We start from the raw sequence: 288,358 nt of genomic DNA, 5'->3' as shown, positions 1-288,358 counted from the left end.
ATTTAGTTTGATAGAACTACAAAATCTTAATGTATATTGAAGTTTGGGAATACATGTTTGGAATTGAAATTTATTCAAGAATATAATTTTCCTTAAAACTGAGACTAAACAAAGCAATTAGATTAATATTACGATATGGAACTTGTTCAAGTAATTTGCTTTTATAATTTAGTTGCCTGAACTTTTATCTAAAACAAAACATGTCATCTGAAGATATATTATATCTTTGGAACTTCTTACTTCTTACAAAGTGGGAAACACAGAAAGTTAATTAACGATTATTTTTATGCAGTAAAGTTTATTTCTTGGCAAAGTGTTTGTACCTACACTTAAAAATGTCTGTAATGATCAGAAAGCCTTTTGGAAATACCACAGTTGGTGCATCATAAGGAAGTTTACCTCCACCCCTTTCCAGGAACATAGGTTCCTTGATGAAATAAGGCGAATATCTTGGTCTTCCTCTTCTAAGTATCTTTGCCTTTAACAAAAAGAAGAGAAAACAGCTCCATGACCCTCTAAATTAAGAAGCATGTTCTATTTTGTAGCTGACAATACCCCTTTTGGAGATACCACAATTGGTGCATCATGAGGAAGTTTACCTCGACCCCTTTCCAGAAACATAGGTTGAGTATTCTTGATGAAGTAAGGCGAATATCTTGGTTTTCCTCTTCTAAGCATCTTTGTCTTCAACAAAAATAGAAGGAAACAGCTCCATGACCCTCTAAATTAAGAAATATGTTCTATTTTGTAGCCGACAATATCCCTTATGAAAATACCACAGTTGGTGCATAATGAGGAAGTTTACCTCGACCCCTTTCCAGGAACATAGGTTGAGTATTCTTGATGAAGTAAGGCGAATATCTTGGTCTTCCTCTTCTAAGCATCTTTGCCTTCGACAAAAATAGAAGAAAACAGCTCCATGACCCTCTAAATTAATAAGAATGTCCTATTTTGTAGAGAAGTTAAGCTGAATTGGTTTAATTTAGAGTGAAAAGCTTTATAGTAGAATAACTTCCACATTCCAAACAGGGAAATGCGTATAATAAATACTTAAATTGACAGAACAATAGACAAGCACATATATATTGATCATGAACCGTTTGACGTTGATATAAACGGAAGGATGGAATTAATAGTACGTCTCGAAATCCCCAACATTACTTAGTTGCAATCGCATAATCCGACAACACGGCATATCTGAGCCGTATTAATATTTTACATCAATTAAACAACGACAAATGTTCTAATCGCAAATTCAATAATGACATAATGCTCCGTAGTGCAGCCGGATTAATGATGCGATATTAGGAATGTGCACTACATAAATTCTCATCAGTACGAGACACGTTTCTATTGTGAGCCGGGCTCAATACATTTCCTGCATTATTAACGGGCATATCTGTATTCAATTTCGTGCCATTATTGAAAATATAATTATGTATAACTGAAAAGTAAATAAAATGATGGTCGCTCCCAGTCAGGTTCGAAGAAGTTTCGAGTGTAGCAGTTATTAAAGTAACGAGCACAATGAAGATAAACCTTAAAGAAGTTGAATGCATTATTAAATTTATTTCGTATAATAGAGTGGCATAACATTTAAAGTGGCTTCAGGCTGTGGGACGACGGAATAATGAGTTCCTTTTACTTTTCGTTACACATTTTGATCAGACTACTCTGCTGTAACCTTTGGTTGTGCTGAAAGAATGAAAAAACAATGTGAGTGTCCGGTGTAAAGATGTAAAGAGTGTACAAATGTGTGTCCTTTACTTCCTTCAAACTTTTTTGAAAGCTCACAGCTACATCAAGGTCCTTGATCAGACTACTCTGCTGTAAACTTTGGTTGGGATGAAAGGATGAAAAAACAATGTGAGTGTTCGATGTAAAGATGTAAAGAGTGTACCAATGTGCGTACTTTACTTCATTCAAACTTTTTTGAAAGCTCACAGCTACATCAAGGTCCTTGATCAGACTACTCTACTGTAAACTTTGGTTGGGATGAAAGGATGAAAAAACAATGTGAGTGTTCGGTGTAAATATGTAAAGAGTGTACCAATGTGTATACTTTACTTCCTTCAAACTTTTTTGAAAGCTCACAGCTACATCAAGGTCCTTGATCAGACTACTCTGCTGTAAACTTTGGTTGGGATGAAAGGATGAAAAAACAATGTGAGTGTTCGGTGTAAATATGTAAAGAGTGTACCAATGTGTATACTTTACTTCCTTCAAACTTTTTTGAAAGCTCACAGCTACATCAAGGTCCTTGATCAGACTACTCTACTGTAAACTTTGGTTGGGATGAAAGGATGAAAAAACAATGTGAGTGTTCGGTGTAAATATGTAAAGAGTGTACCAATGTGTATACTTTACTTCCTTCAAACTTTTTTGAAAGCTCACAGCTACATCAAGGTCCTTGATCAGACTACTCTGCTGTAAACTTTGGTTGGGATGAAAGGATGAAAAAACAATGTGAGTGTCCGGTGTAAAGATGTAAAGAGTGTACAAATGTGTGTACTTTACTTCCTTCAAACTTTATTGAAAGCTCACAGCTACATCAAGGTCCTTGATCAGGCTACTCCGCTGTAAACTTTGGTTGTGATAAAAGCACGAAAAAACAATGTCAGTGTTCGATGTAAAGATATAAAGAGTGTGCCAATGTGTGTACGTTACTTCCTTCGAACTTTTTTGAAAGCTCACAGCTACATCAAGGTCCTTGATCAGACTACTCAGCTGTAAACTTTGGTTGGGATGAAAGGATGAAAAACAATGTGAGTGTCCGGTGTAAAGATGTAGAGAGTGTACAAATATGTGTACTTTACTTCCTTCAAACTTTATTGAAAGCTCACAGCTACATCAAGGTCCTTGATCAGACTACTCCGCTGTAAACTTTGGTTGTGATAAAAGCACGAAAAAACAATGTCAGTGTTCGATGTAAAGATATAAAGAGTGTGCCAATGTGTGTACGTTACTTCCTTCGAACTTTTTTGAAAGCTCACAGCTACATCAAGGTCCTTGATCAGACTACTCAGCTGTAAACTTTGGTTGGGATGAAAGGATGAAAAAACAATGTGAGTGTTCGATGTAAAGATGTAAAGAGTGTACAAATGTGTGTCCTTTACTTCCTTCAAACTTTTTTGAAAGCTCACAGCTACATCAAGGTCCTTGATCAGACTACTCTGCTGTAAACTTTGGTTGGGATGAAAGGATGAAAAAACAATGTGAGTGTTCGATGTAAAGATGTAAAGAGTGTACCAATGTGTGTACTTTACTTCCTTCAAACTTTTTTGAAAGCTCACAGCTACATCAAGGTCCTTGATCAGACTACTCTGCTGTAAACTTTGGTTGGGATGAAAGGATGAAAAACAATGTGAGATATTTCATATGAAAAAAGTAGAAACTTTATTCAAATTAATAAAAATTTGTAATATTTAACGTATAAAACTTGTCGAACCATCACAATGTGCCATTTTGTTTGTAGCATATTAGAAATCGAACAGTAAAACAATTTTAACGGTTGCATAACCACGCCGTTCGAAATGCAACGTTTCCCCCCAAAACGGGATGAAATATTGCTTTCGACAATAAATCCCCTGGACGGAATGATTCGAACAAATGGTGAAATTTCAATTAAGCTTAGTTTTCGGTTTCAGAATTTTCCGCCGTGCGTTTTGTCCGAGCGACGACATCAAATGAAACAGTTCGTGTTGTGAGAGGGGGTCGAAAAACGGCGCTGACACATTTAAATGAACGCACTGAATAAAAAAATATTTTTTATGTACTCGCACATAAAAAAAAATTGTTTGCCCCCCCGTTTCCTCTTGTTCGGTGATTTGTCTGGCTGCAGAAGTTCTTCAATATTATTTTTTTTTTTTGTTTCTTTATGCGCCGAGTGTTTTACGGCGGACTGTAATAAAAGCCGAGACGACATGGACTCGAAATTAGAGATTTATAGAAACAAAGCTGCGGGATATTTTTCAAATTAATTGTCGACCTTTCATTCGCAGCAAATCTTGAAATGTAAAATGGTTCGGGGAGGTGTCCCGCAATCATGCGCAAAATTAATGTAAATTAAATTTGTGCTTTTGTCGAAGTCGGTGCATTTTTAACACAATTTTAATTAATTAAAATTTATATAATAATTTATTAGTATGACGTGGAAATTAATGAATTTTATTAAAAATGAATACTGAAACTTGTGAGGAATTTTAATGTTGCAGTGTCCAGACAATTACTTACATTACTTAATTATTAAAATTCTATTATTTCATCAGTAACTCAGAAAACTATTATTTATTTAGCAAATTTTACTATGATATTGATCTACTATTGATTGAAGTTCTACTATTTTAATCAGTAGCTTAGAAAATTACTGTTAAATTTGTGAATTTCTATTATTTTAGTCAGTAACTCAGAAACTACTATTTATTTAGTAATACAGACATTTTAGAATTTGTTTATTAGTAGCCAAATTCAAATATTTTATTATAATTAACTAAAAAATGGTTATACTATTTCAGCAGTTCAAAAGACTACTCATTAATTACTAAAATTATATTACTTCATCAGTAACTCAGAAAACTACTATTTATTTAGTAAATTTTACTATTAAATTAATTTACTATTGATTGAAGTACTACTATATCAATCAGTAGCTTAGAAAATTACTGTTTAGTCTGTGAATTTCTATTATTTTAGTCAGTAACTCAGAAACTACTATTTATTTAGTAATACAGACATTTTAGAATTTGTTTATTAGTAGCCAAATTCAAATATTTTATTATAATTAACTAAAAAATGGTTATACTATTTCAGCAGTTCAAAAGACTACTCATTAATTACTAAAATTATATTACTTCATCAGTAACTCAGAAAACTACTATTTATTTAGTAAATTTTACTATTAAATTAATTTACTATTGATTGAAGTACTACTATATCAATCAGTAGCTTAGAAAATTACTGTTTAGTCTGTGAATTTCTATTATTTTAGTCAGTAACTCAGAAACTACTATTTATTTAGTAATACAGACATTTTTAGAATTTATTTATTAGTCGCCAAATTCAAATATTTTATTTTAATTAACTAAAAAATGGTTATACTATTTCAGCAGTTCAAAAGATTACTCATTAATTACTGAAATTCTATTATTTCATCAGTAACTCAGAAAACTACTATTTATTTAGTAAATTTTACTATTAAATTAATTTACTATTGATTGAAGTTCTACTATTTCAATCAGTAGCTTAGAAAATTACTGTTTAGTCTGTGAATTTCTATTATTTTAGTCAGTAACTCAGAAACTACTATTTATTTAGTAATACAGACATTTTTAGAATTTATTTATTAGTAGCCAAATTTAAATATTTTATTTTAATTAACTAAAAAATGGTTATACTATTTCAGCAGTTCAAAAGACTACTCATTAATTAATAAAATTCTATTATTTCATCAGTAACTCAGAAAACTACTATTTATTTAGTAAATTTTACTATTAAATTAATTTACTATTGATTGAAGTACTACTATATCAATCAGTAGCTTAGAAAATTACTGTTTAGTTTGTGAATTTCTATTATTTTAGTCAGTAACTCAGAAACTACTATTTATTTAGTAATACAGACATTTTAGAATTTGTTTATTAGTAGCCAAAATTCAAATATTTTATTATAATTAACTAAAAAATGGTTATACTATTTCAGCAGTTCAAAAGACTACTCATTAATTACTAAAATTCTATTATTTCATCAGTAACTCAGAAAACTACAATTTATTTAGTAAATTTTACTATTAAATTAATTTACTATTGATTGAAGTACTACTATATCAATCAGTAGCTTAGAAAATTACTGTTTAGTTTATTAATTTCTATTATTTTAGTCAGTAACTCAGAAACTACTATTTATTTAGTAATACAGACATTTTAGAATTTGTTTATTAGTAGCCAAATTCAAATATTTTATTATAATTAACTAAAAAATGGTTATACTATTTCAGCAGTTCAAAAGACTACTCATTAATTACTAAAATTCTGTTATTTCATCAGTAACTCAGAAAACTACTATTTATTTAGTAAATTTTACTATTAAATTAATTTACTATTGATTGAAGTACTACTACATCAATCAGTAGCTTAGAAAATTACTGTTTAGTCTGTGAATTTCTATTATTTTAGTCAGTAACTCAGAAACTACTATTTATTTAGTAATACAGACATTTTTAGAATTTATTTATTAGTAGCCAAATTCAAATATTTTATTTTAATTAACTAAAAAATGGTTATACTATTTCAGCAGTTCAAAAGACTACTCATTAATTACTAAAATTATATTACTTCATCAGTAACTCAGAAAACTACTATTTATTTAGTAAATTTTACTATTAAATTAATTTACTATTGATTGAAGTACTACTACATCAATCAGTAGCTTAGAAAATTACTGTTTAGTCTGTGAATTTCTATTATTTTAGTCAGTAACTCAGAAACTACTATTTATTTAGTAATACAGACATTTTTAGAATTTATTTATTAGTAGCCAAATTCAAATATTTTATTTTAATTAACTAAAAAATGGTTATACTATTTCAGCAGTTCAAAAGACTACTCATTAATTACTAAAATTCTATTATTTCATCAGTAACTCAGAAAACTACTATTTATTTAGTAAATTTTACTATTAAATTAATTTACTATTGATTGAAGTACTACTATATCAATCAGTAGCTTAGAAAATTACTGTTTGGTCTGTGAATTTCTATTATTTTAGTCAGTAACTCAGAAACTACTATTTATTTAGTGATACAGACATTTTTAGAATTTATTTATTAGTAGCCAAATTCAAATATTTTATTTTAATTAACTAAAAAATGATTATACTAATTCAGCAGTTCCAAAGACTACTCATTAATTAATAAAATTCTATTATTTCATCAGTAACTCAGAAAACTACTATTTATTTAGTAAATTTTACTATTAAATTAATTTACTATTGATTGAAGTACTACTATATCAATCAGTAGCTTAGAAAATTACTGTTTAGTCTGTGAATTTCTATTATTTTAGTCAGTAACTCAGAAACTACTATTTATTTAGTAATACAGGCATTTTTAGAATTTATTTATTAGTAGCCAAATTCAAATATTTTATTTTAATTAACTAAAAAGTGGTTATACTATTTCAGCAGTTCAAAAGACTACTCATTAATTACTAAAATTCTATTATTTCATTAAGTAACTCAGAAAACTACTATTTATTTAGTAAATTTTAATAATTAAATTAATTTACTATTGATTGAAGTACTACTATATCAATCAGTAGCTTAGAAAATTACTGTTTAGTTTGTGAATTTCTATTATTTTAGTCAGTAACTCAGAAACTACTATTTATTTAGTAATACAGACATTTTTAGAATTTATTTATTAGTAGCCAAATTCAAATATTTTATTTTAATTAACTAAAAAATGGTTATACTATTTCAGCAGTTCAAAAGACTACTCATTAATTACTAAAATTATATTACTTCATCAGTAACTCAGAAAACTACTATTTATTTAGTAAATTTTACTATTAAATTAATTTACTATTGATTGAAGTACTACTATATCAATCAGTAGCTTAGAAAATTACTGTTTGGTCTGTGAATTTCTATTATTTTAGTCAGTAACTCAGAAACTACCATTAAATTAAAGTAAGTAGTAAAGTTTTACTATTTTATTGATCTACTATTGATGAAAGTTTTACTATTTCAATTAGTAGTTTAGAAAATTACTGTTTAATTTGTGAATTTCTATTATTTTAGTCAGTAACTCAGAAACTACTATTCCTTTAGTAGTACAGACTGTTTAAAAAATATTTTTTAGTAGCCTTATTCAAATATTGTATTTTAATTAATTAATTAATAATTGTACTATTTCAATACTACTTTTTTATTCAGTAGTTTCAAAAACTACTAAATCGTTCTACAGCTCAGAAATCTACTGATTAATTAGTAAAATCGCTTATTTAATAAAGCTGCAATTAATTAAAACGTAAATAAATAATAAAAATCGTGCTTTCAACGGAAAATATTAATTAAAAAAAGATTATGAATAATTAAAACACCTGAAACATTAACGCCAAAGTAACAAGCCTATTGATTTTCTCTTACATCGCAGCTAATTTAAATAACATTTTTACTGAAAATTTAATCCCCAAACTTGTGAGGATTTTTGTTTTTGTTGCGAGACAGCCCATAATCCCCTCGGACGTTTAACGCGCCGGACAAAAACAAAACGGGGCGAACGTCGAAATTGTTTGTTGAGCTCCGGTACCAATGGTAATTGGGTCTTTTTAACATAATCGCTAACACATAATGGAACAGGTCACGTGTTTTGGCACTGTAGCGAGCGTCGGATTGCCGATATTAAATTTCATTGGGGAAGGTGAGAAAACCACCTCGTTAGACCCGTGGCACTATATAATAGTGTTATAGTCGCCCAATTTTAGGGAATAATTTGATTAAAGACACCTTTCTAAGGCACGTAATGTATTCTGATACTATTAGGCTGTCAAGGTGTGCACATTTTAATTATTAATTAGTTTTAATATCAAAGTTACTTTGATAAAATTGCTAAAAAATACTTTTTATAATATTAAATGTGACATTCACAATAATTAAATCAAACTCTAAATTAAATTAAATTAAACTAGACTAGAGACTAGACTAGAGACTAGACTAGAGACTAGACTAGAGACTAGACTAGAGACTAAACTAAAACTAAACTAAAACTAAACTAAAACTAAACTAAAACTAAACTAAAACTAAACTAAAACTAAACTAAAACTAAACTAAAACTAAACTAAAACTAAACTAAAACTAAACTAAAACTAAACTAAAACTAAACTAAAACTAAACTAAAACTAAACTAAATCTAAACTAAAACTAAACTAAAACTAAACTAAAACTAAACTAAAACTAAACTAAAACTAAACTAAAACTAAACTAAAACTAAACTAAAACTAAACTAAAACTAAACTAAAACTAAACTAAAACTAAACTAAAACTAAACTAAAACTAAACTAAAACTAAACTAAAACTAAACTAAAACTAAACTAAAACTAAACTAAAACTAAACTAAAACTAAACTAAAACTAAACTAAAACTAAACTAAAACTAAACTAAAACTAAACTAAAACTAAACTAAAACTAAACTAAAACTAAACTAAAACTAAACTAAAACTAAACTAAAACTAAACTAAATCTAAACTAAAACTAAACTAAAACTAAACTAAAACTAAACTAAAACTAAACTAAAACTAAACTAAAACTAAACTAAAACTAAACTAAAACTAAACTAAAACTAAACTAAAACTAAACTAAAACTAAACTAAAACTAAACTAAAACTAAACTAAAACTAAACTAAAACTAAACTAAAACTAAACTAAAACTAAACTAAAACTAAACTAAAACTAAACTAAAACTAAACTAAAACTAAACTAAATCTAAACTAAAACTAAACTAAAACTAAACTAAAACTAAACTAAAACTAAACTAAAACTAAACTAAAACTAAACTAAAACTAAACTAAAACTAAACTAAAACTAAACTAAAACTAAACTAAAACTAAACTAAAACTAAACTAAAACTAAACTAAAACTAAACTAAAACTAAACTAAAACTAAACTAAAACTAAACTAAAACTAAACTAAAACTAAACTAAAACTAAACTAAAACTAAACTAAAACTAAACTAAAACTAAACTAAAACTAAACTAAAACTAAACTAAAACTAAACTAAAACTAAACTAAAACTAAACTAAAACTAAACTAAAACTAAACTAAAACTAAACTAAAACTAAACTAAAACTAAACTAAAACTAAACTAAAACTAAACTAAAACTAAACTAAAACTAAACTAAAACTAAACTAAAATTAAACTTAGACAATAAGATTGTGGTGTAAAGTATAATAATGATTTATATTCTTTTCACAGCTGCACATTTACAAAGTTATGCGAAAAATGTCTTCAACGAAATGTTAATTAAATTATAATGGACTAAAAAAAGGCACAATTACACTGCGATGCAAAAAGTGCAATTAAATAAGAAATGGGAATTTAAGGTTTTATGAAGTTAATTAATGTTGTGTTATTTAAAATTGAATACCGAAGTACTAAACAATTTAAAAGAAGTTTTTAATTTGTAAAATAGGTGTAAAACTTCCTCGTTATTAAAGGCAAATTTTATGATATTAAAATTTTCATTTAAAATATAATTAAATTGTAGCCTGCACTCCATTCTATTATGGCTTAATTAATTAATTTTCAATGTTTAACATTCACAAAATTATGTAAAAAGGTGGTCTTTAAATGAAAGTTAATTAGGCTAAAATGTAGTGAAAGAAACGCATTAATGCACAGCAAGGGAAACACTGCATTTAAATAAGAAGTACGAAATTAAGGTTATGTGAAGTTGATTAATGTACAAAAACGTTTTGTTGTTTAAAATTTAATGCCTAACGAGTTGTCAAGTGAAGCTGTTGTTCACATTTAATAAATTTGAAACCCATTTAGTATATTATCAGTGTATATTATATAATGGATGATAAATTATGCAAAAGCTCTTTGTCAAGCTCGACGATTTACATTTTTAACTCTGTCTATTAATCACTTAAGCAAAAGTAATGGTAATTAAGAGAAACTCCTCCATTAGAGTGAATTAAACAAACACACAAACAGAAATATTGGTTGTTAATTAAATTAATTAATAATTGACAATTTGGAAAATTAAATCTTTGAGTGTAACAATGCCAATAACATCGGATTTACTTCAAACGTGTCTAATTGTTTAAATGAACCGCCGCACGTTTCTCTGCTGATTAAATTAAACGCGGCGCATAAAGTACCGACGACCGCATTCGTAAATTTGATTCGAACTCCAAATTTACGGTCTATATGGGAAATTGCCGATAAATATCGACTTTATTGCTGGATTTTTTTTTTATTAAGAATTATAGTTATTGGCTGCAGTTGCAAATATTTGATGCACATCAAAAACGATTTCGTTTGACAAATGCGTTTTTTGGAATTTGCGATGAATTGTAACTTTGGTTCACAATGAATTTGACCCCAGGCTCATTTCGAATGTGAAATTTTGCACTCGCCATGTCTGAATCACACGTTGCTTCGGTGAATTCAGTTCAAATAATCAATAGTTTTCTGCACTATGGAATGAAATAATACAATTTTACTAATTAGTCAGTAATTTTCTGAATATAGAATAAAATAGTAGAAACCCATTAATCAACAATGTTTTGTATTACTCATAGAACTACTAGAAGTTTCTAATTAGCAGAACTATTGGTTAAAGTAGTATTTTATTAATTTATCAATAGTTTCCTAATTTAGTAAGTTAAATAATTAGTAAATTCATGAGTTAGTAGATGAAATAGTAGAATTTTACTAATTTTTCAGTGGTTTACTAAGTCACCGACTTAAATAGTATAAATTTACAAACTACTCAGTAATTTTCTAAACTGCAGAATAATAAGAGTTAATTAATTAGTAAATTCATGAGTTAGAAGATGAAATAGTAGAATTTTACTAATTATTCAGTGGTTTACTAAGTTACTGAATTAAATAGTATAAATTTACAAATTACTCAGTAATTTTCTAAACTACAGAATAATAAAAGCTAATTAATTAGTAAATTCATGAGTTAATAGATGAAATACTAATTATTCAGTGGTTTACTTAGTCACCGGCTTAAATAGCATAAATTTACAAATTACTCAGTAATTTTCTTAACTACATAATAATAAAAGCTAATTAATTAGTAAACTCATGAGTTAGTAGATGAAATAGTAGAATTTTACTAATTATTCAGTGGTTTACTTAGTCACCGGCTTAAATAGTATAAATTTACAAATTGCTCAATAATTTTCTTAATTACATAATAATAAAAGCTAATTAATTAGTAAATTCATGAGTTAGTAGATGAAATAGTAGAATTTTACTAATTATTCAGTGGTTTACTTAGTCACCGGCTTAAATAGTATAAATTTACAAATTACTCAGTAATTTTCTAAGCTGCACAATAATAAAAGTTAATTAATTAGTAAATTCATGAGTTAGAAGATGAAATAGTAGAATTTTACTAATTATTCAGTGGTTTACTAAGTTACTGAATTAAATAGTATAAATTTACAAATTACTCAGTAACTTTCTAAACTACAGAATAATAAAAGCTAATAATTAGTAAATTTATGAATTAGTAGATGAAATAGTAGAATTTTACTAATTATTCAGTGGTTTACTTAGTCACCGTATTAAATAGTATAAATATACAAATTACTCAGTAATTTTCTTAACTACATAACAATAAAAGATAATTATTTAGTAAATTCATGAGTTAGTAGATGAAATAGTAGAATTTTACTAATTATTCAGTGGTTTATTTAGTCACAGCTGCACATTTACAAAGTTATGCGAAAAATGTCTTCAATGAAATGTAAAAGCTAATTAATTAGTAAATTCATGAGTTAATAGATGAAATAGTAGAATTTTACTAATTATTCAGTGGTTTACTTAGTCACCGGCTTAAATAGTATAAATTTACAAATTATTCAGTAATTTTCTTAACTACATGATAATAAAAGCTAATTAATTAGTAAATTCATGAGTTAGTAGATGAAATAGTAGAATGTTACTAATTATTCAGTGGTTTACTTAGACACCGGCTTAAAGAGTATAAATTTACCAATTACTCAGTAATTTTCTTAACTACATAATAATAAAAGCTAATTAATTAGTAAATTCATGAGTTAGTAGATGAAATAGTAGAATTTTACTAATTATTCTGTGGTTTACTTAGACACCGGCTTAAAGAGTATAAATTTACCAATTACTCAGTAATTATCTTAACTACATAATAATAAAAGCTAATTAATTAGTAAATTCATGAGTTAGTAGATGAAATAGTAGAATTTTACTAATTATTCAGTGGTTTACTTAGACACCGGCTTAAAGAGTATAAATTTACCAATTACTCAGTAATTTTCTTAACTACATAATAATAAAAGCTAATTAATTAGTAAATTCATGAGTTAGTAGATGAAATAGTAGAATTTTACTAATTATTCAGTGGTTTACTTAGGCACCGGCTTAAATAGTATAAATTTACAAATTATTCAGTAATTTTCTTAACTACATAATAATAAAAGCTAATTAATTAGTAAATTCATGAGTTAGTAGATGAAATAGTAGAATTTTACTAATTATTCTGTGGTTTACTTAGACACCGGCTTAAAGAGTATAAATTTACCAATTACTCAGTAATTATCTTAACTACATAATAATAAAAGCTAATTAATTAGTAAATTCATGAATTAGTAGATGAAATAATAGAATTTTACTAATTATTTAGTGGTTTACTTAGTCACAGGCTTAAACAGTATAAATTTACAAATTACTCAGTAATTTTCTTAACTACATAATAATAAGAGCTAATTAATTAGTAAATTCATGAGTTAGTAGATGAAATAGTAGAATTTTACTATTTATTCAGTGGTTTACTAAGTCACCGAATTAAATAGTATAAATTTATACTCTCTAATTTTTTAAACTACATAATAATAAAAGCTATTTAATTAGTAAATTCATGAATTAATAGAAATTTTACTAAGTAATCAGTATTTTTCAGTGGTAGAAGTTTAGAAAACTAAGCAACTACTACTATTAATTTCAGTAGTTTCATTTTTTTATCTACCAATTAAAATAAAACTTATGTACTAATTATTCAGTACTTTTCTTAATATCTGAATAAAATAGACGAATTTTACAAATAATTCAGGATTTTTCTAAACTACTGAATAAAGAATACGAATTATTAGTAAATTCCTAAGCTAATAAATGAATTAGTACACTTTTACTAATTAATCATCAGTTTTCTTGACTAGTAGTTTAAAATACTAAACTTGTACTATTAATTTTAATAGTTTTTTGATCTTTCCAAGAAAATAGAACAATTTTAATAATTATTTCTAAAAATATAAATATTTATTCACAAAAAAAAATACTTGGCAAAATAAATACAAGTAAATATAGTAACATTGTGTGTATTATGAAAATTTATTTGGTTATTTAATTAAAATTAGAAACACATAATGCTGAATAAGTTTCCATGGGAATCGCACAATGAAAACAGCTCCAAATAGGATCATAAGTTTGTGACAAAGTAAAATACATAAGTTTCGAAGTTAACAACACCTTAACCAATAAACTATTAAGTTCGGAACTGAGACGATAATAGAAATAGTTTATGGCTAGTTAAATCAAGTACCATTGAAACTTCACCATTTCCCCGTCTGGAATTCCTATTAAACATAAATTTTTGCGTTAATTTAAATAAAAGCAACAATTCAAATGAATTTATTTGGATTTCGCGGCAATTTATATGTAAATTGTTTATACATAATTTATAGACGGTATGCTCCCAGCAGATAAAACGAATATGTATTTAAATCCGCCATAATAAAATTATTTTAATATGGAATAATACTAAAAATTTACGAGCGAATTAAACTGTGCTTGTGCAATTAAACAATGGCGGAAATACCGTTTAATATTTCAGCATTAACAAACGCAAAACGGTCAGTTGATAATATTTAATTGCGTCTGTGAATTAACAAAAATAGAGATTTGAAACGGATAATTATTATTCATGGCCGTTGGTTTATGTGATGTTAGACACCTGCTTCGGTGATAATCCAATTTGAACGAGGCGCCGCGGCATTTCCGCCCCCAAAAACAAAACCCTAGTTTGATTAAAACATACCGGAAACGGACGCATAAACAAATGGTTTATTAGCAAAAGTGCCGGAGAGGAAAAGAAAAAAAGCAACGTGAACACGAACGTGCGGGGCACTAATAGAATTTTCACTAAATATCGAAGTTATGCCCGTGCATGTAATTGTTACTTTCGGAATGTGTAATTAACAATTGAGCCAATATTACTTCATTAAAATAGTAATAAATGATTTTATTTAACATCTATCCTTTGTCTATACAAGTTTTAACTTAAATTAACTTAGGTTAATTTAAGTTAGAAAAAGTTAGGTTAAATTGGAAAAAGTTAGGTTAAGTTATAAAAAGTTAGATTAAGTTAGAACCATCGATAACATAAGAAACATTTGTGGCATATTTAATACAAACACATTCTCAAATATATTAGAAAGTGATGAGCTTTCAAAATTTATTTTAGAAAGCATCAAGAACATCGTCGATTAATAACAAGAGACAAACTAAATTATTTTTCCAAACAATTCAATAACATCATCATGTATATACTTGGAAAATATGCCCAAATAGGCGGCAGAGTCCGTAAAAGATTCCCTCTCCACAAGAAATAAAAGTTAGGTTATGTTAAAGTATTATTTAGTTTAAAGACGTATAATAATTTAAAATAAAAACATGAAATTTTGAATTTATAATTATTAAATGTTTATTAATTTTCTACGTTAAAATAATTTATAAATATCTTCTTAATAAAGTATAATAAAGTATTATTATTAATAATAAAGTTAAGTTAGGTTCAGTTTCAATATTAAATAATGAATAAAATCCTGAAACAATAATTTTAATTCAAAATCAATATAGTAAATATTAAATAATGCATATTAATTTAAAATGAAACTCACAAACAATAGTTTTAATTTAGAATAGATTTTATATTTATAATTAATAACGTGTATTTATTTTTTACGTTAAAATAATTTAAGAATACCTTTTTTAATAAAGGCTAAAGTAATACTATTGTTACCTATTAATAATAATTTAAAGGTTAGGTTAGGTCCATCACCAATTTTCTATATTAAAATAATTTAAGAATAGCTTTCTTAAAATATATTCATAAAGTAATATTATTGTTACCTATTAATAAGTATTTAAAAGTAAGGTTAGGTTCATCATCTTAAACATTAAATAATGTATATTAATTTAAAATAAAACTCAGAAACAATAGTTTTTATTTAAAACACATTTTAAATTTATAATTAATAAATGTTTATTCATTTCTTACCTTAAAACAATTTAAGAACGCCTTTTTTAATAAAGGATAACAAAATAATATTATTGTTATCTATTAATAAATATTTAATAGTTAGGTTAGGTTCATTACCAATATTAAATAACGTATGATAATTTACTAGAAAATTCTGAAACAATAATTTTAATTCAAAATTTGTTTTAAATAAATAATATTTATTAATTTTCAAATAATTTAAACGTTAGGTTAGGTTTGGAATAATATAAATATTAAATAATGTGTATTAATTTAAAATAAAACTCAGTAACAATAGTTTTTACTTAAAACACATTTTTAATTTATAATTAATAAATGTTTATTCATGTTTACGTTAAAATAATTAAAGAATACCTTTTTTAACAAAGGACAACAAAGTAATATGAATGTTACCTATTAATAATAATTTAAAAGTTAGGTTAGGTTAGGTTAGGTTCATCGTCAATATTAAATAATGAGTAATAATTTAAAATAAAATACTTTATAATAAAAAATATGTTTTGAATTCCTAAAACTGATAAATGTTTATTTATTATCAACGTTAAACTAATTTAAGAATACTTTTTTATAAAGTATAATAAAATAATAATTATTGTTACCTATTAATAATGATTAAAAGCTTAGGTTAGGTAAGGATCATCATAAACATTAAATAAGGTGTAATAAATAAAATAAATTTAATTAAAAATAATATTGTTTATTTATTTTGTATGTTAAATTATTAAAAGAATAAGACAATAATCATAACTTAAAAGATAGGTTAGGTTAGGTGTATTATCATAATGATAAACCTAACCTAACTATTTACAAATTCAAATTAGATAAAAGTTAGGTTGTGTTGGGTTAAATTTATCATTACGATGATAAACTTAACTTTTATATAATTTGAATTGATAAAAAATAATAAAGTAATTTAGAATTACCTATTAGTAATAATTAAGAAGTTATAAATAAGTTTTAATTTTTACAATTTAATGACAATGTTCAAACCAAACATTAATTCAATTCCGCAAAGATTTTATCAAACAAAATATATGCAAATACATTTAAAAAAAGTCAAAACAAAACCGGTGTAAAATTTTGTAAATATGCATGCAGAATTTCTACCCCGGCTTTGTTAAACGTATTTTAAAAATTGCGTAAAGCATTTGAATAAATAATGTAAATTCCCTCTAAACAATTTAAAAACCGTATACATGCAAGCGAAATAAATAAAGCAATTTAAATTAAAAACGCAAATGAAAAAATTAAACAGCACAACATAAAATTGATTAAAAATTCAACTGTTTTTGTAGTAAAGCAGCTACAACGTTCACTTACCTCTCTCTCTCTCCTTAACGTTTTTACTTTACTTAGCTAAATAATATTATATTTCAGTGGTGGAATTCAAATTTTAATAATAAATTTTAATATTACATACAATATTGGATATGGTATTACTGTAGTGCAATTTAAAATCTTTAGTACAGTTTTATTATGTAGATTCAAATATTTGTATGAATATTTCAATATGCAGATTTTCAGGGCATCCTTCAGGGTTGAGTAAATTTCATCGAAAGGCACATTAAAACAAGACTTTTATAATAAAATATTTTATTTTACAAATGTCCATTTTATAAATTACAATTTACTTATTAAAAACAATTTCATGGGTGAATTTTTAAACGTCATCAACAATTTGTAAATTATTTATTTTATATAAAATAAATATAATGCATATATACCAGAAACTGAACAAATATTATTTAATTGTTAGACACATCCATAATTTGAGGGTATAACAAATATTTTCAATATCTAGTTCAATATAATTAATTGATTTTGATTTATATTCATATATGTTACATAAGTAATTATTATGCCTGTTTATGTATCTAAAACAATTTGTTTATATGTATTTACAATATTTGTCCATTTCATATCGTTTCAGGCATGTTAAAAACAATTATCCTTGTACAATTAAAACACAGTGTTAATTTAATTGTGAAAATAAATTAATTATATGACACAAAAACAAATTAATATTAAACTCGAGGGTGTTTTCATCATACACAGATTTAGGCCAAACCTTCAATAAATTAAACAAACCAACTGGCAACAAAAATGAACTAATTAATAAGTCGTCACACTCAAGTCTCTGAAATCACAACTGAAATGTCATTCGTCAGTGGTCCACACGCAATTGAATCGAAAGCACCTAATGGTGTACACGTACTATCACGTCGTGTCGTTGGGGTTGTCGCTGGGCTCCTTGTCCAAGACAGTGAAGGCACCTGCATTACTGTCCCAACCCACGCTGAACATCTCTTTGGCTTTCTTCTCCCAGATCGTTTTGTTCTTCAGGATCTCGTCAGTTTTTTTGGCCACGTGAGCGTCGGGCTGTCCGTAGTTGGGGGGGTTGGCGTAGGGGTCGTAGCCCAGCACCGACAGCATGGGGGCGATGTCGGCCATGTCGCGGACCACGTCGTCCGGTATGTTGCCCACCCATTTGGTCAACGCCTCCAGGTTGACCGGTTTTATTACTTGGTCCGAGGAACGTTCCACCCTGCAAATAAACGGTTATCAGTAATGGCGGGGCAAATAGCCAATTAATCCGGATAACGAAGGGAAACTTCTATATAACTATCATCAGTTTGACCACGTTTCAATACCAGTTCATTCTTTGAAACCGGTTTAAATTGGATCAATCTCGGATTTAATTAGCTGCAATTTTAAAGTTTCATTCAGATGTTGCTCAATTAAGTAAGGGAAGTTTCGTCGATGATGCTGGAGTAATTAGTGAACCGCACGTGGAGAAGGAGGTGGATAGTTGTTAATAATCAAGGCCTCAACTTTGAAGCGATTAATAATCCATCATAATTTAACACGCCTAATTAATAATTAGCAAAATTTCATCCCCGACGTTAATCCCCAAGGATAACCCTTCAACTTTAAGCATATCACACACACACAGAGAGAGTTTGACTCACTTGGACAAGCTGATTCCATTATTGATGTAGTCCTCGTGATGCAGCACGGCGTCGTGCCAGTCCAGGTCGAGGAACTTGAGCACCTTCTCCATCCACTCCTTGGGATGGAGCACGAGCTGTTCGTAGGGCACCCTGAGGCAACGGGACGGACCCAACTCGCGGCACTGATTGTTCATCGCCTCCACCGCCCCGTTCCACTTCTTCATGCACTGCCTGTAGCTGGTCAGGTCGAAGCCCGTGATGGTCACCTTGCGGGTGATGATGCTGTGGGCGGTGGCGCGGCCGTCGCGCACCATGAAGATGAACTTGGCGTTGGGGAACAGGTCGATGACGTACGTGCCCATTTTGATGGTCAGGGGGTCCTTGTTGCAGAGACGGGGCGCCGGCTCGCCGTGCTTGGCGATTATTTCGAGGGTGAAGGCCGCGATGGCCGAGTCCAGGACTTCTTTGGTGATGCCGGCTTGTTCCAGTCGCATGGACTCCTTCTCGGACTTGAGCCAGTGGAAGCGGAGCTGGAGGAGGCGCGGGATCACCCTAGTCTCCTGGCCGCATCTGGAACGAAAGAACGATGCAGTTTTGGTGTGTTTAATTTGTAAATCGATTTCCGATAATTGTGCCGTGCGGAATGCGGTTGTCATTGTTATGGGTTGAAACGCCGGAGGCGTTGTGCTTGGATTTGACCTTTGCCCTGGTTGGTCGCGTCATTAGTGAGGGATTAAGAGTAAATTGAAGTAGTCGATAAAATGTAAAAACTCACAAATTAGTTTAGTTTATTTAAAGGGGTAAAAGAATCTTTACTTCCTTGTACATTCAAAAGATACGATTCAATTTTTCCTTAAAATTTACAATGAATTTTATCATTAGCTCAAGGTTAAGGTGAAATCATGAAAACTAAAATCTTGTAAAGGATACTTTTAATAGAAAGAAGCATCACATCTTCACATCTATCTTTCAAACATTGCTCAGTTTATCATGTCTTCAATAAGTTTAATAAGTCAGTATACAGAAGAAGTATAATTGCAATAGAAAGAAGAATCATATCTTCTTCACCTCTGTAATATCTTCCAAATATTGCTCAGATGTTTTCCTAGTTTATTATGTCATCAATAAGTTAGTAGTAAATCAGTGTATACAGAAGAAGAGGGAGTAAAGTATAAGTGCAATAAAAGGAAGAATCATATCTTCTTCACCTCTATAATATCTTTCAAATATTGCTCAGATGTTTTTCTAGTTTATCAGGTTTTATTCCTTTCTCCAGTTCTAAAACTGTTACTTTTCTATTAAAAACTGAAGAGTTCTGGAGTTATTTGCTGTAATATTAAGGTTTATCGAATTGAAGCTTTAGATTTTAAAGTATTTTAAGTATTTGCTCCTACTTTTCCTTCCTTTTTCCAGTTCTATCGATTTATTCAATTTATAAAAATAAGTTTCTAAACATAAGAACTAAGACACTTTCATTTAAAAGATGAAGTCTTCAGCCATTATTTCCAAGGACAGGACTGAGACTCAAAAAGTTAATCTAATTGAATAACAGCCAGTCCTCCTGACACTGTGAACCGGTCCATGCAAGGATTTTCAATTTATCCACCCTCCCACTTCTTTGTGTGCATGTGTACGGGTCCATTAGACTGGATAATACGCCTCCTTTGCATCCTGCGGACCGTTTAATTTGCATGGCGAACTGTTGACTTTCGCAAAAAAATGACTGAGGGAACGGTTCGACAGTAATTACACGTGGATCCTCTCCTCTCGTCCTGCTCCGGTTCAATCTTGTTACTGTGCCGGGTCTTTTTGTGCATTGTGATTCTTTCTTGGCAACATAAAATGGCGGCGTTTAATTATAGGCAATCAACGCAGTTGAAAATTTAAAATGCACGTCTGGCGTGCCCCTAATTAAATCGGGGGATCACGTTTGGGCCGTTTATCGTTTGTATTCCTTTCACCTTGATCATTGTGTTTGAACAATCTGATTGGATTGGCCAATGTAATTAATTAACGCACTCACAAATAAAATTTTGTTATTGCTGTATTTTTTTAAAACATGTAGATGCAACTTGTTAAAACCAGCGTGGGAGAATTATGCCCAAAGAGCGGCTGGAATTGTTTATTGATGATGATGGTGATGGATGGTGAGCCCGTTTCAAACTGAAATAACAAACTGTGGTCGGACAAATTTACAAACGAATCATTTATAAGCCAGTTTTGGTTCCATGCGTTTAACAAAACAATTACTTTTGTCCAATAGGCAAAGGGGGACAAGGGAGCACTCCTTTCGAGCAATTGAAACCATCACTGATTGCACGATTTACACAAAGTCCCAGACTTGTCCCCCATAATTGAATGCATAGTTTTAACAATGACTAATTGAAATAGTTTGTTTCCTTTGAGCGTCTGCGACTGGCTCAACTAATTTCCGCCGGAGGCCGGAGAAAACGCATCGGATTGCCCTGATGAATGGGCACGGCGGCTGAAAGGAATTCGGAAAGATGTTTGTGCGACTTGAGCTGGAGAGTTGATTTACTGGGGGGGATTCCCTTCGCCCGACTGCACAACTTTAAGGAGCTTTTCTGTCCCATTGTGTTCGGAGGCGCAGCTCGCAAAACTTGTTATTACATCTCAATTATGACTGTTATGACAGGTTCCCCGGTAACGGAAACCAATCGGTCCGTGTGCGCTGGAAATTAATTCGCAGCACAGGAATAATTAGCGTAGGTGTGTTTGCCGGAGTCATTTGTAATTGAGATCGGATGTGTTTAATTTAAATTAGCGCCGAAGGGGTGGCGTCGGAATTAGGGAGTTGGGTAACCGCGTCCCGGCCCAGTTTCCGTGCCAAAGGGGCGAGATCTGGATGCGAGTGTCGTGAGGAACTTCAAAGATGACACCGAGACCGAAACTCAGAGGCGAAGCTTAGCTATCAACAAGTCGGTGGAACGGAGCAATTTGGATGCTCCACGAATTACAAGGCATTTGGATGTGAGGGTTCACAACACGTAATTGTTGTATCCAATGTCACTTCCTGACTCTTGTGAGATTTGAAAATAAAATTGTATATCAAGTCAAGAAAACATTCCAGTAGCAAAGTAGGAGTAAGAGCTAGACGAATGAAGTAAGAGAGGGAGGAAGGAAGAAAGGAAGGAAGGAAGAAATCTTCCCTTGATACAGATCGATTAGAATTGGAAAATGGAAGAAACAAAAGAGCAAACACTTCTGATACTGAAAAAACTAAAACTTTAGTTATGAAGAGAAAAGTAACAGTCTTAGAATTGGAGGGAGGAAGGAGCAAATACTTTATGATAGTTGAATATTTAAAGCTTCAAATCGACAAATTTTAATATTACAGAAGTAACTCCATAACTCTTCAGTTCTGAATAGAAAAGTAACAGTTTTAAAACTGGAGAAAGGTAGAAGAGAAGGAAAGGACAGAAGAAAGAGCCAATTGTTCCCCTTTCACTTGAAAAACTAATCCTTCAAATTGACAAATCTTAATTTTGCTGCAAATAAATCCAGCACTAAGGAAGAAAGGAAGGGAAGAAGGAAGAAACTTGAAACTTAGTTTTTTTGGAGTTCCTGCTACACAATTACCAGAATTAACAAGGCCAGCCTTTGTTTTCAAGAATTTTCACCTTCCCTTAACTACATTAATAGTTTCCCCATCTTAATTAAGCCCGTTAGCCAGCCATAACACATCCTAACGTCCAGAAGAAGCACCTGCAAGTAATAAAGCAAACCCCGGATAATGGGGGCATGATAAATACGTAAGGCGGTCCCGCAGGAAAGGCTCCATTACACGCATTTAATTAGGTCGTTGCCTACTACCTGTACCGCTGCCGACATCCGGATGAGATACGGCTAAAAAACAAAACGGAGCTGAGCGTCTCTCGGCGGGCGTGCGGTAACGGCTTTGAGAGTCTCGGGAAGTGGCTTGTTAGATTAATATTTAGGTTTATGGTACGTGATTTTTGTATGGGTTCTGGAGGCGCTTATTGAAACGATGCGAGTATCGCAATCTTCGTCTTGTGGAGTATGCCGTTTCAAAGCTGAGCTAAATAAACTCGAGGCAATATTGGATTTAATAAAATACGAAATGTAGGAACTGAACGTTTGCTGTTACAGACCGTTTAAAGGGACACATCTCTGTATGCTACAATAACAGTTGTTTGTATAAAACCTAAAAGGAAATAGTAGTACTAATATATCATCACAGTAATGGCAATAAAATGCCATACTATCGAAAATCATGGCAATAAATATGTAGGAAGCCATAGCTAAACATCGTTTATTTTGGCCATTATGTACCATGGAGACTTTTGCTATTATTTGGCATTGGCTGTATTATAATTCACAAATGCATTATCTGAAAACATTAACTGTTTACTGTGCGGTGTTGCAATTATCGTTTAGTTGTATTTATTCGACCTGCACGATCAATGAATCGATTACTGCTAATTGTTTATTGTTTTTGATAATGGTGTTTTGGAAATTTATGTCTTTACAAAATCTTTGTGTAAATTTGTTAATGGTACATATCAATTGACATTTTTTGGAAATAATCACATAAAATTAAAATAAAGATGACAGATTCATTCATCTAGTTCATGTCATTTCTTTCAAGGTTGCTCTTGTCCATTTCTCCCTTTACTTTTTCTACAAACTCATTCCTGAGGTCCATTACAAAATTGAATTTCTGCCAATTCCTCAATCTGCTCAAATGTTATTGTAATGTGAAAATTCGTTCGACTATTAACTTCTTCATTAGTCAGTTTGAAGCTTCCTAATTGTCTAACTTTTGACAGATTATTTCATCCAGTTCGTGAGATTTCTTTCGAGGCTGTTTTTGTCCATTTCTCCCTTTACTTGTTCTACAAACTCATTCCTGAGATCCATTACAAAATTGAATTTCTGCCAATTCCTCAATCTGCTCAAATGTTATTGTAATGTGAAAGTTCGTACGACTATTAACTTATTCATTAGTCAGTTTGAAGCTTCCTAATTGTCTAACTTTTGACAGATTAATTCATCCAGTTCATGAGATTTCTTTCGAGGTTGCTTTTGTCCATTTCTCCCTTTAATTTTTCTACAAACTCATTTTTGAGATCCATTACAAGATTGAATTCCTGCCAATTCCTCAATCTGCTTAAATGTTATTGTAATGTGGAAGTTCGTATGAACTATTAACTTCTTCATTAGTCAGTTTGAAGCTTCCTAATTGTCTAAATTTTGACAGATTAATTCATCCAGTTCATGAGATTTCTTTCGAGGCTGTTTTTGTCCATTTCTCCCTTTACTTTTTCTACAAACTCATTCCTGAGACCCATTACAAGATTGAATTTCTGCCAATTCCTCAATCTGCTTAAATGTTATTGTAATGTGGAAGTTCGTATGAACTATTAACTTCTTCATTAGTCAGTTTGAAGCTTCCTAATTGTCTAACTTTTGACAGATTAATTCATCCAGTTCATGAGATTTCTTTCGAGGTTGCTTTTGTCCATTTCCCCCTTTACTTTTTCTACAAAGTCATTCCTGAAATCCATTACAAGAATGAATTCCTGCCAATGCCTCAATCTGCTTAAATGTTATTGTAATGTAGAAGTTCATATGACTATTAACTTCTTCATAAGTCACTTTGAAGTTAACTCATCTTATTCGTAGAATTTTTTAAGGGTTGTTTTTCTCCTTTCCTTCGCGTCCAATATCAGATTGAAGAGTATCACAGTCATCCAAAACTTTAGAATGAATTCATTGTTGTGACCTTAGATAATTTAATTGAGGTGATTCATCTATGAAAATGTTTTAATTGAAACGTTACAGCATCATTGACTCATTTAATTTTCATTCTCTTTACGATAATGAGTACCTAAGTGTCCATTATTTTGTATTAGCCTAACAATTCACGAATGCATTATATTATCGGCAAACAGTTTGCGGTGCAGCAATTACTGTTCCAGTGTGCTTGATCACTACACCGGTTCAATAACTGAACAATAATTGTTTGTTAAACGTTTATTGCATTTATTATAGTAGAGGCAATTTGCGAATATGTTTCAAACGACTTCATTCAATATTCAAATTTATGGATGTACTTTTAACACAATTAAGTTTCGAAAATATTACGTACATACAATTATGATTTAAATATAATATTATGCAGCTGATTTTTTGAGTTTATTTATTTATAAAAGTATTGCGTACATAAACTTTGATATTTTAAATAAAATATATAATACCAAACGGAGCATTCAACTAAAATAATTACTGAAACAATATTATATAAATAATTGGCAGTTTAATTAATTAATTGAATAAAAATAATGTATTCATTCACTTTAGTACATAGTTTGTTGTATATAATTTAAACTTAATATTAAATAAATTTAAAATATATTTGAATGTACGTTGTAAATTGTATTAAAAAATTTTATAAACATTTTTTATGGGGTGATTTTAGGTTGATTCTAATGAAAATGTTCTTGAATGTTCTAGAATATTCGGGGCAGTCAATTTACGTTGCAAATAACGTTTTAAAATATAATTAAATGTTTCAATCAAAAAAGACATCCCAAACAAAAAACTGAATTGAAAAAATTTCATACAGGTTACTTTTTAGTTGATATATTTAATTTTATATAAATAACGCATACACTGACCTAGGTCAGAAATTAGCCAAATTTATCTTGTAAAATTTAAGCGTGCACTAAAATAATTTTAAAATATTCATATACAGGGTGATATTGTAACGAAAATGCTCTAGAACGTTCTAGAACATTCGATGCTGAAATTCTTTAATTCTTAGACATAAATTACGTCTTTTTTAAATGAATTTTGGCAGATCGAAAATCGTTAGGGTGAATTTCAGTAGATACCGTAACGTAATTATATTCACCATTACGTCCGTGCGATTTGGGCCGTTATTTCGAATTAGCCGCCCACAATTCACGACTGCATTAACTTGCAAATACAGTTTGCGGCGTGGCAATTACCGCTGCGTTGTATTTATTCCGGCAGCTTCTGTGACGGCGCGTCGCTAATTGTTTAGTGAATATAGTGAAATATATTGTAGAAAGGGCGCAATCGAACGAATACGCATACCACTAAAATAAATATTAATTCATCAAAGCAAACAGAGGTGCAGATGTTCAAACATAATTACAATTGGATATCTCACGGACTGAATCGAATTTATATATTGTTATGCCATTTTGATTGTTTATTAGACCAGTTTAGTTTAACCATTATTGGTTAAATAATTCATTTCAAATTATCTATAATTCTGAATAAACAGCAACATTAAAGAAATTGTTTTTGATGTGTTAAAATAATTTGATATTAATATTGCTGAACTCCGTACTTTTTACTTTTCAATTATTTATATAATATAAACAAATTATCCGTTTTTCGCCTTTCTTTAAGACAGAAGTAACACAGAGGCAAACACGTATATATTTATTTACCGTCTTCTTTTAAATCATAAAAGAAACCATTCCACGACGTAAAAGTAACAACATCGCCATTGATAGCTTCCCGTATAAAAATAAAACCCATCATAAAACAGTCCCGCAGGATTTGCATGAAAACTTTGAATAACCGATACGGCCCGTTCGTCCGTAAGCTCGCCGCCAATCTTGTTCCCAGTCGAAGCTGCAATCTTATCCCCATCTCAATTACATTCGTATCCAGTTTTTGATGGCGTCGTATTTATTTTTATTTTACGTTTCTTGTATTAATGTAAGTTTCAAGGTTTGATGCAATTTGAGATGCAGTTTAAAATATGTTGGAGGAAGCTGAGTTGAAATTTAGTTTTGAAGAATTTTACATCCATTAATAAAATCTTTATTTTTTTCAAAATGGAGGACTTAACCAACAAAATACTGATGAATCAACTTAAGAAGGTCAAAGAAGTTTTACATGAACTGACATGAACTTGGTCAATCCATCAAAAGCTTTGTTAGGTTAAAACTAAGTTCCTCCAGGTTTACCAGCTTCAACCTATTCACCAGACTGGCGATAATGGTCTTAATCTAAGGCTCAAAGGAAGCTTCAATATTTTTAAATGGGTAGTTCTAAGTCATCCACCATTTAGTCCAGATATTTCCTCCTTTTTTTAAGTAACAAAAATTATATAAATAGGAGGACTTAACCACCAAAATGCTGATGAATCAAATTAAGGAGCTCAAAGAAGTTGTCCATGAACTGATATGAACTTGGTCAATCCATCAAAAGCTTTCTTAGGTTAAAATTAAGTTCTTCCAGGTTTATCAGCTTCAACCTATTCATCAAAGTGGTAATAATGGTCTTAATCTAAGGCTCAAAGGAAGCTTCAATATTTTTAAATGGGAAGTTCTAAGTCATCCACCATTTAGTCCAGATATTTCCTCCATTTCTTAAGTAACAAAAATTATATAAATTGGTGGATTTAATCAACAAAATACTGATGAATCAAATTAAGAAGCTCAAAGAAATTGTCCATGAACTGACATGAACTTAGTCAATCCATCAAAAGCTTCCTTAGGTTAAAACTAATTTCCTCCAGGTTTATCAGCTTCAATCTATTCATCAAAGTGGCGATAATGGTCTTAATCTAAGGCTCAAAGAAAGCTTCAATATTTTAAAATGGGAAGTTCTAACTCATTTATCATTTAGTCCACATATTTCCACCATTTTTTATGTAATAAAAAATATAACCCCAATAACCCTTCAAGTAAGACATCAGAAGCTATGTTTATTTAAACTTCCAAGACCCCTGTAACCCACGGTATAAAGAACGGCGGCGATAACGAAGTCGGTAAGCCGATAAATTTGTAAAAAAACCACCCCATTACCGCGGTGGTGGGCGATATTTCCGAGTTTATGTGACGTACGAGATGTAAAAATACTGCTCACATACCTGACGTCGGGATGGGCGTCGAGCATCGCCCTCATGAGCGTCGTTCCGGACCTGGGCACGCCGCCGATAAAGATCAACGGCATTTGGCGGTTGTACTCGTAAACTTTCTTGTCGCCGCCGACCGTGTACTTGTCCTCGGCGACCATGCGAGACGACAGACCGTCTCGTGTGTCTGTGGAAAAAATTGAAACGGATGTGACGTTATGGCGATGAATTTGGGGCGGGGCTTACTCGAGATGTTGGTGAAGCAGAGGATGGTGAAGTAGAGCGTCGCGACGAGGCACAGGATGCCGAACACCTTCTTCAGTCCGCCCCTGCATGGTCTGTACAGCTGCATCTTTGGAAACGTTGCGGACGTTCGCGACTGGCTCTCGCATCAAGTCATCACGTGGTTAATTTATCGGGTCGCAGACTTCATCTTTGGTCCACTATCTGAAAAATAAATAAATGTTTCATTGAATCAACTTGAGGATCATTACGTACTTCAGGGAGCTTTTCAGCTTTAAGCTTTTTCATTATTAATAAACAAATTGTTATAATTTTGAATTTTCATATTTTTCGACCAGTAAATTAAATAAACTTTAGTAGTCACGCACCTTCAATAAATTAATATAATTTTATGAATAAATATTATCATTCATTTTCAATTTTTTTTTATTCACTACAGCTAATTTAATTAAAACGCCCTCGATGAAGTATTCGTTGCACCAGTTCACAGTCAATATTTATTCAATGTATTATTTTATACTATTTCAAACTAAAAATATAAATTTATTTTTATATAATTCTTAATTAAACAGCAATTATTAATTAAGGGAACTAAGTAAGTAGTGTTTCATACATTTTCAATTAATTTAATATAGCTTTTAGTCTGCACAAAGTTTTAGGATTAGTGTAGTTAAAAATGTTAATTAATTTGTCTGGTGTACATGTTTGCTTTATAATTCCATCAGTGGAACTTTTGTTTAAAGAATCTTATACCAATAAGACCAGTTTACAGGTTCATTTCTGTATAATTCAGACTGGTCATCCGATTTCTGTTATTATTAATGCTTGAAAAGGTTTAATTTTCCTTTGTAAACTTTTACACAACATGGTGGGTTGTTCCAGTTAATTATAACAGCCTGAGTAGTACACATAACCTTACATTTTATAGGTGAAGCCACCCACAACATCACTTTTTTCAACAACGTGTAAAAACTTTAATAAAATCTGTTCTTTCTGTTTCCTTTGTAAACTTTTACACAACATGGTGGGTTGTTCCAGTTAATTATAACAGCTCGAGTAGTACTCATAACCTTACATTTTATAGGTGAAGCTACTCACAACCTCACTTCTTTCAACAACGTGTAAAAACTTTAATAAAATCTGTTCTTTCTGTTTCCTTTGTAAACTTTTACACAACATGGTGGGTTGTTCTAGTTAATTATAACAGTCTGAGTATTACACATAACCTTACATTTTATAGGTGAAGCCACCCACAACATCACTTTTTTCAACAACGTGTAAAAACTTTAATAAAATCTGTTCTTTCTGTTTCCTTTGTAAACTTTTACATAACATGGTTTGTTGTTCCAGTTAATTATAACAGCGCGAGTAGTACACATAACCTTACATTTTATAGGAGAAGCTACCCACAACCTCACTTCTTTCAACAACGTGTAAAAACTTTAATAAAATCTGTTCTTTCTGTTTCCTTTGTAAACTTTTACACAACATGGTGGGTTGTTCCAGTTAATTATAACAGCCTGAGTAGTACACATAACCTTACATTTTATAGGTGAAGCCACCCACAACCTCACTTCTTTCAACAACATGTAAAAACTTTAATAAAATCTGTTCTTTCTGTTTCCTTTGTAAACTTTTACATAACATGGTGGGTTGTTCCAGTTAATTATAACAGCCCGAGTAGTACACATAACCTTACATTTTATAGGTGAAGACACCCACAACATCACTTCTTTCAACAACGTGTAAAGACTTTAATAAAATCTGTTCTTTCTGTTTCCTTTGTAAACTTTTACACAACATGGTGGGTTGTTCCAGTTAATTATAACAGCCAGAGTAGTACTCATAACCTTACATTTTATAGGTGAAGCTACTCATAACCTCATTTCTTTCAACAACGTGTAAAAACTTTAATAAAATCTGTTCTTTCTGTTTCCTTTGTAAACTTTTACACAACATGGTGGGTTGTTCCAGTTAATTATAACAGCCTGAGTAGTACACATAACCTTACATTTTATAGGTGAAGCCACCCATAACATCACTTTTTTCAACAACGTGTAAAAACTTTAATAAAATCTGTTCTTTCTGTTTCCTTTGTAAACTTTTACACAACATGGTGGGTTGTTCCAGTTAATTATAACAGCCCGAGTAGTACACATAACCTTACATTTTATAGGTGAAGACACCCACAACATCACTTCTTTCAACAACGTGTAAAGACTTTAATAAAATCTGTTCTTTCTGTTTCCTTTGTAAACTTTTACACAACATGGTGGGTTGTTCCAGTTAATTATAACAGCCAGAGTAGTACTCATAACCTTACATTTTATAGGTGAAGCTACTCATAACCTCATTTCTTTCAACAACGTGTAAAAACTTTAATAAAATCTGTTCTTTCTGTTTCCTTTGTAAACTTTTACACAACATGGTGGGTTGTTCCAGTTAATTATAACAGCCAGAGTAGTACATATAACCTTACATTTTATAGGTGAAGCTACTCATAACCTCACTTCTTTCAACAACGTGTAAAAACTTTAATAAAATCTGTTCTTTCTGTTTCCTTTGTAAACTTTTACACAACATGGTGGGTTGTTCCAGTTAATTATAACAGCCAGAGTAGTACTCATAACCTTACATTTTATAGGTGAAGCTACTCATAACCTCACTTCTTTCAACAACGTGTAAAAACTTTAATAAAATCTGTTCTTTCTGTTTCCTTTGTAAACTTTTACACAACATGGTGGGTTGTTCCAGTTAATTATAACAGCCCGAGTAGTACACATAACCTTACATTTTATAGGTGAAGCCACCCACAACCTCACTTCTTTCAACAACATGTAAAAACTTTAATAAAATCTGTTCTTTCTGTTTCCTTTGTAAACTTTTACACAACATGGTGGGTTGTTCCAGTTAATTATAACAGCCCGAGTAGTACACATAACCTTACATTTTATAGGTGAAGACACCCACAACATCACTTCTTTCAACAACGTGTAAAGACTTTAATAAAATCTGTTCTTTCTGTTTCCTTTGTAAACTTTTACACAACATGGTGGGTTGTTCCAGTTAATTATAACAGCCAGAGTAGTACTCATAACCTTACATTTTATAGGTGAAGCTACTCATAACCTCATTTCTTTCAACAACGTGTAAAAACTTTAATAAAATCTGTTCTTTCTGTTTCCTTTGTAAACTTTTACACAACATGGTGGGTTGTTCCAGTTAATTATAACAGCCCGAGTAGTACTCATAACCTTACATTTTATAGGTGAAGCTACTCACAACCTCACTTCTTTCTACAACATGTAAAAACTTTAATAAAATCTGTTCTTTCTGTTTCCTTTGTAAACTTTTACACAACATGGTGGGTTGTTCCAGTTAATTATAACAGCCCGAGTAGTACTCATAACCTTACATTTTATAGGTGAAGCTACTCATAACCTCACTTCTTTCAACAACGTGTAAAAACTTTAATAAAATCTGTTCTTTCTGTTTCCTTTGTAAACTTTTACACAACATGGTGGGTTGTTCCAGTTAATTATAACAGCCAGAGTAGTACATATAACCTTACATTTTATAGGTGAAGCCACCCACAACCTCACTTCTTTCAACAACGTGTAAAAACTTTAATAGAATCTGTTCTTTCTGTTTCCTTTGTAAAGTTTTACACAACATGGTGGGTTGTTCCAGTTAATTATAACAGCCTGAGTAGTACACATAACCTTACATTTTATAGGTGGAGCCACCCACAACCTCATTTCTTTCAACAACTTGTAAAAACTTTAATAAAATCTGATCTTTCTGTTTCCTTTGTGAACTTTTAAACAGCATGGTGGGTTGTTCCAGTTAATTATAACAGCCAGAGAAATACTCATAACCTTACATTTTAAAGGTAAAGCTGCGCATAACCTCATTCTATCAAACAACGTTCAAAAACTTTAATAAAATTTGTTCTTTGTGTGAACAAAAATTTAACAAACTAAGTAAAACTAATTAAAAAACAGTTATATTAAAACACGGCGTCCATTTTATGCTACAGAGCCATTAAGTGCAGCTCAGTAACCCGTAGCTTCCGTATGGATGAGCAAAATTACGAATAAAACGCACAATTTATTCAAATAAACATAAACGGCCATCAATTTAAATAATATGGTGGTGATTTTATTTAATTGAAAAGACGACTGAACTGAACTCGATGATCGGAACCAGATGCTCAGTCGTATAATTACAATGTGAAAGCGCATATTTGAAGGCTAATTAATAAAATAAATACATGGTACATGGCTTGGTGGTGGCGGTGGTGGTGGGTATTATTTTACAAAACGGGAAATTGCAATGTGTCGGTCGTGATGAATAAATTTGTTGGCGATCGGGCATTGTGCAATTAATGTAGTGGATTGAAGGGGATCGGCGAGAAAATTGATGCAACACGTTTAATTAATTTAAATGTACTTGGAAGGAAGTGTTTATCTATTGTTTGTAAATTGGAAAGAATGTGGTAACATGACGGAAGATTTTATTCAACGTATAATTTATTTTAAATTTTGTGCAGTTCGGAGCAAAGTATTTTCAATTCGCTTTTTGAAATTCAGTTTACAAAACTATTGTTTAAAAACATTGAATATGTATTCCTATTTTTTTTTATAATTTACTGAAATATTTTTTTTGGGGGGTTTATATTTCAATGACAATATACAATTTAATTAATTTTAACAAAAATTCCAATATTTGCCATTTTTTTACATAGTAGTGGAATAAAATTTTATTTAATATTTACATTCCTATATAGTTTATTGATTTTTTTATATAATTTAACAACAGAAAAACTTATTAACCCTTTTAGTACATAATTTATCTGATCAATTTTAAATATATGATAAGATGGATTATTTATTTATTTAATTATTTTTTAAATCATAAGTTCTTGATTCATTATAATGAAAAAATTGTAAATTATTTTTTTTATAACTGAAATGTTCTTAACATTTTAAGTTTTATTATATTAAAGTTTTAAATTTTCTTTTTAAACTTTCTTTAAATTGAGATAATTTCAATTTATAAAATTTCTGATTTATTAACTCATTACAGTCAAAAATCTGTAAGTTCTTAATATTTTTAAGTCAATTTAAATTCTAAAATAGTAAGTTCTTAATCTTTTGTATATTTAAAATTTTTAAATTTCCACAATTTCAACTTATAAAATACCTAATTATTTAATTTACTATAAAAAAATATATAAGTTCTTAACTTTTTTAAGTCAATTTAAATCCTAAAATAGTAAGTTCTTAATCTTTTGTATAATGAACTTTTTAAATTGAAATAATTTTAAAATATAAAATTCCTAATTATTTAATTTATTATAAAAAATGTATGTAAGTTCTTAACTTTTTTAAGACAATTTAAATTCTAAAATAGTTAGTTCTTAATCTATTGTATAATGAACTTTTTAAATTGAGATAATTTCAAAATATAAAATTCCTAGCTCATTAATTTATTATAAAAGTTCTTAACTTAACATTTTTAAATCAATTAAAGTTCTAAATAAAATAGTATGTTCTTAATCTTTTTTATATTTGAACTTTTTAAATTGCGAGAATTTCAATTATAAAATTCCTAATTATTAATTTGTTATAAAAAAATATATAAGTTCTTAATCTTTTGGATATTTTAGAGAATTTTAATTTCTAAAATTCCTAATTTCTTAATTTATTATAGTGGAAAAATTGTAAGTTCTTAATTTTTTATATATTTGAACTTTTCAAGTTCTTTTGTTTTTAAGTTCATTTAAATTCTAAAATATTAAGTTCTAAAACTTTTGATGAGCCTTTTTAAATTGGAATAATTTCAAGTTATCAAATATATAAAGTTCTTAACTTTTGAAGTCAGTTCTTAAAGTTTCACATTCGAAAAATCTTCCTAATTTGTTAATTTATTATAGCCGAAAATTTGTAAGTTCTTAATTTTTTATACATTTAAACTTTTCAAGTTATCGAAATTATAAAGTTCTTAACTTTTGAAGTCGGTTCTTAAAGTTTCAAATTCATAAAATCTTCCCAAATTGTTAATTTATTATAGACGAAAATTTGTAAGTTCTTAATTTCTTGTATACTTAAACTTTTCAAGTTCTTAAGTTTTTAAGTCCATTTAAATTCTAAAATATTAAGTTATAAAACTTTTGATTCTTTGACCTTTCTAAATTGGGAAATTTTCAAGTTATCAAAATTATAAAGTTCTTAACTTTTGAAGTCAGTTCTTAAAGTTTAAAATTCATAAAATCTTCCCAAATTGTTAATTTATTATAGACGAAAATTTGTAAGTTCTTAATTTCTTGTATATTTAAACTTTTCAAGTTCTTAAGTTTTTAAGTCCATTTAAATTCTAAAATATTAAGTTATAAAACTTTTGATTCTTTGACCTTTCTAAATTGGGAAATTTTCAAGTTATCAAAATTATAAAGTTCTTAACTTTTGAAGTCAGTTCTTAAAGTTTCAAATTCATAAAATCTTCCCAAATTGTTAATTTATTATAGACGAAAATTTGTAAGTTCTTAATTTCTTGTATACTTAAACTTTTCAAGTTCTTAAGTTTTTAAGTCCATTTAAATTCTAAAATATTAAGTTATAAAACTTTTGATTCTTTGACCTTTCTAAATTGGGAAATTTTCAAGTTATCAAAATTATAAAGTTCTTAACTTTTGAAGTCAGTTCTTAAAGTTTCAAATTCATAAAATCTTCCCAAATTGTTAATTTATTATAGACAAAAATTTGTAAGTTCTTAATTTCTTGTATACTTAAACTTTTCAAGTTCTTAAGTTTTTAAGTCCATTTAAATTCTAAAATATTAAGTTATAAAACTTTTGATTCTTTGACCTTTCTAAACTGGGAAATTTTCAAGTTATCAAAATTATAAAGTTCTTAACTTTTGAAGTCAGTTCTTAAAGTTGTAACTTCTTAATTTTTTGTATATTTGAACTTTTCAAGTTCTTAAGTTTTGAAGCCAGTTCTTAAAGTTTCAAATTCATAAAATCTTTATATTATTAGAGATTATATATATTTAAAATTAGTTAAACTTTTATATTTGATTTGTAATGTAATTCGACAAAGTAAGAAAACATCGTTTTAATATTATTAAATCATTGTGGCGCATTCGCCAATTTTTAAAATGTTGTATAATATTGATAAGTAAAACCAATATTTCATAATATGACAAACAATTTGAAATATTTATTGAGTAAATAGGTATATTTTTAACTTTAACTTTAATAATTTTTAATCAATATTTGGACACCAATATGGCAGTCAACAAACAATTTAAAATGAATAAAATCGTCAGGAGTACTAAAACAAAATTGCATATATTTTTTTTTTAATTTTCGTTTGTAATGAAAAGTAAATAAAAATTTAATAAAACCGACAAGTCATTAAAAAGGATAATCAGTACGTTAAATAAATTTTAATATTTCATACAAAAAACTCCATATTTTATAAATAAAAGCCATTTAAAATATAATTTCACGTATTCAAATTTCATTTTCGACATAAACGGCAACATAAAAATGTGGAGTGAAATAAAATGAAATGGATTGACACTTCACACAATGAATTCTTAATTAACCGACTAACTTTGGGGGCTGTAACATAAATCCCTTAAAATATAGAGGCTACATGACAAAAAGTCAACACGGAACGGAATAAAACCGTTTCCAAGGGGCACATACACACACACACACACACGTGAAGGAGGACAGTAAATTTAAAAACCTCGATGATTTAGTGCGTTCATTTCCGTCGTCCGGGACCGAATTTATATGAAAACGACTGAAACAAATGCCCCGTCGATTCCGCCTGTATGCAAAATCGAAATTTGCTTATGCTAAATTTCGATGTGAAGTTGAGTAATGCCATTAAAGGTGCGATCCGAGATTAAAGTGGAAGCGTCTATATGGAAATTTTATAAAGGCTTTGATGTATTGGCGGTGCGGCGCAAAGAGAAAACTCCGCCAAGAAGAAAACGATAATCCCATTTCGGGTTGATGCGATTAGGATAATTTTATTGATACATTATGAGGAAGTTTGTCAAAGATAATATGATGGGTTTGTCGTACCAAAAAATTGCGAGATTCCCTCGTATCGGTGGATTTATGGGCGGACAGGAAAATTGAGAACAAAAAGGACGTTTTACTCCTTTATTAAGTCGTTTGTATAAGCGAAATTTAGCTTAAACGATTTTGATATTAACTTTATAACAAATACAAATGAAAAAAAAATAATAAATGAATAATTTTCCAAATTCTTAAATAATTTACTAAATTTTACAATGTTTAAGTTCTTAAACTTTCTAAACTTTTTTGATTAGTCTATTTAAATTTAAAACTATTTAGTTCCTAAATTTTTATATTAAAAAGATTCAAACTCTTAAGTTCTTAAATGTATTTAAAATTTTAAATTGATAATTGTTAATAAATTCTTAATTTTCATAATATTAAATGAATAATTTTCAAAATTCTTAAATAATTTATTAAATTTGACAATTTCTAAGTTCTTAAATCTTCTAAAATTATTTGATTAGTTCATTTTTTAACTTTTAGATTTAAAGCTGTAAATTTGACAATTTCCAAGTTCTTAAATCTTCTAAAATTCTTTTGTAAATCTATTTCATTAACTTTAAAATTTAAAACTGTTGAGTTCTTAAATTTTTATATTAAAAAGATTTAAATTCTTGATTTCTTGAATTCCTTAATTTCTAAGTTCTTAAATGTACTTAAAAATTTAAATTAACAGTTTATTTAACTTCAAATTCAGACTTTGTTTAGTTCACATATTCTTCTATTAGAAAATTCTTAATTTCCGTAATATTAAATGAATAATTTACAAAATTCTTAAATAATTTACTAAATTTGACAATTTCTAAGTTCTTAAATCTTCTAAAATTCTTTGATAAGTCTATTTCTTTAACTTTAAAATTTAAAAATGTTGTGTTCTTAAATTTTTATATTGGAAAGATTCAAATTCTTGATTTCTTGAATTCCTTAATTTCTAAGTTCTTAAATGTGCTTAAAAGTTTGAATTGACAATTTATTTTACTTCAAATTCAAACCTTGTTTAGTTCTCAAATTTTTCTATCAGAAAATTCTTAATTTCCGTAATATTAAATGAATAATTTTCAAAATCTTAAATAATTTACTAAATTTGACAATTTCTAAGTTCTTAAATCTTCTAAAATTCTTTGATAAGTCTATTTCCTTAACTTTAAAATTTAAAACTGTTGAGTTCTTAAATTTTTATATTGGAAGGATTCAAATTCTTGATTTCTTGAATTCCTTAATTTCTAAGTTCTTAAATGTACTTAAAAGTTTAAATTGACAGTTTATTTTACTTCAATTTCAAACTTTGTTTAGTTCTCAAATTCTTCTATTAGAAAATTCTTAGTTTCCTTAATATTAAATGAATAATTTCAAAATTCTTAAATAATTTACTAAATTTGACAATTTCTAAGTTCTTAAATCTTCTAAAATTCTTTGATAAGTCTATTGCCTTAACTTTAAAATTTAAAACTGTTGAGTTGTTAAATATTTATATTGGAAAGATTCAAATTCTTGATTTCTTGAATTCCTTAATTTCTAAGTTCTTAAATGTACTTAAAAGTTTAAATTGAAAATTCTTAATTTCCGTAATATTAAATGAATAATTTTCAAAATCTTAAATAATTTACTAAATTTGACAATTTCTAAGTTCCTAAATCTTCTAAAATTCTTTGACAAGTCTATTTCCTTAACATTAAAATTTAAAACTGTTGAGTTCTTAAATTTTTATATTGGAAAGATTCAAATTCTTGATTTCTTGAATTCCTTAATTTATAAGTTCTTAAATGTACTTAAAAGTTTGAATTGACAATTTATTTTACTTCAAATTCAAACTTTGTTTAGTTCTCAAATTCTTTTATTAGAAAATTCTTAATTTCCGTAATATTAAATGAATAATTTTCAAAATTCTTAAATAATTTACTAAATTTGACAATTTCTAAGTTTTTAAATCTTATAAAATTCTTTGATAAGTCTATTTCCTTAACATTAAAATTTAAAACTGATGAGTTCTTAAATATTTATATTGGAAAGATTCAAATTCTTGATTTCTTGAACTCCTTAATTTCTAAGTTCTTAAATGTACTTAAAAGTTTGAATTGACAATTTATTTTACTTCAAATTCAAACTTTGTTTAGTTCTCAAATTCTTTTATTAGAAAATTCTTAATTTCCGTAATATTAAATGAATAATTTTCAAAATTCTTAAATAATTTACTAAATTTGACAATTTCTAAGTTTTTAAATCTTATAAAATTCTTTGATAAGTCTATTTCCTTAACTTTAAAATTTAAAACTGTTGAGTTCTTAAATTTTTATATTGGAAAGATTCAAATTCTTGATTTCTTAAACACCTTAATTTCTAAGTTCTTAAATGTACTTAAAAGTTTGAATTGACAATTTATTTTACTTCAAATTCAAACTTAGTTTAGTTCTCAAATTCTTCTATTAGAAAATTCTTAGTTTCCATAATATTAAATAAATAATTTTCAAAATTCTTAAATAATTTACTAAATTTGACAAATTCTAAGTTCTTAAATCTTTTAAAATTCTTTGATTAGTCCAATTCTTTAATTTTTAAATTTAAAACTGCTTAATTCTTAAATTTTTATATTAGAAAGATTCAAATTGTTGATTTCTTGAATTCCTTAATTTCTAAATTCTTAAATAAACTTAAAATTTTAAATTGACAGTTTAAATTCAAACTTTGTTTAGTTCTTAAATTATATTAGTTTTTTTATTAATATTAGATTCATAATTTTCAACACATTTAAATAAAATTTCTCGACAAGTTCTTAAGTTAGAAACTTTTTAAAACCCTAAATTTATTTTTTAAAATTGTAAATTCTAATTAACTTAATTCTCAAATTTGTAAAAATCCTAAATTTATTAAATTCTGAAATCGTTATAAATTATAAATTATTCAGAATAAATTTTTAAGCTTAAAGATGAACTAAACTTTTAAATTTTAAACTCTTCTTATTATAGACTAAATATAAATAAATCATGTAGAATGTACGAGGAAAACTGTTTACCACATGCATTTGGCAGTTAAAGTGCAATAATCCTAAAATATACCGCACTTTCTAACCAACTCGACATATTTACCAGGAACCGTCCAAGATTAACTAACCACTCAAGGATTTTCCGTTAAAACCACATCAATTACACAGGAACGGACCGCATAAAGTTATTAACACTCCGCAAAAGATTCATCGGCCGTTCACCATCAAGCACATCAACAAAAAAAAAAACTTTTTACAACAATCATAACACACCGGACAAAAGATAAAAAAAGACTCGCCCACTTTCAGGATGTGAGCGAATAAAATCTCGCGAACAATCGGATTTGAATTTTAAATTAGGCGCCATTGAACGTTCAGCGGATAATATATCACGTGGATGCGATTTTTTTTTTTTTTTGTTGCTTTGCTCCCACGACAAAAGAATTGCGCCGTGGAGATATACATAAATAATAAATAACACAATGGAAAAGCGAAGACTTTCTGCGGGTTTAAGCGGTCCCGGTTCCATAAAATTTATCATCGTTTCGAATCAATTTTCGGCTTAGTTCGGTGACGTAGCAAATGGGACGCTTAGAGCCGGTGGCTCAGTTTTAACAGAATGTGACGTGTGCTCTCGCCGTTCATACTGTTTGGCTTAAAGGAGGCTTTGGTTTGTGGAAATTGACAATCGGAGGAACCGGAGTCGAAGCTATGTCTGGGAATGATGGAGTCCGTGGCCTGAAGGAGGCAATGGGCTTGCCAGAGGTTCAGAAGGACGTCAACACTGTTGTTTCCATCATTCCAATGTAAATTTCTTGCCATGACCAGCAAGACATTCGGATTTATCATCGATTGAACACGTCTGGGACATCAAAGATGGAATACTTCATAGTTCTGCACTTCCTCCAAAGACATAAGCAGACCTTTAACATCAAGTAGAGGTATAGTAGAAGATCACCTTCAGTTTTCTTCCTCAGACGTTTCTTTTCCAGTTATCTCACAGGATAATACCCCACCTCATATTAGGAAGGCGACTGTGCAGTGTTTCCAACATTCTAAGATAAATTTCTTGCCATGACCAGCAAGACATTCGGATTTATTATCGATTGAACACGTCTGGGACATCAAAGATGGGATACTTCATAGTTCTGCACATCCTCCAAAGACATAAGCAGACCTTTAACATCAAGTAGAGGTATGGTAGAAGATCACCTTCAGTTTTCTTCCTCAGACGTTTCTCTTCCAGTTATCTGACAGGATAATACCCCACCTCATATTAGAAAGGCGACTGCGTGGTGTTCCCAACATTCTAAGGTAAATTTCTTGTTATGACCAGCAAGACATTCGGATTTATTATCGATTAAACACGTCTGGGATATCAAAGATAGGAGACTTCATAGTTCTGCACTTCCTCCAAAGACAGAGGCAGACTTTTAACATCAAGTAGAGGTATGGTAGATCACCTTCAGTTTTCTTCCTCAGACGTTTCTCTTCCAGTTTTCTCACAGGATAATACCCCACTTCATATTAGGAAGGAGACTGGGCAGTGTTTCCAACATTCTAAGGTAAATTTCTTGTTATGACCAGCAAGACATCCGAATTTATTATCGATTGAACACGTCTGGAATATCAAAGATAGGAGACTTCATAGTTCTGCACTTCCTCCAAAGACATAGGCAGACCTTTAACATCAAGTAGAGATATGGTAGAAGATCACCTTCAGTTTTCTTCCTCAGACGTTTCTCTTCCAATTATCTCACAGGATAATACCCCACCTCATATTAGGAAGGCGACTGTGCAGTGTTTCCAACATTCTAAGATAAATTTCTTGCCATGACCAGCAAGACATTCGGATTTATCATCGATTGAACACGTCTGGGACATCAAAGATAGGAGACTTCATAGTTCTGCACTTCCTCCAAAGACATAGGCAGACCTTTAACATCAAGTAGAGGTATGGTAGAAGATCACCTTCAGTTTTCTTCCTCAGACGTTTCTTTTCCAGTTTTCTGACAGGATAATACCCCACCTCATATTATAAAGGCGACTGTGTAGTGTTTCCAACATTCTAAGATAAATTTCTTGCCATGACCAGCAAGACATTCGGATTTATCATCGATTGAACACGTCTGGGACATCAAAGATGGGATACTTCATAGTTCTGCACTTCCTCCAAAGACATAAGCAGACCTTTAACATCAAGTAGAGGTATGGTAGAAGATCACCTTCAGTTTTCTTCCTCAGACGTTTCTCTTCCAGTTATCTCACAGGATAATACCCCACCTCATATTAGAAAGGCGACTGTGTAGTGTTCCCAACATTCTAAGGTAAATTTCTTGTTATGACCAGCAAGACATCCGGATTTATTATCGATTGAACACGTCTGGGACATCAAAGATGGGATACTTCATAGTTCTGCACTTCCTCCAAAGACATAAGCAGACCTTTAACATCAAGTAGAGGTATGGTAGAAGATCACCTTCAGTTTTCTTCCTCAGACGTTTCTTTTCCAGTTATCTCACAGGATAATACCCCACCTCATATTAGGAAGGCGACTGTGCAGTGTTTCCAACATTCTAAGATAAATTTCTTGCCATGACCAGCAAGACATTCGGATTTATTATCGATTGAACACGTCTGGGACATCAAAGATGGGATACTTCATAGTTCTGCACATCCTCCAAAGACATAAGCAGACCTTTAACATCAAGTAGAGGTATGGTAGAAGATCACCTTCAGTTTTCCTCCTCAGAGGTTTCTCTTCCAGTTTTCTGACAGGATAATACCCCACCTCATATTAGAAAGGCGACTGTGTAGTGTTCCCAACATTCTAAGGTAAATTTCTTGTTATGACCAGCAAGACATTCGGATTTATTATCGATTAAACACGTCTGGGATATCAAAGATAGGAGACTTCATAGTTCTGCACTTCCTCCAAAGACATAGGCAGACTTTTAACATCAAGTAGAGGTATGGTAGAAGATCACCTTCAGTTTTCCTCCTCAGACGTTTCTCTTCCAGTTTTCTCACAGGATAATACCCCACCTCATATTAGGAAGGAGACTGTGCAGTGTTTCCAACATTCTAAGGTAAATTTCTTGTTATGACCAGCAAGACATCCGAATTTATTATCGATTGAACACGTCTGGAATATCAAAGATAGGAGACTTCATAGTTCTACACTTCCTCCAAAGACATAGGCAGACCTTTAACATCAAGTAGAGGTATGGTAGAAGATCACCTTCAGTTTTCTTCCTCAGACGTTTCTCTTCCAGTTATCTGACAGGATAATACCCCACCTCATATTAGAAAGGCGACTGTGTAGTGTTCCCAACATTCTAAGGTAAATTTCTTGTTATGACCAGCAAGACATTCGGATTTATTACCGATTAAACACGTCTGGGATATCAAAGATAGGAGACTTCATGGTTCTGCACTTCCTCCAAAGACATAGGGAGACCTTTAACATCAAGTAGAGGTATGGTAGAAGATCACCTTCAGTTTTCCTCCTCAGAGGTTTCTCTTCCAGTTTTCTGACAGGATAATACCCCACCTCATATTAGGAAGGCAACTGTGTAGTCTTCCTAACATTCTAAGGTAAATTTCTTGTTATGACCAGCAAGACATCCGGATTTATTATCGATTGAACACGTCTGGAATATCAAAGATAGGAGACTTCATAGTTCTGCACTTCCTCCAAAGACATAAGCAAACCTTTAACATCAAGTGGAGGTATGGTAGAAGATCACCTTCAGTTTTCTTCCTCAGACGTTTCTCTTCCAGTTATCTGACAGGATAATACCCCACCTCATATTAGAAAGGCGACTGTGTAGTGTTCCCAACATTCTAAGGTAAATTTCTTGTTATGACCAGCAAGACATTCGGATTTATTATTGATTGAACACGTCTGGGACATCAAAGATGGGATACTTCATAGTTCTGCACTTCCTCCAAAGACATAAGCAGACCTTTAACATCAAGTAGAGGTATGGTAGAAGATCACCTTCAGTTTTCTTCCTCAGACGTATCTCTTCCAGTTTTCTGACAGGATAATACCCCACCTCATATTAGGAAGGCGACTGTGTAGTGTTTTCAACATTCTAAGATAAATTTCTTGCCATGACCAGCAAGACATTCGGATTTATCATCGATTGAACACGTCTGGAATATCAAAGATAGGAGACTTCATAGTTCTGCACTTCTTCCAAAGACATAGGCAGACCTTTAACATCAAGTAGAGGTATGGTAGAAGGTCACCTTCAGTTTTCTTCTTCAGACGTTTCTCTTCCAGTTTTCTGACAGGATAATATCCCACCTCATATTAGGAAGGCGACTGTTTCCAACATTCTAAGGAAAATTTCTTGTTATGACCAGCAAGACATCCGGATTTATTATCAATTGAACACGTCTGGGATCTCAAAGACAGGAGAGGACCAACTCACCATTTGTTCAATCAGTAAATAATGATCAATATTTTCAATCAAAAGTCACAAATTTGACCACTGTGTTGCTTTAAACCCTGTGTGATTAATAATCTGCGGAATTCTGCCGAATACGCCGGTTTTAAAGGGCCGTCAACCCCCACAATAAAGGTCCCACGTCTGGACCGGCTTAACGGTTATCAGGAATATTAGTGTGTCGCCGCATTGTTTTATTAATGCGATGACACCGATGTGCGGGCTGTTTGGTCCACCCCCGCGCATAATGGGGGCCCAAGAATTAACGGTCGACGCACGTAAAACTGACGAGGGGTTACGAAATTATACGGTCGTGATTTGAGGGGCTTTTTATTACCCGATGCGCGTGTAAAACATCTGTCCCATAAAGTTGTATAATTATATTCTGAAATATTATATTTTTGATAAAAATAAAATGTATTAATTAATATTCAGTAATTAAAATGTTACATTTAAAACATTTTAATGGAGAGGCCAGATAATCTGATTTATTCAGCTAAATTTCAAATTTTTTATCATAAATTAAATAAAATTTTTAAATTAATTCATTTTAATTTGAATAATCTGTAAATGGTAAATAATTGAAATTCTTCATTTTTATGTTCATAATTTGTGAATTCAACATTTTTTTACAATTTGTTTCTCCGAAATATCTAAATTCTTAAATTAATGATGATTTGAATGACAAACTAAACTGTGATACTTAAAATATTTTAATCGACACGTCAGATACTCAGCTTTATACAGCACAACAGACAGGCAAAAGCTGCTTCAGCCGAAACAGAAAAACGACCCAGAAATTAACCCCGTGGATTTTTACAGCCCAATAAAAACGCAACAACAGTAAATTTGAGGTTGAATCTAAAATGGTGAAATAGTGAACAGGATAAATGTTACAACGGGATTTATGTTAAGCTTCAAGCTGATGGTTTTTGTGCTGCACACTTCTGAAAGCAATTTAATCATGTTTGAAACGAAATAAACATGGCGAGCATTTAATTGAATTTAACTTGGGCACACAAGAATCTTTTCGATTAGTTTTCCTGCTAGTTTATGTTCATCAAACAACATCAGGTATTTATAGAAGTGAATGGCGTTGTTAACGAGGTAATTGTGTTGGGGAAAAATTCGTCTTTGGGGGCAAGTTTAAGTCCACCCCTTTTGGATTTAGTCGAATCAATTATTAGGAGACTGTGATCAGATGGGTGGTTTTATTGCAGGATAATTTCAGTCAGTCAGGAATCACATAAATTAAGTTTTTTAAAGCTTTTCTGTCATGACTGTGCTTTTACAACATAAAGTTTTAATGAAATTAATTGTTAAATTGGGAACTGTAACAAAACAAGAATTGAGACACGAATAAAAACATATATTCAATTAATTTAAATTTATTTATTTTGTATTTCATTTTTAATTTATAAAATTCAAACGTAAAAACTAAAGTATTTTATGTTAATATTTTTTTAGTTGTAAAAATTTATGGATTTATTGATTTATCGAAAGAGAAAGATGCATTAAAATTAAACCGGTGGATTTTTATGTCCCCACAAAACCGTAACGTCAGTAAATTGAAGGGTGAAAGTCAGCGAATCCAAAATTGTGAGGCTGCGAACCGGAAAAATGTTACAACGAGCTTTACGTTAAGCTCAAGCTGTTGGTTTTTGCGTTAACACAACGCCCGAAAGCTTTTTTAATCGTGTTCGAACGAAATAAACTGGCAAACATTTAATTGTACAAGTTGAACACCGACATTATTTCGATTCGTTCGTGTTCATCATACAAGACATTCCACCCTTAATTGCTTGTACGATCCGGGCGATGATGGAATTCGACGTAATGACGTTGTTTGGGGGATAATTACGTTTTTCGATTTTGGGGGAGTGTATTTTGGATACGACGACCCAATCCTTTCAGAATTAATCGAATCAATTATCCGGATACAGTGATCAGATGGATGGCTTTGTTGTGGGGGCAGTTTCAGTGAACAAACGTATATATAAATTGAATTTTTTAAAGCCTCTCTGTCAGTATAACTGTTTGATGTGCTTTTAAGCTATAAAGTTTCAATGAAATTAGTTTTTTTAATATAACAACACGAATTTGTTTAATTGGAAGCTGTAACAAAACAAGAAATACGAATAAAAATATGTATCCAATTAATTTAAACCGTATTTTTTGTATTTTATACCCGACCCATTTACATATTTATAAAGCATTAATTACATTTTAATGCCAAACAAATTGTACATTTGTAAAAAACTCCGGAGTAAATATAAATCAGAAATGATTGACATTATTATTCAGAAAGAATAATTTAAAATTGTGTCGCACCGAAAAAAAGGTACAATGCAAATTTCCAGATTTCAATATCAGATGTTAATGTTCCGGTTGATTCAGTTTCTTTGCTCTTTACATTTTCCGTGCGGCGCAAATTGAAGTCTGTATCGGGAATAACAATGTCGCACTTTAATGCTGTGCCAGAAATACAGGAATAATGCGCACATTTTAAAACGGCTTTCGTAGAACAATGACTTTGAATGTTTGGCTGGAAGAGGTATTAAAAGACTTTGACGTTTCCATTTAGGAAAGTTTCATTACCACTGCGATATTTAGGCTTGAAGCAAAAATTTCAATACAGATTTATTTAACATTAAACAAGTTAAATTCCTGAATTCAAAAGTTCTACAGTATCATTCTTTATTATTAATTCTTAAGTTAAATTTCTGAATCATAAATTCTACAGTGACATTTAATATATTCTTCTACAAAAGATTTAAAAATAGTTTTCTTCGGGAAAAGTTAAGAAATTAGGAAATTTTGTAATTATTTATGTTTTTTTATTAATTCTTAAGTTAAATTCCTGAATTCAAAAATTCTATAGTAACATTCTTTATTATTAATTGTTAAGTTAAATTTCTGAATCATAAATTCTACAGTGACATTTAATACATTTTTCTAAAGAAGATTCAAAAATAGATTTCTTTAGGAAAGTTTTATAATTATTTATAATTTATTTCTAATACTTAAGTTAAATTCCTGAATTCATAAATTCTACAGTAACATTCTTTATTATTAATTCTTAAATTAAATTTCTGAATCACAAATTCTACAGTGACATTTAATATATATTCTTCTAAAGAAGATTTAAAAATAATTTTCATTAGGAAAGTTTAAGAAATTAGTAAATTTTGTAATTATTTATAATTTATTTTTAATTATTCAGTTAAATTCCTGAATTCAAAAAAATCTACAGTAACATTCTTTATTACTAATTTTTAAGTTAAATTTCTGAATCATAAACTCTACAGTGACTTTTAATATATTCTTCTAAAAATAGTTTTCTTCGGGAAAAGTTAGGAAATTCGTAAATTTTGTAATTATTTATAATTTATTTTTAATTCTTAAGTTAAATTCCTGAATTCATAAATTCTACAGTAACATTGTTTATTATTAATTCTTAAGATAAATATCTGAATCACAAATTCTACTGTGACAATTTAATATATATTCTTCTAAAGAAGATTTAAAAATAATTTTCATTAGGAAAGTTTAAGAAATTAGTAAATTTTGTAATTATTTATAATTTATTTTTAATTCTTAAGTTACATTGCTGAATTCATAAATTCTACAATAACATTCTTTATTATTAATTCTTAAGATAAATTTCTGAATCACAAATTCTACAGTGACAATTAATATATATTGTTCTAAGGAAGATTTAAAAATAATTTTCGTTAGGAAAAGTTAAGAAATTAGTAAATTTTGTAATTATTTATAATTTATTTTTAATTCTTAAGTTAAATTCCTGAATTCATAAATTCTACAATAACATTCTTCATTATTAATTCTTAAAATAAATTTCTGAATCACAAATTCTACAGTGACAATTTAATATGTATTCTTCTAAAGAAGATTTAAAAATAATTTTCATTAGGAAATGTTAAGAAATTAGTAAATTTTGTAATTATTTATAATTTATTTTTAATTCTTCAGTAAAATTTCTGAATTCAAAAAAATCTACAGTAACATTCTTTATTACTAATTCTTAAGTTAAATTTCTGAATCATAAACTCTACAGTGACTTTTAATATATTCTTCAAAAAATAGTTTTCTTCGGGAAAAGTTAGGAAATTAGTAAATTTTGTAATTATTAATAATTTATTTTTAATTCTTAAGTTAAATTCCTGAATTCATAAATTCTACAGTAACATTGTTTATTATTAATTCTTAAGATAAATATCTGAATCACAAATTCTACTGTGACAATTTAATATATATTCTTCTAAAGAAGATTTAAAAATAATTTTCATTAGGAAAGTTTAAGAAATTAGTAAATTTTGTAATTATTTATAATTTATTTTTAATTCTTCAGTAAAATTTCTGAATTCAAAAAAATCTACAGTAACATTCTTTATTACTAATTCTTAAGTTAAATTTCTGAATCATAAACTCTACAGTGACTTTTAATATATTCTTCAAAAAATAGTTTTCTTCGGGAAAAGTTAGGAAATTAGTAAATTTTGTAATTATTTATAATTTATTTTTAATTCTTAAGTTAAATTCCTGAATTCATAAATTCTACAGTAACATTGTTTATTATTAATTCTTAAGATAAATATCTGAATCACAAATTCTACTGTGACAATTTAATATATATTCTTCTAAAGAAGATTTAAAAATAATTTTCAATAGGAAAGTTTAAGAAATTAGTAAATTTTGTAATTATTTATAATTTATTTTTAATTCTTAAGTTACATTGCTGAATTCATAAATTCTACAATAACATTCTTTATTATTAATTCTTAAGATAAATTTCTGAATCACAAATTCTACAGTGACAATTAATATATATTGTTCTAAAGAAGATTTAAAAATAATTTTCGTTAGGAAAAGTTAAGAAATTAGTAAATTTTGTAATTATTTATAATTTATTTTTAATTCTTAAGTTAAATTCCTGAATTCATAAATTCTACAATAACATTCTTCATTATTAATTCTTAAAATAAATTTCTGAATCACAAATTCTACAGTGATAATTTAATATGTATTCTTCTAAAGAAGATTTAAAAATAATTTTCATTAGGAAATGTTAAGAAATTAGTAAATTTTGTAATTATTTATAATTTATTTTTAATTCTTCAGTAAAATTTCTGAATTCAAAAAAATCTACAGTAACATTCTTTATTACTAATTCTTAAGTTAAATTTCTGAATCATAAACTCTACAGTGACTTTTAATATATTCTTCAAAAAATAGTTTTCTTCGGGAAAAGTTAGGAAATTAGTAAATTTTGTAATTATTTATAATTTATTTTTAATTCTTAAGTTAAATTCCTGAATTCATAAATTCTACAGTAACATTGTTTATTATTAATTCTTAAGATAAATATCTGAATCACAAATTCTACTGTGACAATTTAATATATATTCTTCTAAAGAAGATTTAAAAATAATTTTCATTAGGAAAGTTTAAGAAATTAGTAAATTTTGTAATTATTTATAATTTATTTTTAATTCTTAAGTTACATTGCTGAATTCATAAATTCTACAATAACATTCTTTATTATTAATTCTTAAGATAAATTTCTGAATCACAAATTCTACAGTGACAATTAATATATATTGTTCTAAAGAAGATTTAAAAATAATTTTCGTTAGGAAAAGTTAAGAAATTAGTAAATTTTGTAATTATTTATAATTTATTTTTAATTCTTAAGTTAAATTCCTGAATTCATAAATTCTACAATAACATTCTTCATTATTAATTCTTAAAATAAATTTCTGAATCACAAATTCTACAGTGACAATTTAATATGTATTCTTCTAAAGAAGATTTAAAAATAATTTTCATTAGGAAATGTTAAGAAATTAGTAAATTTTGTAATTATTTATAATTTATTTTTAATTCTTAAATTAAATTCCCGAATTCATAAATTCTACAGTAACATTGTTTATTATTAATTCTTAAGATAAATATCTGAATCACAAATTCTACTGTGACAATTTAATATATATTCTTCTAAAGAAGATTTAAAAATAATTTTCATTAGGAAAGTTTAAGAAATTAGTAAATTTTGTAATTATTTATAATTTATTTTTAATTCTTCAGTAAAATTTCTGAATTCAAAAAAATCTACAGTAACATTCTTTATTACTAATTCTTAAGTTAAATTTCTGAATCATAAACTCTACAGTGACTTTTAATATATTCTTCAAAAAATAGTTTTCTTCGGGAAAAGTTAGGAAATTAGTAAATTTTGTAATTATTAATAATTTATTTTTAATTCTTAAGTTAAATTCCTGAATTCATAAATTCTACAGTAACATTGTTTATTATTAATTCTTAAGATAAATATCTGAATCACAAATTCTACTGTGACAATTTAATATATATTCTTCTAAAGAAGATTTAAAAATAATTTTCATTAGGAAAGTTTAAGAAATTAGTAAATTTTGTAATTATTTATAATTTATTTTTAATTCTTCAGTAAAATTTCTGAATTCAAAAAAATCTACAGTAACATTCTTTATTACTAATTCTTAAGTTAAATTTCTGAATCATAAACTCTACAGTGACTTTTAATATATTCTTCAAAAAATAGTTTTCTTCGGGAAAAGTTAGGAAATTAGTAAATTTTGTAATTATTTATAATTTATTTTTAATTCTTAAGTTAAATTCCTGAATTCATAAATTCTACAGTAACATTGTTTATTATTAATTCTTAAGATAAATATCTGAATCACAAATTCTACTGTGACAATTTAATATATATTCTTCTAAAGAAGATTTAAAAATAATTTTCAATAGGAAAGTTTAAGAAATTAGTAAATTTTGTAATTATTTATAATTTATTTTTAATTCTTAAGTTACATTGCTGAATTCATAAATTCTACAATAACATTCTTTATTATTAATTCTTAAGATAAATTTCTGAATCACAAATTCTACAGTGACAATTAATATATATTGTTCTAAAGAAGATTTAAAAATAATTTTCGTTAGGAAAAGTTAAGAAATTAGTAAATTTTGTAATTATTTATAATTTATTTTTAATTCTTAAGTTAAATTCCTGAATTCATAAATTCTACAATAACATTCTTCATTATTAATTCTTAAAATAAATTTCTGAATCACAAATTCTACAGTGATAATTTAATATGTATTCTTCTAAAGAAGATTTAAAAATAATTTTCATTAGGAAATGTTAAGAAATTAGTAAATTTTGTAATTATTTATAATTTATTTTTAATTCTTCAGTAAAATTTCTGAATTCAAAAAAATCTACAGTAACATTCTTTATTACTAATTCTTAAGTTAAATTTCTGAATCATAAACTCTACAGTGACTTTTAATATATTCTTCAAAAAATAGTTTTCTTCGGGAAAAGTTAGGAAATTAGTAAATTTTGTAATTATTTATAATTTATTTTTAATTCTTAAGTTAAATTCCTGAATTCATAAATTCTACAGTAACATTGTTTATTATTAATTCTTAAGATAAATATCTGAATCACAAATTCTACTGTGACAATTTAATATATATTCTTCTAAAGAAGATTTAAAAATAATTTTCATTAGGAAAGTTTAAGAAATTAGTAAATTTTGTAATTATTTATAATTTATTTTTAATTCTTAAGTTACATTGCTGAATTCATAAATTCTACAATAACATTCTTTATTATTAATTCTTAAGATAAATTTCTGAATCACAAATTCTACAGTGACAATTAATATATATTGTTCTAAAGAAGATTTAAAAATAATTTTCGTTAGGAAAAGTTAAGAAATTAGTAAATTTTGTAATTATTTATAATTTATTTTTAATTCTTAAGTTAAATTCCTGAATTCATAAATTCTACAATAACATTCTTCATTATTAATTCTTAAAATAAATTTCTGAATCACAAATTCTACAGTGACAATTTAATATGTATTCTTCTAAAGAAGATTTAAAAATAATTTTCATTAGGAAATGTTAAGAAATTAGTAAATTTTGTAATTATTTATAATTTATTTTTAATTCTTAAATTAAATTCCCGAATTCATAAATTCTACAGTAACATTGTTTATTATTAATTCTTAAGATAAATATCTGAATCACAAATTCTACTGTGACAATTTAATATATATTCTTCTAAAGAAGATTTAAAAATAATTTTCATTAGGAAAGTTTAAGAAATTAGTAAATTTTGTAATTATTTATAATTTATTTTTAATTCTTCAGTAAAATTTCTGAATTCAAAAAAATCTACAGTAACATTCTTTATTACTAATTCTTAAGTTAAATTTCTGAATCATAAACTCTACAGTGACTTTTAATATATTCTTCAAAAAATAGTTTTCTTCGGGAAATGTTAGGAAATTAGTAAATTTTGTAATTATTAATAATTTATTTTTAATTCTTAAGTTAAATTCCTGAATTCATAAATTCTACAGTAACATTGTTTATTATTAATTCTTAAGATAAATATCTGAATCACAAATTCTACTGTGACAATTTAATATATATTCTTCTAAAGAAGATTTAAAAATAATTTTCATTAGGAAAGTTTAAGAAATTAGTAAATTTTGTAATTATTTATAATTTATTTTTAATTCTTCAGTAAAATTTCTGAATTCAAAAAAATCTACAGTAACATTCTTTATTACTAATTCTTAAGTTAAATTTCTGAATCATAAACTCTACAGTGACTTTTAATATATTCTTCAAAAAATAGTTTTCTTCGGGAAAAGTTAGGAAATTAGTAAATTTTGTAATTATTTATAATTTATTTTTAATTCTTAAGTTAAATTCCTGAATTCATAAATTCTACAGTAACATTGTTTATTATTAATTCTTAAGATAAATATCTGAATCACAAATTCTACTGTGACAATTTAATATATATTCTTCTAAAGAAGATTTAAAAATAATTTTCAATAGGAAAGTTTAAGAAATTAGTAAATTTTGTAATTATTTATAATTTATTTTTAATTCTTAAGTTACATTGCTGAATTCATAAATTCTACAATAACATTCTTTATTATTAATTCTTAAGATAAATTTCTGAATCACAAATTCTACAGTGACAATTAATATATATTGTTCTAAAGAAGATTTAAAAATAATTTTCGTTAGGAAAAGTTAAGAAATTAGTAAATTTTGTAATTATTTATAATTTATTTTTAATTCTTAAGTTAAATTCCTGAATTCATAAATTCTACAATAACATTCTTCATTATTAATTCTTAAAATAAATTTCTGAATCACAAATTCTACAGTGATAATTTAATATGTATTCTTCTAAAGAAGATTTAAAAATAATTTTCATTAGGAAATGTTAAGAAATTAGTAAATTTTGTAATTATTTATAATTTATTTTTAATTCTTCAGTAAAATTTCTGAATTCAAAAAAATCTACAGTAACATTCTTTATTACTAATTCTTAAGTTAAATTTCTGAATCATAAACTCTACAGTGACTTTTAATATATTCTTCAAAAAATAGTTTTCTTCGGGAAAAGTTAGGAAATTAGTAAATTTTGTAATTATTTATAATTTATTTTTAATTCTTAAGTTAAATTCCTGAATTCATAAATTCTACAGTAACATTGTTTATTATTAATTCTTAAGATAAATATCTGAATCACAAATTCTACTGTGACAATTTAATATATATTCTTCTAAAGAAGATTTAAAAATAATTTTCAATAGGAAAGTTTAAGAAATTAGTAAATTTTGTAATTATTTATAATTTATTTTTAATTCTTAAGTTACATTGCTGAATTCATAAATTCTACAATAACATTCTTTATTATTAATTCTTAAGATAAATTTCTGAATCACAAATTCTACAGTGACAATTAATATATATTGTTCTAAAGAAGATTTAAAAATAATTTTCGTTAGGAAAAGTTAAGAAATTAGTAAATTTTGTAATTATTTATAATTTATTTTTAATTCTTAAGTTAAATTCCTGAATTCATAAATTCTACAATAACATTCTTCATTATTAATTCTTAAAATAAATTTCTGAATCACAAATTCTACAGTGATAATTTAATATGTATTCTTCTAAAGAAGATTTAAAAATAATTTTCATTAGGAAATGTTAAGAAATTAGTAAATTTTGTAATTATTTATAATTTATTTTTAATTCTTCAGTAAAATTTCTGAATTCAAAAAAATCTACAGTAACATTCTTTATTACTAATTCTTAAGTTAAATTTCTGAATCATAAACTCTACAGTGACTTTTAATATATTCTTCAAAAAATAGTTTTCTTCGGGAAAAGTTAGGAAATTAGTAAATTTTGTAATTATTTATAATTTATTTTTAATTCTTAAGTTAAATTCCTGAATTCATAAATTCTACAGTAACATTGTTTATTATTAATTCTTAAGATAAATATCTGAATCACAAATTCTACTGTGACAATTTAATATATATTCTTCTAAAGAAGATTTAAAAATAATTTTCAATAGGAAAGTTTAAGAAATTAGTAAATTTTGTAATTATTTATAATTTATTTTTAATTCTTAAGTTACATTGCTGAATTCATAAATTCTACAATAACATTCTTTATTATTAATTCTTAAGATAAATTTCTGAATCACAAATTCTACAGTGACAATTAATATATATTGTTCTAAAGAAGATTTAAAAATAATTTTCGTTAGGAAAAGTTAAGAAATTAGTAAATTTTGTAATTATTTATAATTTATTTTTAATTCTTAAGTTAAATTCCTGAATTCATAAATTCTACAATAACATTCTTCATTATTAATTCTTAAAATAAATTTCTGAATCACAAATTCTACAGTGATAATTTAATATGTATTCTTCTAAAGAAGATTTAAAAATAATTTTCATTAGGAAATGTTAAGAAATTAGTAAATTTTGTAATTATTTATAATTTATTTTTAATTCTTCAGTAAAATTTCTGAATTCAAAAAAATCTACAGTAACATTCTTTATTACTAATTCTTAAGTTAAATTTCTGAATCATAAACTCTACAGTGACTTTTAATATATTCTTCAAAAAATAGTTTTCTTCGGGAAAAGTTAGGAAATTAGTAAATTTTGTAATTATTTATAATTTATTTTTAATTCTTAAGTTAAATTCCTGAATTCATAAATTCTACAGTAACATTGTTTATTATTAATTCTTAAGATAAATATCTGAATCACAAATTCTACTGTGACAATTTAATATATATTCTTCTAAAGAAGATTTAAAAATAATTTTCATTAGGAAAGTTTAAGAAATTAGTAAATTTTGTAATTATTTATAATTTATTTTTAATTCTTAAGTTACATTGCTGAATTCATAAATTCTACAATAACATTCTTTATTATTAATTCTTAAGATAAATTTCTGAATCACAAATTCTACAGTGACAATTAATATATATTGTTCTAAAGAAGATTTAAAAATAATTTTCGTTAGGAAAAGTTAAGAAATTAGTAAATTTTGTAATTATTTATAATTTATTTTTAATTCTTAAGTTAAATTCCTGAATTCATAAATTCTACAATAACATTCTTCATTATTAATTCTTAAAATAAATTTCTGAATCACAAATTCTACAGTGACAATTTAATATGTATTCTTCTAAAGAAGATTTAAAAATAATTTTCATTAGGAAATGTTAAGAAATTAGTAAATTTTGTAATTATTTATAATTTATTTTTAATTCTTAAATTAAATTCCCGAATTCATAAATTCTACAGTAACATTGTTTATTATTAATTCTTAAGATAAATATCTGAATCACAAATTCTACTGTGACAATTTAATATATATTCTTCTAAAGAAGATTTAAAAATAATTTTCATTAGGAAAGTTTAAGAAATTAGTAAATTTTGTAATTATTTATAATTTATTTTTAATTCTTCAGTAAAATTTCTGAATTCAAAAAAATCTACAGTAACATTCTTTATTACTAATTCTTAAGTTAAATTTCTGAATCATAAACTCTACAGTGACTTTTAATATATTCTTCAAAAAATAGTTTTCTTCGGGAAATGTTAGGAAATTAGTAAATTTTGTAATTATTAATAATTTATTTTTAATTCTTAAGTTAAATTCCTGAATTCATAAATTCTACAGTAACATTGTTTATTATTAATTCTTAAGATAAATATCTGAATCACAAATTCTACTGTGACAATTTAATATATATTCTTCTAAAGAAGATTTAAAAATAATTTTCATTAGGAAAGTTTAAGAAATTAGTAAATTTTGTAATTATTTATAATTTATTTTTAATTCTTCAGTAAAATTTCTGAATTCAAAAAAATCTACAGTAACATTCTTTATTACTAATTCTTAAGTTAAATTTCTGAATCATAAACTCTACAGTGACTTTTAATATATTCTTCAAAAAATAGTTTTCTTCGGGAAAAGTTAGGAAATTAGTAAATTTTGTAATTATTTATAATTTATTTTTAATTCTTAAGTTAAATTCCTGAATTCATAAATTCTACAGTAACATTGTTTATTATTAATTCTTAAGATAAATATCTGAATCACAAATTCTACTGTGACAATTTAATATATATTCTTCTAAAGAAGATTTAAAAATAATTTTCAATAGGAAAGTTTAAGAAATTAGTAAATTTTGTAATTATTTATAATTTATTTTTAATTCTTAAGTTACATTGCTGAATTCATAAATTCTACAATAACATTCTTTATTATTAATTCTTAAGATAAATTTCTGAATCACAAATTCTACAGTGACAATTAATATATATTGTTCTAAAGAAGATTTAAAAATAATTTTCGTTAGGAAAAGTTAAGAAATTAGTAAATTTTGTAATTATTTATAATTTATTTTTAATTCTTAAGTTAAATTCCTGAATTCATAAATTCTACAATAACATTCTTCATTATTAATTCTTAAAATAAATTTCTGAATCACAAATTCTACAGTGATAATTTAATATGTATTCTTCTAAAGAAGATTTAAAAATAATTTTCATTAGGAAATGTTAAGAAATTAGTAAATTTTGTAATTATTTATAATTTATTTTTAATTCTTCAGTAAAATTTCTGAATTCAAAAAAATCTACAGTAACATTCTTTATTACTAATTCTTAAGTTAAATTTCTGAATCATAAACTCTACAGTGACTTTTAATATATTCTTCAAAAAATAGTTTTCTTCGGGAAAAGTTAGGAAATTAGTAAATTTTGTAATTATTTATAATTTATTTTTAATTCTTAAGTTAAATTCCTGAATTCATAAATTCTACAGTAACATTGTTTATTATTAATTCTTAAGATAAATATCTGAATCACAAATTCTACTGTGACAATTTAATATATATTCTTCTAAAGAAGATTTAAAAATAATTTTCAATAGGAAAGTTTAAGAAATTAGTAAATTTTGTAATTATTTATAATTTATTTTTAATTCTTAAGTTACATTGCTGAATTCATAAATTCTACAATAACATTCTTTATTATTAATTCTTAAGATAAATTTCTGAATCACAAATTCTACAGTGACAATTAATATATATTGTTCTAAAGAAGATTTAAAAATAATTTTCGTTAGGAAAAGTTAAGAAATTAGTAAATTTTGTAATTATTTATAATTTATTTTTAATTCTTAAGTTAAATTCCTGAATTCATAAATTCTACAATAACATTCTTCATTATTAATTCTTAAAATAAATTTCTGAATCACAAATTCTACAGTGACAATTTAATATGTATTCTTCTAAAGAAGATTTAAAAATAATTTTCATTAGGAAATGTTAAGAAATTAGTAAATTTTGTAATTATTTATAATTTATTTTTAATTCTTAAATTAAATTCCCGAATTCATAAATTCTACAGTAACATTGTTTATTATTAATTCTTAAGATAAATATCTGAATCACAAATTCTACTGTGACAATTTAATATATATTCTTCTAAAGAAGATTTAAAAATAATTTTCATTAGGAAAGTTTAAGAAATTAGTAAATTTTGTAATTATTTATAATTTATTTTTAATTCTTCAGTAAAATTTCTGAATTCAAAAAAATCTACAGTAACATTCTTTATTACTAATTCTTAAGTTAAATTTCTGAATCATAAACTCTACAGTGACTTTTAATATATTCTTCAAAAAATAGTTTTCTTCGGGAAAAGTTAGGAAATTAGTAAATTTTGTAATTATTAATAATTTATTTTTAATTCTTAAGTTAAATTCCTGAATTCATAAATTCTACAGTAACATTGTTTATTATTAATTCTTAAGATAAATATCTGAATCACAAATTCTACTGTGACAATTTAATATATATTCTTCTAAAGAAGATTTTAAAATAATTTTCATTAGGAAAGTTTAAGAAATTAGTAAATTTTGTAATTATTTATAATTTATTTTTAATTCTTAAGTTACATTGCTGAATTCATAAATTCTACAATAACATTCTTTATTATTAATTCTTAAGATAAATTTCTGAATCACAAATTCTACAGTGACAATTAATATATATTGTTCTAAAGAAGATTTAAAAATAATTTTCGTTAGGAAAAGTTAAGAAATTAGTAAATTTTGTAATTATTTATAATTTATTTTTAATTCTTAAGTTAAATTCCTGAATTCATAAATTCTACAATAACATTCTTTATTATTAATTCTTAAAATAAATTTCTGAATCACAAATTCTACAGTGACAATTAATATATATTGTTCTAAAGAAGATTTAAAAATAATTTTCGTTAGGAAAAGTTAAGAAATTAGTAAATTTTGTAATTATTTATAATTTATTTTTAATTCTTAAGTTAAATTCCTGAATTCATAAATTCTACAATAACATTCTTTATTATTAATTCTTAAAATAAATTTCTGAATCACAAATTCTACAGTAACAATTTAATATATATTCTTCTAAAGAAGATTTAAAAATAATTTTCATTAGGAAAAGTTAGGAAATTAGGAAATTTTGTAATTATTTATCATTTATTTTTAATTCTTAAGTTAAATTTCTGAATTCATAAATTCTACAGTAACATTATTAATTGTTAAGTTAAATTTCTGAATCATAAATTCTACAGTGACCTTTAATACATTTTTCCAAAGAAGATTCAAAAATAGATTTCTTTAGGAAAATTTTGTAATTATTTATGAATTATTATCAATTCTTCAGTTAAATTTGAACAATGACCTTTTATAAAACCTTTATAAAATATTAAAAATAGTTTTTTTTAGAAAATGTTCCATTTCAGTTATATTGAGGCTAAGCAGGGATTAACCCGATTAATATTAATCTAATTAGCGTTTAATCTTTAAAAATTTGGCTTGCAACCATGTAAAATTTATTAATCAACGTAAATCTGTGTCGGCGGAACGGCCAAAGCGTCCCGGATATGAAACGAAAATTGATTAGCGTCCACAAACGGCCAGCGACTTCCTGACCAACCCCCCAATGCGAGTTCCACCCTCGCGGGAGCCACGATTCAAAAGCCCCACTAAGTGATTATTTTTCCGACTAAATCCCCGTTAAGCGTCCGTAAATTAGAGCGTTAACTTCGAAATTAATTTATGCGGCTTTAATCCGAAAAAAAAAAAAAACAGGGAAATCACACAACGTAACCCCCGACAACGTGATTCGAAACTTTATCAGCGGCGAAACTGACGCATGGACACGTTGTTTTTCATTTGTTTTCGGCCGGTGAAAAATCTGTGCAGCCGAAACGCGGAACGGGCGAAATGGAACGTTATAAGGGAACGGGGGTGGAGGGTGAGTGGATGTTGGCGGTGATGCGAGTGAGAAATTGCCGCCGCTCGGAGCGCACCGAGAGTCGGACACTAATTACGGGCGTTATTTTTACTTCCAACCCCCTTAGCACCCCCCCGGTAAAAACGGGGACGCGGGGCGGGACGTCTTCTTTTGTTTTCGGCACCGGCTCATTCATTAATCATGTCCGCTTGTTTTACGAGCGGAGGCGAAAGTCAACTTCACCACCGTGTAAGAACTGAACTGAACTGAACTGAACTGAACTGAGGTTTTTTTTGTTTTGGCCAATTAGCATGAGTATTTTTGAAAATACCACTTGGAAAATTGTTTTCATAATTTCCACAATGAAAATATCTTTTGTTTATCTTGTAAATCAGAATCTGGATGGAGATTTTTCTTGCTGCGAAGGCAATATTCAAATTTTACTATAGTATTGTTCCTTGAAAGCCATTTAAATTTTGATGCAGTATTATAATGGAACACTTAAAAATGTACTATTCAACTTGAATTCAGAATTCAATAAATTTCTTAAAAATTAAGAACTCTTAAACAAAAAATAAACAAATAAAAAATACATAAGTTTAGCAATCTGCAAATTCTGTTAAAAATATAAAATTTAAGAACTTAAGAATTCACAAATTTAAGAATTAAGAACGTAGAAATTAAGCTTCCATGTTAAGAACTTAATAATTGATTCATTTCGAAATATAAGAAGGTATCAATGGAGTTATAAGATTAAAATTAAAAATCAGCAAATTCACTGTTAAAAATATAAAATTTAAGAACTTAAGGATTCACAAATTTACGAATTAAGAACGTAAAAATTAAGCTTTCATGTTAAGAACTTAATAATTGATTCATTTCGAAATATAAGAAGGTATCAATGGAGTTATAAGATTAAAATTAAAAATCAGCAAATTCTCTGTTAAAAATATAAAATTTAAGAACTTAAGAATTCACAAATTTAAGAATTAAGAACGTAGAAATTAAGCTTCCATGTTAAGAACTTAATAATTGATTCATTTCGAAATATAAGAATGTATCAATGGAGTTATAAGCTTAAAATTAAAAATCAGCAAATTCACTGTTAAAAGTATAAAATTTAAGAACTTAAGAATTCACAAATTTACGAATTAAGAACGTAGAAATTAAGCTTCCATGTTAAGAACTTAATAATTGATTCATTTCAAAATATAAGAAGGTATCAATGGAGTTATAAGATTAAAATTAAAAATCAGCAAATTCACTGTTAAAAATATAAAATTTAAGAACTTAAGAATTCACAAATTTACAAATTAAGAACGTAAAAATTAAGCTTCCATGTTAAGAACTTAATAATTGATTCATTTCGAAATATAAGAATGTATCAATGGAGTTATAAGCTTAAAATTAAAAATCAGCAAATTCACCGTTAAAAATATAAAATTTAAGAACTTAAGGATTCACAAATTTACAAATTAAGAACGTAAAAATTAAGCTTCCATGTTAAGAACTTAATAATTGATTCATTTCGAAATATAAGAAGGTATCAATGGAGTTATAAGATTAAAATTAAAAATCAGCAAATTCACTGTTAAAAATATAAAATTTAAGAACTTAAGAATTCACAAATTTACGAATTAAGAACGTAGAAATTAAGCTTCCATGTTAAGAACTTAATAATTGATTCATTTCGAAATATAAGAAGGTATCAATGGAGTTATAAGATTAAAATTAAAAATCAGCAAATTCACCGTTAAAAATATAAAATTTAAGAACTTAAGGATTCACAAATTTACAAATTAAGAACGTAAAAATTAAGCTTCCATGTTAAGAACTTAATAATTGATTCATTTCGAAATATAAGAAGGTATCAATGGAGTTATAAGATTAAAATTAAAAATCAGCAAATTCACTGTTAAAAATATAAAATTTAAGAACTTAAGAATTCACAAATTTACGAATTAAGAACGTAGAAATTAAGCTTCCATGTTAAGAACTTAATAATTGATTCATTTCGAAATATAAGAAGGTATCAATGGAGTTATAAGATTAAAATTAAAAATCAGCAAATTCACCGTTAAAAATATAAAATTTAAGAACTTAAGGATTCACAAATTTACAAATTAAGAACGTAAAAATTAAGCTTCCATGTTAAGAACTTAATAATTGATTCATTTCGAAATATAAGAAGGTATCAATGGAGTTATAAGATTAAAATTAAAAATCAGCAAATTCACTGTTAAAAATATAAAATTTAAGAACTTAAGAATTCACAAATTTACGAATTAAGAACGTAGAAATTAAGCTTCCATGTTAAGAACTTAATAATTGATTCATTTCGAAATATAAGAAGGTATCAATGGAGTTATAAGATTAAAATTAAAAATCAGCAAATTCACCGTTAAAAATATAAAATTTAAGAACTTAAGGATTCACAAATTTACGAATTAAGAACGTAAAAATTAAGCTTCCATGTTAAGAACTTAATAATTGATTCATTTCGAAATATAAGAATGTATCAATGGAGTTATAAGATTAAAATTAAAAATCAGCAAATTCTCTGTTAAAAATATAAAATTTAAGAACTTAAGAATTCACAAATTTAAGAATTAAGAACGTAGAAATTAAGCTTCCATGTTAAGAACTTAATAATTGATTCATTTCGAAATATAAGAATGTATCAATGGAGTTATAAGCTTAAAATTAAAAATCAGCAAATTCACTGTTAAAAGTATAAAATTTAAGAACTTAAGAATTCACAAATTTACGAATTAAGAACGTAGAAATTAAGCTTCCATGTTAAGAACTTAATAATTGATTCATTTCAAAATATAAGAAGGTATCAATGGAGTTATAAGATTAAAATTAAAAATCAGCAAATTCACTGTTAAAAATATAAAATTTAAGAACTTAAGAATTCACAAATTTACAAATTAAGAACGTAAAAATTAAGCTTCCATGTTAAGAACTTAATAATTGATTCATTTCGAAATATAAGAATGTATCAATGGAGTTATAAGCTTAAAATTAAAAATCAGCAAATTCACCGTTAAAAATATAAAATTTAAGAACTTAAGGATTCACAAATTTACAAATTAAGAACGTAAAAATTAAGCTTCCATGTTAAGAACTTAATAATTGATTCATTTCGAAATATAAGAAGGTATCAATGGAGTTATAAGATTAAAATTAAAAATCAGCAAATTCACTGTTAAAAATATAAAATTTAAGAACTTAAGAATTCACAAATTTACGAATTAAGAACGTAGAAATTAAGCTTCCATGTTAAGAACTTAATAATTGATTCATTTCGAAATATAAGAAGGTATCAATGGAGTTATAAGATTAAAATTAAAAATCAGCAAATTCACCGTTAAAAATATAAAATTTAAGAACTTAAGGATTCACAAATTTACAAATTAAGAACGTAAAAGTTAAGCTTCCATGTTAAGAACTTAATAATTGATTCATTTCGAAATATAAGAAGGTATCAATGGAGTTATAAGATTAAAATTAAAAATCAGCAAATTCACTGTTAAAAATATAAAATTTAAGAACTTAAGAATTCACAAATTTACGAATTAAGAACGTAAAAGTTAAGCTTCTGTGTTAAGAACTTAATAATTGATTCATTTCGAAATATAAGAATGTATCAATGGAGTTATAAGCTTAAAATTAAAAATCAGCAAATTCACTGTTAAAAATATAAAATTTAAGAACTTAAGAATTCACAAATTTACGAATTAAGAACGTAGAAATTAAGCTTCCATGTTAAGAACTTAATAATTGATTCATTTCGAAATGTAAGAAGGTATCAATGGAGTTATAAGATTAAAATTAAAAATCAGCAAATTCACTGTTAAAAATATAAAATTTAAGAACTTAAGGATTCACAAATTTACGAATTAAGAACGTAGAAATTAAGCTTCCATGTTAAGAACTTAATAATTGATTCATTTCGAAATATAAGAAGGTATCAATAGAGTTATAAGATTAAAATTAAAAATCAGCAAATTCTCTGTTAAAAATATAAATTTAAGAACTTAAGGATTCACAAATTTACGAATTAAGAACGTAGAAATTAAGCTTCCATGTTAAGAACTTAATAATTGATTCATTTCGAAATATAAGAAGGTATCAATAGAGTTATAAGATTAAAATTAAAAATCAGCAAATTCTCTGTTAAAAATATAAATTTAAGAACTTAAGGATTCACAAATTTACGAATTAAGAATGTAAAAATTAAGCTTCCATGTTAAGAACTTAATAATTGATTCATTTCAAAATATAAGAATGTGTCAATGGGGTTATAAGCTTAAAATTAAAAATCAGCAAATTCCCTGTTAAAAATATAAAATTTAAGAACTTAATAATTCACAAATATACGAATTAAGAACGTAGAAATTAAACTTCTGTGTTAAGAACTTAATAATTGATTCATTTCAAAATATAAAAATGTTTCAATGGAGTTATAAGCTTATAATTAAAAATCAGCAAATTCACTGTTAAAAATATGAAGTTAAAGAACTTAAGAATTCACAAATTTACGAATTAAGAACGTAGAAATTAAGCTTCCATGTTAAGAACTTAATAATTGATTCATTTCGAAATATAAGAAGGTATCAATGGAGTTATAAGATTAAAATTAAAAATCAGCAAATTCACCGTTAAAAATATAAAATTTAATAACTTAAGAATTCATAAATTTACGAATTAAGAACGTAAAAATTAATTAATTAATAATTGATTAATTTCAAAGTATAAGAATGTACGAAACTTACAAGTTAAAACTCAGAAAGTGTACTGATAAAATATATAAAATTTAAGAACTTAATAATTAATACATTTCAAAATATAGGAATGTAACAATGGAGCTTTAAGTTTACACTATAAAAATTAGCAAAGACATAAATATAAAATTTAACTTAAGCTTTTATGTTAACAACTTAATAATAAACATCCAAGTAAAATTTATTAATTTTTGAATATTGAAGTCTATAAAAGCTTGAATCTTATGAAAATTTAAGAACTTTGTATTTATAGAATTCAAGATTTATTTTTTTTTTTAATATTCATATATAACAGTAATATTTTATTAAATTAAATATTGAAGGATCATTACAACATACATTATTTTAATATGTTTTTTAAACTGGGTCAAACCTGGTTTAGTTCAATGCAGAATAAATCTGTATTCAGATTTTTGCCTCATCAGCAAATGGAGAAATAGTAATGGAAAAGAAAAATGTCCGAAGTGTTTTAATACTTCTTTCAGCCAACCGGGTCATTATTCTTCGAAAGCTGTTTAAAACCATGATTCATGTGCTTTATGCACATCATTATAAAATTTATCAATTTAAAAACAAGTAACTAATTGAAAATTTGGAAATGACACAAATTTCAAATCACTTGAGTAAAATATGTCAAAGCTTGATTAATGTAAAATAAATCTGGATTGAAATTTTTGCTTCTAGAATAAATATCGCAGTGGCAATGAAACTTTCCTGAATGGAAACGTCAAAGTCTTTTAATACCTCTTCCAGTCAAACATTCAAAGTCATTGTTCTACGAAAGCCGTTTTAAAATGTGCGCATTATTCCTGTATTTCTGGCACAGCATTAATGTCCGACATTGTTATTCCCGATACAGACTTCAATTTGCGCCGCACGGAAAATACAAGGAGCAAAGAAACCGAATCAACCGGAACATTAACATCTGATATTGAAATCTCGAAATATGCATTGTGCCTTTTTTCGGTGCGACACAATTTTAAATTATTCTTTCTTAATAATAATGTCAATCATTTCTGATTTATATTTACTCCGGAGTTTTTTACAAATGTACAATTTGTTTGGCATTAAAATGTAATTATGGCTTTATAAATATGTAAATGGTCGAATATAAATACAAAAAGTACGGTTTAAATTAATTGGATACATATTTTTATTCGTGTCTCATTTCTTGTTTTGTTACAGCTTCCCATTAAACAAATTCATGTTGTTATATTAAAAAACTAATTTCATTGAAACGTTATATTTTAAAAGCACATCAAACATTTATACTGACTGAGAGGCTTTAAAAAATTCAATTAATATACACGTTTGTTGACTGAAACTGCCCCCACAACAAAGCCATCCATCTGATCACTGTATCCGGATAATTGATTCGATTAATTCTGAAAGGATTGGGTCGTCGTATCCAAAATACACTCCCCCAAAAATCGAAAAACGTAATTATCCCCTTAACAACGCCGTTACGTCGAATTCCATCATCGCCCGGATCGTACAAGTAATTAAGGGTGGAATGTCTTGTTTGATGAACACGAACGAATCGAAATAATGTCGGTGTTCAACTTGTACAATTAAATGTTTGCGAGTTTATTTCGTTCGAACGCGATTAAAAGAGCTTTCGGGCGGTGCGTTAACGCAAAAACCAACAGCTTGAGCTTAACGTAAAGCTCGTTGTAACATTTTTCCGGTTCGCAGCCTCACAATTTTGGATTCGCTGACTTTCACCCTTCAATTTACTGACGTTACGGTTTTGTGGGGACATAAAAAACCACCGGTTTAATTTTAATGCATCTTTCTCTTTCGATAAATCAATAAATCCATAAATTTTTACAACTAAAAAAATATTAACATAAAATACTTTAGTTTTTACGTTTGAATTTTATAAATTAAAAATGAAATACAAAATAAATAAATTTAAATTAATTGAATATATGTTTTTATTCCTGTCTCAATTCTTGTTTTGTTACAGTTCCCAATTTAACAATTAATTTCATCAAAACTTTATGTTGTAAAAGCACAGTCATGACAGGAAAGCTTTAAAAAACTTAATTTATGTGATTCCTGGCTGACTGAAATTATCCTGCAATAAAACCACCCATATGATCACAGTCTCCTGATAATTGATTCGATTAAATCCAAAAGGGGTGGACTTAAACTTGCCCCCAAAAACGAATTTTTCCCCAACACAATTACCTCGTTAACAACGCCATTTACTTCTATAAATACCTGATGTTGTTTGATGAACATAAACTATCAGGAAAACTAATCGAAAAGATTCTTGTGTGCCCAAGTTAAATTCAATTAAATGCTCGCCATGTTTATTTCGTTTCAAACATGACTAAATTGTTTTCAGAAGTGTGCAGCCTAAAAAACCATCAGCTTAAAGCTTAACATAAATCCCGTTGTGACATTTATCCGGTTCACTATGTCACCATTTTGGATTCAACCTCAAATTTACTGTTGTTGTGTTCTTATTGGACTGTAAAAATTCACGGGGTTAATTTCTGGGTCGTTTTCCTGTTTCGGCTGAAGCAGCTTTTGCCTGTCTGTTGGGCTGAATTAAGCTGAGCACCTGACGTGTCGATTAAAATATTTTAAGTATCACATTTTAGTTTGTCATTCAAATCATCGTTAATTTAAGTATTTAGATATTTTGGACAAATTGTAAAAAACAGTTGAATTCACAAATTATGAACATAAAAATGAAGAATTATTTGAATTTAGTTAAGTAAAAATTTATTACTGGTTTAATTTTGACAACTAAAAGAAACTTAAATATTATATTATATTAAAGGAGTAAAATAATTTAATTGAAACATGGTCGTTTAAAAGCTTGTCAAACATTTATATTGACAGAAAGGGGTTGGCTGAAATTGCCCCGTGACAAAACCATCGATCTGATCACTGTATCCGGATAATTGATTCGATTAAATCCGAAAGGGGTTGGTTCCCACTTCCCTCCCCATTTATATTCCGCCAAAATTGAATTTTTCCCCAACATAATTATCCCGTTAACAACGTCATTTTATTCGAATTCCAACTTGATACGAATAATCGTCGACGTAATTAGGGGAGAATGTCTTCGTTAGATGAACATGAACCCACCGCGGAAAATGGATCGAACTAATATTTGTGTTAAGCCTGTACACGGTTGTTAAGTTCAACAAAATGTTTGCGTGTTTATTTCGCTCAAACATGATTAAAATGCTTTCAGAAGTGTGCGGCGGAAAAACCATCAGCTTGAACTTAACATAAATCTCGTTGTAACATTTTTCTGGTTCACTACTTCCACAGCGTTTTGTGTTTGGGGTGTTTCAGCCTTCAATTTTGCTGATATTACGTTTTTATTGGGTTGTAAAAATTCCCTTGGTTTAATGCCAATGCAGGTTTCCCATTTTGATAAATTTTTAAGTTTCTAATTTAAATTATTTTAAGGTATTACATTTTATATGTCAAAGTTGTTTTGTATTTTTTCCATACTTGTGATTTATTTCTAATTTTTTTGCTAAAATTTGAAAATAAAAAATTAACTTTCTAAATTCATAAATATAAATAAAATATATCTCGAGCGTTCGCGTCACCGACATGCTTATAACAATATTTCTGTAGCTATATAGCTGACGTATATCTTATAAGTGAAACTGAATGGATTTAGTGAAAAGTTTAATGTTTATATACTGTGTATTGTTGAAATAGTGTTTTTGTTTGATTATTATTTGAATTGTCAATTAACATATGTAAATTTTTAAGCTTCTGAACGTTATATGTCAAAGAATTTCATAATTTTTAATGTATATTTTAAATTCCTAAATTTAGGTTTAATTAAATTTTTCTTTCCATTAATTGTATGTTTCCTAAAATATATATAAAATACAAAATTAAGCTTCTAAATTAACAAATATAAACTTTTTAAGCTTCTAAACTTTATGTGTCAAAGAATTTCATAATTTTTAATGTATATTTTAAATTCCTAAATTTAGGTTTAATTAAATTTTTCTTTCCATTAATTGTATGTTTCCTAAAATATGTATAAAATACAAAATTAAGCTTCTAAATTAACAAATATAAACTTTTTAAGCTTCTAAACTTTATGTGTCAAAGAATTTCATACTTTTTAATATTTATTTTAAATTCCTAAATTTAGGTTTAATTAAATTTTTCTTTCCATTAATTGTATGTTTCCTAAAATATATATAAAATACAAAATTAATTTTCTAAATTAACAAATATAAACTTTTTAAGCTTCTAAACTTTATGTGTCAAAGAATTTCATACTTTTTTGATATTTATTTTAAATTCCTAAATTTAGGTTTAATTAAATTTTTCTTTCCATTAATTGTATGTTTCCTAAAATATATATAAAATACAAAATTAAGCTTCTAAATTAACAAATATAAACTTTTTAAGCTTTTAAGCTTTATGTGTCAAAGAATTTCATAATTTTTAATGTATATTTTAAATTCCTAAATTTAGGTTTAATTAAACTTTTCTTTCCATTAATTGTATGTTTCCTAAAATATATATAAAATACAAAATTAAGCTTCTAAATTAACAAATATAAACTTTTTAAGCTTCTAAACTTTATGTGCCAAAGAATTTCATACGTTTTAATATTTATTTTAAATTCATAAATTTAGGTTTAATTAAATTTTTCTTTCCATTAATTGTATGTTTCCTAAAATATATATAAAATACAAAATTAAGCATCTAAATTAACAAATATAAACTTTTTAAGCTTCTAAACTTTATGTGTCAAAGAATTTCATAATTTTTAATGTATATTTTAAATTCCTAAATTTAGGTTTAATTAAATTTTTCTTTCCATTAATTGTATGTTTCCCAAAATATATATAAAATACAAAATTAAGCTTCTAAATTAACAAATATAAACTTTTTAAGCTTTTAAACTTTATGTGTCAAAGAATTTCATAATTTTTAATCTATATTTTAAAATTCCTAAATTTAGGTTTAATTAAACTTTTCTTTCCATTAATTGTATGTTTCCTAAAATATATATAAAATACAAAATTAAGCTTCTAAATTAACAAATATAAACTTTTTAAGCTTCTAAACTTTATGTGTCAAAAAATTTCGTACTTTTTAATATTTATTTTAAATTCCTAAATTTAGGTTTAATTAAATTTTTCTTTCCATTAATTGTATGTTTCCTAAAATATATATAAAATACAAAATTAAGCTTCTAAATTAACAAATATAAACTTTTTAAGCTTCTAAACTTTATGTGTCAAAGAATTTCATAATTTTTAATGTATATTTTAAATTCCTAAATTTAGGTTTAATTAAACTTTTCTTTCTATTAATTGTATGTTTCCTAAAATATATATAAAATACAAAATTAAGCATCTAAATTAACAAATATAAACTTTTTAAGCTTCTAAACTTTATGTGTCAAAGAATTTCATACTTTTTAATATTTATTTTAAATTCCTAAATTTAGGTTTAATTAAATTTTTTTTTCCATTAATTGTATGTTTCCTAAAATATATATAAAATACAAAATTAAACTTCTAAATTAACAAATATGATCCTTTTAAGCTTCTAAACTTTATGTGTCAAAGAATTTCATACTTTTTAATATTTATTTTAAATTTCTGAATTTAGATTTAATTAAATTTTTCTTTCCATTAATTGTATGTTTCCTAAAATATATATAAAATACAAAATTAAGCTTCTAAATTAACAAATATAAACTTTTTAAGCTTTTAAACTTTATGTGTCAAAGAATTTCATAATTTTTAATCTATATTTTAAAATTCCTAAATTTAGGTTTAATTAAACTTTTCTTTCCATTAATTGTATGTTTCCTAAAATATATATAAAATACAAAATTAAGCTTCTAAATTAACAAATATAAACTTTTTAAGCTTCTAAACTTTATGTGCCAAAGAATTTCATACTTTTTAATATTTATTTTAAATTCCTAAATTTAGGTTTAATTAAATTTTTCTTTCCATTAATTGTATGTTTCCTAAAATATATATAAAATACAAAATTAAGCTTCTAAATTAACAAATATAAACTTTTTAAGCTTCTAAACTTTATGTGTCAAAGAATTTCATACTTTTTAATATTTATTTTAAATTCCTAAATTTAGGTTTAATTAAATTTTTCTTTCCATTAATTGTATGTTTCCTAAAATATATATAAAATACAAAATTAAGCTTCTAAATTAACAAATATAAACTTTTTAAGCTTCTAAACTTTATGTGTCAAAGAATTTCATACTTTTTAATATTTATTTTATATTCTTAAATTTAGGTTTAATTAAATTTTTCTTTCTGTTAATTATATGTTTCCTAAAATATATATAAAATATAAAATTAACCTTCTAAATTAACAAATATAAACTTTTTAAGCTTCTAAACTTTATATGCCAAAGAATTTCATAATTTTTAATATATATTTTAAATTCCTAAATATAGGTTTAATTAAATTTTTCTTTCCATTAATTGTATGTTTCCTGAAATATATATAATTTACAAAATTAAGCTTCCAAATTAACAAATATAAACTTTTTAAGTTTCTAAACTTTATGTGTCAAAGAATTTCATACTTTTTAATATTTATTTTAAATTCCTAAATATAGGTTTAATTAAATTTTTCTTTCCATTAATTGTATGTTTCCTGAAATATATATATAAAATACAAAATTAAGCTTCCAAATTAACAAATATAAACTTTTTAAGTTTCTATACTTTATGTGTCAAAGAATTTCATACTTTTTAATATTTATTTTAAATTCCTAAATTTAGATTTAATTAAATTTTTCTTTCCATTAATTGTATGTTTCCTAAAATATATATAATAAAATACAAAATTAAGCTTCTAAACTGTATGTGTGAAACAATTTCATATTTTTTAATATTTATTAAATGTTCCTTTATCAAAATTTTATATTCCTAAAATTCATAAAATTTATATTCTGAAATGTATACAATTTTAAATTTAGAAGTCTTTGAATTTTCAATAAGAATAATTAACCCTGAGTTTAAAATTTAAATTAAAATTCCCGATACAGACTTTAATTAACAAAATAAAAGAACTGAAATTTAATCAATCCAAAAATTAGCATTTGATATAAAAGTACTGAAATTTATATCATGTTGTTTATCGATACAAAAGCAATTTTTAATTATTTTCCCTGAATAATACTGTCACTTAATTGCATTTCATATTTACTGAGAATTTATTACAAATGTGCAATTTGTTTCACATTGAAATGTAATTACCTATTCATAAATATGGAAATGATATCAGGTACAAATACAAAAAACATCCACGGTTTAAACTAATTAAATATGTTTTTATGCATCCCTAATTTCCTGTTTTGTTGCAGCTCCAAATTAAACCGTGATATTACATCAAAAAATTAATTTCACTGAAACATCCAAGTCTGAAAGCATATCAAACAGTTTTATTGATCCGGATAATTGAATCGATTTAATCTGAGAGTATTATTTGCCCAAAATCCAATTTTTGCCCACATAATCATCCCTTTAACAAGCTTTTTACTTAACATTTTTCAACCCTCAATTTACTGCCGTTGCACATTTATTAGGCCATAACTATCGACTGGTTTAATGCCCCTTTTCCATTCCATTCCATTCCAGTAGAAATTTGGTTTAAAAAAACCAATTAATTTAGTCTTTGTTGCTGACCTTTTAAAGAACAATTTTGTAGTCGCCAAACCAATTAAATAAACCCACGTTGAAGATAAGACGCCGTTCGTTTAATTCAAAGACTAATCGGGAATTGAATACAAATTACCGTACGTTGGCGTATGCATTTTTCCTCCAATTTACTCCGGCTTCCTATTGAAACGAAACCGATAACCATATCGGGTTTGTACACGTGCCCGTTCCATTAAACACGACATTAGGAAGCACGGGGATGTTTTCACCGGATAAAACGTGGCAATCGCACCGGAACATGGAACGGCGAAGCTTATCCCGGAGATTATATTAACAACTCGAGTTCCGGAGGGATTATAGTGGTGATTAAGATGAATAAGTTAACGATTTAAACTAATCCATATTATTGCGTTTTAATTTGGTTTCGTTTGTACCATTTACTTAATTATAACTTCAGCTAAACTTGTGAACAAGTTTACTTACTCAGCTGACAAAGTAAAGTGTGCACAATATAAAATGTAGCACAGCAGATAATTGTATTAAAGTCGAGACTCAGGACAAATAAATTGATGCAAGAATTCAAAGAACACATTTATCATATAAATTCAGCGAGTGAAACAAAGCGACTGCGTTCCCCTTTGGAGTCGCAGCGTTTGCAACATAATTTAAACTGAAATATGCCGCTGCGACTTTCGCCTCACAGTTCATCGATCCTTTCCGGCAAATATTTACACCTCCATCGTTTTAATTACCGGTCGCACGAATTATAGATTCGACTTTATTTTGGTGGCCTCGTGTGTCGCGGGTTGATTAGTCAGATGGATGGGACACCTCCTGCACGGCAGGAGTGTAATTGGACGCGCCTGCTCCGGACATGGTTTGCTCCTGTGTAATGTTTTAGTCATATCTTTAGCCTTCTGTCAATTATTCAAAGATACACAAAAAATATGTAAGATATGTAAAAAAATATGTAAGATACGTAAAAATATGAAGGAAATGTAAAAAATATGTAAGATATGTAAAACAATATGTAAGATACGTAAAAAAATAGGAAAAATGTGTAAACAATATGTAAGATATGTAAAAAATATATAAGATATATAATAAAATATGTAAGATACGTAAAAATGTGTAAGATACAAAACAATATGTAAGATATGTAAAAAAATGTGTAAGATACGTAACAATATGTAAGACGTAAAAATATGCAGGAAATGTAAAAAAATGTGTAAGATGTGTAAAAAAATATGTAAGATACGTAACAATATGTAAGAAATGTAAAAAAATATGAAAAATAAGTAAAAAATATGTAAGGTATGTAAAAAATATGAAAAATATGTAAACAATACATAAGATATGTAAAGAAATATGCAAAAAACGAAAAAAAAATATGTAAGATTTGTAAAAAATATATAAAATACGTAAAAAATATGTAAGATACATAAAAAATATGTAAGAAATGTAAAAAATTATACAAAATATGTAAAAAATATGAAAAATATGTGAACAATATGTATGTAAGTAAGATACATAAAAAAAATTAAAAAATGTAAGATACGTAAAAAATATGAAAAATATGTAAAAATATGTAATAATTATAAAAAAATATGTAAGATACGTAAAGTATGTAAGAAATGTAAATAAATAGGCAAGATACGTAAAAAAAATATGAAAAATACGTAACAATATGTAAGATACGTAAAAAAATATGTAAAATATGTAAATATATGTAAGAAATGTAAAAAATATGCAATATACGTAAAAAAAATATGAAAAATATGTAAGATATATAAAAAAAATATGTAAGATACGTAAAAATATGTAATATATGTAAAAAAATATGTAAAATACATAAGAAATGTAAAAAAAATATGCAAAATATGTAGACAATATGTAAGATATGTAAAAAATGTGTAAGATACGTAAAAATATGTAAGATACGTAAAAAAATATGAAAAATATGTAAACAATATGTAAGATGTGTAAAAAATATGTAAGATATGTAAACCAATGTGTAAGATATGTAAAAAAAATATGAAAAATACGTAAAAATATGTAAAAAATGTAAAAAAATATGCAATATACGTAAAATATGTAAGAAATGTAAATAAATAGGGAAGATACATAAAAAAATATGAATAATATGTAAAAATATGTAAGAAACGTAAAAAAATATGCAATATACGTAAAAAATATGAAAAATATGTAAGATATATAAAAAATATGTAAGATATGTAAAAAAATATGAAAAATATGTAAACAATATGTAAGATGTGTAAAAAATACGTAAGATATGTAAACCAATGTGTAAGATATGTAAAAAAAAATATGAAAAATACGTAAAAATATGTAAGAAATGTAAAAAAATATGCAATATACGTAAAATATGTAAGAAATGTAAATAAATAGGAAAGATACATAAAAAAAATATGAAAATTATGTAAAAATATGTAAGAAATGTAAAAAAATATGCAATATACGTAAAAAATATGAAAAATATGTAAGATATATAAAAAATATGTAAGATATGTAAAAAAATATGAAAAATATGTAAACAATATGTAAGATGTGTAAAAAATACGTAAAAATATGTAAGAAATGTAAAAAAATATGCAATATACGTAAAATATGTAAGAAATGTAAATAAATAGGGAAGATACATAAAAAAATATGAAAAATATGTAAAAATATGTAAGAAATGTAAAAAAATATGCAATATACGTAAAAAATATGAAAAATATGTAAGATATATAAAAAATATGTAAGATATGTAAAAATATGTAAGAAATGTAAAAAATGTGCAAGATATGTAGAAAATATGTAAACAATATATAATATATGTAAAAAATATGTAAGATACGTAAAAAAATATGTAAAATACATAAGAAATGTAAAAAAAATATGCAAAATATGTAGAAAAATATGTAGGCAATACGTAAGATATGTAAAAAAATATGTAAGATACGTAAAAAATACGTAAAATATGTAAGCTATTTAAAATAAAGCAAGATATGTAAAAAATATTTACAACTACGTGGTGTAAATTACTAGTCATACGAATTATAGATATTCGACCTAATTTCAATGATGTCGTGTCTTAAGTTAGTTAGACAGATGAACATAACACCTCCTGCTTGACAGGAGTAAGTTGCTCTCATGAGATATTTTAGTCTTTAGGTTTCAACCAATTATTGAAACATTAAACAGATCTAATCCAATCAGACATACTAATAAATTATGATGGTCACACACGTTTCAGAAATTATTTACACCTCCACTGTTTTAATTACTAGTTGATGTCGTATTTCAATTTGATTAACCAGATGAAAATGACAGTTCCTTTATGGCAGGAAATATATAAATGAATAGGTAATATTTCAGTAAAACCTTCAGCCTTGAACCAATTATTGAGTCATTAAACACGTCTTCGGGACACATCTAATTCAATCCGCCAAGCTGGTAAATTATGATGTGAGCGAAAGAGATGTTTTATGGTCTGCGTCAGGTCGATGTAGTGCAGCTATTTCGCACGTAATTTAATTTGATGTATCGGCCATTAGAGTATTATATGCACCAGATGCTGCATGAAGAGTACTAACGTTGCATAACTTTCAAAAATGATGAATGAAGACGGAACAATTCGTTGATCTGCAATTTTAAAAAAATCACCCCCGCAACGCCAGCCGGAATAGGTGGGCAAATTTCGTTGCGGGTTAACTACCCCCTGTTCCTGCGATCGATGACCGCAACAAATGGCGTTTCGTTCGACGGTTGGCAAAGCACTCGCGAACAAATTCGGCAGTAATTAACGGCGGATTCGGAACCAGGAATTATGACCGTGAATAAATTTCTACCGTAATGGATATTTATTGCGGTTTGAAGAGCTCAATTACCATACCGCTACGGTATAAAAAATATCTTGGGTTTATTAACAATAATTAATAACAGTCTTATATAATAATTGAAATAAGGATGATAAAGAGTCACTGAAAAATATTAGAAAAGCTCAAAATAATTTTACACTTCTGCATATTTGAAAAACAATCTCAAAGGCAGCAGCTTCTTTTATGATTTTAAGTGTAAAATATGTAAGATATGTAAGAAATGCAAAAAATATTTAAGATGTAAAATAATGTAAGATATGTAAAGAAATATGTAAGATAAGTAAAAAATATGTACGATAGGTAAAAAATATATATAATATGTAAAAAATATGTAAGATATGAAAAATAATGTAATATATTTAAAAAATATGTAATATTTGTAGAAAATATGTAAGATTTGTAAAAAATATGTAAAATAATGTGATATTTAAAAAGTATGTAAGATACGTAAAAAATATGTAAGATTTGTAAAAAATTTGTAAGATATGTAACAAAATGTAAGATATGTAAGAAAATATGTAAAAAATATGAATAAAATATATATAATATGTAAAAAATATTTAAGATTTGTAGAAAATATGTAAAATATGTAACAAAATGTAAAGTATGTAAAAAAATATGTCTAATAAATATGTAAGATATGTAAAATATATGTATAATATGTAAAAAATATGAATAAAATATGTAAAAAAATATGTAAGATATGTAAAAAATATGTAAGATTTGTAGAAAATATGTAAGATTTGTAAATAATATGTAAGATATGTAAGAAAATATGTATAATATGTAAAAAGTATGAATAAAATATGTAAAAAAATATGTAAGATATGTAAGAAAATATGTATAATATTTAAAAAAATGTATAAAATATATAAGATATGTAAAAGAATATGTAAGATATGTAAAAAAATATGTAAAAAATATGTAAGAAATGTAAAATAATGTAAGACATTTAAAAAATATGTAAGTTACGTAAAAAATATGTAAGATATGCAACAAAATGTAAGATATTTAAGAAAATATGTAATATTATGTAAGAAAATGTAAGATTTGTAAAGTAATACATATATCTTACATGTAAGATATGTAAATAATGTAAGATATTTAAAAAAATATGTAAGATTTGTAAAAAATATGTAAGATTTGTAAAAAATATATATAATATGTAAAAAGTATGAATAAAATATATAAAAAAATTTGTAAGATATGTAAAAAATATGTATAATATTTAAAAAAATTTATAAAATATATAAGATATGTAAAAAAATATGTAAGATATGTAAAAAAATATGTAAAAAAGATGTAAGATAAGTAAAAAATATGTAAGGTATGTAAAATAATGTAAGACATTTAAAAAATATGTAAGATATGTAAAAAATATGTAAGATTTGTAAAAAAATATGTAAGTTATGTAACAAAATGTAAGATATGTAAGAAAATATGTATAATATATAAAAAATATGTAAGATACGTAAAAAATATGTATAATATGTAAAAAAATGTAAGATTTGTAAAGTAATACATATATTCTATATGTAAGATATGTAAAAAATATGTAAGATACGTAAAAAATATGTAAGATAAGTAATAAGCATTAAGATATATAAACAAACGTAAGATATTTAACATAATATGTGTAATAAATACGTAAGATATGTAATAAATGATCTATAACATATTATTTTTAAAAATACTTAAATAATCAAATCAGAATATTTAAAAAGAAATGAAATAATATTAATAAATAGATGTTTTAATACAATTTTATTATATATTTTTTAAGTTCATTACCTTCATAAAATTATACATAGTAGTTAAAATATTTATCCTATGACCATTAATGATAGTAATTGGTAAAACATAATTTTTAGTTAATTGAATGTAGCAGTATAAATCAAAAATCCATTAAAAAATCTTAATTAAAGTGTGCTTTTATGAATATCAGTTAATAAAACTACTTCATAATATAATCTTATTATTATCTGATTTAATTTCAGCCTTATTACATCCATAAAACCAAAGCTAATAATTAAACGAAGGGTTAAAAGTCTATAAACAAGAATTATTAAGCACTAAAACATAAAAATATAACCTGTTCATTAACAAAACATGTAATAAAAATTTAACGTTCCGTTATGAAGCTACAATTATCATAGGATGTTGTAAACAAAAGTATCATTAGAATTTTATGGCAAATAAAAAGGGTCCATACTGTTTTGTGTTGCTAAGAAACGCCACACAGAAGTTAATTAAAGTGTTGAGTTACGGCTCCATTCTTTTCATAGCTTTTAGTGAATTAGCCACAGCCACATTATTATGATTAATTAAAGATTTTTGCAATAAATTAATTTATTTCGACAACGAAAGGATTTCTAATAAATTGGAATATCGATTAAGGTGAACAAAAAAACAAATTTGAATAACTAGGAAAAAAATTAATTGGATCGCCGCTAGTTTTTGATTATTGAAGTTGTTCCGTTAAATAATAACAAACAAACAAACAAACAAACAAAAAGGAACTACAGCAGGATCGATAGGCAAATAAAACACGATCGCCGCCGGGAAATGAATAACTTAACAAACGGAAAATCCAATTAAAAAAGCACTCACCCCCAGCAACAAGAACAACAATCGGCAAGCTGAAACGCACACCTGAAACAAAACGTTCATGATTAATAACCGGGAGGCAAGGGGCCCGATGATTTTCCGGACGCGAGATAAAACTCATTTTATCGACGGGCGAATAAATTAATCGGGGGGGAAATGACGAGTATCAATGGATTCACTCGTACAAACCGCGTTCGTTTCCGATGCGCCGCACATAATTCGAGGATTTCACATTTGGAACATCAAAGAGCCTCATTAAATATATTTCACTATTGCATTAATAAAAAAACGTCGCGACCGGTGTATCATTTGAATAATATTGTTGGTTTTTTGCATTATTATAACTAAACCGAACGTAATAAGCATAATGGATTTTGTGCTCATGTAGCAATTCGGCCTTGGCATATAAAACATCTAAATGGGTATGTATGATCTAATTATGAGCTAATGGAATTCACGGGGCTCATAAAGTTCACAATAAAAATTACGCAAAATAATCGGATTGATACGATTCGAGTTCCCGAACTATTTGCATAAAAATTGGGCTTACTTTTTATAATTTAAATATATAAATAAATATGAAATATGTAAAATTAAATATATAAATTATGTAAACTATGAATAAAATGCAAAATATGAAAACTATGAAAATTATGTAAAATATAAAAAATATGAAAAATATAAAAAATATGAAAAATATGAAAAATATGAAAAATATAAAAAATATGAAAAATATAAAAAAAATGAAAAACAAAAAATATAAAAAATATGAAAAATATAAAAATTATGAAAAACATGAAAAATATAAAAAATATGAAAAATATAAAAAATATGAAAAATATAAAAAATATATCACATATGAAAAATATTAAAAATATGAAAAATCTATAAAATATAAAAAATATGAAAAATATCAAAAATATGAAAATATGAAAAATATAAAAAATATGAAAAATAAAATAAACCTATGACAAATATATAAAATATGTAAAATATGTAAGATGTAAAATATGAAAAATATGACAAATATGAAAAATATATAAAATATGTAAAAATATGAAAAATATGAAAAATATATAAAATATGTGAAATATGTAAAATATGATAAATATGAAAAATATAAAAAATATGAAAAAATATATCAAATATGAAAAATATATAAAATATGTGAAATATGTAAAATATGATAAATATGAAAAATATAAAAAATATGAAAAATATCAAAAATATCAAAAATATGAAAATATAATAAATATAAAAAATATGAAAAATAAAATAAACATGACAAATATATAAAATATGTAAAATATGTAAGATGTAAAATATGAAAAATATGACAAATATGAAAAATATATAAAATATGTAAGATATGTAAGATATGTAAGATATGTAAGATATGTAAGATATGTAAGATATGTAATATATGTAAGATATGTAATATATGTAAGATATGTAATATATGTAAGATATGTAAAATATGTGAAATATGTGAAATAAATATGTAAAATGTGTGACATATGTGAGATATGTAAAACTTATGTTACGTATTATTTAAATTTGCGACGTTGTCGCATAAACAAACGCAATTTAAGTTTTAAATATCCACATTTTCAATGTCCATTCTCATTGTCAAGCATGTGAACTGTGTGTGTAATAAAAGACACATTTTCAATTTTTCGCCCACCATCACATACACAAGAGTTCTTTTGAAGGGGGTCGACACAAAAGCCGGACGGCCAGCTTCTATCAATTTCATAAAGTTTATATTAGTTCCCCGACCGAATTCGCATGGAAATGTATGCCGTGGCGCAACTGAAGCCGACCGGGTTATATCCGTGGAAAGTTGTTGTGACAGCTCGGAAACTCCCCGAGCAAAGAGGATATCGCGTTGCCCGATACCGCGAGTTCTCACGTCCATTACCGGAAACGGCGGGACGACTTTGATGCCTGCGGGATCAAAGTTGTAACGGGAACGTGTGCAATAACGTATGCGAAGCTCCAATAACGAAAAATAGTATTAAAAGTTTGCGCACCATAGATCATGATTGGGATTAATAACACGTCGATGTTTATGTGCTCGGTCGGAGCAGATTAGCTATGTCACACTATTGGCGATGGTTACGCCCGATAATAATTAATCAGCATACCAGATGGTTGGAAGGATCCCGGCCGTAATAGATAATGACACATGACCAAATTTGATTAATCTACCAGCTTAAAATAAATCTAAACTACACAAATATATTTGTACATATTTATAAGTGGGGAGTACTACAGTTGGGAGGCCCCCATTTAGCCCTTAAAATAATCAAGTGACAATAAACCACTACAAAAATAATGGACAAGATAAATATCTACCATACTAATTGTAGATAAAGTTGTTGTGGTAAGTGACCTTCACAAAGTTCTAAGATCTAAGTTAATGGCGAGTTTCCCCCACAAATTGCAACGGCCTTTGATGCAGTTAAAGTCCCAATTACACAAAACGTCCGACCAAGTCGACGCGGTCCTGATCCCGGCCCGTCAGCCTAATCGCACTCGGGTCCAGATTAAGACGGACCCAAATAAACGTCGAGGACTAAGGACGCTTTGAGAAGAACGAGGCCGGACGTCAGTTCCAGTTGTCATTGCACCGGACCACTTGTCCCCGTTCCCGTGATTTAACGTGGCAGTAATTTCCAGACACAATTGTCCATAGGGTTTAGTGCAAGATTATGCAGATGACAAAAGCCGTTCTAAAAATAGCCCGTTTACTCCCCCACGTTGAATTCAATACACAACGAACGGTGCACGTACCATATCTGGTCGGTCTTTAGTGTTGGCTCCCTTTGTCATCCCGTTCACAAATCAGCACAAAAACCAATGTAGCGAGAAACCGGAGACGATATCACGGCCAGGAATTTTCCACGTACGTCTTTAAACTAATAAAGCCCGCGGGGGTGGCTGGGGGGACGGCGTATCGTGCACACACTCGACGCCAATTCAATCCTTAATTCTATTTTCGACTGAATATTCAAACGTCAGCGTTGCCGAGGCACTCTTTGCATTTCCGAGTGCAAACACATTCGATTGCTTCGGCTGTATCGGTTCGCGTATCACGAATGCCCGCTTTGATTTAATGACGTCTACTTTCAATGGCGAAGCTGGTTGTTTATTTTTTTTTGCCTCGTTTTCGTTCCTTTTGCAGTGTACGAACATGAAAATGCTACAAAGTATGGGAATTACACGGGCGCACTTGGCGGAGGAATAATCGAATCATGTGGATACATATTTTGTCGGGAACAGTTTCGGGAACTGTCGAAAGTTTCGGTCCCGCATTATTTTAAATTCAGCTTCGGAACAACCGATAAAGCAAGTCGTAAAACTTTACGACGTCACGTAATTAATTCGAATTCATGCACATGACGAAGTGAAAATCATAAATACGGAAAGTTTTGCGAATGATTTGCAACGTGTAGGCAACAACTGCGACTGACATAAATCCGTGCTACTGGCAAAGGCAAATTTTTTCCTCGTTGGGTGCAGGGTCATTCACTTGTCCTTCTTTTAAGTCACACAAAAAGTTAGGTTAATGAACACACACAGTCTGGATATATAACTTAACCTAACTTTGGCAATGTATTGACATTAATTACAGCTATTACTTTTGGGTGCTGAGAACACCACTTAAAATAATTACATTATGTTTAATGTGATATAAAATGTTACTTATGGTTTAAGCAAGTTATATTGATTATACAATTGATTAACCATGTTTACCTGACAAACTGTAATATATTATTATTTCAATCGTACATTTTATACTCATAGAAATCGATTTAGTCGTCTTATATTTTAAACCAGTCGTCCCAAACATTAGTTTGTAGTAGTCACAGTTATAACCGAAATATTATTTCAGTGATCGTACCTTTTATACTGATAGAAATCGATTCAGTCGTCTTACATTTTAAACCAGTCGTCTCATACTTTAACTTGTAGTAGACCCACATTTATAACAGAAATAAAATTGTAGTCGTCGTACTTTTTAGGCTAATAGAAATCGTTTTAGTCGTCTAACATTTTAAACCAGTCGTCCAAAACATTAGCTTGTAGTAGTCCCAGTTATAACCGAAATATTATTTCTGCGGTCGTACCTTTTATACAGATATAAATCGGTTCAGTCGTCTTACATTTTAAACCAGTCATCCCATACTTTAGCTTGTAGTAGTCCCATAGTTATAACAAAAATAATAATGTAGTAGTCGTACTTTTTAGACTAATAGAAATCGGTTCTTTCGTCTTACATTTTAAACCAGTCGTCCCAAACATTAGCTTGTACTAGTCTCAGTTTTAACCAAAATATTATTTCAGTCGGTCGTACCTTTTATACTGATAGAAATTGATTCAGTCGTCTTACATTTTAAACCAGTCGTCTCATACTTTAGCTTGTAGTAGTCCCACAATTATAACAGAAATAATATTGTAGTCGTCGTACTTTTTGGCTAATAAAAATCGGTTCTTTCGTCTTACATTTTAAACCAGTCGTCCCAAACATTAGCTTGTAGTAGTTCCAGTTATAACCGATATATTATTTCAGTGGTCGTACCTTTTATACAGATATAAATCGATTCAGTCGTCTTACATTTTAAACCAGTCGTCTCATACTTTAACTTGTAGTAGACCCACATTTATAACAGAAATAAAATTGTAGTCGTCGTACTTTTTAGGCTAATAGAAATCGTTTTAGTCGTCTAACATTTTAAACCAGTCGTCCCAAACATTAGCTTGTAGTAGTTCCAGTTATAACCGAAATATTATTTCAGTGGTCGTACCTTTTATACTGATAGAAATTGGTTCAGTCGTCATACATTTTAAACCAGTCATCCCAAACATTGGCTTGTAGTCTCAGTTATAACCGAAATATTATTTCAGTGGTCGTACCTTTTATACTGATAGAAATTGGTTCAGTCGTCTTACATTTTAAACCAGTCTTTCCAAACATTTGCTTTTAGTAGTCTCAGTTATAACCGAAATATTATTTCAGTGGTCGTACCTTTTATACTGATAGAAATCGGTTCAGTCGTCTTACATTTTAAACCAGTCGTCCCATACTTTAGCTTGTAGTAGTCCCACAATTATAACAGAAATAATATTGTAGTCGTCGTACTTTTTAGGCTAATAAAAATCGGTTCTTTCGTCTTACATTTTAAACCAGTCGTCCCAAACATTAGCTTGTAGTAGCCCCAGTTATAACCGAAATATTATTTCAGTGGTCGTACCTTTTATACCAATAGAAATCGGTTTAGTCGTCTTACATTTTAAACAAGTCGTCTCATACTTTATCTTGTAGTAGGCCCACAATTATAACAGAAATAATATTGTAGTTGTCGTACTTTTTAGACTTATAGAAATCGGTTCAGTCGTCTTACATTTTAAACCAGTCGTCCCAAACATTAGCTTGTCCCAGTTATAACCAAAATATTATTTCAGTGGTCGTACCTTTTATACTGATAGAAATCGGTTCAGTCGTCTTACATTTTAAACCAGTCGTCTCATACTTTAACTTGTAGTAGGCCCCCAATTATAACAGAAACAATATTGTAGTCGTCGTACTTTTTAGGCTAATAGAAATCGGTTCAGTCGTCTTACATTTTAAACCAGTCGTCCCAAACATTAGCTTGTAGTAGCCCCAGTTATAACCGAAATATTATTTCAGTGGTCGTACCTTTTATACTGATAGAAATCGGTTCAGTCGTCTTACATTTTAAACCAGTCTTTCCAAACATTAGCTTTTAGTAGTCTCAGTTATAACCGAAATATTATTTCAGTGGTCGTACCTTTTATACGGATAGAAATTGATTCAGTCGTCTTACATTTTAAACCAGTCGTCTTAAACTTTAACTTGTAGTGGTCCCACAATTATAACAGAAATAATATTGCACTAGTCGTACTTTTTAGGCTAATAAAAATCGGTTCTTTCGTCTTACATTTTAAACCAGTCGTCCCAAACATTAGCTTATAGTAGCCCCAGTTATAACCGAAATATTATTTCAGTGGTCGTACCTTTTATACCAATAGAAATCGGTTTAGTCGTCTTACATTTTAAACAAGTTGTCTCATACTTTATCTTGTAGTAGGCCCACAATTATAACAGAAATAATATTGTAGTTGTCGTACTTTTTAGACTTATAGAAATCGGTTCAGTCGTCTTACATTTTAAACCAGTCGTCCCAAACATTAGCTTGTAGTAGCCCCAGTTATAACCGAAATATTATTTCAGTGGTCGTACCTTTTATACTGATAGAAATCGGTTCAGTCGTCTTACATTTTAAACCAGTCTTTCCAAACATTAGCTTTTAGTAGTCTCAGTTATAACCGAAATATTATTTCAGTGGTCGTACCTTTTATACTGATAGAAATTGATTCAGTCGTCTTATATTTTAAACCAGTCGTCTTAAACTTTAACTTGTAGTGGTCCCACAATTATAACAGAAATAATATTGCAGTAGTCGTACTTTTTAGGCTAATAAAAATCGGTTCTTTCGTCTTACATTTTAAACCAGTCGTCCCAAACATTAGCTTATAGTAGCCCCAGTTATAACCGAAATATTATTTCAGTGGTCGTACCTTTTATACCAATAGAAATCGGTTTAGTCGTCTTACATTTTAAACCAGTCGTCCCATACTTTAGCTTGTAGTAGTCCCATAGTTATAACAAAAATAATAATGTATTGGTCGTACTTTTTAGACTGATAGAAATCGGTTCTTTCGTCTTACATTTTAAACCAGTCGTCCCAAACATTAGCTTGTAGTAGTTCCAGTTATAACCGAAATATTATTTCAGTGGTCGTATCTTTTATACTGATAGAAATCGATTCAGTCGTGTTACATTTTAAACCAGTCGTCCCATACTTTAGATTGTTGTAGTACCACAATTATAACCGAAATAATATTTCAGTCGTTGTACATTTTATACTGATTATCTTTATGTATAAGATCTTCATCTGGCAAAGTTAAAGTGAATCTTGTAGCTTTATTTCTTAAAGTTAAAAGTTAACTGTACTTACACATTAATGATTTCCCTGTAACTTGACAAACGAAATACTCCACTAAGCTTGAAATTTTATGGAACACCTTCGAAAAAAAAACTAATAAAATCATACACCCAACACGTATTATGTTTCACAAATCGAAATACGCCAAACTTCGAAACTTAACTGCCGTCCTGTCATTGAGACATTGACGTAGCACGCAATTTCACCGACTCCCGTCGCCGAATTAAATTCCGGTGTCGTTGAATTAAAAGTTCCCCAGTTTCATTATCCGACGTTCGCCGGGACATTTAATCTCTGTTGAAGCCAGTCACTTGCCGAATTGCCAGGTTATGGATTCCATCGAACTTAAACCGGGTTTTAATTAATGCCCGAGCGAACTTTCCGAATTAAAACCTCATCCGTCGGGATAGATTGTTACGCCGGAAACTGACGGACGGTTGAAAAATCCCGGTTCCATCGGGACGATGTGGGCGTTGGGGAAGATGGGGTCCCATCAAATTGAACAACGTGCCGCACCGGGGAGTAACGCGATACACCGATCAAAGGCGTCCGTGACTTGGGAACCGAATTCCCCGTCTTCGGGCATTTGGCACAAACACACACATACATTTTTCGAGGCGTGTCTGGAGATAATTGGCTGCCGTGGATGCGCCGATCGGAATTTAATTCCCGCTCAGCGGGAAACGAGGGCGATAATGAGAATTGATCGTTCAAACTCGCAGAGCTAAATCCCCACATTAACAATACCGGAGCTTTATGATTAGTCCTATGGTATGTTGATGCTTTTTTCCTCAAGCCTTCGGGCGAAAATATAAATTTAGTTGCTGGCTGAAACAAAGGGCTTTCGAGCGATCCTCCGTCATCCGCCCTTTGTTCGAGACGGCAAATTACGTCTACTTTTATTTCGTGGGGGGATGAAACTCATACATTAGCTCCGTCGTCGTGCACTTATTTTTCGAACGTTCTCGCGGGAGTCCGTGACGTATGTAAAGTGGCGTTTTTTGTTTCGCAGACACCGAAATGCATCGCTCTAGAAGAGATGTAGGACACGTCGGATAATGCACAATAAAAATAATCCGAGCCAGCATATTTCTCGAATGTAATTCGCGACGCGCTCGTAAAACGGGACACGTTGTTTCCCTCGAAGGGGTTTTATGCACTTTTTTTTCTTTTTTTTTTGTTTGGCTTGAATATTGATAATGTCTGTCTGCATCTGCTGAATCATTTCGCCGTTTTGCGCGGGCGAAAAAATACGGACGTCCGTTTCAATTAATCATTGTGCTTTTGTTTGGGAATTTTGTTGCACAGAAGCTTTGAGCAAAAAAATGGGAAAGAACCATTTTTAGTACACTTTTGTTGTTTTTAGTATAAAATCAAACTTGTACAAATACGTCCTGCAGAGTTTCAGTAAAAAAACTTGCACCAGATGTGAATGTAAATTTGTACTACAGAGCTTAAAACTCAGTGGACGTGAATGTTAAGCGTACTTTACATGTAAAACTGACAGAAATCAGTCTTCTTACATTGTAAATCAATCGTCGCAGAAATATAACCTAAAATAATAATTCAGTCGTCGTACATTTCAGATTTATAGAAATAAATTCAGTTGTCTTACATTTTAAATCAGTCGTTTCATACTTTAGCTTTTAGTAATCCCACAATTATAACAGAAATAATATTGTAGTGGTCGTACTTTTTAGACTAATAGAAATCGGTTCAGTTATCTTACATTTTCAACCACTCGTTTCATACTTTAGCTTTTAGTAATCCCAAAATTGTAACAGAAATAATATTGTAGTGGTCGTACTTTTTAGACTAATAGAAATCGGTTCAGTTATCTTACATTTTAAACCACTCGTTTTATACTTTAGCTTTTAGTAGTCCCTCAATTGTAACAGAAATAATATTGTAGTGGTGGTACTTTTTAGACTAATAGAAATCGGTTCAGTTATCTTACATTTTCAACCACTCGTTTCATACTTTAGCTTTTAGTAGTCCCACAATTATAACAGAAATAATATTGTAGTGGTCGTACTTTTTAGACTAATAGAAATCGGTTCAGTCGTCTTACATTTTAAACCAGTCGTCCCATACTTTAGCTTGTAGAAGTCCCACAATTATGACAGGCATAATATTGTAGTGGTCGTACGTTTTAGACTAATAGAAATCGGTTCAGTTATCTTACAAATTCAACCACTCGTTTCATACTTTAGCTTTTAGTAGTCCCTCAATTGTAACAGAAATAATATTGTAGTGGTCGTACTTTTTAGACTAATAGAAATCGGTTCAGTTATCTTACATTTTCAACCACTCGTTTCATACTTTAGCTTTTAGTAGTCCCACAATTATAACAGAAATAATATTGTAGTGGTCGTACTTTTTAGACTAATAGAAATCGGTTCAGTCGTCTTACATTTTAAACCAGTCGTCCCATACTTTAGCTTGTAGAAGTCCCACAATTATGACAGACATAATATTGTAGTGGTCGTACGTTTTAGACTAATAGAAATCGGTTCAGTTATCTTACAAATTCAACCACTCGTTTCATACTTTAGCTTTTAGTAGTCCCTCAATTGTAACAGAAATAATATTGTAGTGGTCGTACTTTTTAGACTAATAGAAATCGGTTCAGTCGTCTTACATTTTAAACCAGTCGTCCCATACTTTAGCTTGTAGAAGTCCCACAATTATAACAGACATAATATTGTAGTGGTCGTACTTTTTAGACTAATAGAAATCGTTTCAGTTATCTTACATTTTAAACCACTCGTTTCATACTTTAGCTTTTAGTAGTCCCACAATTATAACAGAAATAATATTGTAGTGGTCGTACTTTTTAGACTAATAGAAATCAGTTCAGTCGTCTTACATTTTAAACCAGTCGTCCCATACTTTAGCCTTTAGTACTCCCACAATTGTAACAGAAATAATATTGTAGTGATCGTACTTTTTAGACTAATAGAAATCAGTTCAGTCGTCTTACATTTTAAACCAGTCGTCCCATACTTTAGCTTTTAGTAGTCCCACAATTATAACAGAAATAATATTGTAGTGGTCGTACTTTTTAGATTAATAGAAATCGGTTCAGTTATCTTACATTTTCAACCACTCGTTTCATACTTTAGCTTTTAGTAGTCCCTCAATTGTAACAGAAATAATATTGTAGTAGTCGTACTTTTTAGACTAATAGAAATCGGTTCAGTTATCTTACATTTTCAACCACTCGTTTCATACTTTAGCTTTTAGTAGTCCCTCAATTGTAACAGAAATAATATTGTAGTGGTCGTACTTTTTAGACTAATAGAAATCGGTTCAGTCGTCTTACATTTTAAACCAGTCGTCCCATACTTTAGCTTGTAGAAGTCCCACAATTATGACAGACATAATATTGTAGTGGTCGTACGTTTTAGACTAATAGAAATCGGTTCAGTTATCTTACAAATTCAACCACTCGTTTCATACTTTAGCTTTTAGTAGTCCCTCAATTGTAACAGAAATAATATTGTAGTAGTCGTACTTTTTAGACTAATAGAAATCGGTCCAGTCGTCTTACATTTTAAACCAGTCGTCCCATACTTTAGCTTGTAGAAGTCCCACAATTATGACAGACATAATATTGTAGTGGTCGTACGTTTTAGACTAATAGAAATCGGTTCAGTTATCTTACAAATTCAACCACTCGTTTCATACTTTAGCTTTTAGTAGTCCCTCAATTGTAACAGAAATAATATTGTAGTGGTCGTACTTTTTAGACTAATAGAAATCGGTTCAGTCGTCTTACATTTTAAACCAGTCGTCCCATACTTTAGCTTGTAGAAGTCCCACAATTATAACAGACATAATATTGTAGTGGTCGTACTTTTTAGACTAATAGAAATCGTTTCAGTTATCTTACATTTTAAACCACTCGTTTCGTACTTTAGCTTTTAGTAGTCCCTCAATTATAACAGAAATAATATTGTAGTGGTCGTACTTTTTAGACTAATAGAAATCGGTTCAGTTATCTTACATTTTCAACCACTCGTTTCATACTTTAGCTTTTAGTAGTCCCACAATTATAACAGAAATAATATTGTAGTGGTCGTACTGTTTAGACTAATAGAAATCGGTTCAGTCGTCTTACATTTTAAACCAGTCGTCCCATACTTTAGCTTGTAGAAGTCCCACAATTATAACAGACATAATATTGTAGTGGTCGTACTTTTTAGACTAATAGAAATCGTTTCAGTTATCTTACATTTTAAACCACTCGTTTCATACTTTAGCTTTTAGTAGTCCCACAATTATAACAGAAATAATATTGTAGTGGTCGTACTTTTTAGACTAATAGAAATCAGTTCAGTCGTCTTACATTTTAAACCAGTCGTCCCATACTTTAGCCTTTAGTACTCCCACAATTGTAACAGAAATAATATTGTAGTGATCGTACTTTTTAGACTAATAGAAATCAGTTCAGTCGTCTTACATTTTAAACCAGTCGTCCCATACTTTAGCTTTTAGTAGTCCCACAATTATAACAGAAATAATATTGTAGTGGTCGTACTTTTTTGATTAATAGAAATCGGTTCAGTTATCTTACATTTTCAACCACTCGTTTCATATTGTAGTCGTCGTACTTTTTAGACTAATAGAAATCGTTTCAATCGTCTTATATTTTAAACCAGTTGTCTCATACTTTAGTTTGTAGTAGTCCCACAATTATAACAGAAATTATATTGTAGTGGTCGTACTTTTTAGACCAATTGGAGTCGGTTCAGTGGTCTTACATTTTAAACCAGTTGTCCCATACTTTAGCTTGTAGTAGTTCCACAATTGTAACCGAAATAATATTGTAGTGGTCGTACTTTTTAGACTAATAAAAATCAGTTCAGTCGTCTTATATATAAAACCAGTCGTCCCATACTTATGTGAATATCAGTAGAAGTTTGACAACTCCATCAAAAATTGTAATAAATAAAAAAATATTGGTTATCATGTTGAACGGAATCATTTAATAAATTCCTTGATCACTTTAAATATAATTTAAAATATGGCGGCCTACTTGGTATGCAAAAAAACTTCTCACCGGCCTAACTTTCCGACCCGGAATCAAAACGGTTGTTAAGAATTCAATTACAATTTACTTTTATTAGCGCTCCTTTTCATTTTCGCTGCGGAAATTTCTAAAAGCTCCCGCCACTTTGTATAAATTAGATCTGCGACACTCCAAACCATGGTCTAATACCGTTATTACCAGCCCCCTCTCTGATTCTTCATTCCTACCTTCCCTTTGTAACTGATCCTCGACAATTTCGTCCGAGTCATTTAAGGGTCGCTGCGAAAACTGACAACAGCCCAGCCGAAAACGCAGTAATTGACCGACGGCTGGGACCCCTCCAAGCGTGGCAACAGGAAAAAAAAAACGCAATTCGGCCCGCGTAAAAAAGGGATGCAAAACCGCAACACGATATTTCCATTACGCGAAATTTATGAAACAACGTCCGGACGGCTGGAATTCAACAAGCTTTTCGGGGTAGTTCCCCCCCCCCTGCACGTCGTCTCCGGACACGGACGTGTGTGGGTTAGCGTAAAGGGTTTAACGGATCGCGGGAAACAAAGTGCCGGGGCATTTGTTCACTGTCTGGAATTACGTCGCACTGATGCATTAACGGTGTGAATTCCGTGGGATGGGCGTTAGTCAAAGAGGAATGTGATGTTGTGCGGGTGGCCCTTAGACATGAATAAAGGCGACTGTGTCTCATTTCATTTAAGAACGTCGAGGATGTTTATATGAAAACTTAGTTTACTTCCTTTTAAACTTTTCATAGACTACAAGAGGTACGACAGTCAAATATAGAGGAACAATCTTTCATAAGCCATCTTCAAAATTTATTGAATATTGAGGAATCACGAAGGAAACTTACGGATTAGTTGTTGAGGGTTCTTTGTGGCACACTCAACGAGAATGTGTTTGACAGAGAGTATAGAGTTACAACAGTCGAATATGGAGGAAGACTCTTTCATAAGACATCTTCAAAATTTATTGAATATTGAGGAATGACGAAGGAGACTTATGGATTATAATTTAGTTATTGAGAGTTTCTTGTGGCACACTCAACGAGTATGTGTTTGACAGAGAGGATACAACAGTCAAATATGTAGAAATACTCTTTCATAAGACATTTATAGAGGATATAGACATAGAGGACTGTGTGACTACCTGATGTGTCTTTTTGCCAAGTTATTTTACTTATTTACATTCTAAGCTTTCTTTAAAGGTTTTTGTATTGAGAAACCCGGTATGTCGTCGCAAGTTCAGTGACGCTTCACAAAGAAGTGTCTGAATGCAGCCTTAACCAGTCCATACTTACCACCCAAAACACCAGTCTTGCAAGTAAATTTACAACTTTATCTGTTGCACAGCAAAAAATTACGAAGTTATAAATTCAATGTATCAGTCAAAGTAAAAGTTTATATTACCCACATAAACCAGAAGCATAAACAACCGAACAATGAATCCAAATCATCTTTATCTTGCCTTTCTGTACGATGAATTCCGTCGCTTTCGTACACGGTGTGGGGAGTAATAAATCTGGATATTCTTAAACGGCAACAGTATCGAGTCGATTTACCTTTTCCTAGCCAGGCGCAGTATCTTATTCAATATGGGATTTGTTTCTGAGCCGGAGCCCGGGCTGCATTCGGATGAACCGCAGCAATATATTGGCTGTGCGGAAAATAAAGGGAAAATGTTATAAGATTTAACCTGCGAGGCAACAATGTGTGTTTATATTTTAACTGTACCATGTGCATGGGACAAAGTTACGCTGTTCCATACTATCACACATCGTTGGACATGAATTCGGCGAGAATAAAACCATAAAGGCGCCTTCGGAACAGATGCGATATCCTTACCAGGGGGAAACTTTTACCCGAGATGCGGAATCACAGATTATATTGCGACAAAAATTTCCGGATCGGAAGAAGCATAAGGGACGCTCCTTTGGCGACGATAAAATGATACGCCATCCAGGTGCACCATTAACTGAACGGATATTAAAATCCGTAAGCCCTTAAATAGTTTTCGATTAACACTTAGTTGACGGGAATGGCAGGAATGTCAGTGAATGAAGTAATGACGGTCCCGTCATTGGTCGTGTACTTTTGCACGTTCGCCACGCTCGTCCCGCAGGCACGCGGCGTACCGTTCCTGCAGGAATTCCGTAACGGATATAAGACACGTGAAGCCGCAACGACCATCCCGGAAGGTAATATAGCAGGATCCGGTTTATTGGTCGATGCGACGACGGTTTTTACTCACCAGTAAATTTCAATTTGCTCAAACATCTCCACGATGCGGCCCTTTTATGCGACGTAATGCGGTTATTTTGTTGGTTTCAGCTAATTCCAACTTGGAGTACAATTATTTGATATTGGAGGACGAACCCATGGTGATGGTGGAGAAGAGGCAGGCGAAGCTATGGGACCACTGGGGTAAATACAATTCAACCAATATCAATATATTTTCTTCCATTTAATAAAGGGCAATGAATAGAGGGGTGAAGGGCTAACTGTGCACTTCACACTTCCTTTTCTTTGCCCTTCAATTCAAACTCAAATCTCTCTCAAAGTGTTTTTCTTTATTTATTTGTAAGCTCTGATTATTGATTAACCTGCTTAACCTAAATCAAGGACGAAGTTATGAATAATCAGGTACGAGAATATTGATTATAATTAAATGATGCCAATCCCAGATAAAGAAGCCTTCGTCTATAGAAATAGCTTCATTCAATGTCTGAGTCACAGAAGGAGCAATAAATCATCATGAATCTTCTGGGGAAGCACCTTAATATGAAGATGCTTCCCTGCTTTTCCATCAGGTCATATTCATGAGATATTTTGATTGCTAATTCTGGTACCAGACTTGATAAAGATTCTACTATTGATGGAGGAGTATACAGGCAATACAAACTTCAGACTTGTCGGGTGTTAAATCCGCATAGTTACAGTTTCAGTGCACGATTTCCTTTGCAGGAAAATGGTCAGATTGCAGCGTGACCTGCGGCGTCGGCAAAATGACGCGGTGGCGCCACTGCGTGTCCGAGGGCTGCGCCCAAGGGGAGAAGGAGGCCCAAATTAAAACGTGTTCGGAGCGTCCGTGTTAAAATTTTATACACATATACATATTTTATAGTTCAAACAATGAAGGAATAAAGTGAATTTTTAAATTGGCCAGTTTCACTTAGCACTTATTAGTGACAAGTGGCGTCCGGGGAATTGTGGAACAGATAATATTAATGTCGGGGAAATTGGCTTTGCATACTTAGAGGGCTCCCTAGGGAACACTTGCGATCGCTTTAAGCTGGAGTCGGAGCTGCAGCGAGGAATTTTTATTTGCGTTCATTGTTCTTGGTCTTAAGGCGACGTTGATTGTTCCTCGCTAATAAAATCGCCGCGTTAAAACTCTGATTAGATTTGTAAATTTATAAACTTCGAATTGAAATCTCGTCCAGCACAAAGTTCCAACCAACCGTTCAGGACGAGTTATGCTATTATTAGCTTCAGTCCTCCTTTTTTAGGCTTTATGTGATTATTTTATACAAGAGACTTTAATAAATCGTGGCACTGAAGACTTTTTATGTCGTAAATTCAAGTTTGTAGTAGTTCCCAGACTTGCAAGTTGTTCGTAAGTGATTTCAGTAAACAAATTACAGTTTCCCGCCATCACGGTCCGTGTAAAACAAACAGCAAATAGTTGCAAAGTTTCCTGCAGTGGCTGGTCAATTGTTCGACGTCCATAACCGCAGCGAATTCAGCGAAACAATGCGATCAAGAATGATGGGGGGAAAAAAACGGCCAGCTGCCCGTTTAAGCAGACAATATCGCCCGTCTCCGGTCGTTGACGTGAGCTTGTTTGTCTTTCGCGGAACGATCTCATTATCGGCCCGGCAATTTTGCCCCGGGTTCATCAGCGAAACTGTCGAGATGGCAGATGAGAAATCACCGCCACTTGTTTGACAACGTCGTGATCGACATGCCCGATGTCCCCTTGTTTGTCCCCCGTACCTCCATGGCGATAAATATTGGAGAGTTCAGGAGCAAACTGGAAGCAATAAACGGGCCCGAAGCTGACAAGACGCTTTTAATTTCCGTCTATTTTTTTCGGTGGCGAAAAATTCGTTGTTAATTGAGTTACGAGTTTATTGCGGCGGCAAAGACAAAGGATGGTCGGGCAGATAGGTGCCATAACTGCGCTTGGAGGGAGTAAATATGGCCTCGGTAAGTAATGGCGGTTTCGCATCTGATTAACGGGGATGAACATAAAGGCGACGCGGAGCCGGTGGGATGTGCACGTGCAACGTTAACGTCAAACAATTTCCTTGAGCTCGAATGTAATTGTGTTTGTTTGCGCCCTTTAATCTCGGGAAGTGTTAAAAAATGTAAAAGCAAGTCTGCAACAACGGATGATTATTCAACATGGATTACTGATGCAGCGAGTAGGAAAACAACCAGTCGTGTAATTAGCAATTGGAGCTGTTAATTAACGTTATTTAATGTCATTATAAAAATTATAACTTTGAACCTTATCCAAAAGGTCGTTTCTATGTCGTCCAATTTTCCAGTTATTTTCCCTTCAATTCATCAATTTCATCATTCAGTTTCTTCACAAATAGACGAATATAGGGAAGTGGAGACCCTGTGTCTGTCTGCTTTTGCTTCTCTTCCCTTTATAGTTCACATTCATGAGATTTCCAGCTTCTGATTATGGCATTTCATCAAATTTCAGAATGGATAATTAAAAAGTGATCAAATTCCTCACTTAATTTCTTCACAAGTTTACAAATCTTTTAGACCCAAGAAGACCCAGTGTCTTTCTTCCTTTGTTTGTAGATTTGTTTCTTATCATTTTTCTTTCATCAGTTGACATTCATAAGATTTCCAACATCTGTTTAAGATATTTCTTCAAATTCATTAGTAAGGATCAAGTAAAGACTTTTAAAGAATCAAATAGTGCTAATTTGACAGGAAGGAGCAGCAAATAAGTCATCGTAGATCTTCTAACAATTACCTTAATATGGGTATTGTTATATATACTTATATAAATAAATATAATGGAACAGAAGTCATAAATGACTACAATCCACTTTGAATTGTAAATGTTAAGCACTTGAAACAGTTAATTAACATTATTTAATGTACGCCCTTTATAGTGCCCAATCACATAATGGAAACCATAACATCGAACCTTTACCAAAAGATTTAGAGCTGACGGTTAACCAACATGCATTATTCCCCCGTTTTATTGGTGCTTCAAAAGCCTATTTACGACCAATATAAATTAATATCAAATCGAGTGAGAAATTGAAATGTTACAGCGAATTACCATGTACCATTAAACTTATTAACATTCAGTTTTCTTTTTCACACTTTCATCATTTTAAAACGCATTTTCCACTTGTTAATTGAAACGGTTTTAATAAAAATTATACAGTTTGTTTCGAGCACACTTATCACCGTTTGCCAAACGCACTTTATCTTTTTCCCCCCTCTCTCAAGAGGGCGTGCATAATTTAATACAGCCCTTGCGAAGGAGGTTTATCTTTTAATTATAATGAATCTTTTATGCAAAGACTGCTTAAAGTCTGTTGACAGAAACGGTCCGTTGTAATATTAACGCCTGGAAATAAATTCGGGCGCACGACGTTTATTTTTATACAGAGTGTTAAGGGGAAGCTTCCCTTGTTTCTTACGTATAATTCATTCAAAATAGTCTCAAAATATTAATATTTTTTAAGGTTATTTCATATCACATTCATTTTTGACATTCAGCTCCACATCACGGAGCAAACTGGCCTTGTTTCTTTAATTGCCTCCGTCAAGACTCTTCAGTTTCCTTGAGTCCAAATGGAGTACCTGGTAGGTAAGTTGCTTCTTGGAAGAAACACCTTCACCAATCTCCTTGTCAAGTTGAGAAATCGTTATTTTTATACAGAGGGTTAAGGGGAAGCTTCTCTTGTTTCTCACGTATAATTCATTCAAAATAGTCTCAAAATATTAAGTAAGGATTTTATCTTTTAAGGTTATTTCATATCACATTCATTTTTGACATTCTGCTCCACATCACGGAGCAAACCGGCCTTGTTTCTTTCATTGCCTTTGTCGAGACTCTTCAGTTTCTTTGACTCCAAATGGAGTATCTAGGAGCTAAGTTGCTTCTTGGAAGAAACACCTTCACCAATCTCCTTGGCAAGTTGAGAAGTCGCTATATTAACTTATGGCTTTTATGGAGGGATGACATTGACCATCCCCCCATCTAAAAAAAAAAACTAAATGCACAACAATACGGTTAACTCTAATGCGGGGGAATCCCCCGGGGAACATTATTTATAGGATTTTATTTCGTCGACCTACAAACCGGTTAATATTGCAGGGGCCACTAGAATTATTTTTCCCGGGGATTCCCAAGGGTGCGAACTTCGGCAGTGCTTGTGCAACATTTATGAGTGGGATTATCGCCGACAATACGTCTCGAAGCGACACGGCCGATTGAAAATTGTTTAGTCAACTTATTGATGAGCCCTCCTAAGTAAATATATTCGGTGCTTTCTGTTAAACGGGACGTGGTGTTTGCTTGTTAATTAATATTCAGTTACGGCAGTTAATTACGCTAAATCCGTGTAAGCTAGTGATAGTTTAAGTTGGTCGTATCAAACACCAATAGAAAGTTAATTAATACACCAATTAAAAAATGGTTCCAGCTGCAACTGTTGAGAAACTAATGAATTAGGGGGTTTGTGTGCGGAAAATAAAAACAATTTGTCCTCCCCGTTCCAAAGAATGCGACAAAGAAAACAATTTCAAGTGTCCATTAACTCCGGCTTGTTTACTTTGGTCCCCCCTAATCGAAAAAACGGTCGCACGTCGCGACGACGGGGCAAAACAACCGAAACCCATTGATCCATTGATCCCCCCCGCCATCCATCAAAATTAGCGCGCCCAAAACCCGACACGATCCAGTCGGAATCGAAGACAATGGCGCGAACACAAAGGCTGCGATCGCGTTAATGCGTCGCTGGCCATGGGGATTAATTATGATACACCGCCGCGTTCGGGGGACGGTGCGGCTGAATGGGCGGGCATCGATTGACGTCGGGCATTTGCTGTTCTTGAATGAATGATTGATGTCGTTTTGTGTACGGGAGAAATCATTTTTAATGCCCGCGGACAAAACTATATTTCATTTTCGTGATGGCGACCGTAATCCTGTGGAGATTATTTTTGGAAGGCGACTGCGGAACATATTTCAAGAAAACTTGGGAGATTAAAGCGATGCATCGCCGTCCTGAAATATGGAAGGGTCGAGGACTACATCCACAATTTTCGTTCAGATTCGTTTGGGCTTTTTTATCATAACCACGATATAAAATTTCTTTAGATCACTTAATAATATTTATGTTTGTAATATTTCCTGTATTTAATTAATTGATACTTGCTAGTCTGTCAACTTTAGAAAGCTGACATATTGGACGAGACAAAGGATTTGCTGTATCAGTGAATTCTAACCAAACCTAAGAAAACTATCAAAGGATAACTGTTAAGTATTAAAGCAATTGAAGGTGTCATTTTAGTAGCTGTGGCTTATGTAGCTAGATAAATTACTAAGTAACATAACTAGATATGTTCTTAAATGGTACTCCCAAACATTAGAAATGAAATTTGTCACTAAATGGTTGAGATTAATCAAAAATATTCCTTAACACTCATCAGGAGTACTCAGTCTGAGCTTCTGGAAGATTACAGTTTGACACTTATGAGCTAACCAGGTGTAATCTTCACCTTAGTTCCTACATTCACTATCTGTTAATGCCAAAAAAACTGAAGAGTCAATTAGTAGTCATACCACACCAGTCTTGTGTGGATCATTTGCCATTAAAACCTTCATCAAGAATATTCAAGCTCTGCTTCTAAAAGATTACTGCTTGGTACTTGAGGGGTAACCAAGTGTAATCTTCATCTTAGTTTCTATATTCACTATCTGTTGATGCCAAAGAAACTGAAGAGTCATGTATGAGTCTGGAGTGGATCATTGCCACTAAAACCTTCATCAAGAATATTCAAGCTCTGCTTCTGGAAGATTACAGCTTGGCACTTGAGGGGTAACCAGATATAATCTTCACCTTAGTTTCTACATTCACTATTTGTTGATGCCAAAGAAACTGAAGAGTCAAGTACGAGTCTTGAGTGGGTCATTGCCACTAAAACCTTCATCAAGAATATTCAAAGTCTGCTTCTGAAAGATTACAGCTTGGCACTCGAGGGGTAACCAGGTGTAATCTTCACCTTAGTTTCTATATTCACTATCTGTTGATGCCAAAGAAACTGAAGAATCAAGTATGAGTCTGGAGTGGATCATTGCCACTAAAACCTTCATCAAGAATATTCAAGTTCTGCTTCTGAAAGATTACAGCTTGGCACTTGAAGGGTAACCAGGTGTGATCTTCATCTTAGTTTCTACATTCACTATCTATTGATGCCAAAGAAACTGAAGAGTCAAGTACGAGTCTTGAGTAGATTATTGCCACTAAAATCTTCATCAAGAATATTTAAGGTCTGGAAGATTACACCTTGGCACTTGAGGGGTAACCAAGTGTGCTCTTCACCTTAGTTTCTACATTCACTATCTGTTGATGCCAAAGAAACTGAAGAGTTAAGTACGAGTCTGGAGTGGACCATTGCCACTAAAACCTTCATCAAGAATATTCAAGCTCTGCTTCTGAAAGATTACAGCTTGGCACTTGAGGGGTAACCAGGTGTGATTTTCATCTTAATTTCTACATTCACTATCTGTTGATGCCAAAGAAACTGAAGAGTCAAGTACGAGTCTTGAGTGGATTATTGCCACTAAAATCTTCATCAAGAATATTTAAGATCTGGAAGATTACACCTTGGCACTTGAGGGGTAACCAGGTGTGCTCTTCACCTTAGTTTCTACATTCACTCTCTGTTGATGCCAAAGAAACTGAACGGTTAAGTACGAGTCTGGAGTGGATCATTGCCACTAAAACCTTCATCAAGAATATTCAAGCTCTGCTTCTGAAAGATTACAGCTTGGCACTTGTCTGGGGTAAGATTCTTCTTCTACATGATGGGAGGAAGTCTGACCTTTCTATTGATGTATTTGTGTTTGATGCAAGTTAAAACTGTTGAGATATTTGTCATGTGCAAGCACCCATGTTTAATATACACAGCATGAACTGTATAATTTAATTAAGCTGACTTGTAAATAAACCTTGTTAGGTCCAAATTAAACAGACACGATATTTCGAGCATTAGTAACGTTAATTATTTTGTATAATTGAATAAATTACATATATCATGTAGTTAACAAGTGACATAAATATTCATCTTCCCGATTAAATTGTGTACGAAACGTGTGCCATAAATTTAATCAGAAATTAGAGAAATACGTATAATGCGGCGCTTGTCACGTAAACTATGTTTGCTAATGAAGTATCGCCGTTTGATTGGTTCCGCGTAAAAGTTTTTGAATAAACCAAACAAAACACCCAGGCACGGTGTAAATCCGGCCGACCGTAAATCAATTAAACGTTAAATTAGGCCCGACGGTGGATTAATGTTAATGTTTAATAGAAACAATTTAATTCAATTTAATGAAGCGAGTTTTTTATTTTGCTGCGTGTGCGGCATTAATTGCAACCGTGTAATTTATGTATACTAATTGGAAAGCAGGAGGGTCTAATGGAGTGTTCCTTTGTTTACCTCCATTTTTTTTTTGCACCGGAGGCGAGAAGAAATTTACTTTGGGCCTGATGGAGGACCGACCCAATTAAATGTTTCCAACCTCCAATTAATATATATATATATATATATATATATATATATATAAAATCTACCAGAAAAGTTAAACTAGCCCTATGTCAAGGGTTATTGATAATATTCTGCCCCCCTCCATTATTATTATATTATTATGACTAAATTGGTCTTCAATTTATACGAGGGGTGAATTTAAATCCATTTTTAAAATTTTTACTTCAGGACAAGCTTCAGCTTGTCTTCTTGCCTTGACCACCCCTTTTAGAAACACCCTGTATAATTTTTAATAATGTACTTTTTGGATGGACCTTCTTTTCTTTTATTATTATTTAAAACGTTATCCTGTAGGGGAGCCAAAACAAAAGCAACGACTTCGTTCTTAACTTGAACACGACACAAACCGACGACTGCGAAATGCAAACGGGATGTTTGACAAACACGATCGAGGGACACAAATGGCTCACATTTACCCACGGGAACGGTCGCGTCCGGCCATAATGCCGTGCACAAACTCTGATCCGTCATTTCGGACAGCCGATTAAATTGACAATTTCCAATCGACACGGAAAAAAGCCGCCATCGTCGCGGTGAAAACTGCGTTTTTTCCGCGTCCCGGAAACATAATCGAAGCAATTAGTATGTAAATGGTTTTCGAATGGCGGCGGTGACCTCCTGATTGTATAAATTTAATTTTTAAAGTAAACAAGATGGAATTGTTTGGATGGTTAATTAATTTTTGTATTTTTGGGTCTAATTCATATTAAAATTTTGAGATAATCCGTTACCCTTATTTATTTCAAATGGTGACCATAAAATAAAATAAAGGATACATCCATTAAATTTCAAGATAATTAATATTATTGTATGTGACATTAACATTTTGAGATAAAATATTAAATTTATTTATTTTATGAAATATGTCTTTAAGGTGTCTGAAAAAATAAAGCTTTCCAAAAATATATATTTGAGATATATTAAATTATTTTTAAGGATATTTCTGATAAAGTTTGAGATAATTAGTCCGTGACATTAAAATTTTGAGATAATATATGCATTTTTTATATTTCAAAAAGAAATCATAATTGAATTTGTTCTTAAAAATGTACAATTTAAGATATTATTATTAAAATAAATTACAAAATTAATTAATAATTATATTTAATTCTCCTTAACATATTATTTCTGGTCAATTTTGAGATAATTAATATTGTCATATATGACACAATATATAATGAATATCACTAAGGATACCTCTGTCAAATTTCGAGACAATTGTCTATGTACATTAAAATTTTGAGATAAAATATTAAATTAATTTATTTTAAGTGGAGACACAAATGAAATATGTCTTTAAGGTGTCTGAAAAAACAAAGCTTTCCAAAAATATATATTTGAGATATATTAAATCATTTTTAAGGATATTTCTGATAAAGTTTGAGATAATTAGTCTGTCACATTGAAATTTTGAGATAATATATGCATTTTTTATATTTCAAAAAGAAATCATAATTGAATTTGTTCTTAAAAATGTACAATTTAAGATATTATTATTAAAATAAATTCCAAAATTAATTAATAATTATATTTAATTATCCTTAACATATTATTTCTGGTCAATTTTGAGATAATTAATATTGTCATATATGACACAATATATAATGAATATCACTAAGGATACCTCTGTTAAATTTCGAGATAATTGTCTATGTACATTAAAATTATGAGATAAAATATTAAATTAATTTATTTTAAGTGGAGACACAAATGAAATATGTCTTTAAGGTGTCTGAAAAACTGAAGCTTTCAAAAAATATATATTTGAGATATATTAAATTATTTTTAAGGATAGTTCTGATAAAATTTGAGGTAATTAATGCAGTCTGTGACATTGAAATTTTTAGATAATATATGCATTTTTTAATTTCAAAAGGAAATCATAACTGAATTTGCTCCTAAAAATATAGAATTTGAGATATTATTAAAATAAAAATAAACAAAGAAAATGAAATGTCTGAAAAATTGAAGATTTCCTGATAAAGTTTAAGATAATTCCAAAAATGTATTTGTAATAAATAAATTACTTTCAAGGATATTTCTGGTAAATTTCATGACGTTGGGGGAAACCAATAAGCCAATTTGGGACACCATGTGTATAGAAACATTTCCCATTATTTGATTAGTATTTGCTGTCTCTCTGTACCCGCATCTATTAAATTCACAAATAATTTCTTGCTTTCCATCAGTAAAACCTGCGGGTCATAAACATTTATGGTCAACGTTAACTAGTTCAAAACTGAGATAACTTAAAAATAATATACTGCGAATTTAATTAATTATTTATAGAATTACTACTTAAGTTTACGTTTTTAATTTGATTTCGTTCAATACATATAAAATTAAACAAGCACCTCAGATTCTTTTAAGAATTTTGTCTGTATATAAAGGCACAGTGCAATTCCAACAATTCGTCCCTGTTTTCTCATTTTCCATCACATCTATCGGTTACCGGCTACAACATGCAATAAAGACATTCCGACACAAAGGGAAAAATACCTTTTGCCGTTTTCTCCAGCAATATGTGACACAACATCCGGTGCAATTTTATGGAACGTTCCCATAAAGTTGCAGCTATGCAACTGACTTCATTCATTCGTTTTAAGAGTCGCGTAAATGTTACAACATTTATTTTTCATTAACGATAGTGGTGGTCGCCCAATACTGAACCTTCAACCTTCAGTAACACAATTTGAGTGAGGAATCCAATTAAAAATTGTTTCCACATTCAGTGCCTTGTTAAATAATTCGAAAATTGTTGTTGCCCCGGAATAATTCAAATACATTTTAAATTTATTATGCGAGCTCGCATCCAAACTAATTTGCTTTGCAAAAATTAAAGGTCCCAGGTAGAAAATGCGGCGCTTCCGCACGTAATAAAAGTTAGAATATGCGGGGCATTTGAATAATTATTTAATAAAACAGAGAGAATGTGTAGCGGTTCTTTGAGCCAGAAATTATGCTCTCATATATGAGTTTTTCGTTGGATTCTTTCGTTCTCTGGTTTATTTGGTAATTTGATTGTGTCACGGTCTTTTTAGTTTGTGAGTTGGATTTTTAAGAATGAACATGCACAACTTAATAGCGTCACATTAAGTTCGTCAACCGACGAACAATTTGTTGGTTTTTGTCAATTACGAAGTCGTTAAAGTGTGCTTAATGTGAGAAATTTACGGGGCAAAGTGCCGGAACGGGCGGCTAAGTCCAGGAACTGAAACAAGTAACAGTTTGCAATCGTTACAAGTTTGCTGATTTATTGGGCCAACTTCGGGGATTCCCATATTTCAGTTTGTGTACAATAATTTTAGTTTAGTCAACTATTTCACCAAGAAGAGTCACAATTATTTCATATTTCATATTTCAATTTCATATTTCAATTTCATTATATCAAATTTCATTATATCATATTTCATATTTCAAATTTCATTATATCATATTTCATATTTCGTATTTCATATTTCATATTTCATGTATTTCATGTATTTCATGTATTTCATGTATTTCATGTATTTCATGTATTTCATGTAGTTCATGTATTTCATGTATTTCATGTATTTCATGTATTTCATTTATTTCATATATTTCATTTATTTCATATATTTCATATATTTCATATATTTCGTATATTTCATATATTTCATATATTTCATATTTCATATTTCATTAATTCATTATTTCATATATTTCATATATTTCATATATTTCATATATTTCATATATTTCATATATTTCATATATTTCATATATTTCATATATTTCATATATTTCATATATTTCATATATTTCATATATGTCATATATTTCATATTTCATTACTTTATTATTTCATATATTTCATATATTTCATATATTTCATATATTTCATATATTTCATATATGTCATATTTCATTATTTCATATTTCATATTTCATATTTCATATATTTCATATATTTCATATATTTCATATATTTCATATATTTCATATATTTCATATATTTCATATATTTCATATATTTATTTCATATATTTCATATATTTCATATATTTCATATATTTCATATATTTCAAATATTTCATATTTCATATATTTCATATATTGCATATATTTCACATTTCATATATTTCATATATTTCATGTACTTCATATATTTCATATATTTCATATATTTCATATTTCATTATTTTATTATTTCATATATTTCATATATTTCATATATGTCATATTTCATTATTTCATATTTCATATTTCATATATTTCATATATTCCATATATTTCATATATTTCATATATTTCATATATTTCATATATTTCATATATTTCATATATTTCATATATTTCATATATTTCATATATTTCATATATTTCATATATTTCATATATTTCATATATTTCATATATTTCATATATTTCATATATTTCATATATTTCATATATTTCATATATTTCATATATTTCATATATTTCATATATTTCATATATTTCATATATTTCATATATTTCATATATTTCATATATGTCATATTTCATTATTTCATATTTCATATTTCATATATTTCATATATTTCATATATTTCATATATTTCATATATTTCATATATTTCATATATTTCATATATTTCATATATTTCATATATTTCATATATTTCATATATTTCATATATTTCATATATCTCATATATTTCATATATTTCATATATTTCATATATTTCATATATTTCATATATTTCATATATTTCATATATTTCAAATATTTCATATTTCATATATTTCATATATTGCATATATTTCATATATTGCATATATTTCATATTTCATATATTTCATATATTTCATATACTTCATATATTTCATATATTTCATATATTTCATATTTTATTATTTTATTATTTCATATATTTCATATATTTCATATATTTCATATGTCATATTTCATTATTTCATATTTCATTATTTCATATTTCATATATTTCATATATTTCATATATTTCATATATTTCATATATTTCATATATTTCATATATTTCATATATTTCATATATTTCATATATTTCATATATTTCATATATTTCATATATTTCAAATATTTCATATATTTCATATATTTCATATATTTCATATATGTCATCTATTTCATATATTTCATATATTGCATATATTTCATATTTCATATATTTCATATATTTCATATATTTCATATATTTCATATATTTCATATATTTCATATATTTCATATATTTCATATATTTCATATTTCGTATTTGATTTTTCATATTTTTCAGTCTTCACATTCTTCAGATTCTTAACATTTTCACATTTTTCACAAGAAGAGTCACAAATACTAAAAATATTTTTAATAGTATTAACTTTGAGGATTCCCATATCTCAGTCTGGTAAATTCATTCTGTAAGTGTAGTTGAAATGTGTGAATCCCCGAAATGAATTACAAAAATTGTTACTAGCTTCAGCTTCGATGCCCCCCACTATTTCCTGACGATTAATGATTTTAAAGACAACGTAATTTATGAATTCCAACAAATTTGAATGGATAACCCGGACCATATTTCCTAATTGAAATCCACCACGATTGAATTTATTCGTGTGAAGCCTATAACGCCGCCGGACATCGCGGATGTGCAAATAGAGAATGATATACAATGCCGTTTATTTATATTAATGCCGTTACGGATACCGTTTCCTGGATAAATAACAACCCTGCCGGGATCGCGTCAAACATGCCGTGCGTTGTATTTATGGCGCAAAAAGGCGGGATGCATGAATTACAATATGAATCTGCTTTGTGTCGTTTGAAAAATGACTATGGAAAAAATGGTTCGATTGTGATTAATATTTCGCAATCATGTCAGTTTAGAATAAGCTAATGTTACACAGTAAAACACAATTAAAATTGAAAAGGCTCCACGTTAAAAAACTATTTTTACACACGAACTGAACCAAACTATGATGACCAATTGGATTTTTCGGCCCATAAATTTTCAATCGATGTGGCTGAAAGTAAACTACAAACATATCTTTGTTCTTTGTAAATTTATGAATTTGAAATAAAAAACGTTTGAATAAAAATATTTTAATAAAATTTGACATGACATATGACACATGACACATGGTATATGACATGACTATAGCTCTGGATCTGGCTCCGACTCTGACTGACTCTGTCCCTGACTCTAATACTTACTCTGACTCTGACTCTGACTGTGACTCCGAATTTGACTCTTACTCTGACTGACTCCAACTCTGACTATGACTTTGACTTCGACTCTGGATTTGACTCTAACTGACACTGTATCTGGCTTTGACTCTCATGACTCTGACTCTGAATCTGACTCTTACTCTGACAGACTCTGACTCTGACTTACTCTGACTCTTATACTTACTCTGACTCTGACTCCGACTCTCACTTTGATTTTGACTCCGACTCTCACTTTGACTCTGACTCCGAATCTGACTCTGAATCTGGCTCTGACTCAGACTATGACTCTGACTCCGACTGTGGCTTTGATTCATGATACATGAGAAACTTAAATTTAAAATGAGATTTCTCTTTAATATTGAATTTTATTTTAATTTTCACACATATTATATTTCATGGATATATTTTTAATTAAGAAAAATGTCTACAACATTGTATAAAATAAATAACTAAACAGTAAAAAACAGAATTACATTGAAGTAAAGGCAAAGCTTATATCTCCTAAAACTATTTTTTGTCTAAAACATTAACTAATAAACTGAACAAAAAAAAATAAAAGAAACGGTGGCACATTTTTCATATGTTAACAAAACCAAAAATAAATACGGTCGGCTTTCATGTGTAATGCCCGACATAAAACAAACGGAGCGCAAGAAAGAACAACGACATACATTGTACAAGTTTGCCACGCACCCAAACAATAAAATAAAAGGCAAAAATAAATGGCCCCAGAAAAAAAAAAACAAAAAAAAAAAATGGGTGGTGTCATAAATTGTAAGAATATGTGGAAAATTTCCCTCTAATTGCTTTGTCATCGGAATTATTCCGCTCTATAAAACATTTTGTTTGGCTCTACGGCGTCGTGTCACGATTGAAACTGAGGAGACCCATTTTCGTCTCTAATTCAGTTATTAACTGCGTCTCTTTGATTTACGAGCATCTCGTTTTGAAGGCCTTCAAAAGCAGGGTAATTGTTAATCATCCGTTTTTAATTTATTAATTTTTCTATGGCCCAAGTTCTAACGAATAATTTAAATTGAACCTGAAATTGAATTATTATAAATTATAAACTTGTGTGCATCCACCATAATTTGAACAGCCAAAATCCCATCCATCAAATTGTCCCTAGAAATTAAATTCTTGTCATAGATTCGTACTTTGTTTAAAATTTATCTGAGTTTGTGATGCAATTTGCATACATCTGAAATTCTAAAAGGTAACAGTATTACAGCCAGAAAACTTTTCAACGAAATTTTGCATAAATATTGATGATACGAGGAACTACTGCAGTTCCCATCTTAATACGGGGTAAAACGTAGCTTCATCTATATGTTAATGATTTTTATTTTGCTTTTGTTTGTAAAGATTTTGTTTGGGGACTAGCCTGAAGTAGTCAGTGAGTTTTAAATTGTAATAGAAGACTTAAAACCATTTTAATAATACATAAAATCTAAAGTAAAAAGTTTTACGAATGGTGTGTTATGACAAGATAAATTTTACGATGATTGAAAGCATAATAGGATTCTTCTTTAGAGTGAACGTAAAATATGAAAACTAGATTTTACATTCAAAAGGTTAACTCAATGAAAATATAAAGTTTTAACGTGGGTTTTAATTAAAAATTTTATTTTTAGACTTGTTCCATTCGGAGATATCGCCTAAGTAAGTAAATATGGAGACTTATTAATCCGCATGTCTGATTGATTCCATCGCAGTGCGGAGAGAGAAAAAAATGAAATCTCCGATGTTTGAACAGTTCCGCGAACAAACTTGAAAACGGAATACGCAATTCGCTCCGCCGTTTTCAATCAAACTCGCGTCGAGATGAGCACACGTGACTCAATCTTGAAAATTAGACTGATAATTGGATAAAGTTGCAGATCGAATCCCGCATGTACGCCTGCCAGACATAAAACTTGTTCCGATACGTTCACGTCGTTCGCAAACATTTACACAACCCCCAAAGGGTTGCACCTTTGGATAATTAACGCTTGACATTTTTATTTGGAAGTGGGGGATTAAAAATGTTGAGTTTAAGTTGGAATTCAGATTTGATGGCCAATTTCTTAAACTCAATTCAAATTCTAATCTCAGTTCTAATCCAGTTTCAATATTTCATATTTCATATTTCATATTTCGTATTTCGTATTTCGTATTTCGTATTTCGTATTTCGTATTTCATATTTCGTATTTCGTATTTCGTATTTCGTATTTCATATTTCATATTTCGTATTTCGTATTTCGTATTTCGTATTTCGTATTTCATATTTCGTATTTCGTATTTCGTATTTCATATTTCGTATTTCATATTTCATATTTCATATTTCATATTTCATATTTCATATTTCATATTTCATATTTCATATTTCATATTTCATATTTCATATTTCATATTTCATATTTCATATTTCATATTTCATATTTCATATTTCATATTTCATATTTCATATTTCATATTTCATATTTCATATTTCATATTTCATATTTCATATTTCATATTTCATATTTCATATTTCATATTTCATATTTCATATTTCATATTTCATATTTCATATTTCATATTTCATATTTCATATTTCATATTTCATATTTCATATTTCATATTTCATATTTCATATTTCATATTTCATATTTCATATTTCATATTTCATATTTCATATTTCATATTTCATATTTCATATTTCATATTTCATATTTCATATTTCATATTTCATATTTCATATTTCATATTTCATATTTCATATTTCATATTTCATATTTCATATTTCATATTTCATATTTCATATTTCATATTTCATATTTCATATTTCATATTTCATATTCCATATTCCATATTCCATATTTCATATTTCATATTATTTCATATTATTTCATATTTCATATTTCATATTTCATATTTCATATTTCATATTTCATATTTCATATTTCATATTTCATATTTCATATTTCATATTTCATATTTCATATTTCATATTTCATATTTCATATTTCATATTTCATATTTCATATTTCATATTTCATATTTCATATTTCATATTTCATATTTCATATTTCATATTTCATATGTCATATTTCATATTCCATTTTTCATGTTTCTCACATTCTTAACATTTTCATATTTTTCACATTCTTAACATTTTTCATATTTTATCATATTTTTCACATTTTTCACAATTTCTTAACATTTTCACAATTTTAAAATTCCTCACATATTTCCCATTATTAACATCATCACATTCTACATATTTTTCAAATTTTTCACATTTCTGATGTTTTTAACATTTTTAATGTTAATTTTTTATTCTTCACATTCTTAACATTTTTCATATTTTTCACATTCATCACTTTTGTTTTTCACATTCTTAACATTTTTCATATTTTTCACATTCATATCATTCATATTTTTCATATTTTTGACATCCTTCACATACTTCACATTTTTCATATTTTCATATTTTTCACATTTTCATGTTTTTCACGTCCTTCACGCAGTTCACATTCTTCGTCCTTAATATTCTTTACATTTTTCATAAGATTTTCATTTAGAATAGTGATTTAAAGAGCGGAGCATTAAAGAAATTGGCCGGAGCCCGTTTCTCACCGTGGCACAGACAAATCGTGCCTTTGACACGTGTGCCAGTGCGTCTCGGGCACATCACCGCCGGGGGATCCGGTGGCCGGTGTCGGACGGATGAAATATGCACGAAGGTCGACGTACTAAGCGGCCCCGTACTGCGGCCCGGATTTATTATGTGCCCGCTCGGGCGTCTTCCCTTTCTGCGGAAAGCCGAGACGTGTCCCGCGGATGACGGATTTCGTTTCAATTATTTATGGACGCGGGGGGCTCTCGCGTCACACATTTCGGCTCGTTCATCTTTCGGGAGGCACTCGAGTTTAATGTGTGGAGTTGGGAGTTGAAAAATCAATAATTATTTTTAATACCACACATGTATATATTTGTATATATAATATAAACTGAAAATATGAAAATATGTGAAATAATAAAAATATGAAAAGTGTGAAAAATGTGAAAATGTGATAAAAGTGAAAAATGTGAAATGTGAAAATGTGATAAAAGTGAAAAATGTGAAAAATGTGAAAAATATGAAATATGTGAAAAATATGAAAATTGTGAAATGTCACATTTTCACTTTCATATTTTTCCATATTTCTCACATTTTTCATATTTTTCACATTTTTCCCATTTTTCATATTTTTCATATTTTTCACATTTCTCATATTTTTCACATTTTTCTTCATATTTTTCACATTTTTCATATTTTTCACATTTTTCATATTTTTCACATTTTTCATATTTTTCACATTTTTCATATTTTTCACATTTTACATATTTTTCACATTTTTCATATTTTTCAAATTTTTCATATTTTTCATATTTTTCATATTTTTCATATTTTTCATATTTTTCACATTTTTTATATTTTTCACATTTTTCATATTTTTCACATTTTTCATATTTTTCATATTTTTCACATTTTTCATATTTTTCACATTTTTCATATTTTTCACATTTTTCATATTTTTCACATTTCACATTTTTCACACTTCATATTTTTCATATTTCACATATTTTCATATTTTCATTTTATATTATACATACAAATATATAAATGTGATAAATGCGAAAAATGTGAAAAAAATATGAAAAATATGGAAAGTATAAAAAATGAAATATGAATTATGAAATAGAATTTTATTAATTAATCTGTAATTCAATGATGTATTGAATTAAATATTTGTTAATTAATTAGTGGTTACCTGATAAATGAGTCAATTAACGTGAAACACTTCGGAAATGAGTTATTGGGCATATCCCAGGCCGTAAATAAAAATAAAAAATCGCTCGACGCTTAGAAAAAGGGCCGTGATTTCGGTTAACGACCACTTAGCCGAAACCGCGCGTTCCATCATCCACTCAACGAAAATCCCCCGAGTGGCAATCCGGCAAAACAATCCGGGCGGTCGTTAGCGCGACACGCAACCGCCGACGTGTCGGGACGTCCATTATCGGCGCTCCGCCCGAAAAACGACCTGTAATTAACGGCACCACGAAGACGCTAATCCCGCGGGACGCGTCCTCCGCCTCCGGCTCCTCATTTTTTCCCCCACCCAGTCGTGTCGACGAGGAATGCTGATGCCGGAGACGGATCGGCGCGTGTTATTTTTCATCTCCCGGGTCTAATCCCCGCAGGAGGTGGGGAAGAATGATCCCGCATATGGATGCGGAAACGTGTACGTACCTTTTGGGTGCTGAAACAGAAAAAGTGATGTTATTATTTATGTGGCAACTCATAATAAGATATCTTATCTTTCTAAACAAGTATATAATGATAATGATTACCCACACATAGCTTAACATACGAAATAGTGTATTACCTTACTAGTGTATAATGATATATATTACCCACAGATGGTTAAAAGACATTGTACATAATCGAAATATATTTTCTTTGACTGAAAAAGCTTAATTCCTGAAAATATTGCTAGATGATTTTTTTGTTAATTACTATATGATATATTTTGAAAGTTTAACTGTAATTTTTATAACAAAACGTAAACTTATACAGGCTTTGGTATATTATCTAACAAATATATAATGGTAGTCATTACCCACACACAATTTAACACAGTAAGTAATATATTATCTGGTTAGTATATAAATAATGTCCATTACCCACGGATGATTAAAAGACATTGTACATAATCGAAATATATTTTCTTTGACAGAAAAAGCTTAATTCCTGAAAATATTTCTAGATGATTTTTTTTGTTTATTTCTATATTATATATTTTGAACGTTTAACTGTAATTTTTATAACAAAACGTAAACTTATACAGGCTTTGGTATATTATCTAACAAATATATAATGGTAGTCATCACCCACACACAATTTAACACAGTAAGTAGTATATTATCTGATTAGTATATAAATAATGTCCATTACCCACGGATGATTAAAAGACATTGTACATAATTGAAATATATTTTCTTTGACTGAAAAAGCTTAATTCCTGAAAATATTTCTAGATGATTTTTTTTTTGTTTATTTCTATATTATATATTTTGAAAGTTTAACTGTAATTTTTATAACAAAACGTAAACTTATACAGGCTTTGGTATATTATCTAACAAATATATAATGGTAGTCATTACCCACACACAATTTAACACAGTAAGTAATATATTATCTGGTTAGTATATAAATAATGTCCATTACCCACGGATGATTAAAAGACATTGTACATAATCGAAATATATTTTCTTTGACAGAAAAAGCTTAATTCCTGAAAATATTTCTAGATGATTTTTTTTGTTTATTTCTATATTATATATTTTGAACGTTTAACTGTAATTTTTATAACAAAACGTAAACTTATACAGGCTTTGGTATATTATCTAACAAATATATAATGGTAGTCATCACCCACACACAATTTAACACAGTAAGTAGTATATTATCTGATTAGTATATAAATAATGTCCATTACCCACGGATGATTAAAAGACATTGTACATAATTGAAATATATTTTCTTTGACTGAAAAAGCTTAATTCCTGAAAATATTTCTAGATGATTTTTTTTTGTTTATTTCTATATTATATATTTTGAAAGTTTAACTGTAATTTTTATAACAAAACGTAAACTTATACAGGCTTTGGTATATTATCTAACAAATATATAATGGTAGTCATTACCCACACACAATTTAACACAGTAGGTAATATATTATCTGGTTAGTATATAAATAATGTCCATTACCCACAGATGGTTAAAAGACATTGTACATAATCGAAATATATTTTCTTTGACTCAAAAAGCTTAATTCCTGAAAATATTTCTAGATGATTTTTTTTGTTTATTATTATATGATATATTTTGAATGTTTATCTGTAATTTTTATAACAAAACGTAAACTTATACAGGCTTTGGTATATTATCTAACAAATATATAATGGTAGTCATTACCCACACACAATTTAACACAGTAAGTAGTATATTATCTAGTTAGTGTATAATGCTGTCCATTACCCACAGATGGTGCATGATGTAGATATGTGTTCTTTGACTGAAAAAGTTCAATTTCTGAAAATATTTGTGAGTGTTTGTTTTGTTTATCACTATATAAACTTTAAGTTTAACTGTAATTTTTATATAAAAAAACTTATACAGGCTTTAATATATTGTCTAACAACTTAAAACAGGAAATAGTATATTACTTTACTAGTGTATAATAATGTCTATTACCCACTCCTAAAAGTCATATATAATTGAGACATTGTAATAGTGTAAAAGAAAAAATTATAATAATTATATGAAGCTATTAGCTAAGAAATCTATATTATCAATAATTATAATTTAGTTACATACATTACATCATAATTATACCATGTTGGAAAGACAAACTGAAGCAACAAAATATTAATAAATATTTAGAATCACTTTAGTTCCTGCTAGAAATTTAATGAATCAATGAAAGTCAAAAAAGAGATAAATAATCGTCAATTTAGCAATATCTCCACAATAATGGAGAGAAATTATTACACATTAACTTATACCTATTTGGTAAACAATTTCAGTAAAGAAAGTAATTTTAAAACTCCATAAAAGTATGAGTAGTAAAAATCAATATATAGGAAAAATCCCATTTGAACAAAATTAACTTTATTTAAAGGTATATATGTAATCGATCGAAATATTGTTTTATTGCCTCAGATAAACCACACACACTAACAAATAACGTTCGGAATAAACCCATTCTGAGGAAATGTCCGTTGTGATTTAAAAGCCAATCTCCATGAAGAAGTACTCGGTAAACACCGAGCGATATTTACCTCTTCCCATCCTGAAATACGGAGAAAACAGTTTTACCATAACAAAGAGATTTAGTGCATCAATCCGTTTTCGAAATTGAAAAACCAAGACGAATACAGATAAGACACTTCACTCCAATTTTCGATACAACCATTGTTTTGTTGTTGTTTGTTTTCTAAACGTAACGCAATGTTTTATGCATCCAACTACTAAATTGTAATAGATCACTTTCTGTACCCGTAAAAGTTGGAGCGGTTTTATCATCCCCCTTACGAAACAGTTCCGAATTCAATCGGCCTTGATGGCGGCGTGTGAATATTTCATCGACAAACTTGACCCGAATCGCCAACACATAGAACGCATCGTGTGTAACATTCCTTTCGTTCTCCCCCGCAAGATAATTACGAAACGTTGCTCGTACTCGCACGTACAGCGGTTTAGTTGCACAAATACTTACAAATGGTTGTATTGATTATACTTTTTCAATTAAAAGAAACGTTATTGTATCGTATCTAATGGCTTAAACTTGTTCAATCAAGGGAAATATGTCTCAATCATGTACAGAGGCTTTTAACCATCTGTGGGTAATAGACATCATTATACACTAGTAAGGTAATACACTATTTCCTGTGTTAAGTTGTGAGTGGGTAATAACTATCATTATATACTTATTAAGTAATATACTAAAACTTGTATAAGTTTGTTCCGTTTCAAAAATTACACTTAAACTTTCAAAATATATCATATAGTAATAAATAAAAAAAATCATCTAGAAATATTTTCAGGAATTAAGCTTTTTCAGTCAAAGAAAATATATTTCGATTATGTACAATGTCTTTTAACCATCTGTGGGTAATGGACATCATTTATACACTAACCAGATAAAATATACTACTTACTGTGTTAAATTGTGTGTGGGTAATGACTACCATTATATATTTGTTAGATAATATACCAAAGCCTGTATAAGTTTACGTTTTGTTATAAAAATTACAGTTAAACTTTCAAAATATATCATATAGTAATTAACAAAAAAATCATCTAGCAATATTTTCAGGAATTAAGCTTTTTCAGTCAAAGAAAATATATTTCGATTATGTACAATGTCTTTTAACAATCTGTGGGTAATGGACATCATTTATACACTAACCAGATAATATACTACTTACTGTGTTAAATTGTGTGTGGGTAATGACTCCCATTATATATTTGTTAGATAATATACCAAAGCCTGTATAAGTTTACGTTTTGTTATAAAAATTACAGTTAAACTTTCAAAATATATCATACAGTAATAAACAAAAAAATCATCTAGAAATATTTTCAGGAATTAAGCTTTTTCAGTCAAAGAAAATATATTTCGATTATGAACAATGTCTTTTAACCATCTGTAGGTAATGGACATCATTTATACACTAACCAGATAATATACTACTTACTGAGTTAAATTGTGTGTGGGTAATGACTACCATTATATATTTGTTAGATAATATACCAAAGCCTATATAAGTTTACGTTTTGTTATAAAAATTACAGTTAAACTTTCAAAATATATCATATAGTAATAAACAAAAAAATCATCTAGAAATATTTTCAGGAATTAAGCTTTTTCAGTCAAAGAAAATATATTTCGATTATGTACAATGTCTTTTAACAATCTGTGGGTAATGGACATCATTTATACACTAACCAGATAATATACTACTTACTGTGTTAAATTGTGTGTGGGTAATGACTACCATTATACATTTGTTAGGTAATATACCAAAGCCTGTATAAGTTTACGTTTTGTTATAAAAATTACAGTTAAACTTTCAAAATATATCATATAGTAATAAACAAAAAAATCATCTAGAAATATTTTCAGGAATTAAGCTTTTTCAGTCAAAGAAAATATATTTGGATTATGAACAATGTCTTTTAACCATCTGTGGGTAATGGACATCATTTATATACTAACCAGACAATATACTACTTACTATGTTAAATTGTGTGTGGGTAATAACTACCATTATACATTTGTTAGGTAATATACCAAAGCCTGTATAAGTTTACGTTTTGTTATAAAAATTACAGTTAAACTTTCAAAATATATCATATAGTAATAAACAAAAAAATCATCTAGAAATATTTTCAGGAATTAAGCTTTTTCAGTCAAAGAAAATATATTTGGATTATGAACAATGTCTTTTAACCATCTGTGGGTAATGGACATCATTTATATACTAACCAGACAATATACTACTTACTATGTTAAATTGTGTGTGGGTAATGACTACCATTATATATTTGTTAGATAATATACCAAAGCCTGTATAAGTTTACGTTTTGTTATAAAAATTACAGTTAAACTTTCAAAATATATCATATAGTAATAAACAAAAAAATCATCTAGAAATATTTTCAGGAATTAAGCTTTTTCAGTCAAAGAAAATATATTTCGATTATGAACAATGTCTTTTAACCATCTGTGGGTAATGGACATCATTTATATACTAACCAGATAATATACTACTTACTATGTTAAATTGTGTGTGGGTAATGACTACCATTATATATTTGTTAGATAATATACCAAAGCCTGTATAAGTTTACGTTTTGTTATAAAAATTACAGTTAAACTTTCAAAATATATCATATAGTAATAATCAAAAAAATGATCTAGAAATATTTTCAGGAATTAAGCTTTTTCAGTCAAAGAAAATATATTTCGATTATGTATAATGCCTTTTAACCATCTGTGGGTAATGGACATCATTTATAACTAACCAGATAATATACTACTTACTATGTTAAATTGTGTGTGGGTAATGACTACCATTATATATTTGTTAGATAATATACCAAAGCCTGTATAAGTTTACGTTTTGTTATAAAAATTACAGTTAAACTTTCAAAATATATCATATAGTAATAAACAAAAAAATCATCTAGAAATATTTTCAGGAATTAAGCTTTTTCAGTCAAAGAAAATATATTTCGATTATGAACAATGTCTTTTAACCATCTGTGGGTAATGGACATCATTTATACACTAACCAGATAATATACTACTTACTGTGTTAAATTGTGTGTGGGTAATGACCACCATTATATATTTGTTAGATAATATACCAAAGCCTGTATAAGTTTACGTTTTGTTATAAAAATTACAGTTAAACTTTCAAAATGTATCATATAGTAATAATCAAAAAAATGATCTAGAAATATTTTCAGGAATTAAGCTTTTTCAGTCAAAGAAAATATATTTCGATTATGTATAATGCCTTTTAACCATCTGTGGGTAATGGACATCATTTATAACTAACCAGATAATATACTACTTACTATGTTAAATTGTGTGTGGGTAATGACTACCATTATATATTTGTTAGATAATATACCAAAGCCTGTATAAGTTTACGTTTTGTTATAAAAATTACAGTTAAACTTTCAAAATATATCATATAGTAATAAACAAAAAAATCATCTAGAAATATTTTCAGGAATTAAGCTTTTTCAGTCAAAGAAAATATATTTCGATTATGAACAATGTCTTTTAACCATCTGTGGGTAATGGACATCATTTATACACTAACCAGATAATATACTACTTACTGTGTTAAATTGTGTGTGGGTAATGACCACCATTATATATTTGTTAGATAATATACCAAAGCCTGTATAAGTTTACGTTTTGTTATAAAAATTACAGTTAAACTTTCAAAATATATCATATAGTAATAATCAAAAAAATGATCTAGAAATATTTTCAGGAATTAAGCTTTTTCAGTCAAAGAAAATATATTTCGATTATGTATAATGCCTTTTAACCATCTGTGGGTAATGGACATCATTTATAACTAACCAGATAATATACTACTTACTGTGTTAAATTGTGTGTGGGTAATGACTACCATTATATATTTGTTAGATAATATACCAAAGCCTGTATAAGTTTACGTTTTGTTATAAAAATTACAGTTAAACTTTCAAAATATATCATATAGTAATAAACAAAAAAATCATCTAGAAATATTTTCAGGAATTAAGCTTTTTCAGTCAAAGAAAATATATTTCGATTATGAACAATGTCTTTTAACCATCTGTGGGTAATGGACATCATTTATACACTAACCAGATAATATACTACTTACTGTGTTAAATTGTGTGTGGGTAATGACTACCATTATACATTTGTTAGATAATATACCAAAGCCTGTATAAGTTTACGTTTTGTTATAAAAATTACAGTTAAACTTTCAAAATATATCATATAGTAATAAACAAAAAAATCATCTAGAAATATTTTCAGGAATTAAGCTTTTTCAGTCAAAGAAAATATATTTCGATTATGTATAATGCCTTTTAACCATCTGTAGGTAATGGACATCATTTATAACTAACCAGATAATATACTACTTACTGTGTTAAATTATGTGTGGGTAATGACTACCATTATATTACATCTAGAAATGTTTTCAGGAATTAAATTTCTTCAGTCAAAGTAAATATATTTCAATCATGTACAATAGCTTTTTACCACCTGTGGGTAATGGACGTCATTACCCACTAGTCAGATAATATACTAATTACAGTCTTAAATTGTGTATGAGTAATGCTGTGATTATAAACTTGTTGGATAACATACTGAAGCCTGTATAAGTTTACGTTTTGTTATAAAAATATAGTTAAACATTCAACGTTTATTATATAGTGATCACCAAAACAAACTCCCAAAAATGTTTTCAGAAATTGAACTTATTTAGTGAAAGAATCACAATGACTTTTAATCATCTGTGGGTAATGTACATTATTATACACTAGAGAGGTAATACACTATTCCCTGTGTCAATGGATAATATCCGTCTTTATACATTTTTAAATCATATACTCACTTACATTTGTTAATAGTAACAGCAAAACATAAAATAATAACAAAATTAGTCTGAACCATCAAATCACGAGCAGACCTCACCAATCCCGTCCATCAACTAAATTTCTCCAGACACACAAAAAGACGGTTAATTGCGTCCAAAGAGCCGACCGACTCATACGAAACGAAAAACCTGTCGCGGACAACGAACGTCGGATTTACGGACGTCCGCATTTCGGACGGCCCGACCTCCACCACCACCCCCCCCGTCACCCCCGACAGGTTAACCTCGGCACCGGCGGCTAAGCAGGGAGCCGCACACCCTCCCCGTTTCTTTCTTGAACGCATTTCTATTTTCGCAGACGTGTCAAACGATTTTAGTTCTCATTAAAATCATTAAAGACGTTTAATTACGTTGCAAATAAATCGAATCAATTTCACTTTGTGACTGTGACACGATGGCGTTGCATTTACGCACTTGCGTCGTCGTTCATTTTCGAAATGGGTCAGCGACTAATAAATACGTCTTTAATCTGTTCATCAGTTGATATAAATAGATACAGTGTGGGGTATTAATTGCTGTTCCATCTACGCAGATTATTTTTCAATTGCAATTGATACAGGCACATCTGGATTCCATTATTCTATAAATAAAGTTTTTTTTTGGAGGAACTGGATGAGGTTAATCAATCGATGTTAATTTTAATGAGCCTAATTTTCTAGATAGGTATATATTATGTTGACATTCATTTGATACGTTAATGAATTTATTAATTGTGTATTACACGTTTTAATTAAAATTACTAATTGCCATAAATATTTTATCGGTTGTAATATCAGTTTTAATTAACAGACAATACGTAAATTAATATTAATTAGCATTTAAAAAGTTGGACAGGTTGAGAAAGCCTTTCCAGTCGTTGTTAGTTTTTTAAATTATTTTTATTGGTTTTTTATTGGTTCCATCAGTTACTGTATAATATAATTAAACTCCTTCTTAACTAATTCTAATAATTTCATTTTCCATTTGAATAATAGATATAAGAACTTTAAATTAGAGAAGTCTTAAATAATACATTTATCAAATGATGAAACTCGTTAATTTAATTAATGAATTGGATAATAATGACAGTTGATACAATGAATAATCTTACCCATTTTAACTAAATTCAAATAATTCCAATTTCCATTTGAATAATTGATTGAATAAAAGATATAAGAATTCTAACTTAGAGAAGTCTTTATCTGCATTCTTTAACTAATACATTTATAAAATGAAAAAACTCATTAATTTAATGAATGAAATAATAATGGCAGTCGATAGAATGAATATTCTTACCCATTTTTAACTAAATTCTAATAATTCCAATTTCCGTTTGAATAATTTATTGAATAAAAGATATAAGAACTCTAAATTAGAGAAGTCTTTATCTGCATCCTTTAAATAATACATTTATCAAATGGTGAAACTCGTTAATTTAATGAATTAAATAATAATGACAGTTGATAGAATAAATAATCTTACCTATTTTTAACTAAATTCTAATAATTCCAATTTCCATTTGAATAATTTATTGAATAAAGATATAAGAACTCTAAATTAGAGAAATCTTTATCTGTATTCTTTAAATAATACATTTATCAAATGATGAAACTCGTTAATTTAATGAATTAAATAATAATGACAGTCGATAGAATAAATAAACTTACCCATTTTTAACTAAATTCTAATAATTCCAATTTCCATTTGAATAATTTATTGAATAAAAGATATAAGAACTCTAAATTAGAGAAGTCTTTATCTGCATCCTTTAATTAATACATTTATCAAATGATGAAACTCGTTAATTTAATAAATTGAATAATAATTACAGTTGATAGAATGAATAATCTTACCTATTTTTAACTAAATTCTAATAATTCCAATTTCCATTTCAATAATTTATTAAATAAAAGATATAAGAACTCTAAATTAGAGAAGTCTTTATCTGTGTCCTTTAAATAATACATTTATCAAATGATGAAACTCGTTAATTTAATGAATCAAATAATAATGACAGTTGATAGAATGAATAATCTTACCCATTTTTAAATAAATTCTAATAATTCCAATTTCCATTTCAATAATTTATCGAATAAAAGACATAAAAACTCTAAATTAGAGAAGTCTTTATCTGTATCCTTTAAATATCACATTTACCAAATAATGAAACTCGTTAATTTAATGAATTAAATAATAATGACAGTTGATACAATGAATAATCTTACCCATTTTTAAATAAAAATAGAAAACTTACACCAAGATAATAATATACAACATAAAAATGAATAAAATTGTTACATAAATCGCCTTTATACAAATAAAATGTCAGTTTTATTAGTCTAAGCATAAACTTTATTTAATAAATCCATACTTCCCTGAAAGCATTTACGAAATACGGATGTTAAGAAATGGAAAAATGATTTAATTAAAAATTATTAAATCGCATTCTTTATATTGCTTCATTAAATTCATTGTACGTTGTGCGCCAGTGGAGCAAAAGTTTACGACAAATTTTACGAGGCAATATTATGTGAATGATATTACACAAAGACATAAAATTTCCATGGATTCTAGATTAGAGACGGGGCAGTAAAAACAACAAATTGAATTATCCAATCGAATATTTATTATTTCATTACATTACAAAACACTTTTTGCCACGTGGAATTGGATTGGATGTTGATGGGATTGTGTAATGGGGGTTATTACCCACTAATATGACAATATAATAATACGTATTGTATGTTATAATGAAGAATTTTCATCATGGACAAAACTACGAACGGAAACGAGTTTACGGAACAGCCGCAAGAAAACAAATAACTTGGGCAAATCTACTTAAGGCCCAGCGGAAAAATCTCATCGGTTTCTGACCTGAAGACAAAAAAATTGGCGGCCATCTTTTAATAAAGGGAATGTTCACAATAATCAGTTATTCATATTGTTCCTTAAAATGTAATCTAATTTTAGATAAATTTTAATTTTTTTCTTTCTTTGAAAAATTAATTAAAATGATTACAAAATTAAGTATAAAAATACTTATTCACTACATTCAAATGTAACAAATAGAATGAGAACTTTTTAAATTGAAATATTAACTTCACACTCTTTTTTAATGTTTTCTGAGAAAAATACTTAGATATAACAAAATACAAAGAAAATATAGTGAAATACTTATTCACGATGTTCAAAAATAATTAATTGAATTATAACTTTTGAAATATAAATATTAACTTCAGCATACAATGTTTTATTATCATTATGTTTAAAAATAAAATCTAGACATTTGTTATAATGTCTTTTTGAATGTTTCGTTGAAAAAATACTCAATAATATTAAAATATATAAAAGACAATAAGAAGTATAGTTAAAATACTTACTCACTATGTTCAAATATAACAAATTGAATTAGAGCTTTTCAAATTGAAATATTGACTTCAAAATCTAATTATTTATCTTTGCGTTCAAACATAAAATTGTTACACTCTTTTTGAATGTTTTCTGAGAAAAATACTTAAGAGATATAACAAAATACAAAGAAAATATAGTGAAATACTTATTCACGATGTTCAAAAATAATTAATTGAATTATAACTTTTGAAATATAAATATTAACTTCAGCATACAAAGTTTTATTATATTTATATTCAAAAATAAAATCTAGACATTTGTTATAATGTCTTTTTGAATGTTTCATTGAAAAAATACTCAAGAATATTAAAATATATAAAAGAAAATAAGAAGTATAGTTAAAATACTTACTCACTATGTTCAAATATAACAAATTGAATTAGAGCTTTTCAAATTGAAATATTGACTTCAAAATCTAATTATTTATCTTTGTGTTCAAACTAAAAATTGTTACACTCTTTTTTGAATGTTTTCTTACAAAATACTTACAGATATAACAAAATTCAAAGAAAATATAGTGAAATACTTATTCACGATGTTCAAAAATAATTAATTGAATTATAACTTTTGAAATATAAATATTAACTTCAGCATACAAAGTTTTATTATATTTATGTTCAAAAATAAAATCTAGACATTTGTTATAATGTCTTTTTGAATGTTTCATTGAAAAAATACTCAAGAATATTAAAATATATAAAAGAAAATAAAAAGTATTATAAAAATACTTATTCACTACATTCAAATATAACAAATTGAATTAGAACTTCTTAAATTGAAATATTAACTTCAAAATCTAATTATTTATCTTTGCGTTCAAACATAAAATTGTTACACTCTTTTTGAATGTTTTCTGAGAAAAATACTTAAGAGATATAACAAAATACAAAGAAAATATAGTGAAATACTTATTCACGATGTTCAAAAATAATTAATTGAATTATAACTTTTGAAATATAAATATAACCTCAGTGTACAATGTTTTATTATCATTATGTTCAAAAATAAAATCTGGACATTTGTTATAATTTCTTTTAGAATGTTTCATTGAAAAAATACTCAAGAATATTAAAATATATAAAAGAAAATAAGAAGTATTGTAAAAATACTTATTCCCTACGTACAAATATAACAAATTGAATTAGAACTTTTTAAATTGAAATGTTAACTTCAAAATTTAATTATTTATCTTTATATTCAAACACAAAATTGTTACACACTTGTTGAATGTTTTCTGAGATAAATACTTAAGAGATATAACAAAATACAAAGAAAATATAGTGAAATACTTATTCACGACTTATTATCATTATGTTCAAAAATAAAATCTGGATCTTTGTTATAATGTCTTTTTGAATATTTCATTGAAAAAATACTCAAGAATATTAAGATATATAAAAGAAAATAAGACGTATTGTAAAAATACTTATTCCCTACGTACAAATATAACAAATTGAATTAGAACTTTTCAAATTGAAATATTGACTTCAAAATCTAATTATTTATCTTTGTGTTCAAACATAAAATTGTTACACTCTTTTTTAATGTTTTCTGAGGAAAAATCCTTTGAGATATAACAAAACTCGAAGAAAATATAGTGAAATACTTATTCACGATGTTCAAAAATAATTAATTGAATTATAACTTTTGAAATATAAATATAACCTTCAGTGTACAATGTTTTATTATTATTATGTTCAAAAATAAAATCTGGATCTTTGTTATAATGTCTTTTTGAATGTTTCATTGAAAAAATACTCATAAATATTAAAATATATAAAAGAAAATTAAGAAGTATTGTAAAAATACTTATTCACCACGTTCAAATATAACAGATTGAATTTGAATTTATTAAATTTAAGAATGAACTTTAACATACTTTAGTTTATCATCTTTATGTTCAATATTTTGCAGCAGTTTCTTAACGAAATAAACTTTTTATTGGGTCTTTAAAGAGAATGAACAACGAATGCGATGCCAATCCAATTTAGTTAAAACATAAATAATTACAATCGAATGTCGTTCGAAACAACCGTCCACGTTGTGTCCGACACAAAAACCGATTTCACCTGAAGTGCCATCATAACACACTGATGTCGCAGTAACAACATCCGCATCCGCGTCGTCGGCGTGCAGAGCAACGAGACACGTTCATTATTAAAAAATGCGCTGTGCCGTAAACAAAACAGCGAAGTCGGGATTACGGAAACAATGCGGAGCACTTTGCGACCGAACTTCCAATGCACGTTGTCGGGGGACTTGTTCAAACACGCCATCGGTTTTATTTTCGCCCTCCGTTTCGACACAATTAGAAAAAAAAACCGGGACTCCTTTGTGGGGGTCCGTTCGGGTGCATCCAATTATTTTTCGAAATCAAAACGCATCAAGGGATGAAGTTTGCGGCCGTGAAACGTACGTGGGCTTTACGATGTTGCACCTGAAGTGCCGCATCGGATGCCGGGCGTAATGGGATGACAATATCCGTGTTCCGGTTGATGGGGTGCACGGCAATCTCGGAGCCTTTTAAGCGTTGTGCATCGCACCCGGCTGTGTAATTTGAATTTGCTTAACTGCACAATCGACTGGCGGAACAGTCTTCGAACGCACCTGTGGAAATAATTAAGTTTTCTTAATTTTCCCCTGTTATTTGTGTATTGTTAATTATTTCCTACGGAACCTTATTATTTATTGATTGAGGCATAGTGAGCTTTGAACGTCGAAAATAAGTATTTTATTATACCTAATATTTTGTCCTGAACGTAATGAATAAGATTATACTTATTTAATTTTTCATTTTTCAATAATTTCAAGAATTTTTTTAAAGTAACATTAAAAAAATGTAAAAAATAGTCTAGAATTTAATATTAAATATAAAAATTATAATCCTTAATTTTCAACATTTTATTATTTTTGAACATCGTGAATAAGTATTTTTATCATACTTATTATTTTCTATTGTATTTTTGAATAATTTTCAATATTTTCAATGAAATATTGTAACACTTTTCTAAGTATAATTTTTGAACATAAATTTTAAGTAAGTTCTTCAACAAAACACTAAAAAAATTGTAACAATTGTCTATATATTATTTTAAACATAAAGATAATGAGACTAAAGTGGTGAAAGCAAATACTTAAATTTGAATAGTTTTTGAAGTATTTTTTTAGTTTTTAAGCATTTCTTACTATACATATTATTTAATTGTTTTAATTTCGAATAATTTTAATAATTTTTTTTTAACATAACATTAAAAAATTATAAAAAATTGTGCAGAATTTATTTTTGAATATAAAAATTATAAACAGTATAAGTTAATCCTTAAATTTCAATAGATCTGATTCATTTTATTATTTTTGAACATCGTGAATAAGTATTTTTATCATACTTATTATTTTCTTTTGTATTTTTGAATAATTTTAAATATTTTCAATGAAATATTATAACACTTGTCTAAGTACAATTTTAGAACATAGATTTTAAGTAAGTTCTTCCACAAAAAAATTGTAACAATTGTCTATAAATTATTTTAAACATAAATATAATAAGACTAAAGTGGTGGAAGCAAATACTTAAATTTGAATAGTTTTTGAAGTATTTTTTTAGTTTTTAAGCATTTTTTACTGTACTTATTATTTAATTTTTTATTTTTATATATATTTAAGACTTTTTTTAACGTAACATTAAAAAATTATAAAAAATAGTCTAGAATTTATTTTTGAATATAAAAATTAAAAACAGTATAAGTTAATTCTTACATTTCAATAGATCTGATTCATTTTATTATTTTTGAACATCGTGAATAAGTATTTTTATCATAGTTATTATTTTCTTTTGTATTATTGAATAATTTTCAATATTTTCAATGAAATATTGTAACACTTTTCTAAGTATAATATTTGAACATAAATTTTAAGTAAGTTCATCAACACAACATTAAAGAAATTGTAACAGTTGTCTATATATTATTTTAAACATAAAGATAATAAGACTAAAGTGGTGAAATCAAATAATTAAATTTGAATAGTTTTGAAGTATTTTTTTACTTCTTACTGTACATATTACTTATTTTTTTTTAATTTTGAATAATTTTAATAATTTATTTTAAAGTAACATTAAAAAATTATAAAAAATTGTCTGAAATTTAATTTTGAATATAAAAATTATAAACAGTATAAATTAATCCTTAAATTTCAAAAGATCTGATTCATTTTATTATTTTTGAACATCGTGAATAAGTATTTTTATCATAGTTATTATTTTCTTTTGTATTTTTGAATAATTTAAAATATTTTCAATGAAATATTGTAACACTTTTCTAAGTATAATATTTGAACATAATTTTTAAGTAAGTTCTTCAACAAAACACTAAAAAAATTGTAACAATTGTCTATATATTATTTTAAACATAAATATAACAAGATTAAAGTGGTGGAAGCAAATACTTGAATTTGAATAGTTTTTGAAGTATTTTTTTAGTTTTTAAGCATTTCTTACTATACATATTATTTATTTTTTTTTAATTTTGAATAATTTTAATAATTTATTTTAACGTAACATTAAAAAATTATAAAAAATAGTTTAGAATTTATTTTTGAATTTAAAATTATAAACAGTAGAAGTTAATCCTTAAATTTTAATAGATCTGATTCGTTTTATTAGTTTTGAACATCGTGAATAAGTATTTTTATCATACTTATTATTTTCTTTTGTATTTTTGAATAATTTTCAATATTTTCGATGAAATATTGTAACACTTTTCTAAGTATAATTTTTCAACATAAATTTTAAGTAAGTTCTTCAACAAAACACTAAAAAAATTGTAACTATTGTCTATATATTATTTTAAACATAAAGATAATAAGACTAAAGTGGTGAAAGCAAATACTTAAATTTGAATAGTTTTTGAAGTATTTTTTTAGTTTTTATGCATTTCTTACTGTACATATTATTTAATTGTTTTAATTTCGAATAATTTTAATAATTTATTTTAACATAACATTAAAAAATTATAAAAAATAGTTTAGAATTTATTTTTGAATTTAAAATTATAAACAGTAGAAGTTAATCCTTAAATTTTAATAGATCTGATTCGTTTTATTAGTTTTGAACATCGTGAATAAGTATTTTTATCATACTTATTATTTTCTTTTGTATTTTTGAATAATTTTCAATATTTTCGATGAAATATTGTAACACTTTTCTAAGTATAATTTTTCAACATAAATTTTAAGTAAGTTCTTCAACAAAACACTAAAAAAATTGTAACTATTGTCTATATATTATTTTAAACATAAAGATAATAAGACTAAAGTGGTGAAATCAAATAATTAAATTTGAATAGTTTTTGAAGTATTTTTTTAGTTTTTATGCATTTCTTACTGTACATATTATTTAATTTTTTTAATTTTGAAAAATTTTAATAATTTATTTTAACATAACATTAAAAACTTATAAAAAATAGTCCAGAATTTATTTTTGAATATAAAAATTATAAATAGTATAAGTTAATTCTTAAATTTCAATTGATTTGATTCATTTTATTATTTTTGAACATCGTGAATAAGTATTTTTATCATAGTTATTATTTTCTTTTGTATTTTTGAATAATTTTAAATATTTTCAATGAAATATTGTAACACTTTTCTAAGTATAATTTTTGAACATAGATTTTAAGTAAGTTCTTCAACAAAACACTAAAAAAATTGTAACAATTGTCTATATATTATTTTAAACATAAAGATAATAAGACTAAAGTGGTGAAAGCAAATACTTAAATTTGAATAGTTTTTGAAGTATTTTTTAGTTTTTATGCATTTCTTACTGTACATATTATTTAATATTTTTAATTTTGAAAAATTTTAATAATTTATTTTAACATAACAATAAAAACTTATAAAAAATAGTCCAGAATTTATTTTTGAATATAAAAATTATAAATAGTATAAGTTAATTCTTAAATTTCAATTGATCTGATTCATTTTATTATTTTTGAACATCGTGAATAAGTATTTTTATCATACTTATTATTTTCTTTTGTATTTTTGAATAATTTTAAATATTTTCAATGAAATATTGTAACACTTTTCTACGTATAATTTTTGAACATAAATTTTAAGTAAGTTCTTCAACAAAACACCAAAAAAATTGTAACAATTGTCTATATATTATTTCAAACATAAAGATAATAAGACTAAAGTGGTGGACGCAAATACTTAAATTTGAATAGTTTTTGAAGTATTTTTTTAGTTTTTAAGCATTTCTTACTATACATATTATTTAATTTTTTTAATTTTGGATAATTTTAATAATTTATTTTAACGTAACATTAAAAAATTATAAAAAATTGTCTATAATAATAAGACTAAAGTGGTGGAAGCAAATATTTAAATTTGAATAGTTTTAAAGTATTTTTTTTAATTTTTAAACATTTTTTCTTGTACTTATTATTTAATTTTTTATTTTTAAATAATTTTAAGCATTTATATTAACGTAACATTAAACAATTATAAAAAATAGTCTAGAATTTAATTTTTGAATATAAAAATTATAAACATTAGAAGTTAATCTTTAAATTTCAACAGATCTAATTCATTTTATTATTTTTGAACTTCGTGAATAAGTATTTTTATCATACTTATTATTTTCTTTTGTATTTTTGAATAAATTTACATTAAATGATTGTATTGAACCAGTACATCAAAAGCCTTTATAGAAACGTGAAAAAGTTGCATTAAATCAATAATTATTGAAATGTTAAAACGAATTAATTTCAGTCCAGATAAACAATTATCCCACATTGAAAATTATAAATTGATTTTGATTTTGTAATGAAAATTTACACAATAATCCGATCCAACTCCATACATATTTATTGTGGATTAAAACACATACTAATATTGAAGATGATTCCATTTAAAATCATAATAACAGAAAATTAATTACGATTGTGAATAATTTTAATGCCATATGTATTTTAATGTGTGCGGTTTATTGTTAATTAACCGTGTTCTATGCCACGGTGGATCAACTATAAACTATTCGATTGCGAATTAGATCCGTGTTGACGTTTTGGCCGTAGCAAAACGGGCATTTATTTATTAAACGTCTCGAATAACAATAACAGAACAGTGTAGCAAAGTCCGAACTAATCGTACACAAAATATCCGGCGAACGGTATTAACGGAATTGAATGTGCAAACGTTCGATTTGTTGTTTTATGTAAATGAAGTAAGTAGCAGGAATGCACGGAACTACGGCCTGGAACTACAACCACTTTGTGTGTGTGTGTGTGTGTGTGTGTTTATGTGCAATCTAAACATAAACTTGCAGGAATTTTGTTTGGGGTGTATAAAATATTTGGGGTTTTATATTAAACCCGGAGTGGATTTCGTTTAGGGGTAATGAAAATGTTGCAGGAAACTGAGCTCTATTTAAAGGATACGATTTTATGTTTTTGTTAAATACTGGTGCAAAATTGTAATTGGAAATGGGTGGATAACTTTATGTTATATATACATAACTGCATACAAATAATTTTTTCTACAACTTGTCTAATGTATTATTTTATTTATGTACAAAAATAAAATCTAGATCAAGTATCAAGTATTTGCTTCACCCATTTTTGCCTCATTATCTTTATATTCAACAATACTATCTATGCTATTGTTACAAACTTTTTTTCAATGTTTTATAGAAACATGTACGTAAAATATTTGTTTCGTTGAAAAAAAGTATAAATATTATTCAAAAATACAAAAGAAAATACTAAGAATGATAAAAATACTTATTTACCATGTTCAAAAATAATAAAATGAATCAGATCTATTGAAATTTAAGGATTAACTTATACTGTTTATAATTTTTATATTCAAAAATAAATTCTTGACAATTTTTTATAATTTTTTAATGTTACGTTAAAAAAATTATTAAAATTATTCTAAATTAAAAAAATTAAATAATATGTACAGTAAGAAATGCTTAAAGACTAAAAAAAATACTTCAAAACTATTCAAATTTAAGTATTTGCTTCCGCCACTTTAGTCTTATTATATTTATGTTTAAAATAATATATAGACAATTGTTACAATTTTTTTAGTGTTTTGTTGAAGAACTTACTTAAAATTTATGTTCAAAAATTATACTTAGAAAAGTGTTACAATATTTCATTGAAAATATTTAAAATTATTCAAAAATACAAAAGAAAATAATAAGTGTAATAAAAATACTTATTCACGATGTTCAAAATTGATAAAATGAATCTCAAATCTATTGAAATTTAAGGATTAACTTATACTGTTTATAATTTTTATATTCAAATATAAATTTTAGACAATTTTTTATAATTTTTTAATGTTACGTTAAAAAAATTATTAAAATTATTCTAAATTAAAAAAATTAAATAATATGTACAGTAAGAAATGCTTAAAGACTAAAAAAATACTTCAAAACTATTCAAATTTAAGTATTTGCTTTCACCACTTTAGTCTTATTATCTTTATGTTTAAAATAATATATAGACAATTGTTACAATTTTTTTTTGTGTTTTGTTGAAGAACTTACTTAAAATTTATGTTCAAATATTATACTTAGAAAAGTGTTACAATATTTCATTGAAAATATTTAAAATTATTCAAAAATACAAAAGAAAATAATAAGTATGATAAAAATACTTATTCACGATGTTCAAAATTGATAAAATGAAACAAATCTATTGAAATTTAAGGATTAACTTATACTGTTTATACTTTTTATATTCAAATATAAATTTTAGACAATTTTTTATAATTTTTTAATGTTACGTTAAAAAAATTATTAAAATTATTCAAAATTAAAAAAATTAAATAATATGTACAGTAAGAAATGCTTAAAAACTAAAAAAATACTTCAAAACTATTCAAATTTAAGTATTTGCTTTCACCACTTTAGTCTTATTATATTTATGTTTAAAATAATTTATAGACAATTGTTACAATTTTTTTAGTGTTTTGTTGAAGAACATACTTAAAATTTATGTTCAAAAATTATACTTAGAAAAGTGTTACAATATTTCATTGAAAATATTTAAAATTATTCAAAAATACAAAAGAAAATAATAAGTATGATAAAAATACTTATTCACGATGTTCAAAAATGATAAAATGAATCAGATCTATTGAAATTTAAGGATTAACTTATACTGTTTATAATTTTTATATTCAAATATAAATTTTAGACAATTTTTTATAATTTTTTAATGTTACGTTAAAAAAATTATTAAAATTATTCAAAATTAAAAAAATTAAATAATATGTACAGTAAGAAATGCTTAAAGACTAAAAAAATACTTCAAAACTATTCAAATTTAAGTATTTGCTTTCACCACTTTAGTCTTATTATCTTTATGTTTAAAATAATATATAGACAATTGTTACAATTTTTTTTTGTGTTTTGTTGAAGAACTTACTTAAAATTTATGTTCAAATATTATACTTAGAAAAGTGTTACAATATTTCATTGAAAATATTTAAAATTATTCAAAAATACAAAAGAAAATAATAAGTATGATAAAAATACTTATTCACGATGTTCAAAATTGATAAAATGAAACAAATCTATTGAAAAATTTCAATCCTTAAATAAGGATTAACTTATACTGTTTATAATTTTTATATTCAAATATAAATTTTAGACAATTTTTTATAATTTTTTAATGTTACGTTAAAAAAAATTATTAAAATTATTCAAAATTAAAAAAATTAAATAATATGTACAGTAAGAAATGCTTAAAAACTAAAAAAATACTTCAAAACTATTCAAATTTAAGTATTTGCTTCCACCACTTTAGTCTTATTATATTTATGTTTAAAATAATATATAGACAATTGTTACAATTTTTTTAGTGTTTTGTTGAAGAACATACTTAAAATTTATGTTCAAAAATTATACTTAGAAAAGTGTTACAATATTTCATTGAAAATATTTAAAATTATTCAAAAATACAAAAGAAAATAATAAGTGTAATAAAAATACTTATTCACGATGTTCAAAAATAATAAAACGAATCAGATCTGTTGAATTTTAAGGATTAACTTCGACTGTTTATAATTTTTATATTCAAAAATAAATTCTTGACAATTTTTTATAATTTTTTAATGTTACGTTAAAAAAATTATTAAAATTATTCAAAATTAAAAAAATTAAATAATATGTACAGTAAGAAATGCTTCTTAAAAACTAAAAAAATACTTCAAAACTATTCAAATTTAAGTATTTGCTTCCGCCACTTTAGTCTTATTATCTTTATGTTTAAAATAATATATAGACAATTGTTACAATTTTTTTAGTGTTTTGTTGAAGAACATACTTAAAATTTATGTTCAAATATTATACTTAGAAAAGTGTTACAATATTTCATTGAAAATATTTAAAATTATTCAAAAATACAAAAGAAAATAATAATTAGGATAAAAATACTTATTCACGATGTTCAAAAATAATAAAACGAATCAGATCTGTTGAATTTTAAGGATTAACTTCGACTGTTTATAATTTTTATATTCAAAAATAAATTCTTGACAATTTTTTATAATTTTTTAATGTTACGTTAAAAAAATTATTAAAATTATTCAAAATTAAAAAAATTAAATAATATGTACAGTAAGAAATGCTTAAAAACTAAAAAAATACTTCAAAACTATTCAAATTTAAGTATTTGCTTCCGCCACTTTAGTCTTATTATATTTATGTTTAAAATAATTTATAGACAATTGTTACAATTTTTTTAGTGTTTTGTTGAAGAACATACTTAAAATTTATGTTCAAAAATTATACTTAGAAAAGTGTTACAATATTTCATTGAAAATATTTAAAATTATTCAAAAATACAAAAGAAAATAATAAGTGTAATAAAAATACTTATTCACGATGTTCAAAATTGATAAAATGAATCAAATCTATTGAAATTTAAGGATTAGCTTATACTGTTTATAATTTTTATATTCACAAATAAATTCTAGACCATTTTTTATAATTTTTTAATGTTACGTTAAAAAAAATTCTTAAAATTATTTAAAAATAAAAAATTAAACAATAAGTACAGTAGAAACGGCTTAAAAACTAAAAAATACTTCCGTTGTAGGCGGAAACAAAAGGCCGAAAGGAAGTTTCAATGTTTAATTGTTAGTTCTGGTCCAAAGAGTCCTGTTCACCCACACACATTCACACACACACACACACACACAAGAAATTAAACGGTGCATAAAACATGGGTCGTTTTAAAATTAACATCGGGTTATGAACTGGCCGAATAAATAATTCATTCTGCACAATGTTGCAGAAAGAAAAAAACCTCACGACCATTAACAACAAGCACGTAAGATCCTCTACGGTCCATAAAAATAAAAAAGGACGGCACCAACTAGAACCGGGTGGTGAAATAAATTTTTACGACTCTTCAATGCACGTGGGGTGTTTTAGTTGACCGCAGAGTCGATTTTTAATTTTACTCTCAGCGAAGAAACTTAAACGGTCGGGCGGTGAAAACCAACCCCCCCAATTAATTCAAAATAAAATTAAAAACTTCAATATTTAGTTCATAAGTCAATAAAAAATTAAGGTCTCAAAAGCTTTAAAATAATTATAATACATTTTTTAATTATTAAATTCTTTTGTTTTTTGTATTTTCCTGCAAAATATTCAGGAAACATGAATTTGATAGTACTAAAAATTTTGAAAAATATTAAATATCAATAAAACTAGTAAATTAATTAAAATATATTCAAAATGAAGTGAAAGCTTTTTGAATTTTTTGTATTTTCCCCCAAAATATTCAGGAAAAATGAATTTAACTCTAAAAATTTTGAAAAATATTAAATATCAATAGAAACAATAAATTAAATAATAAACTATTGAATATCAATAAAAATAATAAAATAAATTCAAAATGAAGTAAAAGCTTTTTCAGTTTTTTGTATTTTCCTGCAAAATATTCAGGAAAATGAATTTGATAGCTCTAAAAATTTTGAAAATTATTAAATATCAATAAAAACAATAAATTAATTAAAATAAAATCAAAATGAACTAAAAGCTTTTTGAGTTTTTCGTATTTTCCTGCAAAATATTCAGGAAAAATGAAAAATTTTTCTGTAAAATATTCAGGAAAATGAATTTGATAGCTCTAAAAATTTTGAAAAATATTAAATATCAATAAAAACAATAAATTAACTAAAATAAATTCAAAATGATCTAAAAGCTTTTTGAGTTTTTCGTATTTTCCTGCAAAATATTCAAAAAAAAAATGAATTTGATAGCTCTAAAAATTTTGAAAAATATTAAACATCAATAAAAACAATAAATTAACTAAAATAAATTCAAAATGAACTAAAAGCTTTTTGAGTTTTTCGTATTTTCCTGCAAAATATTCAGGAAAAATGAATTTGATAGCTCTAAAAATTTTGAAAAATATGAAATATCAATAAAAACAATAAAATAATTAAAATAAATTCAAAATGAAGTAAAAGCTGTTTGAGTTTTTCGTATTTTCCTGCAAAATATTCAGGAAAAATAAATTTGATAGATCTAAAAATTTTGAAAAATATTAAATATCAATAAAAACAATAAATTAACTAAAATAAATTCAAAATGAACTAAAAGCTTTCTGAATTTTTCATATTTTCCTGCAACATATTCAGGAAAAATGAATTTGTTAGCTCTAAAAATTTTGAAAAATATTAAATTTCAATAAAAACTATAAATTAATTAAAATAAACTCAAAATGAACTAAAAGCTTTTTAAGTTTTTCGCATTATCCTGCAAAATATTCAGGAAAAATGAATTTCATAACTCTAAAAATTTTGAAAAATATTAAATATCAATAAAAACAATAAATTCAAAATGAAGTAACAGCTTGTTGAGTTTTTTGTATTTTCCTGCAAAATATTCAAGAATAATGGATTTGATAGCTCTAAAAATTTTGGAAAATATTAAGTATCAATAAAAACAATAAATTAATTAAAATAAATTCAAATTAAATAAAAGCTTTTTGAGTTTTTTGTATTTTTTTACAAAATATTCAGGATAAACAAATTTGATAGCTCCAAAAATTTTGAAAAATATTAAATTACAATAAAAACAATAAATTAATTGAAATAAATTCAAAATGAAGTAAAAGCTTTTTGATTTTTTTGTATTTTCCTGCAAAATATTCAGGAAAAATGAATTTGAAAGCTCTAAAAATTTTGAAAAATATTAAATATCAATAAAAACAACAAAATAATTAAAATAAATTCAAAATGAAGTTAACACTTTTTGAGTTTTTCCTATTTTCCTGCAAAATATTCAATAAAAATGAATTTAATAACTCTAAAAATTTTGAAAAATATTAAATATCAATAAATAAAATAAATTAATTAAAATAGGAGCTAAAAGCTTTTTGAGTTTTTCGTGTTTTCCTGCAAAATATTCAGGAAAAATAAATTTAATAACCCAAAAAATTTTGAAAAATATTAAATATCAATAAAAACAATAAAATAATTAAAATAAATTGAAATTGAACTAAAAGCTTTTTAAGTTTTCCGCATTTTCCTGCAAAATATTGAAGAAAGAAGAATTTAAGAAGTCTAAAAATTTTGAAAAATATTTAATATTAACAAAAGATAATGAATTCCTTCAGAGACTGAAGAAAAAATTTGATAACGGTAAAAATTTTTAAATACAATAATAAATATCCAAATAAAAAACTCGAATCGGTGGAGAAATAATTCTTCACGACTCCATTGCACACGGGGTGATTCAGTTGACCGAAGTCAATTTTTAATTTTCCTCACGACGGACCGACTTAAACGGTCGGAAAGAGAGGAGCCGACCACCCCCGCGTGATAAATTCGCCGGAAAACGGAAGGGACGATGAATTGTCGATTCGCCCGTTACGGCGGCGTCTCGGGGTATTCCCCGGCCGTTTCCCAATGTGCGGGGGCGCGTGTAAAAAAATATGACGACGCGTGTGGACTTTCGTTATTCCTGTCGGTTTTTCCGGACGGTTTTATGGACGCACACCAGTTGGGAAGAACGCCCATAATGCCTATAATATATGGGTTGTAATAATAATAATATAATGTCGTTTTTTTATGTACACATAAAATTGAGATGTGTTTTTGTAGGTTTTTTCAATATCAGTGAACCAGATATCATATCTTGGTTGTGGTTTTATATTTTCCTTTTATTCGTACGAATTATGTAACAATTCTTATTTTATGGCATATATTGTATATGTTTGTTTCAATAAAAAAGCTGTAATATGTTATTAAACTATATTAATAGTAATTTCAAAAATAATTACATACTTTTTTTGTCTTATATTTTATTATTTACTGCAAAATAACTAAAACTAAAAATTAAATCATCTCTAAAAAGTTTAAAATAGTTAAAAAATTTATAGAAAAATTAACCAAAATAATGTAAACTTCAAATAAAATTAAAAGCTTTCACGTTTTAATACAATTATGTTTTATTTATTAAATTCTTTTTCAGGTTTTCGTATTTTCCTGAGAAATATTGAAGAAGAAACAAATTAGCATCTCTAAAACACTTGAAATGATTTAAAAGTTTACAGAAAAATTAACTTAAACAAAATAAACTTCAAATAAAATTGGAAGCTTTCATATTTTAATACAATTATATTTTTTATTTATTGAAATCTTCTTCAGGCTTTCGTATTTTCCTGAGAAATATTGAAGAAGAAACAAATTAGCATCTCTGAAACACTTAAAATAATTTAAAAGTTTACAGAAAAATTAACTAAAATAAAATAAACTTCAAATAAAATTAGAAGCTTTCATATTTTAATACAATTATATTTTTTATTTATTGAAATCTTTTTCAGGTTTTCGTATTTTCCTGAGAAATATTGAAGAAGCAACAAATTAGCATCTCTAAAACACTTGAAATAATTTAAAAGTTTACAGAAAAATTAACTAAAATAAAATAAACTTCAAATAAAATTAGAAGCTTTCATATTTTAATACAATTATATTTTTTATTTATTGAAATCTTCTTCAGGTTTTCGTATTTTCCTGAGAAATATTGAAGAACAAACAAATTAGCATCTCTAAAACACTTGAAATAATTTAAAAGTTTACAGAAAAATTAACTAAAATAAAATAAACTTCAAATAAAATTAGAAGCTTTCATATTTTAATATATTTATATCTTTTATTTATTGAAATCTTTTTCAGGTTTTCGTATTTTCCTGAGAAATATTGTTGAAGAAACAAATTAGCATCTCTAAAACACTTGAAATAATTTAAAAGTTTACAGAAAAATTAACTAAAATAAAATAAACTTCAAATAAAATTGGAAGCTTTCATATTTTAATACAATTATATTTTTATTTATTGAATTCTTTTTCAGGTTTTCGTATTTTCCTGAGAAATATTGAAGAAGAAACAAATTAGCATGTCTAAAACACTTGAAATAATTTAAAAGTTTACAGAAAAATTAACTAAAATAAAATAAACTTCAAATAAAATTAGAAGCTTTCATATTTGAATACAATTATATTTTTTATTTATTGAATTCTTTTTCAGGTTTTCGTATTTTCCTGAGAAATATTGAAGAAGAAACAAATTGGCATCTCTAAAACACTTAAAATAATTTAAAAGTTTACAGAAAAATTAACTAAAATAAAATAAACTTCAAGTAAAATTAGAAGCTTTCATATTTTAATACAATTATATTTTTTATTTATTGAAATCTTTTTCGGGTATTCGGATTTTCCTGAGAAATATTGAAGAAGAAACAAATTAGCATCTCTAAAACACTTGAAATAATTTAAAAGTTTATAGACATACGTTAATTGAAGAAAATAGAGATGTCAAGACTTTATTTTCCCCGATGTCAGTTTATCCATTAACTTAAAATTGTTCCTCCTCGTGTTCCCATTAAATATTTCGTATCGTATCAGCTTCGTTTATCCTCAAACTCAGTTTGTATAGACGAAATGTTTAAATCATTCAATCAAGGAATTCGTGTGCCAAATACCGAAATAATTTCAAGATGAAATTGGCGATTATAAATCAAACGTACAGAAGAAATCGTCGATTGTCAATCATTTCACTCTAATGACCGGTGCGGATTTTGCAACTGGTTATATTTAATTGGGGTTGTTGCAATTCGTTACAGTTGTACCGTTGAGTTCTAAAAATAAACCACCGCCACAATTCGTGATTTGCCAAACAGTTAATCTTATCAGTATATGTTTATTATATTACTTATGTAAATATGTTAAGATAGTTTTATTGCAGGTTTTGGATAATTTGTACACCAGCTGTTTGTTAATATTATTATTAAAAATTATTAAATGTAAAAAATAAACTTGTTTTTTAATAAAAACTAATCAAAATTTACGAAATTTATTTATTAAATTAAGCAAAGCAATGTTCTTCGATATTTTGCAGGAAAATAAGAAAACCTGAAAAAGAATTGAATAAATAAAACATATAATTGTATTAAAATATGAAAGCCTCTAATTTCATTTGAAGTTTATTTTATTTTAGTTAATTTTTCTGTAAACTTTTAAATTATTTCAAGTGTTTTAGAGATGCTAATTTGTTTCTTCTTCAATATTTCTCAGGAAAATACGAAAATCTGAAAAAGAATTCAATAAATAAAAAATATATTTGTATTAAAATATGAAAGCTTCCAATTTTATTTGAAGTTTATTTTATTTTAGTTAATTTTTCTGTAAACTTTTAAATTATTTCAAGTGTTTTAGAGATGCTAATTTGTTTCTTTTTCAATATTTTTCAGGAAAATACGAAAACCTGAAAAAGAATTCAATAAATAAAAAATATAATTGTATTAAAATATGAAAGCTTCTAATATTATTTGAAGTTTATTTTATTTTAGTTAATTTTTCTGTAAACTTTTAAATTATTTCAAGTGTTTTAGAGATGCTAATTTGTTTCTTCTTCAATATTTCTCAGGAAAATACGAAAATCTGAAAAAGAATTCAATAAATAAAAAATATATTTGTATTAAAATATGAAAGCTTCCAATTTTATTTGAAGTTTATTTTATTTTAGTTAATTTTTCTGTAAACTTTTAAATTATTTCAAGTGTTTTAGAGATGCTAATTTGTTTCTTTTTCAATATTTTTCAGGAAAATACGAAAACCTGAAAAAGAATTCAATAAATAAAAAATATAATTGTATTAAAATATGAAAGCTTCTAATATTATTTGAAGTTTATTTTATTTTAGTTAATTTTTCTGTAAATTTTTAAATTATTTCAAGTGTTTTAGAGATGCTATTTTGTTTCTTCTTCAATATTTCTCAGGAAAATACGAAGACCTGAAAAAGAATTCAATAAATAAAAATATAATTGTATTAAAATATGAAAGCCTCTAATTTTATTTGAAGTTTATTTTATTTTAGTTAATTTTTCTGTAAACTTTTAAATTATTTCAAGTGTTTTAGAGATGCTAATTTGTTTCTTCTTCAATATTTCTCAGGAAAATACGAATACCCGAAAAAGATTTCAATAAATGAAAAATATAATTGTATTAAAATATGAAAGCTTCTAATTTTACTTGAAGTTTATTTTATTTTAGTTAATTTTACTGTAAACTTTTAAATTATTTCAAGTGTTTTAGAGATGCTAATTTGTTTCTTCTTCAATATTTCTCAGGAAAATACGAAAACCTGAAAAAGATTTTAATAAATAAAAAATATAATTGTATTAATATATGAAAAGCTTCCAATTTTATTTGTAGATTATTTTATTTTAGTAAATTTTTCTGTAAACTTTTAAATTATTTCAAGTGTTTTAGAGATGCTAATTTGTTTCTTCTTCAATATTTCTCAGGAAAATACGAAAACCTGAAAAAGAATTCAATAAATAAAAAATATAATTGTATTAAAATATGAAAGCTTCTAATTTCATTTGAAGTTTATTTTATTTTAGTTAATTTTTCTGTAAACTTTTAAATTATTTCAAGTGTTTTAGAGATGCTAATTTGTTTCTTCTTCAATATTTCTCAGGAAAATACGAAAACCTGAAAAATAATTCAATAAATAAAAAATATAATTGTATTAAAATATGAAAGCTTTCAATTTTATTTGTAGATTATTTTATTTTAGTTAATTTTTCTGTAAACTTTTAAATTATTTCAAGTGTTTTAGAGATGCTAATTTGTTTCTTCTTCAATATTTCTCAGGAAAATACGAAAACCTGAAAAACAATTCAATAAATCAAAATATAATTGTATTAAAATATGAAAGCTTCAAATTTTATTTGAAGTTTATTTTATTTTAGTTAATTTTTCTGTAAACTTTTAAATTATTTCAAGTGTTTTAGAGATGCTAATTTGTTTCTTCTTCAATATTTCTCAGGAAAATACAAAAACCTGAAAAATAATTCAATAAATAAAAAATATAAGTGTATTAAAATATGAAAGCTTCTAATTTTATTTGAAGTTTATTTTATTTTAGTTAATTTTTCTGTAAACTTTTAAATTATTTCAAGTGTTTTAGAGATGCTAATTTGTTTCTTCTTCAATATTTCTCAGAAAAATACGAAAACCTGAAAAATATTTCAATAAATAAAAATTATAATTGTATGAATGTGCTCAATCTTTCTAATATATTCTAATACGAAAACCTCAAAAGGAATTTGATGTTTTTTGAGATGTTAATTTGTTTATTCTTTGCAGGAAAATACGAAAACCTGAAAAAGAATTTAATAAATAAAAATATAATTATATTAAAATATCTTATTAATATATTTTAAATTATTTTTAGTTTTTTAGATATGTTGACTTCTGCCTTCATCAATATTTTGCAGGAAAATACTAAAACTTGAAAAAAATTAAATAAATAAAAAATATAATTGCATTTAACTATGGAAAAGCTTTTATTTTAATTGAAATTTATTTTAATTTGCTTAATTTTCTACAGAATTTTACTTCTTTAAAGTTTTTAGAGATGTTAATTCTTCTTCGACGATATTTTGCAGGAAAATCTGAAAGTTTTTAAGTTGAAGAGCATCTGTATTTTAAGACAAACTGTGTCCAACAAAAAAGGGATGTTTATAAGTTGGAATACAAGAAGGTTCCGATCAATTTCCCGTCCCATAAAATCCCATGTCAATAAAACCATTGATATCCAACCGAAATGGAGTTCCCACCCCTCCTTTTTCAACGGCTCTTAAGGGCCGGAACAATCCGGAACGACCAACTCGAGCATTTTTATTGTCCGAACTGACGATAAATTATTAACTAGGAAAAAAAAACCCGATAGATTTAAATTAGTTTAAGTGACCTCTTCTGCGGTCTGTCCCGCAAAACTTTCACTCCATCGTCGGAACGGTCTTGTTTCGAGTCGACGATGAGAAATTGTTAAAAAGTAACAGTGCGTGCATTATGAAAGCGGGCACTGCATAATAACAACAATGAATATTGTCGGTTTAAGGTTTAAATCCGATAAACTTTAAAAATATCTCCGTTGATTAATACCGAATTGGTTTTGAATTGTAAGGACAAAATAAGGCGTAAAATAAAACCGTTTGAATAAATAATAAATTGAATATTTTAAAATATTTTATGCTTACAGAGAATTGAATTTTTATCGCCCCGTAAACTATGATTGGACATAAATTTTTCATCGATTCAAATGTCAAACTAAATTTGAACAAACACAATACACACTAAATCACTTTCATTCACTTAATAAACAACACACAATAATCAATCAAAGCTCTTCTCTTATTTTATTTATTTAAGTTATAAAACAAATCAGTAATTACAACACACTAATTAACTCAGAGGAACTGGGTCGAATTTTTTTCCCACAAACCCGACAATGCGTCATAAAGGTGTTGCTTCATTCGCTGAAGAACGTTTTTGATGAAACGGTTGATGAAAAAAATTAATTACGAAGTTTGGATTGTTTCGTTATTTGCTTAAGGACTTTGTGTTAATGCGCAAAGAATTTGACATTGCAGTGCTAATTCTAAACTTATTAGTAACAAATACATAAAAAAGTTTATTAAAATAATACTGTAAATAAGTAACATCAAAGATTGTCTTCTTGTGGGTAATTTTTATTATTAACTTTTTATGTAGATTATCACAAATTGATAGAAAAATTATCAATTGACAATTAAATCTTGACAATTATCGAGACACAAACATCACGATAAGTATGGTTTGTCCCAAAAATTGACAATTATCATATAATTATCAGCATTTGATAATTACTGAGATATACATATCAAATTGTGATAATTATCCAATGTTTATTTATTAGAAATATCGGATTTTTGGAATACTGTTTTCTTAACAAATTGTTATCCCTGAGAAACTTTTAATCTTGACAGAATTATCAATTGACAATTATATTTTGACAATTATCGGGACACCAATATCACGATAAGTATGGTTTGTCCCAAAAATTGACAATTATGATATAATTATCAGTATTTGATAATTACTGAGATATACATATCAAATTGTGATAATTATCCAATATTTATTTATTAGAAATATCGGATTTTTGGAACACTGTTTTTTTAACAAATTGTTATCCCTGAGAAACTTTTAAATGTGGCTGAGAGAATTATAAAAATACTTCATTACTCTTGACAGAATTATCAATTGACAATTATATTTTGACAATTATCGAGGCACAAATATCACGGTAAGTATGGTTTGTCCCAAAAATTTACAATTATGATATAATTATCAGCATTTGATAATTACTGAGATATACATATAAAATTGTGATAATTATACAATATTTATTTATTAGAAATATCGGATTTTTGGAACACTGTTTTTTTAACAAATTGTTATCCCTGAGAAACTTTTAAATGTGGCTGAGAGAAGTATAAAAAATACTTCATTACTCTTGACAGAATTATCAATTGACAATTATATTTTGACAATTATCGAGGCACAAATATCACGGTAAGTATGGTTTGCCCAAGAATTGACAATTATGATATAATTATCAGCATTTGACAATTACTGAGATATACACATATCAAATTGTGATAATTATCCAATGTTTATTTATTAGAAATAACGGATTTTTGGAACACTGTTTTCTTAACAAATTGTTATCCCTGAAAAACTTTTAAATGTGGCTGAGAGAAGTATAAAAAATACTTCATTACTCTTGACAGAATTATCAATTGACAATTATATTTTGACAATTATCGAGGCACAAATATCACGGTAAGTATGGTTAGCCCAAGAACTGACAATTATAATTATCAGCATTTGATTATTACTGAGATATACATACCCAATTGCGATAATTATCCAATGTTTATTTATTAGAAATATCGGATTTTTGGAACACTGTTTTCTTAACAAATTGCTATCCCTGAGGCACTTTTAAATGTGTCTGAGAGAAGTATAAAAAATACTTGATTACTCTTGACAGAATTATCAATTGACAATTATATTTTGACAATTATCGAGGCACAAATATCACGATAAGTATGGTTTGTCCCAAAAATTGACAATTATGATATAATTATCAGCATTTGATTATTACTGAGATTTACATACCCAATTGCGATAATTATCCGATGTTTATTTATTAGAAATATCGGATTTTTGGAACACTGTTTTCTTAACAAATTGTTATCCCTGAGACACTTTTAAATGTGTCTGAGAGAAGTATAAAAAATACTTGATTACTCTTGACAGAATTATCAATTGACAATTATATTTTGACAATTATCGAGGCACAAATATCACGATAAGTATGGTTTGCCCCAAAAATTGACAATTATGATATAATTATCAGCATTTGATTATTACTGAGATATACATACCCAATTGCGATAATTATCCAATGTTTATTTATTAGAAATATCGGATTTTTAGAACACTGTTTTCTTAACAAATTGTTATCCCTGAGAAACTTTTAATTATGGCTGAGAGAAGTATAAAAAATACTTGATTGCTCTTGACAGAATTATCAATTGACAATTATATTTTGACAATTATCGAAACACAAATATCACGATAAGTAAGGTTTGTCCTAAAAATTGAAAATTATGATATAATTATCAGCATTTGATAATTACTGAGATATACATATCAAATTGTGATAATTATACAATGTTTTTTATTAGAAATATCGGATTTTTGGAACACTGTTTTCTTAACAAATTGTTATCCCTGAGACACTTTTAAATGTGTCTGAGAGAAGTATAAAAAATACTTGATTGCTCTTGTCACAATTATATTTTGACAATTATCGAGACACAAATATCACGATAAGTATGGTTTGCCCCAAAAATTGACAATTATGATATAATTATCAGTATTTGATAATTTCTGAGATATACATATCAAATTGTGATAATTATACAATGTTTTTTATTAGAAATATCGGATTTTTGGAACACTATTTTCTTAACAAATTGTTATCCCTGAGACACTTTTAAATGTGTCTGAGAGAAGTATAAAAAATACTTGATTGCTCTTGTCAGAATTATCAATTGACAATTATATTTTGACAATTATCGAGGCACAAATATCACGATAAGTATGGTTTGTCCCAAAAATTGACAAATATGATATAATTATCAGCATTTGATAATTACTGAGATATACATATCAAATTGTGATAATTATCCAATGTTTATTTATTAAAAATATCGGATTTTTGGAACACTGTTTTCTTAACAAATTGTTATCCCTGAGAAACTTTTAAATGTGTCTGGGAGAAGTATAAAAAATACTTAATTGCTCTTGACAGAATTATCAATTGACAATTATATTTTGACAATTATCGAGACACAAATATCACGGTAAGTATGGTTTGTCCTAAAAATGGACAATTATGATATAATTATCAGCATGTGATAATTACTGAGGTATATATATATATATATATATATATATCAAATTGTGATAATTATCCAATATAATTTACCACAAATATCTGACTTTTTTGACAAACTTTTAAATGTATTTTGAAGGAGTATAAAAATCTTTATTTAGTCTGAGGAGTTGATCAATTGATCAATTATTTATTGTTACCCAAAATAACATATATAAAATATCCAGTCATTTATTAATGTCAGAAGTAATTTCGACGAAAATAACGTAGGTTAAGAGCCAGTCCGGCCGTCGCAAAACACGCCGACCATCCGAGATGTCCGCACGTCCATCGGGATCGTGTTTCGCTTCCGAACGCGGTGAAAAACTGACCGGACACGTTTCGCCACGGTCAACGTCCGTCATCGCGCGACGCCGATTAATTACGAATCGTCCCATCGCACAATACCATGGTACACTTTCAAGAACCCGCACGAACGATTAAAACTGCAGCGCCGGAAAATAAAGACGACCGACGCCTCCGCCACGCGGGAGGCAATAACGGCGCCCCCGGTTCCGTCGTTCCGACCCGTTTCGTTTAAATGGGCGCCCGGCGAACACACGTACCCATAATTGCTTCGGGGATAATGAGTTTCATGCATTGAAATTGGCATTTTTGTTTTTTCCGTAAACTGCCACGCTCTGCGGGAGGTTTTTAACAACTACCCGTTTTATATTTTGACGGTGTTCGGGACCGTTTCATTTTAACTGTGCAGCTTTATTGAATGTAACGTTGAGTTGGCTTTTTTGCAGGAAGAAAAAGGGTAAATATTGGATAATTATCGCAATTTGAAATGTATATCTCAGTAATTATCAAATGCTGATAATTATATCATAGTTGTCAATTTTTGAGACAAACCATACTTATCCTAATATTTGTGTCTCGATAATTGTCAAAATATAATTGTCAATTGATAATTCTGTCAAAAGCAATTAAGTATTTTTTATACTTCTCCCAGACACATTTAAATGTTTCTCAGGGATAACAATTTGTTAAGAAAACAGTGTTCCAAAAATCCGATATTTCTAATAAATAAACATTGGATAATTATCACAATTTGATATGTATATCTCAGTAATTATCAAATGCTGATAATTATATCATAATTGTCAATTTTTGGGACAAACCATACTTATCGAGATATTGGTGTCCAGATAATTGTCAAAATATAATTGTCAATTGATAATTCTGTCAAGAGCAATCAAGTATTTTTTATACTTCTCTCAGACACATTTAAAAGTTTTTCAGGGATAACAATTTGTTAAGAAAACAGTGTTCCAAAAATCCGATATTTCTAATAAATAAACATTGGATAATTATCACAATTTGATATGTATATCTCAGTAATTATCAAATGCTAATAATTATATCATAATTGTCAATTTTTGGGACAAACCATACTTATCGTGATATGTGTGCCTCGATAATTGTCAAAATATAATTGTCAATTGATAATTCTGTCAAGAGCAATCAAGTATTTTTTATACTTCTCTCAGACACATTTAAAAGTGTCTCAGGGATAACAATTTGTTAAGAAAACAGTGTTCCAAAAATCCGATATTTCTAATAAATAAACATTGGATATTTATCACAATTTGATATGTATATCTCAGTAATTATCAAATGCTGATAATTATATCATAATTGTCAATTTTTGGAACAAACCATACTTATCGTGATATTTGTGTCTCGATAATTGTCAAAATATAATTGTCAATTGATAATTCTGGCAAGAGCAATCAAGTATTTTTTATACTTCTCTCAGACACATTTAAGTTTTTCAGGGATAACAATTTGTTAAGAAAACAGTGTTCCAAAAATCCGATATTTTTAATAAATAAACATTGGATATTTATCACAATTTGATATGTATATCTCAGTAATTATCAAATGCTGATAATTATATCATAATTGTCAATTTTTGGAACAAACCATACTTATCGTGATATTTGTGTCTCGATAATTGTCAAAATATAATTGTCAATCGATAATTCTGTCAAGAGCAATCAAGTATTTTTTATACTTCTCTCAGACACATTTAAAAGTTTTTCAGGGATAACAATTTTTTAAGAATACAGTGTTCCAAAAATCCGATATTTCTAATAAATAAACATTGGATAATTATCACAATTTGATATGTATATCTCAGTAATTATCAAATGCTGATAATTATATCATAATTGTCAATTTTTGGGACAAACCATACTTACCGTGGTATTTGTGCCTCGATAATTGTCAAAATATAATAGTCAATTGATAATTCTGTCAAGAGTAACGAAGTATTTTTTATACTTCTCCCAGACACATTTAAATGTTTCTCAGGGATAACAATTTGTTAAGAAAACAGTGTTCCAAAAATCAGATATTTCTGATAAATAAATATTGGACAATTATCACAATTTGATATGTATATCTCATCAATTATCAAATGCTGATAAATATATCATAATTGTCAATTTTTGAGGCAAGTAATACTACAAATCAGAACTACTGTTGATAGCTATAGTGATCTTCTTGTCTTGATAATTGTCAAGTGATAATTGACAATTGATAAATATATCAAAAACAAAAAATGTTTGTACATCTCCAAAATATTTTTAAAAATCCTCAGAAATGGCAATTTGTCTAAAGAACAGAAACTTGTAATTAAATATTAAATAATTATCAATTTTTAGTATGAACCTTAAACTATTATTGACATTTATGTCAGTAAAAACTTTGATAATTAATTATTAATATTTAGGACAAATCAGATTAAATGTTGGAAAATTTTAAACAAAATATAATTGTCAATTGATAATTCTGTCAAGAGCAATCAAATTTTGATAATGATTAATTGATAATAATATCAAATTTTGATAATTATCAATATTTAGGACAAATAAGAACTACTGTTCATAGTTACAGTAAAATTCAAGTATTGATAATTGACAATTATATCAAAAACAATAAAAAAATGTTTGTACCTCCAAAATATTTTAAAGAATCCTCAGAAATGGCAATTTGCCTAAAAATAGAAACGTAGTCATAATTTGATATAAAATTATCACAAAAATTAACAAATACTGATTTTTGTATAAATAATCATCAATTTTTAGGATGAACCTTAAACTATTATTGACAGTTATGTTATTAAAAACTTTGATAATGATTAATTATCAATATTTAGGGCAAATCAGATCTAATGTTAATAATTATAGTGATATTTATGGCGTGATAATTATGAAGACATAATGTCAATCGACAATTATATCAAGATGAGTCAACAAATTTGTAATAAATATTGGATAATTATCGTAATTATAATATTATACAATAATAATGTCCTTTTTCATGGTTTTTATCGAAACAAGAAGGATAATTATGCAAAAATGGTTATTTTACGACTTTTAAACTGTATACCATGGGCGCCAAAATGTCCTCAAATATACATTACTCGCACTAATTAAGGAGCATTAAGTAGACACTAAATGTTCTTACAAGAGGCCCCATAAAATCAAGTAAATTATTATTACCTGTGATATATTTACCTCAATATTTAATAAAATTATCAAGATAAAAATAACAATTTACAGTGGGAAAATTGTCTGTACCAACATTAAACATATTTTAAATTAACAAATGTATTATTTTAAACTGTAAATAAAGATGTAGAAAGTACTGTTACTTTTATAACTCTCTAATTGCGTACATCAACAAACCGAAAACACATCATCAGAATAACATTTTGATAAAGTAATCTAATAAGATTATTTTAAATCAGACTTTGCATCTATAATATCAATAAATTAATTAATTAAGTCATGAAAATTGGCATATTCGTTATTCCCCCTTAGGATAAATATCATCTGTTGCTTCATACGTGATTGTACATTTAAGTTAGCAACATTATTCACTCACTCATTCTCAGTCATTAACAGTAAAGTAAAAAGGACGTAACATTACTAAGAAAATTTGTATGCAAATTACTGAACACTGACTCTTGTTATCAAAGACACGGATTATTTTAATTTTGAATGGCAACACTCAATTAAGTAAGTAAACATTTAATTTATTAAGATACAACACAATAATAAACGTGGAGAATTTACTTTCTTGTTGGGAAGAAAGTAAAAGTTTGCGGGCCACAATAGAGACGCACCAGCACAAATTTAGGTTAACTGTTATAATATTTATTTTAAAACAAACTAAAAATAATCCCCCCCGGGCGCCACCAAAATTTCACGACACCCGACAAACCATAAACAAACCGAATTAAGGCGTTAAGGCACCGTTATTTCGGGAAATCGTCCAAAAATTCGTGACTAACCTTTTAATTTTCCTCTTGCTCCAGCGGAGAGTCGTGACCCCGTGGGGAGAGCGTCCGGAGCGGCGGCCACAAAATTACTGTAACTTCCGTCGGTCACTGGGTAAACAAACGCGACACGTCCGCGTGCTGAGGTTAAGTTTTTGCCGCAACAAACCGCCCACCGTTACCGCTTTTGCCAAACTGAGAGGAAAATTTCCCTTGACAGGTTCTCGCGTGAAAATGACGGACTCGGTAGGCGGCCGCTGCGCCATCGGACGGCCGACGGCGGGACTTTGAGCGCCACGTTACAGGGATCTGTACTGTTATATATGTGTTTAATATGTTAGACAATTGGCAAATAGACTTCTATACTCTATTCAATTAGTGTGGGTAATATATGTTTAAGGACATTTAGGCGCACATGGTATACATGTTTAAAAGTAGTAAAATAACTATTTATGCATAATTATCTCTCTTGTTTCGATGAAAACTATGAAAATGAACATTATTATTGTATAATATTATAATTACGATAATTATCCAATATTTATTACAAATTTGTTGATTCATCTTGATATAATTGTCGATTAACATTATGCCTTCATAATTATCAAGGTATAATTATCAATATTAGATCTGAGTTGTCCTAAATATTGATAATTAATCATTATCAAAGTTTTTAATAACATAACTGTCAATAATAGTTTAAGGTTCATCTTAAAAAATTGATGATTATTTATATAATTATCAGTATTTGTTTATTTTCGTCATAATTTTATGTAATATTATGAAAATTATTTAATATTTAATTACAAGTTTCTATTTTCTTGGCAAATTGCCATTTCTAAGGACATTTTAAAATATTTTGGAGGTGTACAAACATTTTTATTGTTTTTGATATAATTATCAATTGTCAATTATCACGTGACAATTATCAAGACATGAAGATCACTATAACTATCAACAATATATCTGATTTGTCCTAAATATTGATAATTATCAGTATTTGACATTATTAAAATAATAGTTTAAGGTTCATCCCAAAAATTGATGATTATTTCTATAAAAATCAGTATTTGTTAATTTTTGTGATAATTTTATATCAAATTATGATAATTTTCCAATGTTTAATTACAAGTTTCTATTCTTTAGGCAAATTGCCAATTCTGAGGATTTTTTAAAATATTTTGGAGGTGTACAAACATTTTTTATCGTTTTTGTTATAATTATCAATTGTCATTTATTCTTTGACAATTATCAAATAATGCATTTCACTAGAACTATCAACAGAAGTTTTGATTTGTATTAAATATAGACAATAATCAGTATTTGATATTATTAAGAATTAATCATTACCAAAATTTTTAGTGACATAAATGTCAATAATAGTTAAATAAAGGTTCGTCCTATATATGTCTATATGTATACTTATAGCTATATATACTTCTATACTCTATTCAAACTAGGTAAGGAATAATATTTCGTTATCCTAAAAATTGATTGATACTTATATAATTATCGGTATTTGATAATGATAATTATTTAATATTTAGTGATAATTATTTAATATTTTTTACAAATTATTTGACAAATTGCTATTCCTAATGAGTATTTTGGATTAATACATATTTTATTTTTCTTGATATAATTATCAATTGATAGTTATCCCTTCACAGTTATAAAAAAAGGTCACTGTAACTATATTTCTGATTTCTCCTAAAAAATTAAATAATTATCTCTTGATATAATTATCAATTAACTCTTATAAAGGTATAACTATTAATAAATTAAGTTTAGTCGTAAAAACTTACCATATCTACAAATGATCAGTAATTGATAATTACTGGTAGTTTGGGTGAAGGATTTAAAATCACTTTACATAATTTTTGCTTGAACTTAGTATAATTATCAATTGATAATTATGCCTTGACAATTATCAAAGCACGAAAATTTATTATCTTGAAAATTGACAATTATCTATATTTGATTATTATCAGGTAATAGATATATCAAATTGAAACATAATTTTCCTGAGAACAATTTAGAGGCATTTTGTTGCCTGTAATGTGATGTTTTACTGAAGAACTTAACTCTTACCATAAGTAGGAAAAGGTGTCGGGAATTAAAGGTTTTTCTCAAAGATTTTTATTAAATACACATATATACTTGACAAAAATATTTTATTTTATCTCTGAATTATATAACAATTACGTCAAAAAATAGTTTAATCGGAGATATCCCAGTAAGTACTACGACTGAATCTTTTGACACTATCTGGTGTTAATTAAAAAAAAACTCATTAAAAATAGATACTTTACCACACAAAGAATTTGTGTTATATGTAACTCCTTCATATATTTGTGTATTACCTATTTTTATTATTAAATTTGATTTTGTAAAGTTACTTTTTTTAAAAATAACAAATCTCTCAGTTGTTTCCTTCCAAACAGATATCATTATATATTCTGATAGGTCATCCATATAAAAGTATATATTTCGTTGTGTAGCCGTGGTTTTAAAATAAGTGAAAAATTTAATAATATTATCTTTTAAAATAATTAATTTAAATTTCTGCATGAGAAAAAGTTTTTTTAGTTCTTCAACATTTGAAATATGACGCTTTCCACAGAAAAAACAATTAATTGAATCTCTATGTGTACAGTTTAATTCATGATCATTTAATTCTTTGGAAGAAAATGCTTTTTGACATTTCCATTTGCAAAAAAATTTCAAATTATTGAAAACATCTGAAAATATTTCTATGGGCTTCGTTTCAAATTCACTGTTACAGCCCTGACATTTGAAGCGGCAATTAGTACACTTTAAATGATTTTTATTACAACTACGGTATATATCTAATAAAAAGCCACATATGGAACAAGATGAAGTCAGTGTTAATGAGGGATCCTCTTTATATATTAACATAGATTTACACTCGGATAATTCCCATTCAGCATGATCATCAAAAAAATGGTCATCTACAAAAATTAGTCTTCTCTTTGGTACTACACAACAATCAAACAAAGTAAGATTGTTTGGAATAGCTGGTAAGTTACCTGCGTCACCAGGATTGCTTTGCGTATCGATTACGTCCAGGAAAATATCTGAGGCGTAATTTATAATTAATTCGCAGTTGATTATACCTTTTTCATCTTGCAAACATATTTCCTGGTTATTGTTGAGAACCTCTTCCAAAGGAGTTGCATTGGTTCTAGTCAAATGAAAAGTGTATTTTATATTTTTTGTTGCCTCCCTTGGTCCCAAGCAACTGGCTTTCAAACATAATTTGTTGTTAACGTCAATAAAAACATGTACGAAAAATATACGCATGTCTGTATAATACAAGTACGTTTTACAGGTGTCAAGTTTTACGTCGATTTTGAATTCCGGATTTTTAATCGTCGACTTTCCATGATGTTCCTTAAAATGTCGCATCATTGCGTAACTTGGAATCATCTTGGCACACAAAGGACAATCGTACTCGTTACTTTGGCAAATCTTCTCGTGTTCCGGGACTTGCTCGGGCAGCAACAGTTTGTAACAACCCTCATAACGATTCACACATTTGAACAACATCAATTCGGCAAGTCTGTTGTAGTTTGATCGCACATCCACGTCAGCACCAACACAACGGCCACAAATTTTATTGCGATTCGGTAAAACGGTGACTGGTAAAACGGAGAGGTATTTATCACAGTTGGAACAAACGGATTTTTCCAAAAGTAAGTCCGGCACTATATAAACCATTGTTGTCAAGTACGTGTCTTCACTCGGTGAGAATACTAATCTTTGTAACCGTTTTTTAGTGACGTCGTTATTAGTCGACTAAAAAGGGGGATTCACCGACTGGTTGCGCTCTTCGGTACGCAACTCAAACATTTGATGTTAATAGATAACTGTAATGTTGTACGAGTAATTGCTATGTTTGACGCCAGGTGGTCCCTTGTTCCTTCAATACTTATATTAATGTTTTTCGCTGTTGGGTTTAACATTAAACGCTTTAGATTTTCTATGATGTTCTGGTTTAATTTTATTGTCCAAAACTAGTTAGTATCACATTTACTTTTGCCATTTCTATCCAAACGTCTACTTCGCGTAATAGTGGTTGCCTAGTTTCCTGGCACTGACACTTGACTATTAAATGTATTATCCTAAAATTTAATGTAATAAATTAGTGGAGACACAAAAAGACGTTCACAAAAGAACAAGTCAAAAACTTTGGACATAATTTTATTTAGATTTAACGGGAGTGTACAACAGAAAGGGTCCTCATCATCCCTGTAAAATAATCTATTTAGATAAGTGCTATCGATACCAATGATGATACAACAACCATGCAAAATGAAACAAACTAAAGTATGAAAAAATTATAATTTATTTTCCAAACTAAAAACTATTACAAGGGTTTTATACAAACTATGTACATTTATTTAAAAAATTACAATTTCTTTGTAACAACATCAATGATTTATTTATATCAGATACAACAACACAGAAAAAGAACCCGAATGCTGAAAATTTACTAGTAATACTTTGAGAAAAATATGTAATTATAAAATATTGTTTTTAGTATCACAGCACAATTTGTTTTGAAACTAAAAAACATTTCAAATTTATGCAAGAACTCACGTCGCATTATTTTACGTATTTACACAAATTCAAGCTAATAGAATGGTTGACCAATGTCGTACATTACAAAAATAAAATGTATAGAGTTATACAGACAGATTGTGGTTAGCTAAAATTAAATAAAATAATATAAAACCGTTTTCCAGGTTCACTGTCATATATACAAACTCCACCTTAAAGGCGCACCGGACCAGTTCGTCGTAAAATTTGTACATATGCGCATCCCCCAACACAATTACAACTAAACCTGTACGCAGGATAGAACACGACCGACACCACATTCCAATCGCCGTCAATCGTGCGCGTCCGTTCACTTCTTCAAATACCTACTTACTTGTTCGGCCGTCGTCGTGACGACGTTCGGCGCGTTCGGCTGCTGCTGCTGCTGCACCACGCCGCCGGCCTGCTGCACGTTGACCGCCACGATCGGCGAACCGGCCGCGGTCTGGATGCGCACCGGGCTGCCCTGGCGCACGCCCACCGCCTGGTTCTGCAGCGCGGCCGTCACCTGCGACAGTATGGCCGCCTGCGAGTTGCTCGGCTGCACCTTGATGCTGGTCAGCGCGTTGGCCAGCGTCGACGAGCCCTGCGGCCTCAGCGCCGAGCCCAGACCCTGCGACGTAGCGGTCACCACCTGAAACCGTCGCGATGAAACGTCAGTTTATTGCCTAAACTACTAGACGTTTATTTGATCCGTACCTGAATCGTTTGCTGTTTGGTGCCCTGGCCGGTGTTCACCGGGATGACGCGTGGCGTGCCCTTGGCCAGGACGACCGAGCCCTGGGAAACGCCGACGGGGGAGCGTATGTAGTGCATGGTGGTCGGCAACGGTTTGGAGCCGACGATCAGTTGGGTCTGGACGTTGTTTTTGCCGCCCACCTGGGCGATGTTCAGCTTCTGCGGGTTGAGTCGCTTGTTCTGGATCAGCTGTTGCATCTGCAGGTGCTTGAACTGCTGGTTGTTGGTCATCTTGAGGGTGGGCGTTATGTTTTTGCCCGGCGTGCCGAGGGTGACGCCCGTCACGGGGATCGTAACAGTTTGAGTGCCTGGAAACAGTGTTAAACCGTAAAATAAATTACTGGGAACATAATAACTTGAAAACTGACCTCCCGCGGTCGAGACCGCCTTGACGAGGGTGGCGATGGGCGTGCCCGACGATCCGGCCTGTTGGATCGTCTGGGCGAACACCTGTCCCGACAGTCCCTGAACCGTTCCGGAGACAGCGAGCTGTTGCGCACCGCCCGCCGACGCCGCACTGCCGCCGGCTGCCGCGGCCGCCTGCTGCGCCAACTTTTGCTGCTGCAGCTGGCTGCGTTTCTGCAGTAGTTGGGCCATCTCGCTCTCGCTCATAACCGTCCTCTTACCCACCGCTGTTGGAAAACAAAAATATTAATTATACATAACGTGTTTAAATAATAATTATTATTATTTTGTATATAATGAGAGGCATTTTGGCTGAATTATTCTTATATTTGGCAATTTTAATTGAAATTTTGGCTTAATTGGTAGTTAAAATTGTCAATCTTAATGAAAATTTATTCTAAAATAATTTAATGTTAAACATTTTCGAAATTTCATTACTTTTGAGGTAAAAATTGAGTAATCTTAGCTGAATTACTTAATAATTCGACAATTTGAATTGAAATATTGACTAAATTAGTTGTTAAAGTTGTTAATCTTAAAGAAAATTTGTTTAAAAATTGTTTAATTTTAAAAATTTTCATTATTTTAAGGTAAAAATTGTTTAATCTTAGCTGAATTATTTGTTATTTGACAATCTTAACTGAAATATTGGTTAAATTAGTTGTTAACTGTCAATTTTAATAAAAAATTTTTCTAAAATAGATTAATTTTAAAAATTTTCAATATTTCATTACTTTTGAGATAAAAATTGAGTAATCTTAGCTGAATTACTTAATAATTCGACAATTTGAATTGAAATATTGACTAAATTAGTTGTTAAAGTTGTTAATCTTAAAGAAAATTTGATTAAAAATTGTTTAATTTTAATAATTTTCATTATTTTTAAGATAAAAATTGAGTAATCTTAACTGAATTATTGGTTAAATTGGTTGTTAAAACTGTCAATTTTAGTGAACATTTTTTCTAAAATATATTAATTTTAAAAACTTTCAATATTTCATTAGTTTTGAGGTATAAATTGAGTAATCTTAGCTGAATTACTTATTAATTCGGCAATTTTAATTGAAATGTTGACTAAATTAGTAATTAAAATTGTCAATCTTAAAGAAAATTGATTAAAAATTGTTTAATTTTAAAAATTTTCATTATTTTTAAGGTAAAAATTGAGTAATATTAGCTGAAATATTTGTTATTTGACAATCCAAACTGAAATATTTATTGGTTAAATTAATGGTTAAAACTGTCAATTTTAATAAAAAATTTTTCTAAAATAGATTAATTTTAAAAATATTCAATATTTCATTACTTTTGAGGTAAAATTGAGTAATCTTAGCTGAATTACTTATTAATTCGACAATTTTAATTGAAGTATTAACTAAATTAGTAGTTAAAATTGTCAGTATTAAACAAAATTTGATTGAAAATTGTTTAATTTTAAAAATTTACATTATTTTTAAAATAAAAATTGAGTAATCTTAGCTGAATTATTTGTTATTTGGTAATCTTCACTGAAATATTGTTTAAATTAATAATTAAAACTGTCAATTTTTGTGAAATTTTGTTCTAAAATAGTTTAATTTTAAAAATTTTCAATATTTCATTACTTTTGAGGTAAAAATTAAGTAATCTTAGCTGAATTACTTATTAATTCGTCACTTTTAATTGAAATATTGACTAAATTAGCAATTAAAATTGTAAATCTTTGAAAATTTGATTGAAAATTGTTTAATTTTAACGTAAAAACATTAATATTATTAATAATTAATTACCCGCTTGCCGGACGAACTGCGCAGTCCTGGTTTGGGCCTGCGTGAACTGTACGACGGCCGGCTGTCCGCCAATGGTGACCGTCGACGTCTTGACGCCCGCCTGCGAGGCGGCGGCGTGCAACCTCAACTGGTTCTTCGTGGCCGCCTTGATCATCAGCTGCGGCGCCGTGAACTGTTTACCCTGCACGGACTGGGCGGCCGTGCCGGCGCCGGCCACCACGGCCTTCGCCTGTCCGCCCGCGCCGGTCGACACGATCAAACGGCCGGCGGCCTGAAGCTGTGCCGGACTCATGCCGGTCAGGGCGACCGAAACAACCGTCGGGGTTTGCAGGGGCGAGGCGATTATGCGCGATGCCCGGGCGATTCCTGCTGTAAAACACGATTGGTTACACACTCCACGGTTCCCTCTCCGTATTGCCAAGTTACGTGTTTCATTGTCAATTAAATGAGGAACGACGGGATTAAAGCGAAACTTACTCGGAGGTGTGGAGGGAGCGGCGTTCACCGTGGTGGTGGCGGCGGCGGCGGCGGCGGCGCTTACTGCGACCGCCGCTTGGTTGGACTGCACCTGAACGGCGGCCTGGGCCGGGGTGGCGACCGCCGTGCCGGAACCGGAGGGCTGTTGCGACGACTGCGAAGCGACGGCCGCCGCCGTCGTTTGGGACGCGTTGGGAGTCTGGACGGAGGCGCCGGCCGCGCCCACGCTCTTCATGTACTGCAAACGTTGCTCGGACGTGAGCACTTTCTTTTCCTTGGCGATCCTGGAAAATAAATGGTATTTTAATAATAATATATCATTACTATGAAAAAAAGCCTATTTTTTCATTTAAATATCCTAAAATACCATTTGACTATTTATTAAATACAAAATATTTTCATTATTCTTAATTAAAAAATGTTAAATTATACAAAAATAAGATATTTTATTTATTTAATTTAAGTTAAAGTTTAAATTAGATATTTAATTAAAAGTTAAAAAAAAACTCAAAACTACAACAGAATAAATAAATTTAAAAAAAAAAATAAATAAAATTTATAATTTTATGTTAAAAAAATAAAATATTTAATTTATAATTAAAAAAATAATAAAAATATATAAACTATTATATATTTAAATAAAAATAAAATAAAATATTTAGTTTAAATCAAAAAATAAAATATTTATTAATTTAAATAAAAAAAAAATAAAATAGTGAACTTAATTTAAAAAAATATTAAAATATTTAATTTAAACTAAAAAATATAATGAAATGAATAAATTAAAGAAAATTAATTTGAAAATGTTTAATTTAAATAAAAAAAACATAAATATTTAATTTAAAATTAAAAAAAAAAACTAAAATATTTAAATTAATTTTAAAGAAATCTAATATTTAATATAATTAAAAAAAGTAATATATTCATTAAAATAAATTAATTAAAAAATATCTAATATAATATTAGAAAAAAGTTAGTAAAAAAATATTTGGTTTAAATAAAAAACAAAATATTTAATTTTAATTAAAAAAATAATAAATTATATAAAAATATAATTTAAATAATAAAAAATAGTAAAATATTTAATATAAATTAAAAAAATGTAATATTTAATATAATTAAAAAAAAAATAATAATATTTAATATAAAATTAAAAAAAAGTTAATATAAATATATAAACAATTATATATTTAAATTTAAAAAAAATAATAAAATATTTAGTTTAAATAAAAAATAAAATATTTAATTTTAATTAAAAAAATAGGAATTAATTAAAATTTAATAAATATGTTAATAATATTATGTTAAAATATTTGATTTAAATAAAAAAAAATTAATTAAAATTAAAAAATAGTAAAATATATAATTTAAATTAAAAAATTCTAAAATTTAATATAATTAAAATAATAATATATTCAATATAAAATTAAAAAAAGTTAACATAATTATATAAACAATTAATTATTTAAATTAAAAAAATAATAATATATTTAATTTAAATAAAATATTTAATTTTAATTAAAAAGAAATAAAATATTTATATGTTAAAATATAAATATTTAATTTAATTGGAAAAAAATAAAAATTTAATTTAAATTAAAAAAAAAAAATTAAATTTATAACTCGAAATTAAAAAAAAATAAAGTATTTATTGCTTTGAATAAAAAATATATTTAATTTAAAAAAATTTTATATTTAATATAATTTAATAAAATATATAAACTATTATATATTTAAATTAAAAAAATAATATATTCAATGTAAAATTAAGAAAAAAAATTATATAAATATATAAACAATTATATGTTTAAATTAAAAAAAATAATTTAAATAATACTAAATTAAAATAGTCAATTTAAATTTAAAATATAATTAAGTAGAAATATTAAATTTAAATAAAAAAGAATAAAAATGTAATTTAAAATTAAAAAATAGTAAAATATTTAAAATAATTAAATTTGTTTAAAAATAATTAAAAAAAAATAATACATTTAATATAAAATTATAAAAAAATTATTATAAATATATTTAAATTAAAAAAATAATAAAATATTTAATAAAATAATTCAAATAATTAAAAAAAATATTATTTAAATTTAAAAAGTAAAGTAGAAAAATATTTAATTTAAAATTAAAAAATTAATAAAATATTTAATCTAAATAAAAAAAAAACTAAAATCATTAATTTTAAATTGTAATAATTAAAATATGTAATTTAAATATTGAATTAAAACAAAATTAAATTTAATTTATTTTTAATTAGAAAAATAAAAAAAAAACAAAAATTTAAAAAAATTAGAATAAAAAAAATATAATTGAGATAAATATTTAATTTAAATAAAAATTTAAATTTAAAACTAAAAATTAGAAAAATATATAGTTTTAAATTAAAAAAATAATAAAATTTCTAATTTTCTAATAATTAAAATATGTAATTTTAATTTTGAATTGTAAAATTAAAAATATTATCAAATAATTAAATTATTTTTTTAGTTAGAAAAATGAAAACAAAAAACTTAAATTTAAAAAATAATGAAAAAAATTAAATAAAAAAAAATATGAAACATTTAATTTAAAATTAAATTTTTCACCATTAAAATTTAAATTTACATGAATTTTTGATGTCATTCATTTATAATTTAGGAATATTAATTAACATTAAATAATTTAATAGTGTAACTGAATTTCTTCAATTTTTGTTTAAGTAATAACGTAAATAAAATCTGAACTAGTACCTTAATATTTAATTTTTAGTGAATAATTTTTATTATTCTCAAATATTAAAAACTTTTAAATTATATAAAAAAAACTCAATTTAATTAATTTTTTACCATTTAAAATTTAAATTTACTTCTTTTAATATTTATTATTTATTTGTATTTTCTGTATTCAACACTAGACCATTTAAAATTTGAATTTTAACGTGAAAAGTTTAAATTAGTTTACCATTAAATCAACTAATTAAGAGGGTATATAAGTACCTTTCGGCTCTGCGTGCGGCGACCTCGACCGGCAAAATGGGATGATCTATGTCGATGCCGCACTCGTTCAGCACGCTCGTGTGCTTGTTGTTCTTGAGGGCGATCGACGTCTGCACCTTGGCCGGCACCGTCCTCTTATTGGTGATGATCTTCAGCACGTCGAACCTTTCGACCAGCACCTGCGAGAACGTCGAATTGTTGTCCTGCGTGTACAGCTGCGACGTGCGCATCGGCCTGTTCGACTTGGGCGCGAACTTCTGCAACCCGCTGCCGCCCGGTCCCGCCTTCTTCTTCTTGCGCAGCACGTTGTCGAATATCTGCTGCTTGCCCTCCTCGCGTTGCATCAGCACCGTCTCGTACCTGATGCGGCACTGCTTGGCCGACCGGTACGTGATGGACACGGTGTTCACGTAGTCGGCGACGAAGTCCCAGTTGGCGGTGTGGCCGGGCGACGCCACGAACAAGTTCAGCGGCAGCCCCTGGAACGACTGTATCACCTTGAGCAGCGCCATGTCCTCGTGGATGGTCCACTCGTGGCAGGCGCTCTGCTCCATCGGGCGCAGGTTCGGCTTGCCGGGCACCGACGGCGGTCGGACCACGCGGAACTTCTGCATCTTGAGGTCGCGGCGCAGCTTCATGACGGCGGCCGAGTGGAAGAGGGACTTGGGGGCGTTGGTGGCGTCCTCCTTGCGCGGTATCTTGAGCGGACGACGGCCGTCGGAGAGGCCCGCCTCCGAGTGCGTGCGCTTGTTCGTGGTGTCCTTCTTGACGTAGATGGGCGGCAGCTGCAGCTCGTCCATCACGTCCATGCCGTAGAGGAAGGCCATCGTTTGGTCGATGAAGATGTCCGAGTCCTGTTGAGGCGGGGTCGGGGGGCACCACATCTAAAACGCACGTTTATTGTTTAATTTTCTTCTAATCATTTATACATTATTATTATTATTATTATTATTAATAATAAATTATCTGTAAAATTAATTAAATACGAACCAAGGAAAATTGTTGTAATTTTGTAATATATAATTCCAAAATTTTTAAACATATTAGTATGAGAAATTATCATTTAATATTCCCACTAATTAATATAAAATTATTTTTTCTAAAAAACTGTTTTGATGGTTTTTAAGTTCCTCTTTTTTAAAAGATATTTATTTCCATTAAAATTGTTTCTTATTAAAATAGAAAAATCTTGTTTAACATGGGAAATTATTCTTTAATATTCTCATTTTTAAAAAGAATTATTCTCATTAAAATTTATTTTTTTCTTACAAATATCTGTACCAAATTAAACTCGACTTACTCTTATTAAAAACTGTTCCAAATGAACGTTGAAAAAGAAAAATATGTTTTCATATGAGAAATTATTTTTTTTCTCCCTTTTTTAAAGAGAGTTATTCTCAATATTTAATTTTCTTATGTTTATTGGTACTAAATTAAATTCAAATTTTCCCTATTAAAATAATTACAAATAATGAATAAAAAAATCTGGTTAGACGTGGGAAATTATTCTTTAATATTCTCATTTTTAAAGAAAGCTATTCTCATTAAAATTTATTTTTTTCTTACAAAAATCTGTACTAAATGAAACTCGACTTATTCTTATTAAAAACTGTTGCAGATGAACGCTGAAAAAGAAAAATATGTTTTCATATGAGAAATTATCTTTTTATTCTCTTTTAAAGAAAGTTATTCTCATTATTTAATTTTCTTATGTTTATTAGTACTAAATTAAATTCAAATTTTCCCTATTAAAATAATTACAAACAATGAATAGAAAAATCTTGTTTAACATGGGAAATTATTCTGCAATATTCTCATTTTTAAAGAGAATTATTCTCATTAAAATTAATTTTTTTCTTACAAATATCTGTACCAAATTAAACTCGACTTATTCTTATTAAAAACTGTTCTAAATGAACGTTGAAAAAGAAAAATATGTTTTCATATGAGAAATTATCTTTTTTTTCTCTCTTTTAAAGAGAGTTATTCTCAATATTTAATTTTCTTATGTTTATTGGTACTAAATTAAATTCAAATTTTCTCTATTAAAATAATTACAAATAATGAATAAAAAAATCTGGTTAGACGTGGGAAATTATTCTTTAATATTCTCATTTTTAAAGAGAATTATTCTCATTAAAATTTATTTTTTTCTTACAAACATCTGTACCACATTAAACTCGACTTATTCTTATTAAAACTGTTACAAATGAACGTTGAAAAAGAATCATGTTTTTATATGAGAAATTATCTTTTTATTCTCTTTTAAAGAAAGTTATTCTCATTATTTAATTTTTTTATGTTTATTAGTACTAAATTAAATTCAAATTTTCCCTATTAAAATAATTACAAATAATGAATAAAAAAATCTGGTTTAACGTGGGAAATTATTCTTTAATATTCTCATTTCTAAAGAGAGTTATTCTCACTAAAATTTAATTTTTCTTACGAACATCAGTTCCAAAATAATTTTGAACTAATCGTATTAAAATTATAAGTAATGAACATTTTAAAAGAAAAATGTTTTAACATGAGAAAATACCCTTTAATTTTTTCTTTTTTAGAGAGTTTTATTCTCAATATTTCTATTTCTTAAATTATATTTACACTTCTATTAAAAAAATACAAATAATGATCAGAAAAATAATAAGAATACTTATACTGGTTTAATATGAGAAATTATCCTTTAATATTCTCATTTTTAAAGAGAATTATTCTCATTAAAATCTATTTAAAGATAAAAATTGTTTTATTCACATTATTTAAGGAATTCATCATTTTATTCAATTTACCTTATTTATATTTTGTTGGAAAATCGTCGTAACTTTTTATTAAAAAGCCCAACGTGAAAAATTAATTAATCAATGAACAAAATTATTCAACAAGACTAAAACATCCAATTTTCCAACAACGTATTAGACGAATAATAAATTTTAACGGTGTGAACTTACCGGCATCTTCTCTCCCGTGTTATCAGATAACCAAATCTGCAATAAATTCCAAAACACGATAAAAAAAGGAAAGTGAAATTCACAAATATATGTTACATGACGATATGTCTGGAATAATGGAGCAGGCATTGGATTAGCGGGTGTCAGTTGGGTGCAGTACTTCATTTTAATCAGAAAACTGTACGTACCATCATCGCATCGACTTCGAACGTCGACCTCAAAACGACGGGAACGGGATTAAAAGGGGTGGTGGTGGTGGTGATAAGTGTGGGGTGGGTCTGCGGGTCTTGGTCGTTATTCGAGACATATTGTACCGAGTGGTTCGAAAGAAGCCCCCTTGCTCATGTCCCGGCGGGGCAGTGTTTTGGTGCCCGCCGCTGCGCTAGGACGTCGGAGCAAGAAGGCACCAAAACCCGCGTCCACCCCGCATTGATCAACTTAATTCGGCAAATCAAAAAGACAACATATGCAAGAGAACTTCTTTATTTATTTTTCATCGTTTATCATCAGTATTTTGTTTATTTTTTTTTTTTAGTCAGTTTCTTAACTATGTACATGGCCATCCGTGATTGGGTTTTACTTGTTTTTTTTTTTTGTTGGGGCGAAAGGCGGCGGCGCAACGACGGGGTCAAACAAATAAAACTAGTCATGATATGTCTTTATGGAAACGAACATTTAATAGCCCAATATAGCACGAAATTAATCAATCAAATCAAACGTCGCTGAGCCGCAGTTTTTCGCCCCCAAAGCTGAAGTTTTTTAAGCTACACAGTTCATAATTGCAAAAAAAACTCGACACGCAAGTTGCGCCAGTCGGGGGCCGGAACACGCCAATAAACAAAATAAATTAATTAATTAATAAAAAGGCGGATCGTTGAGGGGGGGTGTTCCGTGGCGTGACTGGGGCACTTTGCCAGAAATAAATTTTAGTACTCTCCAGCCCCCCGTTCCACCACTTTCCTCTGCTTTTTGTGTGTTGATTTCCCTGAGAGAAACGTTTATACAATTTATGCACCGGTACCAAGTTATATTAAATATATATATATATACAGTTTGTGGTGGAAAGGGGGGCCGACTAAACTGCTCAATTGTTCAACCAATAAATTAATAAAAATATAAATTAATGACCACACAAGAAAGTCGCCGCGTGTGCTTTATATAACAAACATGTACACAATTATACGAATAATTTACAGGGGAGCATGCGCAGGCACGCATTTAAAAAGTGTCCTTCACGTAAAAAAACTATAACTCTAATCATCATATGTATATATTTACAAATTTACTCTCTATTATCTAAGTAAGAAGATCACATGTTCACAAATTCAATCGTTAATATAACGTTTATTTTAAACCAAACCATACTTAAAACAGTATCAGTTGGACTTGATCTTTTTCGGATCGATCTCGGACGTTAGGTCCGAGTCCTCGACGGGCGGCGACCTGCTCACCCACGAGTCGAGGGTGCGGTTGTTCAGTATCGCTTTGTAGCTTTTGCGGCAGTCGGGCGGCTTGAACGATTTTTTTTGCGACGCTTTTAAGTCCGAGTCCGAGTTGGGAATGTTGCTGTTCTCGATGTTCTCCTTGAGTTTCTCGTCGTTGCGGGGCTCCTCGTGGTTGTTAACCACCTGGGGGAGGTCTTCCGCGGGCATTTTGTACTGCCCGTCGGCGATTATGTCGTTCAGCACGACCTTGCATATCTTGGACGTCAAGTCGACGGCCCCACTGGTGCCCTCGCCCCCCACGTTCGCTTTGATTTTGTAGCGTTTGGGGTGGTCCCCGTCCGTGTCGACGTCGTCGTCGTCGTCGGAGGTGTCTTTGGCACGCTTGGCCACGTTGTTGATTTGATTCTTGACGGGTTTGACGCCGGGCAAGATGGGGCTGACGTCCAACGTCCACAAGTTGATGGCCACCGTGCCCCTGGAGCGGGTGCGGGGCGAGTTCTGGTCCACGTGGTTGGACGGCGCCTTCAGCGCCGCCAACGTGAGATCGGACTCGGACTGCACCGAGTCCCGACTGTTGCCCGAGTCGGTGTCGCCGTTCAGCCTCGTCCCGCCCCCGCCCGCGTCCGAATCGTCGGCCGCCGCCGCCGCCGCCGCCTTGACGAGCTGCCGCCGCGACGTCCGCTGCCCCGACTCGCTGAACGTCCTCGTCCTGATGTTCATGCGCCGCCGCTTGAACTTCGGCGCGACCCTTTTAGTTTTAAGCTTTTTAGTTTTAGTGCTAACCTGATTGGTGGCGTCCTCGCGCGTGTACGTCAACATGTCGGCGTCCTCGTCCAGTTCGCGGGCCCGACGCTCCTCCTCCTCCCTCATGGCGGCGAGACGGTTCTGTTCCCATTCGCGTTTCTGGTCTTCGATTTCGCGGGCGGCCGCAGCCAGTTGTTCGGCCGACCACGCGGACTCGGTCTCCTCGATGAACTTCATGGCGTACCTTTCGATGGGTGACAGCTGGAATGGTCGTTTATTGTTAATTTGTTATGTACAAGTGTACTGAAGTTTTGTAGTTTCGTCACCGGAATCGTGCGGGATGATTTTAACAACATGAAACTCTTTTTACTATAAATTGTTCAGTGAATTAAACTACGGTTCAAATGTATATAGTAAAAAATATACTGACAAAATTCATATTAAAATTTCGAAAATATTTTTGAATTTTTGTGTATAAAAAATAAGTAAAAATTTAAATAAATAATACAATAAAAATTGAAAAATGTTTAAAAAATTTTGGAAATAAAAGTATTAAATAAACATTAAATAAACAAAAAAAAATTAAAATCAATAATTAGATTAATATTCTGAATTATTGAATTATAAAATCAAATAAAATATAAACTAAGTGAAACAATATTAAAGGAAAAAATATTAAACTAAAAATAAAGATTAAACATTTTGAAATTAGAAATTAATTTCTAAAATTTATAACAATTAAAAATGTAAATAAATAATGAAATTTTGTATAGTAAGTATAAATTAATCCAAATATTTATACTTAAACAAAAATCAAGTAAATAAATAAATCAAAAAAATAATAAAAGAAAATATATTAAATCTAAAATTTCAATTAAATCTTTAATTTTTTATATTGAATTAAATATTTTAATACTTTTCATTATTTTTTTTTTCTTCAATTTTAAATTAAATATTTTAATATTTTATAATAATAAATAATAACTTTGAATTTTGAAAACATGTAATTTCAACTTATGTTTTTTTTTTAATATCAAAATTAAATATTTAATTTTTATTTTAAATTACATATTTTGTTTTTTTAGTTATTAGTTTAAATTATTATTATTTTTAATTAAATATGTGAATATTTCTGTAATTTTAATTTAAATGTTTTTTTATACTTCCAAATATAAATATAAATATAAATTAATTCAATTTTTGTTTGTTTCTTTTCATTTATTTTTTTAAAAACAAATATTTTTTTTCTTAAATTTTGAATTAAATATTTTTGCAATTTGAACCATAAATTTTCCTTTTTTTTTTCATTTTAATTATTTTATATTTAATTTAAATATTTTATTTAAATTTAAATTAAATATTAGAATATTCCTGTAATTTTTAATGTTTTTTTTTTTTTTAATTTCAAAATTGAATACTTAATTTTTTATTTTAAATTAAATATTTATTTTCTATTTTTTTAAATTTATATTAAAATTTTTTTAATATTTTCATTAATTTAATATTTTTTTATTTTAAATTAAATATTTTAATTTTAATTTGAATAATTTAATTTTTTTAGCTTTTAGTTTAAATTTATATTATTATTTTTTAATACTTATACTTAAATATGTATATGTAAATAATTTTTTTTGTTTCTTTAAATTATTTTTTTATGTTTTTGTCATTTTAATTAAAAATTTTAAAAACTAAATTTTTTTAATTTCAAAATTAATTACTTTAGTTCCTTTTTTTTCATTTTTATATTTTACTTAAATTTAAATTAAATATTTTAATATTTTTGCAATTTTTTAATGTTTTTTTTTTTAATTTCAAAATTAATTAAATACTTATTATTTTAAATTAAATATTTTAATTTGAATATTTTAATTTTTCTTTTAGTTTTTTTTTTAATTTTAATTTGAATTTTTTTTAGTTTTTAGTTTAAATTATTTTTTTTTAATTTTAAAATTAAATACTTATTTTTTTTAATACTTACATTAAATACTATACTATTTTTTAGTTTCTTTAAATTATTTTTTTTATATTTTTTTTAAATTTTAAAGTAAGTATTTTTTTTTTAATTTCAAAATTAATTATTTTAGTTCCTTTTTTTCATTTCAATTATTTGATTATTTTATATTTAATTCAAATATTTTATTTTTTTAATTTTGAATAAAATATTTTATTTATTTCAATTTTTTTAATCTATCTAAATTTTTTTGATATTTACATTATTTTAATATGTTTTTATTCTAAATTATATATTTTAATTTTAAACTGAATAATAATTTAATTTTTTATTTTATTTATTTCAATTTTTTTAAATTTATATTACTTTTTTATATTTACATTAATAAATATCTAATATTTTCTTCCTTTTTAAAATTAATTAATTTAATTTTAAATTGAATGTTTTAATTTTCTTGTTTCTTTAAATTTAAATGAAATATTTTAATACTTTTTTGATTTTGATTTATTTCTTAAATTGTTTGTTTTAATTTCTTAAATTTTGAAAACAAATAATTTTTTTCAATTATAGTATTAATTATTTTAAGTCCATTTTTTTTCATTTTAAATTTACTATTTAATCATTTTATATTTAATATGAATTTACTTTGAAGTGAAATATTTTTATATTTTTATAATTCTAAATTAAATATTTTAATATTTTATCTAAATTTTAAATGAAATATTTCAATTTTTTTAAATTTATATTAAACTTTTTTGATTTTTACATATTTTTACTTATTTTTTTATTTAAATATAAGTTTTAATTTTTAATCTAAGTATTTTAATTTTTTTTACTAAATATAAACTAAAGTTTTTAATTATTTAAATATAAATTAAAGTTTTCATTACTATTTTTTTAATTTTTAATTTAATATTTTCCAGTTTTAAATCATTTATTTTATTTATTATTTTTTATACTTTTCTTAATTATAAATGAAATAATTTGATTTTTTTTTTTTCAAATTAAATATATTTTTTTAAATAAATTATACATTTATTTGTTTTTTTTTTAATTTATATGAATGGTAATGTATAAAATTTTGAAGATTTTCAAAATATAAATAAATACAAACATTTTAAAAATAAACTTGAATTAAAGATTAAACGATTGAAGTAATAATAAATCAAATATAGAAATTAGAATATAAAAAACATTTAATATACTGAAATTTTAGAAAAGAAAAAAATACTACCAAAACCAACCCCACGCGACATCGGAGCCAAAAGCATTGTACAAAAATATGTGTATGAATGTAGCAGGGTTCTAGATAGTCTGCAGCATCGAAATCTGCAAACATGCTGGCCACCGCAGTTATCTGGCACCGCTGCAAAAGTCGTCCCATTATGTACCAACGGGCGACCGATTAACGGTGCCGAAACCAATCCGTCCATCGCACGTACCTTCTTGATGACGTTGTCGATCTCCTGTTCCGCCTTGCTCATTTCGGGCTCCCTCTCCTGATCGTCGAGCGGTATGTTCTCGTCGAACTCGGCGAGATCGGCCACTGCCTCCGCTTTGGCCGTGCGCGCCGCCTGCACGTCCTGGTCGTCCTCGGCGGCGGCGAGCGCGCTCTCCAACGCGCCGATCGCGGCTTTCTCGTCGCCGCCGGCCGACGGTTCCAGAGAGGCCCTTCTCTCCCGGTCCCTGTCCAACACCTCCGACATCCTGTTGGCGGCGCTCTCCTCGCTCTGGTCGATGTTGAACAAGTCTTGGATCGTGGACTGCAACAAAAGGTCGTTCACATTAATTAAACACGAGTTTAATATTATTTTAAATGTTTTAAAACAATAGAAAATTGCTTAAAAAGTCTTACAAATGTCTAATCTGTATAGAAAAACACTTAAAATGTTTCAAAATTGTCCAAATTGTGTATACAACAGTCTATATTATGTAGAAAGTAAGTTAAGACGCTTTAAAACTGTCCAAATTGTAGAGAAAAGTACTTAGGAAGTCTCACAAATGTCCAAAATGTACTGAAAATTACTAAAATTAAATTTACAACTGTCCAAATTGTGGAGACAATTGTCCATGTTGTGTAGAAAATTGCTTAAGACACGCTTTGAAACTGTCCAAATTGTAGAGAAAAGTACTTAGGAAGTCTTACAAATGTACAAATCATACAGAAAATTATTAAAAACAAATATAAAACTGTCCAAATTGTGGAGACAATTGTCCATGTGGTGTAGCAAATAGCTTAAGACGCTTTAAAACTGTCCAAATTATAGAGAAAAGTATTTAGGAAGTCTTACAAATGTCCAAATTGTACAGAAAGTTACTAAAAAAATATACAACTGTCCAAATTATGGAGACAATTGTCCATGTTGTATAGAAAATAGCCTAAGACGTTTTAAAACTGTCCAAATTGTAGAGAAAAGTACTTAGGAAGCCTTACAGATGTCGAAATTATATAGAAAATTACTAAAAAAAATATACAACTGTCCAAATTGTGGAGACAATTATCCATGTTGTGGAGAAAATTGTTTAAAACGCTTTAAAACTGTCGAAATTGTAGAGAAAAGTATTTAGGAAGTCTTACAAATGTACAAATTATACAGAAAATTATTAAAAACAAATATACAACTGTCCATGTTGTGTAGAAAATAGCTTAAAACGCTTTAAAACTGTCCAAATTGAGGAGAAAAGTACTTAGAAATCTTACAAATGTCCAAACTGTATAGAAAAAACCTTAAAATATTTCAAAATTGTTCAAATTGTGTAGACAACTGTCCATACTGTATAGAAAATAGCTGAAGACATTTTAAAATTGTCCAAATTGTATAGAAAATCACAGAATAAGTTTTAGAAATTGTACAGTAACTTACGCTCTTGAAGTATGCGGTTGTAAAATTGCCCCCTTCAATGGCCAGGTCGCCCAGCAGTCGTTTCTGATTCGCCTTCTTTAGGATGTTCTCTTCGATCGTCCTTTCACTCACCAGCCTGTAACATTAAGTTAGTTTTAACAAGAGGAATAAATAAAAAACACAAAAATTAAGTCTGTATGTGACTTGTCATCCGAATGGTCCAATTAAAATTAAACCATCGGTTGGTAATCGTCCAAAATTTAATCTTCCTACCGGAAATTTCGAAAGGTTTATCAATTATCTCCGTTCCGATTTTAACCAGTAGGTGGTACTATAATTGAGGAAGGTGGGAGTCTTACCTGTAGATGTGCACGTCTCTAGTCTGTCCGATTCGGTGGCAACGATCTTGCGCCTGCGCGTCCATTGTCGGATTCCAATCGGAATCGTAAAATATCACAGTGTCCGCCCCGGTGAGGTTCACACCCACACCACCGGAACGCGTGGACAATATAAACGCGAAAATCCTCTTGTCACCGTTGAATCGTTCCATCAGGACCTGAATAAAGATATTACACCATTAATACCATAAAATAAAACACATGAACGCATAAAATAAGTTGTTTAAGATATGGATATTGTTGCAGGGTTCTAGATAGTCAGCAGGATTGAAGACTGCAGACATGCTGGCCACCGCAATGATCTAGCACTGTTGCAAAAGTCATTCTCTTATGTAATAACAGACAACTGATCGTCAGTGCACCCATTTAAGGCAAAACACCCCCTCAAGTACTCACTTGTCTTTGGTCAACTTTGGTGGTACCATCGAGCCGCAAGTAAATGTGCCCGTGGAAATTCAAGAACGCCTCCAGCACGTCCAACATTTTGGTCATCTGCGTGAATATCAACACCCTGTGCCCCTCGTATTTCAGCTTCCTCAGCAGCTTGTCCAGCGTCTGGAGTTTGCCGCAGTCGTACTGTATGAGACGGGGATCGGGGAACTGCGTGATCATGGCCGAGGCGATGTGGTGCAACGGCGTCGCTGGTTTGGAGAACACCCGCTGGATCAGGCGCAGGTTCTCCTTCTGGCCCCAGTACTTGCTGGGCGGAGGGTGCCACACTTGCAGTTCCGGTTCCGTCGATCGTACAGCTGGCACGTAGAAAATGAACCTGTAACACAACCATGTTACTAAACTGTCGTTTAACTAATATATATAATATTATAAGTGATTTTTTAATGGTTTCAGACAAATGCCTCGATTGTATCATAACGGGAAAAAGTTGAATGGATCTTTAACCCTCAAACGTGGTAAGTTATCATCATAAAAACTATATTTACTTGAAAGAAAGGCTTTATTCAGTTTAGGAGACCTTAAGATATGTTAAAGCTCCTCAATATTATTAATTATTTAAATATGAATATTGGAAGTACAATTTCTAAAAGTAATATGTAATTTATAAATTTTATAAAGAATTAATATTTTTAAAATTCACTAAATTGGGAACTTAAAAAACTGACGAAATATAAACATTTTTTAAACAATAAATTTTACAGAAAATTCAATAGTTAAGGAATTGAAGAATTTATTAACTTATAAAACAAAATTAATTTTAAAAATCACTAAATTGGAAAGTTAAATATTTAACTATTGTTTGTAAAATATTTAAAGAATATTAATTTAGAATTAAAGAAAAGAAATATTTTAATATTCAAAAAATTTGTAATTTTGATACCTAAAAATAGGAACAAATAAAGATTTAAAACGTTTGAAAATAGACTAATATAAAAATTTAAGAGTTTACAAGAGAAATTTAATATTTTTAAACTATAAATTTTATAGAGAATTTAATATTTAAGAAATTGAAGGATTTATTAACTTATAAACCTAAAATAAAATTAAAAATCACTGAATTGGAAACTTAACGAAATATTAAAATATTTAAGGAATTTACATTTACATGTTTAAATAAGTTTAGAATTAATTTTAGATATAAGAATTGAACAATTCATGAATTTAAAAAAATAATATTTAACAATGGTTTGTAAAATATTAATTTATAATTTAAGAAATACTTTAATATTTAGAAATTGTGGATTTTGAACCTAAAAATAATATAAAAATAGAAGTGTTTAAAAATAATTAAAAACTTGAAATTTATTTAAGAAATTAGTGAATTTATTAACTTATCAATCAAATTAATTTAAGACTTGAAACGAAATTAGAAACGTTGGGAAGTTATAACCAGAAAGAAGTTAAAAGTTAACAAATTAAATAATCTAAAAGTTTAAGGAAACATATTAATTAACGAACCCAACAGTAAAAAACAATATTTTTAAGACAATTTTATCGTTAATTTCTAATAAAAATATTAATTTAAAACTCTGAATCCACCATGAAATGTCTGTACTTCATATCACCTGAATAAAACCTACGTAAATCTCACAGTAAATACATAAGAAGTCAATCAGGAATCCACTAATCGATTAAATTACCTATCGGAAACATCCTTGAGCTGTTCAATCCGTTGTTCGGGCGTCTTCAGCATGTCGCTCAGACAGTGTGTCGTGTCCGACTTGGAATCGCCGAACAGCGTGTTCAGACAGTGCACGCGACCGCTGACCCACGTGTCCTTGGCGCAGGGCGTCCGCAGTTTGACGCAGTCCTGAAAGTCGCGGCCGTACAACGGCAGCGTGGTGCACCGCCACTCGTTTATGCGCGCCATTATTTCGAAGCGTCGCAGACGTTCGGCGTCCGGGTCGTTCTCACCCTGAAACAATCGATTAATTAGCCAACATGTTCCTGTGTGCTGTTGTGTCGGTGACGTACGGGTATGGGTATGTGCTTCTCCTCCGTGCCCCATCGGACGTCCAGGCTGTTTTGTTTCTGGTACAACTGCTCAATGAACTTGGCGCCCACGGTCTTGGGCGGGGGAGGCGGTGGCGGCGGCACCATCTCCTCGTCCTTCTCCTTCTCCTTGTCTTTAGGGGGTGCGGCGTTCTGCGCCGCCGACGTGACGGTCGAGGTAGTCGTGGTGGTCCCCACCGACGTAATGTGGAACTTGTAATAGGTCTTAGGTTGGGCGTTGCCCGTGGTGGCCACCGCCTGCTTCGACAGTAACGTCAGTTTTTGGCCGCCCTGCGTCGTCGTCACCGGTATGTTGCCCGTTAGGTTGGGATTGGCCGTCAACAGCAGATGTTTGCCGGTCGACGTTTGGACGATTTGTGCGAAGTTGGCACGCATGTTCTCCGTGGGTTTCAGCACGGAGGCCGTCTGGACTTGGCTGCCGGAGGGCTGGGCGAAGTTCATCACCGAGATTGCTTTAACAAAAAAATTACAACTCGTTAGATATAGTGCCTAAATTCAAGGTAGTAATTTTGTGGAACGTTTAGAATTCAGACAAATGCCTCGATTGTATCATAACGGGAAAAAGTTGAATGGATCTTTAACCCTCAAACGTGGTATAGTTATCATCATAACAACCAAAATAATACTTAATTTAAAAATTATTATAACACCTTTAAAGACTTCTTGTCTTGTAAAAACTAAAGTGTACCAAAACAAATAATAGACAACTTTTAATTTATATTAACTGTACAATTTATGAATTCAATAACACAAAAATTAATGTAAATTTTATATAATTTGTTAAGACTTGAAAAACGTTCAAAATAATCTAAAATTAAAAAAAATATGTATATAAATTATAATAAACATAATTTATTTAATTTGACAATCACATATACTAAAAAATTAAGTTTCAATGAAATTGAGGAATGTAAGAATTAAAAAATTGATTAAGAGAATAAACATTTAATAAATATATAATAAGCTTTATCCAGATTAATTTTTTAAAATCTTAAAATTTATAGTTTATGGCTTCAAAAACACAAAAATTGATCTAAAATTAATATATTTTGTTAATTAAATAATATAAAAACATTTAAATTTAATTAATGAAAGAATAGTGGACTTGAAAAACATAAAATTAATCTGAAATTTTAAGAAATTAATATATAAAATACAATATATATATAATTTATGGAATTTGACAATCACAGATAATAAAAATATATGTTTCAATTAAATTAAGGAACATTACTAATTAAAAAATAAATTAAAAAAGTGAAAATTTAATGAATATTCTATTAATATTATTTTATTTACTAATAATATTAAATTTTATCCAGATTAATAATTAAATTCTTAAAATTTATAGAATTTATGGCTTCAAAAACACAAAAATTAGTCTAAATTTAATATATTTTGTTAATTAAATAATGTAAAAACATTTACATTTAATTAATGAAAGAATAGTGGACTTGAAAAACGTAAAATTAATCTGAAATTTTAAGAAATTAATATATAAAATACAATATATATAATTTATGGAATTTGACAATCATAGATAATAAAAATTTATGTTTCAATTAAATTAAGGAACATTACGAATTGAAAAATAAATTAAGAAAGTGAAAATTTAATGAATATTCTATTAAATATAATTTTATTTATTAATAATATTAAGTTTTATCCAGATTAATCATGAAATTCTTAAAATTTATAGAATTTATGGCTTCAAAAACACAAAAGTTAGTCTAAATTTAATATATTTTGTTAATTAAATATTATAAAAACATTTAAATTTAATTAATGAAAGTATAGTGGACTTGAAAAACGTAAAATTAATCTGAAATTTTAAGAAATTAATATATAAAATGCAATATATATAATTTATGGAATTTGACAATCACAGATAATAAAAATTTATGTTTCAATTAAATTAAAGAACTTTACGAATTAAAAAATAAATTAAGAAAGTGAAAATTTAATAAATATTCTATTAATATTATTTTATTTATTAATAATAATAATAATAAATTTTATGCAGATTAATAATTAAATTCTTAAAATTTATAGAATTAGTGGCTTCAAAAACACAAAAATTAGTCTAAATTTAATATATTTTGTTAATTAAATAATAAAAAAAACATTTAAATTTAATTAGTAAAGGAACAGAAGACTTGAAAAACGTAAAATGAATCTGAAATTTTAAGAAATTAATGTATAAAATAAAATGTACATAATTTATGGAATTTGATAATCACAGATAATAAAAATTTAATAAATAATCTACAAATATTATTTTAACTATTAATAATATTAAGTTTTATCCAAATTAATCTTTAAAATTTTATGGTTTATTGAACTTATTTAAATAGTTTAATAATCTTAAGACTTGAAAACCGTAATAAAAAAATAATATATAAATTAAAATAAACATAATTTATATAATTTAACAAATACAGATAAGTTCTATAGTAAAAATTTAATAAGTATTCCATTAATAAGATTTTATTTATTTATTTTTATCCAGTTTAATATTTAAAATCAAACTTTATTGAATTTATTATTTTATTATTATTTATGTATTTTTTTATGTATGAAAAATTTATATAAATTAATAATATAAAAATAAATTAATTAACTTAAGAATGTAAGAATTGGAAAACGTAAATTAAATGTGAAATAAAAAAATAAAAACTAAAATTAATTTAAATTAAGTATAAAATAAGATTTTGTCAATAGAAGAATGACAAAAATTTAATATTTAATAATATAATTAATGTATTGAAGTAATCGTAATTAATTTTGATTAATACCTTTGACAACACCCTGTTGCGAGACCAGAGGAACACCGAATTGAGATCCAACTTTCACCTTCACACCTTGAAGCACCGCCTTCGGCAGCTCCTTCTTCTCCGGCGGCTTCAGATGGCCGTTCTCGGCCACCTTCACCACGCGCATGTTCATCTTGCCCGTCGGCATGGGAGGCTGCGGTTGGGTGCCGACTTCCAGCAGCCGCTTCGGGGTGCGCAGGTTGAGCATGCGGTAGCACTGGTAGGCGCTCAGGTGGATCTCGTACATTATCAGCAGGAGATTCATCGAGTACAGGTTGACGTGCTGTGAACCAACAAAGAGTACAACGTTAGTATGAGTCGAAAATAATAATAATCGGAGAAGTTAATTAAAATAAAGTCAGACAAATGCCTCGGTACAATCACGACGTTGGTGACGAGTTGAATGGATCTCTTCACCATCAGGAATTTGTATAGTATCATCATAAGAGTTTAAACAATTTTCAAAGGATAAAATTGACCTCAATTGAAGAGTTATGACCAAATTTACCTCCCAGACGTTGTAGCCCAAAGCATCATAAATTAACGACGGTATATGCAACGTAATACTGTCGCATTGGAACGGCGAAATGGTGGGTCTGACTTCGAACAAGTTGGGATGATTACAGACTTTCCTCAGTTGCATCAGTACGTTGATAACGCTCAATAAATTACCACTCGCTAACGTCTCCCGTGTCCTGCACAACAAAATAATTTATTAACGTTGAATTAAAGTGGCGAAATGATTGGGTAATTACTTTGCCCTGGACATGTAATCGTCGTACAAGTAACGCTGACGTTTGGACAATCGGCACATCACGACGTGCTCGTATTTCTTTGGCATTTGCTTCTCCACTTCGGATTTCAGTCGGCGCAGCAAAAACGGACGCAATACCTGCAAAATACATACTCGTTTTAAACTCCGGATCATTTATCATCGATAAACGTAATTTGATTTAATTAATTCAGACAAATGCCTCGATTATATCACAAACAGGAATGAATTGAATGGATTTCAGACCTTCAAACATGGTAAAGTATCATCATTATTAAATATTTTATCATAAATTAATTTGTTAGTTAAAATATTACCTTGTGCAGCCTCTTGATGATGCTCTCGTTATATTCGGAGTTGCCCTCGATCATCCCGGTTACAGGATTCGAAAACCACTCCTTGAACTCCCGGTGTGATTGGAACACATTCGGCATTAGGAAATGCATCAGCGACCACAGTTCCATCAAGTTGTTTTGCAATGGTGTGCCGGTTAGTAACAATCGCCTAAGAATTAAAAATAAAACACGTTAAGACCACAATTATTTTAATTAATTTGTCATTTTAAAGGACAAAAACAATTTAAATTTAATAAAAAATTTTAAATTATTATTTTTTTCATTTTAAAGGATAAATACAATTTAAATTTAATAAAAAAATTGAATTTCTGTTGTAAAAATAAATATTTTTATCCTTTACTGGTTAAAAAAAAATATCATTTTAACATAGAAATCTTCCAAATATCTCAAAAAATTAAAAAAAGATTTGGTAAGACTTGAAAATTTATTATTTTAAAGGGTAAATATCAATTAAATTCAATAAAAATATTTGTGAAAATTTGAAATAGTCTGGAAAAAATATATATTTTTATTATTTAATGGTAAAAAATCTTCCAAATATCATTTTAATATGGAAATCTTCATCAAAATTCCATAAATATAATACAAAACTTATGAAATCTTTTGAAAATATTGAAATATTTCTTTTAAATATCATGAAATACAGAAAAGTTTCTGGTAAGTTGAAAATGTGTCATTTTAAAGGATAAATATTATTTTATTTTAACAAGAATATCTATAAAAATTTTATATTCTGTAGAAAAAATAAATATTTTTATCATTTACTGATAAAATGTCTTCCAAATATCATTTTAATATGGAAATCTTTACCAAAATTCCATAAATATAATACAAAACTTATGAAATCTTTTGAAAATATTGAAATATTTCTTTTAAATATCATGAAAAATAGAAAAATTTTCGGTGAGACATGAAAATGTGCCATTTTAAAAGACAAATATTATTTTATTTTAACAAGAATATCTATAAAAATTTGATATTCTGTAGAAAAAATAAATATTTTTATCATTTACTGATAAAATGTCTTCCAAATATGATTTTAATATGGAAATCTTCATCAAAATTCCATAAATATAACATAAAACTTATGAAATCTTTTGAAAATATTGAAATATCTCTTTTAAATATTATGAAAAACAGAAAAGTTTCTGGTAAGACTTGACAATGTGTCATTTTAAAGGACAAATATTATTTTATTTTAACAAGAATATCTATAAAAATTTTATATTCTGTAGAAAAAATAAATATTTTTATCATTTACTGATAAAAAGTCTTCCAAATATCATTTTAATATGGAAATATTCTTCAAAATTCTATAAATATAACATAAAACTTATGAAATCTTTTGAAAATTTTGTAATATTTCTTTTAAATATAATGAAAAATGTAATATTTCTTTTAAATATAATGAAAAATTGAAAAATTTTTGGTGAGACTTGAAAATGTGTCATTTTTAAGGACAAATATTATTTTATTTTAACAAGAATATCTATAAAAATTTTATATTCTGTAGAAAAAATAAATATTTTTATCATTTACTGATAAAAAATCTTCCAAATGTCATTTCAATATGGAAATCTTCTCTAAAATTCTATAAATATAACATAAAACTTATGAAATCTTTTGAAAATATTGAAATATTTCTTTCAAATATTATGAAAATTAGAAAAGTTTTGGCAAGACATGAAAATATGTCATTTTAAAGGACAAATATTATTTTATTTTAACAAGAATATCTATAAAAATCTTATATTCTGTAGAGAAAATAAATATTTTTATCATTTACTGGCAAAAAATCCAAATACCATTTTAACATGGAAATATTCTCCAAAATTCTATAAATTTAACATAAAACTTATGAAATCTTTTAAAAATATTGAAATATTTCTTTCAAATATCATGAAAATTAGAAAAGTTTTGGCAAGACATGAAAATGTGTCATTTTAAAGGACAAATATTATTTTATTTTAATAAGAACATATTAAAAAATGTTTCATTTTTAGGAGAAAGTATTTAATTTATTAAAAATATCTTCAAATTTTAAAATTCTGTAAGAAAAATAAAAATATTTTACTATTTTTGGGTGTATTTATAAATAACTAATTGGTGCACGTACTGTTGCGTCTGGAAGTTCAACAGAAGTTGCCACCTCTGCGACTTGAAGTTCTTAATATTCTGCGCCTCGTCCAGTATCAGATACTTCCACTTTTTCCGCCTGAAGCTCTGATGATCCTGTATAACCAGCTTGTAGGACGTGATGCAAATGTGAAACGCATTCGGCTTGGTCCAGCCGGTCCTCTTCAGCTTCCGCTCCTTCTGCGACCCGTAGTAGGTCAGGATCTTGAACGCCGGACACCACTTCTTGCACTCCATCTCCCAGTTGAGCATCACCGACGTGGGCACGACTATCAGATGCGGCCCCCAGTTCTCCTTCTCGCACGCCAAATGGCCCAGCAGCGCTATCGTTTGTATGGTCTTGCCCAGGCCCATCTCGTCGGCCAGTATGCCGTTCAGCTTGCGGTCGAACATGGTCACCAGCCAGTCTAAGCCGATGTGCTGGTACTCGCGCAGCGGATACTTGAGCAGGAACGGCACCTTCGTCGAGACACTCGTGGAAGACAGAGTGTTGCCCTTCGGCTGGATGCTCTCGGCGATCGCGGCCGCGTCGTTGATCAGGTCGTCGTTTTTGTCAGTCTTTGTTGTTTCTCCCTCGTTATTATCTTCCACGAGCATCTTCAGCTCGTCGTGCTCGCCGCCGGCGTCCGCCGTTTTGGTGCCGGACGGTGGTTCCGGTTCGGCGTCGCTTAATTCCTCGTCGTCGTCAACCTGGAACGGATCGACACATTTAGATACTGCATAAATTGTTTACACAATAGTTTAAATTGCTTAAATATTAAACTAAAGTTAGTTTAACCATTTTTGGGTGATTATTTCGTTTTAATTTAAGGCAATAAATAAAGAATTTTAATGAACAAATTGGTGAAAATTAAAAATTTAAATTGCTCAGTAAAAAATATTAAGAAAAACTGAATATGTTTATAAGAAAATTGAATTTACAAAAAAATTGTAACGTGTTTTATGCGAAAAATTTATTTTATTTTAAAAAAATATGAAAATTTCAAAAAAAATATTCGTGAAAATTTGAAAGTCTATAAATGTATTAAAAATTTACATAATTATATCAATTTGTAGGCCAAAATGCACTTTTTTGTTAAGAAAGTATTATTTAACAATTAGAATTTCTATAAGAAAATATTATATTTTATTACTTTATTAGTCAAATTTTTTTAAAATAAAACGTTATTTTAATATTTATTATTTTATATCAAAAAATTCATGAAAATGTAAAAATCTATAAAAAAATCACTTTTTTGTTAAGAAAATATTTCACAATTAAAATTTCCATAAGAAAATTGGATATTTACATTTTTTTAACATTTCTAATTAATATTTACCATTTTCTATTAAAAAAAAATCATGAAATTGTGATATTCCATTTAAAAAATAACTTTTTTGTTAAGAAAATATTTCACAATAAGAATTTCCATATGAAAATTTAATATTTTAATTATTTTAAGATTTCTTAGGCAAATTTTCTTAAAATAAAACGTTATTTTATAAAAATTTCCTTTAATATTTACTATTTTCTATTAAAAAAATCATGAAAATGTGAAAATCTATTTAAAAAATCAATTTGCTCTTAAGAAAATATTTTACAATAAGAATTTCCATAAGAAAATTGATTTTAAAATTTTTAACATTTCTTAGGCAAATTTTCTTAAAATAAAACGTCATTTTCCTTTAATAATATTTTCTATCAAAAAATTCATGAAAATATGAAACTATTAAAAAAATTCCATATTTTAAATAACATTTCAGTTTGTAGACAAATATTTCGTTCCACTTTAGGAAATTTTCATTAATATTTAATATTTCCAATTCAAGAATTCATAAAATTGTAAAATTCTATTAGAAAATTGGATATTTTAAATGTTTTTTCCATATTTTGACAAATATTTCGTATTATTTTAAGAAAATTTTTATTAATATTTAATATTTTTAATCCAAAAATTCATAAAATTGTGAAATTCTATTAGAAAATTGGATATTTTAAATGTCTTTTCAATATTTAGACAAATATTTCGTTTTATTTTAATGCATTTTTCATTAATATTTGATATTTTAAACCCAAAAATTCATAAAAATATGAAATTCTATAAGAAAATTGGATATTTAGGATTGAATTAGACCAATATTTCTTTTTATTTAAAAAAAAATCATTAATATTTTAAATTTTTAATGAAAAGATTAATGAAAATGTAAAAATCTATAAAAAAAATTGGATATTTTAATTATTTTATTATTTTTCAATTCAACATTTCGTTTTATTTAAAGTAAATTTTCATTAATATTGAATATTCTCGATCCAAAAATTTATAAATATGTGAAATCTTTTAAGAAAATTGGATTTTTTAAATATTTTTTCTATTTTTGGACAAATATTTCACTTTATTTTAAGAAAAATTCTATTTATAAATACAATAAAATTTAAAGTTCTATTTTAAGAAAAATTATATTTATAAATACAATAAAATTTAAAGTTCTATAAAAAAATTGAATATTTTAAATGTCTTTTCAATTTTTAGACCAAATTTCCTTTTATTTTAAGAAAATTTTCATTAATATTAAATATTTTCAATCCAAAAATTTATAAATATGTGAAAAACCTTTTAAGAAAATTGAATTTTTTTTCTATTTTTGGACAAATATTTCACTTTATTTTAGGAAAAATTCTATTTATAAATACAATAAAATTTAAAATTCTATAAGGAAATTGAATATTTCAAATGTCTTTTCAATTTTTAGACCAATATTTCCTTTTATATTTTTAAAGAAAAAAAAAAAAATAATGAAAATGTGAAATTCTGTAAAAAAAATTGGATATCTTAGACATCTTTTCAATTTTTGCACAAATATTTTCTTTTTTTAAGAAAATTTACATTAATATTTGATTGTTTCCGTCCGAAAAGTGATGAAGGAAATGTGAAATATTTCATTTTAAACTGATTGCCCCGTAGAAAACTCACTTTCTCATCATCCTCGTCCTTGAACGACTCCGAAGTCTCCGACACCGATTTGCTGTCATCGTCCTCGTCGCACCTGCTCTTCTTCGACACCCTCTCCGAGTCCGAATCGTCGGACTCGCTCAGCCGTATGTTGTCGCGATTCAGCAAATACTGCCTCAGTAAATCGTCCTCGAGCAAATCGTCCAGCTCCATCTGCGACTCGCGCTGCAGCGCCGCAATCTCCTCCGACTGTTCGCCGTGCTCGACGGCCGCCTCCTCCTGCGCTATCGTCTCCTCGTCGTCCTCGTCGCTCTGCGTCTCCGGCTCGAACTCGTCGTCGCTCTGCGCCCGCGACACCGACCTCGACGACTTGCTGCTGGACGGCGGCACGTCGGCCGGCTTGTTCATGCCCTCGGCCAGCAGCTGCGAGTACTTCTCCGTCTGGTCGACGATGAAGCTCAGCTGCTGGTCCAGCGCCTTCTTGCGCTTCTCCTCCAGTATCGTGTTCTGCTTGTACTCCACCAGCTTCTCCACGTTGCTCCAAAAGTTCTTGATCTCCTTGGCGCAGAAGGACGCGATGCGCCGCAGGTTCTGCTCGTGCGCCTTCTCCGCCCGCTGCGCCGCCAGCGCCTTGTCCTGGAAGTACTTCTGCACCATGCGCGAGCACTTCTTCGCCGCCGCCTTCTTCCACTTGCGCTCCTGCGCGAAATCGGCGGCCAGCCACACCATCTCCTCGAGCAGGAAGTCCCAGTGGGCCTTCGAGCGGGGCATGTCCTGCACCTTGGGCAGTCGCTTCTCGGTCCAGAGGCCCTCGCGCTGCAGGTCGGCGATGCGTTGCATCACGTACGCCTCCTGCTTGGCCTTCTCCACGATCTGCTCCTGGTTGCTGGGCTGGGTGTGGTTCAGGGGTTGCTTGTTCTTTGTCGTGGTGGCGGTGGTGGTGGTGGTTTTGGGTTGGTCATGCGCACTGGGCGTGGACGTGTAGGTGGCGTGCGTGCCAGGTAGCGAGTTGACCGGCGTGGCAGTCGGCACGGCATCGTCGCGTTCCTTCGTCGTCGTCGTCGTCGTCGGTTCGATGGCGTGCTCCTTCACGTAGCTGATGTAGGCCTGGCTGCGGGGCCGCTTCGCGTACTGGTACAGGTCGAGGATGTTGCCGCCGGTTTCCAGATAGAACGACTCGAGTGTGTGCTCGTTGTACTTCTCCTTGACCAGCTTGGAACGCACCAGACGGTGGTTCATAACCCGTTCCAGGGACGAGATGGACGTGTCCTCTTTCTTCTTCTCCGTCGGCGCAGGCAGCGGCCGTTTGACCGGACGCGACGGCTGCGGGGTGGAGGTGGTGGTGGTTGTGGTGGTGGTGGAGCCGCCACCGTCGCCGGTGAACAGCTGCAGCCGGATGTTGGACGTCTGGGGCCGCTTGAGCACATTTACGATCGACTGGTGCGCCTCGCTGGGCCGCAGGGGTGACGTCTGGTTCACTCTAGACGGACTTATGCTTATGATACGGGTGCCTGATAGTGGTGTGCCCGACGTTATCTGCAACAGAAGAACAAATTAACAATTACACCAGTCGAAACATGGTTGACGGAGCAGGTCGGACCTGTTTTAATGATTTTTTGCGGTTTGCGGACAGATTTAGTGGCTTTAGAGGCAACATAACCTTCAATAGTGCCAAAATGACATATCATTGCGGCTTATTTCAGTTTAAACCTTAGGCCCTTTAGATTGTGACAATATAACCTCAAATTACTAAACATACTGTCTCAACATTTAACCGCATTTCCAGACACATTTCTTAATAATCATGCGATAATTCTAATGATTTATAAACGCAACATCTCAAGTAAACGCACGTTTTATTTGAATATATTGGAAAATTTAATTAAAAACTGTTACGTCCTGATGCCATGTTGTCAGGAGACGTCAAAGTCATTTTAAATATCATAAATCTCAGTAATAAAAGGAGCTGAGATTTATTTTCTGATTTTTAAATTTAATTTATTTAATTTAATTTAATTATTATGATTACAAATATGAATAAGATGCTGGTTTTCATGTATTAAGAAATGTTATCTCTTAAATGTTCTGTTATTAGGAAATATCACTCATTTGAAGTCACTGAATTTTATCAAAAACTAACAATTAGATAAACAAAATTATACTGTGACGTTCTTGTATCTACTAACTCATTATTGAGTGATTGAATTATATTTCATTAACTTATATACTCATTCACACTGTAATTTGACATAAATAAATAAAAAAATTATATTTTTTTAGGAAAAAATGTAAATATCTTCAAAATTTTTGTAAAAATTAATTCGATAATCATCAAAATTTACAATTCTTGGGTAAATAAATAAGTTTCGATGCAAAAATCATGAAGATTAACAACAAAATCCATGATAAACTAAATAAATAAAAATTTTCAAAACTAATCAGAATTTCACATTTCCTCCCTTTTTTCTGTTAAAATTGTACCTTATAATATTGAAATTAAATATTTCAAGGATACAAAAACTGTTCCAAATTACACAATTTCAAGAAAAAACATTAAATTTAATTTTTTTTATACTCTAAAATTTGACATTTTGTAAAAATGTTAACACTTTCAAGGGTTGAAACATTTTTCAAATCAAATGATTTTAAGAAAAATATGTTTTAAATATTTAATTACTTTATTTTTTTAGAAAATTTTACATCGAAATTCAATAATTTCTATATCAAAATGTAATGTATGAAAATTTTAGATATTCAACCATTATTAAGCAATTTTAATTTGAGAAATCCTTAATTAAAATAGTTAAAAATATGTACAAAATATGAGATTTTATAAAATTTTAACATTTTTCATATCAGATAATTTTAAGAAATTTTGTTAATTTATAAGAAATTTGTTTAATTTAATTTATATGAAAAGTTTACATAAAAAAATGAAATAATAGAAGAATTAAATATACAACCATTTTTAGTCAAAATTTTCATTTAAAACATCGGTGAAATTGGAAAAATAGACACAAAAATTTGATAATTTGTAAAAATTTCATGATTCAAAAATTATTCCAATTAGACTATTTCAAGAAATTTAATTCTTAAATGTTCAACTTAATTTTTTTAGAAAAATTTATGTCAAAATTCAATATTTTCTGTGACAAATTCTGTGAAAATAGAAAATTGAAAATTTTCAACCACTTTTAGATACAATTTTCATTTTAACTTGAAAAATTTGTCAAAAAAATAAACCTAATAGAAATTTATATTAATTTACAATATAAAATTACGGAAATTCTATAAAAAAATAACAGAAAATTTAAAATGATTTACCATTTCTAAGAGAAAATTTTTACCAAACATCAATATGAATTCTTAACATTATGCAGTTCTATGTGAAAACAGAAAATTTTTCATTTTCCTACACAAAAATTAAATTTAATGAATTAAACTTCCATTTTAGAAAAATATTAAAAAAAATTAATATTAAATTTCTTTAAAAATGAAAAAATTTTCACATTTTCTGTAATAAATAATTATTAAAATATCATTGAAATTTTAAAATTTTATAAAAAATGTAAATCTTAATAAACATCAAATATATAATATCAAAATAATGCAGAATTTTGGTAAAATTTCTAATAAAATAATAAATTATAATTATTCTGGATTGAAAAATATTAAATAACAATTAAATAAAAAATACTTCAGTATTTAACAATTTTAAGGAGAAAATTTAGCAAATTTTATATTTTAGTACTGAAAAAATTCACATTTTCTGTAATAAATAATTATCAAAATACCATTGAAATTTAACATCAAAATAATGCAGAATTTTGACGAAATTTCTAATAAAATATTAAATTATAATTATTCTGGATTGAAAAATATTAATTAACAATTAAATATTTAACAACTTTAAGGAGAAAATTGACAAATTATTTTATTTTTAAAAAATTTATATTTTCTGTAATTAATAATTATCAAAATACCATAGAAATATTAAAATCTTATAAAAATGTAAATCTTAATAAATATCGGATATTTAACATCAAAATAATGCAGAATTTGGCAAAATTTCCAATAAAATATTAAATTATAAATATTCTGGATCAAAAAATATTAAAGAACAAGTAGTTGGCAAATTTTTATTTTGGTTCTAAAAAATTAATATTTTTTGTAATAAATAATTATCAAAATATCACTAAAATATTAAAATCTTATAAAAATGTAAGTTTTAATAAATATCAAATATTTAACATCAAAATAATACAGAAATTTGGCAAAATTTCTAATAAAATATTACATTATAAATATTCTGAATTGAAAAATATTAAAGAATAATTACATACTTAACAATTTTAAGAAGAAAATTGGCAAATTTTTATTTTAGTTCCAAAAAAATCACATTTTCTGTAATAAATAATTATCAAAATATCACTGAAATATTATAATCTTATAAAAAATGTAAATCTTAATAAATATCGGATATTTAACATCAAAATAATACAGAAATTTGGCAAAATTTCTAATAAAATATTAATATAAAAATATTCTGGATTGAAAAATATTAAATAACAAATAAATATTTAGCAATTTTAAGAAAATTGGCAAATTTTTATTTTAGTTTTAAAAAAATCACATTTTCTGTAATAAATAATTATCAAAATACCGCTGAAATATAAAATTTCTATAAAAAAATGTAAATTATAATAAATATTAAGAATTTAATATAAAAACAACACAGAATATTGATGTATTTAATAAAATTTTAAGGCAAAACCACTGAATATATAAAAATCAGTTTTATAATGTAAACAAATTGGACCATTATTATTATTTTTGGAATATAAAAAATCAAAAAAAGTAAACATATACTGTTTTTTATTTATGTTACCTAAAAATACAACAAATACAAGCTCCAATAATCGTCAGGAAACATTAAAGCAATTTAAAATAACTAAACAAGAAGTCTTTAGAAGTAAAATAAGTCATTACTACATGAATTAAAACACTATTTTAATAAAATATTTGTAGATTTTTTCGAAATTGAGACCAACACACATGTGTAGTTTAGAATTTTAAATTTAAATAATACAAAGTTATAAAAAACAATTATTTAGCAACACCCCTGTATATATTAATATTAAGTTAATATTTCAACTACCCACAAAGTGCTTATTAGTAACTTCTCACATTCACACACTTCCAAACTAATCGAGTTCGTACATTTTCAATTAAAACATCGGTTCATATCGCATTCTTCAGCTCAGCACATTCTCGCAAAAGTGGCAGACCCGATGTAAACAACAAATCGAAACCCATGCAAACGTTTCGATTAAAAAAGCAAAAGTGGCACAAGCATTGTTTTACCTGTGCGAGGGCAGGGACCCCGTGGTGCTGCGTGTGGATCACGTATTGGGGCCCGACCTGCGTCAGTCTCATTGTAGGGCGCTCTGCCGAGGTCCTAGCCGGACCCTGGCCCTCCCTCGGGGGCAGAGCACCCTGCCCTGCCCCCGGAGTCTCGTCGCTCATCGTCTGCACCGCTGCGAACACGTAAAATCGTCATAATTCATGTTGCACAACCAGGCCCCCGTTTTGCATGCGGTTCCGGGCATCGTGTTATTTATCGTGACGTAATCATTGGAAATCGTTTGATTTGCGCGCCCAAAACAGGAGCCGGCCCGAAGCTGGGACTGTTTTCGGTTGAACTGAGTGCGGCGGGTTTTTTCCCCGTTACGTGCGGCCGGTTAAAAACCCGAATCGATATGTCGGTGACGTATTATATTATATTGACTGTGAGAACGGCCGGGGGAGACGCTCCCGTCAAAAAACCATTAACATCTTAAGTCGGGACGCGGATTAAACGTTTAAAAATGCAATTCTGGGTGGTTAACGCGACAAATCCGGCCCGGCACCGCCGAGAGGTGCCCTCGGACGCGGTGCGAGGCGTAACAAAGAAACCATTCCGGTCGGCCATGTTAAGTCTAGTCAGTTGAACGGCTCCTACTTACCATCTTGTAATCACAAATTATTCACGCGAAACCGAGTCATCCGCCACTAAAAACACCACACGCGCGTAGCTCAACGTTCAACGAACAATCGGGTATTCCACGTTACAATGAAATTGTAATATGTGTAGAGCATTTGGAACATTTTACGCGTTCACATTAAGGACGCACCGCCCTTCCCAAACATGGCGACGGGCTCTTTGCGATTCCGAAACGCCCAAGCGGACGGCCGCCGCACGGCCGCGGGCCGCATGCGCGTGCGCATGTCCGCGCCGCGCGGACAATTGGCAAACCGACTTTCTGCGCTCCCGAGCGGGTTTGGGGGGGGCGTATGGTGTAGACGCGTTCGTTACGTGTCGGCTTCCGAATCTAAACTCAATTGCGGTTTTAGACTTGGTGCCAAAGTGTATTGAATAAGATTTTTGGACGGCATTATATGATCACCTTTACTGTATTATAATGAAACTTTGGGTTCGGTGTAAGTAATTTTGTTTCAGTATAATAGTATATATATTTATTTAAAATTAATTATTATTATATATTAATTAAATAATCTTATACAATAAAATAATTCTCAGAGAAGTACTATTATTGATTTCAAACTAAGGTTTTGCTAATATCCATATTCTTCAACATATAAATTTAAATATAAATTATATTAGGATTTTACAATTTTTAGGAAACAAATTTTCACTTTAGTTGTAAAAAATTCACATTTTCTGTTATAAATAGTTATCAAAATACCATTGAAATTTTAAAATCTTATAAAAAATTTAAATTTTAATAAATATTAAGTAGTTAACATCAAAATAATGCACAATTTTGGCAAAATTGCTAATAAAATATTAAATTATAAATATTCTGTATTGAAAAATATTAAATAACAATTAAGTATTTAATAATTTTAAGAATAAAATTGGCAAATTTTTATTTCAGATCTAAAAAATTCACATTTTGTGTAATAAATAATTATCAAAATACCATTGAAATATTAAAATCTTATAAAAATTGTAAATCTTAATAAATATCAAACATTAACATCAAAATAATACAGAATTTTGGCAACATTTGTAATAAAATATTGAATTATTAATATTCTGGATTGATTAATTAACAATTAAATATTTAACAATTTAAAGGAGAAAATTGGCAAATTATTATTTTAATTCTAAGTCACATTTTCTGTAATAAATAATTATCAAAATACCTTTGAAATATAAAAATTCTATAAAAAAATGTGAATTATAATAAACATTAAGGATTTAATATAAAAACAACACAGAATATTGACTGAATGTTTAATAAAATTTTAAAAATATAAGGAAATAATCATTAAAAACTAAATTTATTGTAATTTACTAGTTTCCAAGAAAATCATTTTCATTGTAAACATTGAAGCAAATATTGAAGATTTTGACCATTATTATTATTTTTGGAATATAAAAACACAGAGACTGTTTTTTATTTATGTTACCTAAAAATACAGCAAATACAGTCATAAAGTATTTTAAAATAACTAAACGAGAAGTCTTAATTAGTAAAATAAGTCATTAACATTTGTATATGAATTAAAACACTATTTTCTAAACTTAAAAAAATTATTTAATTAAAATATTTATAGATTTTATCAAAACAATACAAATGTGTAGTTTAGAAATTTAAAGGCTTGTTTTGGAAATATATTGGGAGTAACAAAAGTGCTTTGGAAATTGGTTCAGATAAAAATTTTTTTGATCTTCATGAAAAATACTTAGAAAAACAAGGAACTATTAAAATTTATTTATACACATGTATTTCAAAAGTGATGGAGCGTCCACATATAATTCCCTGATAGTAATTTTACAGTGTTTATGTTAATTGATATATGTACAAATTTTATTTTATTTTTATATTTTTATTTTACTTTTGTTAATATTGTTGGTAATTAATTATATACCGAGTTTCGTATAGTTCTAGTTTATACAATGCTCTAGGAAAAAGACTTCGTAGCTAATAGAAAAATATTAGTACACGTCAGCCCCGTTCCGAATCACAGAAACCGACCCGCGCCGAGTCCAAAGTTCGGCACCTCTCGTCCCCAGCGAAAACAACCAGCGCACAGAAAGTCGGTTTGCCGAACGGCCGCACTGCGTGCGACGTCGGCTTACGAAAACTTCACCAAATTGGCGCAAACAATGAGTCGTTTGCCCGACGACGGGACGTTTTCGCCGTTGAACGCCGTCGGGATATTCACCGTCAACGATTTCGTCAAGGCGGACGGCAAGCTGATCGAGCACCACACCAACTTGTCCTTCAGGGTGAACCGACTCGTTGTCCGCCCTTTTTGCCCTTATCAATGGTGTTTTGGGACGTTTCAGGAGATACTGCGTGTCAAGAAGGATCTCATTAACAAGTATGCACCTAAACCGGTGAACGGGTACACGTACTACAAGTATTTGATCAGGAATTCGGCTATTTTTCCCACCGGCATTAAACGGTTAGTTTGGTCACGTGCAACAACAGCACGTGTTCATCCTTGACACAAGTACAATAACACGACAGTGTGTACACAACTAGTCATAAAATAATTAAATTAATTTGTGTAAAATCAAAGAGCAGGCCTTGACCAGTAACTTTGTTTTTAGTGTGGACGATTTGCTCAGTGGAGGCTTTGCCACCAGCAAAATATACGAAATTAGCGGGCTACCGGCCTGTGGCAAGACCCTTTTGTGTAAAACTTTAGCCAAACACGTCGTCACCAACTTGAATCAAAAAGTGTTTTACCTGGACAGCAAAAAGAACTTTAGTGCCAAGAGGTTTCGGCACATGCTAAACAATGTAAAAACACCTTAAAACTACAATAAGGGCACATAAAACCATTAATTTTTCAGGCCAACTATAAAGCCTTAATGGAAAATGTCCTTTTAAAAGAACTGAGCACCAAATACGACTTGACAAACAGTTTATTCGATATAAAACAACAAATACAAAATGGTCTCAACGTGCGTGTGATAATAATAGATTCCCTGGCTCCTTTGTTCATGGACACAAAAGATAACACTGAAAACAACAATACGTTAAGTCATTGCGCAAATATTATGCGGTACATTGCAACCCAACATCACGCAGTCATAATTGTGACCAATTTAATGACTTTATGGAGGGAGTCTTCGGATTTTGACACTTACGACGTCCTGAAGAAGTCCACGAGTTGCGGCAAGTTCTGGCAAACTGTTCCCAACGTTAAAATCACCTTGGAGAAACACGTTGATGCTGATAAAGTTAAATTAGAAGTAATAAAAGGCCCCAAAATTGATTTTTGTGATGTTACCATTACTGATCTGGGAATTTGCTAACATAATTGAATTAAAAATATTTAACACTTGTGTTTTATTACAAACTAATTAATTAATTAGGCAATTTAATAATCAACTAAATTAAATTTGAATTAATTGAAGTTATGGAAGAGGAGTCTGTCACGAACTAATACTAACCACCACCAGGTGTCGCGCCGACACCAACTAACTAACCTCAAAATTGTTTACACTTTGATGCCAATTAAAACAATTATTCCCACTAATAAGTACAATGTCTTTGGTGCCTGACTACGGGGACTCGAACTCCAGTTCCGGCTCCGACGAATCCGAAAGCGAAGCCAGGTAAAACTATTTTTAGATGTCCCCACAACTCACACCCCCCTCAATTATTCAAATAATAAACGGAGCTCAAATTTGGGCCTAACACCTTAACAAAAAATGGGTCAGCTGTGAATTGTTTCAGTATTACAGAAGAGCCGACACCTAAAGTGGTTTTGCCCAAGCCCAACTTTGGGGATGCTGACAATGAGTCGACGAAGAGTTCGGTGTTTAAGAACCCATTTATCGAGGCGGAAAACGAAAAGGAGGCGATACTGCAAAAGCACGTGAAGATGGTGGACACTAAGGATAATGTCATGGTCATTAACGGTGCGTGTTTCGCTGATAAAGTTGTGTGAAATGGTTTAATGATTGTGTTTGTTGTAGGTAAGAAAATTTGCTGGAATTACAGAAAGGGCAGGTGCAGATTCGGGCACAACTGCAAGTTCGCCCACGACTCGGACATACAGAAGTCCAAGGAGCAATTGGATGCCGAGAAACAAGTACAGAACGTTGTTGTTTGCCAAAACCAGACTGTGCCTCAGCCCAGCACCGAGGAACTGGAGAAAATTAAGGAGGAGAGTGTGGGGCACAACCAACAAAAGAGGAAACGACCTGGGTTAACTCAAGGCTTGGTACCGGGCAAAAAAGTTATGAAAAATTATGTAAAGTACAAATAGTTACATTTAAGTAATTTATTTAAGTGCTCAGAATGTTTTGATATGTTCTTTTATAAAGGATAGGTGCGTTTTATTATGTATGTAATTGGTGTTTGATAATAAAGAGTTCACAAACAAAGATATTGTTAAGTAAGTAAGGTAAGTAAAACAAACAACTGTCCTGAAAACATATATTATTAACAGGTTGAAGTACAATTAAGTAATTCTTAAAATTCAAGGTACTTTGTTATTTAAGTACATACAAATTGACATCGATAAAATATTTTATTTTAATATACAGTTTTCTGTCAATCAATGAAATATACACCACAATAATATATATATCAATTTGATATAAATATGAAGATGTAGGACCCACTCTATATTGTTTATGATACATTTAATAGATTACAATTTTCACAATAGATATACATCATAGATTCGAAAGCAGGTACATTTTTTTTATTTCGAATTTATAGGCAAAAATGGCTAATATTGTATACTCTATAAAATACTGTTGTCTCTATAACAAAACAAATCCTACAAAAAAGAATGAATTTAATTTTTTGTCTGTCTAGGACATGGTGCAAGTTTTAGAAACGAGAGAATCAGCTAGGCAACTGAAGATTTGACTAAACATTAATCAAGTCGCATGCCAACTAATTACAAGCGACCAAAAGTTATTTATAATTAGTTGGCACAGAATCACGTAATCACAATCTACAATTACACCATGCACAAATCATAAAACCAGGATAAAAGGGACATTATTTAAAACTAAGTACCGCTAAATCGAGAAAAGAATACTTGAGAAAATACATTTCATATCACACTAAGCTTTGCCGTTCACCGGATTTGTGCCATTCAACTCCGAATGGCCGTTCAGCTTTAGGGCCTGCTTGCAATCGTGGCCGTTCGACATGCCGTTGTACTTCTTGCCGTCGTGGTACGGTACGTCTTGCGGGCCCTGCGTCATCGGTGCGAAGAACTTCTTGGAGTTCTTCCAGTCCTCCCTCAAGGATAAGTTGTACATGGAATACTCCGGGTTTCCGGTCACCTCCTTTTCAATGTCCAGGAAAACCGGCAGGGTCTTCTTCAGGGTCTCCTCTTCTAAAGCCGAGTAGGTTTCGAGTAGTATTAAGCCTTTGCATCTGCAATTGAAACGGGTTTAGTACCGGGGATTGGCGGGAAGGGTGTGTGGGGTTACCTGGGGTGGCTTGGCTGTTCATAGATGTCAAGCTGGAAGTACTGGTTGTTGAAAATGAAGCACCTCCTCTTTTTGTATATGGTGAAGTGGGTCTTGTCTTTCTGTGCCAACAGATTGATGTAATCTCTGTGGGTTATCTGTGTCTTGACTTCAATCACTTGCCCTCCTGGTTGGTTCTGTCTTCTTACTGTATGGATGTAACTGTAATAACCTGCAAGGCAAAGGTATACGTGTTAATGCTGGTGATTTGTGGTGATAACAATTTGGTAGCCCATTATCTATTTACCTTCATTATATATTAAAGTAATTAAGAGAGAATTGTTTTGTTAGTTGATGTCCAGTTAGTAAATAAATAAATAAGACTTGTGCTACTACCAAACTCAGTATATTTCCTCAAAAATACAGTACATGATAAATTTAACAGTTGTTCAAACACAAGAGAGCAAACGTAATTGAACAAAATGGATAGAATGGTTGATCTATAGATGTCTGATCTGCCTCTCACCTTTCTGTCCGCGTTTGCGCAGCCGCACTTGGTTGGGCGAGTTGGACTGCAGATAGTTGTGCACCACCTCGAAGTCCTGGAAGGGCGGGAAGCTGCGCTCGTCCGGCAACGAGCGTATCAGGTACTTGTGTTTGCGCGAGTTCTTCAGCAAACGGTCGCCGGTGTCGACGCCGATCTTGTGGCATACGGCGACCAGCATCCGCCTTATCTTGCCCTCGAAGTCGGTCGAGTTGTCGATGACGTCGAAGTAGGGGTGGCCCACCCAGGCATCGGCGGCCTTCGAATCCAGCTCGCGGGCCAGCTCCACGCCTTCCGAACGGCAATTGTGGTCCTGAAAATTGACAATCAATCAGCTTCCGGTACACATTTATATGTGAAACGTACTTCTGTTGAATAGAATTCTTCGGCCCCCTTGGCGGCGGACACCATGTGTATGATCTGGTTGTACCTGTTGTCCCTCAGCTCCACGTTGTTCCAGCTGTTGTCCCTCATCATTGTCTCCCATTTGTCTTTGGTTATAACTGGAAACAAGAACACGATGAGTACGCGTGACACTTAAGCAAAAATTTGTAAAATTAATCGACAGTAATTTAGATTTGGCCCACTTTAATTTCGCTTTTGGACGTAATTCAACTAAATTGTATTTTTGGAGGTGAACGTTTTGTTCTAGAAAATAAGGAATTGCATTAATTAATTAAACAACGGTGATCCGGCGTGTGTATGAACTTTGGTATTGTAGGTGGAACGAACTGGTAAAAACATTTAAATTTCACCGATCACGTGCACAAAATCGACTCGAAGAAATGAATAATAGAAATAAAATGACGTAATTCTATTCTGGTGTTACTCAGATTTGGTGTATGAATGGAATTTTTATATCTTGGATTGTTGAAACAATATGAATGTATACAATAATATTTAATAGAATTTATAAATAGGACCATTTAACAAAGGAATTATTCAGATAATAAATTTGTCATATTTTTAGTCTGTGCGAATAGAAAGTTTTACAAATAATTCCATCAAATTTGAGCGAAAATAAAGACAAAATTATTAAAAGTTAAATAAAATTGAGATTATTCATTTTTTTATAGAATCATTAATAATTGACAGTTTATTAATTTTTACAGATTCTTTTTCAATTATTTTAAATCTCCTATTTTTTCATTACAAAATTTTCCAATTTTTTTTATAATTTTTATTATAATTGTTATTAGAATATTTAATATTTTTACCTATTTTCTAATAAATTTTGAGTAATTAACAAATGTCAGAAATACATAGTTTTTTTTTTCCTTTATTTCTTTCACATATTGTTTAATATTTATTTATATTTTATTTTTTGGGTATATTTTTCATTTAACACCCACTTTTTCATTAGAAAATTAATTAGAAATTTATAATTTTTCAATTGTTTTTAGAGGTTCCAATATATATCATTTCTATGTTATATTTTAATTAATTTATTTATTGTACTTACATGCTGAAGCGTCCATAGCTCCTCTATCACAAATAATAAGACAATTTCTCTCACAGGTTCTACCCAATTCGAAGAAAGTGTCTTCGATTTGTAGCATGGTCTTAAGCAGATTTTCTTGAAATTTAACAGCTGAAACAAAGACAAAAATTAAATTAATTTACGTACACAAAAACACTCCATTTTCTAGCCACAACATTTTATTTTTTAGAATTTTGTTAGCTCAAGCCTTTCCTTCCAAATACATATATAAATCCTAAAATGGCTTCACTATTAAAGAAAATGATTTATAAATTATAAATATTAATTATAAGTCACGAAAACGAATAAAATAGACGTAGAAGAAAATAATTATTCGGAACTGAATCAATATATAAATAAAACGCCAATAATAAATAAACTGTTTGTATTTAAGTTACGTGACTCAAGGTTGAAGTTCCACACGAAGCTATTCTTAAAAAGACTTAAAACGTCAAATTAGAAAAACCCCTCAGCAGCAATTAATTATCTTTTTTCAAACCCCTTAATTATCGTACCTTAACAGGAAACGGGATAATCTAGCTTTTACACTATTTTTCTTTTTAGAACAGATGAGCCACTCCATAACAGTAAAAACAAAACAAAAACGGTGTTATTTATTAATTGTACAAAAATAAAAACAGACTGGCTGATCTGCCACTGGAGTCACAACTAGCAACTTGTACAATGCACAGCGTTGGTCAAAAATCCCGTTGGCTTACCGACGCTCTGACACCTTTTCGGAGGTGGTTCCTTTTCTCCCTTAATAATTTTTGGAAGCAGACCGATAGCTGTGTCAACAAAAAATTTTTTTTAAAAATGTTTGGGTGGAATTGTGTTTATATTTCAATGCCAATTTTAAAATAAAATAGTAACTAGTAAGTAAAAATATTTTGATGAGCTGATTCTCTTAAAATATTAATTATTAGTCCTGAGTATTATAAAAATTAAAAATACAATAAGGAATTAATTTGGCAAATTTTAAATGTGTGTAAACGGAAAGTTTTATGACCTAGTTGCATTAAAGTACATTTTTGGACAATTTTATTTATATACGTAGTGTTTAAGATAAGACATATGTACATTTAAAAAATTGTTAAAATAAATAATACAACTGATAAGAAATGTGCGTGATATTTTTGGATGAATATACGTACGTGTTTATATTATTATAAATTATTTATTTATTATTTGATAAGATAAAAAATGTTAGATGTTAAATAAATATTAGAAAGAAAAACTTTTATATTAATTTTCCTTCTAGAAATTTTATATTATGGTTGTTGTATTAAAAATAAACCATAAATTGTACTTTAAAATAATATAAAATCACAATAACATCACACTCTTGCCAAATTATTCAATAAGAATTTTAAATATAATTATAATCAAATGAGCTTCCCTCTTTAATCTTTAAGCTTTATCGAAGTTTATTAATTTAATATATTTAATTAATAAGTATAATATGTAATAAAATCAATTTCCCTCCTTAATTTTCAGGTTTTATCATTATATATTAATTTGGGGCTGCTATAACAGTATTAAAATGAATAATTTGAAATTGTACTCTGAAGAATTATAAGGTAAAGGACACATTTACTCTCATTTTATTGTCAGATTATTGAATAACAAGAAGAGTTTTATATATAATATGTAATAAAATCAATTTTCCTCCTTAATCTTCAGGTTTTATCCTTATTTATTAATTTGGGGCTGATATAACAGTATTAAAATGATTAATTTGAAATTGTACTTTGAAGAATTATAAGATAAAGGACACATTGACTCTCATTTTATTGTCAGATTATTGAATAAGAAGAAGAGTTTTATATATAATATGTAATAAAATCAGTTTCCCTCCTTAATCTTCAGGTTTTATTATTATTTATTTATTTGGGGCTGATATAACAGTATTAAAATGATTAATTTGAAATTGTACTTTGAAGAACTATAAGATAAAGGACACATTAACTCTCATTTTATTGTCAATTATTGAATAAGAAGAGTTTTTTATATAATATGTAATAAAATCAGTTTCCCTCCTTAATCTTCAGGTTTTATCCTTATTTATCAATTTGGGGCTGCTATAACAGTATTAAAATGAATAATTTGAAATTGTACTTTGAAGAATTATAAGATAAAGGACACATTAACTCTCATTTTATTGTCAGATTATTGAATAAGAAGAAGAGTTTTATGTATAATATGTAATAAAATCAGTTTCCCTCCTTAATCTTCAGGTTTTATCATTATTTATTAATTTGGGGCTGTTATAACAGTATTAAAATGAATAATTTGAAATTGTACTTTGAAGAATTATAAGATAAAGGACACATTGACTCTCATTTTATTGTCAGATTATTGAATATGAAGAAGAGTTTTATATATAATATGTAATAAAATCAGTTTCAATCCTTAATCTTCAGGTTTTATCATTATTTATTAATTTGGGACTGATTAACAGTATTAAAATGAATAATTTCAAATTGTACTTTATGGAATTATACGATCAAGGACACATTGATTCTGATTTTATTATTATATTATTGAATAAGAAGATAATAATAATATGTAATATTTTTAGATTGTCGTTTGAAGATAATTTAATCCTAAAAGTTTAAAATAAAATCGAGTATTTAAAAGTTAAAATATTAAGACAGTTTTATACATTATTAAATTAAACATTAAATTTATGTTGTACAGTTTGTAAAAACCTGAGTAATAATAATAAATATGTTAAAATAAATTTGGTAAAGGTTCAAGTGATAAACAATGTATATAAATAAATGGTACATAGTTATTTAACAGATAAAATCAAAATAGTAAAAGTCATTAGCGATAAATGACGTTAAATAATAAAAAATACGTATCTTGTTTGCCGAAACATTAGCGTCGTACATAAACTAACAAATATTAATAATAGCAATGAACAAAATTTCTCGTGATTGCGCTTACGAATTGTTTTCTCCGTTGACGAACCGTCCGAATAGAATAGCAAAGAGTGGAGTAAGGGGATAAAGAGGGAGAGTTTCCTATTCCGAAATAGCAGACGTACCGAAATAGAGTCGAACGTTATTTTGGTGCCAGGCCAAATTGAACGGCGGCCAGGAACGGTCCCGGTCCCGGGACGGGGAACTGACCCTCGCATTCGGACAATACACATGCACACACCTCCTAATTAGAAAAAAATATGCGTACATTTGGTCCATGTGTCTCGAAACTTTATTTAGTTAAACGTTTTTTGATTTATTTTGTGGTTTACGTAGAAATTCTGATGGACATTTAAACATTAAGATTTAAATTAAATATTCATCTAAGCAAATTTGTGTCAAAATACACAACTTGGTAATAAGAAGCACATGTTGTGATAATAATTAAATATCAGTTGGTCGTCATATGTTTTTATCTCATTCGATAATCTAACAATCAAAGTACAATTTCAAATTATTCATTTTAATACTGTCGTAGCAGTCCCAAATTAATAAATAATGATGAAACCTGAAGATTAAGGAGGAAAACTGATTTTATTACATATTATATATAAAACTCTTCTTCTTATTCAACAATCTGACAATAAAATGAGAGTCAATGTGTCCTTTATCTTATAATTCTCCAAAGTACAATTTCAAATTATTCATTTCAATACTGTTATAGTAGCCCCAAATTAATAAATAAGGATAAAACCTGAAGATTAAGGTGGGAAACTGATTTTATTACATATTATATATAAAACTCTTCTTCTTATTCAATAATCTGACAATAAAATGAGAGTCAATGTGTCCTTTATCTTATAATTCTCCAAAGTACAATTTCAAATTATTCATTTCAATACTGTTATAGTAGCCCCAAATTAATAAATAAGGATAAAACCTGAAGATTAAGGTGGGAAACTGATTTTATTACATATTATATATAAAACTCTTCTTATTCAATAATCTGACAATAAAATGAGAGTTAATGTGTCCTTGATCTTATAATTCTTCAAAGTACAATTTCAAATTAATCATTTTAATACTGTTATATCAGCCCCAAATAAATAAATAATAATAAAACCTGAAGATTAAGGAGGGAAACTGATTTTATTACATATTATATATAAAACTCTTCTTCTTATTCAACAATCTGACAATAAAATGAGAGTCAATGTGTCCTTTATCTTATAATTCTCCAAAGTACAATTTCAAATTATTCATTTTAATACTGTTATAGCAACCCCAAATTAATAAATAATGATAAAACCTGAAGATTAAGGAGGGAAACTGATTTTATTACATATTATACATAAAACTCTTCTTCTTATTCAATAATCTGACAATAAAATGAGAGTTAATGTGTCCTTTATCTTATAGTTCTTCAAAGTACAATTTCAAATTAATCATTTTAATACTGTTATAGCAGCCCCAAATTAATAAATAAGGATAAAACCTGAAGATTAAGGTGGGAAACTGATTTTATTACATATTATATATAAAACTCTTCTTCTTATTCAATAATCTGACAATAAAATGAGAGTTAATGTGTCCTTTATCTTATAATTCTTCAAAGTATAATTTCAAATTATTCATTTTAATACTGTTATTGCAACCCCACATTAATAAATAATGATAAAACCTGAAGATTAAGGAGGGAAACTGATTTTATTACATATTATATATAAAACTCTTCTTCTTATTCAACAATCTGACAATAAAATGAGAGTCAATGTGTCCTTTATCTTATAATTCTCCAAAGTACAATTTCAAATTATTCATTTTAATACTGTTATAGCAGCCTCAAATTAATAAATAATGATAAAACTTGAAGATTAAGGAGGGAAACTGATTTTATTACATATTATATATAAAACTCTTCTTATTCAATAATCTGACAATAAAATGAGAGTTAATGTGTCCTTTATCTTATAATTCTTCAAAATACAATTTCAAATTATTCATTTTAATACTGTTGTAGCAGTCCCAAATTAATAAATAATGATGAAACCTGAAGATTAAGGAGGGAAACTGATTTTATTACATATTATATATAAAACTCTTCTTCTTATTCAACAATCTGACAATAAAATGAGAGTCAATGTGTCCTTTATCTTATAATTCTTCAAAGTACAATTTCAAATTATTCATTTTAATACTGTTATAGCAGCCCCAAATTAATAAATAATGATAAAACTTGAAGATTAAGGAGGGAAACTGATTTTATTACATATTATATATAAAACTCTTCTTCTTATTCAACAATCTGACAATAAAATGAGAGTCAATGTGTCCTTTATCTTATAATTCTTCAAAGTACAATTTCAAATTATTCATTTTAATACTGTTATAGCAGCCCCAAATTAATAAATAATGATAAAACTTGAAGATTAAGGAGGGAAACTGATTTTATTACATATTATATATAAAACTCTTCTTCTTATTCAATAATCTGACAATAAAATGAGAGTTAATGTGTCCTTGATCTTATAATTCTTCAAAGTACAATTTCAAATTATTCATTTTAATACTGTTATAACAGCCCCAAATTAATAAATAATGATAAAACCTGAAGATTAAGGAGGGAAACTGATTTTATTACATATTATACATAAAACTCTTCTTCTTATTCAATAATCTGACAATAAAATGAGAGTTAATGTGTCCTTGATCTTATAATTCTTCAAAGTACAATTTCAAATTATTCATTTTAACACTGTTATAGCAGCCCCAAATTAATAAATAATGATAAAACCTGAAGATTAAGGAGGGAAACTGATTTTATTACATATTATATATAAAACTCTTCTTCTTATTCAACAATCTGACAATAAAATGAGAGTCAATGTGTCCTTTATCTTATAATTCTTCAAAGTACAATTTCAAATTATTCATTTTAATACTGTTATAGCAGCCCCAAATTAATAAATAATGATAAAACTTGAAGATTAAGGAGGGAAACTGATTTTATTACATATTATATATAAAACTCTTCTTCTTATTCAACAATCTGACAATAAAATGAGAGTCAATGTGTCCTTTATCTTATAATTCTTCAAAGTACAATTTCAAATTATTCATTTTAATACTGTTATAGCAGCCCCAAATTAATAAATAATGATAAAACTTGAAGATTAAGGAGGGAAACTGATTTTATTACATATTATATATAAAACTCTTCTTCTTATTCAACAATCTGACAATAAAATGAGAGTCAATGTGTCCTTTATCTTATAATTCTTCAAAGTACAATTTCTAATTATTCATTTTAATACTGTTATAGCAGCCCCAAATTAATAAATAATGATAAAACTTGAAGATTAAGGAGGGAAACTGATTTTATTACATATTATATATAAAACTCTTCTTCTTATTCAACAATCTGACAATAAAATGAGAGTCAATGTGTCCTTTATCTTATAATTCTTCAAAGTACAATTTCAAATTATTCATTTTAATACTGTTGTAGCAGTCCCAAATTAATAAATAATGATGAAACCTGAAGATTAAGGAGGGAAACTGATTTTATTACATATTATATATAAAACTCTTCTTCTTATTCAACAATCTGACAATAAAATGAGAGTCAATGTGTCCTTTATCTTATAATTCTCCAAAGTACAATTTCAAATTATTCATTTTAATACTGTTATAGCAGCCTCAAATTAATAAATAATGATAAAACCTGAAGATTAAGGAGGGAAACTAATTTTATTACATATTATATATAAAACTCTTCTTATTATTCAATAATCTGACATTAAAATGAGAGTTAATGTGTCCTTTATGTTATAATTCTTCAAAGTACAGTTTGAAATTATTTATTTTAAAACTGTTACAACAGACACAAATTAATAAATAATGAAAAAAATTAATGATTAAAAATAGTTAAATCAGAAATCCATCAAAATCTTTTAACAGTTAAACAAAATAAAGGTGTCAACAGCATAAATTCACAATGGAAACTTTCTAAATGATTAAATTCGTCTCAATTTTGCAATATATATATTGCCATCGTTTTTACATATACAGGGCGTTATTGAATTTAATTTATTTAGTGTGAAAAACGTTTTAAAATTAATTATGTTAACCGTATCAAATAAGCAAAACAAATTTTGCTGAGGTACTCCACAACGAATATCAATCAATTTTATCAGTTTCCTGTTGTCCGACAACAGCATGTTTTCGCTACGGTTTCGACCACGTGGTTTACACCAGACCGACTAAAACTGACAGCACAGCTAATTTCGTCAGATACGCAATTCGGACCGGTCGCTAAATTAAAAAAGAATAATTTCTAGTATAGGATAGAAATATATCCGGGTTTTGCACGCGATCCGTTCAAAATCGACCGTTCTCGTGATCTTATGTAATTTTCGTGATATTTTGTTGTCAATTACAAAAGACAATTGGCAGAATAATAATAAAAAAAAAATGAAACGTTTTAACGTTGACATTAAAAACATGAATTGTGTTAGGGAAAAGTACTTGGTTATTGTTACTTGTTAATAATATTTGTTTTGTTTAAAATCTTAATCTTTTTTAATGTTTTGTTTAATGGCTAAGCACAAAATATTCCTAAAATTTCAATGGATTATGTGGATTAAGTTAAGGAAAACATCTTTTTTATTATGTTGAAACAATTAATTCAATATGATTTACTATTAAATTAAAGAAATTACTTTTTTTTTAATGAAAATGTTACTTTGAACTAATTGACAACAATTATTAAATTGTAAATGTAAAAAATAATTGTTAATAACTGATAAAAAATGTTAATTCAAACAAGATTAGAATTTATAAAAAAAATATTTTACACAAATTCAAAAAATAATTTTATGGTAAAAATTTGTTCCCTAAATGTACGAAATATTATTAAAATTATTTATAAAAATGTAAAAATTATGAAAATTTTTAGTACAATTATTTTTGTAAGCATTGAATAAAATAAAATTATTTAAAAAATTATAGATAAATTATAAAATTCAAAAAATAATTATGGTAAAATTAATTATTAAAATATATAGTTTTACAAATTCTAAACTGTGATTTGTTAAATATTTTTAATAATATATAATTATTTTTATAAACATTTTTTATAACTGTCAATTTTTTTACTGATTTTAATTTATATAACATTTTTTTATTATTTTCAGAAGATTTTGATTTAAAAAATTAAAATTTTTATAAATTTGTAAACTATTTATATAAATTTTTCTATTAATTTTTAATGAATTACACCGACTAAACGAAATTATAAACCGACTTTTTTTAAATTTTATTATTTTGAAGTATTTTAAGTTAATTTTTCTAATTTTTTTTTATATTTATTATTCATTTTCAGAAAGTTTTAATTAAAAAAAAAATATTTTTTATAATTGTCAATATTTTAATTGATAAGTTTTATTCAAACCTAAAAAGATTGGACTAAGTAGATATTTTATTCTTTTAAAAAATAATTTTAGTTTAGAAGTATTAAAATTTTATCAACAAATTTTGTCCTCATTATTTTTCGTAATTTCTAAAAGATTTATATAATTTTATTAATCATTTTTATTTTTTGTTTTATTACTCCAACTAAAAAAAATTAAAAAACATTAAAAATTATAATTTTTAATAAGAAAAATTTGGACTAAAAACGTAATTTTTATAATTTTTAATAAAATAAATAAATTTTTACTAATTAATTTTATAAATAATTATAATTTTGATTAATTTTTGTTCGACTAAAAAATTAATAAACAAATTAATTAATTTAAGTAATTAAATATTTTTAATAAGAATAATTTGGACCAAAAATGTTGTAATTTTTCTAAATTTTAAGAATTTTATAAAATAAATAAATTTTAAACATCTTAGACTATTTTTTATAAATAAAACAATTTTACGATTTTTTTGTTTCAAAATTTAACTTCAGTTAAATAAAAATTTAACTATTATTACTCTTTTTCAACGTTTAATATACAGTTTACAACAATTTACACAAAATTTTAACAAACATTATCTATTATTAATATTAATTAATATCCACAAATAATAATTACTTTCTTTCCAACTAAAAAATTGATAAACAATAATCAATTAAGTAGTTAAATATTTTTAATACTGAACAGTTATATTTTTTAATAATAAAAATTAGGACTAAAAATGTAATTTTTATAAAATAAATAAATTTTTTGACGTTTTAGATATTTTATTTATAAATTTATAAACAAATTTTTACTATTTTTTTTAAATTAAACAACTTTAATATTAATATTTTTTCCAAAATTTTATATATAATTTAAATATTTATAATAATTTATTTTGATTTTTAATTAAAAATTTTAGTAAATCAATCAGTTAATCAGGAAATAGAGATTTTAGAATAACTATAAATTTACTTTTTTGTCCAAACTGTGTACCTCATAATTTTCAACCTTCCCATTTAAACAAATGTCACAGGTTTTATTAAATGACTCTTAATTAATTAACATAAAAAACAAGTCTAAATTTATTTTGTTGTATTTGGTTCATTCACTGTTTAGCTTCGATTTGCAGTCGTATAAATTAATTTGTGAGTTTGATCTTGGCACAGTGAATGATAAATCATTCAGGCGAAGTTAATTAATGTTGACAGACAATTGTTCTAGAATTGACACGTGTTTACGCATTGCAAACGCACTAATCACGACTGAAAATAATTATGAATTGTTAATTTGGGACGGGACTTATTTTAGTTATTATTATTTACAAATATAACCACTTCAGTAGTTTAAATTTTAATACTTGGACAATTTTTCATTAAAATTCCCCTTAACTTGATTTTTTTTCTTAATAATTAATGAAGAATTTTTAATAAACAACAATTTAAGTACATTAATTTCTCGTTAATTTTGCATTATCACAAAGAAAGGCGTTTATATTGACGGGTCTATTAAATGTGTGACGTAAATGTAATACAAAATGATTTTTTTATGGCTAACTTAAACAATAACATTTATATTTATTCACACATAACACCGCCTTACTTTAAACGATAATCAAATTATTTATTTTTGCACCTTATCATTCAGCATATTTGCCATTATGATATTTTGACATATGATATTATAATAAATGAATCTGTTCATATTTGTGCACGTCCGTTTATTTGCAACGTGGTGTATATTATTTATGAGTCAGTAAATTTATTATGTGCACAAACAATGTTTCTTCGTTGAATTGCACCTTTGTTTGTTTTTATTGCAAGTCTGTATTAACTGTCTTAACATAATAAAAGTACTTTTCCATAACGACAAACAATTATCTAATTTCTTTATGAATCACAACATTTTGTTTTTAACAAATTTTCTTTGATAATTTTCAAGTTTTATAAACTTTAAATCATTTTTCTTTTTTTAATTTTCAATAGTATAAAGTAATATCTTTGAAATTTTGAACAAATTTTGCCACATTCTTTTTATTTCTCAAAATTTATATAACAATTTGAAATATATATATTTTTATAAACAATTTTAGACGTTTTATAAATTTTAATCCTTTCTCAATTTTCACCACATTTTTTGGCACACATTTAAAGAGAAAATTTGGGTTGGATAAAATCGTAATTTTTATAAATTTTAATATTAAATAATATTTTTTAACAATTGTAAACAAATTTTGCCACAATTAAAATTTTTAAATTTTAAAATTTGTGGATTATTTTTAAATATTATTTAGTTTTGTTCAATTCTTAAAAAAGTGGGATTAAAAATTGTAATTTTTATAATTTTTACATTTTTTATAAACAATGTTACATGTCAATAAATTTTAACCCTTTTTTTTTAAATTTTTCATAGTTTTAGACAGTAATTTTTACCATATTTTTTAGCACAAAGTTTTTAATTGTAAACAAATTATTACCCAATTATTTTTTTAAATTTATGTGATATATTTTTAAACATATTTTTTAAATTTCATCAATTTATTTAAAGAGAAAATTTGGGCTGAATAAAATAGTAATTTTTATAAATTTTAATATTAAATAATATTTTTTACCAATTGTAAACAAATTTTGCCACAATTATAATTTTCAAAAATTTAAAATTATTAGATTAATTTTAAATATTATTTGGTTTTATTCAATTCTTAAAAAAGTGGGATTAAAAATTGTAATTTTTATAATTTTTACATTTTTTATAAACAATGTTACATGTCAATAAATTTAAAATCCTTTTTTTTTCAATTTTACATAGTTTTAGACAATAATTTTTACCATATTTTTTAGCACACAGTTTTTAATTGTAAACAAATTATTACCCCAATTATTTTTTAAAATATATTTAACATAATTTCAAATAATTCTTTTAATTTTAATCAATTAATTGTAGGAGAAAATTTGGGCAGAAAAAAATCGTAGTTTTTATGAATTTTAATATTTTTTTAGTTTTATTCATTCCTTAAAAAAAGTAGAACTGAAAATTGTAATTTTTATCTTTTTTACATTTTTTATGAACAATTTTAAACGTCAGTACGTTCTTTTACCCATCGTTTAAAAGAACAAATTTTTACCACCATTATTTTTTTGAATTCATTCAAATATTTATAAATAATTTTTTAATTGAAATAAAAAAGAAAACTGGAGATGGAAAAAATCATTATTTTTTTAATTTTTTTTTTCAGAATTTTGACTCCAGAACATTAATTAAATATTTGAGAGACAAAATATGAGACATTTATACAATATGCTTAAATATGATGTCACAATTATAATTTTCAAAAATTTAAAATTATTGGATTAATTTTAAATATTATTTAGTTTTATTCAATTCTTAAAAAGTGGGATTAAAAATTGTAATTTTTATAATTTTTACATTTTCTATAAACAATGTTACATGTCAATAAATTTTAATCCTTTTTTTTTTAAATTTTCCATAGTTTTAGACAATAATTTTTACCATATTTTTTAGCACACAGTTTTTAATTGTAAACAAATTATTACCCCAATTATTTTTTAAAATATAATTAACATAATTTCAAATAATTCTTTTAATTTTAATCAATTAATTGTAGGAGAAAATTTGGGCAGAAAAAAATCGTAGTTTTTATGAATTTTAATATTTTTTTTAGTTTTATTCATTCCTTAAAAAAAGTAGAACTGAAAATTGTAATTTTTATCTTTTTTACATTTTTTATGAACAATTTTAAACGTCAGTACGTTCTTTTACCCATCGTTTAAAGGAACAAATTTTTACCACCATTATTTTTTTGAATTCATTCAAATATTTATAAATAATTTTTTGAATTGAATTAAAAAGGAAAACTGGAGATGGAAAAAATCAATATTTTTTTAATTTTTTTTTTCAGAATTTTGACTCCTGAACATTAATTAAATATTTGAGAGACAAAATATGAGACACATTTATACAATTTGCTTAAATATGAAGCCTCAAAATGATGTGACGGACAGGTTGAAAAAAAGTAGGCTAAAAGCCAAATCACCCGAGTGAATTCCAACCTAAATTCACAAATAACTCGAAAATCTCCATTTCCTGAAAGCGTCCAACAAAAATTAATTAACACGATGCGTAACGTGGAAAAAATCCGCAAATTTAATCGGTCCTAAACGAAACGGAAGATTGTGCAACAACAAAATTCGAAAACGGTCCACTAAAAATACGCACAATAAAATTTTTGCGCACGTTTTGGCATTGAAAACATTTATTTTATTTTTTGTATATATTTCAGACCGGTGGTTTAAATAAAATTTAGTTTATTGGTTGCGTTGAAATTGCTGTGCCGACCGATCCAAGTGGGAAGTTACCAGATTGCAATAAACGACAATTGACCTCTGTTTAAATTGAAAATATGTCGCGTGCTTCGGTGGCGAATTTTTTAAACGACCATTTGTTTATTGTTTATCGCGATGACGGGGGAATTTTCCAAACGGACGTCTGCCGCAAATTGCAATTGCTATTTAAAATGGTTCGGGTTAAAAATAATCGACGTTTATTTGTTTACTTATGTTGGTCGTGACGGACTAAACAACGTTATCTTTTTGATGAGTGATATCTGTGATTTACAGTAATAATTGTTATAACATTCCTGTTGGAATATATTATTGTGAATGGCAAATTTTCATTGTGATTGTCATGTTTGGTCTGCCAAATACGTTTATATATATACACATCGAATTATAAACAAAAAGAAATTTAGTAATATTTATTGTCTGTGATGTTAAAAACTGAATTAAAATTATCCTGAAAAATATAAATAGAGTCTAAAAATATTTATTATATTATAGAATACTGTAGAAAAATAAAAACCTAAAACCATTTTATGTTATTATAAATATTTAATTGTTAAAAATAATAAATTTATTAAAAAATTAAATATCAATAAAAAAGTTAAAAAAAATATATACTAATATAAATATAATACTACTAAATTATTATTATAATTAATAAAAAAAAACTTGACACACTATGTAAATTATAAAAATTAATTTATTAAATTATAAATTTTAAGATATTAGAAAATTATTAAAATTTTTATTTACTTTTAGTATTTGTTAAATAAATAAAAAAAGTTAAGTATTATGGAATTCAAAATATTATTAAAATTATATTTATTTTATTAATTCAATCATATATTTAATAAAAATAATTAAAATCTTCAAGAAATATTAAAAATTTACAAAAATACAAAGTTTGATAAATTTAATATAAAAAAAATTATGTTTAAACAAACGCTTTTAAAAAACATATATAGTCAAAATCGTCAATTACACAAAATATTTATTAAAAATATAAAAAATTAAGTTTTAATATATTAACAAAAATTTATTTTTTTTTTAATTTGATAATATATTTAAAAAAATATATATAATTCAACAAATGACCTTCAAAAAATAGTAAATTTGACAAAAATACAATGTTTGATAAATAATGTTTTAACAAATGTAAATAATAATAAAAAAAATAGTAAAAATTACACAAAATATTTGTTAAAAATATTCAAAAAATTAATATTTTTTTTTTGTAAATTTGATAACATTTAATTAAAAAAATTAAAATTCAACAAATGACCTTCAAAAAATATTAAAATTTGATAAAAATACAAAGTTTGATAAATTTAATATAAAAATTATGTTTTAACAACAGATTAAAATATATATATATACATAGTAAAAATTGTCAATTACACAAAATATTCGTTAAAAATATAAAAAAATTAAGTTTTAAAGTATTCAAAATATTAATAAAAATTTACTTTTTTTTAATTTGATAATATATTTATTTAAAAAAACAAAATTCAACAACCTTCAAAAAATATTAAAAATTGTTTTAACAAATACAAATAACAAAAAAAAAAGAGTAAAGTGTCAGTTAGTCAAAATATTTGTTAAAAATTGATAAATCTAATATAAAAATTATATTTTAACAAAAACGATTTAGAAAAAAATAATAAAATCTTTAAACTTGATAAAAATTGTCAAAGAGAAATAATAAATATTAAAAAATTTGATACCTGATAAAAATTGATATTCGAAAATTAATAAAAACGGTCACTTTTTAAAGAAATGTTAAACAATATCGAAATAAAATATTGGAATTTTAATATGGACTATAACAAGTAAATTAACATTTCAATGAAGGACCTTTGTTTGATAAAAATTTATGAAATCAAAGAGATAAAATGAATATATTAAAAACCTAAAAAAAATTGTGAATAGACGTTGAAATATTTAAGTAGTAAAATAAAATAAAAATACTGCAACAAATAATTAGATAATACCTGTTAAATATTGTGTAAAAAATTAAAACGATTGTAATAATTTAATATTTAATCAATAAAAAATAAAAAAAAATAAACAGATAAATTTTAAAATCAAAATACCAAACATCATCCAATTTTTTACTAATTTGTTAATTTAAAAAAATACAGAAAATAATTTTTTATTTATAAAAAATAGGATTTAAAAATAACTTTTTTTTATATAAATTATTAGTAATAAAATGTTGGAAATAATAAAAATTCTATTTGAATATTTGACAAAATTTAATCAGTTTTTTTTATTTGTATATTAAAATTTAATTTAATTTAATTTATGTCATATATCTTATATCTTATATCTTATATCTTATATTTTATACTTTATACTTTATACTTTATACTTTATACTTTATACTTTATACTTTATAGTTTATATTTTATATTTTATATTTTATATTTTATATTTTATATTTTATATTTTATATTTTATATTTTATATTTTATATTTTATATTTTATATTTTATATTTTATATTTTATATTTTATATTTTATATTTTATATTTTATATTTTATATTTTATATTTTATATTTTATATTTTATATTTTATATTTTATATTTTATATTTTATATTTTATATTTTATATTTTATATTTTATATTTTATATTTTATATTTTATATTTTATATTTTATATTTTATATTTTATATTTTATATTTTATATTTTATATTTTATATTTTATATTTTATATTTTATATTTTATATTTTATATTTTATATTTTATATTTTATATTTTATATTTTATATTTTATATTTTATATTTTATATTTTATATTTTATATTTTATATTTTATATTTTATATTTTATATTTTATATTTTATATTTTATATTTTATATTTTATATTTTATATTTTATATTTTATATTTATGTTTTTTTTATATTTTATAAGTTTATATATTTTAAATTTACATTTTATGTCAAAATTGTCAAGATTTTAAACGAAAGTTGTTGAAAATTTAATTTAATGTTAATTAATGTTAATTATAAAATATAATGTATTTTATATTTTATTTATTTTATACATATTACAAATTTTATACGTTTTACAAATTTTATATATTTTACATACTTTATATATTTTTAATATTTTATATATTTTATTTATTTTATATATCTTATATTTACTTTTTATGACAAAATTGTAAAAATTTTAAACGAAAATTGTTGAAAATTTAATCAGAATTGTTAAAATAATAAAACAAATTATAAATATTTTTTCATTTGTACATTAAAACGTAAAATTTATTATTATATTAATTGTAAAATTTAATGTATATTTTATTTATTTTATATATTTTAAACTTACTTTTTATGTCAAAATTATCAAAATTTAAACGATAATTTAATCAAAATCAAATAATAAAACAAATTAAAAATATTTTTTTTATTTGTATATTAAAATCTAAAAATTATTATTTAATATTTTTATATCAATTTTAATTAACACTATATTATATATTTGATTTTATATTTATTTTATTTTTTATATTTTTTGTTTTCTATTTTATATTTTATTTCGTTATGTTTAACGAATTTAATTAATTGTTTTTATTTAATTAATTAAAAAAAAAGGTTTATAAAAATATTTAAAAATAACCAAATATAGAAATATTATTTATTAAATAATACTAATTTATAAATGAATTAAAAAATAGTTAAAATAGAAATTGTTGAAAAATAAAAATTTATATAATACGTTGGGAAAAATAAAGAATTATAAAAATATTGGGGTAGTAAAATTATTTTTAACACAAAAATTTGCCACTAAAATTATCATCAGACTAAACCCACCAAATATCAAAAATAAGTCATCAAAATTTAATTAATTAAACGCAGTTTATCGAGACCGATTAGAAGTTTATCAGTGTGCACAACCGAAACCGAAAGACGTTCGCCAAACATGCAACCGGGACTTTCCTCGTTGACCAATGCCCGACAGAAACCGCCGAAGGTTTGCCAAACATGTGACCGACGTGACGGTGCGAAAGTAAACACCCGTCTAAAAATATTTCGTTTTACGTAAAACACGACAATCGTACAATCGGTCCATCGGGTTTATGCCAGAAAAAAGTTGGGCGGAAACGGCGTAACAAACTGTTTATTTAATTTTGCCATTTTGGTTACTGATTAGTGTGTTACAGTTTTTGGGACTCACCTTCGTCTTCGCTTAGGTCGCTGAATTTTATTCCACCGCTGCAACAAACAATATAAATATTATTATTATTATTATTATTATAAATAACTATCAAGTAATTAATAAAGTATTATTTAAAAGGGCTGAACTTTGGTTCATCAACTTTTACTGCCAATTTTATTTAAACCCATTTAATTTTGACACACCAACATTAATAATTCAAATATTTAATTACATAAATATAATTTTATACTTTATAATTAACAATTTTTATAGTCAAAAACTCGACACAAAAATATTTATCCAATAAAATATGATTTTGGATACAATTATCGTTGTTGTTTTTAAAAATTCAATATTTATTTGTTTTTATGTAGGTATTTTTTTATCTAAATTGTTTCCAAAACCAATATTAATGCAAATTGAACCGTCGTTTATAATTTTTAAAATACAAATCACTGTGAAATTGAATGAGGGATAAAAACACAAAGAAATTCAACTTGTCAAACTTTGAATATTAATTAATTTGTAAATTTAAATTAGCAAAGACAATGATTATATAACATTCAATGGATTACAAAAACTGCAAAAAAATTAAATTAATAAACTATTATATATATGAAATATTGAAAAATTTTATTGAAATTAAAATGTTGCCCAATATTAATTTATAATAATAAATATTATAGTTTCTTAAAAGCCCATATAAGAAATTTTAAAAATCTGATATTTTAAAGAATATTGTTTAAATATGTTTATTATAAATATTTTTTGAAAAATTAATTTGTTAACGTGGTAAATTTTTAGTAATTGTGAATTATAATTATTAATATGATCCTAAAAAGTCGGAAACATGTCAAAGAACTTTTCAACTATTAAAATATATTAATTAAAATGTTATAAAATCCAAATCTGTTTAATAATTAACAAATAACTCAAATATGGGCTAAAAAATATTGGAATTTATTATTAATATTATAAGGGATAAAAACTGAATTTTTTTATTGTTAATGAACTTAAAAAATTGTAATATTTAAATTTAAATTAATAAAGACACAAAAATATTAAAAAAATATATAATTATGATTATATAATATTCAATGGATCACAAAAACTGTAAAAAACTAAAATAATAAAATATTATATATCTAAAATATTGAAAAATTTGATTGATATTAAAATATTGTCCAATATTAATTTATAATAATAAATATTTTCGAAAGAAAAAACATAAAAATAGTTAAATTTAACTTTTAAAAGCCCATATAAAAATTTTAAAAATGTAACATTTTAAAGTATATTGTTTAATTATGTTTATTATAAACATTTTTGATAAATTAATTTGTTAATTATAATTATTAATATGATCCTAAAATGTTTGAAACTGGTGAAAAACTGTTCAATTATTAAAACAAATTAAATTAAAATATTGTAAAATCCAAATATATTTAGAAATTAAAATTTGACTTGTTTTATTTTTAACAAATAAATCAAAAAAGGTATTAATATTAGAATGGCAAAAAGATTGGAAATTCTTTTTAATTAACTTAAAAAATTGTAATTTTTAAATTTAAATTAATAAAGACATAAAAATGTGAAAAAAACATGTTTATTATGAATATTTTTTTTTAATTAAATTGTTAAAGAAGTAAATTTTTGAAAATTCAAAGCTATAATTATTAAAATGATCCTAAAAACCTGAAATTTGTCAAACTATTAAAATAAATTAATTAAAATATCGAAAAATCCAAATCTATTAACAATGTATTTTTAAATTTTAACAAAAAAATTCAAATAAATATTGATATTTGTATATTATTAATATTAAAATGGACAAAAAACTTAGAACTTAGTTTCTAAAATTAATTTTTAGAAAGAATTAAAATTAAAAATAAATTAATTTTCAAATTTAAATTAATAAACAGTTCATGAAACCTGTAAAAATCAAACTTATTAAAATTTTATGAATTATAAATATTGAAAACTTTGATTAATATAAACATATAGCCCGTAAATCAACTTTTGAAAAACACAAAATAATCAAATTCAGTTTTTTAATATCCCATGTGAAAATAATTAAAATATTTGATATTTTAAATAATTTAAATATTTTTACTTTTTTATAAATTTTGCAGAATTAAAGTTGTAAATTTATAGAAATAATTAAATTTGTTAAAAGTAAGACATTCATAAACATTTCACCCACAATTGTCTTGTTAATTAAAGTAGTAATAGTGTCTTTAGGAAATTATTAACTTACAAAAATATAAATTGAATATTTTTAGTACAACTAACATATTAAAAATCTGATTTTTTAGAGAATTTACAGGTTTTTTACACACACTTTTGGCTATAAATGTACCAGATTAATGTGTATTTTAATACTTCACTTTATATTATTATTTTATAAAGTTGTGGTGATATTTTAGAAGTAAATGTTCTGTACAAACTGTAAACAAAAGTCATCCAACCCTCTCTATAGATGATTTGCAGTTCAATGACCACTTGTATCACCAGATAGTCATGATTTATTTATGTAGAAAAATATTTGAAATGTGGGTTTTTTAATTTCTTTATTTTATACTTTATTTTGTACATGTTTATGTGTATTGCTTTATACACTAGATAATTTAGACAGCCTTCTTTTAACAATTTTTGTTATCTTAAATAGTTTAAGGCCGTTCCATTGATTGTATTAAATCAACCCACATCAATTATAGTAAGTCTTGAATCGTATAAATACACAGTTTGTGTGCTAATCCCAAACTTAAGCCCCCATTTTCGTTAAACTTTACGGCTTCAACTTACCTAAGTAGAACCGACGCAGATTCAGGTACACGGAAAACCTGCAAAGCACATTACACAATAAATCAACATGTTTAAATGCACAAAAGTGCAGCACATTAATTAACCTTCCCATCGATCTTTTTTACCACCTTGAAGGAAGCCTTTGAAACGACAAAAATATACTCACTTTCCAGCCAAGGTTCTCGAAGAACGTGCACAGCCTGGCCTGTCCTGTGGTCTTGCCTCCGCATGGGCCTGCAACATTAAAACAACAACAATAACAACACATCGAAACGTGTAAATCGATGAGGACCAGAAAAGCACGTTTCGAACACATCGGTTGCGTCCCGGACAAAAACTAACAAGTGACACGCACTCACCTCCAGTCAGGACCAACTTGTAGACCGTTTTCTGATTGTCGCTGGTCTTCTCCATGGTTCTCGTACGCACTACCGTGCCCGGACACGAAAAGTGAGGTTATGGTCGCCGACACGGAAACTGATGTGTGGGGTCTGCACGTCCGGGGACGCGAACAAAAATTAAATTTTAACAATGTACTAAACGAAACGGATGGGGCACATGATCAGAGTTGGGTTGGCAATTTCATTGTCGAGCTGATTCGCCGTCGCGATTACTGTGTGGCAGAGGTGGCGAGCACCGCGCGAAGCGGAACGACTTTGCGAAATGCCGTGCGTCGCTCGGACGGCCGCTTTTATAGGCGCGCGCATCGGCCGACTTCGACCGTGATCGATAGACGCCACGAATCGGCGCAGATTGTTTAACAATCGTCGGATTTACGTCGCTAATTAAACGGACGTCGAGGATAAACGGCTTGAACGTTTACGCAAAAAGGCCGATCTGCGGACTGTTAAATTAATTTTTTGACAAACTCTGACGTCACCATTCTTCCTCTTCCAAATCAGTGTGGCCGTTTGGCATCCGAGACGATTTTGAAGTGGTCGTTTTCGTTTACCACGTTCGGTACATATCGGTTTTCGAATCGAAATGCGACTACCTTATACACTAATTGTTAAAATAATGTTGTACAATAAAATAATTTTTCAAACTTAATTGTTTTTTTTAACTAACTTTCTAATATTTATGTTCGTTCACGTACAAATTATTTAAAAAAAAAATTGTTGCGCATATGTGAAGTACATGTACAAAAATTAAAAAACCAATGTGTGTCAGTTTTTTATATTAGACAATGTGATAAACAAATTTATTTACTATTATTAATATTAGAAGGGATGAAAACTGGATTTTTTTAATTGTAGTTATAAAATTTAAATTAATAAAGACGTAAAAATGTAAACAAATATATAATTATAATTATATAACACTCAATGATCCACAAAAACTAAAATATTATATATCTAAAATATTGAAAAATTTGATTGATATTAAAATATTGTCCAATATTAATTTATAATAATAATTATTTTCAAAAGAAAAAACATAAAAATTGTTAAATTTAGCTTTTTAAAAGCCCATAAAAAAATTTTAAAAATCTGTAATTTTAAAGAGTATTGTTTAAATATGTTTATTATAAATATTTTTTGAAAAATTAATTTGTTAATGTAGTAATTTTTTGGTATTTGTGAATTATAATTATTAATATGATTCTAAAAAGCCTTAAACTTGTCAAAGAACTTTTTAATTATTAAAATAAATTAATTAAAATATTATAAAATCCAAATCTATTTAAAAATTAAAAGTTGACTCGTTTAATTTTTTAACAAATATATCAAAAATGGTCTAATAAATATCGAAATTTATTTATTATTTATATTAGAAGGGATAAAAACTGGATTTTTTAATTAACTTAAAAATTGTAATTTTTAAATTTAATACATAAATGTATGAAAAAATATATAATTATGATTATATAACATTTAACGGATCACAAAAAAGTTAAAAAATATTGCCCATTATTAATCTATCATAATAAATATTTTCGAAAAAAAAAAAATAAACACCGAAATTATTAAATTTAGCTATTTAAAACCTGATTTTCTGTAAAATTTTGTTTATTATATATATATAATTTTTTTTAAATTAAATTGTTAAAGTACTAAATTTTTGAAAATTGAAAACTATAATTATTAAAATGATACTAAAAAGCCTTAAATTTGTCAAAAAACTGTCAAATTATTGAATTAAAATAAATTAAATTAATTGAAATATCGAAAAATTAAAATCTATCGACAATGTATTTTTAAATTTTAACAAAATAATGAAAAAAATTAAAATAAATGTTGATATTTGTATATTATTAATATTATAAGGAACAAAAACGTAGAACATAACTTAATTTTAGAAAGAATAAAAAGAAATAAATTAATTAAAAAAAGTAATTTTCAAATTTAATTTGTGTCTCTTTTTAATTTTATTTAATTAAAAATGACACAAATATAAAAATATAATTATGATTATTTAACAACTAACAGTTCATAAAATTTGTAAAAATCAAAGCTATTAAAATGTTACATATTATAAATATTGAAAACAGGGACAACAAAAACAACAACAACATAAGTAAAGACAATAATTAATTTAAAGGTATATTATATGATTAAAATAAATAGGTAATATTATAATAGACACCATATTTTAATTTTTAATCAGTCAAACAAAATTCAACAAAAAACACTTTTTATGGGTCTTACAAACTATAAATAAATTACTTATTTGGCTTCTTCTGAATACAAAATTCAACCGACTAGCACAGTTTTTATTAATATTTCAAGTACAACTTTCTGATTGTTTGAGATCATTTTTATTTATTGATGTGTTGCAATTTGAATGTTACAAGTGTATAAAGTGTTCCGATTCGGAGACCGAACCGCGCCGAACGCGTCCAACAAAAACAATCGCTCCACACATAAAGTTAGTTCGCCGCCCGTCCGCACCGTTCAAAACTGACAGTTTAAGGTTAAACTTTTGCCGCCAGTCGAAAGCTCAAAATGGACAACATCAGGGATATCGTGAACGGCGCTCAATTGTCCAGATTTGTCAACAAAAAGGTGAGCATTCTGGGGCACGTGACGGAAGTCGCCTCGAACAGTTTGTCATTCGATATGAGGACAGTGGATAATGTTATTGTGAAGATCAATTTGAAGAGACCACTCACTTCACCGCTTGAAGGATATGTGGAGGTAAGGCCATTTTTACGTGCTAATTTGGCATTAATTTGTGCCTGTTTCAGGTTATCGGCACGTCACAAGGAAAGACAGTTTTGGCGGATGATTTTATTATATTTAACAACGAAAAAATGGATGTGAAGTCTCACAATACCTTATGCCAACTTTTGTACACCGTACCAAACATTTGGAGCACCTCATAGTCATTATTAACATTGTTTCTATAATTAAGTGTATTTTTATTAATTGCCTATATAAAATAAACGCCGTTTTTTATTATTGTTGTAGATTTTTTAAAAGCTGTATGTTGGTATATTTTGACGTTTATGGCGGCGTTGCCAAGTGTCGCATTTACTTATATTAATAACCCAAATATTAAAATTATAAGGCAGTAATTGTATCCGAACGTGAACTTTTATGGTTATTAACTCAATTTGTTAATTTGTGGCCAATTTATTTTCTATCGGATGCCCAATTTAGACATTAAACGGTTTGAAACTGGCAACCCTGTCCTGGCACCTAACCAAGTCCTGAATGACATCACTGGAATAATAACGTAAAATCACCGAGAAATCCCAGTAAAAACGAACGAAAATGGTGTTGTCCCGACTCGTCACGTTGACCAGAACCAAAAACCCATCACCCACACCAATCAGCCATTACCACCAAGTTGTTCGATCAAAAACTACCAGCAAAAGTGGCAGCATTCTGCAGGAGCCCCACACCACCTCCTTTGGCTTGTTGAAATTAGTTTTAACTGTTGTGCCCGGCTTGCTGATCGGCGCGGCCATCAGCAAAAATATTGCCAACTTCTTGGAGGAGAATGATCTGTTCGTGCCCTCAGATGATGATGATGAAGACGATTGAATAGCTACAAGTATGCTTATTGCCAGAAATTAATTAAGTGTTATTTATTATTTTAATTTGATTTTAATAAACTGTTGAAAGTAAACTGAAATTGTTTTGTTTCATTTTAATCGACCTCAATTATTTTTGGATAAGCACTAGATTCCTTTTCAAATTGTTAATAGTACACTTAATTATTTATTAAATTATTGTAGCATTAAAAATATTTCAGAAAATTACAGATTAATTATATAAATATGTAATTTTTATTATTTTAATTTAATTCTTTAAGAGAGTTGTTAAATAACTTAACTATTCAAACTTACTCAAATATATTTATTACTTTAATTCTTTATATAATTAAAAATCTCTCCAGTTCAAAGGACATTTAAGAATATAAATTTAAATATTAAAATAAAGATATTAGGCATTATTTTACTTACATTTTAGGTTCCCCCTGTGTATATCAATGTTTAAAATTGTGTAAAAGAATTGGAAATTTGAATAAATAGTTTAGTAATGGATATTGATAGTAATTATAATAATAATGTTGTGTTTAAGAAGATAAATACAAATCAAAATCTTAATTCACTGATTGTTATCAGTCAGTTTATTATAATTAATATTGTGAATTATTTTATTGAAATTGTGTGAAATAATTTATTTATTAATGAAACTTTACCTAAATACTATATATTAATTATGCAATATAAAACACTTTATTTACAAAAATATATACCACAAATACTTACAAATTTAAGAAATTTTGCCACTTAATCGTGCTACTAGCGCCGTCTATCGGTGCGGACCATCCATGCACTGTAATCCTAAAATAGATACCTACAATCCAATATAATAAACAATTTCTATTATGATACAGACAGAAACTTAGATTCTAAAGGATTATCCTAGTGTTGGGCATAATCGATATATTTCAACAATCGAAGGATCAAAATAATCGATACAATACAATTCTCAGAATTATTGTCCTCTTTATTTTGCTACATCTGGGTGATTTACATTACAAATATTTACATTAGAGATATAATGGCATTGTTCTTTTAGATACATCGTTCAGTTCACCAAGTTGACTTGATGTACTATTTAATTTGGTATGTTAAATTATGGTTTTGTGCTTGTTGTAAAATTCAAACCTAATTTACTAATCTTGAAACGCTTGATGTCAGAGTAATCTGAATATATGCTTTTAAGTTAAATATTATCAGAATAATTATTAATTGTTAAAAGTTATTTACATTGAAAATACGTATTGTTAAAATAAAAAAAAGGAGATAAATTATTTTATTTCTTTTTATTTCAGCCTTACTACGTGAAATATGGCAGATCAAAATACTTCGGTGAGTTTTTTATATTTTTATTATCATTAAATTAGTATGGAGATTTTTGATACATAATTAGATTTATTATTTAGAATAGATTAGATGCCAATTCCTTCATTTAGTTAAGTCGTCATCGCTGTATTAAAGGTTGTCATATCATTGCAATAAAGTATTATCCGATTAAATGCGAAGTGTACCCGTACGCGCCCGAAGTTCTTGTGTTCCCAAATTTTCGCACGTAACGTAGGACGGCTCGTTATTTAGGGTTGCTAGTAATAAAGTATTGCCAACTATTAAACATGTTTCCACTTTCTTCTTCGTCTTCGTCCTCTGCACTGTGGGGGAAATATGGTCTTTATCCTGCTTGGATATTTGGCCAGCTCATTATTGTACTTGGCAAGGAACCCAGTTAAGGGTGTCTGGGTATTTCCATTCCTTACTCACTATGGTAGTCACAGTTAAGAACATATAATGGAAGATTTCACAGATTTGTTCAAGGATGTGATAGCGAGATTCTGCAAATTCATAATAAGATTTTTGTTGTTTTTAAGATATTTTCTCGGAATATTGTTATCATGTTTGCTAGACTAGTAATCCCATTCTTGATAAGATCTTGACAAATATTATCATTATTACTTTTATAGTTTTAAGAAAACATGAAGACAATATAATCGGTCTGGACGGTTTTGTTTTATAGATTTCACAAAAGCTATGATTATAAATTCCTTCCATTGGTTTGGAATACTTTGTTTTTCTAAACATTTATTTAGAATATTTTTAAGAATATTCCATACATTATACGGTAAATTGTAACCATTGTCAAGTCCGGGTGCTGAGTTTTTTTTTTGTTTTAGTAACAAATTTAATTTCATTAGTCATCATAGAATTAAAGTTTTTGATTGTGTCAGGTATTATATTACAATGTTATATTCTGTTTTAAGCCAAGTTTCATTTAGTATTGTTATCAATGGTTTATGTTCTGGATTGTACCTGTTACTATTAAAGCTTCTGATGTTCTATTGTAGGACTCTAACTTTCATTTTAATATTCCGAGTCCATTGAATATAAGTTTTCGGGATTTGTTGGTTTGCTTCATATTGAGAAATCTGCATCTGCACAATAATCACAGCTTTTTAAAATAAAATATAGTATTGTAAAGGCTAAAATATGAATTATAATATATTATATATAATATATAGTTATATTTAAATATATCTTATTTAAATTAGACATTTTACTAAATTTTACGGGTATACTTCGCATTTAATCGGACGACACTTTATTGCAATGATGTGACTCGCCCCTGATTGATTATTGTATAATGAACAAAATCGGTAATGTTCGGGAACTTCGTTTGTGTTGCTATTTCATGTTATCTCATTGTGTAGAGGCACGGCACAGCTCCCCTACCACTCAAACAATAATCTGATCTTAAGGCGCATGCGCGAATGTTGGAACCAAATAGAAATATTCAAGATTTACTTATGAAACTAATTGGCACATTTAAAAGTGCCTGACTGGCTCATTTCCTCATCTTTTTAATTGAAATTTCAAATAGATGTAATTATAATTAAACTTCAAAAATAATTGATGGTTGTAACAAATAAAATGACATCAAGAAAATTAAATTATTAATTTTCTAATTAATTTATTTGTCGATTACAGCAACATATTCCAAATCCAGTTATCCTTGAAGGGGACGGGGTGAGTATTTATTTTATATTTTACCTCAAGATTGCAGCATAGAAATTGGTATAAGAAATGCTTCAATTGATTCTCACTCATTTCAATTTAATTAACATCCAACTCTTCAATTATTTGATTTTCTTCTCAGAAATGAGTTAAACAAGATAAAGGGTTCCATCACGATGTGACTGAAATGGATAGAAAATATCCAATCTTTAGAGTCACCTACAGAAAAGGTAAAAGGTCAATTGGAAGCCCTTTATACAATTCAATTTTTCTTTGAAAAAGTTACTCACAAATGGCTGAGGTGTATTAAAACACTCATCATAGAAATTAACACAAATTAAAAAAGATTCATACACAAAATTACAGAAAGGTACTATTTTAGAAAGCAGCTAAATTGGGCGATCGCTTTGAAATCCTCATTCTAACCCATTTTGCCATCATTTGCGCTCTGGATGAGGATTACGGTGCAAAGAACCCACGCATCACATACAACGCCAAGGGTCATGGGAACTTGGACGACGTGGTCATCTTGACCGATGATGAATTGATTTTGGTGCAGCTGAAACACAAAGTGGAAGGAGGAAACGTCACTATTAACTTCGCAGACTACGAAAAAACTTACAACAATATTATTTTACCGAAGTACAAAGAGCAGGTAGAAAACGGTTTTAAAATTAAGGTCATTGTTTTTTCAAATGCAAATGTGCTCACACCTAAAGACATGAAAGCAATTCAGGCAAGTCAATCGAAATTAAACAAATTTAGTACAAGAACTAACAAAGGTGAAATATTTCAAATGGAAAATCGAAATGCGTCAAATCAGACTTCCGCATTTTTTAAAGATTTATACGTTTTCTCAAGACAGTGTTGTGCCACCCAAGACATCGAAACGTTATCAAACAATTTCGAAACGAAACTAGACAAAGAACAACTTCAGACGATACTTGACTATTTCAATCGGGCTGTTGTTGGAAGAACTAAACCATTTATCAAAAATGACGTTCTATCAGTTCTCAACGAATGTATTTTAAAACCTGCCATTATTTTTGATCACAATTCATATTTTTGTTTGGACGATTCTTTCGTCGCCACTTTGAAATTGTTTGACATTGTTTTCCAAAACAACAAGCTGTTATTAGTGACTGAAGAATATAGAGAATTATTTGTAACTTTAATTAGACAACATATAATAAACAAATCAGAATGTAAGTTTAGTACTAATTATAAATGTGAAATACCTCAAAATGATCTTGATAAACTCTTTAAAGATGACGACCTAAAAAACAAATTGTTAACTAAAAAACGACCATACACTGTCGAAGATTTATCTGTTGCACTCTGGCAATTTGGGAAATGCCCTATTGTGGTTGATTATAACAAACACAAGACTCACATCGACTATTGTATAAATAAAATGATGACTGACGAAGGACCCATTGTTATGATTGCTGAAGAAAACCAAACAGAATTACCAATAAATGTCATCAAATTCGACAACTTATCTTTATTCAAAGATGCAACTCCTGAAACAAAAGATACCTTTTTGAAAAATGTTGACATACAAATAGGACCAAATAAACGGAAATTACAAGACGTTATTGGAAAAGAAGGTTCATCATTAGAGAAAGTGACTCCGATCATTTTACTCTCTTTATTAAACAATTCGTTAATTAATAAAGAGACAACGAACTATCCAGATATTTATATTCCACGTAAATTAGAGACCACTTTGGTAACAGAATCGATATTTGAAATGTTCGATGTTTTATTTGTGATTCACCATGATGCTTCTAAACTGGACCTGGAAGAATATCTTAATAATCAGTCCCAATATAAAAATGTTTCCATCGTTAATTCTAAATGGTCAATAACTGAAACCAAGAAAAAAGTTATCTCAATTGAGAAAGATTATTGTTGTCTTGTTAAATTTGGAGATAAATATAAAATATACGACCAAAAAGAAACAATAAGAGATTCGACACAACATTTTCAAAAGTCAAAATCCAGTGGATATTTCGAAAAAATGGAGCTGGATGAAGATGAAATAATAAACAACGTAAACTCGTTAGTAAAAGTGATCTCTGCAGATGCGGGAATGGGGAAGTCCTATTTAATGGAGTTTAAACTTTAAAAGAAACTATTTGAAATGAGAAAGTTACCGTTATATTTCAATTTAAGAGCAACTTACGAAGAAATGAATCAACTTACACAAGATAGAGACACCTACATCAAGTATTTGGCCACACAATTGGCAATTGATAAAGATAACAAACAAAAAATGGAATTTTTAGAAAGTGTTATTGAATACAACGTAAAAGTCAAAAATGTCGTCTTACTGTTCGACGGCTTTGATGAAGCGAAATTAAATATCTCTGTAATAAAATCCTTTTTGTTCTTAGATATGGAAATAGTGATATCGACAAGAACACATAAGTTGCAAACACTTCTAGAAAACTTTAACTGTTTGCATCTTTCATTATTATGTTTTACACTAAGAGATCAGTATGGGATATATTTTATTATAATCGCACCGAATAACCACTTTTGACAAAAATATGTACAGAATTTACTATTCCAGAAGAAATAACCGTAGGATTATTAAAAAAATTAAAAGAGAATAACATGTATGATGCCAAAGACAAGTGGGGCCGTGATCCATTTGAATACGCCATAAATGCTCGATCCTTTAAAACTCTTGAATTATTAATTTCATATTTTCAACGAGATTTGTCTGTACAAGCTGAAAAAGTTGTAGTCGAATTAATACTTTCATCTGCTATATTTGATTATCAGAACATATTTATTAACTTACATGAAAGTAAATTGTTTAATGAAATGATTGTTCACGAAAATTTTTACCATAAGGTTTCACATTATTTAGGTATAAAATTATACATGGACTTTTCTCTAATCAACATTTGTGCTGAACATGGAAGTAGGAAAATGGTGGAAACGTTGTTAGAAAAGGAATTATTTAACATTAACGAGAATTATAGTGCAGGAGAGTTTAATTCAACCGTGTTAGAAGTTGCAGTTAAGAAGTGGGAGGAGTCATGTGAAAATAAAGGAAAATATCCATCGTTAATTTCAATGTTAATTGAAAGGGGAGCGAAAGACATTAATCATTCCACATATGAAGAAACAATTTTACACAAACTGGCCAGCAATATAGAATTAGATTCGAATAATTTAATTAATTCAGTTTTAAAGAAATTTCTTGAATCACACGATGAAAACTATATAAATAAGGAAAATTATGAATTAGAAACGCCTTTAATGGTAGCTTTAAATTGTGCCAAGTCAAACATAACGGTTGAGTTTATTTCTATACTAATTAATTATCCTAAAACAAATTTATTATGCTTAGACGAAAATAAATATAATATTTGGCATTGCTTATGTATTAATCCTCATCTATGTAATGAAAATAAAAGAATTATTGCTATACAAATAATATCTCGTTTTAACAAAGATCAAACAAATGGAATTAATGGGGAAGACAAAAATGGATTGACACCGATAATGCTTGGTATTGAAAGAGTCACAAACGAATCAATAAATTTTATAAAATTTTGAATCGAACACGGAGCAAACGTTCTAAAAAAGGACAATTTTGGAAACAATATTTGGCATCATTTGTGTTTGAATACAAATTTAGGTAACGAAGGTCTAAAAAATGTTTCCAATATGTTAATGTCCCATTTCGAAGAGGTCAGTTTAAGTGGAATTAATGATGAAAATGAGAATTGCGAAACACCGTTAATGACTGCTATTGAAAATGCTAGAAATGAATCAATATATTTAATACAATTTTTAATCGAACACACAACAAATGTTCTCAAGAAGGACAAATTCGATAATAATATTTGGCATCATTTGTGTTTGAATAAATATCTAAATAAAGAAGATCTAAAAACTGTTACCAATATGTTAAGGTCCCATTTTGAAGATGTCAATTTATGTGGAATTGCTGATGAAAATGACAATGGAGAAACACCTTTAATGATAGCTATTAAAAAAGGTAGAAATGAATCAATATATTTAATACAATTTTTAATCGAACACACAACAAATGTTCTCAAGAGGGACAAATTCGGTAATAATATTTTGCATCATTTGTGTTGGAATGAATATCTAGATAAAGAAGATCTAAAAACTATTACCAATATGTTAAGGTCCCATTTTGAAAATGTCAATTTAAGTGAAATTGATGATGAAAATGACAATGGAGAAACACCTTTATTGATAGCTCTTAAAAAATCTAGAATTAAATCAATAGATTTAATACAATTTTTAATCGAACACACAGCAAATGTTCTCAAGAAGGACAAATTCGATAATAATATTTGGCATCATTTGTGTTTGAATAGATATCTAGATAAAGAAGATCTAAAAACTGTTATCAATATGTTACGGTCCCATTTTGAAGATGTCAATTTAAGTGGAATTGATGATGAAAATAAGGATAGAAAAACACCATTAATAATTGCTATTGAAAAAGCAAGAGAAGAATCAATAGATTTAATACAATTTTTAATCGAACACACATCAAATGTTCTCAAGAAGGATGAATTCGATAATAATATTTGGCATCATTTGTCTTTGAATAAATATCTACATAAAGAAGATCTAAAAACTGTTACCAATATGTTAATGTCCCATTTTGAAGATGTCAATTTAAGTGGAATTGATGATGAAAATGACAATGGAGAAACACCTTTAATGATAGCTCTTAAAAAACCTAGAATTAAATCAATAGATTTAATACAATTTTTAATCGAACACACATCAAATGTTCTCAAGAAGGATCAATATGTTACGGTCCCATTTTGAAGATGTCAATTTAAGTGGAATTGATGATGAAAATAAGGATAGAAAAACACCATTAATAATTGCTATTGAAAACGCAAGAGAAGAATCAATAGATTTAATACAATTTTTAATCGAACACACAGCAAATGTTCTCAAGAAGGACAAATTCGATAATAATATTTGGCATCATTTGTGTTTGAATGAAGATCTAAATGAAGTAGATCTAGAAACTGTTACCAATATGTTAATGTCCCATTTTGAAGATGTCAATTTAAGTGGAATTGATGATGAAAATGACAATGGAGAAACACCTTTAATGATAGCTCTTAAAAAACCTAGAATTAAATCAATAGATTTAATACAATTTTTAATCGAACACACATCAAATGTTCTCAAGAAGGATCAATATGTTACGGTCCCATTTTGAAGATGTCAATTTAAGTGGAATTGATGATGAAAATAAGGATAGAAAAACACCATTAATAATTGCTATTGAAAACGCAAGAGAAGAATCAATAGATTTAATACAATTTTTAATCGAACACACAGCAAATGTTCTCAAGAAGGACAAATTCGATAATAATATTTGGCATCATTTGTGTTTGAATGAAGATCTAAATGAAGTAGATCTAGAAACTGTTACCAATATGTTAATGTCCCATTTTGAAGATGTCAATTTAAGTGGAATTGATGATGAAAATGACAATGGAGAAACACCTTTAATGATAGCTCTTAAAAAACCTAGAATTAAATCAATAGATTTAATACAATTTTTAATCGAACACACATCAAATGTTCTCAAGAAGGATCAATATGTTACGGTCCCATTTTGAAGATGTCAATTTAAGTGGAATTGATGATGAAAATAAGGATAGAAAAACACCATTAATAATTGCTATTGAAAACGCAAGAGAAGAATCAATAGATTTAATACAATTTTTAATCGAACACACAGCAAATGTTCTCAAGAAGGACAAATTCGATAATAATATTTGGCATCATTTGTGTTTGAATGAAGATCTAAATGAAGTAGATCTAGAAACTGTTACCAATATGTTAATGTCCCATTTTGAAGATGTCAATTTAAGTGGAATTGATGATGAAAATGACAATGGAGAAACACCTTTAATGATAGCTCTTAAAAAACCTAGAATTAAATCAATAGATTTAATACAATTTTTAATCGAACACGGAGCAAATGTTCTCAAGAAGGACAAATTCGATAATAATATTTGGCATCATTTGTGTTTGAATGAATATCTAGATAAATATATTTTAAATAAAGTTACCAATATGTTAAGGTCCCATTTTGAAGATGTCAATTTAAGTGGAATTGATGATGAAAATAAGGATAGAAAAACACCATTAATGATTGCTATTGAAAAGGCTAGTTGGAAATCAATAGATTTAATACAATTTTTAATCGAACACACAGCAAATGTTCTCAAGAAGGACAAATTCGATAATAATATTTGGCATCATTTGTGTTTGAATAGACATCTAGATAAATATATTTTATATAAAGTTACCAATATGTTAAGGTCCCATTTTGAAGATGTCAATTTAAGTGGAATTGATGATGAAAATAAGGATAGAAAAACACCATTAATGATTGCTATTGAAAAAGCTACTTATAAATCAATGGATTTAATACAATTTTTAATCGAACACACAGCAAATGTTCTCAAGAAGGACAAATTCGATAATAATATTTGGCATCATTTTTGTTTGAATGAAGATCTAGATGAAGTAGATCTAGAAACTGTTACCAATATGTTAATGTCCCATTTTGAAGATGTCAATTTAAGTGGAATTGATGATGACAATAAGGATAGAAAAACACCATTAATGATTGCCTTTGAAAAGGCTAGAGATGAATCAATAAATTTAATACAATTTTTAATCGAACACGGAGCAAATGTTTTCAACAAGGACAAATTCGGTAATAATATTTGGCACCATTTGTGTTTGAATAGACATCTAGATAAATATATTTTATATAAAGTTACCAATATGTTAAGGTCCCATTTTGAAGATGTCAATTTAAGTGGAATTGATGATGAAAATAAGGATAGAAAAACACCATTAATGATTGCTATTGAAAAAGCTACTTATAAATCAATGGATTTAATACAATTTTTAATCGAACACACAGCAAATGTTCTCAAGAAGGACAAATTCGATAATAATATTTGGCATCATTTTTGTTTGAATGAAGATCTAGATGAAGTAGATCTAGAAACTGTTACCAATATGTTAATGTCCCATTTTGAAGATGTCAATTTAAGTGGAATTGATGATGACAATAAGGATAGAAAAACACCATTAATGATTGCTATTGAAAAGGCTAGAGATGAATCAATAGATTTAATACAATTTTTAATCGAACACATCAAATGTTCCCAAGAAGGATAAATTCGGTAATAAATTTGGCATCATTTGTATTTGAATGGAAATCTAAACAAAGAAGGTCTAATTTAAGTGGAATTGATGATTAAAAGGTAGACACAGTTAATTAATGCTATTCATGAAACCAGACATGGATAAATAGATTTAATAAATATAACTTTTAATCGAACATCGAAATTAGAAAATATATTTTTGTACAATTTTAGTTTTTGTTTGGGATGAATTTGTTTGTTTAAATTATTATATGTATATACATTTTGCTAAGTAAAATTAATTTAAATATTATTATACCTTACCTACCAATAAAATTGTGATAAACCAATAAAAATAATTTTATTTATTATAATTTATTAAAAATGGGTAAGTATACAAGCATAAATAAACCATTTCTTATAAATAAAATCCAAATCATATATAATACTGTTACTATTTAAAATAATATAAAGCATCAACTAAAACATTTGTACATCAGTTAAGTAGTGATTGTCAACCGAAGTGTTTTACAAGAAATTAACGCACCACTAAAAAGACTTTACTATAACTTTGTACAATAATTAATAGTTTTAACAAATTAAATTTCAATATTGTGGTTGCATCAATGCCTCGTTACATTTCCGCATCTATTCCGGCGGCTTCTTGTGTTCACCCCATCCGTGGAAGCACTTGGTAAACCGCCTCGACTCCTTGTTCTTGAGCGTCAGGAACAACTTCCTCGGCCTGTCCGGCTGCTTCACCCTCATGTGCTGTATGTAGACCTGCGCCGACTTGTACGCCAGCTTAATCTCCACCTCGCTGCACTTGGCGCCCAGCCACAGGAACACCTGCTCCCCGTTGTCGAGGATCATTATGTCGTCGTCGGCCAGGTCGTCCTGGCAAAAGTCGGAGCACTTTTCCGAAACGATGAAATAGCCCTTCTCGTTGGAGCACCTGAACAACCTGGTGTACTCCATGAAGGTGGCGTTGGTCTCGTAGGGCTTCTTGCCTCCCAGTCCGACCCAGAAGAAGTTGTCCGGCTCCTCACCCTCGGCAAGGACCTGGAGGCTGACCCACGGACTGTTGAACGACTCCTCGGCGATCTCCTGGATGAGCAGGGCTTCATCGGGGTCGGCTTTTGAGCCGATCCACACGTACACGATGCCTGCCTCGTCCTCGTGTTCGAAAGGCACGTTCAGGATGTAACTGGTCAAACAATATAACTTTAATAACGAAGCAAGTAAATAAGTTTTGTTGAAAATTACCAAAAGGCTGAATTAAGTTGGGTAGCGTCCGGTTTTATTTGAATTAATCTGGTGTAAAGGGCGCTGCCGTTGGATCTGAGGTGGTAGAATTCGACGGCGTTCTTCTCCTTCTGCTTCCTTTTGCCCTGATGGATGATCAGCTTGCGTTTGAAGTGCGCCATGAACTTCATGTTCTCTTGTTGCTGCAAAGGTAAAAAAAGTCTTATTAGTATTTATTACAATTTGGAAAAATATTAAAATACCTGATGTGTCCTGACAACTTCAAGCTTATCACCAAATAAAGCCTTGAATTTCTTCTGGAGGGTGAACGTGAACGTGAGCCAGCCCATGTTGGACGCCTCCCTGCCCTGCCAGAAGTAAACGACACACTGAAAATCGTCGGCGTCGTCGACCGTATCCCCGTCCTCCCCATCGTCCACCGGTATCCAGTAACGACACAAAAACACGTAACAATCCTTGGAATAGAAGTGACCCAGTTCGTCCTCGGGTAACCTGCGGCATCAAGCACGAATCAAACAAAATCCCGGCGTCAAAACGCCAATCTTACCGCACGAATTTCTTTCCCTCCAACACGAACGACTCCATCGCCTCCAGGTCCTCGTTCCACTCCTCCATCACTTGTTGCGCCTCGGCGAACGGCATCACCGGCTGACGAGGCGTGAACAGGGCGGTCAGGTCGGCCTTCGTCTCCTGTTGCTTCGCCCACTTGGTGAGGTCGGCGCCGGTTTTCTGCACCGATTCGGCGGTACGTGTGAAGTCCACCGCTATCACTTCGTCCCAGCCCACAAACTTGCTCTTGAATATCTGTAATAATAACCAACAATAATATGGTGTTAATGGTGTGACTGATGTGGGGGACCACCTGGTTTTCGGTGCCTTCTCTGACGCGTGTGACGAGGGCATAATCCGGTCTGTCGATCATGTTAAAGAGCTCTTCCGAAAGCTTGACGGCTGCTGCGTTCACCAATCTAGTCGACTTTTTGCCAATCCTATTAAAAAGAACATTATAAAGCTTCCAGAGGGTCGTACAGCCGTATTTCTAAGCTTACCAAACGAAAACGTCCAAGTAACAATCAAGAATGTAAACGTTTTTACTGTTGAGCAAAGTGTTGACCAATTTTCCATGGGGCACCTCAACTTGTGGCAACTCTAAGTAGCCCATTCCCAGTTGTACTTGGTACAACCTCGGCGGTACTGGTACAAAATTGTCGTCGACGTGCTCCTAAAAACATTCAGGCACTACTTAAACTTTCTCAATTAAAATCAATCGTTACCTGAGGTGGGTTCTCGGGTTTGACGCCGTCAGGCTCCCCCAGGGCGGTCCAGAACTCCACACTTTCCGCCCCCATGGCCTCCGTCAGGATCTCCGCCTTGTTCTTGCGTTCGTTCTTGTTGATTTTCTCGCACATCAACCTGGACTTGGACTTCAAGGCTATTTTCGCCTTCTTGCCGATCCACAGGTAAATCTTGCTGCCCGTGTCCAAAACGAACACGTATCTGGGGTCCAGAACTTCGGAGGACACGGCCACGGGCTCCAAATGAATGGACTGGCCGGCGGCGTGTATTCTGTAGAATCTAGTCTCGAAATTCTGAGGGGCAAAAATGATTAGCAATTAACTCAAGAATGTTTATGTTGAATGAATGTTAAATACGTTTTCTTCCACTGTGAAGAAGCCGCTGCAAGTACGTCCGCCTTCGATGTAGGTTATCTGCTTGTCGAACAGCTCCAGAAACTCCTCGGACTCGTCCCCTTGCTCCTCGCGGATGGTGCGGCACTCGGCCCCCAAGTAATTCCTTAGATTAACTGCATGGATGGCCGAACAAGCCTTTTTATCCAACTACAAGCACAGCATTTAATAAATTACCATATAAATGCAATCGAGTTTACTTACTGAAGCTTTAGCACCGATCCAGAAGTAGATCTTCCAGGACACTGACTGGTTGTTGTCGAACTCAGTTTTCAGAACAATATAGCAGTCCCCCTCGTAGAATTTGCCGTGGGCTATGTCGTCGATGCGGTTGGGCAAGAAATTTTCGATCTCCCAAACGGTTAAACCTTCAGTTTGGCCCTCGTCTTCTTCGAAAAACTCGGAGTAGTCCAGCGGGGGCTTTTCCAATGTCTCGTCCCAACGTTTGGGCCTAAAAATTAGATTTAATTAAATTGTTTAGTGTGAAAATTTGGGGTCGTGTACTTGAGCGATTCCGCCTTGGCGTCGTCCTCTTTCAGGCTGTTGTTTTTGTCCTTGGCAATGTCTTTCATGCCCTACAACGGAAGGATTACTTTTGGTTGTCTCTTCCATACTTTCTACTTTTTGTGTATTAAATATATAGTTCTCACAAAACAGGTCTAAAATCTAATTGCTGTTTCACACACAACAATTTATAAAGCGTCTTATTATCTAATTTGTATTGTTTATAAACAGAATAACTTTCCGCCAGTGTGGACAACATGACTTAGTTTAAGGTTAGGTTATTTGTTTACAAGTTGGTAGTACTAGAAATTGACAATATAATTGCCGTGTGTAAAACAACAATAAATATTTACTTTTAATATTTTCGCCTGATCCTGGTCAGCCTCCTCGTGGTCCCTGCGTCCCCTCCTCAGCCTCAGCTTACGCGCAATCGGATCTTTACTGGCGTCTGAAAACGTCCATTATTAATAAGAACCCATAACTACGATTAAAAACTACTTTGTGCTGGTGTGGGTGCAGGAACGTTGGCCCCGGCCAACCTCAACTGATTCTGCAGCGAAAAGTCGATGTTGTAGAACTCCAGCCCGGCCCCCCTGGTCATTTCGGACGGCTTTGGTGGCATTGTCAAGTCCGGATTGTTCCTCAGATCCAGAGCATCCAAATCAGTCAATAGGTGGATTGCATCGGGCAGTGTTATCAGCTTGTTTGAGCTCAAGTTCAGTTTTTTCAACGAGCCACATCTGAAACAATAAAGTTATTAAATAAACCTGTCTATTTCAAATAAGATAAAACAGTTATTTATGTACGTAATTAGTGAATGAATACCTGCATAGTCCTTCAGGGATCATCTCCAGTTGATTGTTGGAAGCCGAAAATATCTCCAAGCACCCCAACTTGCCGATACCTGAGGGTATACCTTCGAAATCTAACTTGTTGTCATTCACATACAACCTCCTCAACGTGCCCAATTTGCACAAATTCGCCGGCAAGGCCGTCAACTGATTGTGCGACAGATTTAAGGTCTCCAATTTCTGCCAAGACTCAACAGCTATAACACACACAGATTGTTATTATTTAATGTATGTACAGGAATGTAGAAAGTGGCTATTTAACATGGTAATTGGTAAATGCATTAGCAATTGAAGTAGAAACAAATAACAATTGTTGCATGCCATAAAAACTATGAATTATTTATTTATTTGGACTTTCAATATGTTTTTTATAAATCGGGTCATACCTGTTGACAGTTCAGTAATTTCGTTCTCACTCAAATTCAGTCTCTTCAAGTTGGGCAAGGAATACAGAGCATCAGGCACTTTGGGTAAGTTGTTCTGGGCTAAGTCGACGTCCGACAACAGAGTTAAGTTCTCCAAGTTCATGGGGAAGTTGTTCAGGTTTCGCTGGGTGTTCCTCAGGTGCAAGGTCTCCAAGTTGACCAAAGAAGGTAACTGTCTCAACTGAAAGTGCCCCATGGGGTTGTTGTTCAAAATGAGCGTCTGCAAGTTGGCCAGACGTCTTGTTTGTGGGGGCAAGGTTTCCAAATTGTTGTCGCTCAGGTCCAAAAATAGCAAATCAGTCAGGTTTATGAATAGTGAGTTGGGAATTGTGTCGATACTAAAAAGCAATTTGTTGTGACACCCTCAATTTGGCTTAATTCAGTTAAAACTTACTGATTTTTACTCAAGTTTAAGACTAGTAGTGATTTGGCTTTATCTAAGCCTTCAGGCACCTCCTTTAAATTATTGTGACTTAAGTCTAAGGTGCTAAGCTCATCTAAATGAAACAGTTCAGGCGGAATACCGGAACTCTTAACCTTATTATGTCTTAAGTTGAGGCTACGTAAACAATTTAACTCAGTCAGTTCCCCATAGAGCTTCTCCAAGTTGTTTCGTGTAAGGGACAGGTGCTCGAGCTTCATTAAATTACCCATTTCCTTCGGTATCTCGTTTAAATTAGTCCTGTCTAATTTTAGCCATTGCACACCAGTCATGGAGCTCACTGCCTCGGGAAATTTGTCCCCCTAAAGTAAATACACGCAATTAGCCTCAATAAAGTTTTAACCGGGGCTTACGTACACTAAAATCGTTCCGGGTGAAATCCACCCCACGGACGAAGGGTAGTACGCCTGTGTTGGCCATTTTGCGTCTCGTTTAATTATTTATAGCATCAGCAAAGCAAAACGTTCCGCAACCGGTGCTCAAAAACTAGATATCGCCCGATAAATAAGATAAAATGTGCATATTTTCCCCATTACATCAACAAAAGTGACAATTATTTGACATTTCGAAACGATTTTGCCATTGGCGACATCTGTTGGAGTTTATGGAAAATGCAGTTGTAAGTGACAACAGTTTTCTATTAGGTACGCAACAACAAAACAAACACAAGTTTATTATTTAAAATTAAATATTTACAACTTTACGCCGGATTTAATATTAAAATAACTAGTTCTCAAGAAAACTAACTTTATTAGTTGGTACGGCAAAATGGATTTTCCAACAATTTCAGTAAGTACTTATTGTATAAACAGTTTGTTGACCTAAGTTGAATAACAAATAAAAGGCCATTACATTTAGCAACATTTTGGAGGTCTCAATGAAGATAATAAAGTGGCGTATGTAAAAAATATTTGGGAACATGTCATGTCAATGGAACTTAAACCGAGACTTCACACAACCTTCTAAATATTCATCCAGGATAACGAGGCTAATTTATATATCAAATAGTTGTAAAATTAGCAGTAAATATACTTACTATAACTTATTATTATAGAAATGTATATAATAGTCTACTTTACAAGTGTTTATTAGCAACGAAAAAGGTATTTTTCTATGTTAATAGGTCTATTTAAATCCTAGTCACAGTCGGGACACTTAAAAATTGAATTTAAATTAGTCAGGGATTTAAATTGAAAATTGGCCGTAGTTCCAACTAATTTATTCTAAACAATTCAACATAAAATAGGCATGAAAAATGCATAATTTAATACAAATGATTGTAATTTAGTAATGTAATTACAATTAATCGTTTACAATCAAAGTGTATACCAGTGAAAAAGGTAGTCTATATAGTTCATTCAACACTTGAATTTGGGTGTCTATCGTTGGGGTGGAGGCATCAACGGTGGAGGCACGCCACCCGATATAGCTGAATTCGGACCAAGGAGCATCTAAAACAAATTGCCACTGTAAACAAAGGCCATAGTCGACTTAGATTAATGTACGTACTTGTTTCTGTTGTGAGCGTTGCATCTCTTCCATCTGCGCCCTCTCCACTTCGAATATCACAGGTGCAAACAAGATTATCGATGAGCTAAACACTACCCAAAATGCACTCCTGGAGAAGCTGTACGCCGACTTGACGCCACTTTTGGTGGTCGTCGCCAGACACGCGGTGGCGTTCCGCACCGACTCCGGAAACATCTCAGTGAGGCCCCACAGACGTTCGGCCAATGTCTCGTCGGGCTGTAAAGTGACACGAGATGTAACGAATGTGAGGTTATGTGCGTGCGGAAATTTTTTACCTCGTCCTCCTCGGAGTCCTCGATCTCGCGACGTCGCGGCTTCGGATCGTCCTTGCTCAGCGTGGTGTCCTCCTGCTCCTCCTCCAAGACCTGCGATCCTTCTTGCGATTCCATTCCGCTGTCGTTATCTTCGATCGGTGCCATAAGACAAACAATGTGACTGGTTAGTTCGATAGTCCGAAATATTACGCCCGATTTGTTTGTTGTGTCGAATACGACTTAGTTTTTTTTTTAATGGGTACACAAAATTTTTGTCTCGGGTTTATTATGAAAACGGGCAAGGAAAAAAGTGACCTGCGCACTGGGCTCACGCGCAGCTCAAAATGTTGGTCCGCGTAATTTGAATTTGTCATACTTACGGTGCGTTTGAAAACAGCTTGAGTATTAGTGGGGAACTGTGGAATATCGTGTGCGAAACGTTTTTGGTGATGACGATGTTTTGATGTTGTCACAGGCAACCGCACTATTGTTACAGGACACACTGCGATAAAACTACTTTGTAATCTGTCAAACTTGTTTCACTAAATTATACAGTTAAGACACTTTCAAGTTCAACACTCACTTGTCATACATAATTATGTCTAAAATCAAGTTTAAATACACATAGATATTAATAGAAATACATCAATTAAAATTAAATTTAAATTTCCTACCTACCCTTCAATTTATAATATATTTTTCAATAATGACAATAGAATAGATTCTTTAGGTATATCTGAGAGATTCCCCTCTTTCTTTTCCACACCAGTGAATGATTTTTAAAATTAAGTTTTTCAAATTCTTTGCACTGTTTAGAAAAGAAAGTACTCTTGATTTATTTTGATTATTACAGCCATTTTTGAGATTAAAATAAGTATATAATTATTTATTTATAATTATATACTTATTAATTATATTATTAATTTAATCACATAATAATGTGATTTCAACGTTATATACTCACTAGATAAAATAACTTTTGACTTTAGCGCCTCTTGTTATAAGGTAGAAAATTTTAAAGAAACCTGTCGCAGAACTTGTCTAATAATATAATTAATCACTAGGTGCCGCCACTTGGACTAATGTTACTAATACTTTTACAGTATTTTATGACTATAGAATACTTGTAGTAACTATAGAAAATATATCGTAAATGATTTAAAACATATTAAATTTTAATTGTTTTCCCATAATTGACACTTATAAACTATTTCTACACTTAATCAAAGTCCTAGGAATATAAGTGAAACTTTTATTAAGTCAATATTCTCCTAAGTACATCAAATGTAACAAAATATCAACAGATTATATACAAAAAATTCATCTAAACCACCGCAAACGTTTAAAAACACATTTTATGACATTCCTTTCGTCCCACATTCGTTCGTTAATTGGATCTAATTCAGTTCCTTCCTCCTCCCGGATCATTATTACAAATACATGCCGTTGACTAAATAATCGGCATCATGGGCGTAAGATTTGCCGCCTCGCTTCATCCGTCTGCGCACCACTTTCAGACGGCAACCAATCAGTATTGCCATAAGACAAGTTATTATCAAACCTAAAATCAATAGGTCAACAAATTAACACTTAATTAATAATATGATATCACCTAGCGTTAGTGATAGGACGGCCCCCCTGGGTATCTGAGCAAAACCGTCTTGCAGATCGTTGGAGTCGGCCATTTTATACGACACTACGTCCGGGTATTGTTCGTGGACGTGCTTAATGTGCTTTTCGATCTTGATCTTGGTTTCGGTGTCCGTCGTGCCGTGGTCCATGCTCTCCTTGGAGTGCTTCAGGTCGTGCGCCATCTGGTCCTGGACGTGTTTCGGGTTCACTACAATTAAATCGATTAATAATTAATTAATTGAACTATTGTTGAACCCTGAAGGTTAAATATCTATTGGCCAAAGAAGGAACAGCTTCTAGAACGGGCATCATTCAAATGAGTCCTCAGAAGAACAAAAAGTGACTTTAGTACTTTGGTACTATGATACTAATTTTATCAGTTCCACCTCCTTCACTGGAAGTAGCTTGTGAAACTACTCAAACTATAAGAATTGCTAAAGATGACTCAATAAATAAGTTGGTACCCCAAAAATAACTTTGGAGTCGCCTTCTGGGTTCAAATCTTCTTATACAAGTAGTATAATCAACACTAGTTGATTGAACTACTTGGATTGGACCATAAGAGGCTGGACTGAAGGTTAAATATCTATTGCCCAATGAAGGAACAGCTTCTAGAATGGACATAATTCAAGTGGTTTCTCAAAATAACAAAAAATGACTTTAGTACTTTGGTACTATGATACTAATTTTATCAGTTCCATTCCCAGGCACCCCCTTCACTGGAAGTAGCTTGTGAAACTACTCAAACTATAAGAATTGCTAAAGATGACCCAATAAATCAGTTGGTACCCCAAAATTAACCTCGGAGTCACCTCCTGGGCCCAAACACGATTTAATGGATGTCTCACCAGCTTTTTTAGGCTCCTGGTTTACGACGGTTGAATAATACACGTTTGGAGGGTGCTTTTGATTTACGGTGTCTGCCAGAACATTGGCATGCAAGTTTTCCTGCCTATAGACAGGAACGTTGTTGTAGCTATTGTCTGCAAAAGTGAATCAGCATCAGAGACAATCAATAAACGTCACTAATTACTAACCAGGAGTCCAACTATCTGGTGGTATTGGACCAGTGTATTCGTTACCGTAGTAATTCAAATTCTTTTGCCTGTAGTCTGGCACCATTTGGTCGTTGTCTGGTTGGACGTCGTACTGTTGCCTTTGACTAAAATACGAAAGTTATTAATGGTGGTCTTTAGGCACAACGTATCTAACAACAACAACAACAATAGGAGTTTAGATACGTTGTTCCTGAATTGGCTTGTGACTTTGATACACTCTTTCTATTTTCTAAGTCATGCTTTTGCTGTCTTAAGATCGTGCATCATTATTATACAATTGGTTTTTTGAAGGTGGAAAGTGCCAATTGTTTCATCTCTTGATTGTGTATTTTTTTAGGTGTGAAAATTAGAAGGCATTGTTTCATTTTGTCTTTAATTTCTACGTGCAAAACAATCGGAGGTAATCGTCATGTGAACTTTGACTTTCGTCCACACACGTTGACATTGTTTGATTATATAATTGACTCCTTCGTGTCTAAACCTAATACCTAAAGTGAGCATGCACTATTGGTGGTAGCCAAAGCAAAGGACCCAAAACCCACCCCAACCCCCACTAACGCTAGTAGTCAGATAACAAAATGCTCTAACAGAAAGCGTTGGTCTCTAGAAGAGTAACAAATTTCGTTCGTGGTCGTCTCACCCTTCTTTGACATAATGCCGCCGCCCGGCCTGCTCAGAAACGACCCCGTTCGCGTATCCGGGATCTAAAAGGGCCGTTCGATGTAAATAGTGCATGGCCCCGCTAAATTTATTATACCTGGCCGCGTCGGACGTGTCCAGGATCCTGCCGCCCGAGTCCTGCACCTGCAGCCCGTTCTCCTTGTGATTGAACATGGTGCCCGGCTGTTGGATGCGGGTGGGTGGCTTCGCCTCCACCGGTTGATCTAAGAAATCAACGTGCAAAGACTGATTTACAACCAGACTGGGGTGGTGTTACCGTAAGGGTACTGGGGCAGCCACTGTTGCGTCTGAGGCAAGTACTGCGACGACTTGGAGTTGTAACGGTTCCTCGAGTTGATCACCCGTGGGTCATTGACAGGCGTCAGGAAGTCCGGCTGCTCCTGTCTCGCGGGCACGTGCTGATCAGCCGTTATGACCTGGGGGTGGTACAGCACGTCCTGGCCCACCACCTGGGGATTGAGTGGCGCCTTTTGTACGGCGTTCTGATGGAAATAAAAAACAACAAGAATTAATCGGAGTGTCCGTCATCAAATTATATAATAAAAGTGTCGACGGGAAGCGCCCAATTCAGTTCAGCCTTTGCAAAAACGCACGAATTAGTTAATCAGTGCATTGTTTTGAGGGAATAGTTTTCGTTTTACGTGCACCGTGCATTGTTCGTGGCCAAGCAACCATGCTGGGTGGCTTGTGGATTTGCTGTTCGACGATCTTCGTGGTTTCTTTAATCCTTGCTGTCGATGCGGATGTCAGTGAGTATTTCAAAATGTCATGCATGCCTTGGTACTGCTTGAACAACTCAATCAATGTCGTTCCTAGGGGAGTTAATACCCTTAGATGCGCCCGAAAACTTAACCCTAATCGACATTGGGGACAGAGACGTGATGATAATGTGGGACCCAGTGAACAAAACAAGCGTCAGAGGCACCTTCAGAGGGTACATCGTCAGAGTTTGGAACTACCTGCAGGTTCCCACTTCAATATTGGTACAATTTTATCTTTTATTAACTAATTCTGCTGTGTTTCAAGACTCAAGTCTATGCCATACCGCCCGATGTAACAAACACGGCCGTACAATTCTTCCCTTACTCCAAAAACTTTATCACGGTGAGTGTGAGGAACGACAAGTACGTGGGACCCAGAAGCGCCGCCATTAGTTTCGACGCCCCACAAACAGGTACCTAAATCCACCCCCCAATTAGCACCTAATCAACAACTTAAGTCGTTCAGAGCCTGGCTACCCCCTACTTTTCGAATGGAGCCAACTGGGCGAGGACTCCATCTTGCTGCAGTGGAACAAGCCGAAGCAACCCAACGGAATCCTGATCGGCTACAACGTGTACGCCAGCGAAACGAAGGACTGGGGCGGCATCGACGAGAAAACCACCATCCACCACCACATAAACGACCCGGATAAGTTCCAGGTCAAAGTCACCGGCTTGAAGGAAGGCAGGAAGTACCAGGTGGATTTGGCGGCCGTCAATTGCGCCGGCGAAAGTGAACAGTACAACAATCATCAATTATTTGATTATTATAACTGATTGATTGGGTTTTAGCAACACGTTGGAGCTGGAGCTGGAGCCTCACACTTCTGAGGCGCCCTCCATACCGTTCTTTAAGTACCAAATCGACTATAAACCTGTGGATTCCCTTAAGGAGTGTCTGAAGCCCACTGTGCCGGTTGTTACGGCCGCACCCCCGAACTTGGAGATCAATTTTAATGATTTTGACGACGACTATTTCATTTTTAATGACACGGAGACTGGGAAGATAGTTACCACGAAAAAACCTAAGATTGAGTCGCCTACGAAGAAGGTGGAGTCGGATGTTGATCCTTGTTTGGTTGATTGTATGGTCACTTGGGTGCCGGATGTGGATAACGTCCCCGGGGATCACTTCTATGTCAAATATCGCCAAAGGGGTGAGTGTGAGTAAGAGTAAAACAATATAACTAATTAATAATACTTATGACACCTGTTAGGTACGAAGGAGTTCAACAAAACCGACCCCATCAAGGATAAGGATTATGTCGTGCTGAACAACTTCAACGGCTGCCAAAGCTATGAGATAATTTTAGTGGCGGTTGATGGGGACTACGAAACTGAAAGCGACCTACAGTTTACTCCAGCTGTTCTTTTCATGACCTACTTTTAATGGTACTGTTCTTTGGTAATTTATTAAAGTGAGCATTTTTTGACGGTTGTCTTATTCCCTCATTCACAAACTGCTGCTTAACTTAACCAACTTAACGAGGAGGAGGATAACTCTTAAAAAACTCCAACTTCATTTTTGTACTTACCCCAGCATCGTGGGCGACGTAGTGCTGCTGCGCCTGCCCGCCGTCCGGCCTGGCCGGCTGCTGCGCCGGCGCCGCCTGCGGCACCGTCTGCGCAGTCGTGACGGTCAACGCCTGATCCGCCGGCGGACACTCCAGCTCGGGCGCCTCGTCGCTCGCGTCTGCGCACTGCGGTATGCCGTCGCACGCGTTGTAGATGGCGATGCACTCCTTCGTCGAACGACACTCGAACTGGAACCGGCTGCACTTCCGCGGCACCAGCTTAGCTGCAAAACGAAACGTGTTCGGGTGATTCGGGTCCCACGGCCTGAAAGTTGTACTTGCCCGGGGGCAACAACATTACAAACCGTTATGAATGTGTTTCGGGCGACGTAGTGTTGGAATTTTTATTTGGGTCTCTTCCTTCTTTTGTCTTATTTTTCGAGTACACAAATAGAGCACCGAAATTAGAATATAATTACCGAAAATAGACGTTGTTAAAACATTCCGGTCGTTGCCTACAATTATGCGGGCTCTGCACTTGGAGATGACACAAATCTCCTGTTATTTCAAACCATAAAACAACCACGTACTTAACTACTAATAAAATCGTCTTCAATAAAGAAAAACATTATAATTTATCATTAAGTGAGTCAAGGGGAGACTGGATCATTGTGTTGGTTTAATTAATTAAGATTATTTTAGATTTTATTGTGGCTCTTTGATGAATAATTAAGGATAATAGTCAAAGCAACGATTTTTATATTATTTAATCAAATGTTAAACAATAAAAAGCACGGCGTCTTTAATTATACAACAAAGCTTTCGTAATTAGTTGGCCAGTACCACCGTCGAGGCTCCGGTACGCTGGTTGTCATTACAAAACCACCAGTACCAGTCTTGAGATCGTTGGCGTCCGTTGTGGTATGGTGTTTTAATTTCGGACTCGGTTGTTGTTTTATTTTAATTTGGGATGTCGAAGATGAGGCGTGCGGGGTTGTTCCAGTACGAGGGGGGTGTGATGGTGCCACAGAACTTTGCCGCCAGCCAAAAGGGGGTAAGTTTTATCTTGAGGAAAGTTTAATTAACGAAATAAATTGTTTGGCTTAATTATAACTAATTGTTATTAGTCTCCAACATTAAAGTAACTATAAAATTAATTAATTTTGTGAAAAATATGTTTTTCCGATAGGTCTAATTAGTGTTTCTTAATGGTACCACAATAGAAAGGTCCGTTTCGGTTGGAAACTAAGGAAACGTTACATAATTTTGGGCAGTCGAATGTGTCGATGTTACTGCAAGTTATGCCTTAATTACATGTTCAGCAATGTTATAAATAACTTCTGCAATTAATGCGAAAAGAAATTTATTCGATTGTTTCTCAGTTTTGTTTTGAGATTCTGAGTTTGGTTAATAATTCATTAATATTAATGTGGGAATACTTTTTAAAATTGAGATTGTTCTCATAAACTTGCACAACGCAGTTTATTGTGTATTTTATTAGTTATAAATGTCAAGAACGTATAAATAAAATGTCGTAAAATCTAAATCAAAAAGTTAATTCTTATAAATTATTAGAATTGAATTTATTTTTTTAATATTTTAATTTAAAAATATATTGTTTTAATTTTAGAAATGTTTTGGAAAGATAATGTTTTACAGAAGCTTTAATTATTTTCTTAAATGACAATAACAATATTTTAACAATTAATAAATTAAAGCTTAATTGAAAATATTTCTTATTTTATCATTGTGAAAATTGCTCAAAATTCATTTTAATGATAATAATAATTTTAATATATTTTTTTAATATTTTAAATTCATAAAATTTAATTATATAAATTGTAGTAAAAATATATTATTTACCATATTTTTAATGAATTATCTATTAATAAATTGAATAAATTAATAAAATTTAATAATAATTTTTAATTACTTTTGTTAATCAAAGTTTAAAATATAAAAAGATTAATTTAATTAATTTAATTTTAATTTATAAAATTTAAAAATATATATGAATTAATTATAATATCAAAACATTATAACATTATATATAATTATTATATAAATTATAATAAGAATATATTATTTACCATATTTTTAATGAAGTATCTATTAATAAATTGAATGAATTCATAAAATTCAATAATTTTTAATTATTTTTGTTAATCAAAAATAAAACTATAATTTTATTTTATAAAATTTAATAACAAATGTGAATTAATTATAATATGAAAACATTATAACAATAATTTAATAATTATATAAATTATAATAAGAATATATTATTTACCATACTTTTAATGAATTATCTATTAATAAATTGAATAAATTAATAAAATTTAATAATAATTTTTAATTATTCTTTTTTAATCAAAAATTAAAATATAAAATGATTAATTTAATTAATTTAATTTTAATTTATAAAATTTAAAAATGTGAATTAATTATAATATCAAAAAATTAAAACAATAATATAATAATTATATAAATTATGATAAGAATATAATATTTACCATAATTTTAATGAATTATCTATTAATAAAATAAATTTAAGAAAAGAAAGAAGATTATTGAGATTAATTAAATAAACACAAAAAATGGTGGAAATTAATTATGTAATTAAATAAAATAATGAAATAAACAAGTATCTAATAAAATAAAAATAATAAAAGAAGGAAGATGAGGAGAATCAAATAAACACAAAAAATGTTAAAATAAATAATGTAATTAAATAAATGAATGAAATAACTAATGTAATAAAATAAAAATAAGAAATGAAGGAAGACGAATGAGATAATAAAATAATGAAATAAAGTAAGTATCTAATAATGTAAAAATAAGAAAAGCTGGAAAATAAATATGTTTGAATAAATCAATAAGCACAAAAAATGTTTGAAATAAATCAAGTAATTAAATAAAATAATTAAATAAACTAAGTATCTAAAAAAATAAAGATAAGAAAAGCAGGAAGACCTGTGAGCTATATAAATTAATTAAATAAACACAAAAAAATTGATTGAAATAAATCATGTAATTAAATAAAATAATGAAATAAACTAAGTTACTAATAAAATAAATATAAGAAAAGAAGGAAGATGATTGAAACATATAAATTAATTAAATAAACACAAAAAATGGTTGAAATAAATCAAGTAATTAAATAAAATAATTAAATAAACTAAGTTTCTAATAAAATAAAGATAAGAAAAGCAGAAAGACCTGTGAGCTATATAAATTAATTAAATAAACACAAAAAAAATGATTGAAATAAATCATAAAATTAAATAAAATAATTAATGAATGAGATATATAGATTAATTAAATAAACACAAAAAAATTGTTGAAATTAATTATGTAATTTAATAAAATAATGAAATGAACTAAGTATGTAAAAAATCAGAAAAACTGGAAAATGAAATAAATTATCTAATTAAATAAAATATTGAAATAAAGTAAAAATAATAAATGCAAGAAGATGAATAAATTAATAATATTATTAGTAAAAAGATTTCGAGTCAAAATGTAATTATAAAAAGATGAATTTAATCGGAAAACGCGGGAGAAAATAAAGAGGAAAATAAAATTCATCGAAGTCAGAGGGCATGACCGTGACTGTTTTGGACTAATAATTCTATAATTTTACAATTCCTCTAGCTTTACGCTTCCTGCGGCAAACTTCCGTAAAATTTAAATGCTTTGCATTTTTTAGATATGCACCGTCAAACATTCGCTCATTTACCAAACGAAAAACCGTATTGTCGACGAAATAATGAGTTGCGAGACATTCGGCTAATTTTTATACAAAATCAACTTGAACACCAACACGGAGTTCATTGGCATCTTTGATGACAATTTGGTGCACCCTATTGAGGAATAGTGACTGAAATGTTATGTAAATTTGTAACAGTGCATTCTTGACATTTAATAAATTAATTAATAAAGTACACTATTAATAATTGTCAAGTATGCAATTATGTAAGTTGTGGGAACAAAATCAGACTCGGTCTTACATTAATATTCATGATTATATTTATCAACACATAAAATTTCTATTAATATTTTAACTTAAGATATAAACAAACAAATTTCTTTTATTGTTAATAGATAGAGATAAAGTAATTCATTTGTTATTGTTTTTTTCTTGGTTAGGTCCCAAAGAAAATTTTTCATCATTTTTATTTTATATAAATTATTTAATCTCTATCTATTAACAATAAAAGAAATTAAGTTAAAATGTTAAGGTTTAGCTATGATTAATAAAACAATTAACTATAATTTTTTTCTTAAATATTTATATAAATTAAATTGATTTGTTTTTTTTATATTTTTACTTTGAATTAAAAAAAAAATTAAATTTAAACCATTTTTTTGTGTTTATTTAATTAATTTGTGTATCTCATTTGTTTTCCTGCTCTTCTTATATTTATTTTATTACATGCTTAGTTTATTTCATTATATTATTTAATTACATACTTTATTTCAAACATATTTTTGCATTTATTTGATTTATATATTCTAGACATCTTCCAGGTTTTCTTATATTTTTTTATTAGATATTTAGTTTATTTAATTACATAATTTGTTTCAACCATTTCTTTGTGTTTATTTAATTAACTTATGTATCTCATTTGTCTTCCTGCTTTTCTTTTATTTATTTTATTACATACTTAGTTTATTTCATTAATTTATTTGATTACATACTTTATTTCACACATAGTTTTGTGTTTAAGTGACATCTTCCAGCTTTTCTTATTTTTTATTTTATTAGATATTTAGTTTATTTCATTATTTTATTTAATTACATAATTTATTTCAACCTTTTTTGTGTTTATTTAATTAATTTACGTATCCCATTTGTCTTCCAGCTTTTCTTTTATTTATTTTATTACATACATTATTTTATTTAATTACATAATTTATTTCTATATTTTAGACATATTACAGCTTTTCTCATTTTTATTTTATTAGATACTTAGTTTGTTTCATTATTTCATTTAATTATATAATTTATTTCAACCATTTTTTGTGTTTATTTAATTAATTTAGGTATCCCATTTGTCTTCCTGCTTTTCTTATATTTATTTTATTACATACATAATTTTTAATAATTTTTAATAATGTTTATTAAATTTTAATAATTTTTAATAAAATTTAATATACTTTAATAAATTTTAATATTTTTTAATAAATTTTAATAATTTTTAATAATTTTTAATAATTTTTAATAATTTTTAATAATTTTTAATAATTTTTAATAATTTTTAATAATTTTTAATAATTTTTAATAATTTTTAATAATTTTTAATAATTTTTAATAATTTTTAATAATTTTTAATAATTTTTAATAATTTTTAATAATTTTTAATAATTTTTAATAATTTTTAATAATTTTTAATAATTTTTAATAATTTTTAATAATTTTTAATAATTTTTAATAATTTTTAATAAATTTTAATAATTTTTAATAATTTTTAATAATTTTTAATAATTTTTAATAATTTTTAACAACTTTCAATAATTTTTAGTAATTTTTAATATGTTTTATTAATTTTTAATAATTTTTAATAGTTTTTAATAATTTTAAATATTTGTCAATAATTTTTAATAGTTCTTAATAATTATTAATAATTGTTAATTATTTTAACATTCATTATGTTCATTTGATTTATTCATTCTATTATCCATTCAGTAGAACATAGTAATATGTATTGGAGAGAGTTCTTACCATCAGTACTTTCAGGTTTGGGGTTGTTAATGGGGGGCAAAACTTCCTTGTCCCCACCAGCAATGGTGGTAGTCGACAAAGTGGTGTGGACAATTTTAGACTGGACACGTTTCAAACCAGTTCCCGTGTCCGGTTTCCTGAAACAATCAATCGCCTTAATTAATCAAACCCACAACACAAACCGAATAAACACAAAAATCGTTTTTATTTCACATACGACCCATTCCGTTTTACAGTTAAGTTACAGCATAAGTTTCAGTTATTCTCGGTATTTTCGACGTTTTTACAGTTTCGTGTGTCGCTTGCGTTGCGACGATCTGGTTTTCGTGGCGATAAAAATTAATTTACCTTAACTTGGATAAATCTTCTTCGTGCTTGGTCAGTTTGATTTGGTTCTCCAGGTCCGGCGTGTGTCTGCCCACCGCCAGTATTGCGCTCGAGTAGTTCTCGTGATGGGTGAATTTGCATTTGAAATCTTCGGGAGGGCCGCAATGGAACAGGTAACAACTTCCGGAATTCTGCGGAGGAACGAGATGATACATAAATTAAAATGGTTTATTAACGGTGACATTAATATCAATAATTTTGAATAATTTTAAATAATTTTTAACATTCTTATATACATTTGAATAATTTTAAAAATATTTTCAATATTTTTGAATAATCTCCAACAGTTCTGAATAATGTTTGAATAATTTTGAATAATTTTGAAAAATTTTAAATGATTTTTAATAATATTATATACATTTGAATAATTTAAAAAAATAATAATAATTTTCAATAATTTTAAATAATTTTGAGTAATTTAGAATTGTTTTGAATAATTATTGAATAATTTTAATAATTTTGAATAATTTTCAATAGTTTTGAATAATTTTGAATAATTTTGAAGAATTTTGAAAAATTTTGAATAATTTTAAAATTTTTTTAATAATTTTCAATAATTTTCAATAATTTTGAGTAATTTCGAATTGTTTTGAATAATTTTGAATAATTTCCAATAGTTCTGAATAATTTTTGAATAATTTTGAATAATTTTGGAAAATTTTGAATAATTTTTAATAATATCATATACATTTGAGTAATTTAAAAAATCTTTAATAATTTTCAGTAATTTTGAATAATTTCGAATTATTTTGAATAATTTTGAGTAATTTCGAATTGTTTTAAATAGTTATTGAATAATTTTAATAATTTTGAACAATTTTCAATAGTTTTCAATAATTTTGAATAATTTTGAGTAATTTCGAATTGTTTTGAATAATTATTGAATAATTTCCAATAGTTTTGAGTAATTTTGAATAATTTTGAAAAATCTTGAATAATTTTTAATAATATTATATACATTTGAATAATTAAAAAAAAAATTAATAATTTCCAATAATTTTTAATAATTTTGAGTAATTTTGAATTGTTTTGAATAATTTTGAATAATTTTAAAATTTTTTTAATAATTTTCAATAATTTTGTATAATCTTGAGTAATTTCGAATTGTTTTGAATAATTTTAATAATTTTGAATAATTTTCAATTGTTCTGAATAATTTTTGAATAATTTTGAATAATTTTGGAAAATTTTGAATAACTTTTAATAATATTAAATACATTTGAGTAATTTAAAAAAAACTTTAATAATTTTAAATAATTTTGAATAATTTTAAATAATTTTGAATTGTTTTGAATTATTTTGAGTAATTTCGAATTATTTTGAGTAATTTCGAATTGTTTTGAATAATTATTGAATAATTTCCAATAGTTTTGAATAATTTTGAATAATTTCAAATAATTTTGAATAATTTCGAATAATTTTTAATTATATTATATACATTTGAGTAATTTTAAAAAAATTTTAATAATTTTCAATAATTTTGAATAATTTTGAATAATTTTGAATAATATTGAATAATTTTGAATGATTTAGAATTGTTTTAAATAATTATTGATTAATTTTTAATAATTTTTAATAATTTCCAAGAATTTTGAATAATAATATTGAATAATTTTCAATAATTTTTGAATAATTTTGAGTAATTTTGAATATTTTTGATACATTTTAAATAATTTTGAAAAATTTTGAATAATTTTAAATAGTTATTAATAATTTTGGATAATTTTGAATAATTTTTAAAAATTTTGATTAATATTAATTAATTTTTAATATTTTGTTAATAATATTAAATAATTAAAAATTCTTTCTAATAGTTTTGAATAATTATTGAATAATTTTTAATAATTTTGTATAATTTCCAATAGCTTTGAATAATTTTTGAATAATTTTGATTAGTTTTGAATAATATTTGAATAAGTTTGAATAATTTTGAATAATTTTGAATAATTTTGAATAATTTTGAATAATTTTGAAATATTTTAAATAATTTTTAATAATTTTGAATACTTTTGGTATTATTTGAAACTTCCGGAATTCTGCGGAGGAACGAGATGTTACGTAGATTAAAATGGTTTATTGACGGTGACATTAGTATCAAGTATCTTAAAGATGAAGTAATGGATTAGCAAATTTCCATTTATAATTACTGATGTAATACGACCCCAATCTTCAAAAATATGTATGTTATCACATTTATATAAATATATAAACATGTGCTAAACACATTAGTAAAATAATATTGTTAATATTGAACAAATTTATTAACTCTCAATGTTTTAAACAAATTAAAATAAATATTTAATTGTGTTTGTCTTGCCTGCAAATACTCAATCAATCAATCAATCAATTTAAGAGAAAAACATGTTTCTCTCGACTTTCGAAAATATTTATATTTGACTTAGTCTAAATTTACGATGTATTTTAAGATAATTTATATATAATAAATAAATAAAAGTGGTCATTAGTTAAAAAATAATAGAGTAACATTTTAATAATTTTTTACACTATTGTTTATATTGTTATTAAGAAACCTTTACTTCACACGCACATTTTGAAAATCCATTTGTGCTAAATTTATGACAGTTCACACGTATAGTAACAAAAAAACAATAAGATTTAATGAAAACTAATTTTAAGTTTGTATCTTACTGAAATATCTTACTGCATTAATGTGTTCATGTAATTTATGACATAAATACCACAATATACAATTTACTGGATTTATTTTTGCAATGCTCATAATATTTATCTCAGGGTATTTATTTAAATCAATGTTTTCACCCTGGAAATGCATAGTTTGTTAATTGTTTAAAATTTGGAATGTTTACCACGTGGACTTGGTTTATATTTAAACTGTTATTACTTTTGTAGACAAGATTGTCTAAAATTACATGTTATAATTAACAGTAATTAATTATTTATTAATTAAAAGTAAATAATTAATAATAATTTATAATAATTTCTAAGGAATTTTTATGCGTTTTAATTATTTTTAATAATTAATGATTAATAATTTATAATAACTCTTAGTATTAAATAATTGTCTTAACAATTGTTTCTAATAATTTTGAATAATTTTGTTGAACCTCTTAACAATTTTGAAAAATTTTTAATAATGTTGAATACATTTCAATAATTTTAAAATTTTTTTAATAATTTTGAATAATTTTTAATAATATTGAATAATTATGGGTAATTTCGAATAGTTTTGAATAATTGTTTTTAATAAGTTTTGAGTAATTTTATATAATTTATACCTATATTTTATAATATATTCAATAAATTTCAGTAATTTTTAATAATTTATAATGATTTTGAACAATTTTGTTTAATTTTGAATAATTTTCAAGTCTGATAATTTATTCTAATTTTTAATTATTATTGTTTAATTTTTTATTATTTTTATTATTCGGGATAATTGAATCTCTTAATAATTTTGAATATTTTTTTATATTTTTGAATACATTTGAATAATTTTAAAAAATGTTTAACAATCTTGAATAATTTATAATAATATTGAATAATGATGAGTTATTTCGAATACTTTTGAATAATTTTTTATAATTCATAATAATATTAAATAATTGACTTAACAATTCTCTCTAATAATTTTATTTAATTTTGAATAATTTTGAATAATTATGAATAATTTTGAATAATTTTGTATACATTTGAATAATTTTAAACCAATTTAAAAGATTTTCAATAATTTTGAATAATTTTGAATAATCTTGAATAATTTCGAATAATTTTGAATAATTATTGAATAATTTTTAATAATATTATATACATTTGAATAATTCTAAAAAATTTTAGATAATTTTCAATAATTTTGAATAATTTTGAGTAATTTCGAATTCTTTTGAATAATTATTGAATAATTTTGAATAATTTTCAATAATTTTGAATAAATTTGATTAATATTGAATAATTTTGAAAAATTTTTATTAATTTTAAATAATTTTTAATAATTTTGAATACTTTTGAATAATTTTTAATAATTTTGATTAATTTTAAATAAATTTTAATTATTCTTAATAACATTTAGTTCTATAATTTTGAATAATTTTGTTTAATCTTTAATAATTTTGAATAATTCCTTATAATTTTGAATAATTTATAATTTTTTTAATAATTTTGAGTAATTTCGAATAGTTTTGATTAATTTTTAACAATTTTGAAAAAATTCGAACAGTTTTGAATAATTTTTAACTAATTTTGATTAATTTTGAATAAATTTGAATAAATTTTAACAATTTTGATTAATTTTGAATAATTATTGAATAATTTTTAATAATTTTTATAATCTTTTTGAATAATTTTGATTAATTTTTAACAATTTTGAATAATTTTGAATAATTTCAGATAATTTTGAATAATTTTTGAAAATTTTTATTAAATATTTAATTTTTTCTAATAAATTTAAATAATTTTGAGTAATTTTAAATGATTTCTAAAAATTCTATATATTTTTTAATATTTCAGTAATTTTTAATAATTTATAATGATTTTGATCAATTTTTTTTAATTTGAATAATTTTCAAATCTTTAATAATTTTTTCTAATTTTTAATAATTATAGTTTAATTGTTTATTATTTTTATTATTCGGGATAATTTTTAATAATTATTAATATTCTTTAAAAGTTTTTAATAAGTTTTAGTATTTGATAATAATTTTTAATAATTTTTAAAAATTTTTAATAATTTTTAATAATTTTTGAAAATTATTAATAATTTTTAATATATTTTAATAATTTTTAATAATTTTTTGTAATTTTTAATATTTTTTAATAATACTTAATATTTTCAAATAATAAATATTTAATTTTGACCAATTTTGTTTAATTTTTAATAATTTTCAAAAGTTATTAATAATTTTTATTATTTTTCATAATTATTAATAATTTCTATCAATTTTTAATAATTAGGTTTTTTCGTAATTCTGAGCTAAAAGTAAAAATATTTAATTAAATATTTAAATAAATAAATCAATAAAAAATAGTATTTTAGTGACACTATTAAACAAATTAACGTGATTGTCTCAGATTTTAATAATTATATTAACAAAAGCAAAATGAAATGTTTAGATTTCTATAAATGTTTCGAAATTGACTAAATATAATATAATATAATATAATATAATAAAAACAGGATCAAAAAGTATAATATATGTGATTTGACGTCAGTCGTGAGTAATCGAAAAATCGATTTGTTTACACAAACACATACTGACCTTTTCCTCAAAAACAAAAACATCACAGTTAACAGTCTCACAGCATAACCTCAGACATTCCTCCCTGGACCCCAGGTCCGTTTCGCTCAAATATTTAGCGCCCATATTCTGGGAGTCCTGCGTCCTTATGATCTTGTCGCGGTGGACGTTGAAGTTGTCGATGCAGGTCTGCAGATCGATGTCGCCGCGTTTGACTCTCGCCGAAACGTCGCAGTTGGTCGTCACCAACAATAACTCGAAAACAAGCACACATTTAAACACGTTCCCCGACATATTTTCCGGAGGGGTTAAGTAGAAAACGTATAAAAACTGGAAACGCTACGGAAAAGGTTGAACAGCTGAAATGCGCCGGTCGATCGATAATCCTGATTTTGCGCAGCAGGATGGTGGAGTCGTCGAAGGAGCTGATAAGATAATCCCGACAGAGTTGGACTCGGGGAGTCGGGATTTGGTGATAAAGTACGATTTATTTTTAATGTATCGATCGCACATCCCTTTACACAATTTTATTGGGAAGGAAGTATGTATGTTGGGTATTCCTTTCATCTCCTTTACGAATTTCAACGAGAAAGTATTTACAATTTGAGTGCTGTTTCTATGTATTTCTTATATTTATGTTTAATTTAATTTTATTTTTTGTTATATTCTTAATGGAATAATTTTTACACAATTCAAGAAATTTATTTCTAAAATCCTGCTATTAAAATATTTTCACAACGTCCCCTTGAACACAAAATGCTTCAAACTCTACAAATATATCCTTGATTTTTATATTGATGAATTACTTTTTTATTTTTTTATTAAATAAATAATATTATTTTTTTAAAATAAATACAACTAAAAATTAATAAAGTTCTCTTGTCTGAAATCTTGTTGCTGAAATCTTTTGATAACGTTCTCAAAATTTTTCAAAACCAATAAATATTTTCCTTCATTTTTATATTAACGAATTAGTTAATTATTCTCGTTGAATTTTACAAAAAAATGATTACTAATATTAATTTATTAAGTAAAAAAAGTTACACGTAATTTAAATAAGTTTATAAAAGTTTGTAGCACTTGAATTAATAAATATTAGTTACTAATTTAAGCTAAATATTTAATAAACTCGTTTAATTTTACAAACAAATTATTATTAATATTGATGTATTAAGTAAAACAAGTTACACGTAATTTAAATAAGTTTATAAAAGTTTGAAGCACTTGAATTAATAAATATTAGTTACTAATTTAAGCTAAATATTTAATAAACTCATTTAATTTTACAAACAAATTATTATTAATATTGATTTAATAAGTAAAAAAGGTACACATAATTTTAATAAGTTTATACAAGTTTGAAGCACTTGAATTAATAAATATTAGTTACTAATTTAAGCTAAATATTTAATAAACTCATTTAATTTTACAAACAAATTATTATTAATATTGATTTAATAAGTAAAAAAAGTTACACATAATTTAAATAAGTTTATACAAGTTTGAAGCACTTGAATTAATAAATATTAGTTACTAATTTAAGCTAAATATTTAATAAACTCGTTTAATTTTACAAACAAATTATTATTAATATTGATTTAATAAGTAAAAAAAGTTATGCGTAATTTAAATAAGTTTATAAAAGTTTGAAGCACTTGAATTAATAAATATTAGTTACTAATTTAAGCTAAATATTTAATAAACTCATTTAATTTTACAAACAAATTATTATTAATATTGATTTAATAAGTAAAAAAAGTTACACATAATTTAAATAAGTTTATACAAGTTTGAAGCACTTGAATTAATAAATATTAGTTACTAATTTAAGCTAAATATTTAATAAACTCGTTTAACTTTACAAACAAATTATTATTAATATTGATGTAATAAGTAAAAAAGGTTATACGTAATTTAAATAAGTTAATAACTGTTTGAAACACTTGAATTAATAAATATTAGTTACTAATTTAAGCTAAATATTTAATAAACTCGTTTAATTTTACAAACAAATTATTATTAATATTGATTTAATAAGTAAAAAAAGTTATACGTAATTTAAATAAGTTTATAAAAGTTTGAAGCACTTGAATTAATAAATATTAGTTACTAATTTAAGCTAAATATTTAATAAACTCGTTTAATTTTACAAACAAATTATTATTAATATTGATTTAATAAGTAAAAAAAGTTACACATAATTTAAATAAGTTTATACAAGTTTGAAGCACTTGAATTAATAAATATTAATTACTAATTTAAGCTAAATATTTAATAAACTCGTTTAATTTTACAAACAAATTATTATTAATATTGATTTAATAAGTAAAAAAAGTTATACGTAATTTAAATAAGTTTATAAAAGTTTGAAGCACTTGAATTAATAAATATTAATTACTAATTTAAGCTAAATATTTAATAAACTCGTTTAATTTTACAAACAAATTATTATTAATATTGATTTAATAAGTAAAAAAAGTTATACGTAATTTAAATAAGTTTATAAAAGTTTGAAGCACATGAATTAATAAATATTAGTACAACTCAAAATAATTTAAATGAAATTATAAAACGTTGCTTTAGTTACTCGAATAAAATGCACTTTAACATTTTAAGTAAACCATTAAGTTAACAAAGTTAACATATACATTTAACAAAGATTTATGTTTTCGTGTTTTTTGTAATTCTGATGATTCAACAACAAACGTACACAATTTCTTAACGTCCTCATTTCCACTAAAACAATCCTTACCTTGTTTATCCACTTAAATCAACTTCCTTTTAAACGACGATTACAATTTACCATAACTCATTCACCAACAAAATTTAATCTCCATTTATGCCGCAATTTTTAATATTTCATTGTGTCGTAATTGTAAAATTGAAAATCAATTAATATTTCATGTGGCCTATATTTAATAATGTGGGAGCGAAAAAAATCATATATTAAAAGATTTTATCTACCTTGTAACATTTGTGACATGCATATTCATATTAATATTTCGATACAACTACTTTCAAACCGACCACCATTTTTAAATGTCACTTTGTTTTAATTTTGTAATATTTGATTCAGTGAATGAAAGTTTCATTTTGTAATTTTACTAATTAGTCTAAAATTTATATATTTAGCTTAAATTATTAACAAATATTAATTAATTCAAGTACTTCAGAATTTTATAAATTTATTTAAATTACGTGCAACTTTCTTTACTAGTTAGATCAATATTGAATTAATAAATATAATTCAATAAATGAGTTTATTGAATATTTAGCTTAAATTAGTAACTAATATTTATTAATTCAAGTGCTTCAAACTTTTATAAACTTATTTAAATTACGTGTAACTTGTTTTACTTATTAAATCAATGTTAATAATAATTTGTTTGTAAAATTAAACGAGTTTATTAAATATTTAGCTTAAATTAGTAACTAATATTTATTAATTCAAGTGCTTCAAACTTTTATAAACTTATTTAAATTACGTGTAACTTGTTTCACTTATTAAATCAATGTTAATAATAATTTGTTTGTAAAATTAAACGAGTTTATTAAATATTTAGCTTAAATTAGTAACGAATATTTATTATAAAATAATATTTAGCTTAAATTAGTAACTAATATTTATTAATTCATGTGCGTCAAACTTTTATAAACTTATTTAAATTATATATAACTTTTTTACGTATTAAATCAATAATAATAATAATAATAATTTGTTTGTAAAATTAAACGAGTTTATTAAATATTTAGCTTAAATTAGTAACTAATATTTATTAATTCAAGTGGTTTGAACTTTTATAAACTTATTTAAATTACGTGTAAGTGTTTTTACTTATCAAATCAATATTAATAATTTTTTTGTAAAATTAAACAAGTTTTTAAATATTTAGCTTAAATTAGTAGCTAATATTTATTAATTCAAGAGATTCAAACTTTTATAAATTATTTAAATTTGTTTGTAAAATTAAACGAATTTATTAAATATTTAGCTTAAATTACTAACTAATATTTATTAATTCAAGTGCTTCAAACTTTTATAAACTTATTTAAATTACGTGTAACTTCTTTTACTTGTTAAATCAATATTAATAATAAATAGTTTGTAAAATTAAACGAGTTTATTAAATATTTAGCTTAAATTAGTAACTAATATTTATTAATTCACGTGCTTCAAACTTTTATAATTTTATTTAAATTACGTGTAACTTTTTTTACTTATTAAATCAATATTAATAATAATTTGTTTGTAAAATTAAACAAGTTTATTGAATATTTAGCTTAAATTAGTAACTAATATTTATTAATTCAAGTGCTTCAAACTTTTATAAACTTATTTAAATTACGTATATCTTGTTTTACTTATTAAATCAATATTAATAATATTTTGTTTGTAAAATTAAACGAGTTTATTAAATATTTAGCTTAAATTAGTAACTAATATTTATTAATTCACGTGCTTCAAACTTTTATAATTTTATTTAAATTACGTGTAACTTTTTTTACTTATTAAATCAATATTAATAATAATTTGTTTGTAAAATTTAACAAGTTTATTGAATATTTAGCTTAAATTAGTAACTAATATTTATTAATTCAAGTGCTTCAAACTTTTATAAACTTATTTAAATTACGTATATCTTGTTTTACTTATTAAATCAATATTAATAATATTTTGTTTGTAAAATTAAATGAGTTTATTAAATATTTAGCTTAAATTAGTAACTAATATTTATTAATTCAAGTGCTTCAAACCTTTATAAACTTATTTAAATTACGTATATCTTGTTTTACTTATTAAATCAATATTAATAATATTTTGTTTGTAAAATTAAACGAGTTTATTAAATATTTAGCTTAAATTAGTAACTAATATTTATTAATTCAAGTGCTTCAAACTTTTATAAACTTATTTAAATTACGTGTAACTTTTTTACTAATTAAATCAATATTAATAATAATTTATTTATAAAATTAATCGAGTTTTTTTAAATATTTAGCTTAAATTTCGTATTTATTTTAGGAATAAACCAATAATTGTATTGTTTAAAATATTTCTGATAAAAATATGGGTACCAGTCTAGACCAACTATCAAATATTGATTGTCGGATGTAAATAAATCTGTCCTTGAATGTAAATCCGCTTTGCAACAGCAGGATCAATAAAATATGACTTTTCCTGCTGAAAATCTTCCTGAACTTTCCATAATTTATTGCCAGAAATTTATTCCAGAATCTCATACGTTATCTGGAATGTTACCAACGATATTTCATACCCGTTACTATTTTAAAGCTGTTTTCCATTTTGAAGGAACAAAATTTTCAATCAGTTCTGAATTCCTGGACGGCTACAGACGCAGCGAAATGAAATTTCCCCCCTGTTAGGAAGCGGGAGCGTTCCCGCCGCGAAAGGGAACTGAACTGTTATCGGGTTTCGTTGTTTTCCTTTTTCGCCACTCGAGAAATGAATAAGTCTAGGACGAGAGTGCGGTTCATTTGAATACATGGTCCAGACGGATCAGGCACGGACTGAGAGCCAGACTGACTAATTGCACGTTTATTAGTTGCACAAATTGGAATTCTGACGAGCTTTTTTCGCTTGGTTTTTAGCTGGTGGGGTTAATGTATTCGTAATGAGGCTGTGGGAAGGTAATTTACCAAAAGGAAATGTGAGAAAATATTGTTTTTCGAATAAACTGTTATAAAAAAAAATAGTAATAACAAATTAAACAAATCTCACTAGTAAAAACATAATTTTTATATTTTCTTTTTGAAAAGCTTTTGCTAAGAATATTTTAACTTCACTTTTTATAGAAATTAATATAATTTTAATAACTTTTAACGTGGTTAAAATATTTTAGCTGCAGGATAAGTGAAATTTGTTTATTCTGTTAAGTTTTAACTGTATTTATTTTTTAAAAAATAATAGCTATTTAATAAAACAGTAAAAAAAGTAATTCATCAATATTAAAATCAATCAAGGATATATTTGATAAGTTTGAAATATTTTGTAAAATTAAACGAGTTTATTAAATATTTAGCTTAAATTAGTAACCAATATTTATTAATTCAAGTGCTTCAAACTTTTATAAACTTATTTAAATTACGTGTATTTTTTTTTACTTATTAAATTAATATTAATAATAATTTGTTTGTAAAATTAAACGAGTTAATTAAATATTTAGCTTAAATTAGTAACTAATATTTATTAATTGAAGTACTTCAAATTTTTATAAACTTATTTAAATAACGTGTAACTTTCTTTACTTATTAAATCAATGTTAATAATAATTTGTTTGTAAAATTAAATGAGTTTATTGAATATTTAGCTTAAATTAGTAACTAATATTTATTAATTCAAGTGCTTCAAACTTTTATAAACTTATTTAAATTACGTGTAACTTGTTTTACTTATTAAATCAATATTAATAATAATTTGTTTGTAAAATTAAACGAGTTTATTAAATATTTAGCTTAAATTAGTAACTAATATTTATTAATTCAAGTGCTTCAAACTTTTATAAACTTATTTAAATTACGTGTAACTTGTTTCACTTATTAAATCAATGTTAATAATAATTTGTTTGTAAAATTAAACGAGTTTATTAAATATTTAGCTTAAATTAGTAACGAATATTTATTATAAAATAATATTTAGCTTAAATTAGTAACTAATATTTATTAATTCATGTGCGTCAAACTTTTATAAACTTATTTAAATTATATATAACTTTTTTACGTATTAAATCAATAATAATAATAATAATAATAATAATTTGTTTGTAAAATTAAACGAGTTTATTAAATATTTAGCTTAAATTAGTAACTAATATTTATTAATTCAAGTGGTTTGAACTTTTATAAACTTATTTAAATTACGTGTAAGTGTTTTTACTTATCAAATCAATATTAATAATTTTTTTGTAAAATTAAACAAGTTTTTAAATATTTAGCTTAAATTAGTAGCTAATATTTATTAATTCAAGAGATTCAAACTTTTATAAATTATTTAAATTACAAGTACAACTTTTTTTACTTATTAAATTAATATTAATAATAATTTGTTTGTAAAATCAAACGAGTTTATTAAATATTTAGCTTAAATTAATAATAATTTCTTTGTAAAATTTTTTTAAATAATATATTTATTTATTCCATTAAATTTATATTAATTTCTTTTTCAGAAAAATATATTTTTTTAAATATTATGGCGAATTTTCTCCTAATTAAGAGACAATATATTATTTACCATTAATTAATAATTTTCAAAAATATGATGAATTTTCTCCTAATTAAGAGATAATTTATTATTTGTTATTAATTAATATACATAATTATACAGGAACATTATTTATTTTTATTTTTTACTTTAAGGCATTATCTCTAGGAAATATAAATTCATATTAAACCCACATCCCGACGTTAAATAATGATTTCCCTTCGTTTTCCAATTAAAACATTTAATCATTCAATGTTTGTTTATTAAACCACTTCAACAAACACGTAATTTGAACAAAGATTAATAAAAGTAAATTAGAAAATTGTTGTTTAAAGATAACGTATAATATTTATCTAACTTTTAGTCGGTATATTTAATATCAAAGCCTGAACGAAATGCAGTTATTCGTTTACGATTAACTTCTAATCTTATCGCATGTTGCTGACAGGCTGTCTTATCTGACATTTTTGTTGGATTACGTCTGTATCTGTAACTCAAATTTTATTATTATTATTATTATTATTATTATTAAACAAAGAATTGGGATCCATTGAGAGGTGCAAATTTTCGTGAATGAACCACCCCCCCCGTCCAAAGCGACCAACCCCCAAACCGTCAGCGAGGACGAGAACCCCCACGCGCCCCCACAACGCAGACAACGGAGATTCCTGCAGTATAGATTCGCACGGACGGCGTGCGTGCCCGATCGAAGCGCGACCGTCGCCGACGCCGTACCCTCGTGCGACTCGTCGCGACCATTCGCCGACGAACCGCGGACGAGGACGCGCGTACCTGACCGGCTGATATCGTGGTAACAGTGGCCCGGACATAAGTCCCTTCCTACGTGGTGCTGGACGAAGGTTCGGCGGGTGCCGGATGGTTCTTTGCGTTGTGGCCGGTGTGTGCGTTACGTTTTAGAGGGTGCGGTCCCACCCCAGACCCCCGCGTTCGGTTGTTTTATTTATTTGATTTGTGAGTGCGTCTGATTGTGACAGGGTTGCCTTAAGGGAAGGTCTTTCGAGTAAGTTTGGTGAGCCTTAAGAAAAGTAATTTGTGGATGTGGGGGTGGGTAATTTACACGTAATAAACAAACTAATCGATAACCAAATCTAATTACTGATTCAACAATGAGGTGAATCGATTTTAATGCTTATTGAATAAATGTTAATGGCAATTATAAATTTGAAACGTGTACGTATTGTTTTGACAAATATTTAGCCATTCAGCAAAATTATGCATGTCAATGATCCGAATTATAATAAATTATACGGCGGAAAACTCGTCACAGTTTGTGGTTAGAAAGGTAACATGTTTTGTTTAAATTAACCACGAGATAAAAATATATACTTTTAAAAAATTTTTTCCCTATAAAATTAGTGATTTCAACCCTTAAATACTGTTTAATTAATGTTTTTTTCCAAGAATTTATTTTAAAAACAATTCTGCAAATTTAAATCAAGTTTTATTGTTATATTTTAGTAATGCTCATAATTTACATATTTTATTCAAGGATTAAAAAATACAATTTTCAATTAAATTTGTTGTTTTTATTAATTTATAAAGAATTTAACAATTAGTAATTATAATTATTTATATTTTTATTATTTTTTTTATAAAAATCTTCAAAATATAATTAAAATTTGTTGCTATCACTGTAAAAATGTTCAAAGAAACGTAAACAATGTTTAATTTAAAAATGTCGTTTATATTAAATTTTTACTTTAAGAGAATTTTGTGATAAATCGTTTAATATTTTGACTTTTTCTTTTAGGGTAAAATACTGTTTAAAAAATAGTTAAAATTTGTTGATGTCGCCATAAAAATATTAAAATATATGTAAAGAAAACTTTAAATTTAAAATGTCGTCTTTGCCTCTTTTATTAAGTTCATATTTTAACACAATTTTATGGAATATCGAATGATTTTTTTTAGTTTTTCTACTTTTAGTATAAAATACTGTTCAAAATGGTTAAAATTTGTTGCTGTCACCACAAACATATTAAAATATATGTAAACAAAACTTAATTTAAAAATGTCGTCTTTGCCACTTTTATTAAGTTTATATTTTAAGAGAATTTTATGGAATATTGAATGATTTTTTACTTTTTCTACTTTTAGTATAAAATACTGTTTAAAAAGTGGTTAAACTTTGTTGCTGTCACCACAAAAATATTAAAATATATGTAAACAAAACTTAATTTAAAAATGTCGTCTTTGCCACTTTTATTAAGTTCATATTTTAAGAGAATTTTATGGAATATCGAATGATTTTTTTACTTTTTCTACTTTTAATATAAAATACTGTTTAAAAAGTGGTTAAAATTTGTTGATGTCACCACAAAAATATTAAAATCTATGTAAACAAAACTTAATTTAAAAATGTCGTCTTTGCCACTTTTATTAAGTTCATATTTTAAGAGAATTTTATGGAATATCGAATAAATTTTTTACTTTTTCTACTTTTAGTATAAAATACTGTTTAAAAAATGGTTAAAATTTGTTGATGTCACCACAAAAATATTAAAATCTATGTAAACAAAACTTAATTTAAAAATATCGTCTTTGCCACTTTTATTAAGTTCATATCTTAAGACAATTTTATGGAATATCGAATGATTTTTTTACTTTTTCTACTTTTAGTATAAAATACTGTTTAAAAAATGGTTAAAATTTGTTGATGTCACCACACAAATATTAAAATGTATGTAAACAAAACTTAATTTAAAAATGTCGTCTCTGTCACTTTTAAGTTCATATTTTTCTTCTTTTAAGATATAATAATGTTTAAAAAAATAACTATAAACATTTACTTAAAATACTCAAACATTACATAAACATATCTTTAAATAACTTTTAATTTACTAATAACAAGCACATAAAATATTTTTTATGTATTAACTTTTATATATTTAAATTAATTTTAAAACCAATGCCAATTCTTAACAAGTAAAAAAAACAATGCAATGAGTTTAAAAATCAATTCAAAGCCAATATTTTTAAATTTAGATAAGCCATTTTTAATGTTTACCATTGTTTATCTAAAAATGTTTGCGGTGTTATCAAGATTTTTATCTTTATTGCTGTGAATTATGTTTATTGTAATTTTGTACTTAGTTCACATTTCTTTTTCATGTGAATTTTGTGATTGATTAGTTATTATGATTAAAGTTAAAAAAGTCTTAATTTTAATGAGTGAAACCAGAAAATAAATTAGCATTAACCGCCACTTATCAATTTAAACAGTTAATGGGTTTTTCTGGTACAAATAAACATATTCTCGTTTCTTGGAAGCACTATTTATTATACAGATAAACGGAACTGAATGACATAAACACTCTCGAAACAATAGTGTAAAAGATCTAAACGCCCTTTGTTCCCAGATAAAAAAAAATAAATAAAACGAACCATATGTCAGACAAAAGTGTTTAGGACATAAAAATGTTAAATAAACACAACGTAGTTGTGTAATAAACATTTAAATTGACAATTATTTTTCTGTCAATAACTTTATGGAAATTTTATCAACGGGCTGATTAATTTCAATCGTTTATTACGTTAACTGAGAGGCCAATCATCAAAACAAACGGTCAATACAAATGTAAATATATTGGCTCAATTATATTCAAATCTGACATTTAAATAATCGACTATTTTAAATGGTGACGCAAAATTCAAATGAGGCTTTTTTTGTCATTTAAATTGGAGTTATCAGTGATAAAGAAGTTTCCCCAATTCCTCCTCCTCCACGGCCATCAAAGTGCGTGCCAAAATTTAGATGGGTGGATCCCCCGATTAAAACCGATTAATTAACACGAAAAAAGGGCCCTAATGTAAAAACATCTCCGACGGAGTGTGTGTGAAAGAAGCACGCATCCTGTGCGCCACGACGGGGTCGACGCCCTCCTAATTAATACGCGCAATCTTCGTAATCATCTGCCGGCAACTCCTACACGTCCACGTCCGAAATGAATTGATGCGCACGAGGCGCAGACGGAACGGGTTCGACTGTGCGAGGGGATTCGGCCCAGGTGGAGGTTGTGGGAACCGACGTTTTGCCCCGGCCCGGGATTCCCAGAGTGTTGCCGCTAATGATGGTTATGAGTGAATTTCGTAACGCATCATTGTTCGTGTGGTTTAATTGAATTTAATATGTGATGCAAAAATTGTTGCTGAAGACGTTTTTCTTGTGGGAATATGTGTTAAAGTGAAATGAACAGTAATGGCCGATTTTGTCTCTCGTCTTAAAAAAAAAGTCACACAAATATCATGTATTCTATTAACATTAGTGGTTAAGGAAAACTTTTTCTGGGAGTCCTCCTCTGAGGAGGACATTTGTATAATATTGATTATAAATTGATGATGTCAAAAATATCAATCATCATTCTTCTTTTCACTTCAGCATCTCAACAAAAATAATAAATTAATTATCTCAGCAAACAATATTCTTAATAATCATTCAAATGACATTAACTTTTAAGGCTCTTCTTTGTCTTAATAAAATACGAAATATAACAAAGGGAATCATATAATATGATGTACAAGAAATAGGAAACTTTATTACTCTCATCTTCTTTTCACTCTGGGATTCCCCGAAGGGAGAATGTCGTCCTTTATTACTAAGGGACGTTTCAGTTCTATTTGTGGAGGACATTTGTGTAATATTTATTACAAAATAGAAGGCAAGAATATCAATCATCATTCTTCTTTTCACTTCAGCATCTCCACAAAAATAATAAATTAATTATCTCAGCAAACAATATTCTTAATAATCATTCAAATGACATTAACTTTTAAGGCTCTTCTTTGTCTTAATAAAATACGAAATATAACAAAGGGAATCGTATAATATGATGTACAATAAATAGGAAACTTTATTACTCTCATCTTCTTTTCACTCTGGGATTCCCCGAAGGGAGAATGTCGTCCTTTATTAGTAAGGGACGTTTCAGTTCTATTTGTGGAGGACATTTGTATAGTATTTATTAAAAAATAGATGAGGGCAAGAATATCAATAATCATTCTTCTTTTCACTTCAGCATCTCCACAAAAATAATAAATTAATTATCTCAGCAAACAATATTCTTAATAATCATTCAAATGACATTAACTTTTAAGGCTCTTCTTTGTCTTAATAAAATACGAAATATAACAAAGGGAATCATATAATATGATGTACAAGAAATAGGAAACTTTATTACTCTCATCCTCTTTTCACTCTGGGATTCCCCGAAGGGAGAATGTCGTCCTTTATTAGTAAGGGACGTTTCAGTTCTATTTGTGGAGGACATTTGTGTAGTATTTATTAAAATATAGATGAGGGCAAGAATATCAATAATCATTCTTCTTTTCACTTCAGCATCTCCACAAAAATAATAAATTAATTATCTCAGCAAACAATATTCTTAATAATCATTCAAATGACATTAACTTTTAAGGCTCTTCTTTGTCTTAATAAAATACGAAATATAACAAAGGGAATCATATAATATGATGTACAAGAAATAGGAAACTTTATTACTCTCATCTTCTTTTCACTCTGGGATTCCCCGAAGGGAGAATGTCGTCCTTTATTAGTAAGGGACGTTTCAGTTCTATTTGTGGAGGACATTTGTATAGTATTTATTAAAAAATAGATGAGGGCAAGAATATCAATAATCATTCTTCTTTTCACTTCAGCATCTCCACAAAAATAATAAATTAATTATCTCAGCCAACAATATCCTTAATAATCATTCAAATGACATGAACTTTTAAGGCTCTTCTTTGTCTTAATAAAATACGAAATATAACAAAGGGAATCGTATAATATGATGTACAAGAAATAGGAAACTTTATTACTCTCAACTTCTTTTCACTCTGGGATTCCCCGAAGGGAGAATGTCGTCCTTTATTACTAAGGGACGTTTCAGTTCTATTTGTGGAGGACATTTGTATAGTATTTATTAAAAAATAGATGAGGGCAAGAATATCAATAATCATTCTTCTTTTCACTTCAGCATCTCCACAAAAATAATAAATTAATTATCTCAGCCAACAATATCCTTAATAATCATTCAAATGACATGAACTTTTAAGGCTCTTCTTTGTCTTAATAAAATACGAAATATAACAAAGGGAATCGTATAATATGATGTACAAGAAATAGGAAACTTTATTACTCTCATCTTCTTTTCACTCTGGGATTCCCCGAAGGGAGAATGTCGTCCTTTATTACTAAGGGACGTTTCAGTTCTATTTGTGGAGGACATTTGTGTAGTATTTATTAAAAAATAGAAGGCAAGAATATCAATCATCATTCTTCTTTTCACTTTAGCATCTCCACAAAAATAATAAATTAATTATCTCAGCAAACAATATTTTTAATAATCATTCAAATGACATTAACTTTTAAGGCTCTTCTTTGTCTTAATAAAATACGAAATATAACAAAGGGAATCGTATAATATGATGTACAAGAAATAGGAAACTTTATTACTCTCATCTTCTTTTCACTCTGGGATTCCCCGAAGGGAGAATGTCGTCCTTTATTAGTAAGGGACGTTTCAGTTCTATTTGTGGAGGACATTTGTGTAGTATTTATTAAAATATAGATGAGGGCAAGAATATCAATAATCATTCTTCTTTTCACTTCAGCATCTCCACAAAAATAATAAATTAATTATCTCAGCAAACAATATTCTTAATAATCATTCAAATGACATTAACTTTTAAGGCTCTTCTTTGTCTTAATAAAATACGAAATATAACAAAGGGAATCATATAATATGATGTACAAGAAATAGGAAACTTTATTACTCTCATCTTCTTTTCACTCTGGGATTCCCCGAAGGGAGAATGTCGTCCTTTATTAGTAAGGGACGTTTCAGTTCTATTTGTGGAGGACATTTGTATAGTATTTATTAAAAAATAGATGAGGGCAAGAATATCAATAATCATTCTTCTTTTCACTTCAGCATCTCCACAAAAATAATAAATTAATTATCTCAGCCAACAATATCCTTAATAATCATTCAAATGACATGAACTTTTAAGGCTCTTCTTTGTCTTAATAAAATACGAAATATAACAAAGGGAATCGTATAATATGATGTACAAGAAATAGGAAACTTTATTACTCTCAACTTCTTTTCACTCTGGGATTCCCCGAAGGGAGAATGTCGTCCTTTATTACTAAGGGACGTTTCAGTTCTATTTGTGGAGGACATTTGTATAGTATTTATTAAAAAATAGATGAGGGCAAGAATATCAATAATCATTCTTCTTTTCACTTCAGCATCTCCACAAAAATAATAAATTAATTATCTCAGCCAACAATATCCTTAATAATCATTCAAATGACATGAACTTTTAAGGCTCTTCTTTGTCTTAATAAAATACGAAATATAACAAAGGGAATCGTATAATATGATGTACAAGAAATAGGAAACTTTATTACTCTCATCTTCTTTTCACTCTGGGATTCCCCGAAGGGAGAATGTCGTCCTTTATTACTAAGGGACGTTTCAGTTCTATTTGTGGAGGACATTTGTGTAGTATTTATTAAAAAATAGAAGGCAAGAATATCAATCATCATTCTTCTTTTCACTTTAGCATCTCCACAAAAATAATAAATTAATTATCTCAGCAAACAATATTTTTAATAATCATTCAAATGACATTAACTTTTAAGGCTCTTCTTTGTCTTAATAAAATACGAAATATAACAAAGGGAATCGTATAATATGATGTACAAGAAATAGGAAACTTTATTACTCTCATCTTCTTTTCACTCTGGGATTCCCCGAAGGGAGAATGTCGTCCTTTATTAGTAAGGGACGTTTCAGTTCTATTTGTGGAGGACATTTGTATAGTATTTATTAAAAAATAGATGAGGGCAAGAATATCAATAATCATTCTTCTTTTCACTTCAGCATCTCCACAAAAATAATAAATTAATTATCTCAGCCAACAATATCCTTAATAATCATTCAAATGACATGAACTTTTAAGGCTCTTCTTTGTCTTAATAAAATACGAAATATGACAAAGGGAATCGTATAATATGATGTACAAGAAATTGGAAACTTTATTACTCTCATCTTTTTTTCACTCTGGGATTCCCCGAAGGGAGAATGTCGTCCTTTATTAGTAAGGAACGTTTCAGTTCTATTTGTGGAGGACATTTGTATAGTATTTATTAAAAAATAGATGAGGGCAAGAATATCAATCATCATTCTTCTTTTCACTTCAGCATCTCCACAAAAATAATAAATTAATTATCTCAGCCAACAATATCCTTAATAATCATTCAAATGACATGAACTTTTAAGGCTCTTCTTTGTCTTAATAAAATACGAAATATAACAAAGGGAATCGTATAATATGATGTACAAGAAATAGGAAACTTTATTACTCTCAACTTCTTTTCACTCTGGGATTCCCCGAAGGGAGAATGTCGTCCTTTATTACTAAGGGACGTTTCAGTTCTATTTGTGGAGGACATTTGTATAGTATTTATTAAAAAATAGATGAGGGCAAGAATATCAATAATCATTCTTCTTTTCACTTCAGCATCCCCACAAAAATAATAAATTAATTATCTCAGCAAACAATATCCTTAATAATCATTCAAATGACATGAACTTTTAAGGCTCTTCTTTGTCTTAATAAAATACGAAATATAACAAAGGGAATCATATAATATGATGTGCAAGAAATAGGAAACTTTATTACTCTCATCTTCTTTTCACTCTGGGATCCCCCGAAGGGAGAATGTCGTCCTTTATTAGTAAGGAACGTTTCAGTTCTATTTGTGGAGGACATTTGTATAGTATTTATTAAAAAATAGATGAGGGCAAGAATATCAATCATCATTCTTCTTTTCACTTCAGCATCTCCACAAAAATAATAAATTAATTATCTCAGCCAACAATATCCTTAATAATCATTCAAATGACATTAACTTTTAAGGCTCTTCTTTGTCTTAATAAAATACAAAATATAACAAAGGGAATCATATAATATGATGTACAAGAAATAGGAAACTTTATTACTCTCATCTTCTTTTCAGTGTGGGATTCCCAGAAGGGGAAATGTCATCATTTATTATAATTTCGTTTTTTTTTGGAGATTCTGAGGTGAAAAATGATTAATAATCTTGTCATTTTTTATTTTTTACCAAATTCTATAAATGTCACTTAAATATTTATTACTAATAAATAACGACGCCCCCTCCTTCTGTGAATCCCATAGTGTGATGGTGATAAGTGTAATAGAGGTTCGTATATACAACATAATAAATTATATAATTCTCTTTAGTATGTTTCATTTTTTTTTAATTAAAACAGAGAATTGTCTTAAAAATGAATCTTAATTAAATCATTATTAAGAACAATACAGAGATAATAGATTTGTTCTTCTAAAAATTCAGAAGTGAAGAAAATAATTCCTGTCTTCTGTTCTTTTAACAAATTCTATGTTATTTTTAACAGACCTTACTTAAATATTTGTTACTAACAAATAATGATGTTCTCCTATTACTATAATAGTTTCCTGTATTTTCTACATCATATTATCTTTTGTAATTGTTAAAAATTAAATCACCTGACTGATTATGATGATTAACATTGTTAAGCTTATTCTTCTTCAAGAAATTCTGAAGTACAAATGGAGTAGTATCACTACTTTTCCATTATTTGTGATTTCCAGACATAAAAACATCGAACGACGACTGATGTTGCATGTCAGTCCTTGTTAACTACTCGTTTATATTAAAACAAAGGTTGTGCTTTTAAAAAATTAACGTCATTAAAATTTCACCAGTGGAATTATTACATCCGCAATATTAACATTTAAACCATTCCATCACATACCAGTTATTTTTAGATAGAAATCGATGGGACCGCCTTGAACGCAACCAAAAGAAAAACACCGTCGTGTTGCACGACCAATGGGAAAATTTAAATTTTAAATGTGTTAATAATAAAAAAGATTTCATTCATTCATTTTACAGAGTAAAAGGTCAGATTTGCGATAAATTACGAGATTTACAACTTCAATTAAAAAAATTAAAAGTAAAAGCCTGTTAAAATAATTATCTCGAGTTGATATTTAATTATATCATTTGATCTAGCAGCACATCCGATATTTCGAAACGGGTTTTATTATGATCACAAGGTTTTGTGTTTTTAATCAGGCTTAATTATATATTTCACGAGCTCATTAATATCTTGTACACAGAGAATACCACTATTGTTTCGTATTAGAAATTTCCATTCAATGGCTGCTCACTCTTACTTCGCTTCAGATGAGAGTTTCTCCTCTAAAAATGCGCATAAAACCTAAACTAGATAAATATTATAGTGGTTAAAACTCTGTACTCGTTCATTTTTAACGACCAAACCTTAAACTAACTGCAAGTCACGCCACACACACACAGAGAATAAACTTTATTATGTTTTGCGTCACATTGCAGCAATGATTTTCCGCAGTCCTGCAAAAATTTAATCAAACAAAAAGGTCTAGACACACTTTTCTGGTTTTATCTCATGTTGAAACAATTCTATTTTTTAAATTTCTTTTTAGGTGTTATTACATGGGAACAGACCATGAATCAGATTCGTCTTGGTTTTGTATCTATGATCTTTATTGTAGTTCCATAAACAATGGCCATAACTAAATTTATTAATGCTGTTAACAGTCAGGTCACACAACATGTACAACATAGTCACAGTTGTGAATCTTAAACAGTTCCAAAAAGAGATGTTATCGTGTTAAGGTTGAATTTGTTAATTAAGCAAGATGGGACTTCTCACCACTTATTGGAACAATTGTTTAATGTAATTTGTTTTATCAGATGTCCGACTTCATTACTTGTTCACAGATCATCATCAATTTTATCTTCGTTTTTGGTTGTGCAGATAATCAATGCATTCTTCTTCTAGAAATTCTAGAGGAAAAATAACTGTAGTGATTTATTTTATACTCTTTGTTTTATAATAAAAGTCACTCAAAAATATTCACTGAAATAACTGAATAACATTTACTATTAGTTTATGAAGACTATTAGTGTATGAAGATACTCTCTGGGATTCCCATTAGTGTAAAGGTGATAATTATAATAAAATATCTTCTGCATTATATTTTATGACACACGACTCTGTGCTTATTCTTGTGTCTGAAAGAGCAAAAATTAGACTTAAAAAATAATATAATTAAAATGATTATCAAGAACATTGGTTGTGAAGATAATAAATCTATTCTTCTTCTAGAAATACTGAATTAAAGAGAACAGTAGTGCTTTTTTCTTGTCCTCTTTGGTCTTCTAGCAAGTGCCACATAAAACTCCACTATAATATTTGCTTAAACATTTATTATCGGTGAATAAAGACATTCTCCACTTCTGGGATTCCCATAGCGTAAAGGTGATGGTTATAATAAAATATCTTCTGCATTATATTTTATGACACACGACTCTGTACTTATTCTTGTGTCTGAAAGAGCAAAAATTAGGCTTAAAAAATAATATAATCAAAATGATTATCAAGAACATTGGTTGTGAAGATAATAAATCTATTCTTCTTCTAGAAATTCTGACTTAAAAAGAACAGTAGTGTTTTTTTCTTGTCCTCTTTGGTTTTCTAGCAAATGCCACATAAAACTTCACTATAATATTTGCTTAAACACTTATTATTGGTGAATAAAGACATTCCCCACTTCTGGGATTCCCATAGCGTAAAGGTGACGATTATAATAAAATATCTTCTGCATTATATTTTATGACACACGACTCTGTGCTTATTCTTGTGTCTGAAAGAGCAAAAATTAGACTTAAAAAATAATATAATCAAAATGATTATCAAGAACATTGGTTGTGAAGATAATAAATCTATTCTTCTTCTAGAAATTCTGAATTAAAAATAACAGCAGTGCTTTTTTCTAGTCCTCTTTGGTTTTTTAGCAAATGTCACATAAAACTCCACTATAATATTTGCTTAAACATTTATTATTGGTGAATAAAGACATTCCCCACTTCTGGGATTCCCATAGCGTAAAGGTGACGATTATAATAAAATATCTTCTGCATTATATTTTATGACACACGACTCTGTGCTTATTCTTGTGTCTGAAAGAGCAAAAATTAGACTTAAAAAATAATATAATCAAAATGATTATCAAGAACATTGGTTGTGAAGATAATAAATCTATTCTTCTTCTAGAAATTCTGAATTAAAAATAACAGCAGTGCTTTTTTCTAGTCCTCTTTGGTTTTTTAGCAAATGTCACATAAAACTCCACTATAATATTTGCTTAAACATTTATTATTGGTGAATAAAGACATTCCCCACTTCTGGGATTCCCATAGCGTAAAGGTGATGATTATAATAAAATATCTTCTGCATTATATTTTATGACACACGACTCTGTACTTATTCTTGTGTCTGAAAGAGCAAAAATTAGACTTAAAAAGTAATATAATCAAAATGATTAACAAGAACATTGATAGTGAAGATAATAAATTTATTCTTCTTCTAGAAATTCTGAATTAAAAAGAACAGCAGTGCTTTTTTCTTGTCCTCTTTGGTTTTCTAGCAAATGTCACATACAACTCCACTATAATATTTGTTTAAACGTTTATTATTGGTGAATAAAGACATTCTCCACTTCTGAGATTCCCATAGCGTAAAGGTGATGATTATAATAAAATATCTTCTGCGTTATATTTTATGACACACGACTCTGTACTTATTCTTGTGTCTGAAAGAGCAAAAATTAGACTTAAAAAGTAATATAATCAAAATGATTAACAAGAACATTGATAGTGAAGATAATAAATTTATTCTTCTTCTAGAAATACTGAATTAATGAGAACAGTAGTGCTTTTTTCTTGTCCTCTTTGGTTTTCTAGCAAATGCCTCATAAAACTCCACTATAAAATTTGCTTAAACACTTATTATTGGTGAATAAAGACATTCCCCACTTCTGGAATTCCCATAGCTTAAAGGTGATGATTATAATAAGATATCTTCTGCATTATATTTTATGACACACGACTCTGTGCTTATTCTTGTGTCTGACAAAAAATAATATAATTAAAATGATCATCGAGAATTTATTCTTCTTCTAAAAAATTCATAGTAAACAAATCGGCAGTTCACTGACCTGATTTGTTTCCTAACATCACTATAATAATTATTACATCAACGAAAACAGATATTTTTTTTTCTCTTTCCATAAACTAAACTGTTGTCGTTGCTGAAACAATTATTTAGTGTTAATTTATAAGACGCATCAGTTGATTGTTCCCCCTTAACGATCCAATCTCCATTTATTTACAGAACCTGCAGCCGAAGAGAATAGCAACATCCAAAATGGAATGCGGCCTGAATCACTACTCGAACGGTGCGCCTCCGGGCATTTTGGCCGGTGACGTCAGAGGCTCGGAGAGATCGCCCGCCCGATCCGGACTGCACGTCAACTTCAAGGACAAGGGCGAGATCAAGGAGAAGCGGGAGAAGTTCCTCACCGCCAAGTACGGGCACCACCAGATGAGCCTGATCAGGAAGCGGCTGGCGGTCGAGATGTGGCTCTACGAGGAGCTCAAAAAGCTTTACCAAACGAGTGTAAGTTGGTCTATCTAGTGTAGTATTGATTAACAACTAAATAACCAGCTTATCTTCGCTTTGCTTTTGCGTGCTTGTTATTAATTTTACACGCACATGTGTTTCTGATAAGTCGTGGCGAGATGATGCAGTCGGTATAAATAGAAGTCGGAAACTGGTGCACGTGACAGTCTATTTCTGAAATTGCCGGACTCTAGAGGCGAATGACGGATCGGAAATTATACTTTTCACTGGCTGACAGGAATGTCTACAGAAATAAACGTTCACTTGTTTTGTTTGGTGCCTTCTTTTTGTCTTTACTTACCTTCATCTGAGTGGTGACTTGTTCCACGACTATGAAGCCTCTTCTTTACTTATTGATGACTAATAATGTTTGAATAATTATCAGTTAGAAGTAATACAAATGATGTAAAATATAGTTAGTGACTCAGGTTCCAATATTAAATGAGCACAGTTTCCTGAGTCCACTTAAACAATCAAATATTTGCTTTTGCCTTTTAAATTCGTTCTAGATAACTGTACACTTTAAGCTTGATCCACAAACATTAAAGGGAGCTTTTAGAAACGAGTTCTTACCTGCATCCTGTTTATTCATAAACTTAGATGGGACATCTGGTGTTTCTACCTGGTGGACTTTCTAGGAAAAGTAAACCTTACTGAAGGCAACTTCCCATAAATCTTTCAACGGTGTGATCACCCATTAAAGTAAAATTTACTTACCTTTTGATGTAGCTGTCTGAGTAAGTCGATAACCTGGCACTTAGTTCGTGAAAATATAACACAATTAAATTAACATAAGGCACTAATTGCCCCTTAAAATATAACTAAAATAGTACATTGTGACAATGATGATGTTCATTCATCCAATTAACTGGTAATTTACATGTTAGTTACACCGGAAGACCCACGACGTCCTTGGTAAGTCATTCGAGACGCCAAAAACACTGTCTAATGTCTCATTAATAAAAACATAAGTGGTTATCAACGGAAAATTGACAAAAATTTATGTTTGGCCGACTTCACTATCTGACTTCCGTAACGACTATCGTACCCACACGACCTGCGGCTCAGATTAAGTTGAAGGAAAAAAGGCCAACCAATTATTATTGACCGTCACAAATAAAAAAACCGGTGCCCACTTGTTTTGGTAACGGTGGGCGAAATGTTTATTTATTTGTTTTTTACAATTTTTTATCTTCTGAGCCATTAATAATTTGTATGGAAACATTTAATAACTCTGTAATTACAAATCAACATTTTTTTACAACTTATTGATACATATATATGGAAATTTCAAAGACATAAAGTAAATTTATTAACCTATAGATACAGAAATATATATTTTACAAACAAGTAAAAATTTAAAAATATTTTTTAACCTGTTAATACTGAAATATGTATATGGAAAGAAGTCCAAGTCGAAAAATATATATTTTTTAATCTGTTGATACAGAAATGTGTACGTGAAACTAGGTGAAAGTCCAAAAATATATTTTTTAACACATTGATACAGAAATATATATTTTATAAACAAGTACAAGTCTAAAACATTTTTTAACCTGTTGGTACAGAAATATGTATATGGAAAGAAGTCCAAGTCTAAAAATGTATATTTTTTAATCTGTTGATACAGAAATGTGTATGTAAAACTGGGTGAAGGTCCAAAAATATATTTTTTAACACATTGATACAGACATATATATTTTATAAACACATACAAGTCTAAAAATATTTTTTTAACCTGTTGATACAGAAATATGTATACGGAAATAAGTCCAAGTCTAAAAATATATATTTTTTAATCTGTTGATACAGAAATATATATTTTATAAACATGTACAAGTCTAAAAATATTTTTTTAACCTGTTGATACAGAAATATGTATATGGAAAGAAGTCAATGTCGAAAAATATATATTTTTTAATCTGTTGATACAGATATGTGTATGTGAAACTAGGTGAAAGTCCAAAAATATATTTTTTAACACATTGATACAGAAATATATATTTTATAAACAAGTACAAGTCTAAAAGATTTTTTTAACCTGTTGGTACAGAAATATGTATATGGAAAGAAGTCCAAGTCTAAAAATGTATATTTTCTAATCTGTTGATACAGAAATGTGTATGTAAAACTGGGTGAAAGTCCAAAAATATATTTTTTAACACATTGATACAGACATATATATTTTATAAACACGTACAAGTCTAAAAATATTTTTTTAACCTGTTGATACAGAAATATGTATATGGAAATAAGTCCAAGTCTAAAAATATATATTTTTTAATCTGTTGATACAGAAATATATATTTTATAAACATGTACAAGTCTAAAAATATTTTTTTAACCTGTTGATACAGAAATATGTATATGGAAAGAAGTCAATGTCGAAAAATATATATTTTTTAATCTGTTGATACAGATATGTGTATGTGAAACTAGGTGAAAGTCCAAAAATATATTTTTTAACACATTGATACAGAAATATATATTTTATAAACAAGTACAAGTCTAAAAGATTTTTTTAACCTGTTGGTACAGAAATATGTATATGGAAAGAAGTCCAAGTCTAAAAATGTATATTTTTTAATCTGTTGATACAGAAATGTGTATGTAAAACTGGGTGAAAGTCCAAAAATATATTTTTTAACACATTGATACAGACATATATATTTTATAAACACATACAAGTCTAAAAATATTTTTTTAACCTGTTGATACAGAAATATGTATATGGAAATAAGTCAATGTCGAAAAATATACATTTTTTAATCTGTTGATACAGAAATGTGTATGTGAAACTGGGTGAAGGTACAAATATATATTTTTTAACATTTTGATACAGAAATATATATTTTATAAACACATACAAGTCTAAAAATATTTTTTTTAACCTGTTGATACAGAAATATGTATATGGAAAGAAGTCAATGTCGAAAATATATATTTTTTAATCTGTTGATACAGAAATACATATACGAAAATATGAGAAACTTCGAAAAAGAGATTTTTTAACCTGTTGATACAGAAATATGTAAACGAAAATATGAGAAACTTTTGACAGTTGGCTGTTTTGGCTTACAGTAATACTGAAGTCATTTCAAAATTGTTTCATCTTCTTTTCAAGTTTCAGGAAGATTATAAAGATAAAGTGATTCATCAATTTTAGCTTGTTGAAGAGACTTGTAATCTTTGAAAGAGTAAAGATCAGTTTTGGCTTCCTTCAAAGACTGAAAAGTGATTCCAAAGACTTCTTTTCACTTCTTCTATGTTATTTATAAGGTTGTAGAATCATTATTAATTGTTAGTTTTTTGGAAAAAGCTGAAGTTCCACCACAACCAATAAAGAAAGAACGTTCCGTAAATAATAAAACGTCTTTATAAACTAGAAATAAAGTTTCGAGGAACATTAATAAAATGAATTAATGACCGGCTGACCGATATACAAAGAATGAACGTGTGCACGATTACCGAGAACCATCAGAAAGTAACTTGGAAGTAAAAAAACAACACTCACACATGTCAGAATGGAAGTGAATGAAATCGTAAAATGCGGCTATTAGTATTATATGGAAGTAAATCTAATTAGAACGAGATGCGACTTTCGACGGAACACACGAAACTTCGGGTAAAAATTTTGTTTTTGTTTTCGTTTCGGGCCCGTTCCGATGTAAATTGTTTGGCAGCGGGCCCGCAATTATTTTTAGCGTCGCGTCTAAATCGAGAGAAAAATGAATAAAACGGGTGTGTAATTGTTTGGCTGTGAAAGTTAATTAATGGATTTTGGGGCATTGAATAACTTCTGTATGGAAATTTGTGTACAATTTGAAATTGTTTCGTCCGGATAACGTTGTGAGAAAAAAAGTATCATTTTTATGTGATTTGACCTTTTTAGTAACAATTTCTATTCCGGAATTTTTATTGTGTTTTTTTGTATATTGGAATGGATCTGAATTTATTCATTTTAATATATTAAAGCATTTATTCTGTGGGAAAATTATAGATAATAAGTATTATTTACTACAATACTTTTAAACTTTTGTTTTTAATAGGAATATGGACACATTCTCTCAGCACATCAAAACTAAGTACTTTTTTCCTTCTTCCAATTTTTTTTTTTTTTTTTTTTTGTTAATGAGTTTCTTTTTATCTTTGCCAAAATCTTTTGCTTCATTAATCTTTCAGTCCTTTTTACTCTTTGTAAGAAGCCAAAATTCATGACTTTTCTTTCATTGAAATATTACAAAAATATTTTGGGAGCACTTATTTTTAGTCTTCAATACAAATGAGCTAAATAAAAATATTTTTAAACTTTTTATGTGTTTCTAGAATATATATTTCTGCATCTACAGATTGAAACATTTTTTTTATTCCCTTAAGTTCATATAGATGTTTCTGTATGTACAGTCTCTTTAGTTTTTCCAAAAAGTAACTGATTTACTTTTTACTTCTTCAATCTTGAATAGAACAAGAAAATTGTTGGTCGCCTCTTTACTGTATTTGGAGGAAGTCAAAACTGATCATCTTTACTCTTTCAAAGTTCATAATTCTCTTCAACAAGCTAAAACTGATGAATAACTTTTTCTCTCCTTCAATCTTGAAAAGAATATGAACAAATTTTGAAATGACTTTTCAGTATTACTTAAAGCCAAAACGGGTGAGTTACTCTGAGTCCTCGTTAATCTTTCAAAAATGCTGAAGTACCTACAAGAAATCAAAATAGATGTGATACTTGTTTTTTTAAATGTTCAATGAATTAAAAAATATTTTACTGTATCTTCAGTTTTTCCAAAAAGTATCTGATTTACTTTTTACTTCTTCAATCTTGAATAGAACAAGAAAATTGTTTGTCACCTCTGTACTGTATTTGGAGGAAGCCAAAACTGATCTTCTTTACTCTTTCTAAGTTCATAATTCTCTTCAACAAGCTAAAAATGATGAATAACTTTTTCTCTCCTTCAATCTTGAAAAGAATATGAAAAAATTTTGAAATGACTTTTCAGTATTACTGAAAGCCAAAACTGATGAGTTACTCTGAGTCTTCGTTAATCTTCCAAAAATGTTGAAGTATCTACAAGAAATCAAAATAGATGTGATACTTGTTTTTTTAAATCTTCAATGAATTAAAAAATATTTTACTATATCTTCAGTTTTTCCAAAAAGTAACTGATTTACTTTTTACTTCTTCAATCTTGAATAGAACAAGAAAATTGTGTGTCACCTCTTTACTGCATTTGAAGGAAGCCAAAACTGATCATCTTTACTCTTTCAAAGTTCATAATTCTCTTCAACAAGCTAAAACTGATGAATAACTTTTTCTCTCCTTCAATCTTGAAAAGAATATGAGAAAATTTTGAAATGACTTTTCAGTATTACTTAAAGCCAAAACGGGTGAGTTACTCTGAGTCTTCGTTAATCTTCCAAAAATGTTGAAGTATCTACAAGAAATCAAAATAGATGTGATACTTGTTTTTTTAAATCTTCAATGAATTAAAAAATATTTTACTGTATCTTCAGTTTTTCTAAAAAGTAACTGATTTACTTTTTACTTCTTCAATCTTGAATAGAACAAGAAAATTGTTTGTCACCTCTTTACTGTATTTGGAGGAAGCCAAAACTGATCTTCTTTACTCTTTCAAAGTTCATAATTCTCTTCAACAAGCTAAAACTGATGAATAACTTTTTCTCTCCTTCAATCTTGAAAAGAATATGAAAAAATTTTGAAATGACTTTTCAGTATTACTTAAAGCCAAAACGGGTGAGTTACTCTGAGTCCTCGTTAATCTTTCAAAAATGTTGAAGTACCTACAAGAAATCAAAATAGATGTGATACTTGTTTTTTTAAATCTTCAATGAATTAAAAAATATTTTACTGTATCTTCAGTTTTTCCAAAAAGTAACTGATTTACTTTTTACTTCTTCAATCTTGAATAGAACAAGAAAATTGTTTGTCACCTCTTTACTGTATTTGGAGGAAGCCAAAACTGATCTTCTTTACTCTTTCAAAGTTCATAATTCTCTTCAACAAGCTAAAACTGATGAATAACTTTTTCTCTCCTTCAATCTTGAAAAGAATATGAGAAAATTTTGAAATGACTTTTCAGTATTACTTAAAGCCAAAACGGGTGAGTTACTCTGAGTCCTCGTTAATCTTTCAAAAATGTTGAAGTACCTACAAGAAATCAAAATAGATGTGATACTTATTGTTTTTTTTTTAAATCTTCAATAGATTAAAAAGTATTTTAATGTGTCTTCAGTTTTTCCAAAAGGTAACAATTAATGATTTACTTTTTACTTCTTCAATCTTGAATAGAACAAGAAAAAGCCAAAACTAATCTTCTTTACTCTTCCAAAGATTATATGTTCAACAAGGTGATCTTCATTTTTGAAAAGAATATGAAAAAGTCTTGAAATGACCTCAGTATTACTGAAAGCCAAAACTGATTACTCTGAGTCATTTCTTGAAGAGACAGAGGTGACAAGATGAGACCTAACTTCAAGCACTTCTCAAAATGATTATAAATTATGTGCTATTGATGATTCATGTAACCTAATTTAACATTAGCAGTTTGATTATAGATAAGCTTAGCAAAATTCCATCAGATAACAAACTATAACGTACACGGTTGAAGCAGCAGCAACTTTCTCACATACCGAGAATCGCTCGTATGAGTAAAATTCCAGTAAATTACATAATAACATACACTTTACTTAAGCGTCTTCCAGGCATTTTTTTTTAATAATAATCACCTCTATGCGCCTGATAAAAATGCATAGCTGATGACTAACAGAGAATGCCTGTGGTCGTTTCCCAGATCGGGTCGAACCTGTTGAACGGAAGGCACATAAAACAGAATGAATCAGGGGACCGTGAGTAACGCAGAATGAATCGACGAAGAAAGGTTATTAAAACCCGATGGTCTTTGTTCGTAGGCTATTTTTTTTTTTTTAACATCCGGTTCAAGGCCACCGCTTTTGACCACGTTCGTCGGAGGGTACGACGCAGATAATGGCGGATTTCGCAAATGACTAAGCTCTTTTAGACGTATTAATCGCACGTGTGTTTTGCAACTGTAACGCCTTAATCATAGGTTCAACAGTCTCACATTCGGGTTGGCTCCAGTATCAGCTTTTTAGGTCACACTTTGACAATGACAAGTTACACTAGATTTGATTATGTATTGCCCAAACTAAACGTTTACTGCATGAAAACATTTGTCTTGGTGAGTTCTTACTATGATAAAAAAAAATTAGCAGAAATCCTATTATTATTAAATTAATTTTGAACAAATATATGTGAGTAAAAGTTTAAGGAAGATAAAAAAGGCCAAAATGACGTTCATTATCTTCAAGGAATTGCAATTATTCCACTTTGAAATCTTCAAAGACTGAAGATTTATGAACTTTGAAAGAGTAAAGAAGATCAGTTTTGGCTTCCTCCAAACATAGTAAAGAGATGACCAACAATTTTCTTGTTCATTTCAAGATTGAAAAAGTAAAAAGTAAATCATTAATTGATACTCTTTGGAAAAACTGAAGACACATTAAAATATTTTTTAATCTATTGAAGATTTAAAAAAACAATAAGTATCACATCTATTTTGATTTCTTGTAGGTACTTCAACATTTTTGAAAGATTAACGAAAACTCAGAGTAACTCATCAGTTTTGGCTTTCAGTAATAGTGAAAAGTCATTTCAAAATTTTTTCATATTCTTTTCAAGATTGAAGGAGGGAAAAAGTTATTCATCAGTTTTAGCTTGTTGAAGAGAATTATGAACTTAGAAAGAGTAAAGAAGATCAGTTTTGGCTTCCTCCAAACACAGTAAAGAGGTGACAAACAATTTTCTTGTTCTTTTCAAGATTGAAGAAGTAAAAAGTAAATCATTAATTGTTACTTTTTGGAAAAACTGAACACACATTAAAATACCTTTTAATCTATTGAAAACTTTAAAAAAAAAACAATAAGTATCACATCTATTTTGATTTCTTGTAGGTACTTCAACATTTTTGAAATATTAACGAAAACTCAGAGTAACTCATTAGTTTTGGCTTTCAGTAATAGTGAAAAGTTATTTCAAAATTTTTTCATATTCTTCTCAAGATTGAAGGAGAGAAAAAGTTATTCATCAGTTTTAGCTTGTTGAAGAGAATTATGAACTTAGAAAGAGTAAAGAAGATCAGTTTTGGTTTCCTCCAAACACAGTAAAGAGGTGACAAACAATTTTCTTGTTCTATTCAAGATTGAAGAAGTAAAATGTAAATCATTAATTGTTACTTTTTGGAAAAACTGAAGACACATTAAAATACTTTTTAATCTATTGAAGTTTTAAAAAAAAAAACAATAAGTATCACATCTATTTTGATTTCTTGTAGGTACTTCAACATTTTTGAAAGATTAACGATGACTCAGAGTAACTCATCAGTTTAGACTTTCACTAATACTGAAAAGTCATTTCAAAATTTTTTCGTATTCTTTTCAAGATTGAAGAAGAGAAAAAGTTATTCATCAGTTTTAGCTTGTTGAAGAGAATTATAAACTATGAAAGAGTCAAGAAGATCAGTTTTGGCTTCCTCCAAATGTAGTAAAGAGGTGACAAACAATTTTCTTGTTCTATTCAAGATTGAAGAAGTAAAAAGTAAATCATTAATTGTTACTTTTTGGAAAAACTAAAGATGTATCAAAATATTTTTTAACCCATCAAAATTTTTGGAATATTAATGAAGACAGAGAGTTACTCATCAGTGTTATCTTGTTGAAGACACTTATAATCTTTGAAAGAGTAAAGAAGTTCATTTTTGGCTTCCTTCAAAGACAGTAAAGTGATTTCAAATACTTTTCTTGTTCTTTCCAGGATTAAAGAAGATAAAAAGTAAACAATTTTTGAAAGATAATCAGTTGGCTTCATCCAAAAAATTTATCAAATTGTTAATGGTGATCAATTTGTCCTATCCACACTTATCAGTATTAAGTAACTTAAGACAGATTTAAGTTTGTCAAAGATAAACTAACTGATAAGTAATAAATGGATCACGTTACAAACTATAAATAAATACAAAGATTAAATTACGTGTTGCATTTTATGTACAGACACCAACAAAAATGGACGAAGATGATTCAATGATTTTATTACATTGACATAAAATTAAAAGTGTAAAGTAACATTTATGATACCGTAAAATATTTATTAATAATAGTCAGTTCCGACACTAAGTCTCACTCATTGTTAAGCCATAAAATTTTACGGCCACCTCGATTGAATACTTCAACATAATCATTTTATTGAAGCCCCATTACCATTTCCTTTTGGACGCGTTTTTTCTAAGGAACAATTATGAAAAGATAATTTTCCGCAAGACGAAAACACATAAAACGCCATCTCAGGAAAGGACATGGCCATTATCGACTTAAGACAACTCTTTTAACGATCAACAATTAACTCTTCTGATGCACTAATCGTAAAATTTGATGTGACGAGGCCAGACAAGAAGTAATTGAGCTATTAAACTGCACTTTATACGTCGCACCGTGAAGTTTTTCGCCATCCAGATGTGTACCTGGTGGTCTCACGTCTTGCCTTTGATGTCGTTGGGTTTTAATAAAATTTCGGGTTCTGGTTGCTGAACTTCTGAAGTCAAGGCCGTGCACATCCGCCACGGTGCCTCAATCAATGTTGGCAAGACGTCCAAATTGATGATGCGTCACCAGAATGGTTAATTGTTGGCCAAGATGTGGGTTAACAAATCGATTGATACGGTCCATGTGTGCGTGTGCACCACACCAGCTGCTGTAAGACCGTGTCAGGTGTTTGTGGACGATGACCTGCTTCCAAAAATTCCCTGCACATCAAAACAAACACCTTCAGGATGAATCATCGATGGCAATCAGAACAGTATCGGTCCGTTTATCAACGTTGGTTTACCCAACTGATGTTTTGTCGGTGGAAAGGCATGGGAGTGGTGATATCTCCGTTATCGGATGTTTTTGTGCGTGGCTTTTAAAAAATGCACGCTACACAAACATCCTTCAATTAAAAACATGGTTGCTGGGAATGAAATGGGAAAATGTATGCATGGAATTCGGTGCGTGAGTTTTATGCCTTGGGGGATCACGAGGAGAGGGTTAAAACATTTTCTCTGTCGTGTAAACAATATGTTTGTGGTTACTTTTAAGAAAAATTGACGGGAAATGTTATTAAAATGTACAATTTAAGTAATATTTTGTTTATTTGTTACAGAAACAAGTTGTGAATGGGGATGACAGCAGCAGTGACGAAGTTGAAATAGACATAGATGAACTTTTAGATATGGATAGTGAAGATGAAAGAAAACGACATGTGCAGGTAAAATTTTCTTCAAATTTCTTCATGTTTATATCAAAGGTTTTGTAGAAATTTTTTTTGAAGAAAATCAGCTACGAAAATTTTGAGTTTTATAAGAAAATTTAACATTTTCAGGTTAAAATTCAATCATAAAATATTTAAAATTTATTAAAATATCGAAAATTTCAAAGAATTTACATTTTAAAAATAAAAACAATGAAAAAAGTCACTTTACACTTTGAAATTTTGTAAGAAAATTTAATATAACTAAAATCAGGAAAGAAAATTTGATTTTTCATAAAAAAAAATTACATGTTCAAGTTGAAATTTAGTTATACAATTTTTAAATTTCATTAAAGAAAATTTCAGAAATTTCCTGTTTTAGAGACAAAAATAATGAAAAAATTAACTTTGAAATTTGAAATTATATAAAAATATTAAATATATCTAAAATCAGCCACAAAAAATTGAGTTTTATAATAAAATTTAACATTTTCAGGTTAAAATTTAACCTTAAAATATTTAAAATTCATTAAAATAATGAAAAAATCAGTGTGAAATTTTGTAATAAAATTAAATGTATCTAAAATCAACTAAGAAAAATTTATTTTCATAAGAAAATTTAATATTTTCAAATTAAAATTTAACCACAAAATATTTAAAATTCATTAAAATATTGAACATCTTCAGAGATTTTACAATTTAAAGGCACAAATAATGAAAAAATTAACTTTGAAATTTGAAATTTTATAAAAAATTAAATATATCTAAAATCAGCCACAAAAATTTAAGTTTTAAAAGAAAATTTAACATTTTCAGGTTAAAATTTAACCATAAAATATTTAAAATTCATTAAGATTTCAAAGAATTTACATTTTAAACGTAAAAATAATGAAAAAATTCAGTCTGAAATTTTGTAAGAAAATTAAATATATCTAAAATCAACTAAGAAAAATTTATTTTCTTAAGAAAATTTAATATTTTCAAGTTAAAATTCATCCGTAAAATATTTAAAATTCATTAAAATATTGAAAATTTTCTAAGATTTTACAATTTAAAGATACAATTACTGAAAGAAATAACTTGAAATTTTATAAAAAAATTAAATATATCTAAAATTAGCCAAAAAAATTTAAGTTTTATAAGAAAACTTAATTTTCAGGTCAAAATTTAACCAGAAAATATTTAAAATTCATTAAAATATTGAAATTTTCAAAGAATTTACATTTTAAAAGTAAAAATAATGAAAAAAGTCACTTTGCAGATTGAAATTTTGAAAGAAAATTAAATATATCTAAAATCGGCCACAAAAATTTGAGTTTTATAAGAAAATTTAACATTTTTAGTTCAAAATTTAACCGTAAAATATTTAAAATTCATTAAAATATTGAAAATTTTCTGATATTTTACAATTTAAAAGCAAAAGTAACTTTAAAATTTGAAATTTTATAAAAAAATTAGATATATCTAAAATCATCTACAAAAATTTAAATTTTATAAGAAACTTAACATTTTCAGGTAAAAATTCAACCATAATATATTTAAAATTTATTAAAAAATTTAAAATTTTAAAGAATTTACCTTTTAAATGAAAAAATAATGAAAAAATTCACCACCAGTTTGAAATTTTATAAGAAAATTAAATACAACTAAAATCAGCAAAGCAAATTTGATTTTTCATAAAAAAATACATTTTCAAGTTAAAATTCAATTATACAATTTTCAAATTTCATTCAAATATTGAAAAATTCAGAAATTTTAAAATTTAAAGACAAAAATAATGAATAAATTGACTTTAATATATGTAAGGAAGTTAAATATACCCAAAATCAGCTACAAAAAATTGATTTTTCATATGAAAATTTAACATTTTCAAGTTAAAACTCATAAAATACTTAAGTTTTATTAAAATATTGAAAGATTTTTCATTTTAAAAGGCAAAAATAATGATAAAATCAATTTTAAAATTTGAAATATTAATTTTTGTGTTAATAAATAAGTATCATTTTGTTCCAGAACTTGTTAATAAATGCCAAAGCTTCCCAAAGTGATGTAAATGTAAGTACAACCACAACATTGTCCGCAACATTACAACTAACGAACGGTTTTCAATTTCAGAAATTCATCAATGAACTGTTAGAAAAAGCGAAGACTCTTTAAACAGTGTCACAGTGCCAAATAGTGGACAAAACCATGTGGGACGTTAGAAAAAAAAAAATACCCGTCGCGGGAAAAATGTTTGCACACCAATTTTTAGTGAATGCTGATTTTACATCGATGTCCGATTAATAATACAAGTGTTGTCCAATTATTACTTCCGATTAGTTAAGCTGTAAACACGAACTTACATTTCAGTTTTTGCGTTTGTGGGTTCGTGCAGTTTTTGCGTGGCCGAAATATTGCCATTAAATATTTAAATAAAAATTGTTGATGATGTTTTTGTAATTTTTTATAATTAGCGACGACGAGATTGTTGCGAGTCGTCGTCGCCTGATTAGCTAGTCTGTTTCTTTGTTGTTAACGACAAAACAGTTAAATAGGATAGATTTTCATATCAGACTGCAAAGTACATGTCACAGTTGATGCGTAACCATCATTTCGAACGATCATGATATTTTCTTACAGTTGCATTTAGTCTGCATGGGTTTTCCTTGTAAAAGTGATGACAAGTTAAATAATTGGCTTTGAAATTCGAGTCCTAATTGTGTAATGCTCAAAAGTATGTTGGAATATGTGTGATTTTTAGGAGCTTCCCCATATCTAATTACCCCTTTTTATACACACCACACACACGTTTCGTTAAATACATGATCCGTTTGCATGCATATCATACAGGGTGTTTATATAATTGACGCACCACATTACTATTATTATTATTATTATTACTATCATCGATTTATTATTGTTAATGTTTTGTACAAATTTTATTGAAACAAAATTTATCAGTTTTTTGTGAATTTGTGTCATCAGCATATCATTAAAGCATTTGTTAATTGTACTTAGAGTTTTGATATTTTCGAATTTGTGTACTGATCATTTTCGTGATCTCATTTCAATCGTTTGACATGTATATCATTATTATAGAATTTAGTTAAGCATGAATCAATGTATGCAAAACCTTTTATGAATAAATCTTAGTTCAAATATTGTTTTTGTTTACTTAGAAGTCCACCTGTCCAATGGTCAAATTGGTGTTAATTTTGATAATAATAAAAAGGCAACAATGTGTTTTATTTAGAAATGAAATATATGTAAAAAATGACTGTGATCAAATTTTAAACAACATAAATAAAAGAACTATACAGAAATCAATTCATAACTAAAGTTTTGTAAGAAAATTTAATAGTTAAATATAAAAGTCTGAAATGTTGTAAGAAAATAAATGATATTAGACG

At 28.0% G+C, this 288,358-nt stretch overlaps 14 protein-coding genes across 30 annotated transcripts; 8 read left to right on the top strand and 6 right to left on the bottom strand.

Moving 5' to 3' along the window:
* Positions 1-17,634: 17,634 nt before the first annotated feature.
* Positions 17,635-149,923, bottom strand: LOC109601122 (protein-tyrosine sulfotransferase). 5 transcript variants are annotated; one of them, XM_049967355.1, is made up of 7 exons: positions 149,725-149,923; positions 111,661-111,670; positions 78,308-78,349; positions 28,134-28,334; positions 27,903-28,074; positions 19,022-19,573; positions 17,635-18,597 (listed from the first exon to the last, which is right to left on the bottom strand). In XM_049967355.1, exons 4-7 carry the CDS (start codon positions 28,237-28,239, stop codon positions 18,270-18,272), a joined length of 1,158 nt encoding a protein of 385 aa, XP_049823312.1. In that variant the 5' UTR covers positions 28,240-28,334; positions 78,308-78,349; positions 111,661-111,670; positions 149,725-149,923; the 3' UTR covers positions 17,635-18,269. The 5 variants fall into 5 exon arrangements, with proteins under 5 accessions (XP_049823312.1, XP_049823314.1, XP_019872901.1 ...); XM_049967357.1 differs by lacking the exon at positions 111,661-111,670; XM_020017342.2 differs by lacking the exons at positions 111,661-111,670; positions 149,725-149,923 and adding an exon at positions 111,179-111,200.
* On the top strand, positions 92,366-93,548 carry LOC109601123 (A disintegrin and metalloproteinase with thrombospondin motifs adt-2-like). The gene is made up of 3 exons (XM_049967358.1): positions 92,366-92,585; positions 92,719-92,811; positions 93,352-93,548. The coding sequence occupies exons 1-3, from the start codon at positions 92,426-92,428 to the stop codon at positions 93,480-93,482; spliced, it is 384 nt and encodes a 127-aa protein (XP_049823315.1). The 5' UTR covers positions 92,366-92,425; the 3' UTR covers positions 93,483-93,548.
* Positions 149,924-154,060: 4,137 nt separating the features above from the next.
* LOC109604574 (helicase domino) lies at positions 154,061-188,672 on the bottom strand. 3 transcript variants are annotated; one of them, XM_049967593.1, is made up of 22 exons: positions 188,513-188,672; positions 187,872-188,044; positions 182,529-184,043; positions 179,558-180,267; positions 177,403-177,589; positions 177,069-177,205; positions 176,822-177,008; positions 176,296-176,596; positions 173,462-173,952; positions 173,128-173,402; positions 171,431-171,803; positions 170,996-171,192; positions 170,658-170,772; positions 169,236-169,556; positions 165,882-166,103; positions 163,654-163,689; positions 160,703-161,586; positions 157,722-158,005; positions 157,245-157,613; positions 155,439-155,702; positions 155,032-155,378; positions 154,061-154,966 (listed from the first exon to the last, which is right to left on the bottom strand). In XM_049967593.1, the coding sequence occupies exons 2-22, from the start codon at positions 188,031-188,033 to the stop codon at positions 154,643-154,645; spliced, it is 7,701 nt and encodes a 2,566-aa protein (XP_049823550.1). In that variant the 5' UTR covers positions 188,034-188,044; positions 188,513-188,672; the 3' UTR covers positions 154,061-154,642. The 3 variants fall into 3 exon arrangements, with proteins under 3 accessions (XP_049823550.1, XP_049823551.1, XP_049823552.1); XM_049967594.1 differs by having other exon boundaries at positions 157,245-157,610; XM_049967595.1 differs by lacking the exon at positions 187,872-188,044 and having other exon boundaries at positions 188,513-188,668.
* Positions 188,673-190,522: 1,850 nt separating this feature from the next.
* LOC109604571 (DNA repair protein RAD51 homolog 4-like) lies at positions 190,523-191,868 on the top strand. Its single transcript, XM_020021109.2, has 4 exons — positions 190,523-190,806; positions 190,867-190,985; positions 191,134-191,326; positions 191,380-191,868. Exons 1-4 carry the CDS (start codon positions 190,684-190,686, stop codon positions 191,842-191,844), a joined length of 900 nt encoding a protein of 299 aa, XP_019876668.2. The 5' UTR covers positions 190,523-190,683; the 3' UTR covers positions 191,845-191,868.
* A 105-nt stretch (positions 191,869-191,973) lies between these two features.
* Positions 191,974-192,921, top strand: LOC109604572 (uncharacterized). The gene is made up of 3 exons (XM_020021110.2): positions 191,974-192,147; positions 192,269-192,453; positions 192,511-192,921. The coding sequence occupies exons 1-3, from the start codon at positions 192,077-192,079 to the stop codon at positions 192,801-192,803; spliced, it is 549 nt and encodes a 182-aa protein (XP_019876669.1). The 5' UTR covers positions 191,974-192,076; the 3' UTR covers positions 192,804-192,921.
* A 38-nt stretch (positions 192,922-192,959) lies between these two features.
* Positions 192,960-216,383, bottom strand: LOC109604570 (TRPL translocation defect protein 14). Of its 2 annotated transcripts, XM_049967596.1 has the most exons (10): positions 216,058-216,383; positions 215,865-215,932; positions 215,699-215,736; positions 212,912-212,949; positions 196,712-196,780; positions 195,975-196,103; positions 194,879-195,015; positions 194,495-194,825; positions 193,990-194,200; positions 192,960-193,933 (listed from the first exon to the last, which is right to left on the bottom strand). In XM_049967596.1, the coding sequence occupies exons 1-10, from the start codon at positions 216,110-216,112 to the stop codon at positions 193,615-193,617; spliced, it is 1,395 nt and encodes a 464-aa protein (XP_049823553.1). In that variant the 5' UTR covers positions 216,113-216,383; the 3' UTR covers positions 192,960-193,614. The 2 variants fall into 2 exon arrangements, with proteins under 2 accessions (XP_049823553.1, XP_049823554.1); XM_049967597.1 differs by lacking the exon at positions 196,712-196,780 and having other exon boundaries at positions 216,058-216,380.
* A 2,200-nt stretch (positions 216,384-218,583) lies between these two features.
* Positions 218,584-219,099, top strand: LOC109605276 (uncharacterized). The gene is made up of 2 exons (XM_020021847.2): positions 218,584-218,835; positions 218,886-219,099. Exons 1-2 carry the CDS (start codon positions 218,644-218,646, stop codon positions 219,021-219,023), a joined length of 330 nt encoding a protein of 109 aa, XP_019877406.1. The 5' UTR covers positions 218,584-218,643; the 3' UTR covers positions 219,024-219,099.
* A 130-nt stretch (positions 219,100-219,229) lies between these two features.
* Positions 219,230-219,778, top strand: LOC109605275 (essential MCU regulator, mitochondrial). The gene has a single exon (XM_020021846.2). It carries the CDS (start codon positions 219,415-219,417, stop codon positions 219,685-219,687), a length of 273 nt encoding a protein of 90 aa, XP_019877405.1. The 5' UTR covers positions 219,230-219,414; the 3' UTR covers positions 219,688-219,778.
* A 5,525-nt stretch (positions 219,779-225,303) lies between these two features.
* On the top strand, positions 225,304-230,231 carry LOC126265492 (transient receptor potential cation channel subfamily A member 1 homolog). Of its 5 annotated transcripts, none has more exons than XM_049967065.1 (2): positions 225,304-229,616; positions 229,857-230,231. In XM_049967065.1, the coding sequence occupies exons 1-2, from the start codon at positions 228,303-228,305 to the stop codon at positions 229,923-229,925; spliced, it is 1,383 nt and encodes a 460-aa protein (XP_049823022.1). In that variant the 5' UTR covers positions 225,304-228,302; the 3' UTR covers positions 229,926-230,231. The 5 variants fall into 5 exon arrangements, with proteins under 5 accessions (XP_049823022.1, XP_049823021.1, XP_049823024.1 ...); XM_049967064.1 differs by having other exon boundaries at positions 225,956-229,291; positions 229,532-230,231; XM_049967067.1 differs by having other exon boundaries at positions 225,989-226,633; positions 229,052-230,231.
* Positions 230,232-230,429: 198 nt separating this feature from the next.
* Positions 230,430-235,611, bottom strand: LOC109605278 (protein flightless-1). Its single transcript, XM_049967062.1, has 16 exons — positions 235,425-235,611; positions 235,020-235,369; positions 234,587-234,963; positions 234,175-234,397; positions 233,848-234,089; positions 233,703-233,797; positions 233,350-233,420; positions 233,050-233,296; positions 232,810-232,995; positions 232,432-232,746; positions 232,207-232,379; positions 232,020-232,146; positions 231,705-231,961; positions 231,400-231,649; positions 231,158-231,339; positions 230,430-231,098 (listed from the first exon to the last, which is right to left on the bottom strand). Exons 1-16 carry the CDS (start codon positions 235,485-235,487, stop codon positions 230,540-230,542), a joined length of 3,717 nt encoding a protein of 1,238 aa, XP_049823019.1. The 5' UTR covers positions 235,488-235,611; the 3' UTR covers positions 230,430-230,539.
* A 660-nt stretch (positions 235,612-236,271) lies between these two features.
* LOC109605274 (mitochondrial import receptor subunit TOM22 homolog) lies at positions 236,272-237,381 on the bottom strand. Of its 2 annotated transcripts, XM_020021845.2 has the most exons (4): positions 237,232-237,381; positions 236,873-237,000; positions 236,577-236,813; positions 236,272-236,518 (listed from the first exon to the last, which is right to left on the bottom strand). In XM_020021845.2, exons 2-4 carry the CDS (start codon positions 236,984-236,986, stop codon positions 236,447-236,449), a joined length of 423 nt encoding a protein of 140 aa, XP_019877404.1. In that variant the 5' UTR covers positions 236,987-237,000; positions 237,232-237,381; the 3' UTR covers positions 236,272-236,446. The 2 variants fall into 2 exon arrangements, with proteins under 2 accessions (XP_019877404.1, XP_019877403.1); XM_020021844.2 differs by lacking the exon at positions 237,232-237,381 and having other exon boundaries at positions 236,873-237,186.
* A 708-nt stretch (positions 237,382-238,089) lies between these two features.
* Positions 238,090-254,185, bottom strand: LOC109605273 (uncharacterized). 2 transcript variants are annotated; one of them, XM_020021841.2, is made up of 10 exons: positions 253,844-254,185; positions 248,571-248,740; positions 248,223-248,359; positions 242,519-242,781; positions 240,479-240,704; positions 240,182-240,425; positions 239,521-239,645; positions 239,332-239,466; positions 238,464-238,691; positions 238,090-238,412 (listed from the first exon to the last, which is right to left on the bottom strand). In XM_020021841.2, exons 1-10 carry the CDS (start codon positions 254,114-254,116, stop codon positions 238,282-238,284), a joined length of 1,932 nt encoding a protein of 643 aa, XP_019877400.2. In that variant the 5' UTR covers positions 254,117-254,185; the 3' UTR covers positions 238,090-238,281. The 2 variants fall into 2 exon arrangements, with proteins under 2 accessions (XP_019877400.2, XP_019877402.2); XM_020021843.2 differs by having other exon boundaries at positions 240,299-240,425.
* On the top strand, positions 240,817-242,416 carry LOC109606983 (neuroglian). Of its 2 annotated transcripts, none has more exons than XM_020023504.2 (6): positions 240,817-240,971; positions 241,039-241,187; positions 241,249-241,396; positions 241,450-241,723; positions 241,776-242,146; positions 242,201-242,416. In XM_020023504.2, exons 1-6 carry the CDS (start codon positions 240,896-240,898, stop codon positions 242,371-242,373), a joined length of 1,191 nt encoding a protein of 396 aa, XP_019879063.1. In that variant the 5' UTR covers positions 240,817-240,895; the 3' UTR covers positions 242,374-242,416. The 2 variants fall into 2 exon arrangements, with proteins under 2 accessions (XP_019879063.1, XP_019879064.1); XM_020023505.2 differs by having other exon boundaries at positions 240,821-240,971; positions 241,776-242,140.
* LOC109602019 (protein phosphatase 1 regulatory subunit 14B) lies at positions 243,340-288,110 on the top strand. Of its 3 annotated transcripts, none has more exons than XM_049968305.1 (5): positions 243,340-243,551; positions 274,358-274,642; positions 284,880-284,984; positions 286,980-287,021; positions 287,082-288,110. In XM_049968305.1, exons 1-5 carry the CDS (start codon positions 243,468-243,470, stop codon positions 287,121-287,123), a joined length of 558 nt encoding a protein of 185 aa, XP_049824262.1. In that variant the 5' UTR covers positions 243,340-243,467; the 3' UTR covers positions 287,124-288,110. The 3 variants fall into 3 exon arrangements, with proteins under 3 accessions (XP_049824262.1, XP_049824263.1, XP_019873888.1); XM_049968306.1 differs by lacking the exon at positions 243,340-243,551 and adding an exon at positions 261,754-262,071; XM_020018329.2 differs by lacking the exon at positions 243,340-243,551 and adding an exon at positions 261,756-262,062.
* The last annotated feature ends 248 nt before the right edge of the window (positions 288,111-288,358 follow it).

This window comes from Aethina tumida, chromosome 5, assembly GCF_024364675.1.
Source record: "Aethina tumida isolate Nest 87 chromosome 5, icAetTumi1.1, whole genome shotgun sequence".
NCBI classification, from domain to species: domain Eukaryota; kingdom Metazoa; phylum Arthropoda; class Insecta; order Coleoptera; family Nitidulidae; genus Aethina; species Aethina tumida.
This window is presented reverse-complemented; position numbering and strand designations above follow the sequence as displayed.

Excerpts from the sequence above, each read along its gene's own strand:
- LOC109606983 (XM_020023504.2), top strand. The coding sequence starts at position 240,896 with ATGCTGGGTGGCTTGTGGATTTGCTGTTCGACGATCTTCGTGGTTTCT. Across the intron at positions 240,972-241,038 it reads TGCTGTCGATGCGGATGTCA|GGGAGTTAATACCCTTAGAT; the intron begins GTGAGTATTTCA and ends TGTCGTTCCTAG. Across the intron at positions 241,724-241,775 it reads TGCGCCGGCGAAAGTGAACA|CAACACGTTGGAGCTGGAGC; the intron begins GTACAACAATCA and ends ATTGGGTTTTAG.
- LOC109604571 (XM_020021109.2), top strand. The coding sequence starts at position 190,684 with ATGAGTCGTTTGCCCGACGACGGGACGTTTTCGCCGTTGAACGCCGTC. Across the intron at positions 190,807-190,866 it reads ACACCAACTTGTCCTTCAGG|GAGATACTGCGTGTCAAGAA; the intron begins GTGAACCGACTC and ends GGGACGTTTCAG. Across the intron at positions 190,986-191,133 it reads TTTCCCACCGGCATTAAACG|TGTGGACGATTTGCTCAGTG; the intron begins GTTAGTTTGGTC and ends CTTTGTTTTTAG.
- LOC109605278 (XM_049967062.1), bottom strand. The coding sequence starts at position 235,487 with ATGGCCAACACAGGCGTACTACCCTTCGTCCGTGGGGTGGATTTCACC. Across the intron at positions 231,340-231,399 it reads AAGTTGTCAGGACACATCAG|CAACAAGAGAACATGAAGTT; the intron begins GTATTTTAATAT and ends TTACCTTTGCAG. Across the intron at positions 231,099-231,157 it reads CAACTTAATTCAGCCTTTTG|TTACATCCTGAACGTGCCTT; the intron begins GTAATTTTCAAC and ends TTGTTTGACCAG.
- LOC109605273 (XM_020021841.2), bottom strand. The coding sequence starts at position 254,116 with ATGTCGGGGAACGTGTTTAAATGTGTGCTTGTTTTCGAGTTATTGTTG. Across the intron at positions 238,692-239,331 it reads CCAGGAGCCTAAAAAAGCTG|TGAACCCGAAACACGTCCAG; the intron begins GTGAGACATCCA and ends ATTTAATTGTAG. Across the intron at positions 238,413-238,463 it reads CGTCCTATCACTAACGCTAG|GTTTGATAATAACTTGTCTT; the intron begins GTGATATCATAT and ends TATTGATTTTAG.
- LOC109604570 (XM_049967596.1), bottom strand. The coding sequence starts at position 216,112 with ATGGAGAAGACCAGCGACAATCAGAAAACGGTCTACAAGTTGGTCCTG. Across the intron at positions 215,933-216,057 it reads CAAGTTGGTCCTGACTGGAG|GCCCATGCGGAGGCAAGACC; the intron begins GTGAGTGCGTGT and ends TTAATGTTGCAG. Across the intron at positions 195,016-195,974 it reads AGCTATGGACGCTTCAGCAT|TTATAACCAAAGACAAATGG; the intron begins GTAAGTACAATA and ends TCTTGTTTCCAG.
- LOC109605275 (XM_020021846.2), top strand. The coding sequence starts at position 219,415 with ATGGTGTTGTCCCGACTCGTCACGTTGACCAGAACCAAAAACCCATCA.
- LOC109601122 (XM_049967355.1), bottom strand. The coding sequence starts at position 28,239 with ATGCAGCTGTACAGACCATGCAGGGGCGGACTGAAGAAGGTGTTCGGC. Across the intron at positions 28,075-28,133 it reads CTGCTTCACCAACATCTCGA|ACACACGAGACGGTCTGTCG; the intron begins GTAAGCCCCGCC and ends TTTTTTCCACAG. Across the intron at positions 18,598-19,021 it reads AATGGAATCAGCTTGTCCAA|GGTGGAACGTTCCTCGGACC; the intron begins GTGAGTCAAACT and ends GTTTATTTGCAG.
- LOC126265492 (XM_049967063.1), top strand. The coding sequence starts at position 226,386 with ATGTTAATGTCCCATTTCGAAGAGGTCAGTTTAAGTGGAATTAATGAT. Across the intron at positions 226,874-228,811 it reads ACTATTACCAATATGTTAAG|GTCCCATTTTGAAGATGTCA; the intron begins GTCCCATTTTGA and ends CAATATGTTAAG.
- LOC109602019 (XM_049968305.1), top strand. The coding sequence starts at position 243,468 with ATGTCGAAGATGAGGCGTGCGGGGTTGTTCCAGTACGAGGGGGGTGTG. Across the intron at positions 243,552-274,357 it reads TTGCCGCCAGCCAAAAGGGG|AACCTGCAGCCGAAGAGAAT; the intron begins GTAAGTTTTATC and ends ATTTATTTACAG. Across the intron at positions 287,022-287,081 it reads CTTCCCAAAGTGATGTAAAT|AAATTCATCAATGAACTGTT; the intron begins GTAAGTACAACC and ends TTTCAATTTCAG.
- LOC109604572 (XM_020021110.2), top strand. The coding sequence starts at position 192,077 with ATGTCTTTGGTGCCTGACTACGGGGACTCGAACTCCAGTTCCGGCTCC. Across the intron at positions 192,148-192,268 it reads GAATCCGAAAGCGAAGCCAG|TATTACAGAAGAGCCGACAC; the intron begins GTAAAACTATTT and ends GAATTGTTTCAG. Across the intron at positions 192,454-192,510 it reads TAATGTCATGGTCATTAACG|GTAAGAAAATTTGCTGGAAT; the intron begins GTGCGTGTTTCG and ends TGTTTGTTGTAG.
- LOC109605276 (XM_020021847.2), top strand. The coding sequence starts at position 218,644 with ATGGACAACATCAGGGATATCGTGAACGGCGCTCAATTGTCCAGATTT. Across the intron at positions 218,836-218,885 it reads CGCTTGAAGGATATGTGGAG|GTTATCGGCACGTCACAAGG; the intron begins GTAAGGCCATTT and ends TGCCTGTTTCAG.
- LOC109605274 (XM_020021844.2), bottom strand. The coding sequence starts at position 237,016 with ATGGCACCGATCGAAGATAACGACAGCGGAATGGAATCGCAAGAAGGA. Across the intron at positions 236,814-236,872 it reads AGGACTCCGAGGAGGACGAG|CCCGACGAGACATTGGCCGA; the intron begins GTAAAAAATTTC and ends GTCACTTTACAG. Across the intron at positions 236,519-236,576 it reads AACGCTCACAACAGAAACAA|ATGCTCCTTGGTCCGAATTC; the intron begins GTACGTACATTA and ends AATTTGTTTTAG.
- LOC109601123 (XM_049967358.1), top strand. The coding sequence starts at position 92,426 with ATGGCAGGAATGTCAGTGAATGAAGTAATGACGGTCCCGTCATTGGTC. Across the intron at positions 92,586-92,718 it reads CGCAACGACCATCCCGGAAG|CTAATTCCAACTTGGAGTAC; the intron begins GTAATATAGCAG and ends TGTTGGTTTCAG. Across the intron at positions 92,812-93,351 it reads GAAGCTATGGGACCACTGGG|GAAAATGGTCAGATTGCAGC; the intron begins GTAAATACAATT and ends TTTCCTTTGCAG.
- LOC109604574 (XM_049967593.1), bottom strand. The coding sequence starts at position 188,033 with ATGAGCGACGAGACTCCGGGGGCAGGGCAGGGTGCTCTGCCCCCGAGG. Across the intron at positions 180,268-182,528 it reads AGGACGAGGATGATGAGAAA|GTTGACGACGACGAGGAATT; the intron begins GTGAGTTTTCTA and ends GATCCGTTCCAG. Across the intron at positions 173,403-173,461 it reads AGAAGCACATACCCATACCC|GGTGAGAACGACCCGGACGC; the intron begins GTACGTCACCGA and ends CGATTGTTTCAG.